Below are 288,358 nucleotides of genomic sequence, written 5' to 3'. Positions count from 1 at the left end.
GGGAAGACAACTCAGCAGTAAGACTCGAAGAGCACTGGAGGGAGGAAGTGTTGGGGTAACAGAGAGGAAAGGAGCCAGCAGAAGCCAAGGGAGAAGGGATGTCTGGAGGGAAGAGGTGATTAGCAGCTGAACATTCAGGGAGCTCGAGGAAGAAGAGAGACTGATAAAACCCCATATGATTTATTTATTAGAAATGGAACCAGTGATGAGAAAAATGTCAGTGGAGGATCAGGGAGAGAAGCCAGATTGCTGGGCTCTAATGAGGGAGTGTGAAGTGAGAAAATGACACGTTAGCTAAGGAAGAGAGACATGGAGGGAAGGGAACAGTATATGGTGACTTTTTGAAATTAAATGAACTTCTAAATGGTGCTATAATGGCATGAAAAAGTGACAGAACCCAATGATGCTGATGCAATTCCCATTAATAGTTATGCACTGGAAAAATCTTACATAAGACACTTGACACAGAATTTTTGGTATATGTCATACTGAGGTTAAAAAAAATAAAAATCCAGCAGGCTGAGATTTTATTTGTACCCAGACTGAGATAGTTTGGTAGGAAAATGACATGACCTACTGTGAACTCAACTAACACCATAGCTTGTTCCAGCGCTGATGAACCTGAGCTCAAAGACCCCACGGTGTTTAGCAAGCCCAGCTCTGCTACTCATGACTTCTGTTCCCTTGGGCACATCATTCAACCTCTTTCTGCCTCAGTCTCCTCACCTGTAAAATGGAAATAATAAAATTGCCGACTCCATAGGATTATTGTGAGGATTGAAGGAAATAACACATGCAAAGCATTTAGCTAGTTCAGAGCCAGTGCCTGGCACTTATTCAGGAATATAGTCTCCAGTCACATTGATACCAAAAAAATACTAAGCTAGCTCCTACCAACAAATTAGCAGAATTTATTTCACACAGGAGACAGCAAGTTTTGCAATTATACACACCTTGATATTATACTAGTGTTTCCCTCCATATCAAATGCTGTTCCAAGTGCAGATTGCTGCAAGAAACGTGCCAGAGTGATCAAGATCCTCCAAGAGCACAGCCACATGCATCAGGGACCTCCCCGGGGCCCTGGGTCCTGGCATTTGGACAGTGCAATCTGGCCAAGCTCACGTCCACTCAAGGTTATGGCAGCTCCAGTGTCTCTTGAATGTGAAAGCCCATCTGTTTGGGGAGAAACAGAGAAGCCTGGAAAACTCTCCACTTCCTTTTACACAGAAAAATATTGCTTGTTGTTTCTACTGAGAGAGGACAAGATTTTAGTGTGTGGGAAGTAAATGGAATATGTTGTGTTTTTACTTCCGCAAGAAATTTATTTTTCTTTTCTTTTATAAATTGTGTTGCAGGGATGTGTGACCGTTCTGCTTCTGGCACCTGTAAGTGAACTACTAAGGTAAATATTGAAGTTTAAATGTAGTTTTGAAAGAAGAGAAATAGCACTTTTTTAAAGCAAGGACATAATCACTTTATGTAACTGTTGCCATGGGGTAAAGGAATAAACTAGCAAATGTTCTCAAGATGGTTTAGGATTGGGATTTGCTTTTTCTTCTCCTTTCTAATTTTCTCGGATTGTAACATCACAGTCAGTCCCCCTGGTGTGTCCATCTCCCAGCTTCGCTCCGATATTCTTCTGTCATGGTGCAATACCACTGTGGACCTCCAGAGTTGGTGTATTGAGTACAACAGAGCATTCTACCCGGTTCAGGGGATAGAGGAATGAAACCTAAACTAGTCATAGCAAATGTCAGGATGAACATTCCAGCTAAACATAAAGTGTTAAGAGAGTCGGATATACCATATTTGTATTAATCAGTCTGTATTAGGGCAGGCAAGCTGCTATAATGAATAACTCCCAAGTTCAGTGACTTCTCACAGTAGAAATTTACTTTCTGCTCATATAACAGCTCCATGCCTGTGTTTGGTGGGTGATTCGGGGACCCAGGCTCCCCGCTAGGGCTCTGGGTCCTCTGCAGCGGGCAGCATTCTGGGGAAGAGATGGAGTGGGTGCTCCTGCAGGGTGATTTTATGTGCTATGCCTGCAGTGCTATGCGTCACTTCTGCTCATACTCCAGAAGTCAGTCACATGGCCACCCTAATTGCCACAGAAGCTGGGGAAGTTGAACAGCACAGAAAGGGAGATGGGTTTAGTGAACAATTTGCCAGTCTTTGCCACATACTCTAAAAAATAAAGTATCAAGGAAACAACACACTGTATGTCCCCTGGGAATTTTTGCTTATGGTGTGAAAGCCTCTCTGTCATCAGAGAATTCTCGTATTCTCTTTTCCTGCTGCCTCTCCCTTTTGTTTTCTTTCTTTCTCCTTTTTTTTTTTTTCTTCAGACAGGGTCTAGCTCTGTCAACCAGACCGGAATGTGGAGTGCAGCAGCACCATCATAGCTCACTATAGCCTTGAACTCCTGGGCTCAGCTTCTTGAGTAGCTGGGACTACAGGTACATGACACTGTGCCTGGTTAATTACTCTTTTTTTTTTTTTTTTTGGTAGAGACAGGGTCTCACTATGTTGCACAAACTGGTCTCAAACTCCTGGCCTCAAACAATCCTCCTGCCTTGGGCTCCCAGAGTGTTGTGATTACAGGCACGAGCCACTGCACCCGGCCCCTACCTTCTTTCTGCTCCTCTCTGCCTCAGCCCAGCCTCTGCTGAAGCCGCCTCCTCATGGGCCCTGGAGTGGGCTCTCTTCAGAACCTGCCTGTGCTTACCTTCCTCAGCATCTTGTCTTACAGACTTTGCAATGAGAATGTGTCCTTCCCTCCATGCCAGCTTTTCAAATTCCTCTCCCATCTTTGGTGCTCAGATCTAATCCCCTTGCTTTTGAAAAGTCTCCCGGATCACAGGACACAGCCTCCTTCTTGGCACCTCCCAAGGCCTTTCTCAGTCACCCCCTCATGGTCAGGTTTTGTAGATGTGTCTCGTCTTTCCAACAGATCTTACACTGCTGGAGAGAAGAGCACCTCGTATCTTGGAGACACTCAGCGCTTCGTTGCTGAGGGCAATGGGAGAGAGTGAGAGGACATGCCTGGAAGCCCGAAGCTCTGCTTCCTGCCCAAAGGCTCCCCGCAGCTTGGCTTTCGCCACTCCTCACCTCTGCCTCCACGTCCTCCCTCATAATCCAAAGACACTAGTTCCTGCACCACCTTTCCTCCCAGAGAGCCTTGAGATGCGAATGAGGTAATTCAGGTGTATCCAGAAGGAGAAGTGCCCCAGCTCACTCACCAGGAGGAGATGCGCAGGATGTCCTAAGGACAGGACTCAGGAGGCAAACCAGCACCCACAGGGTGGAGTTCCGGGAGCAAAACCCTGCAGGAGCAAGCGGTAAAGAAATGGCCCCCTGTGTGCTTCTTGGAAACTAGAGGCGTTTTCCTGAAATGAATAGGAAACGGTAAGGAATAAACACCCTTGGCTTTTGGCTTTGAAGTTAGCAAAATGATACCTTTTTCAAACAAAAAGGCAAGACTGGCTAAAATCACTTTGTCATGGCAATTCAAGGGCGGCTTAAAATAGCATCTCGCTGCCCTCGAGGCAAGTGCAGCTATACTGCTCAGGATCACAAGAAGCTCACTTGCCGGCCTCCTCACCAGCAGCTGCTTTTGCTTGGGACTCTGTGTGCACCCCTGGAATGAGCTAGGTGAGAGAAAACCCCGAGGGCCTTGGAGACCCCCTGAATGGAGGGGCCTGGGAGCACCCCATGCAGATAAGGCTGGTCTGGGATGCAGGAGTGTGGCCTCCTTCAGCTTCAGCTTCCCTGGGAGCAATGCAAGCTGCCTCCTGGAGATGCTGAAAGGATCTAATTGTTCATACCAAGCGCCAACGCTGTACGTCAAATATAAGTACCGATTCACCCACAGTGGTCTGTGGATGAGGAGACCCGGGATTCTTCTAAATGGAACAATCATTGGTTTATTTTAAGTTTCTGGGTAAAATTTAAAGTGCGATCTTTGAAATGTCTCATTTCCCTTCAAGGGAGGGAATGAGTCCCTTTGGAGAACGGCGGATTGAAATTCAAGCGCCTCTTGCTCTTTTACATCATCTGGAAGATGTCAGGAAAGGGCGTGACGCACTCCCTCCTCAGCCCCAACATATTTGTTCTGGAGGTGACAGGTGCCTGGTTTTACAGGCTGGGACACCCACGGGGATGTTTGCAGGAGCCCTGGGAATCGGCGTGAGAGCCACACAGCAAGTGACCGTACAGGCTGGGATCAGGAGTGACTCACCTCTGATTTCATCTCGGGAGGGAGCTGACACTCTTGCCAAGCTGTTGGCCAGTGGCCACTGATTTCAGCAGAGGCATCAGCAGGTCATCTGTGGTGGCTGTGGGCCTTGGCCAGGAACGGGAGGGCCAGACACACGCTAGGCCAGTGAAGCTCCAAGGCCAGGTTTGCCCTGGTGGAATTCTCATGGGCTTCTTGCTTCCATGGAGCTAAGTTCACAGACACAGCTACCCACAGGCAGAGCACACAGAAAAGCCACAGAAGTCGCTCTCCAGGTACACAGACCACCTTCAAGGCACTTGTCCACAGGGCAGACCCACAGATAGCCAGAAACACCCCACAAAAATCCCCAAACCCAAATGCATAGACCCTCACAGATGCCCCACAGGCATCCCATGAATATCTGCACACTCACTTTATAGAAACTCTATACTCACTGCAGAGACACCCTACAGATACCCCGCAATCTCCCTCACCAACACAACTCACAAACCACACGCACCACCACATAGACACCCACAAGATCCCCACTGACACCCACACAGTCACCTTCACAGGTACCCCCAAACAGACCCCAAAACATCTCAAAGTACACCCAACACCCTGCAGACAGCCCAACACATACTCCACAGATCCCTTTGTGTCACTCGCCCCAGCTTGTCTCCTCACGTCACCCCACAAAACCCACCACAGAACAGATGCCCCCTCCAAAGCAACCCACACACCTCCACCACACCCCACATACCCTCACAGTGCCAGGTACACAAACATGCACCTGCACACAAACTCAGACCCCGTGTGCACACACGGAGTCAACTATACAGATCCCCTGCACACATACACACACCGCCAACCAAATAGATCCACTGTGCACATGCACACACACACAGTCACCCACACAGATCCCTGTGCACACACACACACACAGACCCCCTATGTGCACACGCACAGTCACCCACGCCAACACACTGTGCACACATGCCCATAGTCACCCACACAGACCCCCTGTGCACACACACACAGACCCCCCTACACACATACACAATCATACACACACACACACAGAACCCCTGTGCACACAGTCACCCACACAGACCCACTGTGCACATGCACACACACACCCCTGTATACACACACAGAGTCACCTAGACAGACCCCCTGTGCACACACACACAGTCACCCACACAGGTTCCTTGTGCACACACACACACAATCATCCACATAGACCTCCTGTGCACACACACTTGCCTACACAGATTCTCTGTGCACACACACACAGAGTCACCCACACAGATCCCCTGGGCACACACACACAGACCCCTTGTACACACACACACAGACTCCCTGTGCACACACAAACGGACAGTCACCCACACAGATCCCCTGGGCACACACACACTTGCCCACACAGATTTCCTGTGCACACACATAGTCACCCACATAGACCCCCTGTGCACACACACACCCATGTACACACACAGTCACCCACACAGACCCCTATGCACACACAGGCGTTGACACTAGCCTGGCATACCAGTAACCTCCACCCCTCACCTAGGAATCTCCTGCCACCACCCACTCAGACATGCTCCTCTACAGAAACCCTCCTCGTACAAAGGTCTTAATGGAGACCCCACCAAAGCCCTTTCCTCCAAGACGCAGACCCGACACTCACTGGCCTGACAAACCCAGATGAAGACGCAGACACACAGACATGCTGCTCCATTCTACAATTCATCATTTGAGGCAATCTTCTAGCTATAATCTGGAAAATCAAGACAAGCCATTTATTGCAAACAACTGGGATTGTGGTGCAATACTCTGGTCACAGGGTGATGGAACAAAAGGTGCTTAGGTAGGATCCAGTGATGCATCTCTCAGTGGCTCTCGCTGGTCCATAAGTACGCGGGGGGACTAGGCGTCTCCTTGCCACGATTTTGAAGGAAAAGGAGTGCAGCTCAAAGACTGAAGCGTGGTTTCTGGAGAATGTCAGGTCCATTTGTCCCCCAACGGCCTTGTCACAGAACAGTCTGCCGTGACCCCTGCAAGGCAGGGATCCTCATCCTGCGCTCAGAGACAGCTGTCCTTCTGCTGATGGAGCAGAGCTGGGGCCCCTGCCTAGCTCTGCAGCTGGTTTTCCTTACAATCCAAAAGTTTCAAAACAAAAAAGACGTAATGCCTCCAAAAAATTCCTCAAGATTTTCTTAGAAAATAGGTGCTTCCAAAGCGGGGTATAGTATGGTGGGTGTTAGAAGGAGGAGGGGACAGACGTGGGAGATCAAAAAGAGAACCAGGAGGATGCAGAAAGGGACTAGAATGCAGGAAATAGCTCCGGCCAGCTGGTGGCCATCTGGGAGCCACGCAGAATGGGAAAAACCAAGTTGCTGAGTTTCTAGCAAGTGGGTACAGTTTGTCATGAGAGAAGGTTACTGCTTGGAGAAACGACAGAGAAACCAGATTCTTGCCAGCTATTTTCTTTAAAAAAAAATCTAGTGGTTTCCCTAAGAATCGGATTGCTGTGAATTTGCTTCTGTCTGAGGTAAAGTAGCTAAGAACATCATCATTTTAGGAAACGTTAGATAGCATCTGAGGGTGTTGTGGGATAAGATTCTCCAGATGTCAGTGTGAAAACAGACAATGGGTAAAGACATGCAGTTTTTACCTTATACAGTGATTTTTTAAAGTCTCAAACAGGACCAGAAGGAAGGCCAATGACTGTAAGATAAGCAGTAAATTAATGTGATTGGTTATTTTTATTTTGGTAGATATTGAAGGCATATTATATGAGTTTGGCAGTGGCTGTCCAGGAAGAAAAGAAATAAATTGTAAAGTCAATATGCACACTGTAACATATAAAGACATTCTGCGTCCACTCAGTTGTCCTGTGGAGAACCAAAGGACAGCGTGTGTGAAACAAACCTCATAATGTCTTTGCCATCCACCAAATAGCATCTCTTCTGTCTCCCCCAACTCTGTGAATGGCTCCACCGCTGCCCTGTGGTCCATGCCAGCTAAGTCATCCTAGCTGCTTATATCCCACATCCAGAGACAGTCGTGTGCTGCTAATCACAGAGATTATGTTCTGAAAAATGCGTCTTTAGGCAGTTTCATCATTGTGCAAACATCATAGAGCATACTCACATGAACCTAGATTGCATACGTATTTTTATTTACGTATATTTTTTATGGGAAACCAAGTGTCCCAGCACCATTGCTGAGTATCAGTCATTTCCCCTACTTCATCTGCGATGCCATTATCAAATGCCATTTGTCACGTTTCTATATGTGCTGCATAATCTATGAGACCACTGTGGTATATGCGGTCCATCACTGCCTGAAGCATCATTATGGGGCACAAGCCTGTACTTAGCCACGAAGTCACGACAATTCTGTCTCCTTAATAACTCTAGCCCACGCCCTCCCCGCCCTCCCCTCCCTCCTCACGGCAACTGCTTCATTCAATCTGTCAGCATCATCACAGCAACAAACTTCTAAATGGTCTCACCAGGCCCAATTTCAAATCCTTGCACATCACTCTTCATATTTTCACTGGGTGGTTTTTGTAAAAAGAGAAAACGAGTCCAATCTCATGTTCATTCAGCAAACATTGATTGAGCGTCTGCATGTGTGAGGTTTTGTCCTAGGTGCTTGGGTGTCAGTGAACAAAACAGAGACCTCAACCTTCAGACTAGTAGAAGGAGAAAGACAATAAACATAAAGATATCATAATAATTTTGAAGGTGGTAAGTGCTGGGAAAAAATAAAGCAGGGTAAGGGATCAAGAATTCCTGGTGTGCACACATGTGTGTGGAGTTTTTGGTAGGGCAGCCAGGGTAGGCCTCACTGAGAAGTTGACATACGACCAAAGGAGGTGAAGGACTGAGCCACCTGAGGATGTGTGGGAAGGGCACTCCTTGCAGAGAGAAGAGTCAGAGATATGCCCTAAGGTAAGAACACACATGAGGGCTTCAAGGAACAGCACATGGACTGGGCTGGCTGGGGCAGGATAGGTGTGGGTTGAGAGTGGAGGGAATGAGATCAGGGAGCGGTGAGGGGGTCAGGTGATATTGGACCTTATGGCGGGTGGTGCCATTGCAGAGTTTTAAGCTGTATACAACTTGCTCTGACTTCTCTATTGGATGATGGCTCTAATGATGCTGCTCTCTCAGACCAGAGGGTAGCAGAGAAGCTTGTGAGAGGTGCTGATGTCTCTCTCCCACTCAAAAACCTAAACTCTTCAGTGTGACCCACAAAACCTTTCAGGATTGAGGCTCTGCTTACTTTTCCTGGTTCATCTCTGATGATGCCTTCACATCCCCGTGGCCCCCATGTTCTGGAGCAGGTGGGCATCGAACAAGCATCCCCTTCCCTTATGGCCCCACGTTTTTGCACTGGTTCCCTCCTTTGCCTGACTGTAGTGCCCTTCTGGGCCTCCACTGAGCATCTTCTCCTCAGGGAGGTCTTCTCCTGTCTATACAATGCAGTCTCTGTGAAGTCTTGTACATACCTCAGTGATTGAGATTTTATCCCTGAATCAGAACGTTCTGTTCACAACCTGTCTCTCTCGCTAGAGTGGGCACTACTATTAATAGAACCTAGAAACAGAGCTTTTATTTCTGAATCCCTAGTAGACCTTGGACAGTTGGGTGGATGATGGATGGATGAAGGATGGATAGATGAATAGATGGAGGATGAATGGAGGATAGATGAGTAATGGTTGGAGGATGCATGGATAGTGGGTGAATAGATGGATGGATGGATGAATGAATAAATGGGGGATAGATGGAGAATAAATGCAAGACAGATAGAGGATGGGTGGGTGGCAGGTCGATGGATGCTGAGTCTTTCATTAGATATTGAATTCAAGGGATTTTATTTTTAGTTTATAATTAGTTAAGCATTATAAAATGCTCAGAAATGAATTATAAGACATTAACTTCTTCATTACCAGAGAGATGGCTGAAGGAGTATGTGCAGGTAACTACTTGTGAGCATACATACTCATCAACTGCACATGATGGCTGTGTTGCTGGAAAGTCGAATATAAAAGGACTTTTGATAAACAGCATCTTATTTGACCATTGACTAAATATTATTTGAGATATGCTTTATTTTTTTTTTGACATGCTATTCAGTTAGCAGGAGGTCATGGTATAACTTCAAATTCCTCAGTACTTACCTTCCCTACCAACTTTTGTCAGATATACTATTCAGCTGAAAGTGATTGATTTCTGTTTGGCAAAGTACTGAGGAAAATCCTTCCAGAAAAATGGGGAGTGTTTTTGCATTGCATAAGCATCTCCTAGTTTATCTGTTTATCTACGGTTGTCCTCATATGGCGTAGGATTTAGGGTTCCCCTTTCCCATTGGGAAAGCGTATGATTTCAAAAAGTGCATATAATTTTAATAAAAATCAAAATACATTTTGAAACAAAAGAAAAATAAAACATAATGTCCAAAAATGTCCAATTTTCAAGAGTTTCAAAATGACTACTAAGCCTTTCCCTCTCACAGGTGACCATTTCTAGTTTTCTCAGCTGTCCTTCATATGACCTTATTTCAAGATATCTCACTGTCCTGGCTTTTTCTTCCCAACAGTGGCCCCGAGTGCTCAGGACTGGATGCCACACAGCACCTTATAGCTCACCTTGTCCACTGGCATATTATGGCCCATATTCAAGCCACATAGTCCACATCCTTTACTTACAAATTCCTGTTTTGAACCTAAATCCAGAGCTTTCATTGATGTTAAATTTCATGTTATTGACTTTTTTGCATTCTAATCCTATTTAGCTAAACTAATTTTCACTGCTGATATTGGCCTGCAGTAGATTTGCTGTCTCTCTCAGCATTGTGTCACCAGTAAATTTAGCAGTATTTCTATGTATTCATCCAAGTCCTGGATTAGACTGTTGAATAGGGCACAGCTGAGAACAGCCCTGTGGCCTGTCACGACAAACACCCCTCCGGGTGGGATTCACCTCTTATTATTTGCTTCACTTTGAGTAGGGGTGTTTACTCATTTGCTCAAAGGATATAATACAATCACACCTTTAAGGGCAAAATAGAAAAGAAAAGGTACTGATAATAACAGTTTCAGGAATTGTTGTTCCTCGGAAGAGTCACAGCAGGACAATTCACAGTATCTGTCAGTTGCGTCTGGGTAAAAAAGAACAAACTGGTTAGAGCTTTGCCCTAAAATGACCAGGCCTTGTCACGACACACACACACACACACAACACACACACACACACACACACACACACAATTGCTCAGTGCCTCTGCTAAGATCAAGAATCCTACATGGCAGAGGCCTTTCACGGCCGTAGTTCTGGGTCTTCCAGATACCCCTGACATTGTGGCGTGTGGGAGTGGCCTCTCAGAGACCACACCCACGGCTCTGCACCGCCTCTCAGGGCATCCCAGACAGGGGCAAGAACTGGAGGTCCTGGTTGCATGGATGACCTCCTCCATCCTGTTTCCTTAGGGATTCATGCTGGTGCTTCGATAAATCTTATATTATTTTCTGACAAGCTGAAAGACAAAGTTCAACGTGAACAATTGGCTGATGACCCAAATTCACCAACCCTGCGTCATGGAGAACTGTTGTCTGGATCTGACCAAACCAGTATCACAGTAGATTAAATAAAGTAGGTGGCTGAGGTCTGTTGCCATGGCGCATAAGGAGGCGAAGCCAGGCATTCGAGACCAGCCTGGGCAACATAGGAAGCCTTCATCTATATAACAATAAAAAAGAAGAAAGACTTTAAATCTCTCCTATAGATGCCCTCAAAAGAGAACAGATTGTATCATAAGTCTCCCGGGAAATCTATCTGCTTCAAGCTTGCTGGAGGTTAAAACACAGATTATGGGTATTGTCTAAATTAAGGAAATATTGGTGGGCAATACAGAAACTATTATCAGAATGAAAAATAAATTACAATCCAGCCCTTATTTTAGAGACTTTGTCCCCATCAATGAATTCACTCACAAGTGACTGAATCCACGTCTCCATGCTGTAATTCCAAGAAGTTTAAAGAATTTTCTTTGTTTTCTTTCTTGAAATACAAATGCATGCTTCAAATCAATTACCTTTGATTTCTGATCATCGTCACTATCTTCTTAATCTCACTAAGCCTGTAAACTTGGCTGGCTTTTTTCTTCTGCCCCGTTTTCTGTCCCAGAAATCTCTTCCCAGAAATTAAATGTATCTAGAGAAAGGCAACAGAGGTGGTGAATGGTATTACGAAGGATAGCTTAGTGGAAGAGGGCCAGAAAAAATTTTTATTTGAGGGAAATTCAATTGGGAGAAGATTAATTGACAAGAAAAAAATGAGTTGAAGGATTCTCAAAGTATCACAAAGGAAGCAGCAGGCTGAGGAGACATACTTATTATTTGCTCTATTGTTGGAGAACAGACAATTCATAAAGTAACGATATCAGACTTTTTAAACTGCTTCTTGAAAATTGCTTTTCAAAAAGAGATGTTTCATTTAACCAGTGCGATTAGATGCTGTGGGGTATTGTTATGGAAGCCAAGTAAATTTACACAATAAAATAAATCTTAAACGGCAGGGCGCGGTGGCTCAAGCCTGTAATCCCAGCACTTTGGGAGGCCGAGACAGGCGGATCACGAGGTCAGGAGGTCGAGACCATCCTGGCTAACATGGTGAAACCCCGTCTCTACTAAAAAAAATACAAAAAATTAGCCGGGCGAGGTGGCGGGCGCCTGTAGTCCCAGCTGCTGGGGAGGCTGAGGCAGGAGAATGGCGTAAACCCCGGAGGTGGAGCTTGCAGTGAGCTGAGACCCGGCCACTGCACTCCAGCCTAGGCTACAGAGCGAGACTCCGTCTCAAAAATAAAATAAAATAAAACAAAATAAAATAAAATAAATCTTAAAAGGACAATTCCACAGGTAAAATGGAGGTTGTCAAGTAGTCAGCATTAGTTTCTGAGGCGCCATCCTCTGAAAGCTGAAACAAGACAAAGCATAGCTCCTGAGAGTTCTGAAGCGTGAAGATTGAGATCTACTCAAGATACTAACTTTCTGGACTATGTGAATGGGTGAGGAGAAGATGCAGGGACTTGTGTGGAATGTTCAAGAAACTCAGCAGTAAAGAACTTCATCGGGCAAAGAGAGGCCTGATGGAAAGGCATCTCCAAGACATGAGGAAGTTTGACAGGAAGTTCATCTGGAAAGACAATGAGTCCTGACATAGACTCTCCTTCACTCCTGCATGAGGCGAGAAAGTCTAGCAAGGGTTACAGCCAAATCAGGAGTGAGTGCTGAGTAATTGTTGATTAGAAACCAAGAGTATCTGACAAAACTGCTCTTCACAGAAGATTACCAAGAAATAACTTTGTAGTGGATCAAAACGTACAAATGTAACACTTAAAAAGTAGTCAAAGGTGGCCGGGTGCAGTGGCTCACACCTGTAATCCCTGCACTTTGGGAGGCTGAGGCGGGTGGATCACCTGAGGTCACGAGTTTGAGACCAGCCTGGCCAACATGGCGAAACCTCGTCTCTACTGAAAATACAAAAATTAGCCAGGCGCAGTGGTGTGCGCCTGTAATCCCAGCTACTTGGGAGGCTGAGGCAGGAGAATCACTTGAACTCTGGAGGTGGAGGTTGTGGTGAGCTGAGAGAGTGCCACTGCACTCCAGCTCGGGGGCGACAGAGCAAGACTCCATCTCAAAAAAAAAAAAAAAAGTAGTCAAAAGTAAGGAGCAATTTAAACAAGACAACGTACTGCCATGATAGCAATTAAAAAGTGCAGAGGAAGAGAACTTTATTATGAAATGCTTAATAAAATGGGAAAACAATTACTAGGGGAATTTCCAATATGGGGACTGCCTTGAAGAAGACAATGCATTTCCATAATTGCTGCTAAACTGTATAAAAACATCTTGCCTACAGGCTTCCATAAGGCAGAGATCACTATTCCAGCTTATATCTACTGTAACATATTCACTCATCTCGAAGGATCCCTCACAACTCTGAAACAGTCCCACAATTCAATGATTTGTTGAACCATGGGAATGTCCATTATAGACTTGTGTATAGTTAATCCATCCGTTATGAATGTTTTAAGCTGCAATCCAGACTGCCTGGGTTTGAATCCTCATCCTGCTACTTGCTAACTTTGGCAAGATACTTACCTTTCTGTGCCTCAGTTTCCTCATCCCTTAAAAGGGAATAATGAATAGTGCTTATCTCATAGAGTTGTGTTTAAGAGTAAATGGATCAAGAGGCCAGGCGCGGTGGCTCATGCCTGTAATCCCAGCACTTTGGGAGGCTGATGTGAGCGGAGCACACACTTTAGGTCAAAAGTTTGAGATCAGTCTGGCCAACATGGCGAAACTCTGTTTCTACTAAAAATACAAAAATTAACTGGGTGTGGTGGCAGGCGCCTGTAATCCCAGCTACTGGGGAGGCTGAGGCAGGAGAATTGCTTGAACCTGGGAAGTGGAGGTTGCAGTGAGCCAAGATCCTGCCACTGCACTCCAGCTTGGGCCACAGAGCAAGACTCCATTTAAAAAAAAAACCGAACAAATGGATCAATAATTATAAAGGTATAAAGTGCTTGGAACAGTGCTTGACACATAGTAAGAACTTAATAAATGTTTGCTATTATTAAGTAACAGGAAAAAATGACTCATAGAGAATAAAAGGGTTTGGTTCTAACAAACATGTCAGGATATAGGTGGTTGCCCACGTGGGTTTAGCTTATTAATGATGCAGTCAAGAGTTCTGAGTCTTCATCCTCTCATTTCACCATCCTTAGCATCTTGACTTTTTGTCCTTCACACTGTGGCCTCATGGTCTCATAATGGCTGCTATAGCTCCAGACATCTCAGTTGTGTTTGGAATCAGGAAGAAGAGGGCCAACCAGGGGAGAGGAAAACCAGAGAGACAGACACACACACACACATATACATACAGAGAGGGGAAAGAGAGAGGGTGTATGTATCACACTAATTTCACATTTTATTAGACAAGAAGAAGTTTTCCCAGAGCTCCTCTGCTGATTTCACTTCATTTCACGGCCAGAACTGGTTCACATGAGGCCCCTGAGATTAGGAGATCTGTGCCTTGATTTTGTTGGGAAGAAGGCAGAGATTGCCTGTTGGGTGGACATCCACAGCATCTTCCATAGTTCATCATTCCTCATTGCACCAACCGCTTTGTTCCTGCCTTGGCCATGGAAAGGACAGCCTGTCTCAGAGCCCTCATTTGAGTTAATCAATTATTCAAGAACTTTTATGACATGGGACTTCACAGATGCCACCATTTGCCTTCATGCATGTTGACTACAAGCAAGGTCACTTCTTTGCGGGACTGACTTCAAAAGTGCAATATCATCTTTTGAAAGGCTGCTTGAGCCCTTACTGGAACACACCCAGTGTGGAGCCCTCACCCAGTCAGTTTGTTGAGTCCTGCTCGCTGTTGGGGCTCGTGGGACTCTAAAGGAAGCACTCTTGCCTTCAGGCTGTACACATCTCATGAGAAAATAAGAGCAGCACATCCAACATGGCAGCTACATGCTCGACTTTTCTGGAGTCCAGAAAAAAGAGAGGTCAAATGGTCTGGCATATGCAGAGAGGCCCCAAGGATGATTACTGAGGCCTCCAAGAATGAGAAGCATCACATGAGTAAAGGCTATGGGGACAAGGGATGATTCCTGACCTGAAAGAGCCTGAGAAAAGGCTACTAGTTAGAATGAGAAGGATGTGTGATGGCGAGTCATTCTCATCTTTTGAGATGTTTATGTTTTTCCCCTTAGACCTTGGAAGAAGATGCCCAAAATTGAGAACATGCCAAACATTACCATTAACAATGTCGTGCGGCCTGGCGCGGTGGCTCAAGCCTGTAATCCCAGCACTTTGGGAGGTCGAGACGGGCGGATCACAAGGTCAGGAGATCGAGACCACCCTGGCTAATACGGTGAAACCCCGTCTCTACTAAAGAATACAAAAAACTAGCCGGGCGACGAGGTGGGCGCCTGTAGTCCCAGCTACTCGGGAGTAGTAGTCCCAGCTGAGGCAGGAGAATGGCGTAAACCCGGGAGGCGGAGCTTGCAGTGAGCTGAGATCCGGCCACCGCACTCCAGCCTGGGCGACAGAGCCAGACTCCGTCTCAAAAAAAAAAACAATGTCGTGACCTCTTCAAATGTAAACTATATCCATCGGAAAGTGCATGGAGACTGGGTTACTCAGGTTAAAAAAGAAAAAAAGTAAAAGTAAGTTAGAATTTGTGGTAGGATGAGGTGGCTCATGTCTGTAATCCCAGCACTTTGGGAAGCCAAAGAGGAAGGATCTCTTGAGGATAACATAACAAGGCCCCATCTCTACAAAAAAAAAGTCTTTAAATTAGCCAGGTGCGGTGGTCAAGATTTGTAGTCTCAGCTATTTGGGAGGCTAAGTAAGGCAGGAGAATCACTTGCGCCCAGGAGTTGGAGGTTACTGGGAGCTATGATCACACTCCTGCACTCCAATCTGAGTGACAGAGTGAAATACTATCTCTAGAAAAAAAAAAGAATTTTCCAGCCTGTCCTCTGTCTCTCTCCAGATATATCCCACAAGCAGTCAAATAAATAAGAAATAGTAAGTAGTCTTTAATAAGTCACCACTGGTCTGGAGATAACTTCTCAAACCTAGCTGAAAACAAAAAAAAATGTTCCGTGTACATTGAATAGTATAAAGAATGATACACATCTGATTTTCTGAAGCTAGTGAAATTAATCAGTTTTGAGCTTTGTGCTGTGATTGGCTTGGGAGGGCCTTATCCCAGGTGTCTTTTGAGTCTGAAGACAGCAGATGGGGTTTCCTTCCTCATGCTGGAGTAAGAGGCAACGCAAATGGCCAGAGTGTCTTAGGACCAGTAATGTGATTACCAATGTGAGATTGACTCCCTGAGACTTCTATTGGCTCTGAAGCTACATTCTACATTCTGAGAAGCTACATTTGTATTTCTCAAATGCATAAAGAAGCAAGACAGTGTCCTTTACGTCAAGAGAGCCCAGAAACCACGTGCAGAGTGGACACACCAGCCAAAGGAACGGGAGGGGAGCAGTGTCCCAAGGATGGTTGTGATGAGAGTGGCCAGCAAGGGAGTACGGTCTCATGCCTACATCTCTTAACTCTGTCTAAACACATCAGGCTTCGGCCAGGCCGAGAAGTTTCTTAATTATGAAGCCTTATATAAGAAAAGAGTGGTGGGAAATACAATACAATGAAAGGAAAAACATAGAAAAATCACCAAACATTTGATAAGTGAAAAGGAAAATTAAAGGGGAAGAAAAATTGGGCCAAGAAAATAGCATTTGTCTAAAAGATGAAAGCCAACAAAGTGAACACAAAGAGAAGAAAATTAAGTACCAATCCTGCAATAGAACAGAAATGTGACTTACAACAGGTGGGTACAAAAAGAAAACAATAATCTGAAAAAAGAAGAAAGAAAAAAACAAAACAATAATCTGAATAAACAAGCATACATAGTAATATGGCGTGTTTCTCAAGGATAGCTGGAATGGAGAATTGGCTTCTTTTTTCTTCAACTTTACTGAGGTACAATTTGTATCATAACATTCACCCATTTAAGTGTACAGTTTGTAAGTGTAATGAGTTGTGCAAATATTACCCTAATCCAATTTTAGAACATTTCCATAACCCTGATAAGATTCCCTCCTGCCCGTCCCCACTCCCAACTCCAGGCAACCACGGATCTACCTTTTTTTTTTCTTTTTCTTTTTTTTTTTTTTCTTTTTTTTTTTTTTTCTTTTTCTTTTTTTTTTTTTTTTTTGAGGTAGAGTCTCACTCTGTCACCCAGGCTGGAGTGCAGTGGTACGATTTCTATTCACTGCAACCTCTGCCTCCCAGGTTCAGGTGATTCTCCTGCCTCAGCCTCCTGAGTAGCTGGGATTACAGGCACCCCCACCACACCCGGCTAGTTTTGGTATTTTTAGTAGAGACGGGGTTTCACCATATAGGCCAGGCTGGTCTCAAACTCCTGACCTCAGTTGATCCGCCTGCCTCAGCCTCCCAAAGTGCTGGGATGACGGGTGTGAGCCACTGCGCCCGGCCACTGATCTACTTTTTGTCTCTATAGATTTCCCTGTTATGTCCCATTTCCTGTGAATGGGATCCTACAATATGTGGCCTTTTTGGCCTGGCTTCTTCCACTCAGCCTGACAGAACTGTGCTTTCTGTTGCTTGTGGATGTTTCATCCCCCTGAATTGACAGCCCCTGACTCCACTGTCCCAGACAGTGCGCCTCCTCTGCCTGGCCCGAGTCAGACCCTTGTGCCTCAGAAGGTGGAAGGGAGCCCAAGACGCAGAGTCAGTGCTGCCCAAGAGGCCCGGTGTGCATCTCGGGGAGAAAATAAAGCCAGGCGTTGGCCTGGGCAGTGTGGAAAAGGACCTTGGGGAGAGAAGCCATCCAGTAGGAGAGTTCTCAGGTCTGCTGTCCTGTTCTGCCCTTTGCCTCAGCAGTGTGTTCATGACCTTGCTCCCTGAGGGTACTGCCACGTGAGCCACCTTGGGGGAGTCTTGTCCGACAGAAAAAAGGAGGCACAGGACAGCTCCGGGCCCTGCACCACTCTGCTCTACAGGTGGCCCGCTGGCCCCTCAGTCTTGTTGTCCTTTAGCTCCAAATTTACTTACCTTTCCTCTTCCTGTTCCTTTTGGTCTCTGGTTTCCAAACTCTGTGAGGGTTAGAACCAAAAGCTACTATAGTCCCAGCATCCTCTGAGCCTAGCATTATGCCTGCAAGCTAAGTGACAAGTCCATCATCCTTTGCAGCTAACATGTTGCACTTCGGGCAATAGGATGGCATTATCCAATTTACATGCTCATATTCTTTTCATTTCTTTAATTTTTGTAGAGATGGGTTCTTGCTATGTTGCCCAGGCTGGTCTCAAACTCCTGGGCTCAAGCAATCCTCCTGCCTCAGCCTCCCAAAGTGCTGGGATTACAGGTGTTAACCACTGGCTCCCAGCCACACCCATATTCCTAATAAGGACTTCCGCTGGCAAAGGTGGCCGGAGAGGAGAGTAGCTCCTCAAACCTCATAGAATCTGGTCCCATGCGGCTAGGACTGCCCCTGGCCCTTTCTCAGGGTCCTGCCCAAAATCGCTGGTTCCCTAATTCCCGCACATTTGTTCGAGTCCAGCTCTTGATTTTCAAAGATGGGGGTCGAGGGCAGTTTTATTCCTCCTGGTGTGAGATTCAGCATAGCTTCCAATTTAAAAATGATTTCTAGGGAAGGATACATTGTTTTCTCTGTAAAAGCCCTGCAGCTATGAGGCAACATTCAGATTTTCTCAGAAAAATCTAAAATAGGCAGTAGAAACTTGAGCACGGTCTGTCAGAAAGGATACCCGGGGATTGTCTGTTCTAGTGTTCGCCTCAAGTGAGTGTAACGGGAAGAGACCGTCACCCACTCCACACTCCGCCAGGCCACCTACACATGTCTGCCCACACAGACGCGTGCTTTTTTGAAATGTTCCTATCTTTTGAGCAAGTGGTTCCTTTCTTCCTCATGAAATGCATTTTGAAAGAATGCTTTAGACATTGTTACAAACTCTTGTAACCTGGGGGGTGATCTAATTAATTAGCATTTTCTCACTTTTTTATTTCTAGCTGAACTACACTAGGATTCTATGAAAGCTGTCATTTCCAGCTCCATCCACGGGCCCGCTATACCAATCTTGCTTTTACGCCTATCTTGCTTGTGTGATGTGCTCTTTCGGGGTGTTGGGTCCTTGGATGGCTCCCACCTTTATAGTTTCAGCATTGCGACAGGCATCCCACACTCTGCTAATAACTCCCAGTGCAGCTCGAAAATGTAGAGTCCTCCACTGCTTAGTTTGTCTTTAGTTTCGTAAGCTTCACACCACGTGGCCGCCAGGCAGGCAGAGTGAGGGAGGGCACTCCTACCACCGGCTTCGCATGCACTGGGAGCTCCATCACTGTGTGTTGACTTGAAATCAGAGCAAAATCCACTGCAAGTCATGTCAGGCTATGCGTTTGAGCACCCCTAATGTGCTACATTATGTGAAATATACAGTGATATTGACATGGACAGTTGATATGGGGCGTTTGTATGAAGTGGAATTTGGAAATTTTTAGAAAATTTTAAGAAAGGCGTGCTGGATGTAAGAGCCATCAGTGAAAGCCCAGAACCTGAAGACATGTCGAGTTTCTGGAAGATAGACTTACAGCAAGTGAATTCCCAGAAAGGCCCAACTTCTGACTCACCCTCAATCTTACAGCTCCCAGTGAATCACTGAGTCTGGGCATGGACTTTACCAAGCTGATCTAGGGTTGACAGAGTGGGAAGGGTGGCAGGGTGAGGCTGTGCTATTCATGTGGGAGTCAGTTTGTCTGGACTAGACTGAGGACACACTCCCTCAGCACCTGGTAGACTTTGAGAGGTCAGACTGATCCCAATTTGAACCAGGAATCTAATGCCTTTACGATGGACCATTCCTTGGATCCTAGGAATCCCTGAAATGGATGCAGACCTCTGGCCAGCCCTGGATCTTCCTAACTGGAATGCTTACTTAAGGGCAGGCACCGTACAAAGTGCCTTATGTGTATTACATTATTTAATCTCCATAACAACCTATGATTTACATCCCACTTACTATACACTCCATCTCACAGGTAAGAAAACCAAGCACAGAATAGTTAAGGCATTTCTTGGGGCCTTTCCCCGCCCCCCACCACTGCATTGAGAGAAACCCAGCTCAAACTGACTTGAACAAAAAGGAGAATTTTTTGGATAGCTTATATAACACAGGATGGGTGGGAAAACAGCTCCACAGAACAGGGACTCCAGTACTGCTTCATCTCTTGTTTTTACCTCACCCGATTCCCTCTGCATGCCACTCCCCTCAGAGGGCCATGAGCCTTTGCCCTGCTAAACTACACAGGGACTGGCTGATGCTCTTGATCCTCAACCACTGCAGGAAGGGTCCTATTGGACCAGTTTGGCTCAGGGACAATGACAATTCAACTAACCCAGAAGAGCAGGGGCAGTCATATTAGGTGATGCCCATCCGAGCCATGGGATTACAGTACAGGAGGGGGTGCTGTCTCCACAAACGGGGACAGGGAGGGGAGGTTCACTGATGACAGAAGACATGAAGAATGGTACCCTGAGTCACACAACTCAGCTATGGAAGGCTGGGCACATGAACCCCATCTGTCTCCAGAGCCTGTGCATTTAGCCCTGGGGCCCACGGCAAGGGCATCACTTGGGCATGTGTTAGAAAGGCAGGGCCTCAGGCCCCACCCCAGAACTGCTGAATCAGAGTCTACCTTTGAGAAGACCTGTGGGTGACTCGTGTGTGCATGAGGCGTTCTTTAATCACAATAATCTACCATGATGTTTCCTAACAACTTGTCTCTTGAAGACCTTCTTAATTTTTCACACTTACTGTATTAAACTTCATATTCATACTGTCAAGCTTTTGAGGGTATACTGGAAAGCCCCATCCAGATAGCCAGTGTCACTATTATATCACATTTAATTTTCAGTTGATACTGATGATGATTCTTTACATGTTTGGCTTACTAGTTTTAAGTAATTTTCATGTTTATCAGCGGCTCTCAGTCTTGGGTGCCCACTGGAATCATCTGGGGGACTTCACAACATCTCATTCCCTGGGTTTTATGCTCAGAGATTCTGACCTAATTGCCCTGGACACTGAGACTTTTAAAAGCCCTGGCAGTGATTCTAATACACAGCCAAGAGCAAAAACTGTTATTCAAGGGGGTATAGCCCAGGTATCTGTATTTTTAGTCACTTCCCAGTGACTTCCATTTGCAGCCAAGGTCAAGGACTACTCACATGCGTTACATGATTTGGTCTTCATGGTATCCCATGGAGTATGAATTGTGCCCATCCATTTTACAGACGAGGAAACTTAAGCCCAGATAAGTTTGCTCACCAGGTCACTTAGCTGAAAGAGGAGGAATGGGGACTTGACTCCAGTTTTTCTGACCCCCAAAGCCAGGATCCCACCTGCATTCCCCTAGACTTGGGCTGTTAAAGCCCTTCAGGTTCTGGGACTTATACTGGGACAGCCTAGTATCAAAGGGAGATTCTGACCCTGGAACAGAATAAATCTCTGATCCCAGGAAAAGGAAATGTTATTATTCATCCCTAGGGCATTGAGAAGGTGTAACCTGAGAAAGCTGCTGAGTTGCCTTTGGTTGGGTTCCCTGCCTACCTGAGCAAAAGCAGAAACAGCAGCAGCAGCAACAGAAGACAGGAATCCCTGAAGAGCCCAAATGTAGATGGTCCTGCCTGCTGCCCGGCCAGGCCCACCCACTGGGGAGGAGGCAGAAGCGGAGAAGGTCAGGGTTGTGTATTTATCATGGAGAGGATGGTAATGACTTGGGTCACTCTTGCTGGAGATCTTCTCCAGATATTTCATTCACTGGGATTATCTTCCCTTTTTTCCTAACTGTAACTATCTTTTAGTTACCTTCTCTCCCTCCTCTCCTCCTCCTCTCAGCTCCACTCACCAGCCCCACCCCTGGACTTTAAGGGCCTGGTTTGAACTCACCAAGTGGTGCATTTGTAATGCACAAAATAGTTAACACCATTTTAAGCGACTCAGCAGTCAGCCACCCACACAATGACGCCAGCCATTTCTTTTTTGATGCCTTCCAGCCTAGTGGTGCCTGAGCATTTCTGAGCCTTTGAGAAGGCTGAAATCTTAGTTTCCTCCTCCTTTTATCTTTTAAAATCTAGTCCCATTTGCCGCTGAATATCTGAACATCATGGAGGATCTGTAATGACTTGTGCCCAAGGTGTCAGCCTTCCGTGGAATATCACCTTGCTGCTTTCTTGCTAGAAGTCTGCTCTGAGCCCCCTCCAGCTCTCTGGTTTGTGGTCTAGGAGTGCACATCACATTATCTTTCAAGGAAAGCATCCTTTCTAAAGTTCTGATTCACTGACATTTAAGTCACCAAAGTGTTAGAAAGAGATACTCAGTGGTCAAAAAGATTCTTGGAAACGTTCATTAGGCTTTCTTGGAACTAAGAAATTCAGTTTTCCAGAAATACAACGGAATTGAATCCTAAGAAATGGAAATTCAGCCTTTGGAGGCTGAAGCAGCTCAAAATCCAGTATTTGTTAGGACACATCAAAAGCAATGACTCCAGAACAAGAAAGTCTTAGCTCCAGCCCCAGCTCAGCCACTAACAGAGCTGTGATGTTAGGCTTCAGTTTCCCCTCTGGCTCAATCAGACAGTTGGATATGAGCTCTAAGTACCCTTCCAACTCAGATGCAGACTCCTTATTCTAAAGAAAGGGTTCTGTCCATCTCTTCTTCCTTCTCATATCACAGAAACCTGAGGCCACTACAATTGCTTATAGCTCTAAATTATTATGATTTCATTAAACAAGTCTCTCTTGAGAGCTAGACAATCAGACTGTAGGAAGGATTCACGCCCAGATCAACATCATTCTAGTGACTTTTTGTTGAGTATTTACCATGTGCCAGACATGATGCTAAGATAAGATACTGAAGCTCAGAAAGCCTTTGGAGTGAAACTCCTAGCAAAAGTTGCCTAGACTCACCCTTCCCAATTCCTCTCCCCACATTCTCTCTAGGAACCCCTTCAACCTACTCTGTGTCCCCACAATGCCACCAAAACTACTCTCATAAGAGTCACCAGTGCCCCTCCTGTTGCTAAATCCACCTACCAATCTTCATCTCATCTGCTGTCAGCATTTGAAGCACTTAATCACCCAGGCTTTCTTCATATGCTTCTCTCACTTGGGTTCAAAACCCCAACCTGTCTTGGTTTTCCTTCTCTCCCCTGGTTGCTGCTTCTCTGTCTCCCTTCCTCATCCCTCCACATCTCCCTGACTTGATGTTGGAGCCCCCAGAGTTCAGTCCTCATTCATCTCTGCTTCCACGTCTTGCTGTCTTGCTTCCATCACTCTCTTGCTGATACCTCCCAGTATCATTGGTATCTGTTAGCTCCAAATTTATATCTCTAGCCCAGGTCTCTCCCTGAATCTCAGCCTTGTGTTTCCAATGATCTTGGTTTGCACATGGTTACCTGCACTTGGACAGATAATGGACGTCAAAATGAAGTCCAAACCCCAAACCCAGATCTTCTCCCTCAAACCTGTTTCACCATCTTCCCCATCTCAGGTGGGGCTAAATCCATCCTTGCGGTTGCTCAGGCCAAAAATCTAGCGGCCACCTTTGATTCTTCTCTCTTACAACCTGCGTTCTACTGTTGGTTCCACAGTCATCATATGCTCAGCACCTGCCCTCTTCTCTCCAGCACCACTGCTACCATCTAGTAAGAATCATGATCTTCTCTTTTCTGGATTTCAGCAAGCGCCTCCTTCCTGGTCTCCCTGCTTCCATCCTGCCCCTTCAGCCTATTCTCTCACAGCAGCCATGGAGATCCTATAAAACTATAGGCCCAAGCCTCCAGATCCACCAGTGGGCCCCATCTCACTCAAACTAAAAGCCAGAGTCTCCCAGGGCCTGTGTGACTCACCCCAGTCCTTCCCTTTCTGTCCTTGTCTCTGACCTCTTTCTTGCTCACTCACTCCCAGCCACTCCAGTCTCTTTAAATATATTTAGGGCCTTTCCACAGTTTCTCCCCTCTGTGTATAAGGTTCCCTCTGCAAATATCCACAAAGCTTACTCTCTTGCCTTTTTCAAGTCTGCTCAAATGTGACTTCTCAATGAGGCTGACTCTGCTCACTTTATTATCTATTGGGAATGCCCAGCCCCTGGCTCTTGGCATTCCCAATCCTCCTTACTTGTTCCACCCTTGTTTAAATCCATTCATCTAATTGCCTTCTCATACACTATATTGTTTACCTATTATATTTGCTGTTTATGGCCTGTCTTCCCTCAAAGACAGGGATTCTTGTCTGTTTTGTACACTGTTGTGTCTCAAGTGCTTAGAATAGTGTATGGGGCCGGGCGCGGTGGCTCAAGCCTGTAATCCCAGCACTTTGGGAGGCCGAGACGGGCGGATCACGAGGTCAGGAGATCGAGACCATCCTGGCTAACACGGTGAAGCCCCGTCTCTACTAAAAATACAAAAAACTAGCCGGGCGAGGTGGCGGGCGCCTGTAGTCCCAGCTACTCCGGAGGCTGAGGCAGGAGAATGGTGTAAACCCGGGAGGCGGAGCTTGCAGTGAGCTGAGATCCCGCCACTGTACTCCAGCCTGGGAGACAGAGCCAGACTCCGTCTCAAAAAAAAAAAAAAAAAAAAAAAAAAAAAAAAGAATAGTGTATGGCACATAATAGATGCTCGATCAATACTTATTGAATGAATGTGTTTGTGAAGTTAAAATTCAGAGCTACACCCATCTCTCTCCCAAAGCAGTGGTCGGAAGCAGCACACTCTGGGAAAGCCAGAGGTAGGGACAAGCCCATCAGGGGTTTCCTCCTGTGCCCGTCTCATATCTCCCCATTCCCCCGATATGGTTTGGATTTGTGCCTCTGCCCAAATCTCATGTCCGGTTGTAATCCCAGTGTTGGAGGAGGGGCCTGGTGGGAAGTGATTGGATCATAGGGGTGGATTTCCCTCATGCTGTTTTCAGGATAGTGACATCTCTCATGAGATCTGCCTGTTTAAAAGTGTGTGGCACCTCCCCCTGCTCTCTGTTCTTTCTCCAGTCTTTTAAGATGTGCCTACTTCCCCTTCCACGATGATTTTAAGTTTCCTGAGGCCTCCCCAGCCATGTGGAACTGTGAGTCAATTAAACCTCTTTCCTTTATAAATTGCCCAGTCTTGGGTAATTCTTTACAGCAATGTGAGAACAAACTAATCCACTCCCCACCCCCAGTGTGTCCCCACAGCTCCCTGTGCCCATATCACTGCCATTGCCAGGAGTGTGTGTGTGTCCACTATGTGCCATGGCGTCAGAATCCCACCCCTAATCGGTTACTGGAGGGTCATAATCCTGTCAGGAGCAAGGGGGGTGACTCACCCCATTCCCATGGCTCCCTTTGGAGAGTTCTGTCTCCGCTTCAGGTGACAGCCCTTCCATAGCACCTCCTTTACATACTCCTAGACTTTAAAACTTGGCTTAAGGTCAGTCACCTATTCCCAAATAGGCTTACCTCAGGCGAGGAGGGGAAATGGTGACAGAAGAAACCAACAATTGCATAGAGAGCTCTGCAGTCAGGAAGTGCTTTCAAGTGCTTTTGTTTATTTAATGCCAGAATCTCTGGCTTCATTTTTGTTATTAATGAACATGAAAGGGGATGTGTCTTGGTCAAGTCCATAGAGAAACCAGGGCTGTGCCTTAAGTATCTTCTCACCTGCAAATCTGAATGGGGTTCTGTTTTGTGACAACAGATCCATGGGTTCCCATCATACTGTGGATGCAAGGAGGTAAGAGACAAGGAAGGGCAGGTAAGAGAGGCTCCAAGATCCACCTCGAATCATTAAGAGTGAAAGTCTAAGCTTTGGGGGAACACACTCATCTCACGGCCGACCCCTTGGGGCGCTCTGGACCTATGACCATGGAGGTGGCATCTGGGCTGGCCCTGATGCTATAAGCCACAGTGAACAGTCAGCATCACCCTTCCACTAGGGCCCCAGTTTCTGAAGACTTACCTGCTGGTTAGTGTGCTGGGAATCTGACTCGCCTTGAATCTGCTCTTGGTTTCCATGGTGATTACTTAAACTTTTCATCATCCTTCCTTTAGACCTTGGAGGAGAGCTGTGCTCTCTGGTTTCCATGACAACCATTTAACCATGTATCTCTGTCTGGCTGTTTCAGGAAAGAACTGCTAGAAATCATGCAAATGAACTACTCTCTCCTTCCTTTAGGAAAATAAAAATAAAGTGACATACCTGCTTAGAAGTTTCAGATCTCTGCTCATAACAAGAAGGGTGACTGTGTCAAACTGCTGTTTGAGGAGGGTTTATTGCATTGCTTTGACACTTTAAGTGCTCACCAGGAGTCTCAGGCTCACTCTGCTGTCTTAAGCAATTACGCTCACCACTTATCCTCCCTCCCCACTGCCTGTCAAGTGAAGACCTGCAAGTTAAAGTCTGTTTACCTTCCTACTGTTTGTTGAAGGAGGAAGGGAAGGACAGGGCCAGAGTGACCAGCCAGCCACCCTACCTAACTAGCCATTCACCACTGTGGAAAGATGCCACAGAGAGCATCGTTGTTACTTCCAGTCGCTGTCAATAGACTGGCCGGGGTGGTCCAAGATTCAGATCGCAGCCCCAAATCATGTGGAAATCACACAGCTGAGTCATTGGGAAATGGCTTTACATTCTCTATCAGAACTCACGGAAGAAAGAGTAACCCCTCTTGATGTCAGGGCTTTGGGCCAGTCAGAGAGCTCAGGAGAAGTAGAAAGATGAGATAACCTGCTTCAGTTTGGACATCTGTCCCCTCCAAATCTTGTGTTGACATTTGATTCCCAATGTTGAGGTAAAGCCCAATGGAAAGTGTTTGGGTCATGGAGGAGGAGCCCTCATGAGTGGTGTGATGCCATCCTCACAGTAAAGAGTGAGTTCTCATTCAATTAGTTCCTGTGAGATGTGACTATTCAAAAGAACCTGGCACTTCCTCCTCCTCTCTCTTGCTTCCTCTCTTGCCATGTGATCTCTGCACACACTGATTCCCCTTTGCCTTCTGCCAAGAGTGAAGGCTGCTTGAGGTCCTCACCAGGAGCATCTTGCCTTCTGCCAAGAGTGAAGGCTGCTTGAGATCCTCACCAGGAACAGATGCTGATACCATGCTTCACATACAACCTGCAGAACTAGGAGCCAAATAAGCCCCTTTTACTAATAAATTATACAACCTCAGTTATTCCTTTGTAGCAACACAAACAGACTAAGAGAGCACCCTTTCCCTTCCTGGACACATCCCTGAACTACACTATAGTGACATGCCCCTAAACCTGGGGTCCCAAGAGGCAGCATGAGCTAAGGCAGTCATGGATAAGCATAGTATTTAAAACATGTTTTGAAACTGGGTAATATTTAAAGTTCTGGAACTTTCTCACAAAAATAGAGACTTCCCACTACTCTTGAAAAATCAGCAGATCTGTGTTAGAGCTCTACTTGACAAGGGTCTACTGGATAGAGCTGCACCCATCCTTCCAGATTAAGCATACATTCACTTGGATTGAACTTTTCTATTTATTTATTTTAAAAAAATTTAGAGAGAGGATCTTGCTCCGTTGCCCAGACTAGAGTGCAGTGGCATGATCGTAGCTCACTGCAGCCTCAAATTTCTGGGCTCAAGTGATCCTCCTAACTCAGGCTTCCAAGTGGCTGGGGTTGCAGGCATGCACCACCACACCCAGCTAATTTGTTTCATTTTTTGTAGGGACAAGGTCTTGCTATGATGTTGCCCCAGGCTGGTTTTGAACTCCTGGGCTCAAGCTATATCCTCCTACCCAGGCTCCCAAAGTGCTGGAATTACAGGTGTGAGCCACTACACCTGACTGAGCCTTCCTAAATAGAAAATTCTTCTCCATGATTCCTGAAAAATATTTGGATTGTAACTTGTAGTAACAGGCACAACACTCAAACAAAACCAATTATCCCTCAATTCATAGCTGAAGTCACACATGACAGAAAAGAGTTCTTGTCTAGGGATGAAGGGAGTGGGAAGCTGAAGATTGTTCTTCTACCTTCTTCCTCCAAGGCACTTTCAGTCCCCTTGGACAAGGCTGAAGTCAGCAATCAGAGTAAGCCAGATGGTGTGGAGGGGAGATGGGAGAGGCCCCAATGTGTGTACTGAGGATTTCATTCATGACCTTCTGGTGAGAATGATGTTTGAAACCTATAGGAGGACCTTTGATTGCTTCTGTTTGATGCTACTATTTTGATTCTGTTTTCAGTAGATTCATAAGCCAGTAACTCATTTGGCTGAAAATATCTGCCAAAAGAATCGTAGGACAAAATTGCTGGTTGGTTGATGGAACTCATAGGTCAACTTAATGAGCCCCAATTTAAAAGTCAGTCTGGATTTGAGTATTGGTTGCACTTTTTTTTTTTTTTTTTTTTTTTTTGAGACGGAGTCTCGCTCTGTCTCCGGGCTGGAGTGCAGTGGCTGGATCTCAGCTCACTACAAGCTCCGCCTCCCGAGTTCACGCCATTCTCCTGCCTCAGCCTCCCGAGTAGCTGGGACTCACAGGCGCCCACCACCTCGCCCGGCTAGTTTTTTGTATTTTTTTAGTAGAGACGGGGTTTCACCATGTCAGCCAGGATGGTCTCGATCTCCTGACCTCGTGATCCGCCCCTCTCGGCCTCCCAAAGTGCTGGGATTACAGGCTTGAGCCACCACGCCCGGCCGGTTGCACCAATTCTTGATGACAAGCTTCTTAACCTCTATAGGTTAAGTTTTCTCACCTGTGAGATGGAGATGAGGATGGTTTCCTCACTGAGGGAGGCTCAAACAAGATTGTTTTTGGAGAGGCCTTGGCGCTGGGTAGAAATTTAATAAAAAGTTTTCTCCAAATAAAATGACTTTCTTTATGTCACTTTTCTTTCCCAGGTGACTTTTCTTGTCTCTTATTAGAGAAGGAGGGAGAAACATCTTGTGTTTCCTACCCACATCACTTTTATCCTTCAGAGTATCTATGGTTTAACACCTGGGGGTGAAAGAAGAAGAAAACACTAGTCATCGCTGAAAAAGAACCTGAGGCCTTTAAAAACCAGCAACCTGTCAGGAAATTGACTGATCATATTAAGAAACTGTATTTTGTTTTTCTGTGAATATTGTTAGGGGGCACTATGGGAACAACAAATGTCAAGCAAAAGACGAAAGAGATAAGGAATGTTAGAAAAGATGTTAAGACAAGAAAAGGCCAAGCATTCCTTGGTTTGCCCCAGAGGCGAGCAGAATGTGATCAAACAATCTTTTGTATCTACAAAGGAGTCAGGGCATTTTCATTCCATAAGGGAAAGAACTTGCTGCTGACAGGTGGAAACAATCAAACAATTAGAGTCTGGAATGCTTATCTGCCTGGGTAAGCTGTTTTTCTCCAACCAAGAGTGCCATTGATGTAGTAAGGTGCACGAAAGCTGGACCCGGGGTGCTAAATCCCTAATAACTTAAGAATTTACATCCAAAAGTAATCCCCCATATGCACAGCCTGCAAAACTTCCTGTTGTGGCCTTTAAAGATTCATTCCTTGGGGTTTATTACAACTCATTTAAAATGTAAATACTTTACAAGGACAAAGAGACTGTGTGGTGCCATCATTCACCAGAGCTGAGGATTTTTAAAATCAGATTGCTAGGGCTGGGCGCGGTGGCTCACGCCTGTAATCCCAGCACTTTGGGAGGCTGAGGCGGGTGGATTGCTTGAAGTCAGGAGTTCGAGACCAGCCTGGTCAACATAGTGAAATCCCGTCTCTACTCAAAAATACAAAAATTAGCTGAGTGTGGTGGCATGCGCCTGTAATCCCAGCCACTTGGGAGGCTGAGGTATGAGAATCGCTTGAACCTGGGAGACAGAGGTTGTAGTGAGCCAAGATCGTGCCACTGCACTCCAGCCTAGGTGACAGAGTGAGAGACTCTGTGTAAAAAAAATAAATAAATAAAATACAATCAGATTACTGTTTTCTCCAGTGGACCATTATCAGTGGTACAGAGCACTTATGAATTTTGAGGTGCAATCAGTGGACCTTTTTCAGTGTACCTCACTCAGATCTCCCTAAGTATTCCCTCAGTTCTCCACCAGGGTTGTTTAGCCCTGTCACAGTGAGAGACTCTACCATCCCTAAGGTGTAGCAGAATTGACATAAAAGGGCAGGTGAAACTGACATAAGAAAATGGATTGTTCTGGAAAACCTGGAATTGGGGTAGCAGGGTAATCAGTGTAATCAGTGAAGCTGCGGTACATCACACCCTCAACGGATAACATCGTTCTCTTTACAGTCAGCCCCTGCCTTTCATCCTGTGCCCCTACCGAGCAAGCGCTCCCAGAACAGTTTCTTGATAATGACAATTAAGTAGCATTTTACTGGGTTCTACAACCCAGTACATTATCTCTAATCCTCCCATCAACCCTACTTAGAAATGAAGAAACTGAAGCGCAGAGAAGTAAAGTAAATTCTTAGAAGTAATGGCAGAATTAGGGTTTAAACGCAGGCTTGTCATTTCTGCTGAGCAGTGAAGATGGGAGGAGAGTGGGAAATGGGGAGCTGATCTCTCCTGCGTTGATAGTGGGAACCAGGGATGAGGACAAGGCATGGAGGACATGCCAAAGTTCCCAGCAGAGCCTCCCTCCCTGGCATTGGTTGGGGGTCCACAAGGGGACCCTGTGCTCAGCAGTGGCAGGAAGTGCTGGGACGGTGCTGTGTCACAGGTTAGCAGGGTGGGTCTGACTGTGTTGCTGCCTTCCAACCTGACCAAGTTCTACAGCCCCCATTTCCTCATCTGTAATGGTGATAAGAGGATCCACCTTCCGGAGCAGTAATAAAGACTGAAAATGAGGTAAGCCACACAAAACACTCAGCACAATGTCAGATGCAGAATAAGAAAGAAGTTATTTTCTGCCCACTTCTACTAAGACTCCCATTTGTCTGGTAATTGAGAACAATTTGCTGACTTTTCAATGACTTGGTTATTCTTAAAAATATAACCTCGGCCCTGCTTATCTTCTCCCTACCTCTAACCCTCCCAGCCCTTAGACCCTGCAAGAGCCCTGTAATCCCTCAGAGATCCTTAAAACAAACTTACATTAAAAAGCCATCCCCCCCAGATTTTAATACTGTTCACTCCGGCCTGCATAAAGTGACAACAAACGACCACGGAATCCATTCCAACCGCACCCTGGGCTCTTCCTCGTGTATTCCTTTTATAGTGATTATTGTCAACAGTTGGAGAAACAAAGCCCAAGGCTTCATCTCACCCTGAGTTCTGTTGCTATAGCTGGGTATTATTTGCTTGAGTCCTTTTATCACACAAGATATACTTGTGTAATTTCAGAGGGAGACGTAACCCTCCTCCAGGCTGAACAGAACTGCCAGATCCAGGCCAAGTTTAGTCTTGCATTTTTATTTAGAAATAGCAGATAGAGCTGCCTCGCGTTCATCTGTTCTTTTTCCATTCCAGAAAACCAACAGGTATGCTGAGAAGCTGCACAGCTCCAGTGATCCACATCCACGTATCTGGTAAGGATAACAAAATATTTTCCATGTTCACCATCCCTCTTCCGTATTTTGGTGCATCCTCCAAGACAGGTTCAGATAGGGAAGGTCTCCTTTTCATATTTTCCTTTTTCCCTCTTTGACAGTTTGAGGACCCTCTGCCTCAGCAGACACTCAAATGGTATTTACCTGTGTGAGATTGCTTTGCAAAGAGAGGATATGTAGGCAATTGAACTCTCAGTGAACTTTCCATACCAGGTGTTTTGTGTCAGGGTGAGTGGACTCTGCAGGATTTAGGGCCCTGTATGCATACTGTGCAAGTAATCCCTGTCCCAAATAGTCCCAATAGTGTGTGTTGGAGGAGGGAGAAGTGTTGCTGGGGATGGGATGGGGCCTCAGGGAGGCAGTGGCCCTTGCCACCATTGCTTATCACCTTATTTTGAAAAACACACATGGCAACTGGGCCCTTTCTGAAATGTCACTTGTAAGGCCTAGAATTTCTGAGCCTTCTGGAGGAAGTAATGTTACCGTCTTGATTTCACTTGCCTTTCCACCTCTCTTCACATCCAAGATCCTGTCCACCTCTAAAATTTGGTAACCCTGTGACTGCCATAGCGCACTATTTTTTATACAAAAAGAAGTCTCGTTGATCTGCTTCAGCTATCATTTCACGTGCTTTTCTAATGAAAATGACAAGTTTTCCTAACTTTTCCACCTTCTATTCTGGACTGTCATGGGGCTGGAGGGAGGGAGTTTGGAGTGAATCAACGGAACGCGGAATACTTAGGAAGATTAATATCACTGCTTTGTACAGATACAGAAGCCAACTCACCACTCACATCATAAATGATTCATAGATGTTATAGACTCAATTATGTCTTCCCTCCCCAAAACACATATGTTGAAGTCCTAACCCCTAGCACCTAAACCTTATTTGGAAATAAGGTCATTGCTGATATAATTAGTTAAACAAAGGTCATACTGGAGTAGAGTGGGCCCCTCATGCATTGTGGCTGGTGTCCTTATAAGAAAAGACGATTTGGACATACACAGACTGAGGAGCGACCATGTGAAGAGAGCGAGAAGACTTACAAGGCAAGAACGTTGTTGCCGTCTGCAAGCCAAGGAGAAGGGCCTCAGAAGAAACCCACCCTGCTGACACCTTGATCTTGGACTTCCAACTACCAGAACTGTGCAAAAAATAGATTTCTGTTGTGTAAGCCACCCAGATGGTTATGGCAGCCTAGGAGACTAATGCAATAGATTTGCCTAGTCTGCAATCACAAGGAACAGGCCTGATTCATTTATTCATTCATTCAACACATCTACTGAATGTCTACCATGTGCCAAACATGTTCCAGGAATGGGAGATACAGCACACACAAAAATAGTCCAAATATCCTGCTCTCATGGAGGTTACAGTCTTGTGGGGAGGAGGGATGGAGAAGGGATGGCAGAAAATAAGTAAAATAAATCAAGGAAATAGTATGTTAGATGGTAACAGGTGCTATGGCAGTAAGGCAGGCAGTGGGGGAGAGAGGCAGCAAGGAAATTTGTTTCCTATTTCTAATAGGCTGGTCAGGAATGCCAAAGTAAGGTGACATATACAAAAACGTCTGAAAGAAATGAAGGGGCGAGCCATGTATTTATCTGCAAAGAGTGTTGCAGGCACAGGAACCGGCGAGTGCAAAGGCCCTGAGGTGAGAGTCGAGAGGAGATGAGACCGAATGGAAACATGATGTTATTATGCAAGAGGTGTATTGCAGAGGGCCGTAGAGGCCTGGCTAAGGGCTTCAGTTTGTTGTTGTTTGGTTTTGTTTCTTGTTTCTTGTGACATGATATGATTTTCATTTTCACAGTCTCTCATCCTATTGTGTTGCTAATAGATTATAGGGTGGCCAGGGCTGAAACAACAGATTAGTCTGGAGGTTTCTGCAACAGCCTGAGTGAGAGGTGACACTGGCTTGCACAAGGTGGCCTCAGGAGAGCTGGAGAGTGATTTGGTTCTGGATACACAGATTAACAATCCCTTATTCACAATTCCAAACTTCAGAAAGTCCCGACAACTGAATTTCTTTTAATAAGGTTGAGCCACATTCACTTGGCAATGAAACAACCTGAACTGATTTGAGGCTGTTTAACAGTCTTTATCTCACTTGAAGTTAATATTTGTAGGTTTTGCTACAGAAATATAAATGTGTCTGATTATGTGGTGCTGCCACCAAGTCCACTGGGGGCATTAGTGTGCTATATGACCTTTAAAAGTTCAAAATGATTTGAATTTCCAAACATACCTATTCCAAAGGGTTTCATAAAAGATATTGAAGACAGGCAACTAAAAGCAGAGACAAGAGGATTTGGTGATACACTAGATAAGTTTCTAAAAATAAGAGCCAAAACGCAAAAGCATGACACACTGAAACATACAGCATGCATCGAAGGCAGTGCTTAGAGGCATAAACACCTGTTAACAAAAAAGATCTTAAATCAATAATCTCACTTTCCACATTAAGATACTTAAAAAGAGGAGCAAATTAAATCCAAAGAGAGCCAAAGGAAGTAAGATTAGAGTGGCAATAAATGAAATAGAGAATAGAAAATCAATAGAGAGAATCAACAGAACCAAGACTTTTTATTCCTTTGAAAAATCACCCAAATTGACAAAACTTCACCTAGATTGGCCAAGGGGAAAAAAGAAAAAAAACTCAAATTACTAAAATCGAGAATGAAAGAGGGAGCATCACCACCAATCTCAAAGAAATGAAAAGGATTATAAGGAAATACTATGAACAATTATATGCCAACAAATTAGATAATCTAGATGAAATGTACACATTTCTAAAAACACAAACTACTAAAATTGGCTCAAGAAGAAAAAGAAAATCAAGAGATTGAATTATTAGTTTAAAAAAAAGCTTCAAACAAAGAAAAGTCTAGGCGTCTATGGCAATCACAGGTGAATTCTATCAAACATGGAAAGAAGAATTAACACAATCCTTCACAAACTCTTTTAAAAAAACAAAGAAGAGGAGGGAACATTTCCTAACTCATTCTACGAGCCCAGTATCCTGATGCCAAGCTTAAAGACATCACAAGAAAACTATAAACAATGTCTCTTACAAATATGGATTCAAAAATTATCAACAAAATACTAGCAAACTGAATCATACAAAAGAATTATACAATATGACCAAATAGATTTTATCCCAGGAATGCAAGTGTGATTCAACATATGAAAATCAATGTAATATACCATATTAACAGAATAAAAGATAATCGACCATATAATTATTTCAATAGGTGCAGAAAAGGCATTTGACAAAATCCAATACCCTTTCATAATAAAACTATTCAACGATCTAGGAATACAAGGAATATATGTCAACCCAATAAAAGGTATCTACGTGAAACTCACAGCTGACGTTACACTTACTGGTGAAAACTCCTTCCCCCTAAGATCAGGAAGCAGGAAGCAGACATGAATACCTGTTCTTACCACCATTTTTAAGTCCATTTTATTTTATTTTATTTATTTTGGCTATTGAGTTTTTTGAGTTCCTTGTATAACCTGGAAATTAATCCATTGTAAGATGAGTAGTTTGCAAATATTTTCTCCCATCCTACGAGTTGTCTCTTCACTCTGTTGATTGTTTCCTTTGTTGTACAGAAGCTTTTTAGTTTGATAGAGTCCCGTTTGCCTATTTTAGCTTTTGTTGTCCATGCAGAGTATGAAGAACTCTTAAGCTCAACAATAAAAATACAAATAGCCCAGTTTTAAAATGGGCAAATGATTTGAATAGATGTTTCTTCAAAGATGACCAATAAGTACATGATAAGATGCTCAGCATCATTAGTCACAGGGAAATACAAAGCAAAACCACAATGAGATTTCTTTTTACACCTACTAGGATGGCTAAAATCAAAAGATAGGCAAATGTTGACAAGGATGTGGAGAAATTGGAACTCTTCCACATTGCTGGTAGGAAATTAAAATGGTACAGCTACTTTGGAAAACATTTTGGCAGTTCTCAAATGTTAAACATTGAGTTGCCATAGATCCAGCAATTTCACTCCCAGGAATATACTCGAGAATTGAAACTGTATGTTTACACAGAAATCTGCATATGAATATTCATGGCAACATTATTTATGATAGCCAAAAAGTAGAAACAACCCAGATGTCCATCAACTGGTGATTGGGTAAACCAAATGTGGTGTAAATGTAGAATGGAATAGTATTCAACAACAAAAAGAAATAAAGTACTGATACGTTACAACACAGATTAACCTTGAAAACATTATGTTAAGTGAAAGCCAGTCACAAAAAGCCACATAGTACTTTGTTCCATTTATATGAAATGTCCAGCATAGGCCAACCCATAGAGACAGAAAGGAGTTATGAAGTTGCCAGGGCTGGGGTGAGGTAGGAGTAAGGAGTGGCTGCTATTGGTATGGGGTTTATTTTAGGAATAATGACAATGCTCTGAAAATCAGGTGGTGGTGATGGCTGAATAATTATGTGGATATACTGAAAACCACTGAAAGCATTTTTAAAGGAGTAGGGCAAGAGGGAAGCCAAAGATGACACCAAGGTTTGGGGTGTGAGCTAAAAACTAAAACAAGCGATACGGTGAGTGAGAGGCGCATAAAACCAGGAGCTCCATGTTGATGTGTTGGATAGAGTTGTCCTGAGTTTAGGGGAGGTGCCAGGGCCAGAGACATGAATTTGGGAGTCATTAGCATTTAGATGGAATTTTAAGCCATGGAATGAATGAAATCTCAAAGGGAGTGAGAGTGAGCAAAGAAGAAAAAAACCTTCAGACACTGCATACTGGGGCCCTGGGATGTGCTGGGATTTTTTTGTGTGTGGGTCCAGTAGGGCTCCTGTATAGTGAGCTTAGAGTCCATCCCTTGGCGATGATGAGGATATAAAATTAAGTTGGTGATACAGCAAGGATCCAAATTCAATTCAGTCCTCCTGGCAAACTTCATTAAAATGGTAAGATTTGTGAACTTTGGTTTTTTATTTATTTTAAAGATAAAATTCATCCAAAAGCATCATCCAAAGCCACAAAGTTGGAGACTTCATAGTTTTAATGAGCTTTTCTTTTATTCCCCCAAAATTTGCCGCCCTCAGATGATCATAATTCTGTATGTGGGGACATGTCTTATATCCTATTTTCTTTTCCTAGTGCCACTCCATTTTCTCCCAATCTAAACTCATGATTACAAGATTAGCATCTTGCCTGTGATGATTCAGGCATATTGAATCACTTCCCAATGTGTATTTAAAATATATTGAAATCCTATCTTGGAAATGTGGCCTGTACATTATTTCAGAATATATTATTCCTATCAAATAAAAACTAATCAACTAGAAGCCAAACAGCTAGATTTCTAGCATGCCTGATCTGAGAGTCTTCATTCTTTGAATGGCTTTTTCAGCCCAAATATTTAACTCCTGTAAATCACAGGGACACACAAAACATTTCGGAAGTCTGCTGCTTTCTGGCATTCTCTGAAGGAGAGTAAAGTGACAGATTCAGATTTCCTTTTTCACTTGTTATTTTCTGTGAATTTAAAATTGCATATCACAAACAGAGCTATTTTGTGTCGACCGGAATTCAGATGGAAAGAAAGTGATCTCTTGTAAGGAAGATAGGCATGGTGTATTCGCTGTGGTAAGGCTGGCCACTGTCACAAATAAACCTCACGTTTTCAACAGGTTAAAGCCAAAGTTTGTTTCTGTCTTCTGTGACATCCAACACCAGTGCTTCTGGTGAGTGGGCGCTTCTCTCCCACCCGAGGGCCAGCCTCTGTCCAGCGGGTGGCTCCCCTGCCGTAGGTCCTCAGAGTCCTCTGCATCCACATTCAAGGAATGTGACAGTAGAGAAGGCATGCTTGCTTCTTATGAATCCCAGCCAGAAATCACATGCATCACTGCCTCTCACATCCCATGGCTGAGCTCCCGACCACTCTGGATAAAAGGGAAACTGGGTCATGCCTTCGTTTGGCAGTACTTCTCAGCAACAACTCTACATGTAGACAGAGAAGCATAGATTCTGCGAGGGATAGAAAGCTTTGGAGACATACAATCATGAGTTTCAACTGTGAAACTACCACAGGCTAGATGACCTAGGGTGAATTATTCAATCCTTCTGAACTGAGTTCCTTAACTCTTTTGATCACTTGTACACTCTCTGACTAAATGGGTGAAAGACCCTCGTGTAGGGTAGTTGAGCTCATTCAAAGTCATGTAGAAAGTGTGCTCACTAACACGGAGTTTTACCAAGTGACTCATTTGAGCCCAAGAAACAAAAGTCTAACTCAAATAGCTGGAGCTAAATAAAGGAGGATTTGTTGGTGATTGAAACCAGATCATGGAACAGTTGGCCTCGTGGGCAGCTGGGCTCAGAGATGGGACTGTTGCTAGCATGTTCTCTGCCTGCGTTTCTCATTTCTGCTCCTTGGTACACCTTGGCCTCCTCAGCTCCTCCTGCAGACAGCTTTTCTCCCTCCAAATGGTAGGGAGCATAGATGTCCACAGTCCTGAGCTCATCTTCCAATTTCAGTTTCACTACCAGCGCCAGCTGGAAAAATCGGAGGAAAGGACACAGACTGACGAGGCATGGGTGCCAAGACCACTCTTAGAAAAAAGGTGGGTGCTGGACTGACAACAGATACATCAGTGATGGTTACTTTTTGATAGCTATTTATATTTGGAGGATTTAAAGCCAATTTGCTGAATCGGCTTCAACTTCAATATGAAGAGTTTCTTCCTACCTTCCCTTCTTGGACTTTGGTGGGAGTCCCTGTGTAGCATCCCACCTGACATCCTTCTTTCCAGGCTCCAGAAATAGCTCTGTGCTCCTTCCCCAGCATTAAAACCCTCCTTCTCTAAGCAATCTTATGTCATTAAGTGTGAAACAAATCAGCAGATAAATGAATTCACATGGAGGTATTAGTGACTGATAATAGCTATGTATGTTACCTTTCTATCCAGAAAACTGAGCATCATCAAACAAACCAATATTCCAGAAAGGAGAAAGGATGCTCCTTGAAAAAGCAGCTCTAAGGGCCACCTTTTCCATGGGATTATTGGACTGTGATCACTACGGCTGTCCCCATGCTGCCCTGCTGGGAAGTACAGCTCCCCTGTTTTATGCCATGACTTAAAAGCATGCATTAGAAAGGCTGGGACTGTCAAAATGAGTTCGCTAACTGCTAGGGAGAACTACAGAAAAATAAACACAGAGTATAAAAACCACAAATAAGAGTCTGGCTTAGGAGGTAAAGGCTTCAAATCTCACCATAGCTAATTTGCTTCTTGGAGACTCAGAAGAGGAAAAAAACTCCATTCAGGCATATCCCACCCACTCTAATTCTTACATTTCCCTGTGATGTTCTGGAGGAAGTCTGGCCTGAGGTTAATCCCTGGTTTAGCTCCTTCCTAGCTCTGTAAGCTTGGTTGTGTTATTTAACTTTGCTGGGACTCAAAGGACCGTGGCTACCTCCCAAAGTCTGTCTAAGAGAGTATTAATTTGCTGGGTCTGTCATAACAAAGTGCCACAGAGCTAGCAGCTTTACAACAGAAATGTATTGTCTCGCTGTTCTGGAGGCTGAGAGGCTGAAATCAGGGTGTCAGCAGGATTGGTTCCTTCTGCAGGCTGTGATCGAACGTCGGTCCCGTGCTCCTTACCTCATAGCCAGCGGTTTGCTGGTGATCTTTGGCATTCCTGGGCTCGTAGAAACATTACCGGGATCTCTGTCTTCATCTTCACATGGCATTCTTCCTCTGCGTGTGTCTATCTCTGAATTTCCCCGTTTTATAAGGCCACTAGTCATGTAGGATTCGGGGCCCAACCTACTCATCAGTAGGAACTTCTCTGAACTGATTACATCTGCAACAACCCTGTTTGTAAATAAGGCCACATTCCAAGGTACGGGGGTTATTTGACATGTGAATTTGAGGGGGACGCAATTTAACCCACAACAAAGAGTAGACCAAACAATGCATGTCAAGAATTTAGCACAACATCTGGTACGTGTCATCTCACTAAACAACCACTGCCTTTGTGACAAACATCATCTTCCCAGATTCACACTTGGCCTGACTGCTCCTCCCCTAGGGATGCAGCCCTCCCTTGCAGCCCTCACCAGGTCACAGCACATGAAGATACGACAAGAACTATGCCATGATTTACACAGCAATCACAAGAAATGACTGGCAATACCATCATCATTTTATTTATTTCGTTTTATTTTAAGACTCAGTCTCGCTCCGTTGCCAAGGCTAGAGTGCAGTGATGCGATCTTGGCTCACTGCAGCCTCTGCCTCCCGGATTCAAGCAGTTCTCCTCAGCTTCCCAAGTAGCTGGGATTACAGGTGCCTGTCACTGTGCCCAGCTAATTTTTTAATTTTTACTAGAGATGGGGTTTCGCCATGTTGGCCAGGTTTGTCTGGAACTCCTGACCTCAGGTGATCCACCTACCTGGGCCTCCCAAAGTGCTGGGATTACAGGGGTGAGCCACCACGCCTGGCCACTATTATTATTTTAATTGTGTTGTACTGTCGCCATGTTGTAGCCACTATTGTAAGCATTCTATTTTTTTAGTTTTTTAATTCCTAAAAACAATTCTATGAGGTAGGTACTATTATTGTTCTTCCATTTTATAGATGAAAAACCAGGGAGAGAGAGTGTAGTCACTTGCCTGTTAGGAGATGGCACGGAGATTCCAAACCAAGCAGGTGGCTCTGGACTTACGTGCTCAGTCAATATCCACCCTGAAGTGTATTCCCTGTGTCCTTCGAATATCTCTCTAGTGACTGGTTTTGAAAACCTGTTTTAAGAAAGGGGAACATATATGAGGGCAGAGGTAGCTCTGTGCCGCACATCAGGTACATGGTATCAGCTCTGCTATGAAAGTAAGGTCCGCGGAAAGAGATGTCATTGGTTTTCTCCTTGTAGGGGACATAAAGCACATCCTCCGAGTGGCCTGGGGGCAGGTATCCCCTCTCCTCAGGCAGCTTCAGCATGGCAGAAGGGACCAGGAACACAGGCCTCCCTGTCTGCTTCCTTTGCAAACAACTAAGGAGAATGAACCCATTTCAACATATTATGTTGGTGGGATGGGTATAGGGCAGTGTTTAAATGTTGGTCAAGCCAAGCCAGGCCCCACGACAGATAGTGGCTACACAGCAGGCTGTTCAAGATCTCTAACTACATTTTCCCCCATCTCCTTCTCAGATCTGAGATCTGGAAGCCTACAGCTGCTTCTTTATGGCCTTGGCCAAAGCCCATGGATTAAAGGGGAGCTCGCAGCCTGCCTCTACCTCCCTGGCCCCTGAGCCCTGTGTGTGGGCACTGACACTGTTGCACTCCTGTGCCTGAGACAGAGGTAAGGAGTTGTCCTCTTGGCTCCAAGCACTCAGTTCTCTAGAGGGTTCCGTGGAGCCCTGTGCAGCTGTTTTCAGCCTTCTGCTTCATGTTCTGCAGTTAAGATCTCTGTGCAGGCTCCCGAACTGCAGGCCCTGTGTCCCTAGCTTGTAGGATATTTTTGGTGAGCGCTCTTTAACATTTTCCATTAATTACTCCAGCACCACCTTCCTATGGTATTGAAACGCCTGTAATCTATCTCTTAGGCCTGTTCTACCTACTGACCTATGTCCTATAGTAAACTGTCCTAAAATTTACTATGGGGGGCTGTTTATTCAGCCAAAAAACACTGACCTGACTGGCAGATGTCAAGCAGAGATAGCCCTGGAGGGCCAGCCCACCAGTCTCATTGCCTCAGCAGTGACCCGTGTCTGAGACCCCTGTCCCTGAGGCAGGACAGCCATGCAGGGATAGCACACAGCTAGGTGATGAGGCAGGCTGGATGGAGGGTTCCCGGGTGGGCTGCTTCTGCCCAGGGCCTCAGCATCCAGGAGCTCTAATGCCTCGAGACCCAAGTCTCCTTGATTCCTCTGCAGGTGAGGTTTGCTTGGTTTCCAACCAAACCAAGCCTGGTTTCTTTGGCACATCTTTGCCAAGCCAAGTTGCCATTGCCTCCTCAGTAAAGAAAATGGGTGGCCGTCTGCCTTACCTTTTCCCACCGAGTGAGGCCACTGAGGCCGCTGAATGCCTATCGGCTCCAGCTGCCCGTCTCTGTCCTGCTGTTATGCCCAGACCGTTTGTTCCCCGAAGAAGACCACCAGAGTCCAGAGTCAAAGCCAAGCGGCAAGGATCTTTAATGCAAGTTCGAACTTGGTCCCTCCCTAACACAGCATTCAAGAGGGCCCCAAACAATGCGTGCGCTTGCTTTTTATAGCTCAAGGTAAACAGGACTTGTCAGGTTACAGAGGAACAAGGCATTTCTCTAGGCTACAGCATTACAATGGGTTTACATGTTAATGTGAAGTTATGCTTTTAGCAGCCTTCTTATCGGTTCCTGCGCTTTTACAAACGGTTGTAACCTTATTGGAGCTTCTCCAGGTGTTGTTTTTCTTAATGTGTTTGTGTCGGGCAGGCATATGGGGGGATGTGATGTGCTCAAGGCTGTGATGTGTTTGTGTCGGGCCCAGGAAGTGGAGGCATATGGGGGGATGTGATGTGCTCAAGGCTGTGATGTGTTTGTGTTGGGCCCAGGAAGTGGAGGCATATGGGGGGATGTGATGTGCTCAAGGCTGTGATATATGGAGGAACGTGTTCTTTCACTGCCTATGCTGAGACTGCCTGATCTTCCTGAAGAGTTTTAAGTTCTTCCTGCCAGATACCCAGTAGTCATCTAGCCCAACTCTGAAGCTTTACAGAGAAGCAAACAGAGGCATAGAGAAGGGAATGCATTGCCCCAGGGCACAGAGGAGAACTGGGGCGGATTATTGTCCTGTCTTGGGACGCCCAGTACACAACTTTCTATGCACTGGGCCACTTTCATTGGAAAGGCTGAGCTCTCTGTGACTTCAAAGGGAAAGAGAAGCCCTACGCTTTTTAAAAAAACAATCAGACAATCGGAGGTGCATTGATTAGTCTCCTTTTTCCAGACCCTGCAAAGAGGGCTTCTTTCAGATGGTCCTGAGAGGCCCAGTGGACGTGGGGTCAGTCATGCCCGTTTTCCCAGGCTACCCTGTCCCAGGGTAGAGCTCCGCCCACCCAGCGGAGCTGTCAGCAACCAGCACCTGCACTTTGAAATCTGCCATCATAGCCCACTCATGGGTCAAGAGTAACCCACTGTCATCGCCCCGTTACCCGCCTTGCCGCACCGACACAAACACGTTCCTCGCTCCCTGTCAGCAGCTGCCCGCTCGGTGTTCAGCTATATCCCCGATCCAAACTCAGGAGTGTATGGGAGCTAAAAAAAGGATGCAGGAAAGCTTTTACTTTCAGCTGATTCTTACAGCTTAGATATTTCAAATCCCATCTATATGGTAATGATGACTGGATTTCCTGAGCCAAAAATCATGACGTGTGGCCTCCCCAATGTTTTTTCTTGATTTGTGAGCACAGGCACAAGAAGACTCTCAAATACAGTGATTGGACTCCACGATTCAATCACATGTCAAGAGTTAACTTCGGGGAAAAGTGATCAAACCTCACCACACCAGAACTACATGGAGAAGTTTAGAATGTGTGGCGTCTGCCTGTGTCTGTCCCCTCCCTTTCCGATGCGCTCACCGAGGCCGTGAAACAGCCTTCCTGTTCAGGACCAAGAGAGCCCAAGCAGAGCAGCTGCCAAGTCATCATCACAGCTGGGCTGGGGAGCAGGGTCTTCACTCAAGATGGCAAAATAACCAGCTGAGAAACAGAAGCTTCCATCAATCAAGCTGCTGTTTGGTCTACATGACAGCATTGTGTAGTACAAACAGCATGTTTGATTGATTTTTTTGGAGCAAGGTGACTGAAATTCCACTTCATGGCAAACACAGCCTCAATCTCTAGTGCCAATGCTTAAGTGCCAGATAGTTCACCTCCCAACCCCCTGCCGCCCACCACTCCCCGCATCTCTGCTCTGTCACTCAGGAGCTGTGTGACCTGGATCCAGTTACCCAACCCTCATCTGTGAAGTGAGGAGCCTCAGCTCTTTCCCCGCAGTGCTGCAAGAGGAAAGGAGGAAAGGAAATAGGGTGCTGGCCCGCAACCCGTGTTTTCTCTTTGGGCCTGGACTTCCCAGGGCCTTCCCTCCTCCTCCCACACCCTTGCTTCCCGAAGCCCAGAGACCCTTCATGAAAACATTTCCTATGCCAAATTCTGCTCTTTCTTGAAGAGGATTCTCCCATACCACGAGTCATCTGGGCACCAGGTCTGAGGCTTGGGATCTGTGGGAAGTTCACCTGTTCCACTGTGGCCAAGCCTTGGGGCTAAGCAGTGGCGCCACGATAAAGGCAGAGGGTGGAGTGGTGATCTCAGAACCAACATTCCTTTCTTAGATGTCCACTGCCTGCCAAGCTCCTCCTTTAAATAAAAACACTTCATATCCTTCTCGCTTACTCCTCACAAATTTCCATCAAGGATCCGTTTTGCTGACGAGAAAATTAGTCCACAGGGTTTGGGTTGCTTAACCCAGGGCTGGCTGACTTTCTGTGTGCTGACCTTCCAGAGACGGCTGGTGGAGCAAGGCCCTGCACGCTCAGGTATGATCTTCGTACCTGGATGCCCACCAGAGTCACACAGCAGGGCCCCCCAGGATCTGACCTGGCTTTCTCGCTGCTGGGAGCAAGAAGCACTGCCTTTCATGCACGAGGATTCAGAGTGAGGTAACGCACTTGTGTGTGGGGGAAGATCTAAGTGAATAGGGAAGAAGATCCGTTCTGCAGGCTCACAAGCCTCATGCCTGGAGAGGAGACGCGTGTTCTCAGTTCTAAGGTTTACCAGTGACTGCCACTCATCGCATGCCAATTACATACGCGAAATTCTGTGCTCGTGCCATTATATATTTTCTCATTTAATCCTCCAAACAGTCCTTTAAAGTAGATGTCACAATCCCTATCTTACAGATAAGGAAGTTGGGTTTTGAGCAGTGGAGTGACTCGCCCAAAGTCACAGACCCATCATCTGAACCAAAAGCCTCTCCCCATGATCATCCTTTCACAGCGCAGTGGACGCCTCACCCTGGGTATCCATGTCATGCAGTTGGCTCAAGTGTTCATCCTCTTTCTGTTTTTCTTGAGCAAGAACTGCTGTTATGCCCAGACCGTTTATTCCCCGAAGAAGACCACCAGAGTCCAGAGTCAAAGCCAAGCGGCAAGGATCTTTACTGCAAGTTCAAACTTGGTCCCTCTGTTCCACAACACACAAGAGGGCCCCGAACAATGCGTGCGCTCGCTTTTTATAGCCCGATGTAAATAGGACTTGTAAGGTTACAGAGGAACAAGGGAATTCTTTAGGTTACAGCATTACAATTGGTTAACATATTAAGTTATACATTTGGCGGTGATCTATTGGTTCCCGTGCTTTCAGTAAAACTACAAACAGCTGTGTCGTTATCAGGGATGTTTCCAGGTGGTGTTTTTCTAAAGTTGAGATATATGGTGGGACGTGTTTGTACTGGGCTCAGGAAGTTGAGAGATATGAGAGATATATGGTGTTTGTACTGGGCCCAGGAAATTGAGAGATATATGGTGTTTGTACTGGGCCCAGGACTGAGGAATGTGCCTGTGTTTGTATTGGGCCCGGGACTGAGGAATGTGCCTGATTTCTTTCACTGCCCTGGAGCCTCACCTGACACTTTCCCACCAAGAGCTCATGGTGTGCTACAGGTACAACCCCGCTTTCAGGCACGTGGTCAGCTTCTCCCAAGCATCTGTAAGTATCACATCCTGCTCTCTTCAGCAATGATATATTTGACAGGATGAGCGTGGCCTCTCTGTCCTCACCTTAGAACTGAACAGCATGTTCTGGGGGTGTTCTGTCCCTAGAAGTAAACAATGGGAGAATCAATTCTACTCTACCGAGGATCAGGTGTTGTTTGGACAGTCTATTATGATGGTCAGATGAAAGCGTGTACTGTTTCTCCATGGTCCGTAGTGTGAGCTATCTGGAAGGATAATCCTGGTAGCATTATTTCATTGCAATTCTCTTGTATGGTGTGAGATGGTGACTACCACCCTAACACCTTGTAACTCTAATTCAGGTTAGAGGATTCTGCAGAGCATCCGTGTCTGCTGCCCCTCACAAAAGGGCTTGTGAGGCCCATGCCATCTGCATCCTGTTCATGGATCAAATGCAGCCCACTGGCCTGAGGCAGCGTTCCCCCAAAGGGGGTGGGGCGTAATCAGTGCTCGTTGAATAGGAAAAACACTCAGATCCCGTGATTCATGTTCTTCTGTCCTGGAGCTAATGGGAAGGCACACCCCAGCTGCACTCATGGTGGTTGAATGCTCTGAAGTCTCATAATATTAGTTCAGTCACTTTCTGAATCACTGGCCTGGGCTCTGATGTTACATGAAAGCAGCCCTGGGGCATGTGGCCATGCCCTCTCTCCTTCTTCCTTCCCGGGCCTTAGAGCATCCCCACACAGGCCCCGCCATGTCCATGTCCTTTTCATAGTCACATGCATTCCAGCTTCACTCCAAGGAGACTCAGTTGTCTTCCCACTTTCTTGCCCAATTTCTGCTCCAGAAATCAGTCATCACCATGGTTTTATTAAGTATTTTTAAAAATAGATTACAGTTGGCTCTCTGCATCCATGAGTCCTGCCTCCGTGGATTCAGCCAACCGTGGATGAAAAATATTCCAAATAAATAAACAGCAATACAACAACAAAAATGATACAAATAAAAAACAATACAACATAACAACTATTTACATTATATTAGGTAATATTACTAATCAAGCGGCAATTTGAAATACACAGGAGAAGTGCTAGGTTATATGCAAATACTATGCCCCTTTACATTACAGACTTAAGCATCCTTGGATTTGGGTACCTGCAGGGGTCCTGGAACCCATTCTCTACAGGTATCAAGATCTATTGTTCAAAATTATTTTATGATAACTCAGTCTCAATACATCTCAAAGAAGGTCAGCTCCTACGTATTGGAGTTCATGCTCATAACGAAGTATTTATCTTCTATTTATCAGATTCTCTTGTGACTCCAATGAAGCTGACCTTTTACCTTCTCAGCATCCTACACATTCCTGCCCTGTGGCTCTGTCCAACCATTTCCCATCTCACCTGGAACTTTCCTGCCTCTTGCCCTTCTCTTCTGTGTACCTTAGTGATCCTTCAAGGTCCAACTCAAGTCACAGCATCTCCGTGGAATTTTTCTTCCCTACCCTGACTCATGCAGGCTCCTCCCTCTCCCTGACCACCCCATCTTAGTCCTTCATATTGTAATTGCCCAATGAGTTCACCTTGCCCGATGCCTAGACAAAGCTGATTTATCAAGACAGTGGAATTGCAATGGTGAAAGAGTAATTCATGCAGAACCGGCTGTGCAGGAGACCGGAGTTTTATTATTACTCAAAAGAGTTTTTAAGGATAATTTGGTGGGCATGGGCTCAGAAAGTGGGGTGTGCTGATTGGTCAGGTTGAAGATGAAATAATAGAGGGTCAAACTGAATTCTTCTTGCTGACTTCTGTTTCTGGATGGGATCCCAGAACTGATGGAGCCAGACTGTCAGTCTGGGTGGTGTCATCTGCTACATCGGAATGCAAGGTCTGCAAAATATCTCAAGCACTAATCCTAGGTTTTGCAAGTGATGTTATTCCCAGGAGCAATTTGGAGAGACTCTTGCAGGCAGAGGCTGCATGGCCTCTAAGCAGTAATTTCTAATCCTGTAGCTAATTTGTTAGTCCTCCAAGGCAGACTGGTCCCCAGGCAAGGAGTTTTTAGGGGAAAGAGCTATTATCAATTTTGTTTCAGAGTTTAAACTACAAGCTGAATTCCTTCCTAAGGCTAGTTCGGCCTACATCCAGGAATGAACAAAGACAGCTTAGATATCAGAAGGAAAATGGGATCGGTTAGGTCTGATCGCTTTCACTGTCATAATTTCCTCAGTTATGATTTTTGCAAAGGCGATTACAACATCATGGTGTTAGTTTGTTTCCTGTGAGTGAATATCCCCTCTCCAACAAGTCAGTGGGCACTTGAGGCCAGGGATCTGAGCATCTGTGTTTTGCCTTCTTTCTTTCTTGATCTTTCAAAACCCTTCTTCTCTTTCAAGGCACAACTCAGATATCAGCTCCTGGGAGAAACCTTCCTAGACCCTCCGCCACCAACCCCCATCTAGGCAGAATGAATGGCCCCATTAGCAAGTAAGCTTCTAATTCTATGGTAACACAGCCCACCTCTTCCATAACATTACTTTTGATAAGCACATTTCCCCTGGCAGTAGGTGGTAAGTGGATGTTGAATGGAGATACAAATACTCACATAGCTATTACTCTAGCAGGTACATGCTGTTAATAAACTCTCCAATAATGACTGAATGAAATTGTTAATTTGAGTATTTGCTCACCTTGCAGATATGGCACTGTGTGAAATTTTTATAATATCATTATGGCCACTGCCACAATCCATAGGATCTAAACTACATTACACTGTTGACATTTGAAGAGGAAAGAATATAGACCAAGGTCTTCAAGAAGCCCAAATTTATAAATAACATTATAAATGTTGTACATTTGGTCATATAGCACTCGGGACCACCAACTTTTAGTGCCTCTGAAAATGTTTGAAAACTGCACAATGAAAACTAGTAAAAGTTTTAATTAAATGTTTATAACATATTACATACCACCTATAATTTTATTTATATATATAGTTATATAGAATATAGAAGTTTATTTTATAACAATAACATAAATAATTTTTATCAACAGACCTTAAAACTATAAATATTATTTACATGATTATAACATTAAATAGGAATATTTTTAAAATATGGGATGTGGTTGCCTTTTAACATGCTTGATTGAATAGAATGTCCAAAAGGAAGGACACTTGAGCCTGTGAAGTTCTTAAGTCAATCCTGCTGTGGTATAAAACTCCCCCTACAAAGTGTGAGTAAGGTATACCTGAGAAAGCATAAATAATACCATTAGACTTTTCTTGATTTCTAAATAGAACCCTAAAGTTATTTTGAAAGACATTTTCATTGTTCAATCTTTTCATTTCCGTTATCAGCAGTAACAGATGGCTTTCTTTGTTTTTTTTTTGTTTTTTTTTTTTTTTTTTTTGTTTTTTTAAAGAAACAAAGAAGTGCCTTTTTAGGCACTTAATGGGAGACCTGAACCTAGAAAGGCAGGTGGAGAGGGAGGATGCCTTCCTTGGGTGTGGCTCCAGGCTGGCTGCCCAGCCCAACTGCCCAGCCCACACGTGCTCTGGCTCACTCTTCCATGCCATCACCTCATCACCAGCCAAGGGGTACTTAATTCAAATCTGGTCCTGTAAGTCCCCAAGGGGTTCTTCCTGCCCACTGCATCAGGAAAAACCACAGCCTTGCAGGAGGGAAACAGTTTAATAGATATGAGGTCAGCCACGCCACATGGGAGATGGAGTTCCTATTCAAATCATCTCATTCAAAGCTCATAGGTTAGGAGTTTTCCAAAGGCAGTTTGGGGGAAGGGGTCAGGGTGGCCAGGTAATAGGTACTTGCTGCTGATTAGTTGGGGTACAGAAGAACTCATAGGATATTGAAGCTGTCCTCCTGTGGGAGGGAATCGCTTCTGGGTGGGGCCACAACGGTGGGATTGTTGGTCCAGGTGAAACCATCAGTGTCAGAAATGCAAAAAAACCTGGAAATAGATCTCAAAAGGTCAATCTACAATAGTAGTGTTATTTGCAGGAGTAATTGGGGAAGTTACATGTCTTATAACCCCTGGAATAATGTCTGCACCTTAGCAGGACCCAGGTTCCTATCCTCCCCAGCAGCCTAATGGCCTCCTATTAGCTTTATAAAAGCAGTTGAGTTTTGGGCAAGACCTGTTATCATTTAAACTGTAGCCTAAATGTCTTCCAAAGTTAGCTTGACCCAATAGCCCAGGAATAATGAAAGGAACGGCAAGATGGGGTTTGGGTTAGCTTAGCTTATTGTCACAATTTTCTCTCTGATATAACTTTTGCAAAGGCAGTTTGCGTCCTGAACCATATTACAAATCACTGCATGTTGTAGAACTTTGGGTTATCTGCAAGTGGTTGAAACCACTGAAGTGAACTCCAGTAATGCTCTGGGTCTGTTGCAGTATTACAGATAACAGATGGAAGCACCTGAGTGGTAGACATCCCTAGAAACCTTGGCATTGTTAGAGGACAGAGGGAAGTAAACAACGTGTGCACAACTGAAAATTTGTTCTCAGGGATTTGAAAGCAACAGCAATGAGAGGATATCTTCTGGCTTTTGGTTTGGAGACCCAGAACTTTCATGTCAATGTTGCTGCCTCTTTTACAAAATCGCAGATCAGAAGAAACATTCAATAGTTTTTAGAAAAGATGCTGTCCTCATGTGATTTCTCCTCCCACACTATCACTGTCTTTTAGAGATTCTGTTATCAAAACACCAAGGGTTCAGTCTAGGTCCTGCTGCTCACCACACAGAAAGCCAATCACTGAGACAATGAGTATTGCCAGGGAAGAAAGCTTTAATCTGGCGCTGCCCCCAAGTAGAAAGGGAGATAAAGTCTTAAAATCCATCTCCCCATCATGTCAGAGGTATTTGAACTAGAGCAACACCATCTTGAATAGGGCAAAGTAAGGCCAAGACCTGCTGGGCTGAATTCCCAGACAGGTAGGCATCGTAAGTCATAAAGTGAGATAGAAGGTCACACAAAATATAGGTGATAAAGACCTTGCTGATAAAACAGTTTGCAGTAAAGAAGCTGGCCAAAACCGACCAAAGCCAAGAGGGTGATGAGAATGACCTCTGGTCATCCTCACTACTACACTCCCACCAGCATGATGACAGTTTACAAATGTCATGGCAATGTCAGGAATTTACCCTATATGGTCTAAAAAGGGGAGACATGAATAATCCATGCCTTATTTAGCATATCATCAAGAAATAACCATAAAAATGGGCAACCAGCAGCCCTTGGAGCTGCTCTGCCTGTAGAGTAGCCATTCTTTTATTCCTTTACTTTGTTTTTTAAATTAATTAATTAATTAATTTATTTATTTTTTGAGATGGAGTCTTGTTCTATCGCCCAGGCTGGCGTGCAGTGGCGAAATCTCGGCTCACTGCAAGCTCTGCCTCCCGGGTTCACTCCTTTCTCCTGCCTCAACCCCTCAAGTAGCTGGGACTACAGGCATGTTAGCCAGGATGGTCTCGATCTCCTGACCTCGTGATCTGCCTGCCTCGGCCTCCCAAAGAGTGCCTTTACTTTCTTTTTTTTTTTTTTTTTTTTTTTTTTTTTTTGAGACGGAGTCTTGCTCTGCCACCCAGGCTGGAGTGCAGTGGCTGGATCTCAGCTCACTGCAAGCTCCGCCTCCCGGGTTTACGCCATTCTCCTGCCTCAGCCTCCCGAGTAGCTGGGACTACAGGCGCCCGCCTCGTCGCCCGGCTAGTTTTTTGTATTTTTAAGTAGAGACAGGGTTTCACCGTATTAGCCAGGATGGTCTCGATCTCCTGACCTCGTGATCCGCCCGTCTCGGCCTCCCAAAGTGCTGGGATTACAGGCTTGAGCCACCGCACCCGGCCAACTTTCTTAATAAACTTACTCTCACTTTACTCTATGAGTTTGCCTTGAGTTCTTTCTTGTGTGAGATCCAAAAACCCTTTCTCGGGGGTCTGGATCAGGACCCCTTTCCAGTAGCATCTTTCTGGTGACCATGAGGCACAATACTGATGAGACTCCCCCCACCCAACCCAAAGGAAATAGACTGCAGCACCATTTGGCTGACTTTGGGTAAGTGGGGTACATTTTCCCGGGTAAAGGATGGGATTGGGTTAGAGGCCCAACTTAGGGTAGTTAGAATCTCTCCTAAGACAAAGGGGGTTAAAGGGCCCTCTTAATAAAAGGCAAGGACGCTTGACCGAACCTGGGCTCGAGGCCCAACTTAGGAAGGTTAGAGTCCTTCCTAAGATTTAGGGAGTTGGAGGTCACTCTCAGTAAAGTCCCCCTCAGCTAAGAACGGGTTTGGCACTAAAGGATGTTAACCACTGTTCTTTTTGGTTCATCTGTCTTGATCTCTTTGCTGATGGCTATGGGTGACAGAATTAGGCATGTACAGGATAATGGGACATGGGAAGCCTTTTTCTCCCCAAAAGAGGGAAACTTGAGAGCTGATGGGACTGCTGGAAAAGATCCTGTTGTGACCAAAAAGCAGCTGCCTGAACTTTTGATTCAGTGTCTGCTGTAATGGGTGGGTCTTTCTCTGGTCTCCCTGAGCTCTTCACCTTCCCCACCCTGCCACAGAGAATGCTTTTCTCTCCCTTTCTTTCTTTTCTCTATCTTGCCTTTTCTGTTACTCAGGGTGACCATCTTGCCCACAAACCACATGTTGAAAAATGTCCTTGAGAGCTTGACCTTGCAACCATGTAGCAATGCTTTCGCTTGTCGCCACTATCTGGAGGACAGGAATTTGGGGGTTCATGTCAGTTACCCCTAAAAACTATCCTAAGCAGTTAAAAGACATTGCAAGCTCAAAATTGGCTTCTCTAAGTTCCTTCTGGGAAAAGCAGTGGAAACTGTCCAGTGCTATAGCTCAGCAGTTCAGGCTTTCTTTTCACAACAGCAGCCCTAGTTCAATCCTGGCTTAGGGACTGAGTACTTTCTGGTTTGATATCTGCATGAGCTTTACCATTTGTTAATTCTCTACCCCTCCACAAGCTGTCTTGAATTTTTCTTTCTCTGAGCACCTAGGAAGTTACCTTTGGTAAAGCTCAAAAGCCAGAAATATCAGCCGTTTGGCCTGGCTAAAGTCAGGTAATAAGAAATTTAAAAGGACTTTTTAAGACAGTGCTATAGTTAAAAGTCAGCTTAATTAAAAGTGAATATTCAAGCAAGCTCTAATGGCCTGCAACTCCCTGAAACAAAACAGGAGGTGCCACAGAACCCATTTTGGGAAAAACCTCTGTTTTCTTCATAAAACCACAGGAATTCAAAGTAGATAGATCCCTCTCAAAAGTTAAAGCTATGTTCTGTTTTGCATTGTGTTATCTGACATTTTTAACTTTTGCAGGTATCAAAAATTGCTTTGAATTATGAGAAAGCCTTGGTGTGTAATAACCAGGTAGGAAATATACTTTTTGATTGGCTTTAATGCGACCCCCAGAGCAAATGCCAGAGAAAAGGCAAGTAGGCAAGGCAAAAAAAAACTTTATTTACAAACCAAATGTGAGGGAGGGGCGAGGTTCACCAGCCTCCGGCGGTGGAGGCCGACGAAGTCGCTCCGGCGGTCTCGGGCGAGGTTCCTGGGTCCCGTGCAGGAGGAGGGGCCGAGGAAGCTCGCTCCGGCGCTCTCGGGCGAGGTTCCTGGGTCCCGCGAACGAGGAGGGGCCGAGGAAGTTCGCTCTGGCGCTCTCGGGCGAGGTTTCCAGGTCCTGCGTAGACGAGGAAGGGCTGAGGAAGTTCGCTCGGCGCACCCACCGGGAGCGGCTTTTATGTCCTGGGCCCGGGAATGGGCGGGTAGTGGGCGGGACATAGGCGGGTCAGGGGCGGGTCGATAGGCGTGGCTAGGCGGGTTCCGGTTTCTCTCCGTCGGAGGTCGGGTTGCACCTGTGCAGTCGACCCGTGTCTTTCCCGGGCGCGGGAAAGTTGGCAGTGAAGAACCCAGAACTGCGCCATCTTGCCTCCGTTTGTCCAAACACTTTTATGGATGACCAATGGCAGCTATGGGGTGATACACAGCTCTTTGCATGTTTGAATCAGAGAAACATACTCCTGGCTGCCTCGAAGGTAGGGAAATACCTTCTTATCACCCACTGATGGAGAAGACTCCCATGGGAGACGGGCCAATTCCCCTTTTTGAGGGGGCCAGGATCTGGTATAAAATGGGACCCTTAATTTGGGGGGATCTGTTCCTTGCCTGAGGGTTGGTTTCCTGATTGCTTTCTTACTCCTCCCTAGTCCCTGTTTTCCCACATTCCCTGCTATATAAATTCCCTAGTTTTAGTCAGATTGTTATTGGAAGGGGTTCCCTATCCAGACCCCAAGAGAGTGTTCTTGGATCTCTTGCAAGAAAAAATTCAAGGCATATCCATAAAGTGAGAGCAAGTTTATTAAGAATGTAAATGGTTGCCCAGTTTTATGGCTATTTCTTGATTTTATGCAAAACAAGAGGTGGATTGGATTATTCATGCCTCCACATTTTAGATCATATAGGGTAACTTCCTGACGTTGCCATGGCATTTGTAAACTGTCATGGCGCTGGTGGGAGTATAGCAGTGAGGATGACCGGAGGTCACTCTCATCACCTTCTTGGTTTTGGTGGGTTTGGGCCTACTTCTTTACTGTAACCTGTTTTATCAGTAAGGTCTTTATGACCTGTATCTTGTGCCGACCTCTTATGTCATCCTATGATTTAGAATGCCTAACTGTCTGGGAATGCAGCCCAGTAGGTCTCAGCCTTATTTCACTCAGCCCCTATTCAAGATGGAGTTGCCCTTGTTCAAATGCCTCTCATATTTTTCTCCTCCCTTTTATAAGAGAACCCTTAATCCTAAGGGTTGCAAAGGGATGAAGATCCATCTTCTATAACTTCTTCAGGCTGAATAGGGATGAAGATATTAGCCCGGCTAATTTTGCATTTTTAGTAGAGATGGGGTTTCACCATATTGGGCAGTCTGGTCTTGAACTTCTGACCTCAAGTGATCCACCTGTCTCGGCCTCCCAAACTGTTGGGATTACTGGCATGAGCCACTGTACCCGGCCAATGTGAAGTTTTTCCTGGAGGAAGACACCCAGACAATGAAGGGAATTTTCCAGAAGAAAATGTGTCCAGGCATTCCTGAGGACCCCAGTTGCTCCCCAGTGGTAATTTAGGCAGCCAGTCTCTTCCAGAACATTGGAAGCAATTCTCTGCACATTTCGACAATTGTTTAGAAATAGAGAAAGCAGGCCGGGCGCGGTGGCTCAAGCCTGTAATCCCAGCACTTTGGGAGGCCGAGACGGGCGGATCACGAGGTCAGGAGATCGAGACCATCCTGGCTAACAGGGTGAAACCCCGTCTCTACTAAAAATACAAAAAACTAGCCGGGCGAGGTGGCGGGCGCCTGTAATCCCAGCTACTCCGGAGGCTGAGGCAGGAGAATGGCGTAAAAACCTGGGAGGCGGAGCTTGCAGTGAGCTGAGATCCGGCCACTGCACTCCAGCCCGGGCGAAAGAGCAAGACTCCGTCTCAAAAAAAAAAAAAAAAAAAAAAAAAAAAAAAAAAAAAGAAATAGAGAAAGCAAGCACTGTTATCCCCCAACCAAACGCGTGGTTAAGGAAGAAGTCAGAGACTGGAGTAATTAAATTCAGCTGCCATAAATCAAAGACTAAAAATCTACCAAATTCCCTCCTGAACATTCAGAGGGTAAACGCAATTCTTGGCCAAGCTCTGTTCATAGTTCAACCTTACCTCCATGGATCCATGCTCCTAGGACCAGGCAAGCCTCAGAAAGGTAGCTGCTGATGGAGCAGCATCTGACGACCCAGAAATTACAGGGCATCCTATTCTTGTTTCCTGATCCCTTAAACACGGTTAAAAAAAACTGATTGTAATTTATCAAATCACATTTTACCTTGCTCTTCATAAACAAAAGAGATTATGTTCTTGTTCTCTTCGTTAATCAGATGGATATGCAAAATTAAACCATGGTATTAATGGCCCACAAACATTAAACAGATGAAAAGCTTAAATATCAAAATAGAAAGTTCTGTTACTGTTCTAGGTGTATCATAGCTGTTGAGTGAGACAGAAGTATAGTTATGTATTTTGTAAGTGAAACATATAAAATGATGATATTTCAAAACCCTCCGTCAGATTGATCTCCTTCTTTCTCACTCTGTTCTTTTTCTTCGAACCTTCTTTCTCACTTTCTGTTAATTCTTTTTCTTCTAAACTTAGATTTTGGAGAAATCCTTTGCACTTTTGCTTTCTGGTAGAAGTCAGGTTGTGATATAGACAGAAGAGTTTCCTCCCCGCTGCCTGCCTTCCTTTAGTCCTCCCATCTTTCCTTCCTTATTTCCTTTGAAAACCTTTATACGGCCAAGTGCAGTGGCTCATGCTTGTAATCCCAGCATTTCAGAGGTCCAAAGTGGGCGGATCACAAGGTCAGGAGTTCGAGACCAGCCTGGCCAACATGGCGAAACCATGTTTCTACTAAAAATTCAAAAGTTAGCCAGGCATGGTGGCGGGCACCTGTAATCCAGCTACTCGACAGGCTGAGGCAGGAGAATTGCTTGAACCCATGAGTTGAAGGTTGCAGTGAGCCAAAATCATGTCATTTCACTCCAGCCTGGGCAACAAGAGTCTAAAACCTTTTTACTGCATTTGTTGCACAGTTTCTTTAGAGTTCTCTAGTTCCATTCCATAAGACGAAGTACTGGTTAGAACAGCTCTCAGGGCCAGAGGGTATCCCTGGGAATCAAAACCAAGCCTGTGCCTTGAACACCAGCAGTGCTTCACCTGGTCTCACACTCTTTTTCTCTGTTTTCTTACCCTTTGTCGAGGCTGGTCTTGGTTCTGCCTCCCAGCCTGCAGGGTCTTCCAGCTGTGGCCACATCCCCTCACTCCCAGCTGCCATTAACTGATCTGTCAAATGTCCCGCCTTCGGTTTCTTCCTTCTTCCTTCTGCCTGACCCTTACATCGTAGTTCCTCTCTAAATGGAAAGAGGAGATGTGATGCTATCCACAGACAGCTCTGCGGAAAGAACTTTTTTTAGTGGCTTAGGTTGGGGAAGGGGATTAAGAGGGGAAGTTGAAAGTGCTGACTAAAACTAAGTTTTAAATCTCCTGGTGGCATTTTCTTTCTCTTGCTATGCTGTGTAGTCATGGATTTCCATGTCTTTAAACCCTGTAAGTTCTTTATTCATTTGAAAGTCTGCTATATTTCACAGCGTAAGCCTGGCATCTGCAGAATGATCTGAGAGAGGACTACCTGAGAAGTCTTGGTGTTGAATTTGTCTTTTGGAATTATAGGTTCCTGGGCTGATGGCTTTGGTTTTAGCACATGCACCAGCTAAAAGGGTCTTATTACGAAGCCGAAGCTATGCAGACCATCTAGGAGAGCTTGTCAGTTGACATGATTTGCTGAAATGCAATCACCCAAACGTCAGGAGCAGTTTGCTTTTTATTCCTACTAGCACTTGGGGAGTTTGCTTTGACATTTCAAAAATCTGCATCACTGGTGGGTGGGGGGGAGGGGAGGGTTATAAAATGTGCTGACACCTTCCCTCTGAAGCAGCAAGTGTCTGGCAGCTCATTTTATTGCTTGTACAATGTCTCCTCTTTGGCTTTGGGTACAGGATATACCACGTGACTTTCGTCACTTCTGGAAGCCACAGCCATACTGCCAGGATGACCTGGTGAGCCCTGGTCCCCTGTCTGTCTGGCACACAACGAGGGTCTTTTTTTCTCCAGGGGCTCCCCCTGAGTCTTCTGGGCCTGCCTCAGGGCTCACAGCATCTCAGAAACGTCTGCTATGGCAGGATTCATGATTGAGGTCCAAGTTGAGCCAAAAGCACTGAGTGCCAGGGATCCACTTCCTCTTTCGGAAGAGTGACAGCCCAGTGTTCAGGTTGGGGCATGAGGCCAGAGGCACAGAGTCCATTCATCTACCTGGGAGTCCTGGGGGGCATGAAGGGAGGCTCAGGGTGTGTTGGGTGTGATTTTCCCCCAGGGTGTGCTTCTGTTTGGTGGACCAAACTGTATGCACTCACTGTGCTATCCTTTGGCAGCCAGGGAGCCGAAGAGATGACATTCCTATTGCCTTGTGGCTTGTTAGGGGCCCATAGCCAGCAGACTGCTTGTGATTCTTATTAGGACTCAAAATGTCTCCAACTTTACACAGCTTCCCTGGACTGATTGACCTCCCTCAAAACTATCTGGATGCCAAGTCAGTAAGATACGTGTTAAGAAAGCAAGGTCAGCTGGGTGCAGTGGCTCACATCTGTAATCCCTGCACTTTGGGAAGCCAAGGCAGGCAGATTGCCTGAGCCCGGAGTTTGAGATCAGCCTGGGCAAAATGGCAAAACCCCGTCTCTACAAAAGAAAACTTTTTAAAATTAGCCAGGTGTGGTGGCACACACCTGTAGTCCCAGCTACTCGGGAGGCTGAGGTGGAAGGATCGCTTGGACCCAGGAGGTCAAGGCTGCAGTGAGCTGTGATCATGCCACTGCACTCCAGCCCAGGAAACAGAGTGACACCTTGTCTCAAAAAAAAAAAAAAAAAGTCACTGTGCCCCACCATCTGCCACTGCCTCACCCACCTTAAGTCCCCTGTAAATATTCCAAAAGGTAAAAGTCATTAGAATACAAACTCCATGAAGACACACCTCATTTGCTTTTTCACTGCGGTATTTCCAGAACTTAGCCCAGTGCCTGGTTTACAGCAGCTGCCCAATAAATATGTTTTCATTCAACCAGCATCTGTTAAATGCCTGTTGTGGACCAAGTGTGTGCTATTCACTAAAGAGGCAGTGAGGCGCAAAGCCAGGCTCAGACGCCCCCTTCATGGAGCTTGCAGTTTAGCGAATGTTGAGTGAAAGAACAAATTTATGCAGACAATGCCCCAGGAAATCATGGCCATTGCAAGGGCAGAAATCATGCATGAGTCAGTGAAGTCCATATTCATTCAGTTTTCCATTCATTCAATGCATATTTATTGAGCACTTGCATAGCTCAGTGGGTAGGCACAGATGCTACAAACATGAATAAAACAGGATTCCTAGCCTCAAGAATCTCATGGACTGGCAAAGAGATAAACTACTGAGGAAATAATAACCATACAATGTGACAGATGACATAATAAGGCATAAAATGCTGGGGTAGCACAGAGATGGGAACCGCTAACTTTGCTAGAATATCATACAGGATATTAAAAGATTTATAGGATTGAGGACAAGGTGAGAAAGGCAGGCTAGATGAGGGGAAAGGGGGAAAACAGGAGCAAAGTCTGGATGCATGAGAGGCTTGTTTGGAAGGACTATGGAATGTCTGAGGGGCTAGAGCATTGGTACAGAAGGAAAATGAGGTTAGAAATTTAAATTACAGCTTGAAAGCCAAGCTAAGCTATTGTCTTAGGCTTCTTGTGCTGCCATAACAAAATACCATAGACTGGGGAGCTTAAATCACAGAAATTTATTTCTCCCAGATCTGGAGGCTGGCAGTTCAAGCTCAGGTGCCAGCATATTTGGGTTCTGGTAAGAGCTGTCTTCTTGGCTTCCAGACAGCTACCTTCTTGCTGTGCCCTCACATGGCTGAGAGAGTGAGCTCTCTGGTGTCTCTTTTTACAAGGACACTAATCCCATCATAAGGGCCCCACCTTCATGACCTCATCCAACCCTCATCACCTCCCAAAGATCCCACCTCCAAATCCTATCACATTGGAAGTTAGGGCTTCAACATGTAAATTTGAGGGGACAGAAGCATTCAGACCATAACAGCTGCATAAACTTCATTCTCTAGGTGGGGAGGTTATGGAAGGAGGAAACCAGACGGAAGAGCTCACAATTGTGGAGGGGCAGGGTGTTGGTGGGGGGGACCTGGCAGCCCAGGCTTGTCGGGGAGGACATGGCATTGACCTCTCTTTTCCAACAGTCTCACAGTGCATTTTTTCAGCTACATTCAGGCAGAAGGGGCATCTTAGGTGATCAAGGATAAGTCCCCAGTGGGTGCTCTGTGGCAAGGGAGAAAGAATATCCTTTTTTTTTTTTTTTTTTTTGAGACGGAGTCTTGCTCTGTCGCCCAAGCTGGAGTTCAGTGGTGCGATCTCGGCTCACTGCAAGCTCCGCCTCCTGGGTTCACGCCTTTCTCCTGCCTCAGCCTCTGGAATAGCTGGGACTACAGGCACCCGCCACCACGCCCGGCTAATTTTTTTTGTATTTTTGGTAGAGACGGGGTCTCACCGTGTTAGCCAGGATGTTCTTGATCTCCTCACCTCGTGATCCGCCTACCTCGGCCTCCCAAAGTGCTGGGGTTACAGGCATGAGCCACCGCGCCCGGCCGGGAGAAAGAATATCTTTACAGGACCAAGAGAAGCCAGTTCTTTTCATATTGTAATCATCCTGCAATGAGGATGGTTGAAAGATCAGGGAATGATCAGGGACTCTTTGAACTCTGCAGCACTTTGAAGACAAAATGGTCTTCAAAAGTCTGTTTTGGTTTTGTACCTTTCCTCAGGGTACATACCTTTTTTTTTCTTTTTTGAGGCAGAGTTTTGCTTTTGTTGCCCTGGCTGGAGTGCAATGGTGCCTCCCAGCTCACTGCAGCCTCCGGCTCACTGCAGCCTCCAGCTCCCAGGTTCCAGTGATTCTCCTGCCTCAGCCTCCCGAGTAGCTGGGATTACAGGTACCCACCACCATGCCCAGCTAATTTTTGTATTTTTAGCAGAGACGGGATTTATCACGTTGGCCAGGCTGATCTCGAACTCCTGACCTCAGGTGATCCACCTGCCTCGGCCTCCCAAAGTGCTGGGATTACAGGTGTGAGCCACCGTGCCTGGCCTCTTCAGGGTACGTATCTAAAACTCCCGGCCAGGGCTTGGGTTTCCTTGTTCCATTTCCATCTGCATTTCAGCCCGGTGAGGGCACCTTGTCAATACTCTGTTGCCAGCAGTGTGGTGAGGTGAGGAAGCTGCTAGGACTAGCACTTCCCTGGGAGGGGCAGGGCCCTCAGAGGGGATAAAACTGACCCAACCAGAGGTAGCTTCTCTCTGGCTGACCTGCAGACAGACTCCAACACAGAGGGGTGTGGGTTCCAGGCAAGCCCTTGATTGGGAAGCCACAGAAGGAGGGACCCCTCTGTACTCTCTGCCATAGGGATTAAAGAAATAAAAGTTAACTATGAGTGACTTGGGATTTGATTTCTTAACTCTGTCCCTCTTTTTTTTTTTTTTTTTCTTTCTCCGAACCATAGGCACAAGGAGGACATCCTCTGTGTCCTATCCAGTTACAATAGGGAGATTGTTATTTGAAAAGTCATCTCAGGCCACATATCATGGAAGCTGAACACTCCCAGCCCCTCTGATGGCCCAGCTGATAGAGTAGATGAAGGAGCAGGCTCCATGGCCACTCTGCACAGGCCCTGCTGGCTGGAACTCCTGGCAAGTTGTCTGACGGAGTCTCAGTTCTGGACTGCTTCCCAGTTAGAAGGGATTGGCCTGGTTTCAGGTTTGATTTGTCAGATGGAGATTCCCAAAGCTGGAAGAACACTTAAGAGTCCACCTAACTTAGCCCACATCCCCAGGCACCTATCCATCAAAGCCAGGCCAGCCCGCCACCTCCAGGAGCCCTTTCTCATCAGCTGCCAACTTGCCCCTACTAAGCCCCTCAGGCTTGCTGGTTCTGCTCTTACTTTTACTCCTCTGCTTTCTGTGCCCATTCCCCATGTGCTTCCTCCATCCAGCTAGCAAGCCTGCTCCCCAAACCCAGTGCAGACATCATCTCTCTGATGCCTTATCCAACTGGGTGTCCTCAGGCTTTTATGCCATCCTCATCCTCAACCCCCTCTGGTGACCTATGACCTTTATATTCCCACTTGGGTCTGCCTGGGTCTGTCCTTAATGCCTGTATATTGTGTTACAAAAATGTGCTCCCCCTACCCCACTACCCCTATTTTTTTTTGCCCGGGTTCCATTTCTTTCTGCCAATGCAATCATAGGTTCATGCATTCATATATTCATTCAAAAAATACTGAAGAACACCTGCTCTGTGCCAGGCATGGTGCTAGGTGTTGGGGCTTAGAGCTAGTAATCACATTCCTCGCCCTCCACGCCCTGAACCATTTGATAAATACATATGGGAAACAAACATAGGATCCAAATATCTACCAGTTTTGTTGCTGACTGTGCTGGATTGGAGAACTGGCTGGACCCCACAGCCAAGTGGGCTTCCTTCCTACCACTCTTCCCTCACCTCCAAAGTCTAGGTCCATCCTTCCCAAGCAGCAGGCCACAAATGCTCACCTGCCAACAGCCAGGGGCTCTACCACCCCAGGCCCATGGAGCTCCAATAGGGGAGACACAGGGAATTGGACATTTTTGCTTAAATTTAGGAATTTCTTGCATCTCCTGAAGCCCAACCAGAAAGTACTGAGAGCGGTAAGTCCCAAATTACAATCCTTAGCTTCAGACATTTGATAACTCATTAGTCAAGGAGAAGCTCTGATGACTTATTCAATCAGAAAATATCTTTGAGCCGCTTCATGGGCATAACCCATGAGAGATGCAAAGAGGAAACAGAGAGATATGAGGCCTGGTGCTATCCTCAAGGGGCTCGTAGTCTAAATTCAGAAACAAGAATGCATGCCCAGGTAAAATAAAGATAAAGCCTTGCAGTCAGTCCTCACTGCTGCTCGATTAAAAACTGAAACCACTGGACCACTGAGATTAAAAAGAAATTCTTAGCTCTAGATTTATCATCGAGTCTATTCCTATCCTCCTTTCCTGTACGTATTTTTAAAAAGATTATTCTATGAAGCTCTTTCTGAGAGTGTTGAAGAGTTTTAAAAAGTCTCCTGGGGGACCGGGCACGGTGGCTCATGCCTGTAATCCCAGCACTTTGGGAGGCCGAAGTGGGCAGATCACCTGCAGTCAGGAGTTTGAGACCAGCCTGGCCAACATGGTGAAACTTCATCTCTACTGAAAACACAAAAATTAACTGGGCATGGTGGTAGGTGCCTGTAATCCCAGCTACTCAGGAGGCTGAGGCGGCATAATCGCTTGAACCTGGGAGGCGGAGATTGCAGTGAGCCAAGACTGCACCACTGTACTCCAACCTGGGCGACAGAGCAAGATGCTGTCTCAAAACAAAATAAAACAAAAACAAAAACAAAACAAAAAACAAACCTCTTTAGGACCTTTGCGGAGAAAAAGTGGCAGCATTTTCTTCTAAAACTTATTTTCATTGCCATTAAAATGAAAACAAGACTACTGGCCAAGAATGCAATGTTGACCTTTCAGCTAGCAGTTCTAATGTAAGACCCTGTTCACAGAAGCATTTATTGATCAAAGTTATTTGACATTTTGGTGGTTTTCAGAAGCTGGTCTTCTCCAATAATGCGAAGCCAACTATAGCCACCAATGACTCACATGTTTGCATTGAAAACAATTGCAAAAATGAGATAGAAATACATGAAAATTTCTCCACACTTCCAGAAAAGAACAGTCCTGGCTCTTCTTGAAGGTCAAACCAAAACACAGTGATCTTTGCATATGGGATTGGTTAGGAGGTCGTCATCTTATTTGGAAAACCATCTGGACAGCTGTTCTGAAGTCATTCTCAGGAAAGAGGGAAGCTAAGAGAGAAAGGCAATTGTACAAGCAAAGCCAAGTGAGTAGAGAACATATTTTTTCTGCTGACTTTCCAACATTGTAAGTTAATTCTTCCTTACACTGGGGACGTAATTCTTTCTGTCACCTCAAAGAGAAAGAATTTGAGAGGGAAAGAGAAAGATCATGAAATTTCAACCAGGCTAAAATCCAGGAAATCTGTGCATTCACTGGGAGACTAAGGCATTTTATCTAGGAAAAATAATATAACAACATTTGTTGGGTACCTCTTCTATGTCAGTCATTTTCCAGAGTGCTTTTTAATATTTTATCTCATTTAGTGCTCATATTGATTCTGAGAGATAGGTACTATTATACTCATTTTCATGAATGGGGAAACTGAGGCTGGAGAATTAAAGGGCAATGGTTGTAACAGCTGCCATTTGTTGAGCATCTTTGTGCCCGACACTTTACGTTCGTGAAATCCATTCAGGAAGGTCATGTAGTACTAGTCACATAGTGTCTTGTGTAATCCCTTTTCAGACCTTATAAAGTAGGAATTTTCCACATCACAGGTGAAGAAAACTGAGGTTTAGGGAGGTGAAATGCTCCTCCAGGCCCCACCCAGGTAAGTGGGGAAGCCGGCTGCATGCCCATATCTCTGTGCCTCTGCAACCTCTCCCTTGGAATGAGTATAAGCAAAGCAAAGGAAGCTTATGTTTGCTGCGTCCTCCCCTCTTTCACCTCTCCCACCTTGCCCCCTAAGTGCAATATTCCCATGAGCCTGGTAACCTGAGAGCAAGGTAATGCTTAGCACAAATCACTAGTGTTATTTTCTGGGAATCAGGGAGGATACTGGGCCGAAGAGCAAGGCGGGAGCCACATCTCCACATAGGTGACCCTCCGTCCTGCCTCTGAGAGCATTCCGCCCCCTAAGGGCAATCACAAAGGACAACATCAAGGGCATGGGCTTTGGAGGCAAACAGCTGGGGTGGAATCCCAGCCCCTCCATTAGTAGCTGTGTTTGACTGTGGGCACATCATGGTTCTTTCTAAACAGCAGTCTCTCCCCCTGTAAAATCGGAGGATAATGCCCACCTAGAATTGTGATACTGCAATATGGTAATGTCGAGAAGGTGCCCAGTTCAGTGCCCAGAACATACAAAGTGTTGATGATATGGACAATTTTGGCTGTGACCATCATCCACCTAAGGGCGAGGCTTGAGTTTGCTGTGTTTATTGTGGCTCCGCAAGTGCACAGCCCAGTGCTAAGCTCGTGGTCAGATTGAAATAAATATTGTTGAATGCTTAACATCCTGAGTTATGATAGTGAGCCTTGGGAGCACAACTCCAGCACCAACCCCATGATTTATATAATTTTTGTCTTAGTCTATTCAGGTTGCTATAATAAAATACCATAAACAAATGGCTTACAAAAATTTATTTCTTAGTGTCTGAACATTGAAAGTCCAAGATCAGGGTGCCAGCATGTTTGGGTTCCGGTAAGGACTCTTGTCTGAGGTGCAAAATGCTGGTTTCTCCTGGTGCCCTCACATAGCATAAAGAAAGCAAGAGAACCCTCTTGGGTCCCTTTTATAAGGTCACTAATGCCATTCATAAGGCCTCTACCCTCATGACCAAATCACCTCCCAAAGGCCCCACCTCTTAATACCGTCGTACTGCGGGTTAAGGTTTCAGCATATGAATTTGGGGGACATAAACATTCATTCCCTAACAAACCCTTATTTATATAAGACATCCATTTCTCCCTCAGCCTGGGCAACGTCCCCCTGAACCCCCCAGGCTCAAGGAGGGTAAGATAAAGAGAGCTCTTTGCCCAGTCTCCCAGTATCCAAGTAGCAACATTCTTTGTAGCTCTTGGAGGTTTGACTCTAAGTAGGTTTGTAGGATTTTCACTCGACAGCAAATATTTCAGTTCTATGTACTAAGCACTCTGAGAGGGTTAGGGGCAAGCAGTGAAAAGACAGATGCGGCTCCTGTGTTGATGGCACTTTAAGTCCAGCAGAGGAGTGGAAGACCAGGGAGGTAGGAAGGGGTTTAGAAGCGATTCCTGGCTTAGTGTGTGGTGGGGGTCCGGGTTTGACATTTACCACTCTCTGCAGCGCCCTTCTCCACCCCTGCCCGTTCCATCTTTCAAGACTCCAGATCAAATGCTGCTTCCCCTGAGGCGCCCTCTCTGACCCTCTTTCTTCAACACACAGCAAACTTCCTCCTGTGAATTCCCATGGCATTTTGTTCCTTCCTCTGGGATAGTTCTCGGGAGACTGGTTCTGATCTCTGCTTCTCCCTCTTCCCCTGCTCTCAGCACCGCACTTAGTCCCTAGACGTAGTTAACAGACTTCCATAAAAAATAAGTGAGTGAAGGAATGGGAATCTCTTTATGGCCTTGAGCAAATCTTTTAACTTGTGTATGACTCCGTTTCCTCATCCAGCAATAGGAATAATGATCCATCACTATGTGGGCAAGAGTCCCAGCGACCTTTAAGAGGCGTCATTAAGGTTAAACGGCATTCCCCCGCCCAGGGGGTCCTGGAAAAGCGTCCTCTTGGGAAGGGCCTGCAGACTCCCAGGCTAAGCCCCTGAAAGCCCACCTGCTTAGTTCCTCAGATACCTCAGCCTCTCCCCACAGACTATACCAAGTTCCCATTCCCTGTCTCTCTGTAAAAGTCCTGTGGGTCCTGGGGCAACATCCAAGTCCCCTAATCAATTATGGATGGCCATTAGCCTTCCTCTTTGACGTTACCCCATCGACCAGAGAGGCCAGTGCTGCTGAGGGCACTTACCTGAGAGAGAGCAGTGAGTATGTGACTGTGTGAGAAAGAGAGAGAGCTGTGGGAGAAGAGCTGTGAGTGTGAGAGAGCTGTGAGTGTGAGCTGTGAGTGTGAGAGACCTATGAGTGTGAGTTGTGAGTGTGAGCTGTGAGTGTGAGCTGTGAGTGTGAGAGTTGTGAGTGTGAGCTGTGAGTGTGAGAGAACTGTGAGTGTGTGAGAGCTGTGAGAGAACTGTGAGTGTGAGAGAGCTGTGAGAGAACTGTGAGTGTGAGAGAGCTGTGTGAGAGCTGTGAGTGTGAGCTGTGAGTGTGAGAGAGCTGTGTGAGAGAGCTGTATGAGAGCTGTGTGAGAGAGCTGTGAGTGTGTGAGAGCTCAGTGTGAGAGCTGTGAGTGTGAGCGCTGTGTGTGTGAGAGCTGAGTATGAGAGCTGTGTGAGCTGTGAGTGTGAGAGCTGTGTGAACTGTGAGTGTGAGAGCTGTGTGAGCTGAGTGTGAGAGCTGTGTGAGAGCTGTGAGTGTGAGAGCTGTGTGTGAGAGAGCTGAGTATGAGAGCTGTGTGAGCTGTGAGTGTGAGAGCTGTGTGAGCTGAGTGTGAGAGAGCTGTGTGAGAGAGCTGTGAGTGTGAGAGCTGTGAGTGTGAGAGCTGTGTGTGTGAGAGCTGAGTATGAGAGCTGTGTGAGCTGTGAGTGTGAGAGCTGTGTGAGAGCTATGTGAGAGAGCTGTGAGTGTGAGAGCTGTGAGTGAGAGCTGAGAGAGCTGTGTGAGAGCTGTAAGTGTGAGAGCTGTGAGTGTGAGAGCTGTGAGTGTGAGAGAGCTGTGAGTGTGTGAGCTGAGTGTGAGAGCTGTGTGAGAGCTGTATGTGTGAGAGCTGTGAGTGTGAGAGCTGTGTGAGCTGAGTGTGAGAGCTGTGTGTGTGAGAGCTGTGAGTGTGAGAGCTGTGTGTGAGAGAGCTGTGTGAGAGCTGTGAGTGTGAGCTGTGAGTGTGAGAGAGCTGTGTGAGAGAGAGCTGTCAGTGTGTGAGAGCTGTGAGTGTGAGCTGAGTGTGAGAGAGCTGAGTGTGAGAGGTGTGAGTGCGTGAGAGCTGTGAGTGTGAGAGCTGTGAGTCCATGAGAGCTGAGTGTGAGCTGAGTATGAGAGAGCTGTGTGAGCTGTGTGAGAGCTGTGAGTGTGAGAGCTGTGAGTGTGTGAGCTGTGAGTGCGTGAGAGCTGTGAGTGTGAGAGCTGTGAGTGCATGAGAGCTGAGTGTGAGCTGAGTATGAGAGAGCTGTGTGAGCTGTGAGTGTGAGAGCTGTGAGTGTGAGAGCTGTGAGTGCGTGAGAGCTGTGAGTGTGAGAGCTGTGAGTGCATGAGAGCTGAGTGTGAGCTGAGTATGAGAGAGCTGTGTGAGCTGTGAGTGTGAGAGCTGTGAGTGTGAGAGCTGTGAGTGTGAGAGCTGTGAGTGCGTGAGAGCTGTGAGTGTGAGAGCTGTGAGTCCATGAGAGCTGTGAGTGCATGAGAGCTGTGAGTGTGAGCTGAGTATGAGAGAGCTGTGTGAGCTGTGAGTGTGAGAGCTGTGAATGTGAGAGAGCTGTGTGAGCTGTGAGTGTGTGTGAGCTGTGTGAGAGCTGAGTGTGAGCTGTGAGTATGCACTGTGAGTTTGTGAGAGCTGTGAGTGTGAGAGAGCTGTGAATGTGAGTTGTGTGAGAGAGCCATGAGTGTGAGAGCTGTGTGAGGGAGAGTTGTGTGAGAGCTGAGTGTGAGAGAGCTGTGTGTGTGTGAGCTGTGTGAGCTGAGTGTGAGAGCTGTGAGTGTGCACTGTGAGTTTGTGAGAGCTGTGAGTGTGAGAGAGCCGTGAATGTGAGAGCTGTGTGAGAGTTGTGTGTGAGAGAGCTGTGTGTGTGTGAGCTGTGTGAGCTGAGTGTGAGAGCTGTGAGTGTGCACTGTGAGTTTGTGAGAGCTGTGTGTGAGAGCTGTGAGTGTGAGAGAACTGTGTGAGAGAGAGCTGTGAGTGTGAGAGCAGTGAGCTTCATGGGGCACCACCAAAGCTCTCTCCCTCCCCGTGCCCTGAGTGAACGAGTCCTGCTGGGCCTTCCTGAAGCCCTGGGCAGCGAAGCTGGCATTAGCTACTGCTCCCTAGTGGCCAGTGGGCCGGGAGGTGAGCCTGGAGCCTGGACTGTGCTCTTTTCTGAGACACAGGAGACCCTGAGCCTCCACCCCGCACCTGGAGCGCCCGTGTTGTTTCCCGGGGTGTATTTCCTCTGTAGAGCCCAAGCTGACTGGCACCCCCAGCCTGCTCCGCCTCCACCTCCATCCAGGGAAGCAGTCCCTTGGGGAGCGAGGACCCGACACCCACATCCTCCCTGCACTCTGAGGGCTGATGGGGCCCCAGGCCCTCTGAGGCCAAATGGACCAAGGACATCACATAGTCAGGGTCCCTAAACACCACGCACAGCCTTTAAAGGGAAGTGACCATCGCAGCCCCAGGCAACCCGACAGAGGAGCCAAGAGAGTTGGGCAAAGAATCCCTGCAGGGCAGAGCTGGCGGCGCCTGGGGGGGGTCCGCTTCCGAGCTGGCTCATTTATGGAGCTGGAGATCGGGCCCCTGGGAGCGAGAACGGGCTTCTGAGTCCAGACTGCCGGTAACGGGCTGGCTGGCACTAAACAAGCAACGTGAGCCAGGCTGCAGTAAAATGTCACAAGTGGGCCAAGGGCCCAGCTCCAAAGCTTTAGGATTTTAAGTAAAGCCGCCAGTGATGTTCTGGTTGCTGGAGGCCAGGAGCTGGGTGTCCCGGGGTAGCTAGTTACTTGTGCTCTCCTTGCTGGCGAGGGAGGCCACCCCCGCGGCCCTGGTTCACAGCCCAGCTACAACGCTTCTGGCCTGTGGGCACCAGGTGCCCTTGGATACCTCTCTCTCTCCACCCTCCTCTCTGAGGCATCCATCGTTTCTGTTTTACCTGGGTGGGAGCACAGAGCACCTCCTGCCACCCCTGAGGAAAGAGGAGGAGGCTTCTGCGATCTTTTAGGGAGCTTCCAAGAAAGAGGAAGTGGTTTGCACAGCACCCCCCCCCCCACCCGCAACACACATGCATACACACAAAGGCTTGCTATGTGAACACCCACACATGAACCACAGGCGAGAATTGTGACTGGTACGCCAAATAGAATCCCCAGCGAATTCCTTTATTAGGCAAGTCCCACAGTGTATTTACAATAAACATGCACACACACATGCACCAAACTGAAAAACATTAATTGCCATCAGAGCCCAAATCTTCTGCACTTTCCTCTGTAGCCAAAGCTGGCCTGAGTAGAGGCTACTCAAGTTGTTTAAATAAAAACCCACAAAAAGGAAGAGCCCCCTTCCCTGATATACACTGAGAATTCTAGCTGATGAAAACATATAGAAACGAAAAGGAAGAAGAGGTGTTTGCCCCAGGAGTCATGAGGCTGCAGTGTCCTCTCCGCACAGGCTCAGACACCAGCTCCTAGTGGGAACCTAGCAAAGCGCAAAAGCCACGGCCCTCTTCCTACCGCTTCCCTCCCGTCCAGGCTCTGTCACCTCCCAGAGGCTGTTCTATGGAGTGGGCCTCATTGCAGACTTGGTTCCTCTAAGCTGGGGAGTCCATTGGAAATCGCTTTCAGAGACAGGTTCGGTGTTTCGCTTTGGTTTGGTTTTCGACACTAGACTGATTGTGTAACACATCACCTCTGCCAGGTGCCAGGCCCTAGGTTTCATTTATCTTCACGGTGTTTCTAACTCACTGGTGGACTGACATAGGCACAATGACTATTGATTGATTGAATACAGCATTTCACTAGCCATTGCCCGGCAGGAAAGCTTTGTCTGTAATGGGCCCTCTGTGCATCTCAGTCCAGAGGGAAAGCCCCAGTCAGCAGCATCTTGGTGACCGCAAGAGATGCCCTTTCCCACCTGGCTGACCAGCAAGGCTTTGTGCATGTCTATGACATCCAGGAGTATGTTCTGCAGGGACCAGAGCTCCAGCCTCCCAAGAGTAGACAATGAACTTCATGTTAAGCTCTATTGATGAGCACAGCTTCAATTTTAGTGTAATATTCTGGTTGGTCAAATTAAATTGTACCAGCAAGGAGGGATTCTTTTAAAATCTTTAAAAGCAGATTTAGAGGAAAATATTTTAATGAAAATATTCAATGTTGGCAAGGATGCAGGAAAAAAGGCACTCACACACTCTTGAATAGAGGAGGAATTGCTGTGTGTTGTCTAAAGGGCAAGTTGACCATATGTATCTAAAGCTATGAGTGGCAATTCGACTTCTAGGGATTTGGCTGCAAGAAATAATAAGAAATATGCCGAGAGATTCAGTTTTGTGTTTGTGCACTGGCACATAGTTTATAAGAGAGAGAAAAATGGACAATGTAGCTGTCCAACATAAGGGAAATGGATTAGATACAAGATGGTATAATACATTGGAGTATAATGTAGTCATTAAATAATGATGCTATATATGGAAATGTATTTGCAGGAAAAATATTCATGACGAATTGTTAAGTGAAAAAAAGATGGAATCACAAAATGGTATCACAGTATGATTCTATCTTTGTTAAAACAGAGGTAAACACAAGATCGAAAGTCTGAAAAAAATATACACCCAAGTTTTAGATACGTTAAGTTTTTGTAGATGAGGTTATGGGGATTTTTTATTTTATTTTTGGAAATGTGTTTTTTCTAATTTTTCTGTGTACATATTGCTTTGGTAGTAACAAAAATATGTTTAAAAATTTTAAAACTCTTATACAATTATAAAAGTTCTCATGTTTAGAAAAAACTCAAACAGTACGAAAGAATGAAAAATGAAAACAGTAGTTGTTTTTCTGACCGCCCCATGACCCTAACCTCCCATATCTGCTTCCTGGTAAGACGGTTAATGAATTAAATTTCCTTCCAGAAGGTTTGCATGCATATGTATCTATATACATGTGTATACAGGGACACAGACACACACACACACACACACACCACAACACAATACCTTTTCAGAACTCAGTTTTTTCTTTGTATCCCTTGAACAACTTTGCAAATAATCATATTTAGCTCTACCTCATTTTTAAATGGCTATGTAATATTCCATTAAATACAATTTAGAGATAAAATTGAAAGCCAGTTTAGAGGTAAACATTCACATACTTCTCTTTATTTACCTGTTTCTATTCCACCACAGGAGAACTTTAAGTGCTACCGTGAGAGAAATCAGAATTTGGAAGTAAGAATGGTGTGGCTTGTGTTTGTTTTTATTCCAAGAACTGAAGAGTAGCTTTCACTTGGCTAGTTTAAAAATGATTTTTGATTATTTGGAAACTTCTGCATGTTTACCAACCTGTAAGCACTGAAGAAAATAATAATAATAAGATGTTCACCTTGCACAGGTCTCATTTCGTAGGTCTTTGGACCTGGCATAAGGTCTTAACACACAGCAGGTGCTCAATGAACACTTACCAAATTAACAACCAATACTTTGCCACAGCAGCACCTCTCTCCCTGCTGGATGTACATCCCGATCTGACCTCGTCCTGCAGGAACGATTACACAGCAGCTAGCATCATGGTGTATTAACTCTCCCATCATATTTAGATATGTTTTTTCTTTTAATTTAGATGTGACATTCTGAAGGGCACATGTCAGCATGGTGACATCATGAGTACCATTCTTTTCAAGTTCAAGAATTTGTAAAAGAGTTAAAATCATTTTCTCAATTTTGATCAAATCAATCAGTCATCTCAGAAGCTCTCTGAATTAGTCAAAAGAGGAAAGCAACATTTCAATTCTTCTGATGATGAAAACAAGACACATATTGCATGCATAGAACTAAAGGAAGAGATTGGAAGCCTTCTTTTAAAAAAAAACAAAAAAAAAACAAAAAACTAATCATTGTTTTCCTTGAATTGACCTGGTGTTGTAGTGTAAGTTTATAAGCTTAGTAAGTTTAAGATTTTTCTTCACTGGGGTTGAAAGGAGTCAGTGCCAAGGATGAGATCTGAACTCTTGCTGGATGGTTGTTTTCAACCTCTTGATCTTCCTGCCAGATCCATCATCCACAAAGTGTTTTCTAAAAGATCTCATTTGATGTCTAAGGCTGGAGTTGGGGAGTTTGGAGGGAGCGTGGTGTGGTAGGAATTAGGGAAAGAAAGGTATCAAGAAGCATTCTGGAGATAAACCTGGCATCTGTATCCCAACCTTAGTTAAAGGAGCACTGACATATTGATCTGATGTCCCTTTAATGAGGTAGCAGCCTTGGAGAATTTATCCTCCCCTTTTATCTCATTAGTTTGGAACTGATAGAAGAAAAGTTTCTGCTGTCATTCTCCCTTGACTGCACTGTGTGCCTGTGGAGGAGGGACAGGGCATACACCCATCCCTCCTCCTAGGAGACATCCACCTGGCCTCCTTCTAGTCTCAGTCCTCCATTGATGTAGCCAAAGATGTAGCCTCCATTGATTTATGAATTCTCTGAGGTAAAATGAATTAGTCTGCTCAGGCTGCCATAACAAAATACCACAAACTGAGTGGCTTAAGAGACAGAAAGACATTTTCTCTTAGCTCTGGAGGCTGGAAGTCTGAGATGAGGGTCCCAGCATGGTTAAGCTCTGGTGAGGGCTCTCTTCCTGGCTTGCAGACGGTTGCCTTCTGGTCGTGCCCTCCCATGGTGAACAGCCAGTGAGCTCTTTCGCATCTCTTTTTATTAGAACACTAATCCTATAGGATCGGGGTCCCACCCTCATGATCTCATCTAACCAAAATTACCTCCCTCATGTCCCTATCTCCAAATATTGTCACACTGGGAGATTAGGGATTCAACAGATGAATTGGGGGCAGGGGAATGGGAAACATGATTTGGTCTATTGCATAAAGTTACCTTACTTTCACAAAATTTAGTAAAATCAAAGACATTTGTACTTATAGAAGTCAGCTTAACTGAAGGCAGTAACTTTGGTGAGAAGCTGGGTTATCATGAGAGTCATCTCTTGGTAGGAACAGTTCAGGACTAGGGGGTCGGAGGGAAGAGGCCTGGTGTGTGTGGGATGTAGAGATCAGCTTAGCCTGACTTGCTGCCCAGAGGGACTCTGTCCTTGTTTCAGTAGGGTTGTCTTGTCCCCTAGCTTATATTCCTTAAAGCAGGTGCCAGGACTATTTTGAATTTATCCTGCAAGTTCTTAGTATATTTCTGAGTAGACTATGCACTCCTGTGATGTGTTTTGTAGGAGACATTCTAGGCCTCAGTGTCCAAGGCCAATTGCCCTGGAATTGTTTCTTAAGGAAATACAGAGGCAGCACTTAATTTGATTAAGATGACCTAGCAAGGATTAAAAAGACCTAGCAGTCTTAGCAATAAGCTCTGCTCTGATCGTCTGCATAAAATGTATTCACTTATCTCTAACCTTCTGGAGACCTTTGGGCAGAGCAGCCCCTGGAATATTTTCACTCCTGCCTCCTGGAGCCACCTGAGAGTCCCCTGTGAAATTTTGACAGATCCCCAGGGCATGCCTGCTCACCCTGGAAGAGAGATGTTTCTGCTGGGCACAGGGGAAAGGAGGAGCAGGAGAATGTGACAGAGGAAAAAGCTCGTGCTGAGGTTGGTGCTAGCACATCCGTTGCACCTGTGTTTACTTTGTAGTTTGCAGGCAGATCAGCACAGAATACAAAGCGTAGCTTGAAAGAGTCAAGGCATGATCTGGAGAAGCAAGTAAATACAGGAATGAAAGTATGTTCTTTCCATCCCAATATTCATGCTACTCACTGGGACCAGGAGGACTTGTTGGCCCACCTGTGGGAGGGTTGAACTTCCAGCTTTGTCCTCCTTTTGACCAACAAAAGGCTGTTGCCCCTGACCTTGGAACACAAGGAGACACGGCACCATACACAACCCACTGTCACATCTGAGAAAGCCAGATCAGGAACGTTCAATTGCAGCATACACCTCGCTGCTATGAGATGCATTTAAAAGTAGGGCTTCCTAATCAGTGAAAGGCAGAAATGATCAGTTTCATGACCAATTCTATGAAAGTCAGTCAAAGCAAGAGATTTTGAGAGGGCCCTGGTCAATGCAGTCTTGATTTAGAATTCTGTGAAATATATGGATTTCCAAGAAATGCCTGCCCTTTAATAAATTGAAGAGAAGGTCATTTCATGAGCTATTGCTCACCAGCTATGTCACAACTGAAGGCAGAACACCTGCTCTGCCAGCAAAGTCATGTGTCGTAGGTTTTTCCTCGGGAGCCTGCTGGAATACTGATTACACAGTATAACCTAGTCACTGACTCCTTAGAGCTCCAAACATGTTCAAAATTAGAAACAAAGAGACAGGCCAAGCACAGACCAGGAAAAGCTTCTATCTCGTCAAAAGCCGCATCTCCACGATGTTGCTCCCAGATATGTTCCCAAGGTTATCAAGGGGTGCTCTGGTCACTCCCAGAAGATTCTGAATGTGTCAGTGTGACACGTGGGGCGATTTAGAAATACAGTCATTTCAGTGTGCATTTGATATGGAGAAAACAATTTTGATAGACCCACAACTTAGAAAACAAAAGTACAGGGAGAGGTGAGAAGAGAGGAAAGAAAAGAACAAAAGGGTTTGGTGGGGGAAAGAAAAGAACAAAAGGGCATGGTGGGGGTGCTGATGTGGACAAAAACCCTGGTAGGTTGACTGTGAGCTACAGCAGATATAGGGAGAAACCTGCCTGCAAGTTCAAATTTCAGGATTAGGGAGGAAAGGGGGTAAGCTGGGAGGAAAAGGAGGGAAAGAAGAGTGGAAGGGCAGAGGGAGAGGGAGGAGGGATGGAAGAGGAATTGGGGAGAAAGGATACCCAGTTCAAGAAACTCAGAATAGTTACACGATGCTCACTCCCCAAGCACGCGAGAGGGTGAGCAAAGGTTTTGCACGTGACCTTGATCTTGTGTAAGAAAACCATAGGGTGATTTTGTTTATGATTCTGTCCAATTGGACCATGGATACCTGAGGAACTGTCTGTAAATTATTTCCAAGAAAAATACACAGAGAAAAAAGAACCTAAGCTCTTCTATAGCGTGTCTGGGCCAGTCAGTGGGAATCCAAATTGTACAGTTACAGAATAAAATGTTTGTAGCACTCTTCATGAGTCAGGGTTTCCTGAGTTCTACTTTCAAGTTCACCCTAATTAGTTTGTGCCTTTCTCTAGCAGTCATGTCCACCGAGTTAGCTATCGAATGAGGAGTGGAATTACATGATCTCTAAGTTTCTTTCCAGCCCTAAAAATGGCAGGTTTCTCTGAATGTCCATTTTGAAAAAGCAATGTGTTGATTGGATTCTGGATCTCAGTAACGATTCTTCTGGAATGCCAGAGATCAAACACAACTATAACAAAAATAAGTTGACTGGATGCAGAAAATCATTCACCTGGAAAATATCACATATGAGTTGGTAGTCTGAAAATCAAGTCAAAGCTCAGGAGAAAAGGCTCTTTTTATCTAATGGATTCAGTCAGGCTGCATCTTGTTCCAACGCAGAAAATTCATGTAACGGACAGGTGGCCCTTGTTCCCCATGACCAATGTGATCATGGGTTCCTGTTCCCATATCTGTTCCTTATTCCAGCCTGAAAAGACTGATAACATTCTCTCTCCAGAAGATTCCATCCTTGAAGCTGAGATGAAGGGAGGCATAAACAAACAGAATGCGTTTTGCAATAGCGATTAGTCTGAAAGAATCACCCAGAGAGGGCCCTCCTGAAATGATGCAGCCTTTCTTGGCAGGGGCATCCCAGGCCTCCCTGTCATCTGCAAGAGTCACTGTCCCTTAGCCAACCCCACCACCCCATCCTGTTAGTATAACTGAGGTCACAGCTCGAATCCCACACGTCAAATGTCCTTCTGCAGGATTCAGGGCACTCTAAGCCTCCCCCAGTTTCACCATCAAGGCCCCCCTCAGTTCTTCAACCCAAGCTCCATGGCCGATGTTCCTTCCCCCAGTGCCACTTAAGGTATGACTGCCTCACTCTTCCTCCTTAGGACCCCTGTGCAGACACCCTGGGCTCCTGAGAGCATGAGGCGGAGGGCGGGCCCTGAGGCTCCCAAAGCTATGGAAACCTGGGGTACCACAGAGACTCTGTGCACCTGCCCGGTCTCCCTGTGCTGTGATGTGGGTTTTACAGGGAAGCAGGGCAAATTAGTGCCTCTCTCTAGCTCTGAGTGTTATTTCGTTTCCTGGGTCCCACACTGGCCTTCTTGGGTCACAATCCCTGTGATATTTGCATAATGATAAAACCCCCTAACAACGCATTTTTCAGAATGGAGATGCATGACTGTATGTCTTTAAAGGCAAGGAACCATTAAAAAATGATGCACACATCCCGTAAACATTTTATTTCAATTTGCAACATTAAGATGTACATTCATTCACCAATCTTTTGATGTAGAGCCAAGGTTGTTTCTTCTACCGAGAGATGAGTTCAGCATGATCTTCTGTAATGCATTATATATGATTTTCAATTTCCACTTTGTAAAAGTAGAGTAAGAATTTAATGGTATTTGCAAAGCAGTGTGAGTGCAATATCCTTGCAGATTTTTATAATTTCTCCCACACTTTAACAGTGGTTTCACATATCCTCAATTCAGTATCACCCTTCAGCTAGTCTTTTCAAAGTCTTCATCTTAGCTTTCACTAAGTTTTTTTCATTATATTTCACATGAATTTCATGAATTTTCATTTTGTTTAAATAAATTTATCAGCACAATGAAGTGCACAATGGGCGCAAACAGGTTTGAGAACAAACCTGATTCTAAGCACACAACTCAATCCGTCACCTGCTGGAGCAGAAGTGCACTGGCCACTTTCACCACCCTCCAGGCATTAGCATTCAGAGGGCCGTGGGCATTTGGCAGGGTGTTGATAGAGAGCCAGCTAATCCATCAACTCACCTAAGAGAGTGTCTATTACTGCAGCGATCCTTTGAGCAACGGATTCCCTAGAAATAAAATCAACACTTTCCCTGGGCAGCTTAGCTGTGGGACCAAGGACAGGGAGAGAGAACCCAGGAGGGAGGAAGGCGATGGCCCTGTGGTCAGCACACTCATGTTGGTTCTACAAGATACCTCACATACATTGTCTTAGTGGGGCCCAGTTTCTCAGATAGCACACACCTTATTCAACATCAAAAAAATGTTGGAGATCTTCCACCCAGGGATATCTCACACATTTAGGTAGGAAAACACTGAATTCCATTGTTAGTCCTCACAACATCCCTGGAGATGTTCTATTTGTTATCTCCACTTTACAGATGAAGAAACTGAGGCTTAGGGAGGACTTGTAATTTGCCTAAATTTAAACCACCAATATGTGGCAAGGCAGGAATAGGATCCCACTTCTCTTTCTGCCACCCCACAGTGATAAGGTCTTGGAGAAGGAATTTTATAGGAGCATACAAAGGAAGGGGTGTTGCTTACAAATGCTCCGAACACTTTGAAGATTTGGACAACCGGCACACTGCTGTGGAATCAAGCACATCCTTGCAAACTGCAAGCCAAGTGATGGTGCTGGTGTTAACCTGCAGACTTGCAGAGGCTGGGTCAGCTTACACAGAAAGAAGGAGAGAGATGACCGGGATGAGGTGCTTCCCAGGCTGTGCAGGATGAAGTGAGGCATGGACAGGCAACTGGAAATCATCTCCAGAGAGATGGGGCCAGGATGACCCAAGGGGATGTGTGTGGAGCAGAGTGGGTGCAGACACCTCAAGTGCTCAAAGAGAAGGAGGGATGGATTGAGCAGAGACTGTAGGTCAGGCAAGAGGAACGAGAGAACAGGCAGACAACAGTGCCACAGAGGCCAACTATGCTCCAGGAAAGGGTGGTTGATACCTGGTAACCCCGGTAGATCAAGAGCATTCAGATCTGGTCCAAAGGTTTTTGTTGAAAATTGTTCATGAATATCTCCAAGGAAAGGTTGTTCAACATTTCCCTCTGCAATATTTGGTGGCCACCACTCAGTGCCAGGCGCTGTGCAGTGATACAAACACAGATGGAAAGGAGTCTGTGTACTGAAGGAGCTAACACATCCCTGGCTGTCCCCTGACAGGATCGGAATGCAAAGCATGGTGGGGGTGCTCACTTGTGAGGTCAGCAGGGTGCCTTCCCAGAGGGAGAGAACTTAGCCTGAGACCTGAAAGATGAGTAGGATGTAGCCATCTGAAAGGAAGCCTTAAGAGAAGGAAGAGCTGCTACCATGCAGATGAACCTTGAGGACCTAATGCTAGTGAAATGAGCCAGTCACAGAAAGACAAATACTGATTCCACTCACAGGAGGCACCTGGCGTATTCCAAGTCATAGAGACAGAAAGTGGAATGGTGGTTGCCAGGGGCTGGGGAGAGGGAAATGGAGAATCGTTGTTTCATGGGTATAAAGTTTTAGTTTTGCAAGATGAAAAGCACTCTGGAGATGGATGGTGGTGGTGGTTGCACAACAGTGTGAATGTACTTCATGCTGTGGAACTGTGCACTTAAAAGTGGTTAAGATGCGTGTTTCACCACAATTTTTTTTTTTTTTTTTTTTTTTGAGATGAAGTCTTGCACTGTCACCCAGGCTGGAGTGCAGTGGCACGATCTCGGCTCACTGTAACCTCCGCTTCCCGAGTTCAAGGAATTCTCCTGCCTCAGCCTCCTGAGTAGCTGGGATTACAGGCGCCAACCACAACGCCCAGCTAATTTTTTGTATTTTTAGTAGAGACAGGGTTTCACCATGTTGGCCAGGATGGTCTCGAACTCCTGACCTCGTGATTTGCCTGCCTCAGCCTCCCAAAGTGCTGGGATTACAAGTGTGAACCAGCATGCCCAGCCATTTTTCCACAGTTAGAGACAGAGAAGAGCCTGAGGCAAAGCCACTAGGCAAGAGAGAGGGGATGTCCTGGAAATTTCTAGTAGTTCAATGTGGTTGGCACAGAGTTGGGGGTGGCAGATGTGAGGACAAGATGATGAAGGGAAAGGGTTTGAGGAGTGGAAGCAGATGGGCTTTCCAAGGGGTTTAGACACATCCAGGAGGAAGGAAAGAGTGGGCGACATAGGACCAAGTAGAAGGGATTGACATAAATATTTTTTTGCTAATGGAAAATGTGCAATGACCATGCTCCACCTGGGGTCTTCGCTTTAAGCAGGGGAAGCAGGGGGCCCTCAAGTGCCTGAGGAATCTACACCCTGTACTTACCTGGTTCTTTCTCACTAGGCTGCCGCTGGGGCAGAGCAAGCCCCTCCTGGAAAGCACCTGTGCTGGGGGTGGCCCAGCATTTACCACACCTTCCAGTGCCACGAGATCATCTGCATGTCAGCCCTCAGGGAGAAGCCAGATTTGTCTATTACTGGCTCAGATTTGTTTAATTCAAATTTTCTTACACAGGAAGAAGAAGGGAGTGAAGCTGCCCAGGAGCCCTGATCATAAGGCAATTTCCTTGTCTGAGTTCTAAAGAGACCCAGCTGCTATTTTCTTTTCTTGGCAAATTTTTCCCTGTGCAATCAAAAGGTCTGACTGAGATTAAGCTTTGCTAGACAGGAGCAAAGAAGAGCAAAACAAGGAATGATTTCAGCCACCACGGGCTTCTTCCCAAAACAATTAGAGCTTGAATTTAAGCGAACAAATCGGATTTGAGGTTTTTCTTCCTTGAAGGCCGTTGTTCCATTGAGCAAAGAGCACAGGGCTGATGAACTGAGCCGATAGCTCCCCAAGCAGCTCTGCCACGGATCCAAATGCCACCTACAGCATCTGCCTATAGGTGGGCTGAGAACAGTGGGAGAGAACCGTGAGGCTATTGGTGAAAAACACTGACAGATTTAAACATTAACTGTGTGCCAGGTGGGCCTTGCTTAAGAGCTTAGATGTATTTGCATTTATTCCTAATAACATCTTTGGAAATAGATACTGTTAGCATCTCATTTTACCAACCAGGAAACTGAGGCTCCCAGAAGTTAAGTGACTCACCAATGGTTAACAATTAAATGACCCAAGAGATTCTAGAGCCCGTGCTCTTAACTACCAGACTCCAGAGTGGAGGGAAATCGGCTCTGGGAATAAAATTAGGAGGCCAGTTGCCCTCTTCTTTCCAAGGATGGTCCCAGAGCAGCCACTTTAAAGCTGTAAGCGAGCAACCTCAGAAAGAACAATAGTGTGGCTGCCAGTTCCCAAGCACGTACTGTGCTGATCTCTTCACCAACATCGTGGAATCCTCACCGCAGCCTAGAAAGGGAACATCCAATTTCACAGATGAGAAAGCTGGTCCTCAGAGAGATGAAGGTTTTGCCCAAAGTCACACAAACAAAAAAATTCACAATTCAAACCTTTGTTCCCAAACACTGAGCTGTGAATCTCAACCTATAATTTAAACCCATCACTTTGCAAATGGAGACCACAAGGGGCAGAGAGCCCCTAACTGCAAAGCTAGACAGTCTCTTGGCCCCTCTTCCAGTTCAACACTTTCCAGCACCCGCTCCACGCTGTCTGGTCTCTCCATGACCAATACCCCTCCTGGAGCAGGGCAAGGGGACCCCTGCCCCGCCATGCCCCTACCTAACCACACCTCCTTCTCCAGGTCATGGAACCAGGAAATCCCATGCCCAGATGGCCCGAAGTCCATGTTTAGAGCCTGCACGGCCTCCTCCCACATCCATCAATCCCAAAAAGGGCCACACAGTCCCAGGCCCAGAGAAGCGGTTAAGGGGCCAGGGTTTGTTGGGGTGCAGACCTATATTAGACATGTTAGCTGGGGTGGGGATATTCATGCATATCCACATTAAAGCCTCCACAGTGCAGAAAGAAGCTGGGGTGGAGGGAGAAGGAGGAAAGTGAGAGGCTGAGAGCCAGGGACTGGCTCTCCCTGCATTGCTACAATTGCCATGGAACTATGAGGACCCCAAGAATTCGATATCCACATTGGCCATCTGGGGCCTTAGGGAGCTGACAGAGTAGGAGAACAGAACATTCAGCATCTGCTAAATGTTGACCGAAGAGTTTGTCAACTTTCTAATGCATTTTTAAACACTGCCTTTATTTGTGCTAGGCCTTGCTGTGGGCCTGGAACATCTGAAGGGTGAGCCTGTCTCTGCCTTCTCTTTCACTGCTCTGCTTCCTCTAATCCCACACTTGGAGGGCCCTGTGACCGCCTCCCTGTTGACAGACCACCCCTTGCAAAGAATGCTGCATTCTCACTGGGCATTTCAGCGTGTGTCTGTGTTTCCAGCAGTCAGGGGGGAGGTGCTGCCCCTTCCTGGGGAAGTTGACTGATTGTGTCCTAGCATTTTTCCAACTCCACCAGCCAGGAGCCGAGCTGTTGGCACATCCAGCTGGGTGCTCGTGGAGAAGCTGCTCTTCAGTGAGGACTCGCAGTTGCCCCTGGGGTAGCCCCAAGCTACACAAACTTAGGCAAAATGAGAAATATATTGGCTCCTAGGACTGTGGGAAAAACCGCCACCAGGGACGTGAGAACCTCATCGGGATGGTCTTTCTATCTCGCGCACCTGTGTGGCGCTGTCTCACGTGTCCTCTCTCTCTCTCGAGACCAGTTCTCCCCACACTGCAGGAAGCATGGCCACAGCAGCTGCCAGGTTTCACTGGCAGCTTTTGCTCCACAGAGAGACTGATTTTTGACTTCTCTTGGGTTCCAAGTCCCAAATTGAAGCTTGCTGGCGTATCTCTGGTCAGTACTCACTTTGGCCCAGCCAACTGAGGGTTGTGGGCTGGTCCCTTCAAAAATGGTTGCTCAGTGGAGCCACAGGGTTGAGGAGGCCCAGCCATTACTGGGAGAGGAGAAGGATGCTGGGGCACGGACAATATGTGCGTGTCTCATACGTCTCCTGAGGCTAGACAGTTGGTTTCCTTTGCCACAAAACTATCAGACTATGCCTGTCTGCCTTCCTGCCTGACTTCTTTTTTCTCTCTCTCTTTTCCTCTCCCTACTTTTCTTCTTTCCCTCCCTCCTTTCCTTCCTTCCTTCCCTTCCTTCCTTCCTTCCTTCCTTCCTTCCTCCCTCCCTCCCTCCCTGCCTCCCTTCCTTCCTCCCTTCTTTTCCTCCTCTTTCCCTTCTTTCCTCCTTTCCCTCCTCCCTTCCCTCCTCCCTTCCTTTCTCCTTCCTGACCTGGATTTGAATTCTGAGTTTTCTCTTTCCCAAGCTCCAGAGGCGTAGAGGAGACCAGGTCCCAGCTCTGCCATGTTTGCTGATGGGTCTGGACATCTTTCTTTCTCCCTTGAGCCTTTGTTTCCTCAGCTGTTAGCGGGGGGCATTTCACACCCCCACAGTTTTTCCCCCTCTGTTGCTGAGCTTTTGAGCCTCCTAAACAATCAGTCTCACAAGTCCAGACTCCTTTTTCCACCCTGCTTTTTAGAAACCTTTCAATGATGGATTTCTGTCTCTCCTCAATGAAGTGTTCCTTTTTCATCCTTGATTTTGGACTGCAGCATTTCGAGTTCAATCCTGGGGTCATGGCCTGTCTACTCAGTACTATTTTAAATTGAGAGATCTGTGTCGATGCTGTTTCTCTGAGAGCAGTATTCCCTCCATTAACTAATCCCTTGAGGAAATAATACCATTATATGAAGCCAGCAGTGTTCAAAACAAAACCCACCTCTATAAATCACGCCAAGCAGGGTTCCAGACACCTCCAGGTGCAGCTTCCAATTGGTCTGACCTGGATGGAAGAAAATGGAGCCAAGTAGTGACACATCTGACTTTTTCCTGACCCAGCTGCTCTTTCTGCTCCCTTCCCACTCCCTCCTGCCTCCGCAGCCAGCATGCTGCTTTCCCATCTCCCTCGGGTCCATCACAGCAGGGGCAGGGACAAGTGTAACCAGTACCCTCGGTTCCCTGTGTTAAAGTGGGGGCATGTCAGGTAGGGGAGTGGATCCTGAAGACATGAGTTTGGGAAATGCTGGATTAAAGACAGTTCAATGGGTCTGTTAAGCTCAGTACTTTTCTGAGCTCTTAATATTTTCAAGCACCTGGTAAATCCCCAGGAAAGGAACAGTTTCCCAAACTTACTTGACCAAGGAGCCCCTTATTCAAGCTGCATTTTTTGGGATGAGTGTTCCAAGCAGTATCCTTTGAGAAATGTTGTCTGAACTGCAACTCATCTGCGTTAAGGCACTCCTTTGTTCAACCTCTTATACATTGTTTTCTATCTAATTGTCAACTTATTTTGCTTTGACTTTGCTGAAGAGCTTCCACATCTCATCTTTCAATTCTCCCTCCCAACAATCCTGTGAGATAAATGCTGTTCCTCAGAATTTACAGATGAAGAAACTGGAGCTCAAAGGAGTCTCCTTGTTCCAGGTGTCACCTCCAGGAAGCCCAGAACCTGGCTGGGCAAATGTGATGACTCCTGGTGAACATATAAGGAAACCAAGGCACAGAGAGGTAACCCGTTCCAGTTTGCGAGCAAGCCGGGGATCAATGTTCCTGGCTTCCTGGATCTGTCGTCTTTCACTCTCCATGAAGAAAAGCATGAGGCTTTTCAGCCAGCAGGCAGGGAGGATGGGACTGGGATGTTGTCGGAAGAGGGGATCAGATGGGATTCAGCATGCTGATGGCTGGCATTGGAGCTAGGGTCCCGGGAGAGTCTGAATCTGACCTGCCATTATCCCCGTCTCCTGGTGAGATCCCAGAAGAAGACACGCAATGAGGAACAACGGAAATATGGAACCAAGGCACCATTTTATTGTGAGCTGGGACGCCTGGTAGTCCCCCAAAGCTGGAGGTTATCTTGGGCTCAGAGCCTGGGCAGGGTCTTTCCCTCCTCCTTACCCAAATCTACAAGAGGCTGAAGACCCTGGTATGAGAGACCCCACACACTGGTAAATGAAGTGTAGTCAGGATCCTGGTCTCTAATCAGTGGTACTCGAGGAATGGAGCTGCCTTCTCTCCTGTCTACGAGAACTCAAAGTAGCACCACTTGGCCAACTCTCAGGCAAACGTTTGTTTGCTTTTCTAGGATGCTTTGGTAAAAGGTAGGGGTCCATCAAGGAGGGACCATGCTTCTCACTCCCTACTAACAGTTGAGGAAATAAAGGCTCAGGGGAGAAAGAAAGATGTCCAGATCCATCAGCAAGCGTGGCAGAGCTGGGACCTGGTCTCCTCTTGACTCCAGTACTCGGAGGTGCCTGGCTACAGCTCCTAGAAGCTTGGTCAGGTCCTTCTGTTGTCAGGACAGGGGATAGGATCATTCTTCTCGACCCTGGAGGCCACTCTGTCTCATCTTGACCATGACTACTCCCCCTCACTCAGACCTTCTTCCATCTCCTGTTCCTCATCCCACCCCTCCTTTTAGGAGCTAAGGTTAAGCCTGGGCCTGCCTTCCCCTTGCCATCAGTCCCAAGATACCAAAGACTCTATTTTGTGGCTTAGATGCTAGTCTGAAATAATTTGGCCGGTTTGACATATTGCACCTTCCCCTGCCTCTCATCCTGAAGCACACCATTCTGTCTCCCTTTTCACTTCTGCCTTTGGTGGAGATTCTCATGAAAAGCTGTCATTTTTGTGCACCTTTTATTACCAACGGAGGTATGATTGAGGGCTTACAAATTTAATTGCTGGTTGGATGTTCCTGGACAATGACAAAGCAAGCCCATCTTGTCCAGGAGATTCCCGTCTGGTGAAATACGGGAAAACTTTGCAAGAAAGTTTTAGGCAGTATTTTTTCTCATCCACTTGGGAGCTCCATAGTGTGCTGAGTAACGGCCATCCAAAGATCCAAGTTCTGGTCCCTGGAGCCCGTGAACGTGACCTCATTTGGAAAGGGGTTTTGCAGATGTGATTAATTTTAGGATCGTGGGGTGGGGAGATTGCCCTGGATTCCTGGGTGGGCCCTAAATGTCATAAGTGTCCTTACAAGAGAGAGGCAAAAGAAGGTAACAGAAATACAAGAAATACATGTGGAAAAGTAATGGAAAGAAGAAATAAGGAGATGTGGCTGCAAGCCAAGCAGTGCAGGGCAGCACCAGAAGCCGGAAGAGGCAAGGACGGATTCTTCTCTAGAGGCTTCGAGGGAGCACGGCCCTGCTGACACCTTGGCTTCAGACTTCTGGCCTCCAGAACTGAGAGAGAATAAATGTTCGTTGTTTCAAGCCACTTGGTCTGTGGTCATTAGTTATGGCAGCCCTAGAAAGCTGATACAGACACCGAGGCTTCTGGAATGGGACACAGTTTTCTCAGGCATGTGGAATCTGGCCAGTGCTTATCCATCAATTATTTCTTTTGCTCATTTAGTTCACATTTCACTTATGTGTCAGGCTCTGTGCTAAGCTCTGGGGACACGAATAGGACTAAGAACCTATTCCTGTCCTCAAGGAACACACAGTCTAGCAGCAGAGTTACAGATTATAAAGTAATGCTTTAAATACAATAGGAGAGACACAAAGAAATCTCCATGGAGGGGTTGGGGACCAGGTGGAACATTGTCAGGAGGTCTGGCCAGGGATTCCTGGGGAGGGAGAGGCCTGAGCAGAGGGAAGATGGATAAGTGAAGACTGGCGGAGGGTGGGGTTGGGTGGTATGTGTGGTGCAGTGTGCCTGTGTGTGTGTGCGCGCATATGCACGGGGTATGTATGGTGCAGTGTGTATGTGTTAGAGAGAGAGTGTATGCACATGTATGTACACCTGAGGGTGGGAGGTTGGGTGGGTTTGAGCAGGGCTGCCATGGCCAGGGATATAGGATTTGGGGTACACAGTATCCCTTGGGGGTAACTCCTTCCTCCTTGAAGCCATGGTCCTGCTCCAACATCACCATGTCTGAGGAAGGGCTGATTACCATTTGTAGGGATCCTTTTCAACCAGTGCAGGACCTCCCCAAAAACCACAGAGGATAGTTTCAGACTGAGGACTGCTCTTCCTTGGTTGCCAAAACTAGCTGTGATGCCCCCACCTCTCTTCCTAAAAGCAAGAGGTTTTTGAGCTTGTGTAGGAAAGATGCACTGTGTTAGAAATCTGAGCTCTGCACTTGTCACTCCTGGGTAGGTCTCATTGACCTTAGAGCCCCTAGCCTGCAGACCTGCTTTCATGGGCCAGGGGGAGCCCCCAGACCAGTGTGTGCCCTCCAGTCCCCACTGCCATGAAAAAAACAGAGTCTGCCATGGATGGCAGTCTACATTGGGCCACTGTAGACTCCTATTTCCAAGCCGATTATCTCAAAAAGTCTTTGTGTCAGGCAATTTTTTTTTTTTTTTTGTATGCATGAAGTTTATTGAATGGACACCTGTGAGGCAGTAAAAAAAAAAAAAAGGCAGTATGAAGCAGGGGTAGGAATCCAAACAAGATGCAGTCACAGCAGTGGCCTCAGAGGAACCTATGGAAAGCTATAGAAGGCCCTGTAGAGTCCTCTAAAAGCAAGGGCAGAAGGCTGAACCTCAACCCCCATTATGTCCAGATGCTGGATGTGCACTGCCCAAGGAGGAAAGCAGGGCTTTGGGTGAAGTGACTCTCTTCAGCAGATGGCCATTCTGGAGGAGGACTCTGCTGAGACCTGTCACCCACCAAAATTTCCAGTAACTGAACAAATGAAGGTCTTGGTCTTGAAGGTGAAAGATAGTTACAGACCACAGCAGCCACTATAGAAAGATATGAATTCAACTTTATATATATTGGTCAAGTAGCATCAGGTAAACAATTGCAACCTTTATGAGCCTCAATTTCCTTCTTTGTTACTGGGATTATTAATATCTTTCAGTCTTTCTCACAATAATTTTTTCAGGATCACTGGATCCAATGTGAGTAAAAATGCTTAGGGGATATAAAGGGTCCAGACAGAAACATATGTTAGAAATCATCATTTAGGTTCATTCCTTCATTGCATAGCTAAGGATATTGAAGCTTAATATGGACTCATATTACTCTACACCTGACACAGTTCTAGCTAGCATTTTATATTAATTACCTATGAAATTATCACCATGACCCTATGAGGAAACAGACACATTTTACCAAAGTTACATAAATGGGAGCAGGAGACAACACTGATGATATCTGGTCCCAGTGACTGTTCTTGACCCAGTCTATTATACTGCTTCTGGTGAGACAGAAGTTACCAGTAGTCAGGTCCACAACTTTCTGTCACGTAGGTTTTTTGAACCTATTCTTGGAGACCATGGTAGACAGCAAAGCAAAGAGAGCAAGCAAATTGGCAACTACACGGAAGAACACACTCTGGTATATTTGTTTGGCTGTTTTTTGTTTTTGTTTTGCTGTTTTGTTTTTGATTTGCTTGCTTTATTTCACAATGTAATGTGGCTAAAGAGGATTTTTGTTTAGTAACTTATCCGAAGTTTAGCACCTATAACCTTTTTTTTTTTTTTTTTTTTTTATACTTTAAGTTCTAGGGTACATGTGCATGACGTGCAGTTGTGTTACATATGTATACTTGTGCCATGTTGGTGTGCTGCACCCATCAACTCGTCAGCACCCATCAATTCATCATTTATATCATGTGTAACTCCCCAATGCAATCCCTCCCTCCTCCCCCCTCCCCATGATAGTCCCCAGTGTGTGATGTTCCCCTTTCCGAGTCCAAGTGATCTCATTGTTCAGTTCCCACCTATGAGTGAGAACATGCGTGTTTGGTTTTCTCTTCTTGTGATAGTTTGCTAAGAATGATGGTTTCCAGCTGCATCCATGTCCCTAAAAGGACGCAAACTCATCCTTTTTTATGGCTGCATAGTATTCCATGGTGTATATGTGCCACATTTTCTTAATCCAGTCTGTCACAGATGGACATTTGGGTTGATTCCAAGTCTTTGCTATTGTGAATAGTGCCGCAATAAACATACGTGTGCATGTGTCTTTGTAGTAGAATAATTTATAATCCTTTGGGTATATACCCAGTAGTGGGATGGCTGGGTCATATGGTACATCTAGTTCTAGATCCTTGAGGAATTGCCATACTGTTTTCCACAATGGTTGAACTAGTTTACAATCCCACCAACAGTGTAAAATGTTCCTATTTCTCCACATCCTCTCCAGCACCTGTTGTTTCCTGACTTCTTAATGATTGCCATTCTAACTGGTGAGATGGTATCTCATTGTGGTTTTGATTTGCATTTCTCTGATGGCGAGTGATGATGAGCATTTTTTCATGTGTCTGTTGGCTGTATGAATGTCTTCTTTTGAGAAATGTCTGTTCATATCCTTTCCCCACTTTTTGATGGGGGTTTTTTTTTTCTTGTATATTTGTTTGAGTTCTTTGTAGATTCTGGATATTAGCCCTTTGTCAGATGAGTAGGTTGCAAAACATCTCCCATTCTGTAGGTTGCCTGTTCACTCTGATGGTAGTTTCTTTTGCTGTGCAAAAGCTCTTTAGTTTAATGAGATCCCATTTGTCAATTTTGGCTTTTGCTGCCATTGCTTTTGGTGTTTTAGACATGAAGTCCTTGCCCATGCCTATGTCCTGAATGGTACTACCTAGATTTTCTTCTAGGGTTTTTATGGTATTAGGTCTAACATTTAAGTCTCTAATCCATCTTGAATTAATCTTTATAAGGGGTAAGGAAAGGATCCAGTTTCAGCTTTCTACTTATGGCTAGCCAATTTTCCCAGCCCATTTATTAAATAGGGAATCCTTTCCCCAATTCTTGTTTCTCTCAGGTTTGTCAAAGATCATGGCTGTAGATGTGTGGTATATTATTTCTGAGGACTCTGTTCTGTTCCATTGGTCTATATCTCTGTTTGGTACCAGTACCATGCTGTTTTGGTTACTGTAGCCTTGTAGTATAGTTTGAAGTCAGGTAGCGTGACGCCTCCAGCTTTGTCCTTTTGGCTTAGGATTGTCTTGGCAATGCGGGCTCTTTTTTGGTTCCATATGAACTTTAAAGCAGTTTTTTCCAATTCTGTGAAGAAACTCATTGGTAGCTTGATGGGGATGGCATTGAATCTATAAATAACCTTGGGCAGTATGGCCATTTTCACGATATATTCTCTCCTATCCATGAGCATGGTGTTTTTTTTCCATTTGTTTGTGTCCTCTTTTATTTCGCTGAGCAGTGGTTTGTAGTTCTCCTTGAAGAGGTCCTTGACATCCCTTGTAAGTTGGATTCCTAGGTATTTTATTCTCTTTGAAGCAATTGTGAATGGAAGTTCATTCCTGATTTGGCTCTCTGCTTGTCTGTTACTGGTGTATAAGAATGCTTGTGATTTTTGCACATTAATTTTGTATCCTGAGACTTTGCTGAAGTTGCTTATCAGCTTAAGGAGATTTTGGGCTGAGACGATGGGGTTTTCTAAATATACAATCATGTCATCTGCAAACAGGGACAATTTGACTTCTTCTTTTCCTAACTGGATACCCTTGATTTCTTTCTCTTGCCTGATTGCCCTAGCCAGAACTTCCAACACTATGTTGAATAGGAGGTGAGAGAGGGCATCCCTGTCTTGTGCCAGTTTTCAAAGGAATTTTTCCAGTTTTTGCCCATTCAGTATGATATTAGCTGTGGGTTTGTCATAAATAGCTCTTATTATTTTGAGGTACGTTCCATCAATACCGAATTTATTGAGCGTTTTTAGCATGAAGGGCTGTTGAATTTTGTCAAAAGCCTTTTCTGCATCTATTGAGATAATCATGTGGTTCTTGTCTTTGGTTCTGTTTATATGCTGGATTACGTTTATTGATTTGCGAATGTTGAACCAGCCTTGCATCCTAGGGATGAAGCCCACTTGATCATGGTGGATAAGCTTTTTGATGTGCTGCTGAATCCGGTTTGCCAGTATTTTATTGAGGATTTTTGCATCGATGTTCATCAGGGATATTGGTCTAAAATTCTCTTTTTTTGTTGTGTCTGCCAGGCTTTGGTATCAGGATGATGTTGGCCTCATAAAATGAGTTCGGGAGGATTCCCTCTTTTTCTATTGATTGGAATAGTTTCAGAAGGAATGGTACCAGCTCCTCCTTGTACCTCTGGTAGAATTCAGCTGTGAATCCATCTGGTCCTGGACTTTTTTTGGTGGGTAGGCTATTAATTGTTGCCTCAATTTCAGAGCCTGCTATTGGTCTATTCAGGGATTCAACTTCTTCCTGGTTTAGTCTTGGGAGAGTGTAAGTGTCCAGGAAATTATCCATTTCTTCTAGATTTTCTAGTTGATTTGCGTAGAGGCTTTATAGTATTCCTGATGGTTGTTTGTATTTCTGTGGGGTCAGTGGTGATATCCCCTTTATCATTTTTATTGCGTCTATTTGATTCCTCTCTCTTTTCTTCTTTATTAGTCTTGCTAGCAGTCTGTCAATTTTGTTGATCTTTTCAAAAAACCAACTCCTGGATTCATTGTTTTTTGGAGGGTTTTTTGTGTCTCTATCTCCTTCAGTTCTGCTCTGATCTTAGTTATTTCTTGCCTTCTGCTAGCTTTTGAATGTGTTTGCTCTTGCCTCTCTAGTTCTTTTAATTGTGATGTTAGAGTGTCAATTTTAGATCTTTCCTGCTTTCTCTTGTGGGCATTTAGTGCTATAAATTTCCCTGTACACACTGCTTTAAATGTGTCCCAGAGATTCTGGTATGTTGTATCTTTGTTCTCATTGGTTTCAAAGAACATCTTTATTTCTGCTTTCATTTCGTTATGTACCCAGTAGTCATTCAGGAGCAGGTTGTTCAGTTTCCATGTAGTTGAGCGGTTTGATTGAGTTTCTTAGTCCTGAGTTCTAGTTTGATTGCACTGTGGTCTGAGAGACAGTTTGTTATAATTTCTGTTCTTTGACATTTGCTGAGGAGTGCTTTACTTCCAATTATGTGGTCAATTTTGGAATAAGTGCGATGTGGTGCTGAGAAGAATGTATATTCTGTTGATTTGGGGTGGAGAGTTCTATAGATGTCTATTAGGTCCGCTTGGTGCAGAGATGAGTTCAATTCCTGGATATCCTTGTTAACTTTCTGTCTCGTTGATCTGTCTAATGTTGACAGTGGAGTGTTGAAGTCTCCCATTATTATTGTATGGGAGTCTAAGTCTCTTTGTAGGTCTCTAAGGACTTGCTTTATGAATCTGGGTGCTCCTGTATTGGGTGCATATATATTTAGGAGAGTTAGCTCTTCCTGTTGAATTGATCCCTTTACCATTATGTAATGGCCTTCTTTGTCTCTTTTGATCTTTGATGGTTTAAAGTCTGTTTTATCAGAGACTAGGATTGCAACCCCTGCTTTTTTTTGTTCTCCATTTGCTTGGTAGATCTTCCTCCATCCCTTTATTTTGAGCCTATGTATGTCTCTGCATGTGAGATGGGTCTCCTGAATACAGCAGACTGATGGGTCTTGACTCTTGATCCAGTTTGCCAGTCTGTGTCTTTTAATTGGAGCATTTAGTCCATTGACATTAAGGTTAATATTGTTATGTGTGAACTTGATCCTGTCATTATGATATTAACTGGTTATTTTGCTCATTAGTTGATGCAGTTTCTTCCTAGCCTCGATGGTCTTTACATTTTGGCATGTTTTTGCAATGGCTGGTACCGTTGTTCCTTCCTTGTTTAGGGCTTCCTTCAGGGTCTCTTGTAAGGCAGCCTGGTGGTGACAAAATCTCTAAGCATTTGCTTGTCTGTAAAGGATTTTATTTCTCCTTCACTGATGAAACTTAGTTTGGCTGGATATGAAATTCTGGGTTGAAAATTCTTTTCTTTAAGAACGTTGAATATTGGCCCCCACTCTCTTCTGGCTTGTAGAGTTTCTGCCGAGAGATCTGCTGTTAGTCTGATGGGCTTCCCTTTGTGGGTAACCCGACCTTTCTCTCTGGCTGCCCTTAAGATTTTTTCCTTCATTTCAACTTTGGTGAATCTGGCAATTATGTGTCTTGGAGTTGCTCTTCTGGAGGAGTATCTTTGTGGCGTTCTCTGTATTTCCTGAATTTGAATGTTGGCCTGCCCTACTAGGTTGGGGAAGTTCTCCTGGATGATATCCTGAAGAGTGTTTTCCAACTTGGTTCCATTTTCCCCCTCACTTTCAGGCACCCCAATCAGAGTAGATTTGGTCTTTTTACATAATCCCATACTTCTTGCAGGCTTTGTTCATTTCTTTTTCTTCTTTTTTCTTTTGGTTTTCTCTTCTCGCTTCATTTCATTCATTTGATCCTCAATCGCTGATACTCTTTCTTCCAGTTGATCGAGTCGGTTACTGAAGCTTGTGCATTTGTCACATATTTCTCGTGTCATGGTTTTCATCTCTGTCATTTCGTTTATGATCTTCTCTGCATTAATTAGTCTAGCTGTCAATTCTTCCACTCTTTTTTCAAGATTTTTAGTTTCTTTGCACTGGGTACGTAATTCCTCCTTTAGCTCTGAGAAGTTTGATGGACTGAAGCCTTCTTCTCTCATCTCGTCAAAGTCATTCTCTGACCAGCTTTGATCCGTTGCTGGCGATGGGCTGCGCTCCTTTGCAGGGGGAGATGCGCTCTTATTTTTGAATTTCCAGCTTTTCTGCCCTGCTTCTTCCCCATCTTTGTGGTTTTATCTGTCTCTGGTCTTTGATGATGGTGACGTACTGATGGGGTTTTGGTATAGGTGTCCTTCCTGTTTGATAGTTTTCCGTCTGACAGTCAGAAGGACTGTCTGTTGGTCTGTTGGAGATTGCTTGAGGTCCACTCCAGACCCTGTTTGCCTGGGTATCAGCAGCAGAGGTTGCCGAAGATAGAATATTGCTGAACAGCGAGTGTACCTGTCTGATTCTTTCTTTGGAAGTTTCCTCTCAGGGTGACTCCACCCTGTGAGGTGTGGGGTGTCAGACTGCCCCTAGTGGGGGATGTCTCCCAGCTAGGCTACTCAGGGGTCAGGGACCCACCTGAGCAGGCAGTCTGTCCGTTCTCAGATGTCAACCTCCGCGTTGGGAGATCCACGGCTCTCCCCAAAGCTGTCAGACAGAGTCGTTCGCGTCTGCACCGGCCCCCGCTGCTTCCCCTATTGGACTTCAGCTGTGCGCTCTCCCCAGAGGTGGAGTCTACAGAGACAGGCAGGCTTCCTTGAGCTGCTGTGAGCTCCACCCAGTTCGAGCTTCCCAGCGGCTTTGTTTACCTACTTAAGCCTCAGCAATGGCGGGCGCCCCTCCCCCAGCCTCGCTGCTGCCTTGCGGATAGATCGCCGCAGACTGCTGTGTTAGCAGTGAGGGAGGCTCCGTGGGCTTGGGACCCTCCCGGCCAGGTGTGGGATATATTCTCCTGGTGTGCCTGTTTGCTTAAAGCGCAGTATTGGGGTGGGAGTTACCCGATTTTCCAGGTGTTGTGTGTCTCAGTTCCCCTGGCTAGGAAAACGGATTTCCTTCCCCCTTGCGCTTCCAGGTGAGGCGATGCCTCGCCCTGCTTCAGCTCTCGCTGGTCAGGCTGCAGCAGCTGACCAGCACCGATTGTCCGGCACTCCCTAGTGAGATGACCCCAGTACCTCAGTTGAAAATGCAGAAATCACCGGTCTTCTGTGTCGCTCGCGCTGGGAGTTGGAGACTGGAGCTGTTCCTATTCGGCCATCTTGCTCCGCCCCCGCCGTGTCAGGCAATTTTTTAGCTTCTGTGAGGAATGGTTTTATAGTTCATTATTGGCTAAAACTCTGAGGAGCATGGGAAGGGGGAGGCTGAGTGAGTGGCTGCAGTTGAGATCTCCCAGAGACTCCTGATACAGTTTGGCTGTGTACCCACCCAAATCTCATCTCGAATTGTAGCTCCCATAATTCCCATATCATGGGAGGGACCTGGTGGGAGGTCATTGGATCTTTCTCATGCTGTTCTCATGATGGTGAATAAGTCTCATGAGATCTGATGGTTTTATAAATGGGAGTTCCCCTGCATAAGCTCTCTCTTGCCTTCCACCCTGTAAGACATGTTCTGCTCCTCCTTTGCCTTCCACCACGGTGGTGAGGGCTCCCCAGCCACGTGAACTCTGAGTCTGTTACACCTCTTTTTATTTATAAATTACTCAGTCACGGGTATGTCTTTATTGGCAGCATAAGAACAGACTAATCCAGGTCCCAAGTAGAAAATGGGTAGAGGGGAATGCGCCAGCACTGGGTGAGGCCAGATGGACAGAAGGGAGGATCCAGGACACCCTGTGGGTTCTTTCCATTTTGATGGTGGCTGAAACAGGTGCCTCTGACTTCCAGGCTCTGTTGATTCAGTGGGACCAAAGCCAAGCATATGAAGACCAAGGAAAGTTGAACAAAGAGAGAACCATCTTCCTCTGACCTCAGAGCATTCACCACCCAAACTCCACCCCAGACTCTAGTGGAATGCATTTATTGTTCCAGTGTCCCACTCAATTTTCTAATTTTACACCCGGGAGAGCATTCTCCAAATGCAATGTCCTTTGCTTCCTCACACTCATTCAGCTGCAACTGCTCTCAGAAATCGCCAGGGAACTCTGCACTTCAGTCTAGTGCACATTCTGGTCTTCATCTCCTTTGGCCACTTTGTAACACTCATCCCTCTCCATCCCTTCCTCCTTTTTCTCCCTTGGCTTCTGTGACCTCTACCACCTGTTTCCTTCCAGCTCTCCCACCACTGTTTCCTCAGATGCTCTTCTGCCCTGATTCTTAACATAGGCCTCCCGAGGGTTTCTGTTCCGAACCTCAGTTCTTTGACAAATCCTGACTGAGTAAATGCAAACCCTGTGCTAGGCACTTGGGCTATTAAAAAATGAATAGAACTGAGCCTCTTCCCTCTCACATGTGTAGATGAGGCTGAAAGCTCAGTAGAGGAGGGTGCATGTGACTCAGGTGCATGGGGGGCACACACAGGACAAATAGTCCTTCACTTGGGCTGCATGCACAGCCGGCTTGTGTGTCTGCACCCAGAGCCCGGATGTCCACTCCAACTGCAGTCTGTATTTCAGCTCTGCTCTCTACCGAGTTCCACACCCAGGAGCCTCTGCTCACTGGCTGTCTGTTGGCGCTGCAGACACCTCAAATTCAACATGTATCGAGGTAAACCTAGCTCTCCCTCACCTTCTTCTCTGGCTCTCTGTCTGCGTGTTCTCCTTCAAGGAAGGGCGCCATTTTTCACCTTGAAAAGAGAGAGACCAAAGTCAGAGAGACCTGGGAGTCAGCCTGGACTCCCCAGTCCCTCTCCCTGTATTCAGAACCACACAGTACCAGGGCAGGAGGAGCCATGCACAACATAGATGAGGACGACAGGGTCTGGGGGTTGGAGGATGAGCTTTCTAGGCAAACTGTGAGGGCCAAAGAGTCCTGTTCAGAGCAACAGCTTGGTGAATTGCTTAGGCTACTAGGGATGATTCCCAGTGGCGGGAAAGGAGTAATGAGTCCCCACCTCCATCCTTGGGAGCCGGGAGGTTCTCAGCATCTTGGGCCACACTCACTTTGTGCAACCTCAGGGTCTGCTGGTTACACATGAGGTGCTAATGCCTATGGAGTCAGCACTGAAGAACCACTTCCTGGCCAGTCTCCTCTGTGCCACAATGGGAGAATGCATGTGCCCTGGGATGCAGGGGAGAACGAGAAAAACTAGGTTACGTGCGGGGCAGACGTGCAGCTGGGTCTGCTCAGCATCCTCCATTCTCCTGGAAGCAGCATCCCACTTGTTTTGATACATGTTCTTCCCTCTACCTACTCATGGTTAGAATGGCAGCAGTCGTGTTCTTGCAGAGCTCACTCTGGGCACAGTTTCATCCCCAGGAGGGACGGAAGTTTCCCCCTGGGACTTCTTGCCCTTGGGAGGTGTGTTAGTGGTGTCTCCTGGGGACTGCTGTTGCGGCTGTGCTTCCCAACCTCCCCTAGAAGCAAGTTATCAGCAAGGATAGTGGAGAGGAGTCCCAGTGTTCTAAAAGCTCGGCTGCCCTGAGTTATGCACAGACTGGTTAGTGAATGCTTTCTTTCATTACCTACCTGCCATCCTTCTGCTTATAAATCCCCTTTGAACCAAAGTACTTTTAGGTGGGTTTCTGACATTTTACAACTGAATGTCCTGACAAGTACGATGAAGGCAATGCCCCTTCTCGGAGGACCAGGACTAATACCTGTAGGGAGGAATTCCAGATGGGCAGGCAGGCAGTCATGGGGAGTGTAACCAGGACACATCAGCTGTGTGTGGAAAATACATCAACCCACCTGTGTGCAGGACACACAATATATGTGCCATAAACACATCAGAGCCACAGCAACTGTAGAGTCAATACCTGCTATTCTAGATTCTATTCTTGTGGCTGTGAAGCAGTGGGAATCGTTTATTCCTGGACTTGTATCACCTGATCATGGAGGAACAGTTATGACTCTGATCACTAGACCACTCCAGTAGTTTTTATTAAGGTTAGGTCAACAAATACATTCAAGATAATTTATGGCAACCTTTTGGTTGATGGGCCACATTTAATAATGCTTTTTGATACAAGTGGTTACAAGTAATGCCTAAAAACAACTATTAAAGAAACATCATCTAATTCCTCTAATAAAGTAATCCTTTGGGCAACATGCTTATGTATAGTAGCTATAAAATCTCCAACATTCTCAAACAAAATTTGTATCATTTTAAAAGTGTTGGGCTGACCATGGCTACCAAACGAAGTATATAATCTTTGTATCCTGGATCCAAAAATACAGTTGTAAAGGGCATTTTTGATGCACAGTTGGACCTGGTAATACTATTGTGTCAATGAGATTTCTTGGGTTTGATGACGGCCTGTGTTTGAGGAGAAGGTCCCTGTCCCAAGAAGGAACATGGTGAGAAGTGTCATAGTAATTGGTTACATGTTCACTGTGCTATTCTTTCAACTTTTCTAAATCGAAAGGTGGGAGCATTTTTTTTTTTTTTAAATGCTGGTCTGGTATTTGTCATTGTTAGAAGGGAAAGAGGTATTATTAAAAGACTTGAGATATTTTATTAGGAAACCAAACAACTTACACACTCTGGCAATAGTTTATATCTCCAGGACTGGGAAAATACTGTCCTCTGCTTATGGACTGTAAAGTCTCAATTCTCCAGAGACACTTTTGGCACCCTTCGGCTTTTGAACATCCCCAAACGCTCAGACACAGGCAGTCAAGATGAGCCACAGGCACCTCAGCAATCATAAATAGACTCCTGAGTTTCCACTAAACTCACAGCAGCCACTTGGTTCACCAAGCAGGAAGCAAGCCATGCTCTGACTGCCTGGCAACGTCTATTTAAAAAGCCACACTTTCACAGAAAACACGAATTGGGGAAATAAAACAGCGTGTGTGTATGCAACGGGGGCAAGGAGAAGTAAAAAGTGAATGCTGATACCGGAGAAGAAAGCTGACACTGAAGAGGTAAATGAGGGAGCACCTCCCCAGCCAACATAACTTGTAGAACTTCCTGGGTGCCCACTCGGTGCCAAGATCACTCAACACATCAATGTGCACAAATTCCTTTAATCTTCAACAACCACCTTGTGGAGGTAGAAACTGAGTTTACAGAGGAAACCAGCTGGGGAGGTTAATGCCAAGGCCATGTGGATTGTGGAAAGTGCAGCCAGAATGTAAACCCAAGTATGTTTGACTTAAAAGCCAAACCACCACTTAATATACTTTCCAGTGCTCCTTCCCTGCTCAGCTGGGCCAGAACTGAGTGCAAGAAGTGGTTATTTCCCAATTATCCAAGCTTTTCTCTATGTTATTAATAATAAAAGTCAGAAGCAACTAAAACACATTGATAGGAAACCCCTAGGATGCTGTGTATGTCCGTGTGGGGGATGGTGTGTGTGTCTGAGGATGCTGGGGGGTGAGGGGTGGTGGAGATGCAGGGAAGGAGCCCCTGAAAGCACCAGTCCAAGAGTAGAGAACTACAGCGAGATACTCAACTGCCTTCATTCACTCGGCTGCAGAGCTCATTCTCAGTAGGACTCAAGGCTTCAGTGATGAATGCCGAAGCCAGCTAAACATGTACAAAAACCTATGGAAAGGTGCAGAAGTCATTTTGCATCAATCCCAAAATTCCTCCTGTGAGAAGCGGGAGAGGTATAAGGAAATTTCGTGTATGTAAGTGATACCTGAACATCTATAGCCAATGTGAAAAGGCTAATTACAGAAAAAATGTAAATGGATGAGCCTATCATCCGTTTATCTACAGAATAGATCATCAGGGCTTAGAAAAGGAAACTTCAAATTCTTAACAGAGACATCAGTTATCAAACAGGACACCCCACATACAGTCAACAGCCCTGTGGTTGTACACTGGACTCACCTGGGAAGCTTTTAAAATCCTGATGCCCAGGTCCCATCCCAGACCAATTGAATCCATCTCTGAGGGTATGTGTCAGTATTTTGTACAATTAGCCCCTGAGAAATTCTAATATGCAACCAGGTCAATTGAGTCAGTTTCTAGTCCAATGCTCAATGAAAAGGTATGCTTTGGGCTTTTTTCTTTCTTTCTTTTTTTAATGAATAATTGCAATTGTCTAAGCCAGTCTCTCTCAAACATTCTGGGACACAATCTTCAGTAAGCCTGTACCTAATTTATGCCTAACAGATTAAAGCATCAAGAAACAATCCTTGGCTGGGTGAGGTGGCTCATGCCTGTAATCCCAGCACTTTGGGAGTCCAAGGCAGGTAGATCACTTGACACCAGGAGTTTGAGACCAGCCTGGCCAACATGATGAAACCCTGTCTCTACTAAAAATACATAAATTAGCCGGACGTGGTGGTGCGCACCTGTGATCCCAGCTACTCAGGAGACTGAGGCATAATCGCTTGAACCTGGGAGGTGGAGACTGCAGTGAGACGGATTGTGCTATTGCACTCCAGCCGAGGCAGCAAGAGCAAGACTCCGTCTCAAAAAAACCAAAAAACAAAAAATAGAAACCCCAATCCTCACCTTGACTCCTTATGATGCATTGGTATTTTGTTTCATTGAATTTTCTTTTTTTTTTTTTTTTTTTAAATACTGGTCTCGATCGGCTTTACAAAACACTGGACTAAGAATCTGCACTTTGTAAAGAAAAGCTTCAGTGTTTCATATAATTATACATGAGTTTAGAAAACCGGATATAGCCTGGTGAAAAAACAGCAAATCTTAACGTGGTTGAATTTTATGGCTAATTTCAGAGAAGAGATTTCGAGTCCTCCCACGGACTTTTCAATGATACAAGTGCATTTTCACAGTGCTGGTCAACTTTCATCTTTGGCTATGTGCATGCCAACTTTGATCACTCCACCGGAGAGAAAATGGGCCTTAGAATTAGATCTAAGTTCTGATCAACATATATTTTAGCTTCGTCAGAGTGTCACCCCATTTTCCCACCAGGAATTGGGGGAAACAATGCCTTTCAGAGAAGATCATTATGAAGCCTGAGTAAAGACACCTGGCACAGTGCCGGATTGCTGAAAGATACTCAGGAAGGGCCAGTTTACTTCCTTCTCTTCGATTATTTTGAAGTTCAAAGTCACTTTCCCTGTAACTGAAGGACAAGGGACATTGTTGGTTGTCACAACTGGGGTAGAGATGCTACTGGCATCTGATGGGTAGAGGCTCGGGATGCTGTTAAACATCCCATAAGGCAGAGGACAGCCCCCACAATTGATTAGCCAGCCCCAAATGTTCATGTGCCAAACCAGCACCAGAGGAATCCACCATGGCAGAGACTGGCCCAATCAAGGTTCTATAGATTTGGATGAGAAAATGGGCATTCACAGAAACTGGGTTACCTAAAAACCATAGCACTTGAGGGGCCAGCATGAACTCTTGAACGTGAAACAAAATCTTTTCCAACCCCAAAAGATCTTCTTTCCACTACACCATACTGCCTGCCACCTGCCCTGAAGCAGTATAAGAACTGTTAAGAGGCCCATGCTATGCAGTTCTAAGAAAACCAAACCACAAGTGACTGAAGAGCTGTTATCCTAGAGCTTTCAAGTACGCCCCTTGTTCTTATGCCATTTCCAAATCACATGCTAACACGGACTAAGAGATAACTAGTTTCGACCGGTTGTCTCTTAGGCAGTCTCTAAGGCTAACAATCTGGACCACTACAAGAAACCACAGCACACATGCCAGAGCAAACAGGGGAACACTTCTCATCATTCTGCCCACTTAGAAGAATGGAACCATACCAAAATTACTCAGTACTTAGAGAAAGTCAACCGCTCTCCAAATATTTGTAAAGATTCCATCTTCCTAGAAAAGCTGGTATCATTGTTTTGTGCTATGAGAACGTATGATAGATGGCAAGACATACTACTCCACAGCAATCAAACACCACAGGCAAAATAGAAGTCTGGATATAAATTGTCAAGTGGTAATAATGTAGAAAAAAAGTATCTTGAATGCTGCTTACAAAACCAAGTCATTAATCACAGTAGCTAAAGATTTTGGCCCTTCAGAAACTAACTTCCAATAGGCTATTTTGTAGAGGCAGGTTACACTAAGTCAAATTAATTGCACTATTCTTTTTGATGAATAATCAAAGATAATAATCAAGCAAACGTTGGGGATTTTACCCAAGAAAAGTAAGTTAATCATCGCTCAGACATAACCAATATTCATGACAAAGGAGACTCAATATTCAACTGCTATTAAAAATGGACATTGTTTAGAAATATTGTCACAAAGTGACAATTTAAAGTGAAATGTAAAATTTAATCCTGAAACAGCATTTATTCAAACTGGTGCGTATCTTTGAGACCCTAGATGATTACTAGGTATACATCACAACTGTTTGAACCAATGATATTAATATGTATTATAAAGCAAACAACATGACAGTACTTTTGCCTGCATCCAAAAACGCAGTTCACTGATCTAGGCCAGACTGATGCTCCCTCCCATCATCAGGTTCTATTTTAGGACAGGAGGAAAAACGTGTTTTCCCATGGTTTTTAAAAATCTTTTCTGGTGGACTTCCTAATTGTACACAGAACACAAACCTATCTTCACTTCTCAATGTGTAAATGTGTATCTACTAAGTATACATTAATGTGCATTAAAGACATTCAGAAAACATAAAAACCACAAAGAAACAGATTAACTGCATAAAAATTTAAAGTTGCTAAATGGTAAAGCAGCTAGAAATTATAAAGTAAGGAAATGCTGAATAATTGACATAGTTAACATCCTTAGTAAGAACATTTTACATTCCAATATTACAAATGAGTACAATATGCAATTCATGAAAAATAAGCCGATTCTGAGATGCTGAAAGCACCTATCAGAAGTACAAATGACAAGCTACCTGGTCTAGATGGAATGAATTGTTAGCTTTAAAATTGGAGTTAATTTAATAACTTATATCATCATCCAGGAAGCATCAGAGCTGAGGAAATACACCTCAGCAGTCAAGTGTTATGAAACCTCATAGTTTGAAGATACTACTCCATGTGATGTGTGGAGCACAGAGTAGCTAAATAGTACTTATAATAAATTGGCTATAGATCTAAGATTAATCCTTTGTGGAAGAGGGAAAGTTGGCCCTCATCAAGAACAGAAATGACTGGGCATGGTGGCTCACGCATGTAATCCCAGCACTTCGGGAGGCTAAGGCAGACAGATCGCTTGAGCCCAGGAGTTCAAGACTAACTTGGGCAACATAGCGAAACCCCATCTCTACAGAAAAAAAAATCTACTGTTGCACCCTAGTGAGCAGCTGGTTACTTGTCATCTATCCTAAGTGCATGTGTCTTCTCCCCTACCTCCAACACTACTTCAATTTTGTGCCTACAAAATAACCAGATAGATTCATTGCAGCATTATTTAGAACAGCAAAAATGAGACTAAACACCTAAATCTACCAATAGCAAGACTGGTATTTTTAAGTATGTCTTTATGATGAACTCACTACATTTATGCAGTTACAACACCTGACTTCACCGATTTCCCTGGTATAGAGTTTTAAAAACAGCCTACAGCACTGTAACGTAGACACCCACACAGATATACCCCCATCATTAGGGGGAAAAGGCTCCAAGGATGTATAACAAAGTGGCAATTTTTTTCCTGGGTGGCGAGATTTTAAGTTTTATTCACTTTACAGTATTTTTAAAATGCTTTAATGTAACAGACATATGCTATTTTTCTGTCAGGAGAAAAACATTTTCACTTAGAAAAGAGATAACAGAAGCAGTAAAAAAGAAAAACTAGACACTAACTTCATTTCTGCTAGAATAATTCATATTCTCCCCATCTCATTTTTTAAATTAGTGACAAAATCAACAGTTTAGAAATGACACCATAAGATGAACTTTATTTTAAAGCTCATAAAAGTGTTCACAATCAGTTACAACAGGATCGACATTTCTTCCATTCCACACTTTCACGTGACAATATACTGTATAGTGAGAGAGAAATTTTAAGGTTTTTGTTCTGCATGCTGCTAACACATTTGACTAGCTTTTGTTTTACTCATTGAATCTTTAATATCAAAGCAAAAAGTCATTTTCTATTGGACAGAAATAGTTTTAGAAAGCCCTTATGAAGTCAGACTTAGTCTTGTTTATAAACATCCACACCCACACACATGCTGAATGGAGAGCAAAATGCAAGAAAACTACCTTGGCAGGAACAAATGCTTAAAGATTTTAATCACAGCCCTCTTGAACAAGCAGTACAGTTTTTTTCTCCAAAAGACAAAAGTCAGTTTCATCCTCAGTGATGCAAATGGTGAGACTGCACAGAAAGCTTAGTATGAATTCACAATTCCACAGGAATCTGAAAGTTACCAAGGCAATTTTCCCTTTTAGGATCATAAAGACTACAGACTTAAGCTTTTTGTCTTTTTCCATATAATACACAAAATTTCTAAACATCCTTAAAAAAGAAAATATAAATAGTTTCAGTATGTTATGTAGAGTCACATACTATGGCAAAAATATTTTATTAATTGAAGGAATAAGCCAATTTAATGTCATCTAGTCCAAGTCCATATTAACAGAATTTTTCTCATTAGGGTAACATTCACCATTCTGATGTGGAGGTTCAGCACCAAAATTGTTTTTGTCTTCTAAATCTTCTTCCTTTTTATCAATATTTGGGCCATTTGGAGTTCTTTCCAGCTTGGGTGATTCAATTTTTGGTTTCGGTTGTGTTACAACGGGTTCACATGTGTTGTTCAATTCCTATAAGAAAATAGTTATCAGATTAACTCAGATCCATCCAGTTCATTTTCCACTGCTTCTCCACATACCTGACCCATTATTTTTCTAACAACTCCAATTATACATCAAATAATTACATTTTCTCATTACACTTGCCCCAAACCACAGTTTACAGTCTCATCAAAAGAGGGTATTAATATTCTTCTATGATGTGTTAGGACTATGTACTTACATATATTACTTCCTTCAATCCTCACAACAGTGTTAAAAGACAGAAATTATAATCCCCACTTCATGGAAGACAATGGTTCAAAGAGGTTAAGTAACTTCAAGATCAGGAAAACTAGTGACGAAAGAGCTAGAATTCAAGTTTATAGCTTGAAACTGACAGTGCTGTTAAAAGGGTCACTTTTCCTTGACCTTCACTGTGTTTGAACTTTATTCCAGAATAACACTTTTCCCAGTTTCCTTCCGGCCTCACACACAAGACCTAGAATTTCCTAAGGCCCTTCTCCTTAGTTTGTTCCCCTATAGCACTTAACATCTCTGATAGATGACACAGACTTGTTTTCTGTTGGTCTTCCCATTACAAGATGAGTTCCACAGGGTCAGAGACTACACTTTGCACACTTAATTGTTTAATCCTGAGAACAAGGACTGGCACATGACGGGCTCAACAAATACACTTGTTGAAATGAATGAATAAATAGAGGAGTGGAAAATTTAACAAACTTACGAGGTCTTCTGTATTTTGTGACAGGATAATAAACTAAGAAAAGCTGCTCTCAGTCAGGATGAGGTAAAAGATTTATAGGAAAAATGGCTACGCTGAAGATTCAAATGACTGCAACTTGAGTCCGTAAGCGAACCCAGCAGTGAACATGAGACAGTAACACTCACCTTGATTTTTATTTTAATTTCCTGGGCACGTACAACTGGATCCTGATCAAGACTCTTTTTAGCCTGAGCATTCATGACGTTATTCATCCATTCCATCACTTCATTGACAGACTTCTCAACTTTTTTCATTTCAGACTCATCGATATGGTTGTATTTCTCATCCTGAACAGAAATAACATGGTCATTCTGTAGAATTTATTGAACAGTAACATTTCATTTGACCCAACTTTCCAGGAAGTTCAAATCTACCTCTAACCTCAAATCCCAACATTTCAAAGTTAAGACTATTCACGATGATTCCCAGCTTAAATGTTAGCTTATTAAAATCTAGGTTAACTTCCTCCCTATGTACAAAAAGACTGACTCACCTTATTTCTGAAGTCAGCCGCTATCTTGGCATAGTGCTGCAGCCTCTGTCCTAGTTCTTCAAACATTTTTGGCCGTTCTTCAGCTTCCTGAAACCGAACTTTAACAGGAGTGCCAATTTTCTAAAATAAAATGTAATAAATTAATAGTTATCATAATTTTATTTTAAAGTCTCTAGTTTAAAACACAAGTACCACCTTTCAGGGGGAGAAAACGACCTACCATTAATTCTTCCAACTTGTCAACATATGCTTGTTTAGCTTGGTCCTCCCCTTCTTCATACAGCCAGTCTTCAGTTTCTGTGAGGAGTCTCAAAAAATTTTGATGATCCTTAACACACAAAATATGACAATATTAGTGGCACTCATACTTCAGAATTTTTCACGACAAAACAAAGGGGCATTCTCAGAGGTATTCTCACACTAGGTAGCTAATCGTATCTAGGAAGGCACTCTGATTTGGCTTCTCTGCCTTGTTACATAAAGACATCGAAAATGACTCTCACTGACTTAAAATATTTATCTTAGAAGCCCAATCTGTACTATGAAATGTGGTTTACAGAACAGCAATTATCTTCTTACTTCCCAAAAAAACCCGGGTCTTAGTAATTTTTTGTTAACTTACACAACTATCAAATACTGAAGGGGAAGCTATACAAGTTGCCAATCACTGAACACACGAAAAAATCATTCCTAACCGGTTCATGTATGGTATGAACTTCTACTCTAGCCCTGGGAGGTCCTGCGCCTGGTTCAGTCATCTCGACTTCAGAGTCCCCACCATAAGAAATTCAGAGAATGTCAGGACACAGCTAAAACTGAAGTATGTTACCAGGTAGCCCAGAGACCTTAGAACTATTAATAAAACAGACTCCAAATTTCACTTTAAATGACACTTAACTAAATTCTAGATTTTTATCGTTTCTTTTTTCTAAGTCCTATCTTTCATAGTTGTGCTTTTGGGATTTTCTCAGAGCCATACCAACTGGGAGTCAAGAAAAGGCATAAGGGGAATAACGGGGCTTAGTAAGCTCTCGGAATGACACATTCTGAGATGAAACAATGACAGGAAAGCTACCAAGGCAGCAGTGTCACTGCATTTGAGGTCTTTAAAAGCAAAGATTTTTCTCGTATTTATCCTAGACCCTACGACAGTAATGCCACGGACTCTACATAAATATTTGATCGGGTCTCTCTTCTAGATGGTAAAAATGAAGAGTTTTAGGGGTACGCTAGTACAAAATAAAACCGCTCATCACCAATGAGCCTCTATCTCCATTACTTTTGTTTTCTGTTTCCAAAAAGTTCAAGTTATCTGAGTAAAGGCTTAAGCCTCAACTGTCAATTCTGATATTAAACACTTTATATGAGACTACCTGAACAAAAACAGAGCTCTAAGACATACCTGCTCACATATAAATTTTTCATATGGTCCACACAGCTTGTCTCTGAACTCATACACATATTCCTCAACTGCATTTTTAGCATCGTTCCTTTCTTTTTCCAATTTATCTTGCATTATCATCTTACCCTGTCAGGAAACAGGAAAGGTTAATTCCGGTCTTCTAGTTAACTCAAACTAAATTTTAAATGTGTAGACTCTGGGGTTTTAAAAAACATGATACAAAACAAATTTTAGTGTTAACACAGTTCCAATTCATACCTCGTCAAACTCTTCCTACAAACCCAAAAGACATTTCTGTTTTCTAAATACTCAGGCTGAAGTTTGAGTTTTTTAACATTGTAACAGATTACACAGACTTCATATTTAATGCTAAAAACAAACAAACAAACAAAAAAACCAAGCTACTGCTTAAATGTAATTTTGTTTTCTTGTTTATAAATGGTTGTCCATATTCGGATTAATACTGGCCAATGTATAACAGCCACACCACTTTGCCACATTTTTAAATCAAAGATAAATGCATGGACTACAGTTTATTGTTAAATAAACTCCTAAATACAATGTTCCCACCTCAGTATGGAAAAACCAAATCTCAATTATTTCACATATTATTCTAGAATTTCAGACTACTAAAAACCACAACGTATTTTAATAGAAATACTTAGTGTGCCATGAAATACCAACTGTACTGTGCTCTGTTACGATTTACTGCCATCCAATTTTTTCACAAGAACTCAGCCAATCATGTTATATCAAGCATAAAATTATCTATGGCATAGATCTCTCTAATATGAATACAAAAAAAAAAAATCATCAAACTTGTTAAAAAGAATTAAACTGTAAAGTTCATTAGTTTTGGCTTCATCCTGTCCCTAAAACTATATAAAACTTGGGATGAGAAAGAATTATGGTCATTTACCTACTAGAAATATAGGTAACAGGGCCAAGAAACTAAACATATTTCAAAATAAAAATATTTAATTGAAGTACTTACCTCTGTCTCAATATACATGTTAAGAAGGTCTTTCCCTAACTGCCAGACCAAGTTGGCTTCAATAGGCAGCTCGACATTCACCACCTTTATTTTGGGCTTTTTAGCTTCTGGAGGCTGGTCAACTTTTTTTTCATTTGCCTTAGGAAGGGGAATAAAAAAAAAAGGAAAAAATTTTAAACAACCCACTTGGAAAAACACAAAAAAGATCTCCTCATAGTTACTGATGACTTGGGCAAAAATAAAATCTCTAAAAATCATAAAGTTGGAAGGGTCTACAGAATCACCTAATTCCCACTATTTTAAATCAGGGCTGCTATTAAATATGCCATACCTTCCTTCGGGAATTCACCGGGATATTTTTCTCTTCTCGTATTGAACAATCTCTCCTGCTAAAGCTTTCACGAGTCTTTATTTTCTAACCCCTTTAAATATTCTTGTAAATCCCATGAGTCAGAAAGTGAAAATTACTAAATTATTCTTATCTTTATAGATTCTAGAACCTGTCACCTAAGGATAAGCTTCGACCAATGCAAAACAGGTTAGGATCATCTTAATTCCTATAATATTATAGGCCCTATATGCCAGTATGCCTGCTTCAATTACAACTAGCACTACGCTGATGACTGCCTTTTAAAATTTCCTTATTGAACTTGGAGTAATATATATATATCTATCTCTACTCCATACACACACACACACACACACACACACACACACATTATTCTTACTATCCACCTTTGAACTGTATCATTTCTCATAGTGACTTTGCAAGGTAAAAAGAGATAACAGTCTTAAAGTAGCAAATGGACTGATGTGACACATGCCAATCATTTATGTAGTTTTTTCAAAATATGTAAATACAGGGCTAAAGAAGTAAGTATCTCCTGTGGCCTTCAATTTTCCAAGCCTTTGCTATGCATTTCCATTTCTGCAGGTTCCTACTAATACAAATGACAAAGAACACAACTGAGCAGACTCAGTTCTGTGACAGATCAGATGACAAGCACAGTGTGTAAACATGTATCCTGCAGGTAGGATGGTAAAATGGGAAGAGACTAGCCCATGAGGCACAATAATCATAGCCATAGATAATTCTGAGGAGTTATAATGGATTAAAAATCTTAGGCACTTTATCGAAGAAAGTGGGTCTAGAAAGTTCAATGACTTGCCTAAAATTAAAGAGACGGAACTAGATCCCATGTTTCAGAGACTGATCTCAGTGTTCCTTAGAAATCACCTATCAAGTGCTATAAGCTGTATCACCATGGATGAACTAGGCAGTCAGCCTGCAGTCCTCCCTCCACACATCCTTTTCCTTCTAATGCACACCACCCTTCAATATATTATGCATGCTCCGAGGGCATGAGCCACAGGAGAGAAACATGAATCCAATCAAACACACACCTAGGAAGACAAGAGCAACAGATGTTGGGAAACAAATGGGTAACAGTACCTGTATGGAAGTTAAATCAAGACAAGACAACCTGATAGTAACCAATTAAACCAACTACTGACAAAACCAGCATCACAAAATGGCATTTCAACACAGAATGGATGAGGAACCCTCTCCAAAGGGGTAATAATGTTCCAAAAGGCTTCAGACTAGTGGTCACACCTACAACTAAGGAGCATGAGATCCTACCCAATGTCATGTTCTAGACAAGTACTAAGACTCTCAGCAAGAGCTGATGTGTATGCTCATCCCAAGTCAAGGGGTGTGCTATTGAAACTAAGCAGCTATTTTTCCAAATAACCACCATCATCATACAACTTTACAGCAGAAAACAGACAGCAGCTTTCAGAAATCAGAGTCAGGACCCATAGCTCACACTGGAGCCCCCAGGATCAAGGAGGGGACGGAAAAATTAAAGACTGGAAACTTTTACATAGTATAAAAACCTATCCTGACCCAATGAAAGATTCTGTAATTTGCCTGAGGGTAAAAAAACTCTACCCTCAGAATGTAAGAGAAGCCAAACCAAGAGCAGGCTAATTATTTACATGTAACGTGTACAGAAAATAAAGTTCTACAAAACATATGGTGATTCACAGTTAACAACAGAAATTTTTCAATATCCATCTGACCATGACTCTTAAAGGTCTGATTACAAGCTGTCATTTTCCAAGGGACACAACACCACTATTTAAGTTAGCTTCCAATACCTACTGTGGAAGCAGGACAAAAAAATAATTACCTTGAAATGCAATCTGGTTACTACCAGACCACCATAATTAATTTACTTAAATTTGACCGATGGCTTGAGAGGAGAAAGTTTACTAGACTCCTATAGCCCATGTATTTATCAACTGATTAGTTCAAGTGAAAACTAATCATGTAGCCCTGGGAAATATCAAGTTCTGCCTTTGGTATTAGAAGATACCTCTGCTCTTTGAAAGACAAAAAACAGTATACATTGGTCTCTTGTTACTTCGAGTGGCAGTTAATCAAGAGAAGCTTTTAGGTTTAAAGCAGGATATTCAATTCCCTTAATTGAACTTAAATACCTCTAACTGGTTTTAGTTGAAAAATACATAGAAAATCAACAGAAAGAAATCCTACACAGAATGAAATTATTTGGTGCTTGCTCTTGAAACTGCAATTTAATGATATCATTAATGATTACATGTTGCAACATTGTCTAATGGAATGAACTAGAAGAGTCACTCACTTTGTCAGCATCTGGGATTTTGTTTTCTTCTGAGGTAAGTTCAGGTGAAGGGGGAGACTGTGAGGTTTGTTGAGCATCAGTTTGTACCTGGGGCTGTGTTCCAGCTTCACTGTTGTCTTGCTGGACATTTTTCTGAAATGAAAGCCCAGGCACAAACGATGTAGAAAGCAGGTGTACTTGTATAAATTTCTAAAGTTATAGGGCACCAAAGACAGTACACTCAATTTCTGAAATCTTAACAGGTGGGGAGAAAAGGTACTGGATAAAAACAAAATGAACACAAAGCACTTGAAAACTTCTGTAGATATTCTAAACCTGTAAAAAATTCTTTGAATGACAGCAGTTAATATGGTTAAATAACACAAGCAAGCATTTAATTGATGTGGTAAGAATCAAGAACTCTCCCTCAGGAAGCTCATCTAAGCTTGCACAGATATTCTCTAAGGCACTGGAAATAGATTACTCCAGGCCTCTTTCCTAGAAACAAGCTTCCAAACCTATTTTACCAGCAGCCATCATGGTTCTCAACATATCTCCATTTTCAATATACTAAACAGTTACATAAAATGGGCAATTATCAGTTATTTCGGAATTCATCACTTCAGTTTATAGATACGCAAGACTCACTCTGTCCCCAATTTTTGTGATCCAGCTATAACCAGTAAAGAATAAATGCTACATAGGAACAATCCTAATTAAAAATTTGGTAAAGAAAAAGAAGAATGAACCCTAAGAGTCTCCTAATTTTCTTTTTTAGTAGCCCTCAATCCCTAATAAATTAGTGCTTGTTTGATCTTTACCCATCTTTGGAAGAGGGCGGAAATATTCTAGGTTAACTACTTTCTGCCCACACTGAACTCTCTCATATTTTTCTTCTCTTAGCTTCAAGATTCTAAGATAGACACTGAAGTAATTAGAAACGAGGCATTCCTGATATCCAAAAGGTACTAAAGAGATTGAGAAAGTATATGGCACTCATCATTTAACCAACTACTGTACATTAGAATTTTTCTAGATGAGAATAAAACTAAGGTTCAGAATGTTTATGTTCCTTAGATGTTCTAGAAAGGTAACACAGTGATCACTAGAAAACGCACTTTCTCACATCTTTACTAAAACACCACACTGCCTCCCTCTTAGGCTATTTCTAATTATTCCCTAGAAACAAACTGTAATTACTGTAATACTTTAGCTTCCTAAAATTCTTCTGTTGACCACACAGAACTAGCACTCATGCTAATGATAACAACTCTTACTATATGCTACACAGACACTTCTCGTCCTTCCTCCCACAATACAGAAAACCATGTAAAAACAAAAACAAGTTCTAAAATATCAAAGCCAATTTTGTCATACAATTTTAGAAACTTTAATATTTGGTAGCTATTTCAAACAGTTTTTGTAGCAGTCTGTTTTTTAAGCCTCTTAAACGTCAGTCAACATTCGACTTCTCAATGTGTGGTCTACATCTTCAAAAAACCAAAAAAATCCCAACTCAATGAAACATCACCTACTCTGTCATATACTAGTTACTTCAAATTAAGTTACACAGAATTTAGTCACAATTCACCAAATTTCAAGCTGTATATTACCACTAACTGGCAAGTGCTATTATCATTACCTAAAATTCTGATCAAAATTATTTATAAGGAAAAACATTCATTTTAACCCTTCCCTACCCACTTCTCCTATAGCTTAGAACTAAGTCAACTCTACTCAAACACAAGGGTTTATCCACAAACTTACATCAGCGTCTGTGTTTTCTGGTGGTCTCTGATTCAGACACTCCATGTCAGCTTCAGAAGACATTTCATTCTCCTCAGTTGGGACTTTCTCCACCATAGATGCCGTAGAGATGGTGAAAATGCCATGGGTGTTGACACGCACTTTGACTTTTACCCTAGATTTTTCTCCATCTTTCTGTGCAGAAACATTCTGAACTACAAAGCGGCCTAGAACAACAACAACAGTAGTCACAGAATCACAATTTTAGAATTAAGTCTAAATCTGTAGAGGAGGCCAAGTAGGGTGGTTCATGTCTGTAATCCCAGCACTTTTGGGAGGCTGTGGTGGGTCACTTGAGCCCAAGAGTTTGAGACCAGCCTGGGTAAGATAGTGAGATCCGTGTCTACTAAAAAAAAAAAAAGGTACAAATAAAAAAATAAATAATAAATTAGCTGAGCTCAGTGGCATGCACCTGGAGTCCCAGCTACTCAGAAGTCTGAGGCAGGAGGACCCCTTGAGCCCAAGACTTCAAGGTGGCATTGAGCTGTGATCACATCACTGCACTTCAGCCTGGTGACAAAGTGAGAACCTGTCTCTCAATAAATCATTAAAAATCTATCTGTGTAAAGGAGACAGATAAGAAAAATACAAAACCTGGCCGGGCGCGGTGGCTCAAGCCTGTAATCCCAGCACTTTGGGAGGCCGAGACGGGCGGATCACGAGGTCAGGAGATCGAGACCATCCTGGCTAACACAGTGAAACCCCATCTCTACTAAAAATACAAAAACTAGCCGGGCGAGGTGGCGGGCGCCTGTAGTCCCAGCTACTCGGGAGGCTGAGGCAGGAGAATGGCGTAAACCCGGGAGGCGGAGCTTGCAGTGAGCTGAGATCTGGCCACTGCACTCCAGTCCGGGCGACAGAGCGAGACTCCGCCTCAAAAAAAAAAAAAAATACAAAACCTAAAAAAAAACACCTGCGAACTACTGCTGTTTTAAAATTTTCTACCCAGTCTTTACCAAATTGAAGTCCTCTAATATATAATTATGACTTCTTAAAATGTATATACTTGAAATTAATCTTAGTATGCCATAAAAGCTTTCAAAGATAAGGGCACCCTTATAACTATTTTATTTTAACACTAGGCAAACACTGAGTGTAAGACACTGATAACAAGCAGTTCTTGCCTCCTCCTACCCTAATTCTCCAAATGGGTGAGCAAAAACTAGACATGAAAATCTGTTTGAAAGCATAAGGAAACTGATAGCAAGCACATGCTGAATTGTAATCCTATAACCTTTTAAAGAATACCATTCTTTTGGTTAAATAATCAAAACATTTAGCTGTTTTAAATAAGGGAGGTGAGCCAAAATCTGTATGAAAGTCTGAAATTATTATGTGTAATACAATCGGGTTCCAGAACATTACTAATGGTTAAAAGTGTAGACTTTAATCCAGACTACCTGGGCTTGAAACCTGGCTGTGTGACCTGTTACAAAAGTTACCTAACTTTTCTATGCTTCTGAGGATTGAGTACAGTGAGCATTTACTACAGAAGCAAGTGCTAGGTTTAAGTTATAGCCACAAATAAGTATTTTTACTCTAGAGACCACTGAGTCAAAAATAAGTACTCTGAACCTATTATGTGCGAAGCTCTAAATGAGATTTAACTGCCTAGTATTTAAAGTGCTGTCTATATAAACACACAGAGCTACATACTTAATTACAATGTCACTGAAAGATGAAAGAATACACCTTAATTGTCAAATCAGTAGTTGAGGAAATATTTCCCAAAAGATCCATCTATCTAAAGAAACAGCATTTATTCTGGAAAGTGGGATGTAAGATGGCTCAAGTATGTGCGACGTTTTCAGTTTCAATCAAACATGAAAAATTAGATGCCATGCCAAAAAGCTGGGATGTTATCTTCCACACAGTAATTAAGGCACAGATTCCAATTTACCAAAATCTTACAAGTCTACATGCAATGATTTCTTTTCCTAACAATAAATTCATGAAAACTGTTTTAAAAACAATACACCACAACTCTGGGTCAGAACATTTTAGCCTTTAAAGTAGTAAGAAAGAAAACACAATTGATCAGGTTCGACTCCTTCAAACAGTTTATTTATGAAAAGGTGTGAGGCAAGGGTGTGTCCTGAAAAGACCTAGCAATATTGGCAAATTTCACCCATGGTCTGGGAAAGAGACTTACTATGGGTAAAAGTAGATGGATGGTGTCAAGTGTCCCCCCAAAATATGTACCCAAAAAAACTTATCTTTAGAAAAGATAACACAAAGGTACACTTGAGAAGTAGATTCACAATGGTCGCTAACTCAGGTTTTAAATTAGAAGTAACAGACTACAAATAACACTTAGCCTAGAGAAAAACTTAGTATTAAAAGCAGGGATAATCCTTTACATACAGACTGTATCATCAGAATAGTGAAAATACTAAAGTGTTCATATATATATATATGTACACATATATACTTTCAAGTAACGGCAAAACTCCAAGTAACAGCAGAACTACCAAGTCATTCTATCTCTAGACCAGATGACTCAATAAAATGAAGTTATTTCTCCACCACCATTATTCTAAACGTCTTCACACAGAATTATGGTCCCCTCAACATCGCTAAGAATAAGAAAACTTTTAAAGTTTGTACAATGAATGAGAAGCCAAGTCTTTAACTAAAAGAGTAAAATATACACAGTGAACTGCTTACCTATTTTTGCTTCTGGATATGGAACTCCTTGGGGATCAGAATAGAAAGCTTCTAGCTCAAAAGGCCCCCTTCTCAGGAAGGTGAGAACTTTGGAGAAAGGAGCAGCATGGTTTCGGCTAAACACTTCATGAACACTGGAGAGAAAAGAAAAAGGCACTGAGCAGATGAAGTACTTAAATATGCTTACTGTGCTATACAAACAGAAAGGAGACTTTCTAAAATCTTTATCATAAATTCTGTCTCATCATTTACAATACCAAAATGAGAGAAAGATTTTGGTAGATTTGGTTGTTGAAATATTCCAGGTAAATTAATGACTCCCCACTAGAAAAGTCATCTGTTAATTTTTCTTCTTTACATTAGAGTATCTGAATGCTATTTTCTGCTACATACCCTTCAGTATCTTCTGAATCGTGGTTCCAGACCAGAGATATTGGAAAAGGAACTGCATCTGTGACGGAAAATTCTCTAACTTTAAATGCCGGGGAAAGGATTGCACACTTAAAAAAAAATAAAATTATCATGAGCACATGAACACTTCCCAGTCATCTTTTAATATAAAACTGAATTCTAATGGATGGACAGGGGTTTTTTTTGTTTTTTTAAAAAAACTCACATTCCAAAATCATTTCCAGTGTATTTCATCTAAACAAAGAATTTATTTTACCATCTAAATACTCTGCCAATTACTAGGTACAAAGACAAATAATATATCTTAAGATAATGACAGTTAATCAACAACAGGTTTCATGGGGATTAGGAAAACAGACTGGTCTTTCTAGAAATGCCTTGCTGACAGCAATTTCAAGATCACTTTTGAATATGTACACATACATACACGAACAGTTCTGTCTACACTGCTTTCCAAATGTCTGAGAAACCCCCCAAAGGGCCATAATGTTCATATTTTCAAATAATTTTGTAAATGAAGAAAGCAAAGGTAAATTCAGATTTGGGAAAGGCAACACCCAACATTATAGGTAGACAATTCCCGATTTGGACAGGACATATAAAAATAGCTACATAGATGATTAAGCTGAATAGACCAAAAAAGATCATCATTTAGAACAGGATCCTTCAAAAGAGAGGCCAAAATGAGCTCTACTTCTGAAGAAAATATAAACTTCCAATACTTGAAGGAATCAGAGTTAATTAAAGGAGACATATTCCATTATGAAGAAAAAAGCAAAAACAAAAACCCCATAGAACAGGATGGATAATACAACGGATTATCATTAATAATTAGTATCTACATATTCTTCCTTTTATAAGTATACAAAGGCAGTCAGTCTAAATACCTTTGTTTACAGAATCCTGTTTTATATTTTAAAAACTGCCAACTAGCTTAAAACTCAAATATGTTAACTTGAAACTTTATTTAAAACTCTTTAGATCTTTTTTGCCTGTAATATCCTAAATATAAACTAATATTTTCTTTTATACCAAATAACTTCTAGATTTGGTGTTTTTCACCAAACTAACTTCATGCTTCTGGGCTGCCTTTTTATCTGATAGGCAGATTAAAACTCAATTTGGGGATAAGAGAAGGTTATCTATTTTCTAACACCATTTGTTAATACTCCTAACACCCTGAAAACTTGCCCCAAATCAATTCCTTATTATATCCGATTAGCATTCTAATTCCCTATGTGCTTTGTAAGTAACAACTGCCACCACCACACAGTTTATTAGTGTTTCAGCTGTGTTTTCTGTGATATCCTCAGAATCATACCTGTTTTTGATTCTCAGCTTGAGAAACACCAGCTTGGTAGTTCTTTTAATTGAAATGTACTGGATCTTTTAGATTTGAGTGGCCTTATCTCCCTACAGTTTTACGGGTTTGTTTAAAATGTCCTTCTGCTACCTAGACACAGGTCTCTGTTTATTATCCTACCATGATGACATACACTGGAAACTGTTTAAGGACTGTACACCAAGCAAAAGCAGAGTTGAGAAAGTACCTGTAATGCACATCCTCTGGCTACTGCTTCATCTGCATTGAGTGTTGTGCTAATATCTTTTCCAAAGAATTTGGCAATTCTTTCTTTCACAGCTGGAATTCGTGTAGCACCTCCAACTATCTCAACTGCACTCACATCTTCTACTTTGAGATGAGTTTGTTCCATCAATGAATAAAGGGGTACTTCTATCTTTTGCAGAAGTTCAGCACAGAGTTCTTCAAACTGTGACCTGAGCAAATAAAAACTTGTTTTTAGAAAGGTTAAGACCAATATCCTGTCCTACTTTTGATAACCCAATGAATTTCATTATTTTCCCCCTCAGACACCCTGGATCCCACATGGGCCAAGTTTAGCTGTACTGTAGTTTACAGCTCTTTTGTCTTTGATAAATATACCAAACAGGTGCAGAAAGATAATGAGGAAGACAATCAGTTCTCCTGTTTTTACTCAAATAAATCATGTTATATTGCTTATGACTGCTATTTTACTTCCAAAATTTTTCCCCTAGAGACAGAATCTTGCTGAGTTCCGTGGCACAATCCTAGCTCACTGAAGCCTCAAACTCCTGGGCTCAAGGGATCCTCCCACCTCAGCCTCCTGAAAAGTTGTGACCACAGGCACGTACCAACAGGTCCAGCCCTTCTAAATGTTTTGATCGGATTCTCATTATTTTCAATGGTTATTTCCAGTCCCTGCACAGTATCTCTGTGAAACCAGTATTCAATGACTGGCCCAGAAATACTACAAAGTGAAAATACCAAGAAGACTTGAGGGTAGTACTTAGACCCACGAGAGTACTTAACAAAGGTATTTCTAAAAGCTCTCTTCACAGAAGGGCCCCTAGAGCTAGTGGTGATAAAAACAACAGCATCTCCAGCCACAGGCATGTAACACACAATTCTGAAATGTAGGCCAAGACTCATGACACCACTATAACTGACACCTGGGCTAGTTTCAAAAAAAGTTCCATCTAATTAATCTGTAGAATTCAAGACACACCTGTTCATCTTTCCGGAAACATCTTTGTCATTCATAAAGCATTCGATATTCAGTGGAAGGTCTGTGCTGTTAGAGCTCATTAGCTTTTTCAGTTTTTCACACTCCTGATACAGACGAAGGAGTGCTCGTATTTTGGATTTTGCATCCAACTTGTACTTAGTTTTAAATTCTGCACAAAAATATTCCACTAACTTTTCATCGAAGTTTTTTCCTCCTAAGAAAGGATCAAAAGCTGTTCCCAGTACCTAATTTGGTTGAAACAACAAATAGTCTGGTTATTTTCAATCACATTTGTAACTAGTATCTTCAATATTACTACTCAAACAATTAAAGACTGAGAGACTCAAGACTATATTTAAATTATAACATGAAATCCAAATCAGTCAGGAATAAATCTCGAAGATATTTTTGCCTTTAAATGACTACATAGAAAATAACTGCAAAAGCCTCTTCTTTCCGAAACAAGAACACTTAAGAGTATGCTAAGACAATTACATCATCTTTATGGAGATCAACCTTAGCAACCGTTTCTTGTTAACATCTTTACCTAAAATAAAACTCTTCATTACCAAAAAGAAAAAGCCTAGTAAAGAGGCTCAGTAGCTTAAAGTCACAACACTTAATGTGTTTTGGACACTGAGTTCCAATGTATGACTTTACCTTCAATTTTCCCTTGTTGAAGGCACAGGCAGACACTTGAAAAGCTGAATGTCCCATATCAACAAAAACCACTATCCGAGGTTTCTCATCCAGGCTTGGGAGATCCTGCTTATAAATTCCGTAATTCAAAGCAACTAAAAAAAATAAGTATGTTTCAATTCCTCGGTTCACATTTTCTTAGGAATCTCACTGTTACATAAAATTACACATGCAGGAAGCTTGACTATTAACTTGAAACAATTAAAGGTGAACACATTACATCCCTTTTATACCTGACTTCACACGGATTTTCTTGGAATTAATTATTACTCTCTTTCTGATTTCAGAACAATGCTCTATCGCTCTGCAATATATGGAGATGTGCTAGACAAAACATATATGGCGTGAATACAGCGAAACATAAGCACGTGTCACACAGAGTATCAGACTCATTATGCAATACTTACATTTCAACCACAACCTGCTAGGACACTGCTTCTCCAAAAAAATTAAGAATTTAATATACAACTACAGCAACTGCAGTGCCTACCAATTTTCTTTTAGATCCGAGGTCAACAGCTGATCAACCCTAAAGTCTGTTTTTCTTCTGAACTTTAAACAACTGTATTTCTAAACATTTATACCTAAGAACGTATTTTTACTAATATTTAACAGTTTTCCAAAAACCTAGCAAATATGTGAGTAAAACTTTTCAGCATAAAAACTGACTTTTTTCCTTAAGGGATTTTTTGTTCATCTGTAACCATAATAAGCTAATGAAAGCCCGAGGAGGAGATGCTGTGATCACCACTGTATATCCACAGTACCTAGCGTAACACATTCAGATAGTACAGGCTTAAAGCAATATTTGATAAGTGATCACCTGTCTACAGTTCAGTACATTTTTTTTTTACCCTAAACCAATTACTTGTAAGCCAAGGCAGTTTTAAAGCCCACAATTTTAAGCTTGTGGGAACACTTGTTTCCTAACTACAAATGCATTGTAAGGAAACAAAGTTAAATTCAATCTACATTTTCAAAGGAAGAAAAAACACGAAAGAATTATCTAATGAATGCAGATTCATAAGTTTGATAAAGTACCAATTTCTCATTAACCATAAGCATTGTAAGAGGTAGATTCTTTTCAAATCTGACTTGATTTTTTAATAGGCTGTGTTTCTGTACCTATACGAAAGTAATACCACTGAACATCCATAATTCTGATAGTATATTCACTTCTACACGACAAGTGCTTTTTCCTTACCAGCTGTCATGTCATTCATAAGTCTTAAACAGTTTAGGCCAACAATCTGTGCAGCATCTAATACAGATCGCCTCTCAGCATCTGTAAAGAAGGAGGGGACCTACAAACAAACAAACAATTCTGAATTATCTAGAACACAAAATATACTTAGAAATTCCTCACAAACCACTTATAAATTCACAACAGTCCAGCTAAGTAGGTGTCTCACCAAGTCACAAAACAGAAATAGGGTTTTAGTTTCCTGCAAGCCCCTTAACCTTCAGAAACAGTAACTACTCTTGAAAAGACTGTCCCAAAATTACAAGATCAAAATAGTCTTTATTATAACCAAGTTTAAGCTGAAATAAAAATGAATCAGGAGTTTCATAAGACATATTAAAAGTTACATAAATCTAAGAGAAAACTTGAAATTAAAGCGGATCAAATCTGCTTCCAAACTAGTCATAAGTTTCTACTGGCATTAGGAAATTATAACACTAGGTCAACATTTAATTTTTAATACAATTAAACTATACGCAAAAACTACAGGAACTTAAAGAGCTAATTCTAACACATGCCAGCCACCACCCTTTCAGTTCTGCTGTTCACTGAGGTACTCCTTAATTCAGTCAACATGTTAAGATTACAAAATCACTTTGTGGCAAAGCCTTTTGATTCTCCTAAGAGTAAAAACAGCTCAGGGCTGAAGTTTCTTACAGCATTGACTTGTGCTATTCTAGTTGTAATTCTTTTTGACTGCCTTCTAGTGTAGCACTTCAGGATACTACTATTCAGGAAAAAAAGGACCTAACAACACATTCATAGAATCATTTCAGTGCAAAATACCTAAGTTTAGTATAGTGATTTTTCCAAGTTGTCCAAAATATCTGTAGATACTTGAGAGAGAGACATGAGCAAGAGCAAAGGTAAATCTCTGCTCACCTTTCAAATCAGAACACTTCCTCCATCAGCTTCTCAGTTCACCACGGGAAAAAAATTGTGGCAAAAAAAAAAAAAAAAAAAAAGGAAGGGAGAGTGGGGAGGGAGAAGCCACTGACTTATAACTTAATTCTTTAATTTGGCAGACATTAAAACAATTCCCATCTTGCAAGGACAACAGGAGAAATGTTAGCCCTTCTGCCTCATTCATTCATAAAGGCTTCTTGCTGACTGATCTCAGCTGGCCACATTGCTCATACTATAGGGCAAAGACCATGCTGTATTTAAGTCCAAAAGCATACCCCACAACATATCAAGAAGTGACCCAAGACATCTGGGTGAGCAGAATTTACCTTTCTGGTGTCCAAAAAAAAAGATGACTTTTGTTCATTTCAAGTACCCTTTGATAGTCTAACTAGTAATTGTCCACTGAAGGTAACAGGCTTGCTAGTGCTAAAAATTTAGCTTTCGTCACTACTGGTAGGCTACATTTTAAAACTCCTAATGCACTCATTTCTCAACGAAGGGTAGAATTCTTTCACCTGAAAAGCTCCTGTGTTAAATGTACAAGCCGGATAGTGCAGCAACTAACTGTATCAGAATACTCCCAAATGGAACCAGTCAAAATTTGTATTTTCAAAAAGCCTCACACGAGATTTTGATTTCCAGTCAAGAACCTTTGCAGCTTCTGGCTAAAAATACCACTCAAATCTACTTTGTAATGCTCTGGAACACATGTGAATACAGTCCAGTAGAACATGATCTCTAGTAAAAGAACAGCTTTCACACATTTGATACTTAAAAGTAATACAAAGAATGCCAAATGAAATAAAACACACTGCCTTGCTGAATTATACTTACTGAAATAACACAATCTGTTACTGGTTTCTTGAGGCTGTTTTCAGCAGTTTCCTTCAGCTTAGTCAACAACATGGCTGTTATCTGCTCCACACTAAATAGATGTTCTTCACCCATGTACATCACCTAGATTGAAGGGAAAAGATGTTTTAAACATTGTAGTACTTGAAGCTACATGCCAGTATTAAACTTCCAAATATTAGCACACATTCCCTTCCATAAAATCTTTATTTCTGTAGTGGTTTTGGAAAGAAGGAAGAAAAGGAGGAGAAAGGGAAGGGGAAAGAGAGAAGGGGGAGAGAAAGGAAAAGAGAAAAAAAAAAAGGAAGAAAGAACTTCTACCTAAAGATGAAGGGGAGGGGAAGAACGCTAGGGCAGACATACCCCACCCAAAGTCTTAGTCAAAACATTAAAGAAGGTAGTAAATTTCCACTCTAACTGAAGAGATGAATCACTGGGATAAGTATTATTGTGTGTTGATCACAAGACAGGAATACCTCTGCAAGTTTAAAAAAAGATTCCTGGTGTTATGACACTGTTGCTCTCCCCACAAGTGCAACTGGGCTGTCTCAGAACAGACTTTTATTTGATACATGAACACCTCAATTTTATAATTGCCAAAAAGTCAGAAGAAACACAAATTAAGTTACAGCATATATACTACCATTTGAATAATTTTCAAAGACAATTTAGCGTCTATCTACGCTACTTTAAAAACAGCTGAATAAAAAACAAAAAGACCACCTGGTGTAATTAAGAAATTTGAGTAGTAACTCAAATAAGTTCGTCTTTTTAAGTATTAATAAGTCAGTATTTTTCTCTATGGATGGATGAAAGAGTCTCCTATCAAGGAATCTAAGGTTGCTCAATTATATTACCTTTATTCCAACTCCACCATTTTTCAGTGGAACCAAATCGTAACTCAAGTTTTCCTTCTCCTTTTGAATGAAGGGGTCATTGAATGCTCGGCCATGAAATCTTTTGAAGTTAGACACCGTATTGTTTGCATGAGTGATTTGCTGCAAAAAGAGGTTTGAGATTTTAATTTTTTTCTCTAATTTCACCACCTACCAGTACTTTCAGTAATTTTATTTAGTCACTTTTACAATTCGAACCAACCCTATGAGTGCACATAAGCTGCCCTGAGGCCCATCACTTTCACTGAATTTCCCATCTATGAACAGATTTTATTTATACTTTTTTCTTCTCCTATAGAAAATGCCAGAAGGTAAGCAGCAAGACAGAAGAAGCAGCAAAATAGTGTGACTACAGACTTTAAAGCAGATTTCAAAATCTGCAAGATAAAAAGACAGTGAAACTATCACTAAAGGCTCTGAACACACAAGAATTTTATCACTTCTTTCATTCCTTTTTTCCCCCACTAAACCTGTGAAGTTTTATACCCAGTGAATGAACAGATATAGTAGCGCTATAGTCAAATTATAATTTTGTTTAAAAAAGTTAATTTTTATAGCTGCGCATGGCGGCACATGCCTGTAATCCCAGCTAACTGAGAGGGTGAGGCAGGAGAATCGCTTGAACCTGGGAGGCAGAAGTTGCAGTAGGTCAAGATAGCACCATTGCACTCTAGCTTGGGCAACAAGAGTGAAACTCAGTCTCAAAAAAAAAAAAAACAGTTGATTTTTATAGTCTAATAAATTGCTAAGTGGCCAGGATAAACATTCTGTGCCAGAAAATACATAGATCACTACTTTTCCTAGCAACAGCATGAAATGCTAGTTATCTACACCAAAAAAGGAGACTGAAGAGTAATTCAAAAAGTTTCTAAGTGACCCAATGTTTTCAACAGCATGTGCACATTGTGAAGACTTGAGAGCCATGGTTTTTAAAAACAAGACACTGAACTGCTATCTTACACAACTGGTGCACATGTTTGTTAAACTGCTGTAAGAGATGGTGTTTTTTTAATCCATAGTTTTGGTTAAATATGTTAGGTAAACTCTAGATCGAAAAGCCCCACTTCAGAGCACATTTCATTCAAACGTACCTCATACGAAACAAGAAATAACTCTAAGATTGAAAACTAAGAATTCTGAAATTATTAGCTTAAAAATACCAAAACAGTCTACTATTTACTTTTTCTCTTACCTAGTTCTTTGAATAAAGGAAGAATACAGTTAGCTTGGCAGTACTAATTTTCAAACAACATAGAATTCAAGCAACTTTAGGTCTTAAAATTCCTTATGCGTCTAAAACTGAGATGTAGTCTACTGGTCAAATGTGAGTCTCAACAGATCTTTCTCACATAACCACAAAGCTGTAACAGAATTTAGGTCTAGGCTATCAATATCCTCAATGGGCACATTTAGAGGATTGTTACAACTGAAGTCCCACTATCCTTTTGAATACATCATTTTGAGTGTGCCTATTTCTCCTTTCTTTTTTCACCCCTTTTTGTTATATCGCTCTTCCAATGTAAAAAGGAAATAAAGTTAAATCCAATCTACATATCCAAAGGATTGGAAAACATGAAAGAATTTTCTAATGAAAGCAGATTCCTAAGTTTGATAAAGTGCCAATTTCTTATTACAACATAAGCATTTTAAGAGACAGATTTTTGTTTTTAAACCTGACCTAATTTTTTAATAGGTCAGTACTAAATACATTTCGTAACATATAATACAGTACTAAGATACAATTCAAAATGTTCTTTTTTAGCAATAGTATTTTCTGTATTTAGAAAAATGTCTTCTATTTCAAAGAGCCTCTCAAAGAGCATTTCATATATCTTTTACTGCTTTTCTCCACACCTCCCAGGGGCTTGCCTAGATCAGTGCTGTTCAACAGAATTATATGTAAGCATAAAGGGGAGCTACCGACATCAAATTTTCTAGCAGCCACACTAGAAACTAGTAAGAGATTGGATTAATTTCAATTAACTTACGGCAATATATTTTAAAAACTATCACTTCAGTAAGTAGTCAATAAAAAAAAATCGATGAGATACCATACTTTACTTTTCAATATGATTAAAAAGTAAAAAATCTCATGTGTATTTTATACTTCACATTTTGATTCAGACGAGCCACATTTCAAATGCTCAATACAGCACAGGTCAGGACAAAAATTTCTCCCAGTCCTGAAAACTGGCTAGCGTATGTAGAAAGCTGAAACTGGATCCCTTCCTTACACCTCATACAAAAATCAATTCAAGATGGATTAAAGACTTAAATGTTAGACCTAAAACCATAAAAACCCTAGAAGAAAACCTAGGCAATACCATTCAGGCCACAGGCATGGGCGAGGACTTCATGACTAAAACACCAAAAGCAACGGCAACAAAAGCCAAAATTGACAAATGGGATCTAAGTAAACTAAAGAGCTTCTGCACAGCAAAAGTTTAAAACTATCATCAGGGTGAACAGGCAACCTACAGAATGGGAGAAAATGTTTGCAATCTACCCATCTGACAAAGGGCTAACATCCAGAATCCACAGAGAACTTAAAACAAATTTACAAGAAAAAAATCAAACTACTCCATCAAAAAGTGGGCAAAGGATATGAACAGACATTTCTCAAAAGACATTTATGCAGCCAACAGACACATGAAAAAATGCTTATCATCACTGGCCATTAGAGAAATGCAAATCAAAACCACAATGAGATAGCATCTCACACCAGTTAGAATGGTGATCATTAAAAAGTCAGGAAACAACAGGTGCTGGAGAGGATATGGAGAAACAGGAATGCTTTTACACTATTGGTGGGACTGTAAACTAGTTCAACTACCGTGGAAGACAGTGTGGCAATTCCTCAAGGATCTAGAACTAGAAATACTATTTGACCCAGCCATCCCATTACTGGACGTATACCCAAAGGATTATAAATCATGCTGCTATAAAGACACATGCATACTTATGTTTATTGTGGCACTATTCACAATAGCAAAGACTTGGAACCAACCCAGATGTCCATCAATGATAGACTAGATTAAGAAAATGTGGCACATCTACACCAAGGAATACTATGCAGCCATAAAAAAGGATGAGTTCATGTCCTTTGTAGGGACATGGATGAAGCTGGAAACCAGCACGCTGAGCAAACTATCAAAAGGACAGAAAACCAAACACTGCATGTTCTCACTCATAGGTGGGAATTGAACAATGAGAACACATGGACACAGGGTGGGGAACATCACACACTGGGCCTGTCGTGGGTGGGGGGAGGGGGGAGGGATAGCATTAGGAGATACACCTAGTGTAAATGACGAGTTAACGGGTGCAGCACACCAACATGGCACATGTATACATATGTAACAAACCTGCACGTTGTGTACATGTACCCTAGAATTTAAAGTAAAATAAAAAAAAAAAATTTTTCCCAGTCCTACCTTAATTACTAAGTAACCTGAAAAGGCTTTTAAACACGTAACTTCTTAGAAATTCCTTCTACAAAAGGAATCTCTTAAATGAGTATCATGAGAAAATTCACACGAACTTAAAATGTCGTTTATAATTTCTAAAAATTAGATAAATGAAAGGCAGCAAAAAGTTACTAAAAGTTAAGGTTGGCAGGCTGGGTGGTGACTCACACCTGTAATCCCAGCACTTTGGGAGGCTGAGGCAGACGGACCACGAGCTCAGGAGTTCCAGACCAGTCTCACCAACATGGTGAAACCCCATCTCCACGAAAAATACAAAAATTAGCTGGGCATGGTGGCACGTGCCTGTAATCCCAGCTACTCAGGAGGCTGAGGCAGGAGAATCGCTTGAACTCAGGGGGCGGAGGTTGCAGTGGGCCGAGATAGCGCCACTGCACTCTAGCCTGGGCGACAGAGCGAGACTTCATCTCAAAAAAAAAAAAAAGTGAAGGTTGGTAGATAAGAAAGTTAAAGTCGATCTTAATAAAACAAGAGAAAGGGAACAGAAGGAAAGAGTATCATCATCTGAAGGTTCATAATTACATTTTTAAAACTCAAAAATACGTAAGCTTAAGCACACTTTTTATCACCCTCTTCTATGTCTCCTGAGATTTTCCTTTTAAAAACTCCCCCTTAAAAAGTGATCCGAATTCTTTCAAGGAACATACCTGATTTTTGGCTGCAACTCCAATTGTTCTATTTTTTGATCCAAATGATATGACTGACCTAGAAAAAAATATATTTCAAAAATGTTAAAAAGCATAAATGTTGATATTTTAAACTGACGAGAGAAAATTCTAATACAAATGTCCTACCCATGACGGGTAGGGAACAAGCATAGCACAATTTTAAGGTCTATAGCTTTCATTAGATACTCAAAGGGGGCTTCCACTTAACTGCTGCTCTGAGAATCCAACCTAGGTGGCAGTTCTACCACCCCAAAAACGTCTGCTCATGGCTCAGGAATCCTCCAGGTCAGGTTTCCAGTTATTATGAACCGAACATTAACTTTGAAAATGTTTTAAATACATAAACGGTATTATTAACTTGACTCTACACACATGACTAACAAAAAATAGGATGTGACTCTACCTTTCAGTCACCAACTCTGTACAAATCTAAATGTCATTGTCATACCGACTTTTGTTCTGATATACCAGCTGCTTCTTTAGGAATCAAAAGTTTTTATGCAAACGCAAACAAATGAACCCAAGTTACACCTCTGAAGCTTAAAGAGCACAAAGAGGTTCCCATTTGGGAGATTCTACCAGAGAAAGAAAAAAATGATGCACAACAAGTACCACCGCAAAACAATATAAACGTCGAGGAAAAGGAGTAACTAATCAGTTACATCAAATCTGCTTTGAAGAGATGGAAAGTGACTTGTAACCGTGAGACAACCTTCTCAGCCACCACGGAAATGCAATCGCACAGTAACCAGAGCAGAGACAAGCTCAAAAGTCTTGTAAGGAGACAGTAAGTGAATTAGGTTTTCGATTAAAGTAGTTATCTAATTCTGGATTACTAATTCAAATATAATCTAATTTTGGGTGAGTTACTCCTACCTGCTTAGGTAGGAGTAACGGTAAATGAGATGAGCAAAACGGGAAAATACTGAGGGCATTAAGTAGCACCTTACAGTTTAAATTTGCTGTAATAGAAACATCCTCGAACTACATTATCTGAGCAAGTGTTAAAAAGGACAGCATCCTAAATGCCAGAGAAGTGTCCAAGCAGAAGCTAGACAAGAAACCGTCCAAAATCAAGAGCATCATTGTAAGTTCAGAATAACTATAGACGTGCAGAATGGATCTACTCATTTTCCTAGGGGAGAATCAAATTAATTGTACTAAATAGCAATTAGTAGCTGATGCAATAGTGTCAACCATAGTTACAGTTTAACAAACATATTAAAGGCAACTCCAGCCCTCAGTTCACATTTTTCAGGACCATACTTTTTGTCTTTGGTTTCACACAGTAGTCACTGTATAGCACAATTTTTTTTTTCCTACTCTCCTCTGAAAAGCTTTTTCTTTTATTGGATCAACCAGAACAAAGTATAAACTGCACCTAAGCATGAAAGCCTGAAATACTCTTTTCTTTCTTTACCAAACTCCAATTGAAAAACCTTAACACAACCAAAAAACAAACTTATATCTGCAGCGGTAGACGTGCAGGTTGCTCAAAACAGTCTTCCTAACGTTACTAACATTGCCAAATATTTTTGCCTCAGATTTTCCACTCAACTTTCATAAACGTTCTCAGCACTCAAATAATTGTATTAGCCCAGTCATTCTGCCTTTGGATTCAATGTTTTCACTTTGCACTTTTCATCCTGGGCTTGGGACATTTGAAAAAAATTACTAGGGACAGTAATTGCCTTGAGATGGAAGCATTTGTTTTCATCAGTGCACATGCAGATATGTTTGTATATATTCTTGTACGAAAATATCCCTTCACGAAACTTGCTTTTTCAAATGTTGCCCTTTGCCCACCCTAGGCTCCTACAGAATATTTAGTTCAGTGACGACATCCACTCTCTTGTGGCGTTCTAGTCCAGAAGTATGCAATTTTTATTCTTTTACATAAACTGTGCAAAATTAATTTTTAAAATACGGTTTACAATTCCTCATGAAAGGCAAAGAGCAAAAACGAGAACGTTTACGTATTTCGACAATGATCCCGGGCATTAAGGCCAACAATGTTAGCAACGGAGAGACTGGGTAAAAAGAGGTGGGCTAATCTTTCAGAGGACTGCTTCCATGGTCGCTAACAACAGTTCGCCTGCTCACTGGACAAGCAGCGACACAAGCTCTGGAAGCTTCCAATTCATTTCGAGATTCACAATGCGGAAGAAAAAGCCCGGCTCCGCGGTGCGCAAAGATATGCGCGGAGGGAGGAGGACAAGCTGGAGGCGGCTCAGCCAGCTCAGAGAGGCCGGGTGGGGATATGGGGGCGGCCGCGAAAGGCGCAGGCTGCAGCCTGCCAAGACAAGGGAGTGAAGTCGCGGGCTTTGGCGCAGCCCGACCCCCAGGAGGTTTTGAAATCCCCCAGTAGAAAGCCCACACAAAGTGACGACCCGGTGTCTCGACTCTGGGACTCCCTCTCGCCCCCGTGAATCCCTGAGACAATCCCTTCTCCAATCCGTGGTGGCAAGGCCCACATCCCTCCTCTGGCCGGGTCGCTGGTCCCCAGTTACACGGAGGGATGCGCCGCTGCCCAAACGCCTCCGTTTGCCGCGGTGATCGGTGTAGCCAACCAGCTTGGGGTCCCCACACTAAGGGCCCAGAACCTCCTCCCATCCACCCTCGCAGGCTCCTACTTACGGGGTGCACCGATCGCTGAACTCATTGGCGATGGTCTCGATGCCCCCGGCCCGGGCCACCGCGATGTAGCAGCTCTGCGAGCCCACGTCCAACCCCACCACCGACATGGCCGGCTCGCGGTCCGCCTCCGCCTCGGGTCTGGGTCTGGGTGTGCGTCCTCCGGCCGCCTGCCTGCTCCTCCTGCCGCCGCTTTCTGCCCGGCCGCGTTCGGCTCCGGCCCGCGGGGTCTGGCCGCTCCTCTGACACTCAGAAGGACACACAGCCAGCCAGCCTGTCAGGCGCCTCCTACTCCCGGATGACAGCGACGGCTGGCAGACGAGAAACCCTGGGAGAAAGCCGGGCTCAGTCTCCGCGGGTCCCTCCGCACCTCCGGTTGCCTGCCTCACTCTGCCGCAGCTCGCACACCGTCGCCGGGGCTGAACTACCGACCCAAAAGGGGAGGTCCCACTTCCTCAGCCTTATGTATCGCGCTGATCAGAACTTTCCAGAATCTGCGGCATTTACTCACCGGCGCCTCCACCGGCCCCTCCACGTGCCACTTCCGCTTCCTTCTTCTCGAGCCTTCTGGAAAGATTCTACCCAATGGGTGGCCGGTCCCCCGAGAACGGCCGCCGTTGCCATGGCAGCGACAGGGCCGCTCCCGTGCCATTGGCTCAAGCCTGCCTCCGCCCACTCCCGCCCTAGCCGGAGGCATTTTGCTGCTCTAATAAAACAGGCAACGAAGAATGACTCCAAAACTCGGAATAATCACAGTTTGCTACTGGGAGGTGGTACCCGACCCTTAACTCTAAAGGGAAGCTGAACGGGCAGAGAGAGACCCCATTTTTGGAGAGATCCCAGACACCAGGATGGTGGGGAGGCCGGCCAGCTGTCCCGAGAGCATGTTGGGAATCGTAGTCCGGCCGGGAGAAGTGTACGCCTTGCATTCTGGGATGTGTAGTCCTTGCCGCAGTGCTTGCTGGGACCCGGCTTTGTCTTCTGGGACTCGCGGGAGAGGCTGCGCTGGGTTCTGTCTGGCGCCTTTGCGCGTGTTCCCTGGAAATAAGCGTCATTTTGTTCGTTTGTTTTGTATTCACTTCTATTATTGTCTGGATTACCCGGACAACTGGTGTGTTACGACTTAGGAGAGGGAACACCGGTTTAAACCGCTTATGATAAAAGCAAAGGGGATGTGTTAAGTGTTCTCGTATTCATCAGCCAGCAGGATGATCTTTTGTGGAGTAAAATGTCAGGTTTTTTTTTTTTTTTTTTTTTAAGAAAGCGATTTTTAGTTGTGACGTCATTTGGCAGGCTGTTCACATTATCACTTTCTGCTTATTTTTAATACGTCTGATTTAAGCCGACGCTGTTCTACCCTGCCACTCCTAGTCATAAATTGGTGCTGTGTGTAAGTTTTGCTTCTTGTTTGATGTGAAGCGGTTTCTCTTTCTTTCCCTCAAAAGCGATGTCCCCGTTAACGTTTGTTCAGTGAAGAGACAGGGTAAGAAAAGGTGGAACTGTGTTGCTGATAACTATCAGGTCTTTTATACCCTTTTGTGTCTTTTTAAGTTTGCTTCTGATCCCTGAGTTTGCCTTATGTCAGGCATGTGGAAGTATAAGCACAGTTCAAGTGTGTTGTTGGATAAGCGTGTAATTGAATAAGGAGTTGTAACCTAAAGTTAGAAAAATCTAACTCATAAAGAGTGTGAGAATTCCTCCTTGTCCATCAAAACACTTAAGTAGGTTAAGTCAGAGGCAGGTTTACAAAGGCCCAGGTTTATGTTACATGTAAATTGTATGTGCTTTTGCTAGTTTTCCTGCCACTTAGGTGGCTTACTTAACATGCTTCAGTTAACTCACCTTTAAAATGGGAGCAATAACAATTATCACAGGGTTGTGTTCTTAAATTTGGACATACAGTTAGCTGTAACTATAAGTTACTTTTGTTATGCATCCCAAAAACTTGGTTTCTGTCCCCACCCCCCACCCACCAACTTTTTCTTACGTATCAAAACCTTGTGATTAAAATCCATGGAGACATAGCAGTTTTGAAGAGAAAGAACCTTTGAGATTATTTGGTCTGCTTCCCACATTTTAACTGCTGTACGAAGAGGAGACATGAACAGATCTCAGTCTTTGGAGCCAGACAGATTTGGATCCGGTTCAAATCCTTGGCACTATACTAAGATATTTTATATAAAGTACAGCTTGTAAGGGCACGAGGCCTCCTGGAGTCAGACTTCATGGGCTTGAATCCTGGCTATTCTTATTTGTGAGCTGTGTGACCTTGCGATAATTACTAAGCCTTTCTATATTCCACCTCATAGTATTTATGTAATGATGGAAACTGTATGTAAAGCACTAAACAGATATCATTAATCATATTACTATGTACTGTCTGTAATCTTTGTCAAATTCCTCTTTGCCCTCTGTTTCCTCAACTGTAAAATGGAAGTAATACCTATTTTTGCTAGGATTTTGGAAGGATTCAATATAAATAAAACATAGGGTATGGTGGTATCTAATAAATTGTAGTAATAGAAGTAATATCATTCAGTGAAAATACAAACTTTAATCTCGTACTGCTGTGGATGCGTTGTATAGTCATGTTGTAGCCCCTTTAATCGATTCACCTTAATTATTTAGCACAACAGGTAAGTGATAAGAGGTTGTAAAATCTACCATATTTATTTTCTAATTGAAATTCTTAGCTGGGCCAGGAATGATGGCTCACATCTGTAATCCCAACACTTTGGGAGGCTGAGGCAGGAGGATCCCTTGAGCCCAGGAGTTAGAGGCTGCAGTGAACTATGATCACTCCACTGTAGCCTGGGCAACAGAGCAAGAGCCCCTCTCTAAAAATACAAAATAATCATCATTCCTAGCTGGGTGCAGTGGCTGCTGCCTCTAGTACCAGCCACGTGGGAGGCTGAGGCATGTGGGTTGCTTCAGTCCAAGAGTTGAAGTCCTGCCCACGCAATATAGCAAGACTACTATTAAAAAAAGGTGGCTGGGCGCAGTGGCTCACGCCTGTAATCCCAGCACTTTGGGAGGCTGAGGCAGGCGGATCCTAAGGTCAGGAGATCGAGACCATCCTGGCTAAGATAGTGAAACCTCGTCTCTACTAAAAAAATACAAAAAAATTAGCTGGGCGTGGTGGTGGACGCCTGTAGTCCCAGCTACTCTGGAGGCTGAGGCAGGAGAATGGCGTGAACCCGGGAGTTGGAGCTTGCAGTGAGCCGAGATGGTGCCACTCTACTCCAGCCTGGGCGACAGAGCAAGACTCCGTCTCAAAATAAATAAATAAATTAATAATTAATTAATTCACTTTTATCACTTTATTTTATTTTATTTATATGTTTACTTTATGTATTTTTATTACACGTAGAATTTATCACACTTTCTGTTGTAATGTCAAAAATTTTTAAATGAGACTTGGACCAAATAATGACAATCCCTGCAAATCCTTGTTATGTAATTATGAATCCAATTAGATTTCATTCCATATTTGTTTTAGGGAATACCAAAGACGTCAAAAGAGGAAGCAGAAACAAGACTGCTTCCAAAGAACAATAAAACAAAAATGCAAAATGAAGCCCAAACAAAAATGCCATTCAAAGAGATAATATGCAGTAGATATAAAAAACTATGCCAGGCTTCCTTAAAAGGAGGAAGAGATGGGCAAAGGAGGGGATATGCAGATAGAGTAATATACATGAAAGGGCATATGACCTTGAATTTCTGGTATCAACCAGTATGGCGGTCTTCTCTATAACCAGCATAATTCAAGGGGCTGGAGGGTTCCAGAAGTAGTATAAAACTTGCTCTCAATCAAGATGTGTTTTGTCGTTTCTCTACAATGCTAGGGCATCGTGAATACTCAATTATCTGAAATCTTGTCCGTTTGAACCGTTTTCCATATTTGCTTACCAGAAGATTTTTGTTTTCTTCATATATATTAACCTGAAAATGTATCCTTTAAACCTTAATTGGTTCTGCTAAAACCTATTTTGGCCTTATTTTAAGTTATATTAGAATGATCATCTAAACATAGAAATGCATGGGGAAATAATGCAGGGAGCAGAGACTTATAAAAAGGTACACCTAGAAGTAAGGTAAGTATGTTTTATCTGCTAGGACATGGAAAAGGATATGGAAAAGATATGTAAAATGTTGTTTCTTTTAATCTAAAAAGGATCATCATATTTTGTAATAAATGAGGCAGACAAAAACTCAATGTGTAGGAAAATGTTCATGTCTGTCCCCTAAACTAACTGTGAGCCACTTTCCCATTGGAACACCGTGCTCAGGCACACTGGCCCCCTACCCCCACATAAACACAGGGTGTTCCTTTATTCCCCTGACTAGAAAATTATTCCTCAGGCTCCTGGCTAGGCCAGTTCCTCATCCTCCAAGGCTCTATTGAAATCTTCACCACCTGTAGAGAAGGTTTCTGAATGCCCACCCAGTAAGCACATTACCCTTCCCCAAAGTATACCCAGTTTTTGTTCAGTTAAGGAGAAGCTGGTGCCAGCCCAAGCGCCCAGGGTGGTCACTGTTTGGCTTAGGCCAATCAGCACATCCTGTTCCCCCTGGCCACAGTCATTGGTTCAGGGATGGTTAGGTGACCTAGGCGGCCCGGTCAGGGTGACTCTCAGGACTGTGGTTTAGAATGCCTGGATATCGGGGTATTTCTCTGCCCCTTTTCACCCCTTTCCTTCTACTCCCTCCATCTTCTTCCTCCAGGTGCTGTTGTGTGAGGTGATGAGGCCCAGAACCATTACAACAACCTTGCTATCATCCTGAAAAGGAAATGACACATGGAGGTGGATAGAATTAAGAAAATTAAGTTGGAGCCTAGGGCTAAGTCAGTCTTGAGAACCCCACTCTACCTCTAGATTTAAGTTATGCCAGCCATACATTTCCTCACCACTTAAGACAACTTGAATTGGGGTTTCTGTTACTTGCTACCCAAAGCAAGTAACCTCCTCAGGAAGGTCTTTCATGACCACATTACCTAAAGCACATCCTGGTTCACTCTCTATTGTCATCCACTGATTTCCTTCACAACATGTACCACACTCTATACTACAACATATAGCTGCAGTGATCTTGGTGTGTGTGGGGGGGAAGGGGGTGTGTGACTTCCTTCTCTGAATTGTCTGACTTAGAGGGCAGTGACTGTTTTTCTTCTTTATAGTGCATTATAGATGCTCAATCAATATTTGTTGAATAGTTGAATGAAAAAGCAAACTTACTGGGAAAAGCTTTTCTCTAATGCAGAGTTTCTCGGCCTTGGCACCGTTGACATTTTTTGCTGGATAGTCGTCCTGTGGGCTGTCCTGCGCCTTGAATAATTAACTGCATTCATGGCCACATCCCCCTAGATGCCAGCAGCAGTGTCCTGTTCTTCCTCTTGACCCCGCCCCCCACCTCACCCCTGGCCCAACTGCAACAACCGAAAATGTCTCCAGACATCGCCGAATGTCACCAATGAACAAAATTGTTCCTGGTTAAGAGCTGTAGCTTTGATTTAAGCCTAATACAAAAAGGGCAGAGTTTCAGAATGTGTTTGAAAGAAAATAGAGCACTATCTGATTTCTGAGCCACAGAGGCTAAGAGATGGGAGAACAGTAACCCAGATCTGAATGAGTCAGACAACAACCTGTATTAGATTACAAGAGGAGGGACACATCTCTCATTTGGCTACAAGACATGCCTACTGTCGTACAAATGTGCACTGCCTATTCCAAAAAGGTAATCTTGAACTGTGGTTGAAAGTATTTTTGTGATTGTCAATTATTTCCTTCAGAAAGGTACATATAATCCACTGTTTTCCTTTGCTTTGGGTTTTTTTGTTTGTTTACCGAGACAGAGGCTTGTTCTGTCATCCAGGCTGGAGTGCAGTGGTGCAATCTCAGCTCACTGCAACCTCTGCCTCCCAGGTTCAAGTGATTCTCCTGCCTCAGCCTCCTGAATAACTGGGATTATAGGCACCTGCCACGGCGCCTGGCTAATTTTTGTATTTTTAGTAGAAACGGGGGTTTTAGCCTACATAATATTCTGATTTTCCACCCTGAAAACTAAATTTATATACCAGAAATAGATTCCTCTTTTCTTCTTTCCTTTGTTTCTTCGGGCACTTGTGAAAAGCAGAAAAGGAAGAGTTAGTATCCTGTGTCTTTTCTATTCCAAATTATGATGAGGTCAGTTCAAAGTCCTGTACATAAAGATGCGTCATTTCAGTACAGACTCTTTGAGTTTGCTGTGTTGAAAAAAAAAAAAGCACCTTCATTTTGGTAGGAAAATAACTAAAAATTGTTGGTGTATTTTTCTGTGGGTCAAAGAGATTCTGAAACCAGGATGTGTCTGAGCTCTTGAGGCGTATTTTTACAGATGTCCTCATTGGGTAGCCCGTTAAGCTGTTGGAACCAAGGGTGCATTCAGTTCCCCTAAACTAATTAATAATCCACTAGGGAGGGTGGGAGTGGTAGAATGAAAAACATTTTGGGTACCTGTTTTTATTGAGCAAGTCAGACTGTTCTTAGCTCATTTGTACCAAGTGAAATGAAATTCCTCCTTCCAGATACTTCAGAAGAACTGACCATCTGATTGCAAAGTTACATCTTGGCAAGGATATATATAACCACTTGTCCAGTGGTGGATGACTAGAATAATGTGGAAAGGAGAGACATAACTCAAAGCCATACAAATTAAAGTTGCTTTATTTGATTCCTTGACATCAATGGGAAAACAGCAAAAAGGGCATTTCTTGCCTATTCTGAACGATGAGGCACTCATTATTCTACATGCCATTCAGCTGCTTTCCACACCAGCAAACATGAGGTTAAAACACGTTGAGAGGAAGAAGCAAAGCATTGGATAAGGTGTTTATAACTGAGACTTCCTAGAAAAAAATTCAGTTACTCTTAGAAAGCTAATATTGCTGGCCAGGCGCGGTGGCTCAGCCTGTAATCCCAGCACTTTGGGAGGCCGAGGCGGGCGGATCACGAGGTCAGAGATCGAGACCATTGGCTAACACGGTGAAACCCCGTCTCTACTAAAAAAAAAATACAAAACTAGCGGGCGAGGTGGCGGGCGCCTGTAGTCCCAGCTACTCGGGAGGCTGAGGCAGGAGAATGGCGTAAAACCCGGAGGCGGAGCTTGCAGTGAGCTGAGATCCGGCCACTGCACTCCAGCCCGGGCGACAGAGCGAGACTCCGTCTCAAAAAAAAAAAAAAAAAAAAAAAAAAAAAAAAGAAAGCTAATATTGCTGATCAACAACACTGAAACCAGCTTTTTAAATTCTGAAATGTAAGTTAGACCCAAAGAGTCTGTACTGAGATGATTCATCTTTATGTACAGGACTTTGAATTGACCTCATCATAATTTGGAATAGAAAAGACACAGGATACTAACTCTTCCTTTCCTTCTTTTCACATGTGCCTGAAGAAACAGTTACAATTCTGTTTTTCCCAAGGAAGTGTGTAATTTGTTACTTTCATTAAAGAAGCACTCTCCATAAATATGTTAGTCCACCTTATTTCCTGCATACAAAAGTTCTCTTAGCCTTTCACCATTTAACAACTCTTTTTATATTTTCACAATATAAATGTTTTCCCCTTTGTCTCTGAAAAGAGGAAACAGGATCGGCCCAAGACGAAAAGACAGGAGAGTGTCTTGAGCTTGTCCCTGCCGTGTCTCCAGCCTCTCTCTTTCCCAGGCCCAGGCAGGTACCCCACCAGCTGGTGCCTCCCAACTCCCAAAGCTCCTTTCTCCTGGGTTCTGTGGTGCCATCCACGCTTACACATCTCTCTCTGCCCAGTGCCCTCCACCCAGCCAGGTGTGTAGCCAGCCCTCACGCCATTTGCTGCTGTTAAATGCCAGCACCCCACCCTCCCCAACTCTGTTGTGGCTCCGCCTACTGCCAGCACAGCTACCTCATCAAACAGGTGCTCCCAATCATTCCCAGTCATATGAAAAAACCAAGTCATATAGATTTATGTTTCCACTCCCAGAATGGAGATATTTTTATTAAATAAGTTCCACCTAAATAAAACCAATTTCCCTAGTTGGTTATATTAAAGGCTGCATAGGAAGATATCCAAGGGGCAGGCTGGGCGTGGTGGCTCATGCCTGTCATCCCAGCACTTTGGGAGGCCGAGGCAAGCAGATCAGGAGGTCAAGAGATCGAGACCCTTCTGGCCAACACGGTGAAACCCCGTCTCTACTAAAAATACAAAAATTTGCTGGGCATGGTGGCGCACACCTGTAATCCCAGCTACTCAGGAAGCTGAGGCAGCAGAATCACTTGAACCCAGGAGGCGGAGGTTGCAGTAAGCTGAGATCTTGCCACTGCACTCCAGCCTGGCAACAGAGCAAGACTCTGTCTCAAAAAAAGAAAAAAGAAGAAAAAAGGAAGCTATCCAAGGGACATATGGCTCTCTGTAGGACTCTCCCTTATACTATCGTGGTCAGACTGGCTGGGTGCATTAGAATCTTTATGGCACCCTTCCAACAGCTCCCCACTGCCCCCGCCACCTCCCAACTCCATTCCTCTTGAGAAGAAAGGGGAGTACTGCTCTGCGCTCCCTGCTCTGCTTAGCTGCCTCTGATTTCTGTCTGAGTTGTTCAAATTTTAGGGCTTGTTTATTGATTCTCCCAGGGGCTGTGAGCTCCCGAACACTGTCCTTTCTCTTTTTATTTATAGGCCTTTGTTGAATGAATCAAAAATTGCTCCTTTCCTTTTCCTTCGTTTCTTCCTGCCTTCCTTTCTCTCTTCGTCATGTATTAATCATTCACTGTTGGTTGTGTCTCCTAAATGCCCCAGAATGAAAATCCCTGACCTACCTCTGCCAAGGTTCTTTATTTATTTATTTATTTTTATTTTTTGAGACGGAGTCTCGTTCCATTGCTCAGTGGTGCAATTCTTCTGCCTCAGCCTCCCGAGTAACTGGGACTACAGGCACATGCCACCACGCCTGGCTAATTTTTTGTATTCTTAGTAGAGATGGGGTTTCGCCGTGTTAGCCAGGCTGGTCTCGATCTCCTGACCTTGTGATCCACCCACCTCGGCCTCCCAAAGTGGTGATTTACAGGCGTGAGCCACCATGCCTGGCCCTCTGCCAAGGTTCTTAAGCCATACATGCATGTTCTCTTCCTATCTGATTACTTTTTGACCTGCCGTGGCTAAGAGGCCTAACCAGCAAGTGGGAGCCAGGCCTTCTTACATCACCAGCTGCAAGAAAGTGAAAAAAGTGTCCGTCCCTGTCTGCTGGAACAAACAACAAACCATTCCTCCTTTTCCCTACCTGGGACCTGCACTGGGCTTTCCAATGGGGAGGACAACTCATTAGGAGGAGGAAATCCACTCTAGACTATCGCCTTTGGTGGCAGAGATGAATAAAAAAGGTTTTGCTTCTCCTCTGGAGTAATGGAAGCTCGACCCTTACTACTGTGACCCATGGCCTGTCCTTAAGGATCACATTTGTCTTTGAATAGACCCAGAACTCTTCCCTGGGGGCAGGGTACCATTGTCTGTTGTTGTGTGTAAGGAGATGTGAGGGTGTTTGGCAGGGATGGTAAGTGGGGACTATAACATTGAGGAACCCTGGGCTGTTCCCAAAGTGAGGCAGGAGAATAGAGTCTGGAGGCAGGGAACCTAAGGCAGATTTAGGCTGACTTCCTAGAACTAAATCAAAAGGAAAACCCCAACTTTGCAAGCCCCTCCCTCCTTTTCCTGCATGGCAGACAGAAAATTGAAAGTACCTCTCATTGGTTGCTTTCCACAACCAATCAGATGTTTGCATAGGAATGCAACTTTGTAACTTTGCTTCAGCCTCTGACTGTGGACCACTACTTCATTTGCATGCGGTGTACACCATGGCCAATGGGAAACCACTAGAATGTATTTAAGCTCCAGAAAATTCTGGAACTGGGGCCTTGAGCCCCTATGCGAAGGCCCACTCCCACCATGTGGAGTGTACTTTTATTTTCAATAGATGTCTGTTTTGGTGCTTCATTCTTTCCTTGTTTTGTTTGTGCATTTTGTCCAATTCTTTGTTCAAGACTTCAAAAACCTAGACACCCTCCACCAGTAACAAAAGGAAGAATCCAAGGACCTTATTGGCTTTTTTGAATAAGGTCCTTGGATTCTTATTAATATGGAGCAGTAGGTCTCCGTTATATTAATTAGGATAAAATAAAACCAACATGGCCAAACCTTTATGCTTTTAAATGTCCTTATAGATTACATAATGAAAATACCTATTAGCCTTTGACTTGAAATGTTTTATTCTAGTAAGTCGTCTTCGCACTTTCCTCATACAGAGTGATCTGGATGAACTCCTACAATGTGGCAGCCCTTTGCTTTGTGCTGGTGATACCATGACGAACAGCCCACGTTCCTGCCTTCAGGAAACTGAAAGGGAGCCAACTCTCAGAACTGCAGCAAGGTTAAGGGCCTGGGCAGCTGTACTGTGCATTTGGTATTATAGTAATAGTAACAAGACAACCCTGTAAAGACTGTGTCTGGAGTCAGGCAGAGCTGGGTATAAATCCTGGTATCTGCAACCTCTCTTGGGCAAACTGCCTAACTCCTCTAAAATCTTACCGGTAAGATGTGGATAAGAAATTCTACCTCGGCCAGGCGCGGTGGCTCACGCCTGTAATACCAGCACTTTGGGAGGCCAAGGCAGGTGGATCACCTGAGGTCAGGAGTTCAAGACCAGCCTGGCCAACATGGCAAAACCCCATCTCTACTAAAAATACAAAAATTAGCGGGGGGGTGGGGGTGGCGGGAGCCTGTAATCCCAGCTACTGGGGAGGCTGAGGCAGGAGAATTGCTTGAACCCGGGAGGTGGAGGTTGCGGTGGGCCGAGATCATGCCACTGTACTCCAGCCTGGGCAACAAGAGTGAGACTCCATCTCAAAAAAAGAAAAAAAAAGAAATTCTGCTTCATTGTGGTATTGTGGGGACCAGTTAATAAAGTAATATCACCTAAGCCAGATGTCTTCCATAAAAAGGGCACACATAGTTGACAGCTATGATTATTATTGCTTTGATTACTAATGCTTGGTTACCTAAGACACTTCCAAGTAACTTCATTCCCTTCATAACCCTTTCCCAGGATTATGCGAGGGAACAGCAAAACTGTTTCCTTATCCTTATCTTTCCTATTGTGCTGTTCATGTTGCATGACTGCTTATATAATTGACAGTCCACAAATTTCAAAAAAACTATATATATCTGTGTGAATATCTTTGCAGATAATTCTAAATCAGAGAATCAGATTTTAGAGGGGAGGTCAAAATACCTCCATTCCATTGTGAAAAATTCATAACAATATTCTGAATACCACGGATTTAAAATCTATTACTGTCCTGGAAAGGTTAACTTTCTTTTCTTTACCTTTATTTCTATGACATTGTTCTTCTGGCCCTGTCTCCAGTGTTACTTTATAACACGTTATATTTCTGCTCATTGGATTGCTACAGTGATGTTGGTACATGTTCTAAAGGGATGTATAGTATCATGCACTAAATGGACTAGTCCATTCACCTTTGTTCAGCACTGGAAATTTCCCAAGTCTATTCATTCATCCATTCATGCAACAAATATCTGTGGAATTCCTCCCATGAAAAGCCATCATGTGAAAGTGTTACAGTTGATTGAAGGATCATTGTCAACAATGAAAATGTTTGCCTGCCTGCTGGGGCAAAAGACCTAAAGATGTATAATGCAGAAGATGACAAGGAGCTGCAGGGGAAGCCAAGGGCTCAGGGGTCAGAGAGGGCTGTATTCAAGTCTCACCTCTCTCACTTTAACTGTGTGACTCTGGGAAAAAGCTTAAGCTCTCCGAACTTCATCATTTTCATCTTCAAAATGTGGATCTTCCATCATTCATTCAACAACCATGTCGCCTTTGTGCTAGGTACATCTCCCTGTCATTTATTTATGCTCTCGTTAAATTCTCACTACAGTTCTCTAAGGCATCTAGACAGTAGTTCCTCAACAGATGCGATTTTATCGACCCTGTACTTTTAATGAACATCTTAATTCAACAAACTTTGCGTGTCTGCTATGGGCCATACCCTGAGCCAGGAGACACATGGCTTTAAGAAAAAAAAGAGTTAAAAACTGTGGCTCAAGCTTCTCTGTCTGGTTGAGGACACACCCATAAACATAATTATGCAATGGAATCGTTGTAATGACAGCTCTGTGCACAGAAAATCGTTGGACACAGACGTGGGACACGTAGCTTACCTGGGCCAAGGGTGTGGGAACGGGGAATAAGGTGGGTGACGCCTGAGCTGAAGTGAGTAGGATCGAGGAAGAGGACTCCGTTTCTCTGCCAGAGTATGCAAATACAGAGGAGATGAACAGATACCTATGCAGAGCAGGTTAGCGATTCTGAAGTTCAAGGGTCAAAATAAGGAATGAGCAACAATTATGTAATAGGTGAGCCCAGCTCAGAGAGGCACATACTACAGATGTGTTTCCAGGTTGTCTCTGAGTACTAAAAGATTGTTAAGTGTTCCAGGGACCTTTTTGCAGTAGCAATGGCTCCCCAGGAATTCATCTTGACAAAATAAAACCAATATGGCCACACCTTCATGTTCTTAAATAGGTTCTTACAAATTACATCATGAAAACGGCTATCGACTTGTAATTTTTTTCTAATTGTTCTTCCTCAGACAGAATAATTTGGATAAGCCTAATTCCTCTGGCTAGGACTTTTAAAATCATGTTGGTATTTGGGCTGGTTCCTGTAGCTGGTTGGCACAACCCTCTAACAATACCAAGATGGTGCTTTGTGTCCCTGACTGCTTCTGGAAGAGGGTGACCCACTGCCCCCCAACTCGGGCCACTCACTGTACCACTGACTCAAACCCAATTCAATGGCCACCCAAAGCAGGACCAGGGATGAGATTTGACCGACTGCAGACCCAGAACCACCACAGCTAGAAAAGCAGTATAACCATGAAAAAGAAATTTCTGCCAAAACATTTGTGGGCTAAGATTACACACAAGTACGTTTGAGACTAGAGGAGTCGAAACATAAATAAACTGTAGAAAGGAGCATGCTAATGCAGAGTGGGACTCCTAGAAATGTGAATTTATTCTTTTTGCCACCCAGGGGAGCCAGAGACTCATGAAAATCTTACACAAGCTGTCAAAGTTAGGAGCCAGGGCAGGGAAAAACAGTATCTTAGTTTGGATTTTTGCAGTTGCAGGCAACAACAACAAAAAAATCGGGCAACCAACAAAACAAAACAAAAGTAGGAATTTACTGATCCACCTAATTTGGAAGTTTTAGGGGGTATCTAGTTTAGGCTCAGCCATTTCCAGGAGCTCAAGTGACATCCTCAGGACTTTCTCTCTGCCCATCTCTCAGCTAAACTCCGCTCTGCGTTGCTTCCCTTCTCAGGTGGGCCTTCCTTATACAGGGGCAGAGGCAGATCTTGCAGCTTCAGGGTAACATAGTTCTTACTGTGAGAGTCACAAAGATACAATCAGTAATTAGACTGATAGTAGAGGCAGGTATTACGACCCAAACCCTTGCTTGATCAAACGGGGAGGAAAAGTGAAGGGGAAGGGGCATTGGCCTCAGCAGACTGGGAGCCACAGAGGTGGTGGGTGGGGACACAGGCAATGTGAGAACAGAACACAGCGCTTTCAATAATTTCTTCCCTTTCTTCAGCAGAGCCTAAGCCACCAAATCTCTGACAAGTAAGTCCTGGTGAATGGGGCACAATTTTTGTTCTATTAGAAGCGCAAGTTGGCCGGGCCCGATGGCTCACACCTGTAATCCCAACACTTTGGGAGACCGAGGGGGGCGGATCACGAGATCAGGAGATCAAGACCATCCTGGCTAACACGGTGAAACCCCATCTCTACTAAAAATATCAAAAAAATAAAATAAAATAAAAGCCGGGCATGGTGGCGGGTGCCTGTGGTCCCAGCTGCTCTGGAGGCTGAGGCAGGAGAATGGTGTGAGCCCGGGAGGTGGAGCTTGCAGTGAGCCGAGATCACGCCACTGCATTCACTCCAGCCTGGGCGACAGAGCAAGACTCCGTCTCAAAAAAAAAAAAAAAAATTTTTTTTGTGGGGATGGGAGGGGGTGAGGCTTCAGGATTCTGGGTGGGACAGTCCTCAGGTCTGATCTCATACAGAGCAGATCACTAACCTGCCTCTGGTGAAGTGGCCCTGGAGGGGTCTGAAAGCTGCCTTAGGTGATGAGTCCAGCCCTGAGAGACTCTCCTATCCTCTGGGGCCTTCGGCCTTCAGTTGCTCAATCTCCCTGGTAATTGAGACCAAGCTGCTAAATGTTGTCAGAGGGCTGCGCTGAGACCAGTAGAGGGTGAGCAGGCCACAGAGATGAATCTGGAGGCCAGTTGGGGCAGAGAAGGTGACTGACTGGATGAAATGAGGACTAACTGCATTTAGAGTGTGTTTGACTATAAACTGTGAACTAGAGGTCTCTGGAAAGGGTTTGTAATAAGAAAAGCTGGCATGTCAGTTTCTCCTTGAATTGAGGACAGCGTTCAGGAGTACACTAGGCAGTGGAAAATGAGATAACATCCAGAGCCGATGTGACTTGGAGGCAGATGAAAGCTGAAGCCAGAGGAACCTAGGCCTCCCTCTTGGAAATGTGATCCATTTGTGAGTTGACTCTAGTTACTCTAGGAGCGTGGCCCAAGCCCAGCAGTAATTGGTTTTATGCTACTTGCATTTCTTCCTTTTTATTTTACCTAAAACTTTTAAAAGACGATATTTTGTTTTAGTTGTGCTGCAAAGAGAAAAGTTGGGGGCAGGTTTTTTGTGAGCTGTGTTGGGATTGATGGTATTTGGAAGGTGCCGAACGTCCCCAGGTCCTGTCGTGCCACAGCCACCTCCTCGAGTTTCTATAGAAAACAAGGTCAGGCAAAAAAAAAAAATCTCTACTTCTGGGAGGCTTTTGCCTCAAACCCCAGTGTAGAAATCTGGTGTGGTGCCAGAGGGCTAGCAGTAGACCAGAGGGGGCCTCCTGGCCTTTCCCTCGCTGGATCCACACACATTTACCACACTCTGATACTCATTTCTTCAACAGGCATTCACCGAGTGTCTACTAAGTGCCAGGCGCTGTTCTAAGCACTGAATATTTGGCAGTAAATAGCAGACAAAATCTCTGCCTTTTTGAAGCTTTCTGATAAGAGTTTAGGTATTTGTCCCCTCCAAATCTCATGTTGAAATTTAGGCCAGGCGTGGTGGCTCACGCCTGTAATCCCAGCACTTTGGGAGGCCGAGGTGGGAGGATCACGAGGTCAGGAGATCGAGACCATCCTGGCTAACACGGTGAAACCCCGTCTCTACTAAAAATACAAAAAATTAGCTGGGCGTAGTGGTCGGGGCCTGTAGTCCCAGCTACTCGGGAGGCTGAGGCAGGAGAACGGCATGAACCCAGGAGGTGGAGCTTGTAGTGAGCCGAGATCGCGCCACGATCCCAGTGTTGGAGGTAGGGCCTGGTGGGAGGTGTTTGGGTCATGGGGTAATCCTTCATGAATGGCTCGGTAATGAGTGAAGTCTCCCGAGAGAACTGATAGTTAAAAAGCATGTGGCACCCCTCCCCTCTCTTGCTGCTTTCCTCTCAACATATGATGCTGACTCCCCTTCCCCTTCTGCCATGACTGGAAGCCTCCTGAAGCCCTTACCAGAAACAGATGCTTAGTGCCATGCTTCTTGTACAGCCTGCAGGTCCATAAGCCTAATAAACCTCTTTTCTTTATAAATTACCCAGCCTCAGGTATTCCTCTGTAACAACACAAATTGACTAAGACACGAATGTTCTGACAGAGGGAGATGGACAAAACAAAACAAAACAAAAAAATCGCTGTGGTAAGCACCAGGAAGGACTAAAGCAGAGTGGCCAGGCGCGGTGGATCAGGCCTGTAATCCCAGCACTTGGGGAAGCCGAGGCGGGTGAATCACGAGGTCAGGAGATTGAGACCATCCTGGCTAACACGGTGAAACCCCGTCTCTACTAAAAATACAAAAAATTAGCCAGGCGTAGTGGCGGGTGCCTATAGTCCCAGTTATCTGGGAGGCTGAGGCAGGAGAATGGCCTGAACCCAGGAGGCGGAGCTTGCAGTGAGCCGAGATGGCACCACTGCACTCCAGCCTGAGCGACAGAGCGAGACTCCATCTCAAAACACACACACACACACACACACACACAAAACCGAACTAAAGCAGAGTAAGGGGGCAGGCGGTACAGGGAATGGTGTGTGTGTGCGTGCGTGTGTGTGCACTCCTACTTTAAAGGAGGTGGTGAGCAGAAGCCTGAAAAGAGTGAAGGAGTGACGTGCAGATAACCTGGGAAGAGGGATTCTACGCAGAAGGGAAACATGCAGAAGGCCTGAGGTCGAAGCCTGGTTGGCATGTTTTTTGAGTAGCAAGGAGGCCTGTATGCCCTGAATGGAGAGGCAAAGGCAAGTGTGATAGGAGAGGGGGTCAGAGAGGGCAGTTAGGGTCATCTGAAACCACCTAAGTCCTTGTAAGACAGAGCAAATCTTTTATTTGCCTCTGAGCGAAATGCAAAGCCATTGGAAAGTTTTGAGCAGAGGAACGATGTGATATTCGTGATTCTCCAAGGCTCACTCTGGGTACGGCATGAAGTCCAGAGCAGTGCTGCCCAACAGAAATATAATGTAAGCCACAAATGCAAGGTGTATGTGTCATTTTAAAAGTTCCTAGTAGCCACATGAAAAAGTAAAAAGAAATGGATGAAAATAATTTTAATATATTTGACTTAACCTAATATATCTAAATTATTAATAGTTCAACATACAATCAATATAAAATTATTGATATATATATATATATTTTTTTTTTTTTTGAGATGAGAGTATTGCTCTGTCTCCCAGGCTGCAGTGCAGTGGTGCCATCTCAGCTCACTGCAACCTCTGCCTCCTGGGTTCAAGCAATTCTCCTGTTTCAGCCTCCCAAGTAGCTGGGACTACAGGTGCCCGCCACCATCCATCCCTGGCTAATTTTTTTTGTGTTTTTGGTAGAGATAGGGTTTCACCATGTTGGCCAGGCTGGTCTCAAACTCCTGACCTCAGGTGATCCACCTGCCTCGACCAAAGTGCTGGGATTACAGGCGTGAGCCACCACACCCAGCCTATATTTTTTGTTAACATACAGAATCTTTGGGACGGTTGCTCTCCAGAGGAAAGCTTAGAGGAGAATCCGGGTGCCCATTCTAGGGCCACATTATAATTTTCATGAACCCTTTCTTCCATTGAGAAAAAAATACATATATGTATGTTAACTACTGGGCTGGTAAATTGATGTCTACACTAATATATTTAAAAATTTTCGGCCGGGTACAGTGGCTCATGCCTGTAAACCCATGAACATGGGAGGCCGAGGCAGGTGGATCACCTAAGGTCAGGAGTTCCAGAGCAGCCTGGCCAACATGGTGAAACCCTGTCTCAACTAAAAATATAAAAGGTTGGGCGTGGTGGCTCATGCCTGTAATCCCAGAACTTTAGGAAGCCGAGGCGAATGGATCATCTGAGGTCAGGAGTTCCAGACCAACCTGGCCAACATGGTGAAACCCTGTCTCTACTAAAAATACAAAAATTAGCCCGCCGTGGTGTCGTATGTCTATAGTCCCAGCTACTCGGGAGGCTGAGGCAGGATAATCGCTTGAACCTGGGAGGCAGAGGTTGCAGTGAGCCAAGATCGTACCACTGCACTCCAGCCTGGGGATCAGAGCAAGACCCCCAGTATTTGTCTTGAAAAATACTACTAATAAAAATTTTTTAAAAATACAAAAATTAGCCAAGTGTGGTGGTAGGCGCCTGTAGTCCCAGCTACTCAGGAGGCTAAGGCAGAATTGCTTGAACCCAGGAGGCAGAGGTTGCAGTGAGCCAAGATCGGGCCATTGCACTCCAGCCTGGGTGACAGAGCAAGACTGTCTTTAAGGAAAAAAAAAAAAAATTCAATATGAAAGTTGTGTTTTTTCGTTTTTTCTTTTTCTTTTTTTCTTTTTTTTGAGGCAGAGTTTCGCTCTTGTTGCCCAGGCTGGAGTGCAGTGGCACGATCTCATTTCACCACAGCCTCTGCCTCCCATTCAAGCAATTCTCCTACCTCAGCCTCCCGAGTAGCTGGGATTACAGGCATGTGCCACCACGCCCAGCTAATTTTGTATTTTCAGTGGAGACAGGGTTTCTCTGTGTTGGTCAGGCTGGTCTCGAACTCCTGACCTCGGGTGATCCACCCACTTCGGCCTCCCAAAGTGCTGGGGTTATAGGCGTGAGCCACCACGCCCGGCCTTTTTTTTTTTTATGATTTTAAAAGAACATATTGTCAAGAGCCCCTAAAAGAATTATGAACCCTAGGCACTGTGCCCGCCATGCCTAATAGAGAAGTTGGCCCTGACCCCTTACATAATTGCCCTCCCCATCTTTTCTGTGCTGCTTCCACCCTCCCGAATCAGTAAAGTGGGCATTTGAGCCCCTTGAGGCCTTTATGAATGTCTCTTAGATGTGGCTCCAGAGGCCCCTAAGGTGGATGGAGACAAGGCGTTCATTGTTATACTCGGGGTCCCACTCTGCAACAGTCTGAGAGGTCATCTATAAACCATTTCCATGCCCAACTATGTTTTATAGAGAGCACTGGTATGAATCCAGTTGAAGGAATACAATGCTTTGTATGTGACTTTGTGTCACATATGATATTTTAACTTTATGGACTCTGATTTTTTCTCACAGAAAAAATTAAAATGGAAGAGACATATAAATGATGTACTTTTTCCATTTTCCCCTATTCTAGGCAGACTAGCCAGAGAGTCTCAGGTGCCTGGTAGTCTAGGTTCTTGATTTAATGGCCCAGCCTGAGCTATGAGCCACTTCAATTAATATAACTCCTTCAAGGCCGGGTGGCTCATGCCTGTAATCCCAACACTTTGGGAGGCTGAGGCTGGTGTATCACTTGAGCTCAGGAGTTCCAGAGCAGCCTGGGCAACATGACAAAACCCGGTCTCTACAAAAAAAAAAAAATTGGCCAGGCATGATTGTGCACGCCTGTAGTCCCAGTCATTTGGAGTGCTGAAGCGGGAGGTTTGCTTGAGCCTGGGAGTCCAGGCTACGGTCACCACCTTCACTCCACACCACTGCACTCTAGCCTGGGTGACACAGTCAGACCCTGTCTCAAAAAATATGTATATATAACTCCTTCAATTCACTTATACTTTTGTTCTCCTTCCAGGCACGTTGTGTGGTAGCACTTTCCATTTAAATTTGTGCATGGCTATGTGATGTCCTTTGGTCACTAGAAGGTGAATAGAAACGTGCTGTGTTACCTTTTGGTGAAAGTCTTTAAGGCAGTGTGCAATTACGTTCTCTCTACCTGCCTTGGGTCCACCATGTTGCGGATGGTGCAGGCGGAGGCCTGTGTCTCTGAGAAGCCAAGGTCCTGACTGTCTGAGATGAACATGTCCTGTGAGCAAAAAATAAGCCTCTTTTCCAAAGATTTATTTGACAGTGAAGCATAACCTAACCTAAAACACTTCCATGGTTGCATTTCTTCATTTCCAGGTCTCTTTTGTGTCTCACTTTCCGAAGTTCTTGGGGTCAATGTAGAAGATAAGAATGCAACAGCACCCATTAGATTGTAATGCTATTTATCCATATGCAATGGCGTGCTTGTGGTGACCTTTTCTATGACGGGATGAACACCCCCTTGCTGTTGAGTTCACATGTGGCCATGCAACTTACTATGACCAATGAAATGGAGCAAAAATGATATGTAATTTGCTGTGTTTTCCCCCTCCCCCATAGCAACTTTTAAAGTCTCAGGAAGAGGCTGCTATGTCATCCTGGGTCCTAGAGTCAAGGTGACATGAGCAGAACTACACCTGGCCCTTGATGGTGATGTAGGGTAAGAGAGAAACACATCCTTATTATGTAAGCCTCTGAGAGTATCAGCGTCATTTATCACGACAACCTGGTAACACAACATCAAACCCACAAAATTTAGGAAACCCAAGTAAATCACAGAACTGAATATCCATGTGATGAGCATTGTCACAGAAGTGAGGCGTGCTGGCCTGATTGGTTAGGTTTAAGACCTTCCTGGGCCTGTGCTCTGCTACTTGTCCTAAAGATCAGGACTAACAGGTGACATGTCCTGTTTGACTTCTGGCCTCCACAGGGCCTTGCTCCGAGGCAGTGCATCATTCCTGTTTATTTGACTACTTGGATAGGTGCACTCTCTCTGCATGCAGACCCAGCCATGTAGGATTTGGAAGGGAAGGAATAAAGGGCAAGATACTTCACTCAAGCCTCCTGACCTCCACCATATTTATTCAGCTTACCTATTCATCTGGTAATAGGGCCTTCCTAGTTACTGATCAAGCAGTATTTGGCTACTGTTCCTTGGTTGTGTGACACTTAGGAATAAACCTCCAGAGGGAAGATTGAATGAGTCGTCTGATTACCCCAAACCCCAGTGCAAACCTGGACTCCTGTAACTATACACAGTCTACAGCCAATGTCCTTATCAGTTTCCCAAACGTAAGCAGCATTCCAAACAGACAGCATGTGTATTCACCCATGTTATTGTTACAGAGTAGCTCTTAGCAGAAATTTAATGTTGTCTTGAGGGACAAGTGAACAGGGAATAAAATAAAGAATAAATACTCAGTTAAGACGCTTTAGAGACGTATTACAAAGTACGCTTTTTTCAAATTAAAAAAATAAAAGAGGTTATGCTTTGGGGATTAATCTTAGGGATGCTGAGTGATGAAGCTATAGAGCACAGGGCAGAGCCAAGACACATCCACCCAGCTTCGTCCCCACCAAGCAGTCACACGGTGAGCAAGTGAATACGGCTGTCCTCATTGGACTCACATGCCTAATTAACACATTAATACATTGTTGCCTACGTAGCTCTGCTATCAGCAATACAACTTAAACAACTGGCAGAAAGCTGTGGAGGACCACAATATGAGAGTGTTTTTAAATGATTCTATTTTCTACAAGTACTTCACAGTCAGATAATTCTCATAAGAAAAGGCACTGAGGCTTGAATGTCCAGACTGAATAGAATTTTCAGAAATGGGAATTGTGACTGTATATATTCCTATTGGTTTTTTTTTTTTTTTTTCCTCTCTCTCTCTCTCACTCTGATTCAAGACCTGCATGAATAACTGGGTTTTTGGCTTGTTTGGGGGAAGACTATCACATTTGCAAATTAATGACCCAGTCCTAGCTGTGATGGTAATATCCAAATACTTCATTTAATAAACAAACCCATGTCTGGATTTTTAAAATAGCCGTAGACTATGGATTGGATTGTCATTCATTTGTGCTCTAAGGCATCAATCCGTGACTGACTGAAGAGGCAACCAAACTGAACACACGTGTCAGGACTGTTTAAATGAAAGAAAGGAATTCACTTGACTTTTAAACTGCAGTTATTCAGATAAGCCAGTCAAAACACCAACTTCTGCAATCTGTCACTACTAAGAAAATGATGAGAACTCAAAACTATCTATTTTAAAAAAACTATTTCTAAGGGCTGGGCGAGGTGGTTCACGTCTGTCATCCCAGCACTTTGGGAGGTTGAGGTGAGTGGATCATCTGAGCTCAGGGGTTTGAGACCAGCCTGGCCAACATAGTGAAACCCCGTTTCTACTAAAAATACGAAAATTAGCTGAGCATGATGTTGCACATCTGTACTCCCAGCTAATCGGGAGGCTGAGGCTAGAGAATCACTTGAACCTGGGAGGCGGAGGTTACTGTGAGCCGAGATTGCCTAGGCAAGAGAGGGAGGCTCCACCTCAAAAACAAACAAACAAACAAACAAAAAACTATTTCTAATGTTATATAAGTTAATTTAGCAGGTATTTCAGCACTATAAGTACCTGACCTTCTTTGTGTCAGGTACTGTGCAGGTGCAATGACAAACTGGACAAGGCATCACAACAGAATTATAATAGAACATGATTGATGCTATGAACGTGGTAGAAATATGGATGAAGTGTGTGCACCCTGGGCTGGGGGTGGTGGTGGAGACAAGACAATCTATTGAGATATGGGAAGAAAAACTATAAAAACTTGCCTTAACATTTTTTATCTTGTCCTTTAATTTGTTCTAAATTTGTGTGTTTTAATATACATGATTGGTACTATGTGTGGCAGCAGCACACACACAATTTATAACTAGATATAGGCAGATATGGTGCACAGCTGTGTAGGGAGCTCTGATAAAAGTGAACAGAAACAGGGACACTGTCATTTGATCCAAGGTGTGGAGGACTCAGGATGACATTTCTGAATAAGCGATATTCCACCTGAATCTTACAGGGGGCCCTGTGATTTCTCCAGGCAGAACAATTGTCAGGGGTGGGTATACTAGTTATAAGGAAAACATTGCGGCCAGGCGCGGTAGCTCACGCCTGTAATCTCAGCACTTTGGGAGGCCGTGGAGGGCAGATCACAAGGTCAGGAATTTGAAGCCAGCCTGGCCAACATGGTGAAAACCTGTCTCTACCAAAAAAATACAAAAATTAACTGGGTATGGTGGCGTGCGCCTGTAATCCCAGCTACTCAGGAGGCAGGCTGAGGCAGAATTGCTTGAACCTGGGAGGCGGAGGTTGCAGTGAGTCGAGATGGTGCCACTGTACTCCAGCCTAGGCCACAGAGCAAGACCCCGTCTCAAAAAAAAAAAAAAAAAAAAAAAAAAAGAAGGAAAACACTGCAGTGTTTTCTTATATGGTTGAAAGAAGAAAAGACTTTTACAAAATGTGGTGTGGCCCAGAAGAGTCCTGATGCACCTTGGGGCAAGTGAGGGAAGAGAGAGGCAGAACCGATGGTAGAAAGGTTGAGCCCAGAGTGTGAGGAGCTTAGGGTGCTAAGTTCAAGACTCAGGTTTACCCTATCAAGTGAAGGAGAAGAGTGGGGGGAAAGAGAAGGACATGGTGGTTTTCTGGATAATCAGATCTTTCCACGGCCCCACTGGACAAATCTGTGGGATTTCTTCTTAGTTATGATGCTAAGAGTGGGCCTGCCTCTGTTGGAGGAAGAAGGAAGAAGAATCAAAAAACTCCTTAGCATACAAAATGTAGCCCTGAGAATGAGAAGCCCTCATATTTTTAACAACTGGTCCATAATGAGTCCTCCTGCAGTCTATAACCAAATCCATATTGTTGGTTAGCACAGTGTTGATTTCAGACATAGGGTCAGATAAGCGTTATCTTTGGATTCACTCTCTTTTCTATTCCTAGTGGTACTTTATACTGATTACTAGACACCTGCCTAAAATCACAAATATCCAAATCATGCAACCAAATGCCTTCTTGGACAACCTGCAGTACTTGACATTGTTGACAGTCTTTCCGTACTATTTGTGGGTCTTGGTTGCAAGCAACAGAAATAACTGTGGCTGACTTAGGGAGAAAAGGAAGAGAAGAATATTAGGTGGCTCAAATAATGTAGGGGAACGGGGTGGATGTGGTGGATGGGCAGGGAATCAGTCAAGGAGGCTAGGAAGCCAAGAATAAGTCCCAAAATCATGCCAAAGATGGATCCAGGGAATCTGCTGCCAGCCTGGATGCTGCTGCTTACACTGTGGGAGGCACCAACGCTACCTGCAGCTGTCACTGCCGCCACCATTCACTGTCGTGTATCCTGCAGCATCCCTCATTTCTTACGCAGAGCCTGAGGCACAGGTGCTGATGGGCAGAGTCCAGGTTGTACCCCTGCATCCTAGCTGCAAGGGAGGCTGGGAAAGTAATCAGACTTTACCTAATAGATGAGAAATTCCCCAACATAGCAAAGGGGCTCAGATGCTGGCGAGTCAAAAAGAAAGCTAAATGTTCACTTTCTGTCCCTTTCTCAAACACGTCTGTGTTGTTTCCATCACACAGGCTAGTGTGGTTCCCTCCTACCTCTCTGCTTTGCCACTAGCTTCTCTTTCTCATGACAATGGCCCTTGTGATACCATAGAAAGAGGTTTGGTCTTTGTCCCTGGTTCCTAGCACAGAACTGCTAAAACCCTTGAAACTTGAAGTGATAGAGGTGACAAGAGCTTCTTTTGTTCTAATGGTCTCCGTGGGCTCCTAGATAGCCTTAGGATGAGGGCTGGTTGCCAAAAAGACCACACCTTGATTAGAAGCTTGGAAGTTCCAGCCCCACCCCCAACAACCTCTGGGGGGACAGGAGGAGCTGCTAAAGATTGAGTTAATCAGCAATGGCCAATTATGTAGTCAATCATGCCTATGTGGTAAAACCTCCATTAAAACTCCTAAATAGGCCAGGCGGGTGTCTCACACCTGTAATCCCAGCACTTTGGGAAGCCAAGGCAGGCGGATCGTCTGAGGTCAGGAGTTCAAGACCAGCCTGGCTAATATGGCAAAACCCTGTCTCTACTAAAAAGACAAAAAATTAGCTGGGCGTGGTGGTACACGCCTAGTTCCAGCTACCCATCTGGGAGGCTGAAGCAGAAGAATCGCTTGAACCCGGTAGGCGGACGTTGCAGTGAGCTGAGATCATGCCATTGCACTCCAGCCTGGGCTACAAGAGTGAAACTCCATCTCAAAAACAAAAATAAAAACAAAAAACCCTAAATAATTGGATCTGGAGAACTTCTGAGTTGGCAAACACATCTATGTGCTGGAAGGGTGGCCCAGCCCAACTCCACAGGGACAGAAGCTCCTATCCTCAGGACTCTTCTGGACCTCAGTCTATGTACCTCTTCAGCTAGCTGCTCATTTTTATGTTTAATAGTGTTCTTCATAATAAACCAGTAAACATAAACAATGTGCCTTCCTGAGCTCCATGAGCCTTTCTAGCAAATTATTGAACCTGAGGAGTAGGTCGTGAGAACAGAAGTAGAAGTACCCCAGACTTGTGAGTAGCATCTGAAATGGGGTCAGTCTTCTGGGACTGAGCCCTTTAACCTGTGAGATGTGATGCTAATTTCAGGTACATAGTGTCAGAATTGAATTGAATTGTTGGACACCCAGTTGGTGTCAGAGTTGGAGTACTGTTGGAAAAGACACGGAGTTTGGTGTCAAGAGGAAAAAAACTGAATAGCTCCAAGCTGATGTCTCCACCTTGGTGTTGTTCCAATCGCCCCCTCTCTCTATCCTGAATAACTCCCGTTTCTCTTCTCATCTTTTTGTGGGTCACTTCACATCTGTATTTTAGTTGATAACTATTCTCTAAGCTCCAGTCGTTGTGTCTACCTGAGTACTGAACATTTCTTTGCAGATGGTTCACCCTCACCTCAAATGCAATTTGTCCAAAATGGAAAACCAGATCTTTTCAATTAACAAGCTCTTCTCTCTAACTTCTCTAACCATGGTACTTAGCCATTCAGATTCTAAACTTCAGAATCATTTTTAGTTCAGTGTGGTTAATCCTAAGACTTTTTGATATATCCTTCATGATAGCTCTTTCATCCACCTTATTTTACTAATTCTGTAGCCACCACTCTAGTTCATTTCCTTATTAACTTATGTCTAGACTATTGCAAATGTCTTCAAGCAAGTCTCACTATCATCTGTCTAGACTCTCCCCAGTCTGGACTATGCCCTTACAGTCTTCTTAGTGGGCTACTTAGATCTGAGTGTCAGTCTCTCAACACACAATGGTTCCCACTGACTACAGAAGAAAGTACAGCTTTGTAAACTTGCCATTTAAGCCGTCAAGAGTCTTGCCACAACTTCCTTACTTGTTCTAACATTGTATAGTCTAAAATTTACTTCAAACATTTAAACAAACTAAGGGTTGTTATCTAGTGGGATGATAGAAAGAAGACTACGTTGATTCCGATCATTCCAAGGTCCCTTAAATTCTACACCTATAATGTTTCATCTTGCAGTATCTTCTCTTCTATTACCCACTGCCCTACTTCAGTATCTCCCTATTGCCAATCGGTCCCCCAAGGTCCTTCAATGAATCAAGCAGCTTCCCTGAGCACACGACATCACATGCATCTCAAAATGTGGGGTTTCCTGCTTTCTTCTCTTTTATCTCATGTCTCTCCCAAAGTAGGTGTCAATGTACACAGCAGGGAGATGGAAACAAGACTTGCCTACTCTGTAGAGCCAAAGAACATGACAATTTAATTTAAACAAGATAATTCCAACATCCATTTGACTTAATGCTAGTAAAATGCTATTTCTGAAAATTATATTTTCGTTTGTGTGAAACAATTTTGCCACAGCTATTTTATTGTTATGGCAGTTGGGAAATTAATGAAGAAAATACATTTTTTAGGGAAAAAAAGACATAAAGAATATTTTGGTTCTAGCTTCTTCAATTAAAATAAATGATGTATTTCTATGCCTAACATTCCTCCTGGAGATGACTAGAAGTCCTCGGGGCCCTGTGGCCTCCTTTCTAGTGGATCTGGTCAGCCATTCCTTCTCTTCCTCGGCTGGGACTTGGGTCCTCCCCAAGGTCAGTGCCCCATTGCTGGGCTTGCTACTGGCCTCTCCAGACACCTTTCCTGTCTTCTCACCCCATCTTTGTGTGCCAGCAATACTGTTCCTGACATGATGAACTGTGGCCACACTGGACTGCTTGCCATCCTGCAAATATCGTTTGCTTCACTGACTTCATGTCTTCTTCATTTTCCCCCTTTTCTATTTCTACTACTTTGGAGTCTTCCCTCATTTCACGACCTCTATTGAAATCCCACCTTCTCCCTGAAACCATCCTCAATCATCCATATCAGAGTTTTCCTTCACCAAGCACACTCCATCTGGACCTCTCCTATAACTGCCCTGTTCAGTAATTATTTGTGTGGTTACTTGGTAGGTGGTAAAGAGCTATACTCAAGTAAGATGACATTCTTTGTAGTTTTATCTTTTCAGAGATTTTGTGAGTTCCTGAAGGGCAGAAGCTGAATTCTCAGCCTTGTTTCATGCCCTAGCATCTAGCACAGCATCTTTTCAAAGCAGAAGATGAGGTGTTCTAGCTTGGATGTGTAGAGCAAGGGGAGGATTATTAGCAATGCAGTGCCACTGAGGCATGAGAATAGGGTCTGGAGGCAGGGAACCTAAGGCCGATTCATGCTAACTTCCTAGAACTAAATCAAAAGGAAAACCCCAACTTTCCACACCTAAGTAATAAAAGGACTTGAGACTACTACTTTTGCAAACCCCCAACCCCTTTTCTGTGTGGCAGATGGAAAATTGAAAGTATCAATGATTGGTTGCTTTCCACAACCAATCATTTTGCATACGAGTGTAACTTTGTAACTTCGCTTCAGCCCGATTTGGCTGCTTTCCTTAACCAATCAGACTGACTGCAGGTCAAGTCTTTGTGTGCATAGAAATGTAACTTTGTGTCTTCACTTTAGCCTCTGATTGGTTGCTTTCCACAACCCATCAGATATTTGCATAGGGTGTAACTTTTGTACGTTAACTTAACCCTCTGATTGCAGACCAGTACTTCATTTGCATAGGGTGTACACTAAGTGACCAATGGGAACCTTTAGAGGGTATTTAAACCCCCCAAAAATTCTGCAACTGGGCTCTTGAGCCCCTATGCTTAGGCCACTCCCCTTCTGCAGAGTGTGTACTTCTGTTTTCAATAAATCTCTTTTGTTGCACCATTCTTTCCTTGCTTTATTTGTGCATTTTGCCCAATTCTTTGTTCAAAACACCAAGAATCTGGACACCTTCAACTGGTAACCACCAACAAAACCCAGCTATCCTCTATTCTGGGACAGCACTTTCTCCCCCTTCAGTGAAACATGAGCACAAGTGACTTGTGACACTTTCACTGGGAGCATTGGATTGCTGGTGCTTGGCTCTCCAGCACACCCTTCCCTGGCAACAACGATTGTGGAGAACTTGAGTTGAGATGCGGCCAGCCCAGAGCACTAACAATGGGAACAGCTGGCCTGGAGGGTCGCCCGCACTGCAGCAGGCTTGGCATGACTTGGCATGACTAGTAAAGCCTTTGTTATGTTAAGCCACTGAAAATGTCGGGTTGTTTGTTACCATGGCATAACCTTGCCCATCTGATACTTATTATTTTAAATCTCTAATGATTGGGGGTAAAAGGTGATTCTGAGCCCGAGCTGGCTTCTTAGGAATCTGGCACCTCAAATACAGCAGATCTAAAACTAAACAGGGAGTAACCAAGTGCAGTGGGTAAGAGAAAGGGTTTTGGAGTTAGGTGGATCAAGATTTTAATATTGGCTTCCACAATGTACAAATTATGCGTCCTAAACTGGCAGTTTTCAAACTTTGTGGTCTCAGGACCCCTTTACATTCTGAAAAATTGAGGACTCCAAACAGCAGTCGTTTATTTGGGTTACATCTGTGAATATTTTCTGTATTAGAATTAAAACAGAAATTTAAACATATATAAATTCATTTTAAATGAACAATAAGCCATATTAGTTAATATGTTATGCTTTTACGAAAGATGTATTTTCCGAACAAAAAAATTCATGAGAAGCATATCATTGTTTTACATTTTTGCAGATCCCTATAATGTCTGGCTTAATAGAAGACAGGTAGATTCTCATAATTTGTTTCTTCATTTCATTTATTTTGGACGACATAAAGGAAGAAAATGCAGCCTCACACAGATACGTAGTTGAAAAAGGGTAATTTGGAAAATACTGTTTCATCGAAGTATGCAGATCTTCCAAGGGTTGAGACATTTCATTACACAGTATTTTAAAATCACATTTGTGTTGCAGCCGGGCACGGTGGCTCAAGCCTGTAATCCCAGCACTTTGGGAGGCCGAGACGGGCGGATCACGAGGTCAGGAGATCGAGACCATCCTGGCTAACACGGTGAAACCCCGTCTCTACTAAAAAATACGAAAAACTAGCCGGGCGAGGTGGCGGGCGCCTGTAGTCCCAGCGACTCCGGAGGCTGAGGCAGGAGAATAGCGTAAACCCGGGAGGCGGAGCTTGCAGTGAGCTGAGATCTGGCCACTGCACTCCCGCCTGGGCGACAGAGCGAGACTCCGTCTCAAAAAAAAATAAATAAAATAAAATAAAATCACATTTGTGAACACCACCATTAATCTCATTACAAAGTCTTTAAAGATGGGGAAGCTGTTAAACTCATGGCAGCACATACAAGTTTTCCAAAATTCTAATTTCACTTGGAAGGTTGATCTGTATTACTGTAAACAAATTACATCGTTGTTTTCCTTAAAGTGACAGGCTCCTTTTATTTTTGAGAAAATGCCCAGTACCTAAATCTGAATAACCTGAGTAAGTTTGCCATTTTTTAAATCAATTAAATATGGCATTACATAAAAAATGCAGCTAGTTCTGCTTGCAACTCAAGCAATCTCACAAGTGTTTTTTCTTGAGACATCATGCTTTAATATGTAGAAGTACTTTTATGCTTACCCCTCAACTCGTTACACAAAATATTACAAAGATGAATACTCAAGGGTGTAATTTAATAAACTTAGTCATTTTTACTGCTTCATCAAGGACCTTGTAAGTGAACTTGGCTTCTTTTGTTTGTCTGTTTTCCCACTGTAAGCCTAGTTTGGTGCCACTACCTTGACTAGTGCTACAGCAGTAGATGGCACTTTTATCCATGATTGCTTTTGCACCATTGGTGGAAATACACACGCAGTAAAACCAAGTAATGTGTTAGTATTGCTATAAAAGTAGTTTTGACCTTGCAAACCTGGATACCCTGAGTGTCAGGGACCCCTAAGAGAATCACTGTCCTCAGGCAAGCTACTTAATCTCCCTAAAGTAAGAATGACAGTCATAAAGCTGTTTGGAAAACTAAATATTATTCAACATGAAATAAAGTATGTATAGCATTTAGTATAGTGCATGGTATATAACAAGAATTTCAGTAAAGGTTAGCTATTACTATGCATCTGCTGATAATGTGAGGGCATTGCTGTCACACTAGCAGTAATGATAATCTTTCCTTTTTCTCCACAAACTCATTCCTCTGGCAGATCTCCGTTTTAGTTAATTGCCTCATTTGTCTCCTCTGTGGCCTCTTTGCTCCAGCCAGTATTGACTCACTCAGAAGTACAATTGATCTGACCTCTGTTGTGCCCTCACAGCAATCCCTTCCCTTCTATTCCTGTTGCTACTACCTCCATTAAATAACAGGGTTTCCATTAAAGGCAGTTCTGGCTGTTAGTATTTGACCTGCCTGAGACTCAGTTTACTAATCTTGTAAAGTGGGAATAATAGTCCTATCACGGGTTTTTCTATCCACTGCTCATTGCCCCACTCAAGGGAAGGCCATTCTCCTAGCATGGTGCCTGAGCCCCTGCTCAGTGTGGTCCTAACCAGCCCACCTAACTAGACTGTGGTCTCCCCTAGGAAAATGCATTTTCCTCCAAACTCAGCCTGCCATATGAGGGCCTCGCAGATGCAGTTACTCTGTGATACATTTGTCACAAATACATAAAATTTTTGTTGAGTTTATTAAGCAGGATCCTACATCTGAAAGCAGCTGTTGTAAAATGAACAACTACTTATTAGCAATAGCACCAAAAACACCAACACATTTCGTGTAGGCTGCTGAACAGTCATGTCCCACGCCTTCTGTTCTTAGTAAAAGTCAAATGCAGACACTTCCTGTCATGCTTGCTATGAGTGATTCCTGATCTTTACTAAGAACAGGAGGACATGTAATTCTAGAAACGAGAGCAAAACAGCCAAGTAGATCATCTATTTCTGATTAGAAGTTTCTAGGATAGCTCATTCTTGTAGACAGGCTTTATAACACTCTGTGTCTTCAAATGTCAATGGCTTCAGATCTCTGGGCTTTCCTGGGTGGTCTGCTGAGATGGTAACCTGTTATATTTCCTGCATTTTTGTTCAGGGTTGTTAGGCTGTGAGAATCCCTTCGTTAAGCCTCTGAATAAAAATCTTGGTTGAAAGTTTGGTTTGACAGAATGGGTTTTGCCTATAATTTTTTTTTTTTTTTTTTTTTCCCAGACAGAATCTCACTCTGTCGCCCAGGCTGGAATGCAGTGGTGCGATCTTGGCTCATTGAAACCTCTGCCTCCCCAGTTCAAACGATTCTCCTTCCTCAGCCTCCCGATTAACTGGGATTACAGGCGTGCCCCACCATGCCCGGCTAATTTTTATATTTTTAGTAGAGATGGGCTTTCACTACATTGGCCAGGCTGATCTCGAACATCTGACCTCAAGTGATCCACCTGCCTCAGCCTCCCAAAATGCTGGGATTACAGGTGTGAGCCACTGTACCCGGCCTTGCCTGTAATATTTGAATAGCTTTGGAAACAGTGTGAAACAAGGTCATTGAGGGCATTAAAGAAACCATCGTACATCATCAAAGTATTCTTCCTGAGCACATGCAGTGGGGCTGTGGCCCCGGGTCCTCTCTGAGTGATGAAAGTTTTGCTCTCTCTCTTCTCTTCCTGTCTCACTCTTCTCCACGGGGAACTAGATTATCTTCCTCCCCAAACACCAAAGCATAAGGTACAAGTGATGAGTCTTTCTCCTGTAATCCCTCAGTGTGTACTGATTGTGGGGTGCAGGGATGGTCAGCAGATGATGAAAGTACTGCAGCGTACATCTGATATTATAATGACCTTAAGTCCCGAAGACCCTGTTTTAGACATTCTATTTCACTGTTACACCTTAAGACCTGATTTTAGGTTTGGAAAATAATCCTCAAGACCACTCATAATTCATAAAGCTGCTGTTGTATGCAGGAAGAGAACAGTCCTCCTGAAACAGGTTGACTGCTAATCCACTTTAGGCCTGATACTGAGAGGGCCCAGAGACTGGGAAAAGTTGGAATATGCCCTTTGGGCTTTGCTAGTATAGAAACAGGGTGCCGCGGGGGCCCCTTCCAAGTCACAGGAGAGAGGCAGCAGGCTGGAGGGGGCAGAGTGAGAAGCTGTTCCGTCCTGCAGCCCCTCTCCCCACCGCCACACTGCTGTTGTCTGATTTGCACATTCCTGCTGTGCCTGAGCCTGCGGCACCTGTCTTCCTTTCTCAGCTCAGGAACCTGCTATTTCTCCTTTAAGATCCTGCGCAACAGTCGCTTTTCTTACAGATTCCAAAGGCCCTGAGAAATTTTGTTTTTCCCTGTGTGTTTCAAAGTGTTCTGATCTACGCATGCCATGCGTAGCAAGGTAGCAAAGTTAGTTATGAACATTTTTGTCTCCCTAACTGGACTGAGTTCTTGGGCCCAGGGCCATGTTTTATGCTCTTTAATATTTGCCCCAGAGCTTAGCAAAGGCCACATCAGGTAGAAGTGCTCCCTATCATTGGAATGAATGAATGGAGTTCAGCCTTTTGGGCCTCAAGTATAGCTGTTGTAAGATCAGAAACTATCTGTTTGGAACTTGTTTATTAGATTGTTTGGCTCTCAATGGTTTTAGTATGTCTTTACGTTCTCTTTTAGTATTTACAAAATTATCTTTAAAATTACCAGTCTGTTTTAACCAGGTTGCAACAGCGCCTTCCCTAACAAAAGATGGCTCCTTGCTTCTTCCCCTGCCCCTCAACAAGGAAAGTTTCAGGGGCCAGCATAGAGGTGACAGCTGGGATTATGTTGAGTGAATCCCAAGTAGATGGCTTGCTTGTTTTCATATCACAATCTTAGAGTTTATGGGTTTTTTTTTTCTACTTAGAGTTGTTCCTTTACAGTCAATGTTATAGGCAAGCAGTGCCTATCACGTATCTGCCAGTATCCTCATGAGTATGTTTCTCTAGGAAGCTCTCCCGACATGTGACTGGGAGAGAGAACTCCCAGAAGTCCATTTGTCATATGACTAGAGTAAGTGAAAGGCAATTCTTTCTAAAATGTGAGTTATGGAGCTTTGTAAAGTGCCATTTATCTATGTCGACTGTGGAAAGGGAGGACGCCAGGGCAAGTTTATTACTTAAACAGTGTGTTTTCTGTTGTCTTTGGGGCTTAATTTTTCCACACCTTGTTCTGGAATATAGTAATACTCTAACATGATGAATTTCTATGAAAACATTGATTAAGCACCGGGAGTTGCTTACCCACGTGGAGCAGACATTTGATCTTGCTTATTAGTGTTCTGTGTCTAATTAAACACAGTTTGGTTACATGCTTACTAGCCCACATATGCAAGGAATACTTTCTTGGAAAAAAGCAAAAACAGCTCTGGAAATTGGAAATAACCTAGAACTCTCAACTAGGCAGGTAAGCTTGAGAACTTCCCAAGGATAAAAGCAATGAATTCAGTCAACCATAGATTTGACGTGCTTCACTAAGAAACGAAATGGAAGGATCCCTACATTTATTTTTCCTCCCATCAAAATAGTATTGACACAAGACCACAAACCATGGGCGAATGGACCAAAAGGGAACTATTTGCATTCACACTAAATGGATCACACGTGAAATATTTAGTTCCCAGTTTTAACAAGTCAATATAAACCACACAGAAAATTCTTTGTCTCCAGGCCTCCTTTTCAAACCAATTGCAGCAGGTACTGCACAACTGCAGACAATAATGTCCTAATGCATTAGAGCCTAAGTCCCCTAAAGGCATTCAAGTTAAGAGGCCTACAAATGATTATTCTGTACCTGCTTCTCTGTCTCCACGACCTCCTACTTGTATTCCCAGGGCCATCCTACTTGTATTCCCAGGGCCTCAGCCTCATTAAATGTTTGGCAAGTAGGTGAACGTTGTATGTCCATGTGAAAGATACTGGCATTCCTAGGGTGCTTAGCAGAGTTGCAGTCACATAGTAGGTATCCAACAAGTGACTAAATATGAAGGAAAACAGATACTGCCTTCGAGAGGTCATGAGCTAAACTAGGGCCAGGAAAAGCACTTGGCCCTGTGCACTTCCTTGGAAACAGAAGTGAGTCAAGGCTTGAGGGAGGCACGAGGGAGTTCAGAACCACTGAAGGAGTCTCTAGTTCCTACTTGTAATTGTTTTCCCCTTCAGTGCACCACACAACACAACAGGGCTAGTCCCCTATCAGGGCCACCACTCTGCCGGGCTGGGGAGGGAGGCCCTTGGCAGTCCTGCGGGAACAGGAGGCACTCCCACATCGCTCCACTTCTCTGTATTCCAGTTTAATTAATTTTTATATTTTGAATCAAATAACACCCACTCTCTTCCATTATGGCGAACACTTAAAATTACATTTATAGAAAATTACATTTACACAAACTTGTTTAAAAGCCAAATTCCAGACCTAGGCTATTGGCCAAAATCCATTTAAAGGGGATATTAAGTAAATTAGTTGAGCTGATTAAAAACACCTTCATCAAAGTACAGCATTGGTGCCAACAATATTAAGAGTTGAACTATTGATTACACTTTTTTTTACAGCAGATAATACATTAGCAGGGAGGAAAACTGATTACTGCTCACCTCCACTTTACAGGTGTAACTACTGATGGGGGTGACGCGGTAAGGTGGGAGGGCATGAAGGGAGGGGACGGGGCCTAGGTCAGGAGGGACGCAGAGGAGAAAGGTAGAGGAGGGGTGGAGGCTGGTGGCCAGAGCGGGCAGAGGTCAGACGCCTCGAAGGCGGGCGCCGTGCGGGCAAAGCTGCGGCCACCTCTACCGTAGCCCGTCGGGCCGCTGCAGCGAGCCGGGCGGACGCTGGAAACGCGCACAGTGTCGCTCCCGCTCCCGGCCGCCAGAGGGCGCGGCCGGCGATGGCGCGGCGGAGACGGAGGAGGGAGGAGGGGAGCCGGCGGAGAAGGGTCAGCCGCGGCGGCAGGGCGGCGGCGGCGGCGGCGGCAGCGGCAGCGGCAGCGGCAGCGGCGCAGCTCCGCTCCCCGCGCGTCTCCCGTCCCCGCGCCCAGGTAGGGCGCGCAGCCTCAGCTGCCGGGATGCGGCCGCCCGCCTGCTGGTGGCTCCTTGCGCCGCCGGCTCTGCTCGCGCTCCTCACCTGCTCCCTGGGTAAGTAGCGGGCGGCCAGGCGCGCAAAGGCGAGGCGTGGGGTAGGCGGGCACAGTCGCCCGTGCCCCGGTCGGCGCGGGGAGGAAGGCGCCGGGCGGCCCAGCCCTGCCCCGCCGGCGCGCGCGTCCCGCCGTCCGGTCCCCGCCGTGCCGCGCCGTCAGCAGCGCCCTCTCGCGGCGCCCAGGTGGGACTCGGCCCCGGGACCCAAGGCGTGCCCGCTCGGCCCCTTTCGGTCGTGGGTCCCCGCCGCCGCCCTGGCCCGAGACTTGCGTCTCCATGCCTCCTCCGCCCCGAGCAGGCTGGCGGCGGGGCGGCGAGGGCGCAGCGGCCGCCCCCACAGGAAGCGCGCAGGAACTGTGCCACTGAAGAAACTTTGAAAGAGCGCGAGCGGCGGCGGCGGTCCCGCCCCCTTGCCTTCCGCCCGCGCTCCGCCGTCCTGCGCGCCCCGCGCCGGGCGGGAGGCTGGACGGGAGCCCGCGAGGCGGTCCCCGAGGTCGCGCGGCTCCTGCTCGACCCCCAGGGGCGACGACGGCGGTCCCGGTGTCCGCGCGCCTCTCCGCAGGGCCTTCAGGACGTGCCCTGGCCCCTGAGGATAAGCGGCCAGCTCCGCGCCAGCAGTTCCCGGATTCCGACCCGGAGGAGGACAGGGTCGCCCGCTGGGCCTCCGCGGGAGCGGCCGCGGCGGGGAGGACGCCGTGGGGAGGCTTGCTCCTGTCTCAGGTCTCCGCTGGCGACATCAGGGGACACGTCTGCGAGCAGTGCTTGCCCGGTCTCCTGCTGCTGTAATGTCCATCCTTTTTTATTTCCATTCTCCTCGCAAGGGCATTTCCCTCCTTTATCGTAAAACGATGTGATAAAAGTTAAAAAAAAAAAAAAAAGCAGCCTTGTAATTGACTTTCATGATAAGAGTTGTTCAAGTTTGAAATCGAGCGAAAAATTATTTTCTTTTCAGACTGTTGCAGAGTTGTTGTCCTCTAACCCAGACTTGCTGATGTTTCCAGCTTGTGAAAAGGCAGTAATTTCAGATTTTTTAGAAATGGCAGAATGGTGCAGTTTAGGAAAAGACGTAGCGTTATTGCGCACTGCCCTTGTTAGCCCACTCGAGCCTTTAAAGCCCGTTTTTATTTGTATTTAAGCTCTCCGAATAAGGATTAATTTGCTGCTTCTGTGTACTTCTGGCATTTCTGTGGGCGCTCAGTAAGTGTGGGAAAAGAGCAAGATTAGTTGGTAATTAATTGTTTACATGCATGATTAATTAGCCAGCAGTGTAATTTAAAATATTAGGACACTTGGGCAGAGAAGGCTGTAGTTGGTCTTGGGGGCAACTGAATTTGGCTGGAATCGGCTTCAGTGGAAGAAAGGCATTGCTAGGTGGCAGCCGTGGGAGAAAGGGAGGTTGGAGGTTTGGGAAAGCGACTGGGTGACTCCTGGCTGCATCAGTTGGCTTGTTGCCTGGATGTTTTGCAACTAACCAAATGGGAGGGTGGTAGCTGAAATTGGCATTCTATTTATAGCACTGCACTTTATAATGCTGTACTGGGGGTATAATATTTGTGTATAATATATACAACATATGGGCTGAAATGCACATTTGTATTGCTATGTATTTTTTACTATCCGTAGGGGAATATTTGCACTGTCCAAATTTGATAATACACTGAAGGACATTCAGAATGCACTAAAATGTCAACACATTTTTAGGGATGTCTGTTAGCCTTGTGAAGTTGTCAGATAAGCACAATAAATAAGACATAAAATGCATTAAAAGGTCCCTGTGAGACGTTTGGGCTTTGTGAACTGGCTTTCATGGGTTGGCACAGACGGGAGGCTGTATTCTTCGAGGTCTGAAGTGAATCATGAATACCTTTTATGGAGCTCTGCTTCGATTTAGGGGAAGGGCACTGACACGTATAAAGATGTCCCCACTTACGACGTTCTTGGAATCTTGCTGAAACAGACAATGTGACAGCCGTTTTGAGGCATGTGAACAATCTTGATAGTTTATAAATACCTTAAATATTCCCATATAAAATGGGCCTGAGTATATAGTTTCCCTACAAACTAGAACATACTTGTTTATGTGTTTAGAGAAAAGTCAATATAGAAAATTTCTTTTAAACCCATATGCATATACAGACACAGTTCACTGCAACTTTGGTTCTAAAGTCTGGCACCAGTTTCAGAGTGGGAAGATTGATTCAAACCTCCGTTTGATAGCTGTGTGGCTTTTAGTGGTTTTGAGCTTCAGTTTTCTCATATGAACAGGGCGCACGAACCGGATAGAATGCTAGCACTTTGCCATCTCTTGCAGTTTTAACATACTGATCCCCGTTGTAGCAGAGACTGCCAGCTGCCTGCGCAGTAATCCTTTGGTCCCTGTTTTCCTAACAAAACTAATATAATCCGGGTTGGGGGAAAGGGTGGAGGAATGATGGTGGGGTGGTGGTGGCAACGGTGGCAGCAGCAATGTGAAACATTTCTCTCAGTGGCCTTTGCATATGGGGGCAGCGAGTCTCTACAGAGCTATCTTTAGAGATTGTTAGGTGGGGCTCCTGGTAAAGCTCATTCAAGGTGGCTGACTCAGCTGGGATGCACGCCTTTTTGTTCTGTGTTATCCTCCTTCCCATTGCCTATTAAGTGGATCTGATGGATGGAGCCATGGTGGCCATCTTGTGACCATGAGGTGACCTTGAAGATGGAAGCCAGCATAAGGATGGTAGAGGAGAAAGGTAGAAGAAGCCTGGGTGCCAGATGGATGTGGAGCATCGTGCCAACTCTGCATTGCCTGTTTGCAGACTTGTATTGCATGAGATTGTATGCAGCCAAACCCAATCCTATTGCCAAACCTAATCCTAATTGATAGAAGAAGCTTATTTGAACCAATTATATTGATAAAATAATAGGTATTAGCTTTTATTTTTCACAACTCTGTCTCTTCTCTGTGTGAGCCAATTTTGTATTTCTTAGCACCTGCCAAAATTGGGGATGGTTTTTCATTCTGAGCCAGGTCTTGCCCAGATTCCTCTCATTGCAATGAGTCAGAAATTTTAGGACACCAAGAGTCAGACCTAATTCCAGGTTGTTTTGTGTGTTTTGATTCTTAAAACCTATTTGTTTCTTAAGCAGTATGCAGATATTACTGGCACAGATTTTAATCTTCTGGATGGATTCTTTGTCATCCAGGTAATCCAGGACCCCCGAATTGGCATGGCCCCCCGATCATGGACTTGACCCAGGGGAGTTTGCCAGTAGTCGACAGCTAAGCTAGTGGGAGGGAGGGAGAGCATCTGTTTCAAATAGCAGTGTGAATTGAAAGGAGATGTGGTAACTTCCTTGGGGACAAACATTGTGGGCTCGGTATTTGAGCACTTCCTTATAATTGGCTCTTGGAGCCAGGTTTTTTTGTGTGTTTTACTAGACTTGTTATGAAGCAAGCAAGCGAGCATAATTTTTAGGCATAAAGGTATTACTTAGAGAAAAGTTGCAAATGTTCTATGTTTTTCCTCTTGTAGCACTCCATGTGATCCATCTTTGGCTTTGCACAGATTACTTCTTAAGAACAATATTTGGGAGTCTCCATAGATTAATCCTATCTTTCCCATGGTAAAGGAAAAGTTGTGAGTTTCAAGGGTTCATCAGACCTATTGAGGAAGTTCTTCCTTGCTACCATGATTTCAAAGTTCTAGTCACTAAGCACCCCCAAAGAAACCTGATTTAATGTAGGTGTTGACTTGAACTACTAGAAGAATGTCAATTTAAAAATCATATTAAAAGGAAAAACTGCCCAAAGCATCTCATTTATTCAGAGTAATGTGGGTACCTACTATGTGTCAGGCATCATGATATTGCAGAAACAAGACAGATCTAGTCTGTCTCTACCCTTGGGGAGCTTGCACCCCAAAAGGCAAGGTGATATTAAACAGTAACGACTGCAGAACAAATTGTGTCTGTGCTAAATGCTGTGGAAGAGATGTTTAGGATGCTGTGAGAACATGTTGCAGGGAGACAGATGGCTTTTGCCTAGACTGGGGAGATGGATCTCAACAGGGAGCCATCTTGCACCTCAGGGAACGTTTGTTGCTGTCTGGATACTTTTTGGTTATCCCAGGGGCTGGTTTGGCAGAGGGTGCTACTGACATCTAGAGTCAGGGATGCCACTGAACATCCTACAGGGGCACAGGACAGTTCCACCCTACCATCGAACAATTAATTATTGGATCCAAAATGCCAACAGTGCCAAGGTTGAGAAACTGTGGGGTAAGGGTCAAGGAAGGCTTCCTAGAAGACGTGACGTTAGAGCTCAGACCCGAAGGGGAAGCAGAGATCGGGTAAGTGGGGGGCAGATCGGGTAAGTGGGTGGTGAAAGAGCCAAGTGTGGAGAGAGGACAGGACTGAAAGGCTGGCAAGATCAGTAGGGGCCAGGTTAGGCAGGGCCTTGCAGATCAGGGGGACGTATTTTGGGGTCGTCCTTAGAGCAGAGGGAAGTGTTTGAAGGGCTGTAATGGGGCAGTATGTGATATGGCTGCCATTTCCTGATGGATGTCCCATGGAGCAGGAGTTGGAGGGGGCTGTCGTGGATGTGGGGAACTGTGAGGAGGCTGCTGGGGACAGGTTGTGAGACATGATTAAGAATCTCTCAGACTCAGGGACTGATTGGGTTTAGTGTGCTGAGAGAAAGGATGGGGGCAAGGATGAGTCATACATTTCTGTCACATCCACCATGGGTAGTAGTGCTGTTTACTAACTTGGGCACTGAAGGAGGAGGACCAGGTTTCCAGAAACAGTTTTATGTAGTTCAATGTACATAACATATGGTTTATTAAGTATAATGAATTCTAAGTGTATAGTTGTGTGGCATTAAGTACTTACACCATTTTTTGAAATGTACTTTGACTTTTAATTTTAGTGGGAGGTGAAGCTGAATAAGTTCAGTTTTGGACAAATTGAGTTCAGAATGCTTGTAAGATGGCCAGGTACCGTGTCAGGTGAGCAGTTAGATATTTGGGTCTGTAGAGGACAGGTCTGGCTGGAAGGTATTTTGGGGGGTCATTATATTAGGTGGCAATTTGAGTAGATTTTTTTTTTTTTTTTAAAGAGTTGGGTGTCTGTCCGGGCATGGTGGCTCAAACCTGTAATCCCAGCACTTTAGAAGGCTGAGGCAGGCAGATCATTTGAGGTCAGGAGTTCAGGACCAGCCTAGCCAACAAGGTGAAACCCTGTCTCTACTAAAAATACAAAAAAAATAGCCGGGTGTGGTGATGGTGTTTGTAGTCCCAGCTACTCAGGAGGCTGAGGCAGGAGAATCGCTTGAACCCAGGAGGCCGAGGTTGTAGTGAGCAAAGATTGTACCACTGTACTCCAGCCTGGGTGACAGAGTGAGACTCTATCTAAAAAAAAAAAAGTTGGCAGGTCTGGCTATGTTGCCCAGGCTGGACCTGAACTCCTGGCCTCAAGTGATCTGTCTGCCTCAGTCTCCCAGTCAGCTGAGGCTACAGACATGTTCCACTGTACTTGGTTGTTTTATTGTGTGTTTTTTGTGGTTTTGTGTGTATGTGTGTGTGTGTGTGTGTGTTTTAAAGGAAGAGAGCCTTGATTAACAGAATAAATTCATTTAAGCATTTACTCAAAATGTATATATACCAAGATTTGGTAGAAGTTGGAGAGGAAAGTAGTCTTTATCTACATATATCTACATGTTGTGAAGCTGAGGGTTTAGACAAAACAAAAATGAAAACAAAAACAAGTATAAGTGTCATCAAATAAGAGGTGAACGTATCTTAAGTATAGCAGTGTCATTTCCTTCTAGGGATATGACTTATTTTCACTCCTAAAAGAATATTTTATGTAGCTGAAAAGATGATATATTTTAGTTTAAATCATTACTTCTCCGTAAGAAACTCAAGGCTCTTTACATACCACGTTGAATTTGTCTTCTCCGGATCGTTGAGGGGGGAGATGGAGGAGCTTGTTTTTCGTTTATGAGCTGAATGAAGTCAAGGAAGTTCAACGGCCGCAGCCTGTTGTGAAAATAGCCACATTCAGTTACCTTGAGTTCCTGTCTAGTTGCGCATCTTAGTGCCTGTCAGACTTCAGCACACATGAGAATCATCTGAGTGTCTTAAAGAAGCTCCTGTTTGTTAAAATGCAGATTCCTGCATTCCAGCTCCAGATTTTCTGATTCAGAAGATCTGAAATGAGACCTCCAGGTAAGTTGTCTGTGAAGCCAGGTGTGAGAACCCTACCTGGGCCACCATAGGCCCAGGTATAAACTAAGACTCTTACTGGGTGATTTCTGTGAACATCTGTGGAATATAAAGATGATCGAGGCCGGATGCAGTAGCTCACACCTGTAATCTCGGCACTTTGGGAGGCCGAGGCGGGCGGATCATGAGGTCAGGGGTTCAATACCAGCCTGGTCAAGATAGTGAAACCCTGTCTCTAAAAAAATTAGCCGGGCGTGGTGGCGGGTGCTTGTAATCCCAGCTACTCAGGAGACTGAGGCAGGAGAATCGGAGGTCACAGTGAGCCAAGATCACACCACTGCACTCCGGCCCCAGGCGACAGTGCGAGACTCCATCTCAACAAAACAAAACAAAACAAAAGATGGTTGATGGTTGTTTTGCCTTAAAAAAAGTAAGGAGTTGTTCTGGAGAGAGCAAAGTGTGGCACTGAGGCCTACTCCTCAGTCAGGTCTTTTGTGTACTTGGGAAAGGAACTGGAAACAGCAGAACTAAAACTAAGAAGTCTGTCTCAGGCTCCAGGATCATTTGGTAAATTTTTAAATGCTGTTGAGGAAACCATAGTCCGTGGAGCTTGAGTACCAAAAGTTAGAGCCGTGAGTTATTAAAGCAAAGGTTTTTGGGCAATATACAAATAAGTTTCTAAAGGCTTAGAGCGTCTGAGATTGTGTGTACCATGGATTGAGTGATACTGACAGGAGTGCTTACCTTATCTGTCTGTCTGTTTATCCATCCATCCACCCATCTGCACACTAGGGGTACTTTTAAAAACTACTTCTTGTAATTAATAAGATGCCCAAAAGTTAATCATACATTTTTGTAAGTTAAGGCTGACAGTTAACTGTTCAGTAGTACACTTGCAATGTAAAGGAATTGTGTAAAGTGCTAATTTTTGTTTGTTTGTTTGAATATTTGCTGTGTTCCTCGTTGGTGTGTTCTGTAGTAGGCTGTGTGACCAGGGATTTTTCTGACTCTTCCTGTGACTTAGGCTATGGAACATGCTAGTGAGGGTGGAGTTTTAAATCTCACCCCCAAAACTGTTTTGAGTTGCAATTTTCTGGTTTGCATATCCTGAGTGATTGTTTTTAAACAAGATGCAAATCAAAGTAGGAAATGATCTTTTCCCTCTTAAATATATATAGTTATTTTCTATTTTTCTCTCTCTCTTTTTTTTTTTTTTTTTTTTTTTTAACCATCTACTGTCCTTCCTGTAAATATATTTACCTCTGGCCCATAGAATATGTTGGTCTCCTCAAACTTTGTTGTCAAGTGAAGAAAAGCTAATATTCCAGTATTTCCCATGACTTCTGTGATAAAACAGGAGAGGAGTTTCAGATGGAGCTAGATCGTCTCCGAGTCGAGAGTGGGCTCAAAGGGGGAGTGTCGTGTCTGCACACTTGCTGCCTCGCTGTGGTAGGAGGCTTGGCCTCCTTCCTCACTACTTCTCCCCGCTGGCTGAATTGTCCTGGCATCTTTCCCAGCAGCAGATCTCTTTTCCTAAGAGTTTACTGTTTGGCACTTGAGCAAAAGGCTCAATAGGTTTTACCATGGACCAGGTACTTTTTTGAACCTGAACATACATGAACTCACTTAATTCTTATTCCATTTTTTCCCTCTACAGGGAGGGAAACAGAGGCTCAGAGAGGTGGCTTAACTGTTAAGTGGCAGAGCCTGGATTTGAACCTAGGAGGTTTGAGTGTACTTTTGTACTCTGTACTTTGACCTTATGCTGTGCGACTTCTCAGGCAGGGCCCTGGCCCGGGTCTCCTCTGCTGCCACATCTCTCTGTTGTACCGTGTAGCTTTAAGGAGCGAGTTCTTTAAGGAGTGAGTTCTTAAACAGCTGCCTTCTCTCCTGCTTCTCCTCCCCATCTGGCCATTCCTTTAGTCTCCTTTGCAGTTTTGTCTTTAAATGTTGGGGTTCCCCTGAGCCGTCCTTGGCCTCACAAGCCTTGGCTTCCGTTCTGATGCGCTGTGAAGATTCTAGTGCTGCAGCTGCTGTCGCACGCACACCCCTGTGCTGGGCTCACCCCTGCACCCGGCTGTCCTGTGTATCTGCACTCGCGTATCCTCAGGACGCTGGGGACCAAGTTGCCTTCCCTCACTTGCTATCCTCCTTTATTCTCAGAAGCCCCAGGCCCTCCCCTCCTGTCTCACCACCCACCCCGGTGCTCTCTCTCAGAGTCTGCAGCTTCTGCTTCTTTAGTGGCCCCACCCCTCCCCTGCTCACTGCCACCTTAACTGAGGCCCTTAGCGCTCCTTGCTTGGCTCCAGTGGTCTTCCCACTGGCATGTTTGTGTCCTTTCTTGTCTTCCCACAGCCATCCACACACTGCCTCCAGAAAGCTGGCTTGGGCACATGTCTCAACATGGCATACCCTCCTTAAAACCTCAAACAGCTGTTCCCGGCTCAGGAAAAACCTGACTCCCCAGTACCACCCCCTCTTATGATATGGCCCCTGGTACCTTCAGCCTCATTTCTAGCCCCAGCCACCCCTCCCCACAGGGGTCCCTGCCCGGGTCACCCCCTCCTCACAGGGGTCCCTGCCTGGGTCACCCCTTCCTCACAGGGGTCCCTGCCCGGCCGGGTCACCCTCTCCCGTCAACGGACCCTGCCTGGGTCACTCCCTCTTCTGAGGTATTTCTGCCACCATGTGTCTTGACCCTGCCCTTGGCCTGCCCTGTATAAAACCCAGGAAGGGGAGAATAAAACCCGATGCCCTTTAAAACAAGTATGGAGTGGCGGGGCCTTCCATCCCATGGTTGGAGGTGGTGTCCCGTGGTAAATGGAGCTGCTACCCAGCTTGTCTGCTGCTGTGGGGACAGGGGACAGTGGATTTGTCCCAGTAGCGGGGAGAAAAGGCAGACTTTCCCCCTGTCGCTGGGCTGCTGGGGTGTGTGTTTCTGTCCCTCTGCTGCCATGGATTATCTCAAAGTGGGTACTTGGAAACGAGTAAGTTGGCTATGCGCCATGCATCCTGGAGCTTAAGGCCCCCTGGAGGACCTGGAATTAATCCTGGAAAGCTCCACAGAGACACAGCTGCTGGAGGCTGGAGCCGGCTGGGTGACATGCTTTGTAAGTAGGTCACAGGAAAGTGAAGCCCCAAAGGCTCCCCCAGGCTGTTAGAGAAGAAGTGGCAGCCTGCATAGCCTGGAAGGAGTACCTGAGCCATGTGTGCTTCCAAGACGGCTCTCTGTGAGCTTTGGCCTGGGTGGCAGAGCCACAGGTACCGGGTTTTGTGCCCTCCTGGCTTTTGTGCAGGGCAGGCAACCACCTAGACACTTCCAAGACTGCTAGTCATTATCATTGTGGTCACCAGCATGGCCACAGCTGTTGGCTGAGCTTTTTTATATATTGAGTGGATGCCAAGGGCTTTAGGCATTATCTCATTGGTTCCTGACAGCGCCCTCTGAGGTGGAGTTTTTTGGCAGTTTAGTGGTTTTCTTGTTTTTAGTATTTCATTTGGTTTCTATGATAGATGTTCCTGGGAAAGTTTGGGAAAACGAATTAAGAGAATTGGAACAAAATCAAATGAGGAGGTAGAAGGCACAATCATCTTTCCTGCGTGGGAATGGGGGTCCCTTGCTCCCTCACAGGAACAAGGAAAGATAGTTGATTAGTGCTGCTTAAATACGTTGCAATTAATTACTCACCAATTTTCTTACACTCAGGGGCTTAGGCTGGCCTATAAATCTTAGTCCCAGGTTGGTTGTAAAATCTTGATTTATCTCTCCGTCTAGGTGTGCTAACACATTTGTTGGCTTGAATTATTTAAAGTTATCATGAAAAAGGTCCGATTTCTATTGCCTGCCCTGATTTGCACTTTAAATATAGTTCTCTGTTGCAGTTTACCAGAATTCATGTTGAAAATAGAAAAGGGGAAATTACTTTTAAACAGCAGTTTGGCATATAAAGCATGATTTACCCTGGAATATTTCTCCAACTGCACATTAAAGCACTAAGGCCAAATTTTCAACAATATTTTCCCTACTGAATCTGGAAATTAATATGAAAGCAAACAGCTAACACTGAGCCTCAGGTAGCCATTCCTGTGTGCCCCTTTGGTTGGCAGGATGGAGAGATCTTTCCCTCACTTCTCCTTTTCTTTGTCACTCACCAGCCCAGACTCAGATTGCAGTATGCACTCTCGTTAGCATTGTTGAAGGTGACAGGCAATTTCTTACCTCCCTTGCTAATTTTTCTCACTTTGCTCATCTCTTTGCACCATTTCTCTTTCATTTCCATGAAACTAGGATTTTTATGGGTAAGAATTCTGTAAATGGTTAGTTATTTTAAGATTGGATTTATTAGTGGTATAGCATATTCTGTGCCTTCACAGTATATTTGGTTCCTTTTTATTTTTATTTATTTATATTTTGTGAAGAGGCCGAGTCTCTCTCTGTCACCCAGCCTGGAATGAAGTGGCATGATCATAGTTTACTGCCGCCTTGAGCTTTTGGATACAAAGAGTCCTCCCACTTCAGCCTCCCAAGTAGCTGGGACTGCAGGCGTGCACTAGCAAGCCTGGCTAAGCTTTAATTTTTTTTCTTTTTTTTGGAGAAAGGGGGTCCCACCATCTTGCCCAGGATGGTCTTGTAGTTTTGACCTCAAGTGATCCTCCTGCCTCAGCCTGCCACAGTGCTAGAATTACAGGCATGTGCCACCACGTCCGGCCACATTTGGTTCCTTGATGATTTCTTTTGATTTATTTAGGTTATAGAAATGTAAAGATAAAACCAACTGGCAGCTGGGCATGGTGGCTCACGCCTGTAATCTCAGCACTTTGGGAGGCTGAGGTGGGCGAATCACTTGAAGTCAGGAGTTTGAGACCAGCCTGGCCAACATGGCAAAACCCCATCTCTACTAAAAATACAAAAATTAGCCGGGCATAGGGCACGCGCCTGTTATCCCAGCTACTCAGGAGGCTAAGGTAGGAGAGAATCGCTTGAATGGAGGTGGAGGTTGCGATGAGCTGAGATAGTGCCACTGCACTCCAGTCTGAGCAACGGAGTGAGACCTGTCTCAAAACAAAACAAAACAAAATATAACAAAAAACAACTGGCATTTTTTCCTAAGGATTATCTTGTTTTATGATTTGCTCCTACAACTGAAAGTAACTCTGATACATTTTTTATGTCATTGTTTTAAATATTATAATTTGTATCTATCATGGGAAAAAGGAATTTTACATTTCACAGCAGAGTGATGAGAAATGACAGGCTTTTTTGGTTTGGGTTTTTTTTTTTTTTTTAAATGGATATTTTAACTCTAGGTCTATATTTTTGGACAGAGCTAGAATCTAGTTTAACTTAGCTCAGTTAAGCTTTGTCTGGCTGAAGGAACGGTGTGTTGATTACGACAAGCAGAATTTGTGGAATTTATTTGACGTATTGGCAGTATCTTTCCTGTAGGTAATTCCTACTTTAAACAGTTACATCATCAAATAATATTAGCTGCTTACTTACAAAAAGTGATATATTAGTAATTTTAAGAACCAGTACCAAATAAAGATACCTTCCCTGCACTATATTCTGCATTCTAAGGGCTAGGGACTTTTGTGTTCACATGCACTTTGTGGTCATATAGCTCAGTCTGGCCTTGCAAAAAAGTAAGGTAAAAGTAAACATGTGTTATTAGATGATGCTACTGGACCTGTTACATTAAGAAAGTTATTTTATTTGATAAAAGAAGACATTCTAACCCCAGAGATATTTGACTGTCCTTGTTTGAAATTAGGAATTAATTGGGGAGGGGGAGATGGATTTTTTTTTAGACAGGGTCTCACTCTTTTCCAGGCTGGAGTACAGTGGCATGATTATAGCTCACTCCTGGGCTCAAAGGATCCTCCTACCTTGTCTTCCTAAGTAGCTGGGATGACAGGCATGCTGTAGTATAACTGGTTTTTTTTTTTCTTTAAGACGGTGTCTTGCTCTGTTGCCCAGGCTGGAGTGCAGTGGTGTGATCTCTGCTCATTGCAACTCCCGTCTCCCCGGTTCAAGTGATTCTCCTGCCTCAGCCTCCTTAGTAGCTGGGGCTACAGGCACCTGCCACCATGCCTGGCGAATTTTTGTATTTTTAGTAAAGATGGGGTTTCACCGTGTTGGCCAAGCTGGTCTCAAACTCCTGACGTCACGATCCGCCCGCGTCAGCCTCCCAAAGTGCTGGGATTACAGACATGGGCCGCTATGCTCGGCCACATGTCTGGCTAATTTTTTTATTTTTTGTAGAGACAAGGCCTCCCTATGTTGCCCAGGCTGGTTTCAACCTCCTGGCTTCAAGGGATCCTCCTGCCTTGGCCTCCCAAAGTGCTGGGATTACACAGATGTGAGCCACCATGCTCAGCGGGAGATGGATTTTTGAATCAAAGTCATGAATTAGTTTGATCACAGTTTTTGTATCTTGCAAGTTCTCAGAATCTTCTATTTTCTGGAATTCTGTGGTGCTTAGATGTGTTAACATGTTGCAACCTCCCTGTAGGATATTTTTTAAGTAATTCTGTTTTTGATATCTTCTGCAGGGTTTTAAATGTGCATATTAGCTTAGAAGTAAATAAAATAAAACCAAAAAGTTAAGTACCCAGAAGCAGAATTTAAATGGCTTTGCAATTAAATCTCTCCTTTCTTCTTAGAACTTGAAGTAACAATTGGGCTTTGTTTTTCGTGTGTGTGTGTGTTTGTGTGTGTGTGTGTGTGTGTGTGTAAAGTGAGAAAATGCATTAGATCCTGTTGAAAATAAAGGTGAGAGGCACTAAGCTTCTTTGTTCTACTGGGTTGGCGCTGCCTAGTGTAGGGAGCAGGCAGTCCTTATGTGGTGTGACCCTAGGGTCCCGCATAGTGAAGACTCACTCATTCGTTTATTAAGTACATATTTATTGAGTTCCTTCTGTGTGCTAGCTGTGCTTTTGGTGTGGAGGCAAACGGTAGATGAAACTGTATTCCTGGTGGGGTAGTAGGCCAGGCCTGTAATCCTAGCACTGTGGGGTGCCGAGGTGGGCGGATTGCTTGAGCCCAGGAATTTGAGGCCAGCCTGAGTAACATGTTGAAACTTTGTCTCCACAAAAAACACAAAAATTAGCTGGGCATGGTGGCACATGCCTGTAGTTCCAGCTACTTGGGAGGCTGAGGTGAGAGGATCACTTGAGCCCAGGAATGAAGGTTGCAGTGAGCTGAGATTGTGCCATTGCAGTCTAGCCTGGGCAACAGAGTGAGACCCTGTTTCAAAAAACAAAAACAAAACAACCCTCCCCCCCCGCCAAAACCCAGTATAACTGTGTTCCTGCCCTTGTGAAGCTTATAATCAGCTGACATGTAAGATAAGTAATAAATAAATATATATGTCAGTTGGTGATAAGTGCTCTGGCGAAGAGTGAAGCAGACTGAGGTGGATAAGGAAGGTGTGGAATTGGGGATTTATTATTTTATGTGAGGTGGTCTCCGGGAGGCCTTGTATGATGTCTACTGTTATCTAAATTGTTCACCTAGAGGTTCGTATGGCTTAGATTTCTGTTTCACCCTGCCTTTTGAAATGTCATTCTGGAAATGGAAACGATGAAACCATGTTAGTCATTTGCTTCTTAGTGTGAAGATGTTTTAGATTCTTTCTTTTGAGCAAATGTTAATGCAATATTTGAGGCAATGGATGTTTGGAGGTGGGGATGGGGAGGAATTAGAAGGGATCCAAATGGGTGACGTGGTCTCCTGCTTCTGAGTAGGGTCTCCTCTGCCACCCAGGAGCCCCTCTGCTGACACTCCTTGTACATTATTGCTCCCTGCTGTCACTCCTCCCACTCTTTTAGTACGTCATTGCCCTGTGGCACTGCCTTTTACTCCTGTGAGTGCTAATTGGAGAAAGTGAACTCTGCAATGCTTTCCTCTTAGCTGTTGAGGAGAAATGTACTGTAAAATGAAGGGTACTATTTTTTGTTCTGTTAAGCTTCCTGTTTGGCTTGTCATTTTGCTTTATATTTTCAGAGAGTGTTACTGTCATGTTGTTGTTATTATTTTTAATGCAGAGCCTAAATGTGGCTCTAGGGATATCTTTGTCTATGATGGCTCTGACTCAAAACATTCGTTCATTCTAAATGGAGAGTGATTTTAATGCCCCTCACTCTCCCAGCCCCATTGCTTTAGTAGGGTTCTGTTAGGGTTTAGTAGGTTCTGTGCTTGCTGGTACCAGTATCTGCATCACACTTGTAACCTTGCAGCCCTTAGGAAAAAATTTGCTCTAAATGTAGCTCTGTTGCCTGCCAGGCTCTGGCAGTGATTTTGAGGGTGAGCATTTGTACTTCTTCCTCCTGGATTCTCAGGAATTCCCCTTTGCTTAAGAAGGCACCAGACTTAAGGTTTCTAAGAAGTAGTATTTTGTACACATCTATTTTGTGGTTTGTGTCTATAGACACAAATGGCATACACAGATTTGAATTTGTCTGATGTACTATTTCTTTTGCTGGGTAGCCGAATCGTGTTGGCTTCGTGTTGATGAATAATTTTAGGTCTGAGATGAAGAAAGCCAGTAATAACAAGTTTGCAGCAATGCAGCTGCTTAAAAATGAGCAAAATATGTCTTGTTAAAGTATCTTTTTTTTTATTATAAGCAAAACTGTTGGATATAAGAATTAACCTGAATTGCTAATTCTAATGTAAAAATGTTTCTTTTTTTTTTTCCAGCTTTTGGTTTGGCTTCTGAAGATACAAAGAAAGAGGTCAAGCAGTCTCAGGTACTAATCCCAATGATCAAACCTTTTCCTCCCAAGATTCGTTTGTATTTTCTCTAATGGGAACTGTTAATCATTTCATTCTTCAATTGTTATCATTTTTATTGTTATACGAATTCATATAATGTTGGTAAACACATTTTGAATCCCTAACGCAACCTATAGATAGACTTGCTTTTTAAAAATCCTTTAATATTTAAGGCTTATCAACTTGGTTTTAAAGTTATTTTGAGAAAAAAGGTGTTTTGACATAGAGTTGTACATTTTAATAGTCTTACATGGATACCATAGTTTTCCCCAGTCTTACCAAATACCGTTTTTTATTTCTTTTTTGCAACCGAGTTTCACTCTGTCGCCCAGGCTGGAGTGCAGTGGCACGATCTCAGATCACTGCAACCTCTACCTCCTGGGTTCAAGTTATTCTCCTGCCTCAGCCTCCCCAGTAGCTGGGATACAGGAGTGCGCCACCATGCCCAGCTAATTTTTGCATTTTTAGTAGACAGAGGGTTTCATCATGTTGCCCAGGCTGATCTCAAATTCCTGACCTCAGGTGATCCACCCACCTCAGCCTCCCAAAGTGCTGGGATTACAGGCATGAGCCACTGCACCCGGCCCAGACTTACCAAATATCTTAACCTTGGGTTTAATTATCTCAGTCTGTGAAAGGATTTTACTATGTCACAGGAACCTGATTAGTCTCACCTTGAAGGTGGCAATGTGTGAGGGGGTGTGCTGGGGGCTGGGTGGGAGACCCCAAAGGTGAGTCTACTACCAGACAGTCAGAACCAGAAAGCTAGGCCAGGGGACTCGCAGAGAGCAGGCAGTGCTTACCCCAGTCTCAGAGCTGCTGTTTTTTAATCATTGGTTGTAGTCAGGGAACAGCTCTAAATGTTTATTAGTTGGGCTTTGCACTAGATCAGTTTAGCACGTAAAAAAGAAAAACAGTAGTTTAAAATGTCAGTTGTTTTTGTCATATTAGTTAAAGCTCAGTTGACTCTTTTTTACCCCACAATTGGTGTAAATGCGTTTTTTTAATAGTATGTTTATTTTATCAACAGAGTATTTTGATTGTACTATGAGATTCTTACACAGGGGAAATGATAGTACTAATTGCTTACGATTTTAAGACCTTTTATGATTAATAAAGCATGTCACACATATAATTTAATCTTCTCAATGATCCTGTTATTTGTTAAAGCAAATATTCCTATTTACAACAGAGAAAACTTAGCCTCGGAGAAGTTACCTGATTTGACCAAGGTCATACGATATTTTTTCTTTTCTTTTCAACTTTTGTTTTAGGTCAAGGGGTACATGTGCAGATTTGTTACAGGGGTAGATTGCATGTCACGGGGGTTTGATGGATACATTATTTTGTCACCTAGGTAAGAAGCATAGTACCTGATAGGTAGTTTTTGGATCCTTGCTCTCCTCCCACCCTCCACTCTCAAACAGACCTCAGTGTCTATTGTTCCCTTATTTGTGTCCATGTGTACACTGTGTTTAGCTTCCACTTATAAGTGAGAACTTGTAGTTTTTCGTTTTCTGTTTCTGCATTAATTGGGTTAGGCTAATGGCCTCCAGCTTCATGTTGCTGCAAAGTCCGTGTTCTCATTCTTTTTTATGGCCATGTAGTATTCCATGGTGTATCCATACCACATTTTCTGTATCCAGTCTACTGCTGATGGGCATCTAGGTTGATTCCATGTCTTTGCTATTGTGAATAGTGCTGTGATGAACATATGTGTGCATGTGTCTTTATGGCAGAACAATTTATATTCCTTTGGGTATATATCCAGTAATGAAATTGCTGAGTTGAATGGTAGTTTTATTTTATGTTCTTTGAAAAATCTCTTTCCACAGTGGCTGAACTAATTTACATTTCCACCAGCTGTAAGTGTTCCTTTTCTCTGCAACCTTGCCAGCATGTGTTATTTTTTGACTTTTTAATATTAATAGCCATTCTGATTAGTGTGAGATGGTATTTCATGTGGTTTTGATTTACTTTTCCCTAATGATTAGTGATGCTGAGCATTTTTTTCGTATGCTTATTGGCTGCATGTACGTCGTCTTTTGAGAAGTGTCTGTTCATGTCCTTTGCCCATTTTTAAAATGGGGTTGTTTTTTGCTTGTCGATTAGCTTACATTCCTTATAGATTCTGGATATTAGGCCTTTGTCAGATGCATAGTTTGCAAATATTTCCTTGCATTCTGTCGGTTGTCTGTTTACTCTGTTGATAATTTATTTTGCTGTGGAGAAGCTCTTTCGTTTAATTAGGCCCCACTGGTCAAATTTTGTTTTTCTTGCAGTTGCTTTTGTAGTCTTCCTCATGAAGTCTTTGCACAGGCCAATGTCCACATGGTATTTCCTATGTTTTCTTGTAGGGTTTTTATAGTTTTAGGTTTTACATTTAAGTCTTTAATTCATCTTTTTTTTTTTTTTTTGAGACGGAGTCTTGCTCTGTCGCCCGGGCTGGAGTGCAGTGGCCGGATCTCGGCTCACTGCAAGATCTGCCTCCCGAGTTTACGCCATTCTCCTGCCTCAGCCTCCCGAGTAGCTGGGACTACAGGCGCCCACCAACTCACCCGGCTAGTTTTTTGTATTTTTTAGTAGAGACGGGGTTTCACCGTATTAGCCAGGATGGTCTCGATCTCCTGACCTCATGATCCGCCCGTCTCGGCCTCCCAAAGTGCTGGGATTACAGGCTTGAGCCACCGCGCCCGGCCTTTAATTCATCTTGAGTTGATTTTTGTGTGTGGTGTAAGGAAGGGGTCCAGTGTCAATCTTATGTATATGGCTAGCCAATTATTCCAGCACCATTTATTGAATAGTGAGTCCTTTCCTCATTGCTTGTTTTTGTCAAAGATCAGATAGTTGTAGGTGTGTGGCTTTATTTCTGGGTTCTCAAACCTGTTCCATTGGTCTATGTGTCTGTTTCTGTAGCAGTACCATGCTGTTTGGTTACTGTAGCCTTGAAGTATAGTTTGAAGTTAGGTAATATGATGCTTCCAGCTTTGTTTCTTTGGCTTAGGATTACTTTGGCTACTTGGGCTCTTTTTGTTTCCAAATGAATTTTAGAATTTTTTTTCTAATTTTGTGAAGAATGTCATTGGTAGTTTGATAGAAATAACATTGAATTTGTAAATTACTTTGGGCAATATGGCCATTTTAACAATATTTATTCTTCCTATTCATGAACAAGGAATGTTTTTCCATTTGTTTTGTTGTCTCTGATTTTTTTTCAGCAGTGTTTTGTAATGCTCATAGAGATCTTTTACTTCCCTGGTTAGCTGTATTCCTAGGTGTTTTATTCTTTTTTGTGGCTACTTATTTGTTTTTTTTTTAGATGGGAGTCTCATTCTATCACCCAGGCTGGCATGCAGTGGCATGATCTCAACTCACTACAACCTCTGCCTCCCAGGTTCAAGCAATTCTCCTGCCTCAGCCTCCCAAGTAGCTGGGATTATAGGCGCCTGCCACCACGTCTGACTAATTTTTGTGTTTTTAGTGGAGATGGGGTTTCACTATGTTGCCCACGCTGGTCTCGAACTCCTGACCTCAAGTGATCCACCTGCCTCAGCCTCTCTCAAAGTGCTGGGATTACAGGTGTGAGCCACCGTGCCTAGCCTTTTTGTGGCTGTCGTGAATGGGATTGCTTTCTTGATTTTCTGTCAGCATGGATGTTATTTGTGTATGGAAATGCTACTGCTTTTTGTACATTGATTTTGTATCCTGAAACTTTGCTGAAGTTTATTAGATCTTTTCTAGGTATGGTATCTTACTGTCTGTGAAGAGAGGTAGTTTGACTTCCTCTCTTCCTGTTTGGATGCCTTTTATTTCTTTATCTTGTCTGATTGCTCTGGCTAGACTTCCAATACTATATTGAATACGAGTGGTGAGAGTAGGCATCCTTGTCTTGTTCCTGTTCTCAAGGGGAAAGCTTCCAGCTTTTGCCCATTCTGTACGATGTTGGCTATGGGTTTGTCATAGACGGCTTTTATTATTTTGAGGTATGTACCTTTGATGCCTAATTTGTTGAGAGTTTTTAACATGAAGGATGCTGAATTTTATCAAAAGGCTTTTTTTTTTTTTTTTTTGCATCTATTCAGAGGATCATGTGGTTTATGAAAAAGCCCCGATAGAGTCATAGCCAAATTCTACCAGATGTGTGAAGAGCTGTTTCCAGTCCTACTGAAACTCTTCCAAAAAATAGAGGAAGAAGGACTGCTCCCTAACTCATTCTGTGAGGCTAGTATCATTCTGATACCAAAACCTGGCAGAGACACAACAAAAAAAGAAAACGTCCAGTATCCCTGATGAACATAGTTGCAAAAATCTTCAACAAAAATGCTAGCAAACCAAATTTAGCAGCACATCAAAAGCTAATCCACCAAAGTTAAGTAGGCTTTATTCCTAGGAGGCAAGGTTGGTTCAACATATGCAAATCAATAAATGTGATTCATCACCTAAACACATGATTATTAAAAAGTAAAGTTAGAATCCAAATTTTCTGAATCCTTGAATATTTCTCACTTTACTGTTTTATATTACACAGCCCTATGCATTATGATGTGTGTATTTGGCAATAATGAGGATCATTTGTGACACATTTAAAGTGCTACCTAGTCCTGTGGTAGCACTCAAAGTCCTTGTGACTTTGAGTCCTGAATGACAGGCATAAGGTTAACACTGGTCGTGAGAACCAAAGTGTTGAAGTTATTTGTTCTGTGTTTTTTTTTTTTTTTTTTGAGACAGAGTCTTGCTTTGTTGCCCAGGCTGGAGTGCAGTGGCGTGATCTCAGCTCAGTGCAAGCTTCCCCTCCCAGGTTCACGCCATTCTCCCGCCTCAGCCTCTTGAGTAGCTGGGACTACAGGCGCCTACCATCACGCCCGGCTAATTTTTTTTTTAAGTAGAGATGGGATTTCATCGTGTTGGCCAGAATGTTCTCCATCTCCTGACCTCAAGATCTGCCTGCCTCGGCCTCCCAAAGTGCTGGGATTACAGGCGTGAGCCACCACGCCTGGCCCAAAGTGTTGAAGTTCATGTCTTCTCCACCACTAGCCAGCTGTGGGACTTAGTGAACCTCGCTGTGGTCAGCCTCCTCATCTGTAAGATGGGGTAGTGGGACCTACCTCACAGGGCTGTTTTGAAGATTAAGTGTGCCTGTTTACAGCTTAGAACAATGCCAGGTCCTGTTTACATGTTCCCTGAGAAGACAACAACAAATCCTATAAGCAGCCTTTTAAGAGGTTGCATAAACCATCTTTCCTACCTGAACAAACCAAAGTAAAGAGGAACTGCTTTTGTCCGTTACATTTCTGTTGTAGAGGTAGTTGACTTCACATGAAGTAGTTGATGATAATGATGAAAAAGGGTAGGAGCCAATAATTATTGAGCATTTGCTTTGTGCAGACCCTGTGCTCAGCATTTTACTATCTTGTTCAACCTACAACACAATCTTGCGAAGTGGGTCTTGTCATTATTATTCCTATTCTGGTTGAAACAGGCCTGAGATAGTTGGTGGTACAGGCAGAATTAGAGCCCAGGGCCAACTGAGTGTAATCATGAACACATCTGATTATTTTATTCAGAGTCTCTAGGGCACTGGTGGGAGATTCCATTTTATTCCTCTTCCCTTTAAAATATTCCATATCAAATTCTTTGAGGATGTCTTATCTTCTTTTAATGAAGGACTTATAAACTAAGCATTACATGTATGGATTGCAAGTGTTCAAATCTATTGTGACTTGAAAAATAAAACCTGTGTCAAAGGGTGACTTCAATATGCGTTTTCCTGACTAGCATAGGAGCTGTCTGTGGGGTAGAGATTAATAGCAAATCTCTTTTGTATCTGAATAGCAATTCAGTTGACTTATAAAACCTTGACAGTGAGCACATTTTGATTGATATTGATAGCGTAAGAAACATGTGGCAGCAGAAATAATAAAACAAACCATGTGTTTCGTTCATCTTAGGAAGAACTAAGTCTTTTCACAAGGGAAGCTGGAGACAGAATTTTAATTGTTCTGTTAATTTAGTCTAATTTTCTTTCTCACAGGGGAAATTAGTCAAGACCGTTTTGGTTCCATCTCAATTCACCTAATTCAACTGTTTCTTGCATATTTTATTTTTGCAGTTTACAGATTGAACCACTTGAAATGGCTAATCATTTCCTAGCTGTTGTGTCAGTCAACAGAGCTGCTGTGCTTAATAGTGAAGAGAAGGATGTATCATTTTCGTTGCTTTTCTTTGATTTCACAAAGATAGCTATCTGATGGAAAGTCCATTTGGTTTCGCAGCTTCAGTTGCTCAGTCTAGAACTGTAGCATTCTGGCTATTTCTCATCTTCTAACTTGTTGATAAAGGTGACTTTTGCTTTCTATATTATTTTTTAGCTCACTCTCAAAATCTGTTCACATCTAATGATGTGTATTTTCTAAAGCATGCCTCCCGAGGAAGGCTGGGCAGGCGTTATCATGGTGGTGTGAGGAAGAGCATTGGGACCGAGTTAGGAGACCTGGGTTGTAATTCTGGTTCTGTGGCCAGAATGACTGGTGGACCTTGGGACAATGATTTATCTTTTCTGAGCCTCTGTTGTCTCATTTGCAAAAGGGGCGTGCTGGGTTGAATCATCTCCAGTGCTGTTTTTAGATCTAACAATTCTGTTTTTCTAGGAGCCTCAGCTGGCAGCCAAAGCTGTGGCATCCAGAAGGCAGCTTGGCCTGGGGCAGGTGGTGGGTTGCCAGTGGAGCCAAATGGCTTCTCTGGAGCTGAGGCTGGCCCCTTCCCTGAGGGCAGATGGTCTTCCTGGTCAAGAGTGGCATTTAGAGTAAGTCTGCACATGCTGACTTAGGTGATAGCCTGGCTTTGGTTCAGTGCATTCAGCGACCTGGATCGAGCTTTCCAGTCTTTTAAAGTAATTTCTTCCAGGTCTACGTGTTTTATCAGGATTAAGTTAGGTGTCACTTGATCCATCCTGAGAGTTAACAAATCAGCATATAACTATAGGTTCTCCTCTACTCAGTGGCATTTCTAGTCTCGAGACAAAGATAATTTCACAATATGCCACTAAAGGTAGTCGCTCCCCTGTGTTTAGCTTTCTCCTCCCCGAGTGTTGTCATGGTCCCTTTGATATTCTTAGAGGATGCATCTCTGTGGATACATCTCTTGGCTTTTAAGCTGCTCCCAATTTTGTTGGTAAGGGCTCACGACCACATTTCTTGTTGCAGTCTGTAAAGAAAATTGGAGGATATTTGCCACCGTCCAATTGTCATAATTATAGCATATGGCTGTTGAAAGCAGGAAAGGGCAATTAGGGAGAAAATTCCTTCTTAGTCTGCAGAGAAGACAATGAAAATTGCAGATTTAGCTGCTGACGCTTTGCACTTTGCCAGAGAAATCTTTTGAGAGTTCCTCCCTTAATTTACACAGAGTCGAGGTCAGGTATTTCTCTGCCCACATCCAGATTTCTATGTCTGGAGCTCTCCAGCTCTTATGATGCCCCTTCTGTGCTCCTGAATTTTTTTTTATTTTTTTTTTTGAGGTGGAGTCTAGCTCTGTCCTCCAGGCTGGAGTGCAGTGGCACAATCTCAGCTCACTGCAACCTCCGCCTCCTGGGTTCAAGCGATTCTCCTGACTCAGCCTCCTGAGTAACTGGGACTACAGGTGCCCGCCATCATCCCCAGCTAATTTTTGTATTTCTAGTAGAGACAGGGTTTCACCGTATTGACCAGGCTGGTCTCGAACTCCTGACCTTGCAATCCACCTGCCTCAGCCCCCCAAAGTGCTGGGGTTACAGGCATGAGCCATTGCACCCAGCATCTGTGCTCCTGAATTCTAGTGACTGCCATGGGCTGGCCTCCGAGGCCCTGTGCAGGCCCCTAGGACTACTCCTCAGGTAGGAGAGAACATTGTGGTAACATTCTGGAAGACAATATGTCTGCACCCAAAAGATGATGAAGTGCGGTAATTAGTGGAACTCATCTTCATGAGGAGCACCCTGCCAGAATCAAGACTATCCTCTGATATGTTCATAATGCTTTATGGTTTACAGGGCTTTAAAAATGAACCCTCCTGAGAATATCATGAACCAGTTAGGCGTTCACTGCATCTTACACAGTAGGAAAGAGCTTCAGCTCAATCGACTTGCCCAAAATCGCATGAGAAGGGCACAGCCCAACCTAAGAGGTCTTTCATGATACAGAAGTACATCATTGCTCCGTGGTCCCTTAGGTTTCGACCTCATTTCTTTTTTTTTTTTTTTTTTTTTTTTGAGACGGAGTCTCGCTCTGCCGCCCAGGCTGGAGTGCAGTAGCCGGGTCTCAGCTCACTGCAAGCTCCGCCTCCTGGGTTTACGCCATTCTCCTGCCTCAGCCTCCCAAGCAGCTGGGACTACAGGCGCCCGCCATGTCGCCCGGCTAGTTTTTTGTATTTTTTAGTAGAGACGGGGTTTCACCATGTTAGCCAGGAGGGTCTCGATCTCCTGACCTCGTGATCCGCCCGTCTCGGCCTCCCAAAGTGCTGGGATTACAGGCTTGAGCCACCGCGCCCGGCCTCGACCTCATTTCTTTAGGGAAGTATTTCCAAGCCCCCGTTTTCAAATCTTCCTCCCATGTACCGATACACACCATGCACCATGCATGTTTACTCAGTGTATTGCTGGCTTCATTATGTACCGAGATTCATCTTTTTCTCTTTCATTTAAAATACAGGATTTGGAGAAAAGTGGTATATCAAGGAAAAATGACCTAGGTAAGTAATGATTTTTTTAACCTAAGAGTGTGTACTCAGGTGTATTTTGTATGAATTATATTTCCATGAAGTGATTCTTTCTCTGATTTTATTTATGGGGTAAATATTGTTGTCCAAATAGTCTGTCTTTGGCCCAGCCTAACGTTTGTTCTCCTGAAGATGTGGGGCAAACACTTCTCAGATGGACATGTTGGCATGTGGTGGACTTCTGTTTACTCAGTGAGATATGTTGGATTTAAGTCCCTCTGGCATCATTCATTGAGCTTCTGATAAGGATAAAGTCCCATGCCTGGTGGGCTCTGTGGGGGAATGCAGAGAGGAAGGAGACGTGGTCTCTGTTATTAAGGACCCACACAGTGTGGGAGAAAAGGGCAAACTGGTGTTTACGCATGCCCTCCGGGAGTAGGCTCTCCACTCGCTGGCCTGCAGACACCTCCATGCCTTTCAGGAGTCAGCTCACCAGTCATGTCTGCCAGACTCGTCCCAAGCATCCTGGCCTGGAAGCTGTAAGGCCTTCCTTTGTAAGGCATTATACTTCTATCATAGCCCATTCCGTATTTATACTCCTTTTGAAACACCCTCCCCGCCATGTATTGTAAATATCTTCAGGAATGTGACCATGGGTTAGACTTAAAAAAAAAAAATTTCATCGGAAGCATACCCAGTGTGTAAGGCCACACTTCTGTGTGTAGGGGTGAGTCTGTCCCTGAAGGGTATGAACTTTGTGAGTGTGTTTCCTCCCGGGGTAGGAAGAATGACCCAAGTCTGGAACTCAGTGAGCCAGGACCTGGACACCAGAAGCAGTGGAACCTCACAAGAGGCCCATGATGTCAGGCGGTGTGCGGTCCATGGGAGAAGTTTCCCTGCAGACACAGGTGGTTGGCTCACCTCTAGTTTCATGATGGATAAGCCTGGGTTCCAGGAAACAGGAAGGGAACAATATACTCTTCTTGCTTCCTCTCCACTGTTTTCCGTGGAGACCTGGAAGGTGAGCTCTAGATAAGAGGGAAAAGGATAAAGGAAAGTGTTCCTTTCTAGGCCTTCTCTTCCTGGGCCTGGGTTCTCAGGGGCACAGAAGTGCAGGAGAGCCTGCCCTGCCCCCTGGTGGAAGTGGGAGGATGACCTGTTTTGGGGAGGTGTATCTAGGGCCCACAGGGGACTGTGTTAGGGTCTGTGGGGTCTGACAGCAGCTGTATTTAAGGAACCACGTCAATTTGTTGCTTTTTCTTCTCTGTATTATCACACCCTGTATGGTTTAGCCACACCTTTCCACGTGGAGATTTTCTTTCCTGCTACCAACTCTGGTTGGTTTGAACATTTATTTGTAGTTTGTGGGAGCAGATGAGTCTCTGGTTATTAAATGAATTAATGATGCAAGTCTGGAACATGGGCTTGAAACTACAAAGGGGAAGTTACCTTGGACAAGTAAATTTATATTCTTGCAATTGCACATGGCAAGTTGAGTGAAACCTGACTTGGTATCAGTTCATCTGAAAAAGACCCAGGGGGCCTCTTTGTCACAAGCTTTGTGTGAGCCTGCAAGACCAGGAGGCTACTAAAGATCCTGTGCAGTTGGAGCAACAACAGTAGATTCAGGGCACCGAGAGCATGGCTCACAGTCAGAGCTGGGAGATCGTCTCCACGCACGGGACGCTGTTTCTCCTTCTGCTTGCTGCCTGATTGATAGATTCACTAGTGTATGATTATTCTCACCAAGTAGACATAATTGGAGTGGCGCTTTGTGCATGTGTGTTTTCGGGTGTGTGTGTATGCATGCATATTTATCCCTCAGCTTGAAATCCTAAGGCTGCTTGTTACTCAGCTTTTATCAGAAGAACATCATATTGGTTTCTCATCAGAAAAACACCAGCATGACGAAACCCATTTTTCTAGGTGATTTCTGACCAGGAAGATGAGCACTTTACAGTAGAGTGTTTTGCTCATGGTAGGTGCTCAGCAACTGAAGACATGGAGAGCATTTGGTTTCTTCGGGCTTTCAAAGAAGAATCATTGCTCTCCAGCATCCGTTTTCTATTCTATCTCTCTGCCCTGCTGCCTTTCCTGAGCACTCTCTGCCACTCACCATTGGCTTTGGCATCGCATTGGCCCTTTAGGTATCCTTGACTCATTTCTTTATCTTCCCCTTCTAGCCTGTCGCTCTGATTATTATTGTCAGGCACTTAGTGTGCGGCCCATTTATTGCCCATTCCTGGAGGAGAAACAGTGACGATCCATTTTGAGTTGTGACAGTGTTTGCCGAAGGCAAATTGCAGTGAGTTTAAAGAAGGGCGGCCAAGATGATAAGGAAATCGTGGAATTGTCTTATTTAGCTCTGTCGACTGGGCAGCAGGAGCTTAAGAGTCAGGTGGTTGGATGGCATACACAGAGAAGACAGCTACCAAGATAAGCTCTGGGATCTGGACTCAGCCGGAATGTGATTCAGTGAAGGGATGGCTTAGGCTGTATGTCAGAAAATATTTCTTGGTACGGGTGTGAAGAATGCAGCAATGTAAACACATAAGCTGTTTTCAGCACCAAACTGTACAAACTATACTAACCTAGTTCTTTTCTGGATTGGGTTGGGGCTAACATGTCAGTGAACTTGGGCATTCATTATGATCAGGGTTCCAGGAGCTCCCCTCCCCTTTAGCCTTGTCCTGGATAATACCGCCCTTGCATCCTATTCCTTGGCCATACCTAACCGTGAGTATTTTCCAGCCCTAAATTTGATTCTCTGTCCCAAACTTTCACCACTGCCTCTGTGGGGAGGGTCTTCCCACACCTTTTTTTCCCCATCTTTGGGGCAGTGTCCTCCTTCCCTCCTTTGGGAAGGCCCCACTGCCTGGGACTCCATTTCACTCCTGAGGCCCTTCCCTCATTTGAAAGTATTAATCTAGAGCCCAAGCCTCTCAGCATGGTATATAAATCCCTCATGATTTGACTTAACGGATCTGCCTCCCTTTCTAACTTTATCACCTACTGTACCCTGCCCCGCTCCTTTTCTCAGAAATGCCTGACAGACATGGTCGTTCCCTCAGGGATACTGCAGAGATACCACAGGCTGTGGGCTCTATGGTGATCGCACTGATCTGCTACCCTGTGTGTGTGTGTCTGCTGCTTTTTAAAGGAAACTCAGGACATACCTCCTCCCGGAAGCTTACCTTGCACTCGTCCCCCGTCCTCTGGGCTCCAGTGCCCTGTGCTCAGTTAGCTCTGGCTTTCCTCTTACTGCTTTGTGTTCTAATGGCCTGCCTCTGAATGAGGCTCAGACACTCCAGGGCTGCAACTGGGCTCACTCATTCTTGTATCACAGAGCTCTACACTGAGGAGGTACTCAGAAGATGTTTGCTGAATGAATGAATGAAGCGTGCATGATTGAAGTATAGGAAAAAGGGAGAGGCCAGCATGATTTCTTAGTAGCTATGTTAAAAAGAGGACAGATACAACTGACAGGACATGACCTAGGTATGTATGGGAAGAATTTGCTTTTTAATCTTCTTGCAAATCCTCTTCCCTGCATGGAAGTGCTGTTGTCTTCATGAGAAGATAGTGGGAGCTTTGCTGAGCTGGTAGAAGTGGCAGGAGTTGGTTACTGTGATGAATGGTGAGTGTAGGATTAAACTTCTTTTTCTTTTTTTAGAGATGTAGTCTTGCTACGTTGCTCAGGCTGACATCAAACTCCTGGGCCCAAGCAATCCTTCCACTTCAGCTTCCCAAGTAGCTGAGAGTTCAGGTCCTTGCCACCATGCCCAGCTAGGATTAACCTTTTGATAGAGAAATCTGCTCTTTAAAAAATGTATTATGAAATGATTTGAACATGTAAGAAGTTATAAAGAGAATAATATAATGAACATTCATGTATTATATGTTCATTCGATTAAGAAATAAAACATCACCTAGATTAAGAAATTAAATACCATTAACACAGCTGAAACCTTTTAACCATTATCCTGATATAGTATTTGTCATACTCATGTAATCTTTTATACCTTCACATGCTATGTGTGTATATGTTTGGTATATATACATCTTAATATATTTCTGTTTATATTGTTGCAAACTATTGATTTGTCTATTTTTTTGCAGCTTGCTTTTTTTAGCATTGTAACTGTGGGATTGATCTGCCATATCCATCTGGATTGATACATGTAGTACTGGTTTTTATTGCTGCATAGTATTCCAGTTAATATATCTTGTTAGTGGATATTTTTGTTGCTTCCCGTTTTTTTGTTTTACACGGTGCCACTGTAAACACTTTTGTCATATATCCTTGTGCACACATCTGAGTTTCTCAAGGATGATTAATAAGAGTGGAATTTCTGGATCATTGGGAATGTGCATCTTTTTTATTAAATTTTAGAAGAATTACACTCTGAGGCTTATTTACTCCATTCTTAACAAGAAGACATCTTTGTAACTCCTCTTTAGATGTGTCAGTTTATATTAATGTTTCAGATGTAGTACATCCAAGATAAGAATTCAGTTGAAACTGAAGACACCTGTTTAAGTCTTACCCATGTGTCCAACATATAAAGCTGAGAAGCTGGTTTAAAATAGAGACAGGTATATGGAATGTTCCTATTTACATAAACTCCTAAAGGAAAGGAATTAGGTCATATTCAGTAGGCTGTTCAGCATTTCCTTTTACATATTTCATTGAGTTTTAACCAAAGAGCATTTTAGATTATTTTTAGAATCTAGATGGCTACACTATGGAACTATCTGTTGTGTGAGTATTTGAGCAAGTGAAGAAATGAATGGAGCTATAGAATAGAACATAAGAACCATCAAATATAATGGAATAAAATTAAAATCAAATTAGGGTCTCTGAGCTGAGGTGTTAAAGAGAAAGATTCTTGGTGGGGGAGAGCTTCCTTCCCAGCTCTCCCAAGGAACCAACCAATTTAATATATATATGTTTATATTGTTGCAAACTATTGATTTTTGTAGTTACTATATATTATATATTTATGTATTTATATATATATATATGTTATATAGTTAGTGCAAGCAGCAACCCCCACATGGCTTCGCTGACTATCTGGCTGAATGCTACAATTTATGTGGCACCTTCCTCTGCCAGCATTCCTGTCTGGTGGCAGGGTGCTGACATAATCACTGTTTTATCCATTTCTTTGTTACAGGCTCAGAACCTGGGGAGGCCTAACGTGTTTCTCTGGGGTGCAGCCTTGCTACCGCCGTTGGCAAGGCCTCTCATGGTCTTTGTGGGCAGGACATACTCGGGTTTCCCTCCTGCTCGCCGTTGTAAAAAGCTGGCTGCCTTCAGGTGCATCTGTAGCAGGCTGGCAAATACTGCCAGCATGGGGTGTTGTAGATGGTCTTTATGCAGACTTGGTGCTAAAGCCCTGTTGCTGAGGAATTGCTGTGGCCGGTTTCCTGGAGATAACACCTAATCCTGGCTAGGTGCTTTATGAGGTAGGGTAGGGATTATTGAGTTACTTATTTGCAAACCCTTGTGAGCTCTTGGGAAATGGGCAGTTCCTGTTGAGCGTCACCTTAAAGCGCCATTCAGAACATTCTTGAAGTAGTGTAGTAGTGAGCTAGGACTACATAACAAAGTACCACAAAACGTGGCTTAGTACAAGCAAGAGAAATGTATTGTCTCACAGTACTGGAGGTTAGAAGTCTGACATCAAGGTGTGGGCAGAGTTGGTTCCTTTGGAGAGCTGGGAAGGAAGGATCTGTTCCAGGCCTCTCTCTTTGGCTTGTAGATGGCCATTTTCTCTGTGTGTCTCCTCATACCATCCTCCTTCTGTGTGTGTTGTTTATGTGTCCAAATTCCTCCTTTTTCTAAGGAGACTGGTTATAAGGCTCACCCTGATGACCTCGCTTTAACTTGATTACCTCTGTAAAGACCCAATTCTAAATGAAGTCACATTCTGAGGTATTGGGGGTTAGGACTTAAAAAATATGAACTTTGGAGGACATGTTTCAGCTCATAACAGGTAGCAGCACAGCGTAGGATTATGTGGGAATTGTTAAAAAGCTACTTGTGAACGTTAGATTTTCAGCTACTAGGAAGGTTAGCGTTCTAGATGTTTTCACACATTTGCAGTCATTCTTTCTGACAGATGTGGGAGCACATTCTCAGTTTGTTGCCATGGACTGGGTCTGGTACAGTCAGCTTATTTGCTTGCTAACTTGTAGGAAGGAAGTTTGGCAAACAGTTTAAAAAGAGGGACAATTTTGTCTCTAGAATTACATACATATTGTTTTTTTTCCCCTTAAGAGTTTATTGCCTGAAGGTTTGCCTTGTAACTATTTTTTCACTTGTTTTCAAGTTTGTTTTAATAATTGTGTAAAAAGAAATACCTGAAAACTAAATTTTTTTTTGTTCTAGACTTAAAAGAAATTGTATTCGTCATCCAGAGTCAAAGTAATTCTTTTCATGCAAAGAGAGCAGAACAGTTAAAAAAAAGCATCTTAAAGCAGGCTGCAGATCTTACACAGGTACGTAGCAGTGGCTGGGGGGTCTGCCAGTTAATGTATTTCTTGATTACCTTGATGTTTTCCAAAACACTGGATCTATGGAGAATCAGTTTTTATTTAGACGAGAATAACTCCTCTGGCTCATTTTGCTTATTTAATATGGAGTATTTGTTGTTGAAAATATTTTGGTCAGCTGGCTGTGGTGGCTCACTCCTGTAATCCCAGCACTGTGGGAGGCGAAGGTGGGTGGATCCATTGACGTCAGGCATTCAAGACCAGCCCGGCCAACATGGCGAAACCCTGTCTCTACTAAAAATACGAAAATTAGCAGGGCACGGTGACGCATGCCTTTGTAATCCCAGCTACCCAGGAGGCTGAGGCAGAAGAATCGCTTGAACCCAGGAGGCAGAGGTTGCAGTGAGCCAAGATACAACACTCCACTCCAGCCTGGGTGACAGAGTGGTACTCTGTCTCAAAAAAAAGAAAGAAAATGTTTTGGTTAATTCCTAATGCACAAATTATCATATTCTGAATTATTTTGTGTGTGTGTGTGTGTGTGTGTGTGTGTGTGTATATATATATAAATTTAAGAGAACTATATAATTGTGTGGGGCAACTGTGGATTTGTCACGAAGTATGATAAAAGCAAGTAGAAGAAATAACTTTTTAAAGGCAAGGCTTAAAATAGAGATAATTAACGTTCAAAATTTTGGTAACAAGTTCTAAGGCAATTTTCATGTTGGAATAACATTTTCATTAATCTTAGTGCAGTGCTTCCTCTATGAGTCTGTTAATCTGCTTTTTTAATTGGATGTCATTAATTTAAGTTTTGATTTGATTTATAATGTAATATTCCAGAAGGATTATGGAGAGAAAAATCTACTCATGTAGGTACATTTTAATAACATTTAAAATAGGCATGAACAGAATATAAAGCTGCTCTGAAGAATGCTGGAGGTTTGGAGTGAGGGAGGATCTACCTTATGCTGCCCTATAGGTCCTTTCCTTCTTTAGCTAAGTAAGTCCATCAAGACCTCTGCACCATGTTGCGATGGCCTTCAAGACCGAAGTGCTCGCCTGTAGATAAATGCTATCCCTTTGTTCTCCCAGGAAAGAACTCTTTGACAAGAGACATATGTGCCTGACAGATTGCTTTCTTTCTCTTCATGGGTACTGGAAAATAAAGGGTCAGAAATGTCAGTGGAAACATAAACAGCCTTAACAGTATTCAAGGCAAGGGACTGCTGGGAATAGGGTCTATTATGCTTAATCTCTAAATGCTTTATATATAAACTGTATGGAACTGTCCTGTGTCCCTGCAAGGCCAGGTTCTCTGGGCTGCTCTGCTTGAAACATCACGCTTTCTCAAGGGAGAGGAAAGTAATGCATGCTATAGATAGATTGTTTTTCAGTAGTCAGAGATAGGAGCAGCTTGATAAGTTAAAAATTTTTCTTTTTTGGCTGGGCACGGTGGCTTATGCCTATAATCCCAGCACTTTGGGAGGCCGAGGTGGGTGGATCATGGGTCGAGAGATCGAGACCACCCTGGCCAACATGGTGAAACCCTGTCTCTACTAGAAATATAAAAATTAGCTGGGTGTGGTGGTATGCGCCTGTAGTCCCAGCTACTCAGGAGACTGAGGCAGGAGAATCACTTGAACCCAGGAAACAGAGGTTGCAGTGAACTGAAATAACACCACTGCACCTCCAGCCTGGTGACAGAGCAAGATTCTGTCTCAAAAAAAATTTTTTTTTTCTTTTTTTTGGAAATCTAACTTTTGGAGATTGTCTCCTCCTAAACCTTCATGGATTGTATTAGAGAGGCAGACATGCAGCAACCTTGACTGGCTGGCCTCTTCCATCTGCTCTGCTGGAGGCACTAGTGGGATAGCCAAGTGCAGGCTGCTGCAGGGAGGAGGAGGAGCCGGAAGCCCAGCTAATCCATCCCTCAGGTGGGTCCAGGGAAGCTCTAACTGGATTTTGCTCAGTCAGACCTTGGCAGTTACCCCAAACTGTGTGATCAGTGATGACATCAGAACCACAGTTAGGCATCCCTTGTTCATATGAATTAAGAGCACACTTTTCCCTATGTCACCTGCATGTGCAGCTGCTCCCAGCAATACCTTTCGTTTTGCAGATACAGATTTGTGTTTTTTAGATTATGTGTCTTCCCCAGTAGTCCTTGACATTGATATGGATAGCGACGCCCCTTGCCATCCAAGCCTAGTTGGTTGCATATGCCCCATGCTTCCTCTACTGTTCATCTACTCTTACTTTATTTTTGGCCAATTTTATTTCTGTGCAAATGGATATTCATTGCTGGCTCTCTACCTGTCTTTCCGCTTCTGTTCTTCTGGGAAGAGTAGTTTTCAGAGCACCTTGGAGCAGGGCAGTGTTCCTGGGACTTGGTTTACAGCGGGGATAAGGCATGTGGGTATGTTTTGGTGGGAAGCAATAGAAAGTATAAAATATTCCTTCTTCTCCTCTTCCCCTTAGGAAAAATGAGAGTTGGCAGGGTGCTGCTGGGGGCTGGGTATGCCTGCTTCTTTGAGAGGCTCTGGGGCTCTGCAAAGGATAGGGCCCAGGTACAAGAGCACTGAATGCTTAAAACTGGCTCTAGGCCGGGCGTGGTGGCTCAAGCCTGTAATCCCAGCACTTTGGGAGGCCGAGACGGGTGGATCACGAGGTCAGGAGATCGAGACCATCCTGGCTAACACGGTGAAACCCCGTCTCTACTAAAAATACAAAAAAACTAGCCGGGCGTGGTGGCGGGCGCCTGTAGTCCCAGCTACTCGGGAGGCTGAGGCAGGAGAATGGCGTAAACCTGGGAGGCGGAGCTTACAGTGAGCTGAGATCTGGCCACTGCACTCCAGTCCGGGCGACAGAGCGAGACTCCGCCTCAAAAAAAAAAAAAACAAAAAAAACAAAAAAAAAAAACTGGCTCTAGGCTCTGGGGAGGATGGTTAGACGTTCCTGTGTAAGCTGAACTTGGCAGTTGTATATAGGAATGGAGAATGTGTGTTGTAGTTCTCTTTGGAGTCTGTCAGGGTTGAGGCAAGACGGTAGGCAGCTGAGCAGGTGTGGATGCAGCAGAGCAGAAGGAACCTCCATTGCTTGTTACCTTGTGCCAAAATAGTTGCACCAGAGCTTATTAACTGAAGTCCCTGTCTCTGAATCCCAGCTTCATCTTCTACCGCTCACCCCCTGGTGCTTTATTTGCCATTAACTTCAAACTTTATATGGTTCTAGGATCACTTGCCATATTAGTGCATCCTTGCATTGCTATAAAGAAATACTTGAGACTGGGCCATTTATAAAGAAAAGAGGTTCAATTGGCTCATGGTTCCATAGGCTGTACAGGAAACATGACAGCTTCTGGGGAGGCCGCAGGAAACTTTCAATCATGGCATACAAGGTGAAGGGGAAGCAGGCACATCTTATGTGGCTGGAGCAGGAGGGAGAGAGAGGGGAGGTGCTACACACTTTTAAGCAACCACATCTCTCAGTAATTCACTCTCGTCATGACAACAGCAAGGGGCATGATGTTAAACCATGAGCAACTGCCCCATGATCCAGCCACCTCCCTCCAGGCCCTGCTTCCAACGTTGGGGATTACAATTCCATGTGAGATTTGGGTGGGGACACAGATTCAGACCGTATCACCTGCTATGCCCCTTGGCTTTGTATATTGTAGATCCCATCTCCTTGTCTAGTTTATGTATCCCCATAAAGGTTTTCTGTGTACCATCTTGACCCGCCGTGCTAAGCTACTTCTTTTTTGGTTCCACTTGTGTATCTTGGACAAACTTCTATTGTATACTTTTCATTGTGTATTATTTGTTACCTGTCTCTTTTACAAATTTTGACAGCAGAGAATAGACTATGTTTTCTGAGTTGATTCTTCAGAACCAAGCATTGAATCCTTGAAATTCATGATCTTTTTTTTCCCAGAGTTACTTTCTTCTCTACCGTAATAGAAGTTTCCTTGTACTTCTCCTACATACAGTGTGGACCTTCAGCCGTACGTACACAAGCGTGCACACACATGCTGTATTAAATCGTAAGTTCTTCGAAGGCAAACACTTCTTTGGATCCTTCCATAACACCTTGAACATAGTAGGTATTCAGCATATGGCAACTGAATTGACTCTAAGAAATTTATCAAATGAAAATGAAAATTTAAGTAACTTATGTATTTTATTCATATTAACTCTTAAATGGATAATGGCCAACCTCCCTGTTATTAAATATAGTAGCTATTTACTTCTCTCAGTGAAACCACAGAGTTTAGGAATAAGAGTAGAAAAAAAATTAGGTATGAGGTGGTGCTAGAAAAATATGATCTTATGAATAATTAAATCTTGTGGAGATAATATGAAAAAGAACCAGAAGATACACTTGACTACTTTAACACAGACAACATAACAGTGACTTAAAGAAGATGGAAATCCTTCAGTATTGAAACAAAATTGAAAAAAAAAGAAGATGGAAGATGTGCTTCTCCCCACCCAACAGTCCAGTCGCTGGGGGCCTGGGGAGGCAGCTCTGCTCCAGGTTCCTCTGTCCTGTTACTTGGATGAAGTGTCTTGTCCTGCTTGGTTGAAGCTGACCTATGTTCTGCATTCCAGTGTGTGGAAGCCCAGCTGCTTCCTTTTAAGGATTTTGTACCTTGCAATTGTATATGTTGTGTCCTTTTATGTACCTATGTCCAGGATATATCATGTGGGTTACCCCTGGGCTGGGAAGTGTAATGTCTGGTTGGGTGGTCCTGGATTCAGCTAGAACTCAAGGGGTTCTAATCTTTAGATGGGAAAGGGAGCATGGATACAGAGGGACAATCAATGTCTCTGCCAAAGTCAGGATTTTGTTTCCATATCAAGGACTCACTTAGTCTGCGGAATTTATTTATGAACCTCTCATTCATTCTTTTCCTATTTGAAGACATACTGTGGGCAAAGTACTGGGGATACAAAGATCAACAAGACATAGTCTTGGTACTTGAAGAATGCACAGTCCCAGAGAGGAGAAGGGCCATCAGCAGGCAGTTTTTCTTTTTTTTCTTTTTGCTCTGTCACCCAGGCTGGAGTGCAGTGGTGTGATCTCAGCTCACTGCAAACTCTTCCTCCTGGGTTCACACCATTCTCCTGCCTCAGCCTCCCGAATAACTGGGACTACAGGCACCCGCTACCATGCCCGGCTAATTTTTTTTTTTTTTTTTTTTTGGTATTTTTAGTAGAGACGGGGTTTCACTGTGTTAGCCAGGATGGTCTTGATCTCCTGACCTCGTGATCCACCCACCTTGGCCTCCCAAAGTGCTGGGATTACAGGCATGAGCCACCGTGCCCGGCCAACTAGGCAGTTTTCAAGCAAGGTGGAAGGGCAGTGATAGAAGGGTGTACGTGGAACACAAAGGAGGGCCCCTACCATGGTGAGGTGGGGCAGGGGAGCCGAGGAGGGAATGTGATGCTCAAGGAGGGATTTCTGAAAGTGCTGAGCCTGGAACTGAGCCTACCTATTAGGCACTAGCTAGGTTGAGGCTGAGGTGGGAGGGGAGGGCTTTCTGGGTAAGGAGGACAGCAGGTAAGGGGGCCAGGTGAGAGGCGGGAGTACAGGTGTGTGCGCCCTAATGCTGTCCTGGGGCCAACGGATGGGGGGTGGCAGTGTGGGCCACAGGCCTGGAAAGTCAGGAGGGAACATGGTCACATAGAATTGTATATCCTCTGGGGAGCCAGACTTTTCTGGGGGCTTCTCTGAGGGCTCTCCTGGTATTCTGAGGTGTATCTCTTTGGTATACAAGGTGGTTAGTGTCTCTCATCTGTGACAAAACATGTAGCAGTGACCCTGGTCGCTATTGTAATTCAAAGTGCCCCTTGGTTGAGGATTACTACCAGGGAGTGCCGTTAGGGAGTAGACCTGGTAGAGGTTGTGTTTTAAAGCCATCCTCTGGTGGCCTTAGGGAGAATGGCATTAAGAGAGCCAGGGGCCGGGCGCGGTGGCTCAAGCCTGTAATCCCAGCACTTTGGGAGGCCGAGACGGGCGGATCACGAGGTCAGGAGATCAAGACCATCCTGGCTAACATGGTGAAACCCCGTCTCTAGTAAAAAAATACAAAAAACTAGCCGGGTGAGGTGGCGGGCGCCTGTAGTCCCAGCTACTTGGGAGGCTGAGGCAGGAGAATGGCCTAAACCCGGGAGGTGGAGCTTGCAGTGAGCTGAGATCCGGCCACTGCACTCCAGCCTGGGCGACAAAGCAAGACTCTGTCTCAAAAAAAAAAAAAAAAAAAAAAAAAGAGAGCCAGGACTGGATGAGGAACCTCATTCTAAGGCCGTGGGACTAGTCTTGGACCATGCTGCTCAGGACGGGTTGCAGACTGCTGTGTGCCTTCCACCACAGCAGTTTGAGAAGCCCTGGGCTGGGGACAGGGCCCTGGATCTGGCCGGGGGTGGCGTAGGGGTGCTGCAGGGCCAGAATGGTGGGAGATGGACCCAGGCTGGAGAGAATGTCAGGGACGCTCCCAGCTGGGACTCAGATGAGGTGGGGCTGCTGAGTGAGACTGAAGAAAGATTCTCCGGTTTAGAGGGTGATGATGACTTCAGGTGTCATATCTGAAGTGAGGGTGTGAGCAGCTGGAGGCCGGATGTTTGTTTTACGCTCAGGAGAAAGATTTGGCCAGAAGATGGTAGATTTGAGAGTCAGCAACATACGTAGGTAGTGGCTGGAAGCTTGAAGGTGCTGCTTCCAGGGGAAGCCATGGGCCCTGGGGGAAGACCAGTGTCTAGGGGCTGGGCAGAGTCAGCAGACTGAAGGGCCATACGGAGGGATACAGAGAGGAGGGGCAGTTTGGGATGCTGGGGACCTGAGGACCGGCCTGTCAAATCACCATCAGTAATGCGACATTCTCCGGAGAGGCCTCAGAGAGACCAGTCTCAGACTGCCTGACTAATCGGGATGGCGGCCTGTGCACTGACCTCAGGATGCATCCCACTCAGTGTGCTTTGTTGTTGCTGGCACTGCCGCTGTTGTTATTTGTTTTTAATTGTGATAAAAAACACATAAAATTTACATCTTAAGTGTACAACTCAGCAGTGTTAAGTGGAATCATGTTGTGCAACAGATCTCCAGAACTTCTTTATCTTGTGAAACTAAAATCTGTACCCATTGAACAACATTCAATGCTCCCCATTCCTCCCTCCCCCAGCCCCTGGCTACCACCATTCTATTTGCTGTTTCTGTGAATTTGATTTTTCCAGATCTCTCAAAGAGTGGAGTCATAGGATATTTGTCCTTTTGTGACTGGCTTCTGTCACTTACTGATGCCTTCAGGGTTTATGAGTGACTCTGTGTTGTTGTAGGTAACCTCAGTCCACTGTGATGGACATTTTCATCTGTAGGCACCTGTTTCCTCGGATGTTCATTTGGCATTTCACGTATGCATCCCCAAGGTGTACTGTGTCCTTCAGTGTATCTGTTCTGCCTTCAGACTCCAGAGGGAGGTGGGACCTGTTCCCTACTCCTCTTTGCATCCCCCATAGCATGTAGTGGATTGCCAGACACACACAGCATTAGAAACTGTATTTCCATTGATTCGTTGTCCTTAGCTTTTGAAGCTTAGGAAATAGCTACATTTCTTTAAAGTATTTGACTTTTTAGTGCTTTATTCTCTGCATCTATTTAGCTTTATAACACTTACACTTACTTTTTATTGTCCTTTATTTGCAATTTTCTGTTTAGGCAACCTGTTGAATAGGGGACTTAGATTGCCACTAGGTGGCAACATTGGTTTTACATTTAAAGGCACGTAATTAACCAATATCGTTAAGCAATGCACCCCCTCACCCCCAGCATTTAATTTCTGTGATAGTAAGTAGAGCCTAGACTAAAGCAATAAGGAAGCTTCCCTTTAATTATAAGATAGTCTGTTATTGTTGTGAAATTTTTTGTTTGGATGAAGCCAGCTAAGAGTACTGAAGTAGGTATGACAAAACTTTAATTTGCTCACAAGATCCAGAGTGAGCTTTAGAGCTTAAGTAATTTCATTTTTGGATTAACAAGTCTTTTGGAAGTTGAACTGTCCGGAAAGATTTTAGGGTTTGCAATTATACTTGATTCTGGATCATTTTTTCTTTTACAGAGTTTTTTTTATGGCACATGTGTGATTAAAAGTTGACTTTATTCCATGAATAGCACTCGAGAGATCCATGAATGGGGCCAAGTGCTGTGGTTCACGCTTGTAATCCCAGCACCTTGGGAGGCCAAGGCGAGCGGATCACCTGAGGACTGGAGTTCAAGACCAGCCTGGCCAACATGGTGAAACACTGTCTATTCAAAAATACAAAAATTAGCTGGTCATGGTGGCAGACTTCTGTAATCCCAGCTACTCTGGAGGCAGAGGCAGGAGAGTTGCTTGGACCCAGGAGGCGGAGCTTGCAGTGACCCGAGATTGTAGCACTGCGCTCCAGCCTGGGCAACAGAGCGAGACTCCGTCTCAAAAAAAAAAAAAAAAAAAAAAAATTCCAAGAACAAGAATGGCTGACAGCTAACATAGGGTCTGTAGACAATACTTAGGGGGCAATGATGAGATAACTTGACCTGGAACTAAATGAAAATAGAGAAATAAGATCAACTTCTGAGAATTAAATGCTGAAATTCACAAAGCATAGGGAGGCAAAATCACTTTAAAGAGGCAGGAGGGCTCCTCAGTTAAAACCTAGGTGGAGGCTGTTTTTTTTTTTTTTTTTTTTGAGATGGAGTTTTGCTCCTGTTTCCCAGGCTGTAGTGCAGTGGTGTGATCTCAGCTCACTGCAACCTCTGCCTTCTGGGTTCAAGCGATTCTCCTGCCTCAGCCTCCAGAGTAGCTGGAGTTACAGGTGCCTGCTACCTTGCCTGGCTGATTTTTTGTATTTTTAGTAGATACAGGGTTTTACTGTGTTGGCCAGGCTGCTCTCAAACTCCTGACCTCAGCTGACCCACCTGCCTTGGCCTCCCAAAGTGCTGAGATTACAGGTGTGAGCCACCACACCCCGCCTGCTGGAGGCTGTTTTAAGAAATGGACATGCTCAAGAAAGAACTGGTGACTCTGTCAGCTATGGGAGCTGAGAAAGGGAAAAACTAAGAGGCAGAAGTTGTCGGCGTCCCAGTGCTGTTGTGGGAGCAGGAGCAGGCTGGCTCCTCAAAGGGGTGCCTCAGCAGCTTGGTGTGGCAGGTATGCACTGTGCCTATAAGGGACAGGATGTCACCTGGAAGCTGTGTCTGTAAGGGACCCTCATGTCACTTGGGACCCCAACTATGAAGCATGAAGGTTGCAATTTTGGTTTCTTCATCAATTTGCCCACCATGAACGTTCATAAAAGTTGCTTGGTGAGGCAGAAGTCAGCAGTAAGTTTTATCATTTGAATATTTATCTGATAGCTCAAAATATATATTCCTCCCACAATACCAGATGTCTAGAACTGCTGTTTAGTCATTACTCTGTCAGGTTGCACTTGACTACAAAGTCTGCCAAAAAATTAAGGTGCAAAAATTTAATGATTTCAGTGATTATGCATCTATTTCCAGCTATTCTTTTTGCTTAGGCAAGTCATTACCTATACCTGTTTTACCTCAAGATGCTAAAATGCAGCCTTATTAAAAACACAAACATTTTTCATCATTACAGCGTGAATATAAAAAGAAAGAGCCTAAATTAGCTTTTTATCTGACATTTAATACTGTACGTGGAGTCGTTAGTAGAAGAGTTAAACTGTTTCCCTTGTTTTCTACAGCAAGGGTCATTGTAAGTAGTCATTTCCATCTCCAATTTTGAAGCTTATCATGCAGTTATAATGGTGCTGAAGTTGATAATTATATGTTCTTTCCAATCGATAACTCAGCTGACTTTATCAGGTTCTGTTCTATGTGCAGAGTATCATTCTAGGCTGCTCTGGCACAAAGGATTAGAAAGGAATTTAGTAGAACTTGTATTCTCGTTTTTATAAGGTAGATGGTAACTATTTCGTAGTGTAAATGAGTGTATCATTAAGCAGAAATTCTAAGTACAGAATCAGTGTTTTAAAGGATCTACTCAGTAGGCCAGACGCACCTGTAGTCCCACCTACTCAGGAGGCTGAGGCAGGAGGATTGCTTGAACCTAAGAGTTTGAGACCACCTTGGGCAACATAGCAAGACCCCATCTCAAAAGAAAAAAAAAATTGACTCAAAAAGTATTAATTGGGCATCGATGGTTAGATTAGTCCTTTTTGAATACAGAAAGACATGTGTAGAAAACACATGGGGGCCTTGAGAATGACGATACGTCTTTGAAGCTGTATAGCAACATGTAAAACGTTTTCAGCTGACCCTGTGCTAACTGTGCATGTGAAGCCTGAGAGGAGAATGAGGGAAGACTTTTGTGAAATCACGTAGGAAAGACAGGGAAAATTAGCTGGAGGGCATAGGTTTAGAACATAGTTCTGGAAGATGAAGACATGAATTGCCAGAAGGTCTACTTTTGAGATGCCAAGTAGGAACTGGAATTTGTAAGGGAACAGTTTGTGGGATGAGTAAAGTGTGTATTGGGGGTGGAATGTGATCTTTGTAGATTGCAGCGAATGGAAAGGAGAGTTGGTGAGAGTGGGGATGTGGCTGATGATTATGGCTTCCTAAATGCAGATCTGCACATAGAAGACTGCAGAGTTTGAAGAAGAGCTGTTTTTTTCCCTGTTTTTTTCTCCCTGTGGAGGGGTAATATGAAGTGATCAAGATTGACTATTTAAAGAGTTATGCGAACAAAAAGCAAAGTGGAGGTGAGGCAAACAGATACCCATAGGGAGAGTTTGTGCAATGATCTAATAAATCACCTGCTTGAATTTATTTTGTTCAGATGCCTATTATGTGCACAGCATCTGTGTCAATTATGATTTGACTTCTTTTTTTAACTTAACATTCCTTCTTGAGTGGATATTTGTGTAAACATTCTTACATTAAATATTTTGTTTGTTACGTGAAACAGGAGAGCAAACAGCTCAGGCTCTAGAGATGATGCTCTTAAGTATCTTGAATTTATGTTGTGATGGCAAAGCTGTCACCTGAGTGTTTTTTTTTTTTTCCTTCTGGTTCCTGGGGTCTAGCCACCAAGGGGATCCCATGTGGAGATAATCTTTCCTGTAGTTTCAAAAGCATATTAACACCTGTCTAAAACCATTATTGTTCTCCAAAGGAACTTTATGTAAGATTAAATTGGAAACAATGAAGGAGAGAAGATAAAGCATAATTGCATTGCTTTCAGTAGGTTCTAATAAAGCAGGGATCCGGGCATCATTTGAAGACACTAAAGTAGGAACTCAGCACAAGGCCACGGTCCTGCTTGCCCAGGGAATCACTTTGGATGGGGAGCAGAGAAGTCAGCCGCTGTAGAAGGAATATTTGGGGAGAGGGGTAGGACAGTGTTTAGAATTAAGGCAGGAGCTGAGAAATAGGCAGAACCAGAGATAAATTATGGTTCCAGGCAAGGCAACCTGCAAATACCACCCCGCTCTCCCGACCAAAAAAAAAAAAAAAAAAAAAAAAAAAATCAGAAATCAGGATGCTTAAAAGGGTTTCATTATTGGGGGCAGAGGTTGGAGGGGTCAGAGGTTGGATTACATTTTCTGCATTAGACCAAATGGAGCTAACCTAGCTGCTTAGAGACCTCTATCTATACTCTCCACCCCGAACTATATAGCTTTTGAAGAGAACTGACGCTTCTAATTTTGTAGCCTTTTGTGGTGAGACTATAAACCCTTTATTTAAAACCTGGCATAATCTCAACCTTACAATTTTTTTTTTTCTGCTGTTCGCAGAAAGTTTTGGAAATCACTATTTTTCTTGAGAAGAGTTAGGGCCTTGCCTCATTAGTTTTTGTTGTTGTTGTTGTTGTTGTTTTAAAAAAAAAAAAACCTGATTTTCATTTGTTAAGCCAGAAGAGCTAGCAAAGCCTTTCGTAGATTAGTGTAAAGAAGCTTGATAAAGATGGCCTGGTGTTTTCTAATTTTAGAATTTTTTTTATTCACAGGGAGACTCTGTGAGTTATTTCATTAAAAGGTTAACTTTGGGAGTCATGAGTGATTTATTTTGCCTCAGCTTTTTGATGCTATCATTAAACTTTTCTTTTGAAGTGAAAGGAGTTGGATGCTTAATAGTTTACTAAAAGTTTTATTTTTAGAAATTGATAGGCATTCATTGTATTTTTATTTCTTAAATTTGATACTTTATTACATTGCTGTTGAATGCAAATGTATCGAGCCATTCATTCAACAACTATTGATTGAATACTTACTTTGGGCAAGGGCCTGGACAGGATGCTCCAGGAGAAAATAGAATTTTTTTTATACACATTCTCTGACTTCAGTAACACTGTCCTTTTTCACATACACAACTAGCATTCTTAGAAACATCTTTCATACATGTGTGTCTATATATAACTTCATGCATCACAGGAAATAGAACATTGAGACTCAAGGCCAAGTTGCTCAACAGTAATGAAATCTGCATACTATTTGGAAGGCTATGTCATGACCTTTTGTCTCTCTTTGGCTGCCCAGCATTTGAACCCCTTCACTTCCTGGAGAGGTCTACACCCTGTGTCTGGAGGGAGCTGGGGCTTGGCCCATGAAGGCAGACAGAGGCCAGGTGCTTGAGGTTCCCAAGCTCAGGGGAGGGTGGGCCTCCCTTCCAGCATGGCATGTTGGATGAGTATGGAACTGGAGACTCCAAGAAGAAGGTAGCTGTAGACCTCCCTCCTCTGGGTGTCTAGTGGTGATGGTGGAGGCCAATGCAAAGCCAGCACATGAAAGTGTGCAGAGGAGGTGGGGGCTCCATGAGCATGATGCCAGTGGTGTGTGATGTCCAGCAGGGACGGCCTCTCCAGGGTGTAGGTCAGTGTAGACTCTGCCATGCCCAGTGCCTATTGCTGGAAGTGGCACCTGTCCTCCAGGAGGCTCATTCTAGTGGAGGGAGCTGATCATTCCACTGGTTGAATTGCTGTATGAATCCGTACAAACATGGCCCCCTGAGAACATAGGCAGGGAAAGCTGCGACCCCATCTGGAAATGCCAGTAAAGGCTTTTTTGTGGCATTTGTTCTAAGCCTTGAAGAAATGTAGTATGAGTTTGGTAGACTCCTGTCTTGGGCAGCTTGAGGACTGTCACTGAAGGGGGCAATACATCGTGGGTATCACTGGAATTAGGGAATGGACGAAAGAAAGAGGATGAGCTACCCTCAGCTAAGATGATGAGTTCATTTTTGGAAAGGTGGCGTTTGAGGGATTAGTGAGACATCTAGTTTATGGGCCCAGGGTTTGGAGTAGAGAGAGTTGGAAACTACAGTAGTTATTGTAGCTTTTATTGAGTGTTCATCATCATTTTACTGAGTGCTCATATTGGTACAGTATGCTATGCTGTTTTCAAGCATCAGTTCATTGAACTCTATGAATTAGTTGCTGTTATTCTTGCCATTTTGCAGAGATGAAACTGAGGCTTAGAGAGATTAATAAAATAGTTCCTTATAATCTATATATAGTTCTATATAGTTCTATATAATCTTATATAGAATCTTATATAGTTCTATATAATCTTATATAGAGAGATTAATAAAATAGTTCCTTAGTTCTGAGGGGATCCAAAGCTTATTCTCTCTGCCTTCTTCCTGACACGCAGGTGGGGCCATGATCCCTCGTGCAGCAGACCAGTGTTGATTGGTAAACAGTGTCCTGTTCAGTCTGTCCCTTCATATGGCTCTGTCATTATGGCTTCTATCCCTGACGTTATATTGTAGATTTGTTTGCTTGTTGCCTGTCTCCCTCACGAGAACATGAGATCCAAGAGGGCAGGGACTCTGCATGTCTTATCACAGCTGTTCACTGTATTCCTAGAACAGTACCTGGTACATAGTAGTTGCTCAAAAAATACTGCAAAATGGATGATATTGTTAATAGTCATCACATGCTTACCACATGCCAAGTGCCTGGCATGTATTAACTCACTTGCTTCCCTTTGCCGTTGTCATCTCAATTGACGGAACGAGGTGGCAGAGCCCCAACTAGGATAAGAAACTCACTCAAGTTGCTTGGCTCAGAATAGAGCCAGGATTCAGAGGAAGGAATTTGGCTCCAAAAATCAGATCCTTAAATACTGAGCTTTACAGCCTTTTGTGAGCGAATGAATTATTAGTTAAAATAGCTTTGTATGAGCTATAAAATGAACTTAGTAATGCATTTCAAAGTAAATTGTTCATAAAAATAAAAATTTTAAATAATGAGGTAATATTTTTTCTTGTTAGGAAAGGACGTTTAATGATTCAGACAGGTATCCAGAGAAATCTTTTGTTTTTTTGTAATACAGTCTCAGATTCCTAGAAGGTATGTTATTATAACATCACACATAATCTACTGGGGGCCATAAATGAATACTGGATTTCTAAAGGATAGTAAATCTGTCTGATACATGTTGCAAATAGCATGTTACAGATCTCTATTATCCTCATAAGACATACCTACCTCTTACAGAAGAAACTGTAACAATAAACAGATGTTAATTTTTACCATGATTTATTTGTTATTCTAAAAGCTCAGTTCAATGCCTTAGAATGATGTAATAGTTGGAATTTAGACATGCAGTTGAAATTGAATCAGTCTTAAAAGTTCAGTTTTTTAGAAGCTTTGCCTAACACTGAACCAATGTGCTGATGTTACCTTCTAATTTAGCATGTAGTCTGAATAATAAAACTGAATGAGACCATAAACCCATGTACTTCTAGGTTTAGAGGAGAAGTTAAGGACAAACGACAAATACTGGCAGATAGTCTGTTGACAAGGGGAAGACCAGCAGCATGTAGTTTAATTGTTGAATTATTTCCAGACATACAGAAAAACTAAAATGGTTCAAAACCAGATCTGCTGAATAATTAAGATTATTTATGCTATTTTATATATTCATCTATTTTAATCCATGTTCAAATGTTAGCTTTTTCGTTCATACTATTAACAATTCTAGATATAAATCTTTAATGATTTCCCCTCCATATCAAGAGTAATGGCCCTTCTCCATTCTAAAAAATATTGTGAGAATACTCAGCTGTGATATTGGAATCAAACTCCTTTCCTAAATGAGGATGATGAATATGCATAAGAACCAACTAATGAATTAGAATGTTGGTTTTAAATTTGTTTGCTCTCAATAATTATTAGCTGCTTTAAATATGAATTCATGACTTGATAACAAATACGTTCCAAGGAAGTACTGACTGAAAGTTCACTAGGCTTTCTGTCTTCAAAGTGATTATGATACCAGTGAATGCTGATGAAGGCAGACTTTGATTCAAAGAGATAAATACAGTTGACATTAAAGTTTAAATTATTGCAATCAGCCTTTTCATTTTCTTTCCCTTTTCTGTAATTTATCCATATTTGATCATTTGTATTTTTAGCTCCTTTATGTCTGCCTGTTAGGGCATTATCTCATTATCGAGAGAATTTTGAATTACCTTTTAGGTTTGAAATAGTAGCATGATTAGGCATCATTTAGATTGACGACAGTTGTTGCATGCATGAATGCTTTACTATGTCTTTATTCCAGACAACTCTTGGTAATGTTGATGTAACATTTTATTATTTTCGCCTTGAATTTTAATTTGAAAACTATTTTTTAGTTATTCATCCAGTTACTTATTTAAAAACCTGCTTTGAGCCAGGGCACGATGGCTCACGCCTATAATCCCAGCACTTTGGGAAGCTGCGGCCAGTGGATCACCTGAAATCAGGAGTTCAAGACCAGCCTGGCCAACACGGTGAAACCCTGTCTCTATTAATAACACAAAAATTAGCCAGGCGTGGTGGTGCACCCCTGCAATCCCAGCTACTCAGGAGGCTGAGGCAGGAGAATCACTTGAACCTGGTAGGCAGAGGTTGCAGTGAGTCGAGATTGCGCCTGGGTGACAAGAGCGAAACTCTGTCTCCACAAATAAAAATAAAAACTTGCTTTGAATCTAAAAATGGTATCATTTAGTGACACTACCTTTAAGGAGGTCTAAATCTTGTGATGGCGATAGAGGGAACATAAATTATTACAATCCTTAGTGGTAGGAACTGAGATAAGATCATTTGATAGAAAGTTTTATTGCACCCTTTTTGATAATTACCTTTAAGGTGCTACTACATGTAAGTGTAATATTATATCTGTTTGGGTCTCTGTGTGCATACATTTATATGTGTATATGTATGTATATGACAAGAATAAAAAGCTCTTGGGCATTTTTGGGGATTAGTAGATTAAAATTTATTTATAATTAAGATGACCTTGGCTTAATCAAGAGTTAATCGAGAGCAGGTTTCTGAGTGCCAAGGTAGCACCTACTTTGTATTTTTGAGTACTCACCTTTGGAGAGTGTTATTAATAAGGCATGCTAGCTTTTGAAGTATTGTTATATGGAGATGCAGAGAGACAGATAATTTGATCTTGTGTTCACCAACTGAAGCAAATATGAAATCTAGTATATGATTTAGTAAACATATAATGGAGCTATGAGTGAATTTAATCTACTGATAATCCATAGAGTTTATTTCAATCTAGGATGTGATTCCTTGTTTGCACTACCTAAACCTTTCCCTCCGTCGTTTTCTGCTGTGGCAGAGTTACTCATAAGCTTGTCTTCTAATCTCTCCCAGGAAAGTGCTCTTGTAGCCTTTCTGCTGAGGTTGCTGTCCAGGGATCAAAGGAAGCCTTTTCTCAGTTAATAGCTGTCGACGCTACTTTATATATATCCTATAACTAGGAAGTATAATACTTCTTTGGAAGTAAATTTTTGAGGTGCATTCATTTTCCTTCAATTTTTAAAAAACTTAGCTATGTTTAATTGAAGGATTTTTAAAGCATATGTCTCATTATTACATCATCTTGACACAAATATTTTCAATTTCTGGTTCCTCTACTCTCTGTTCATTTAGGATTTTGTTTTATTCTTGGAATCATGTCTGATTTTTTTCTATTAAACAAAGACATTTCCATTGTTATAAAGTTTTTGGCATAATTTTGATTGATACATAACTCATTAGCTACTTTTATGTAAAACTTTAAAAAGTATTTGCTATGTTTTTCTTGTCTAGCTCAGATTTGCATTCACCCATAATTCCAAAGTTTTACACAAATAGTAACATCATTAGTTTCTTTACACATGATTTTCTGCTCTTATGTAATCCTTCATGAATATATATATTTGCTGGAATTTTTAAAATACAATGAAAATTACTGCATAATTCAGAAGTAACTGTAGGAAGGCCCTGAATTATTTATATTGGGTAACTGCTAATTCAGCCTTAAGGTTCACTCTTTCTAACATACCACATTGTTTGTCTTATTTAACCTGTGATTGCTGTTTTTTGCATTTCATATTTGTATATGGAAAATAAATGAGATTTACTTGAAATTTAATTCCAAAGATTTATATTAAAGACTATTCTCTTCTTAAATAATACATATCTGAACTTTAAGACTGCTGTGAAATCCACATCAGTGCAGTAATATTTCAGATAGTTAGGTACTTCTTCTTGAATTCTTTTGTCTGTAATGGTTACTAGGAATATAGTTTTATAGCTAGTATAAAACACAGGATATAATAAAGTTTGTTGGGGGAGGAGGTTTAAGCAAATCAGATACGAAATTTTTGACTTTTGGCTTTTGTAACAGCTTGAAATATAGCGAATAGTGTTTTACTTCAAAGCTAACACCCGTAGCCTTGAAAATATTAATCTCTATATATGTGTACATAATTTATGTAAGCACAGTTGTGCCTTATTTCTGACTTTTAGTTCCTCCTATGCTTATAAATTTGTCAGTTCCATTATTATGCTATTCCTATTATTGCCTGAGTAATTAAGGATTATATTTCTAGACCAAAACTTTTTGTTATCAGGGTATTATAATGTGTTTAGAGAACTTTGAAAAGGAATTTTTGCACGAGGTAGATCAAATATTGTATCCTCTAGTTTAGCCAAAGGGTTTTCCTTTTCACATGTTCCGTATGTTATATATAAAATAAAAAACTGCTTCTGTGCCTCTGAGTTATCCCTGACTCTTTCTCCCAGGCTCTTCCCTTCAAGTCACCTTCACAGACTTCAGGTTGGCTCCAAGTCATGGAAGACCCTCCTTGTAGGTCTTGAGCCCTATTTGGGTGCGTGGGTGGTGCAGAGTGCAGAGGTTGTATGGATTCAGCCAAAAGACTTCATTTCCATTAGCTCCTGGGGAAAATGAGGAAAAAGAAGTGGTTTGAAGAGTACCATGTCAGGTCTCTAGAAATAGCTGCATTTGAAGCTAAGCCTTTTCTTTTTTTCTTTTTTTCTTTTCATCATCTTTTTTTTTTTTTTTTTTCCTTTTTTTGGAGTGATCAATTCATACTTATCTTCTTTGATCATTGTTTTTTCAGGAGCTCCCCAGTGTCCTCTTCCTTCATCAGCTGGCTAAACAAGAAGGTGCATGGACCATACTTCCATTGTTACCGCAGTACGTTTGTTTCACTCACGTGTAGATGACTCACATTCCTACCCGAACACTTTTATGCCCCTAGTCTTTTTATTAAGAGGATATGGTTTTCCTCAGTCAGTAAGTGAAATGAATTTGAGTTTTACTTTTTATGATTATTACCTTAACCAGATTTCTTGATGATTGGTTCTTAATCATGAGTAGCCTTTTTTTTTTAAAGACGGAGCCTCGCTTCATCGCCAGGCTGGAGTACAGTGGCGTGATCTCGGCTTACTGCAAGCTCCGCCTCGTGGGTTCAAGCGATTCTCCTGCCTCAGCCTCCCGAGTAGCTGGGACTACAGGTGCCCGCCACCATGTCCAGTTAATTTTTGTATTTTTAGTAGAGACGACTTTTGCCATGTTGGCCAGGATGCCCTTGATCTCTTGACTTTGTGATCTGTCCGCCTTGGCCTCCCGAAGTGCTGGGATTACAGGCGTGAGCCACCGCGCCCTGCCTTACATATGCTTTTTCTTAAAAGAGAAAATGCTTCAAGTTGATATTTGAAAAGTATCCCCTGAACTAGTGTTGTTATGGAGAGAATTCGCTTTAAGAACTCCAGCTGTTTTTTAAACCATTAGCATCTGGCTTTTCTATAAGCTGAAGAAAAATATAGAGAAAAAAAACTAGATATGCCATTCTGTGTACCCTTCATTCATTTCCTACTGATCCGTTTTAAACCTTATTATTAACTCATTTTACAGAAGTGATTACTGAAACTTGTTCCTTTTGGTCAGCTTTTCTGTAACATACAGCAGAAATTCATCTTGGATTTTCTTCTGTGAAGAAGAGACAAGAATACAGATTCCAAAACTCTTGGAAACCATCAGAAGATATGACCCCTCTAAGGTGAATATAACTTCAATACGAGTTTTTATTTTGGGGGACAATGTTTCAAAGGAGATTTAATTTTGATTAAGAAGCTTTTGAATCTAATAAAAAACCACTTAGTTTAAAATTAAACAGAATGGAACATTGATGAATATCTGGAAGATATGTTAAATAATGCTCTTTGAAGTTTGTAGCTTATAGAGGGACAGAGCTTATGATGAGCCATTTTAAATGAAAAGAATCTGTTAACACATGTGTTAGCAATTTCAGAGAATTGAAACCTATCACTGGAAGTTCAGAAACTGCTTATCTTAGCAATAAACTTAAATTGGCTATTTCTTCTTATTAGACAGTGACCATATATTATTTTAGATAGAAAATTGTTTTTGAGTGCCAACTGTATACTGAGTACTGTGGATGGCAGAGGCTAGAACAAAACAGACAGTGATTCTGACCATGTGGGTGGCACAGAATAGCAGGGAGAACAGACCATTAGAGAAGCAGTTATGGTTAGAAGCAAAACATCTCTAATAAGGAAGACTAGGGTGCTGTTAGAAGCATATAACAGGGGCATGGAATCTAACCTGGGAGGGTCAGGACAGGAAGTGACGTTTAGTCTGAGTTCTGTGGATGGGTAGGAGTTAGCAAGAGAAAAAGAGGGTCTACCAGGCAGGGAACACTATTTGGGAAAGAATGGGGGTGGGGGGGGATGTATCTTGAACTGGAGGAACTCAGTGACGTCCACCACAGTGAAGTCCACAAAACTTTTACGTTTTCAAATCTTATTTTTATTTCGTGCAGATTTAATAGAGCAACTGGATCTTGTTTGCCTGGAAATCCCTAGCCCTGAGCAGAGTGTTTAACACTTAGAAGGTGGTCAGTGAATATTTGTGAATGACTTTATAACCCTGTAATAATCAGTTTTGCTGCTGGGCTACGTTCTAAGGCTCATTAGGTTTAGAGAGCTGCCTTGGAAATGTGTCAAGAGTAAATTGAGCTCATTCAGTTCTCTTTCAGAGAAAAGAAGCCCAGGTTACAACCTGATCACTTTTTGGAATTCTTTAAACTTGAGATAAGCAGACATGGGCCCTTTCTTGTCCCAGTGGAAACCTGTCCCACCCGCCTTTGGATGCTCACTCCTGAGATGAATCAGATGTAATGAGCTCATGGGGGATAAAAGGCAAGCTTCTGGGTGCTGCTCGGTTTGTTGATGTGGATGTCAAACACTGGGCAACAGTGATCATTAGATTAATTTCTCCAATGCTGGAAAGTCTTTACTATAATAGAAACCACTGCTTTTGATGATCTTTAAATGCTGGAAAGATCCATTACGATTTTTCTTCATGCTTTTGATTTCTGGGAAGCTTTAGATATAATTGGATGAGAAGGTCGTTGGGTTAAAAAAAAATTCCTTCAAAGAGAAGAATTATGAACCTGTGTCATCCAGTCTTTTCAGATGATACTAACCAGCATCTGTGTACTTTCTGCCATGTTTTATGTAAACCATTTGTTAGGCTTTTATATTTCCTTTTGGCTTGGGAAAAACTCCCAAATCTTTTTTAGGATGTAGGAGTTTTCACCTCCTTCTAGTGTTCATTTCACCTGGAGATTATTTTTCCATTATCCATAGCTCTAATTCTGTACGGGAGATGGTGACTCACTTTGCTTTTTAATGAAAATTGGGATGATAAATTTAAAAGTTCAAAGCAAGTTCATGAAAAACAAGGACAGAACAGAGGTAAAAGGAGATGTTTTCGTCCTCTTTTCAGAACTCTGCCATGTGAAAAAAGAAAAAAATCCAGAATGCTTTCTTTCTTTTGAAACTAGCAGTAAGAAATGATAAAGATTATATAATGTTGAAGTTAGCTCAAACTAGTGTGATTTTTGTCCCCCTACCATTTGAAAGGAAAAAAGTATAAAGCAAACCTGGCTTTGATATTTACACAAATAAGCTTTGAGTACATTAAAATAATTATATAATTTGTGAGGGTATAAGGTATTTTGTTTGATTCTGATTTATTTCCTTCATCTTTCAGTCATTATTACTAATGCAAATGTATACGGTCATAAAATATTTTAAATGTAAAACTTTAACTTTTATTAAAGTAATCTTTGTTAAATTGCCTTCCTCAGTGATTTCTCTAAATTTTGTATGTTGTTTGAAATCTTTCCTTTGTAACCACAGTATGCTGTTAATATATGTGTATTTGGTGAGGTGTGTTGACTTTACATTTATTTTATTTTATTTTATTTTTTGAGACAGAGTCTCGTATTGTCACCCAGGCCGGAGTGCAGTGGTGCAATCTCGGCTCACTGCAACCTCCACCTCCCAGGTTTAATCACTTCTTGTGCCTCAGCCTCCCAAGTAGCTGGGATTACAGTCATGCACCAGCACACCTGAGTAATTATTGTATTTTTAGTAAAGATGGGGTTTTGCCCTGTTGGCCAGTCTGGTCTTAAACTCCTGGTCTCAAGTGATCTGCCTGCCTCGGCCTCCCAAAGTGCTGGAATTACAGGCATGGAGCCACCACACCTGGCCTAAATTTATTTTTAATAGAGATAATAGAGATAAAACACTTGTAAAAAGTAATTCAGAGGGACATCCACCATTGCTGAGGCTTGAGTACTCAAGCAGTTTTGCCCTCATAGTGTAAACAAAGCCACCAGGAAGTTCAAACTGGGTAGAGCCCACTGCAGCCCAGCACGGCCTCTGCAGCCAGACTGCCTCTCTAGATTCCTCCTCTCTGGGCAGGGCATCTCTGAAAAAAAGGCAGCAGCCCCAGTCAGGGACTTAGAGATAAAACCTCCACCTCCCTGGGACAGAGCGCGTGGGGGAAGGAGCGGTTGTGGGCGCAGCTTCAGCAGACTTAAGTATCCTTACCTGGCAGCTCTGAAGAGAGCAGCGGATCTCCCAGCACAGTGTTTGAGCTCTGATAAGGGATAGCCTCTCTCCTGAAGTGGGTCCCTGACCCCCGTGTAGCCTGACTGGGGGACACCTCCCAGTAGGGGCCGACAGACAACTCATACAGGAGAGCTCTGGCTGGCATCTGGCAGGTGCCCCTCTGGGATGAAGCTTCCACAGGAAGGAACAGGCAGCAACGTTTGTGGTTCTGCAGCCTCCACCGGTGATACCCAGGCAAACAGTCTGGAGCGGATCTCCAGCAAACTCCAGCAGATCTGCAGCAGGGGGACCAGACTGTTAGAAGGAAAACTAATAAACAGAAAGGAATAGTATCAGTATCAACAAAAAGGACGTCCACTCAGAGACCCCCTCCGAAGGCCACCAACTTCAAAGACCAAAGGTAGATAAATCCATGAAGATGGGGAGTAACCAGTGCAAAATGTCTGAAAATCCCAAAAACCAGAAGACCTCTTCTCCTTCAAAGGATCACAATTCCTCAGGGGAACAAAACTGGATGGAGAATGAGTTTGACAGATTGACAGAAGTAGGCTTCCGAAGGTGGGTAATAAACTTCTCCAAGCTAAAGGAGCATGTTCTAACCCAATGCAAGGAAGCTAAGAACCTTGAAAAAAGGTTGGATGAATTGCTAACTAGAATAACCAGTTTAGAGAAGAACATAAATGACCTGATGGAGCTGAAATACACAGCACAAGGACTTAGTGAAGCATACACAAGTACCAATAGCCGAATCGATCAAGTGGAAGAAAGGATATCAGAGATTGAAGATCAACTCAATGAAATAAAGCAAGAAGACAAGATTAGAGAAAAAAGACTGAAAAGAAATGAATAAAGCCTCCAAGAAATATGAGACTATGTGAAAAGACCAAATCTGTGTTTGATTGTTGTACCTGAAAGTGATGGGGAGAACGGAACCAAGTTGGAAAACACCCTTCAGGATATTATCTGGGGCAATTCCCCCATCTAGCAAGGCAGGCCAACATTAAAATTCAGAAATACAGAGAATACCACAAAGATACTCCTCAAGAAGAACGACCCTAAGACACAAAATCATCAGATTCACCAAAGTTAAAATGAAGGAAAAAATGTTAAGGGCAGCCAGAGGGAAAGTCGGGTTACCCACAAAGGGAAGCCCATCAGACTAACAGCGGATTTCTCGGCGGAAGCCCTACAAGCCAGAAGAGAGTGGGGGCCAATATTCAACATTCTTAAAGAAAAGAATTTTCAACACAGAATTTTCATATCCAGCCAAACTAAGCTTCATAAGCAAAGGAGAAATACAAATCCTTGACTGACAAAAGAAATGCTGAGAGATTTTGTCAGCACCAGGCCTGCCTTACAAGAGCTCCTACAGGAAGCAATAAGCATTGGAAAGGAACAACCGGTACCACCCACTGCAAAAACATACCAAATTGTAAAGACCATTGACGCTGTGAAGAAACTGCATCAACTAAGGGGCAAAATAACCAGCTAGCATCAAAATGGCAGGATCAGATTTACAGATAACAATATTAACCTTAAATGTAAATGGGCTAAATGTCCCAATTAAAAGACACAGAGTGACAAATTGGATAAAGAGTCAAGACGCATTGGTGTGCTGTATTTGGGATACCCATCTCATGTGCAAAGACACACATAGGTTCAAAATAAAGGGATGGAGGAAGATTTACCAAGCAAATGGAAGACCAAAAAAACAGCAGGGGTTGCAATCCTAGTCTCTGATAAAACAGACTTTAAACCAACAAAGATCAAAAGAGACAAGGACATTACATAATGGTAAAGGGATCAACACAACAAGAAGAGCTAACTGTCCTAAATATATGCACCCAATACAGAAGCACCCAGATTCATAAAGAAAGTTCTTAGAGACCTACACAGAGACTTAGACTCCCACACAATACTACTGGGAGACTTTAACATCCCACTGTCAATATTAGACAGATCAACAAGACAGAAAATTGACAAGGATATCCAGGACCTGAACTCAGCTCTGGACCAAGCGGACCTAATAGACATCTACAGAACTCTCCACCCCAAATCAACAGAATATACATTCTTTGCAGCACCACATCACACTTATTCTAAAATTGACCACATAATTGGAAGTAAAACACTCCTCAGCAAATGCAAAAGAACGGAAATCATAATGAGCAGTCTCTCAGACCACAGTGCAATCAAATTAGAACTCAGGACTAAAGAAACTCACTCAAAACCACATAACTACGTGGAAACTGAGCAACCTGCTCCTGAATGACTACTGGGTAAATAACGAAATGAAAGCAGAAATAAAGATGTTCTTTGAAACCAATGAGAACAAACACACAATGTATAAGAGTCTCTGGGACACATTTAAAGAAGTGTGTAGAGGGAAATATATAGCACTAAATGCCCACAAGAGAAAGCAGGAAAGATCTAAAATCGACACTCTTAACATCTCAATGAAAAGAACTAGAGAAGCAAGAGCAAACAAATTCAAAAGCTAACAGAAGACAAGAAGTAACTAAGATCAGAGCAGAACTGAAGGAGATAGAGACATAAAAAAACACTTCAAAAAAAAAAATCAGTGAATCCAGGAGCTAGTTTTTTGAAAAGATTAACAAAATAGACTACTAGCCAGACTAATAAAGAAGAAAAGAGGGAAGAATCAAATAGATGCAATAAAAAATGATAAAGGGGATATCACCACCAATCCCACAGAAATACAAACTACTGTCAGAGAATACTATAAACAACTCTATGCAAATAAACTAGAAAATCTAAAAAAAAAAAAAAAAAAAAAGGATAAGTTTCTGGACACATACAGCCTCCCACAACAATACAAGAAGAGGTCGAATCCCTGAACAGACCAATAACAAGTCCTGTAATTGAGACAGTAATTAATAGCCTACCAAACAAAAAAAGTCCAGGACCGGACAGATTGACAGCCAAATTCTACCAGTTACAAAGAGGAGCTGGTACCATTCCTTCTGAAACTATTCCAAACAATAGAAAACGGGGGAATCCTCTGTGACTCGTTTCATGAGGCCGGCATCATCCTGATACCAAAACCTGGTAGAGATACAACAACAAAAAAAGAAAATTTCAGGCCAGTATCCCTGATGAACATCAATGGGAAGATCCTCAATGCTGGCAAACCGAATCCAGCAGTACATCTTAAAGCTTACCTACCACGATCAAGTCAGCTTCATCCCTGGGATGCAAGGCTGGTTCAACAAATGCAAATCAATAAATGTAATCCATCACATACACAGAACCACATGATTATCTCAGTAGATGCAGAAAAGACCTTTGACAAAATTCAACAGCCCTTCATTGCTAAAAACTCTCAATAAACTAGGCATTGATGAAACATATCTCAGAATAATAAGAGCTGTTTATGACAAACCCACAGCCAACATCATACTGAATGGGCAAAAACTGGAAGCGTTCCCTTTGAAAACTGCCCAAGACAAGGATGCCCTTCCTCACCACTCTTATTCAACATGGTATTGGAAGTTCTGGTGAGGGCGATCAGGCAAGAGAAAGAAAGAAAGGGTAGTCAATTAGGAAAAGAGGAAGTCAAATTGTATCTGTTTGCAGATGACATGATTGTATATTTAGAAAATCCCATCGTGGCCAGGCGCGGGGGTTCACACCTGTAATCCCAGCACTTTGGGAGGCCAAGGCAGGCGGATCACAAGGTGAGGAGTTTTGAGACCAGCCTGACCAACATAGTGAAATCCCATCTCTACTAAAAATACAAAAAATAGCTGGCCATGGTGGTGAGCGCCTGTAATCCCAGCTACTTGGGAGGCTGAGGCAGGAGAATCGCTTGAAGCCGGGAGGGAGGTTGCAGTGAGCTGAGATGGCGCCACTGCACTCCCGTGCTGGTGACAGTGCAAAAACGCCATCTCAAAAAGAAAACCCCATCGTCTCAAAATCTCCTTAAGCTGATAAGCAACTTAAGCAAAGTCTCAGGATACAAAATCGATGTGCAAAAATCCCAAGCATTCCTATACACCAATAACAGAGAGCCAAATCATGAATGAACTCCCATTCACAATTGCTACAAAGAAAATAAAATACACAGGAATACAACTTACAAGGGATGTGAAGGGCCTCTTCAAGGAGAACTACAAACCACTGCTTAAGGAAATAAGAGAGGACACAAACAAATAGAAAAATATTCCATGCTCATGGATAGGAAGAATCAGTATTGTAAATATGACCATACTGACCAAAGTAATTTATAGATTCCATGCTATCCTCATCAAGCTACCATTGAATTGGAAAAAACTACTTTACAGAATTGGAAAAAACTACTTTAAATTTCATACGGAACAAAAAGAGAGCCCACATAGCCAAGACAATCCTGGGCCAAAAGAATAAAGCTGGAGGCATCACGCTACCTTACTTCAAACGATACTACAAGGCTACAGTAACAAAACAGCGTGGTACTGGTACCAAAACAGATATATAGGCTAATGGAACAGAACAGAGGCCTCAGAAATAACACCCCACATCTACAACCATCCGATCTTTGACAAACCTGGCAAAAACAAGCAATGGGGAAAGGATTCCCTATTTAATAAATCATGGTGTTTTGAAAACTGGCTAGGCATATGCAGAAAGCTAAAACTAGATCCATTTCTTAGATCTTATAAAAAAATTAAGATGGATTAAAGACATAAACATAAGACCTAAAACCATAAAAACCCTAGAAGAAAACCTAGGCAATACCATTCAGGACATAGGCATGGGCAAAGACTTCATGACTAAAACACCAAAAACAATGGCAACAAAAGCCAAAATTGACAAATAGCATCTGATTAAAGAGCTTCTGCACAGCAAAGGAAACTGTCATCAGAGTGAACAGACAACCTACAGAATGGGAGAAAATGTTTGTAATCTATCCACCTGACAAAGGGCTAATATCCAGAATCTACAAAGAACTTAAACAAATTTACCAGAAAAACGCCATCAAAAAGTGGGGAAAGTATATGAACAGACACTTCTCAAAAGAAGACATTTATGCAGCCAACAAACATGAAAAAAAGCTCTTCATCACTGGTTATTAGAGAAATGCAAATCAAAATTACAGTGAGGTACCATGTCACTCCAGTTAGAATGGCAATCATTAAAAAGTCAGGAAACAACAGATGCTGGAGAGGATGTGGAGAAGTAGGAACGCTTTTACACTGTTAATGGGAGTGTAAATTAGTTCAACCATTGTGAAAGACAGTGTGGCAATTCCTCGAGGACCTACAACCAGAAATGCCATTTGACCCAGCAATCCCATGAGTGTATATATACCCAAAGGATTATAAATCATTCTACTATAAAGATACATGCACACGTATGTTTGTTGCAACACTGTTCACAATAGCAAAGACTTGGAACCAACCCAAATGCTCATCAATGATAGACTGGATAAAGAAAATGTGGGACATATACACCATGGAATACTACGCAGCCATCAAAAAGGATGAGTTCATGTCCTTTGCAGTGCCATGGATGAAGCTGGAACGTCATTCTCAGCAAACTAACACAAGAACAGAAAACCAAACACTGCATGTTCTCACTCATAAGTGGGAGGTAATCAATATTGAGAACACATGGGTACAGGGAGGGGACCGTCACACACTGGGGCCTTATGGGCGGTGGGTGGCTTGGGGAGGGATAGCATTTGGAGAAATACCTAGTGTAGATGATGGGTTGATGGGTGCAGCAAACCACCATGGCACACGTATACCTATGTAACAAAACTGTACGTTCTGTACATGTACCCCAGAACTTAAAGTATAATTTTAAAAAAAAAGATAAAAACCAGTAATTCTAAGATACTGGTGGAACAGTGAGTTATTCTTTTAAGGTTTTTCTTGATTATAATTGTCCTTTTAATGAAATCTTTCAGAAAGTCATTAAGAAAGATTAGGGGAGTGGCTCTATGTGTAGATTCTATAATAATTTTTTAAAGGTAGTTTACAGTATAACCCACACAAAAATACTGAAAAACAATCATATACTATATAATAGCTGAACACTGCAATTAGGAGATAAAACATAGCAACATGTTTTCCATAAGATGTTTGAAACCAAAGGTTTTAATTGTGAAAGGTTTTAATAGTGAAAGATTTGTAAGACAGTTTTCAAAATATACTGAGATGTTTATTTTCTTTATACAAGCCATATTGGCATGGTATGTAAAATACAGTGATTTTCATATTGATTAAGGTTTAGTCACTTGATAAAGAGCTTTATTGTAGATTTTTTTTAAAGGTGCTGAATTTTTAATCTCAAGCTGAAGTGGTTTGTCTTGGTTGTTACAGGGTATTCTTCTTACCCAGTAGTGATTTACTATACCCATAGGCAAAGTATCAAGAAGAAAGTCATCATATGGATCTGTGAATCTAAATGCAGTTTTAATGTTAGATTTAAAAATTAGCAGCTGTCACATATGTGCAGTTATGATCTGTTGCTAAATTGAGGAAAACTAGGACTCTGGGAGGTATTTGCAATACAACCACAAGCAGAATAAGGCTCTTAAGAAATACCTAAGAGTACTCATGCATGGTGTCTTCTTGATTTTATATACTGATAAATAATAAGAGAGTGAGGTGGTCTTGGTTGGGTAAGAGAGAAAATATACACAACTTTTAGAACTTAGGGTACTTGATTCATATTGTATGCTCTAGTTTCTTCAATAGAGCAGAGTTGCTTTTTAAATCTCTCCTAGACTTGCTATGTTCATTTGACAAAAAGTTACTGCACATCTGTTACATGTTAGGTGAACTGGAGATACAGCAGTGAACAAAATGGACAACATCCCTGCCCACAAGGAGGTGTGTTCTTGTTTCAGGGCAGATAAGCAATAGAGAAAAATGCAGATAAATATATGATGTGTCAGATGGTAACAAGTGCCATGGAGAAGAATAAAGCAGAATAAGGGAGTAAGGGATGTATTGGGAATGGGCTTACCTATCTCTATAGGGTGTTCAAGGAATACCTCACTCATCAGATCATATTTGAACAGAGTGAAGTAATTGAGGGAGTCAGCTATGTACTTTCTTATGTCAAGCTGCCTGCTTCATACCTCTGCTTATCTAATAGGAACCAAAAACTCGACATATTCAAAGCTGAACTCTCAATGCCTTTCTAAACCTCTTCCATCTTCAGTCTTCCTCATCCAGAAGTACATCACTGTCACTGTCTATCCAGTTGCTCATATTAAAAACCTAAGACTTGAGATTGGTTCATCTTTTTTTCTTCAACTTCATGTTGGCATGACCAGCTGGTTCTACTTCCAAAATACATCTCCTGTCCATCTTCTGTCCATATTTAATACTACTACGCTGTTTCAGGCTATCGTCATCTCTTGCCTTGACCATTATTAGAGCCTCCTGTTTCAGTGGTTTCCCATTCCACCTAAGATATTTTTGCTGGGTATAGCATTCTGGGTTGGGAGCAATTTTCTTCCATTACTGTACAAATGCTCTACCATTGTCTTTCCCCTCTTATCATTCCTGTTGAAAACTCAGCTGTATATCTTGTTCTGTTTATTTGAAAAAAAAAAAAAATGTATACCCTCTCCCCTCCATGACTTCCCGTGCCACCAGCTGCTTTTAGGATATTCTCTATCTTTAGTTTTCAACAGTGTTACTGTTATGTGTGTATGTGTGATTTTCTTTGTATTTGTTCTCACTGGAGTTTACAGAGCTTCTTGAGTGTACAACGTGATGATTTTAGTTAGTTTTGGAAAATTCTAAGCCTGTAGTCTTTAACTATTCCTTCAGTTCCACGCTGTCTCTCCTTAGTTTCTAATGTCATGCATTTTAGCTCTTTTCCTTGTGTCTCATATTGCTGTAGCTCTTTTCTTCCCTTTTTTTTTTTCTTGTATCAGTCTGGATATTTTTTACTGGACTTGCTTTCCAGACTGTTAATCTTCTCTGCTATTGTGTTTAATATTTTTTTGAGTTACTAACTTCAGTTCTTGCGTTAAGTTTTAGATTTTTCATTTGGCTCTTGTTTATAAATTCTAGTTCTTTGGTGCAATTTTTAAAATCTTTTTATCCTTAAAGGACACATGAACCATATCTTTTTAAAAGTCTTATTTGATAACTGCAACATCTGTTTTATCTGTGCATCTCTTTCTGTTTTTCACTTTTCTTGTTTCTGGTCTGGTCTTGTTTCTTGCTCTGCTGGGTAAGTTCTAACTAAATCTCAGATGTTTTATGTGAAAAATTAAGAAGGTTATGGATGATAGGACTCCCTGTAGAAGGATTTAATCTTCTGGGTTGTGGATGTTGTTTGGGTAGGTCTATTTACAGACTGCCCATACTCCAGAGCCCTTTTGTCCTGGCAATCTGAACTCCAGCCTTGGTTTCCCAGCACTACAGTACTGCTAAAGGCTTGGCTCAGCTTTTTAGCCTCTCCACTGCTGCTTTCTGCTTGGTTCATTTTTTTTCCTTGGTTTTTGTGCAGCTTAGGTCATTGACGGAAACTTGCATGCAGCATCTTGGGACCCCCTTACATCTCTTCTCTTTCAAGGTCTCCAGCTCCAGACTGTACCTTTTAGTCCAGCGAGGCTGCAAAAGCCCCCAGCTGCTGCTTTTGGCTGTGTGCTATTTGCAGCTCCAGGAATCAGCAAATTCCTTGAGGAAAGGAGGAGGCCAATATGGGGCTCCCATGGATGGCCTTTCTAATTCTGGGTTCTTAGTCCTTTGTCCTTTATGTCCTGTCTGCCTTTGTTGTTTTCTAATGGCTTCAATCATTTGCTTTATGTAATTTCTCCAGCTTTTATACTTGTTAGAGTAGATGTGATCCAGATTATTCTATTGTGGTCAGAAGTGGAAGTCTTTCATTACACTTCAATAAAGTCTGTACTCCTTTCCTCTGGCACATAAAACTCACCCTGGTCAGCCTTTTGCCTGTCTCTTTTGTACCTCACTCCCACATCCAGTAGCTCCAGCCACATAGGATTTCTTTTTTCATTGACTGTATCAAACTTTTTCCCACCTCAGGGATTTTGCATTAAGTCCTTTGACGGCTCTTCCTCAGATTTTTGCATAGAGCTGGCTCTTTGATATTGTTTCATCTCAGTTCGCTACTGAGGATGAACAAAATGCTAGTCATCATTATATGACTAACAGATTTTTGCGTAGATCCAGCTCCTTGATATTGCATCTCAGTTTGTTACATCCTAAGAGATTTCCCTCTCTTTTCAGGGCAGCTCCTAGTCACCCTGATTTATTTTCATCATAGCACATTTCAATCACTACCTGGTTATTTTACTTACTTTCTTAATTTCCATTTCTCCACTGTTGGGTAAGTTACGTTTCTGCCTGGTGTGTGGTAGATTCTCAATAAAAATCTTTTGAATGAATGAGTAAATAAATAGATAATCACTGATTCTGAAAGGAATTTTTCAAATTATTCTTTCAAAACCTCAGTAGGGCATAAGGGCATACTATTTTCTTTGCCCTAATAGTCTTTTTATGTGGAATATTCTATAAAATACCACTTTTATACATTTATGGTATAATGATGACTAATACCTTGTTCATCTTGATGATCAGATCTTGAACTACTTTTTGTATACAAAGCTTATGTTATATTCATTATCATACTAGTGTTAATTATATTTTTGTTCACATTCTCTAGAAATATTTAATCTGTGCTAATAACTCTTTATCACCGAAAATATTTAATTATCTAAAACCAATAGTACAACTTTCTATTGGTCTTACATGAAATGGTTGTTTTTAAAGTGACATGTTATATCTTTATTTAACAGGAATGGTTTTTGGGAAAAGCATTACATGATGAAGAATCCACAATAATTCACCATTATGCCTTTTCTGAGAATCCTACAGTTTTTAAGTATCCAGACTTTGCTGCAGGCTGGGCCTTAAGTATTCCACTTGTAAACAAGTAAGAATTTATTGGACTTTTTTCAGGGAGGTGGGAAGGGTGTATATCAACTTTAATTTCATTGAGTACAGTAACTGATGGATCTCAGGATCTCAAATGAGTTTTTCAGCCAGAGGCAGTGTGTGGTAAGACCTGGAAAAGGAGCCACATGCCTGAGGGTTTCTGCTTCAGCACTGTCATTTACTAGACCCTTCAGACAAGTCATTCAGCCTCTCTGTATATTCTTCTTACTCATCCACAAAATAATAAGCGGTGAGACTAAGGGAGAAGACAGAAGTGCTCTGAGAACCATGCACATGGAAGCATCATTACTATTGTTAAGAGATCTACTTAGCTCTAGGTGTAACTTCTATCATCAGTAAGAAAATGAAGCAGTAACATGCTGGGGTTGAGAGCTGATGATTCATTAGGTGCATGGGTGTGCATACTTAAACACGGGCCAGGCAGGAGGACAGCTAGCTAGTGGAAGGTACTATAGGTAATCATAGCTAGCTATTTGTGTGTATAATCACAATGATGCTCTGTTAGATGTGGAACGTGAAGGTGGTTAAATTGTAATTCAGGAGAAATACGGTTGTTGACAAGCCCTTCAGATTAATTATTAAATGTTTTTGTTCTTTAGGGAATGGAGAGTTGATAAAGCACCTGTGGCTTTTTTAACTTCAGAGATGAAAGAGTTTCTGTCATTAAGTGTCCTGTCTCTAGGATTTGGGGTCTTCAAAATCTTATTAGCCCATTGTAGATATACAGGGTAGTACATACCTTGTCATTCATGGCTGAACAAAGCTTCTTGACTACTCCCTTCACATTGGAAAGTTCTCTACAGTGTGATACCCTCCTTTCCAGTGTAGAATCCAAAGTACAAAACAAAACCCCTGTGTTTCCTACCCTTCCTTGCCACTAGGAAGCAGCCATATGTTGTAGGTTCCATCAGGTGGATGTGTTATGTACAATTATTTTTAGGAACTGAATTGTGTGGGGAAGGAGACAAAGCACGGGGGACCGTTTGAATTGAGACTCGTAGCAGAGGAAGAGTCAGTTGCGGTTGACGGCAGCTGCCTGATGACGGCAGAGTCTGAAGCTCCTACGCTGATTATTTCTGTGGTACAAATCTGGGGGTTCTTGGAATCTTAGCTTACAGCCTATTTAATCAGACTTTCCGGTAATTCCATGAGCCATCTAGATGCTTTAATAAATTTACATTATGCTTTAACTAGCCAGAGTGGATTATTTTTGTTTGTTTGTTTCCAGTTAAGATCCTTGCCGGGCGCGGTGGCTCACGTCTGTATTCCCAGCACTCTGGGAGGCCAAGGCGGGCGGATCACGGGGTCAGGAGATCGAGACCATCCTGGCTAATACAGTGAAACCCCGTCTCTACTAAAAAAATACAAAAAACTAGCCGGGCGAGGCGGCGGGCGACTGTAGTCCCAGCTACTCGGGAGGCTGAGGCGGAGAATGGCGTAAACCCGGGAGGCGGAGCTTGCAGTGAGCTGAGATCCAGCCACTGCACTCCAGCCTGGGCGACAGAGCGAGACTCCGTCTCAAAAAAAAAAAAAAAAAAGGATCCTTGACTTGCACACTCCGTCCTGGGACTGCCAGGCAAGGATGCCTTTCTCCCGGCCCCTACCAATCATGCCTAAGAGCATCTGCACAGTTTCCCTCCCTTCATTCTTAGAAGGGTCAAGGAGGAAGGGGAGTGAAGACAAGAAGAAGTAGTGGTCGTTCCTTTCTCACCGTCTGCTGGTCTGCCTAGTTCTGTGCTCTGCAGGGGAGAGGGGAATATGTGCTGCCCTTCAGCAGCCTCGGGTCGTGTTTCTTCTCAAATTAAGTACACTTTGGCTTGCTACAGCTTGAGCACCGGGAGTTCCCAGGACACTCTTTCCCTGCAGTGTCCAGCAGCCTTCTGTTTGGGGCCAGTTTAGCCACCTTTGTTGAGTCTGGACTCTTAATGAATAGAAGCTGTGACCTGCACTTTGTAGGCTGAGCCACTGTTCCTTCTCCCTTCCTCAAGTATTCTTGTCATCTTCGGCCACAGGAGGCTTCCTCTAGCCTTCCTCATTTGGTCTCTGCTTAGTTTTATAGTATGGAAAGATTTGGTCTGACCTCTCCTTGGGAGAAGTCCCACATGGTTGTGATTTTTTCTGACTTGGGACTTACAACCTCTGTGTAAGCCTGTTTCTCTCCCATTTCCTGTATACTACGAAGTCCCTTGAGAGAGGAACAAACACAGCTATTGCCTGTCCTGTGAAGTGCTGTAACTGCAGCAGGTGCTTCTTCCTTCAGGGCTAAAGAGGACACCAGTGGACCCAGGAAGAGCTATATGGCAAGCAGAGGGTGTAATCATTTCCTTGAAGCCAGTGTAGCTCTTTTCTTCATCACTGCCTTCTGATCCGGGAGGCCTCTTATCCTGAAGGCAAATCCTTATAGTCTAGAGTTTTACCTTCCTTCTTCCCATCACAATTTCCTATCTTCCTTTAGCAAGACTTTATTGGAGACCTCTTGATGCTGAATTCAATTCAGTTTTTGTTGAATTAGGTGTTAGAAGTAACTATTTATTCTTGCTTCCTTTGACTTACTGTCTTAACCAGGTGCAGGTTGATGGAAGTGATCCTGTTTGAACACATTTTTGACTCCTGGCATCCCTATATAGGGCAGTTCAACCTAACTCTTATTGGCTGACATGCTGGTGTTAAGTTTAACCTGTTCTAGGAAACTTCTGCCCTCTGCTTCACTGCCCATCAGGTGTAGCATCACCCAGAGGACTGGCAGGCTTTGTTGGCTCTGGCTAGCGCTCACCTCATTACTGTCTCGTGCTCACCATATGACTAGCTTCCAGGGGTTCGTGAACCAGGGTTGCAGGTTGTGCACTAGCCGAGATGTTAGCCTTGTTAAAGGGTGACTTTATGTTCTGGATTATCTGGCATTTTGCAAGGTAGTCCCACAGGAGACCACAGGTCCATGATTCCCTTCCCTGTTGTGTTTGTGAGATCATTGAACACATCTGTTGACAAGGGAAGTTGGCCAGTGCCCAACTTCCACAGGGTTTTCACATCTCCCTTTCTAGTCAAGTTTAACCGTATTTAGGAGAGAGAACTGAGGGCCTCCTCACTGCAGCAGGGTGTGTAGGCATCTTAGTCTGTTTGGGCTGCTATAAGGAAATGCCGTAAACCAGGGAGCTTATAAACAACGGCAGTTTATTTCTTATAGTTCTGGAGGCTAGAAGTCCAAGATCAAGGAGCTGGCAGATTCAGTGTCTGGTGAGCGCCAGCTTTCTGGTTCCTTTCCTTCTTCCTGTGTCCCCTCATCTGGGAGAAGGGTTGAGGGGTCTTTTTTTATAAGGGTGCAGTCCCATTCACGAGAGTTCCCTTCCCGTGGCCTCATCACCTCCCAAAGCCCTGCCTCCTAATAACATCACCTTGAGGGGTGGGACTTCAGCCTATGAATTTTTTTTTTTTTTTTTTTTTTTTTTTTGAGACGGAGTCTCGCTCTGTCGCCCGGGCTGGAGTGCAGTGGCCGGATCTCAGCTCACTGCAAGCTCCGCCTCCCGGGTTTACGCCATTCTCCTGCCTCAGCCTCCCGAGTAGCTGGGACTACAGGCGCCCGCCATCTCGCCCGGCTCGTTTTTTTGTATTTTTTAGTAGAGACGGGGTTTCCCCGTGTTAGCCAGGATGGTCTCGATCTCCTGACCTCGTGATCCGCCCGTCTCGGCCTCCCAAAGGGCTGGGATTACAGGCTTGAGCCACCGCGCCCGGCCCAGCCTATGAATTTGAGAGGGGACACAAACATTCAGACCATGGTAATAGGAACTATGACTAAGGGAGTTAAAGCCAAGAGGTTAATCTTTTCCACAAAGCTCAGGAAATTCCCAGCACGTCCCCCGTGACTCCAGTATGATAGCGGAGTGAGGCACCAGATAGTCTTCTGCATGCTGAACAGTGACCAACAAACCGTGGAATGTGTATAGTTCATTGATATCCATGGTCTTCTCCCTACCTCCCCTCCCTTTCCCCTGCCAGGAAAGACAAAGCAAAGTAAATATGCAGACTCTACCATAGTGCCATATTTACAATTCTAGTTATCTTAGATCATATTTCCTTTCCCCCGATGCCAACAAGTAATCCAAGCAAATAAAATTATATAACCCATCTGGTATAACAACTATCTTGTGGTCAAGATATATTTTTAAATGGCTTTTCTAATGGGGATTCTTATTTCTTCTTCAAGAAATTGGTGTTATACTCAGGACTAAAGGAAGGATAAAGTATCCATTAGCCCCATCAGCTACAACATTGGATCTTCCTAGTTGTTTTTTTCCCAATTTTTCCCTAATGTACTGACTTCATTTCTTCCTATTATTGGCAGCTATATCAATTAGCATGCTTTTGGATGCAAGTAATAGGAAGCAATTCAAACTGGATTAAGGAAATACTTTGGCTGTAATTGGGGGTGAATGAGGTCTGTGGTTGGTTGATCTGGCAGTTTATCGATATCATTGAGGACCCACGCTTTCTCTGTCCCTGTAGCCTATAGTATACAGAATGCATTTATCCTAAATCTGGTTCCTCTTGTGGTTTCAAGACAATAAGGGCTACATATTTCCTGTTTGTATCCAATAGTAGACAGCCTGTTCCCGACCATGAATGGTAAGTGCTTAATCTTCAGTCTGATTGGGCCAACTGCATGTGTGTTCTAATCTCCGGACTGTTAACAGTTGCCTGGGAATTTCATTGATTATTAGAATTATTGGAATTTTCAGTTCTAATCCCCAGAGTATTAACAGTTGCCAGGGAATTTCATTGATTATTCTGGCTGGCCCAGAGTCATCAGTCTCTGACTCTGGAGCCTGTATAATTGTTGGGCTTAATATTAGTCAAAACTGGAATTTGTTTAGGAAGAATGAAGGGGAAACTATTTATATGGACAACCAACAGGGCCAGTCCAGGAATGTTGATTCCCTTTGTGTCCTTTCCTTGACTTTATGGCCCACATTGTAGGTAACGTAACAACTTACAGTTACTTAAGTATTTCTTCTGCCCTAGTCTCCAGCACAACTGGTTACCTAAAGATATTTCATGAGACACACTTTCTTAGACTATTTCCCACCAAAATTTTATTTGGCCTAACAATTCCACATCAGTGAGTTTTGAGTTCACACTGCCTAATATTTCCTGGCAATCTATCCGTTTGATCAATTAAAACAAATTGATTTTGAAGGCATATGGCATGAGTCCAAATCCCAAAGTTACCTTGATACAATTTCTTTGTGAATAAATACTTTCCTTTTTGGAGAAATTTTCATTAACTTCCAGTAAGATGATTTCTTCAAATACATGCCGTTACAGGACACTGTTTCTGGTTTTCGGCATTGTTTTTCCACCAGCAAACCTTATCGAGATTTCCTTCAGCAGGTTGCTCTGTTGACGGATTGACAAGTGGGATTGAAAAAGCCAGCTAGGTATTGAGTTGAAAGGGCCCTCGGTCATTTGCACATCTGTAGCCTAGGTGGTTGTGTCGTTAGAACTGTGCTATTGGGGGCATGACTTAACTTATTTATTTATATATTTTTTGAGACAGAGTCTTGCTCTGTCACCCAGGCTGGAGTGCAGTGGCACAATCTCGGCTCACTGCAAGCTCCACCTCCTGGGTTCACGCCATGCTCCTGCCTCAGCCTCCCAAGTAGCTGGGACTGCAGGCTCCCGCCACCATGTCTGGCTAATTTTTTGTATTTTCAGTAGAGATGGGGTTTCACCATGTTAGCCAGGATGGTCTCGATCTCCTGACCTGATCACTTGCCTTGACCTCCCAAAGTGCTGAGATTACAGGCATGAGCCACCACACCCGGCCCAATAACTTCTAAAAATTAGGAAAGCTAAAACTTCATATTTGCCAGGAACTGAATATTTAATGAGGAAACATTTCATCTAAGTAACTGGAATTTCTGGCTTTCATTGGTTTTTTGGTATTGTTGGTTACTGAAACTAGCATTGGAAAAACCCTGCTTCATATCTTGCTTCATAGAAAAACGAAATCCAGTTAGCACTGTTAGGTATTGCCTTTTAAGTTAGTTGGTCACCCTGCACACTCTTAGAACTTGAACTTGTTTGCAAGGTGACTGGGTGACTGACATAGGCCTGAGGTGGCACTTGAGGCTAACTCTTCCACCAGAAGTCTGTGGTATTTACGTAAATATGACTTGGTTATGGTACACTCTGTGGACTGCAAGAGATTGCCACTGAAAGATAGCCATGTACATTTTCATATGTCCTCTTATCAGCCCTTTTCTGTCTCTGGAATTCTTTTTTTTTTTTTTTTTGCAATGGAGTCTTGTTCTATTGCCCAGGATGGAGTGCAGTGGCACAATCTCGGCTCACTGTAACCTCGGCTTCCCGGGTTCAAGCAATTCTCCTGCCTCAGCCTCCCAAGTAGCTGGGATTACAGGTGTGCAACACCATGCTCGACTAATTTTTGTATTTTTAGTAGAGATAGGGTTTCACCATGCCTTCCAGGAAGGTCTTGAACTCCTGTCCTCAGGTGGTCTACCCGCCTCAGCCTCCCAAAGTGCCGGGATTACAGGCATGAGCCACCACACCTGGCCCTGTCTCAGAAATTCTATCAGTGGTTTTCACTTTTTCCCCTTCTGAGGTTTACCTCAAAGAAAAAGAATTTTCAAGGATTGAATGAGAAACTTGAAAAGCCAAAAAGATGGAGAGCATGTTTAAGGTAACAGTACTAAGGTGTTTACTGACGATTATGAAGGGGAAGGGGCCTATGAAACATGGCCATCTCACTGTGGAGGTCACATGCCTCTTGTATTCTGATCACAACTTGGTGTTCCTCGCCTGTGGCAATAAGCCTGGGTATGACTTTTCTGTCTTTGGAGCCTGAATGAAATGAATACTTACTCTTTGTGGTCTAATTAGATTTTGAAGGCATGTGGCATGAGTCCAAATCCCAAAGTGACCTTGATACAGTTTACTTATGAAAACATGCCCCAACTGAGCAGAATTCAGATTGGACAAGATCTCACTTGCCAGGGCAGACATTTTTTCTCTAAGTATATATTTGGAGTGTATCTGAGGATGTAGACTCTCCGTCCACCCCACTTACACTCACAGATCTATGGGCGAGTATTGAGCAGGAATGTGACAGATATTACATGGGGCTTTTGGTGCTACCTGCTACTAAGCTATGTTAGTATCAGCTGTGAGACAAACGCTTTGTAATGAAGCACATTTATCCTGTGTCTGCTTTCTGTCTTCTTCTAATCAGAGAATCAGAGGTGAATTTTTATGGAAATCTTTTGTGGCCCAACCAGAAAGATGTAATTAAAAACAGTAGGAAAAAAAAAATGAAACTTACTGCTATTTTTCCTTTTTCTTTTAAATTTTTTCTTTCTTCCTTTTTTTTTTTCCTTTTCTTTTTGAGACAAGGTCTCTGTTGCTCAGGCTGGAGTGTGATCATAGTTCACTACAGCCTTCAACTACTAGGCTCAAGTGATCCTCCCGCCGCAGCCTTCTGAGTAACTAGGACTACAGACGCACCATGCTTGCCTAATTAAAAAATTTTTTTTTAATTTTGTTTTAAATTTTATGTTAAACTATGTTGCCCAGGATGGGCTCTAACTCCTAGCCTCAAGCAGTCCTCCTGCCTTTGCCTCCCAAAGTGCTGGGATGATAGATATGAGCTACTGTGCCCAACCTACTCTTCCTTTTTAAAATCACTATTATTTCTTTGTAGTGAAATTATGTATGAGGAGGTTTGTAATTTAAACTAATAGTCTAGTCTTCAACTCTGTAAGTAAATACAAAACCATATGGTATTTTGGTGATTTGGGTAAGTATTCCTCCCTCGTTAGCTTTGAATGAAATAATATGTTGTCTAGTTCATTCAGGGAGCTCACTGAATGCTCATTGTGGTCAGGTACAGTGGGCAGTGCTAGCAAGACAGAGAAGAAAGTATAACACAGAGAGAGCTATGTATGCACCAGATTTTAATGTATGTGATAAAGCTGATAGGTCTGTGCTTTGTACGCTGGCAGTCAAGGAAGTTTCCATTTACTCTGGTGGGCAAATCTGGATAAGTTTTACAGAGAAGGTACCCATGAGTTTGGTGTTTACAAGTTTCCTGGGTAAAGGTTGGGTACAGGCAGTCTAGGCGGATGTCCAGCAGGAGAGAACAATGGGGAGGCGTGTGCACTGGGTGTAGCAAGTGGGCGCTGTGATGCTAGAGGTGGTTGGGAATGGTAGGGCCCTCGAGACTGGCTCAGGAGTTTGGGGCTTTATTCTGTATGGGAAAGGAGCCATTGAAAATGTTTAAACAAGACAGTGACTTGGAATAAAACTGTTATTCTTCCCCAAAACCACATGCTTTTCTCCCATGAAACCCAGCAAGATTCATTAAAGTAAGAAACAAAAAGTGGCCGTGTCTGTTTCTCAAGCACAATTTATTTTCGCCTTTCCTTTTTCTTTCTCTGTATTATTTAGTGTAAAGATTATCAGGAGTCAACAAAGCTCGTGACTTTTTCCCCCACGGTGTTGTATTGTACCGTACGTTATTTGGCAGATGTTGGAATAATGAATGCTACTTTCCTTGCATTCATTTATTGGTCAGCCAACCGTTGCATTTTTCACAATCCTTTCCCTCAAGGAAATTAAACTGTTATTTTTATCTTTAAATCTGTATGTTTATCTGTTTTCAAACACTAGAAAGTCTCAAGAATGTGTTAGTCTTGTTTGACACTTCTTTTGGTTAAAAAAAAATCAAATCGTCTCTATTTTCTAGGCTTACCAAGAGACTAAAGAGTGAATCCCTGAAATCCGACTTTACAATAGATTTAAAACATGAGGTATGTCATGTTTTGTTTGATTAAAAGTCCTAGTAATCAAGCATTCACGTCCTTCGATGTAAAAGGTGTTTTGCATTCCCTAATCGTGTGTGTTCTCCACCCACATCTACTCCCCACAGAGATAATTTCACAACACTCCAGTGAATTAGGTGCTTTTATTTTAAGCTCATTTCAGTTATGTAGGTGAAGACAGAACAGTGAAAAAGGTTACATCTTGTGATTCATGATTCTTTACTTTTAAGCTAGATGGATGGGTCCAGAGGTAGATTTCTAAAAACATGCAAAAATGTCATTAGAAGTACTCTGCTCTTACGTGGTGCTTCGGTTGTACATATGCCAGTATAGATTGAATGATCATGCCCCCCATGCCCAATTCATACCTTGAAACCTGAGCCCCAGTGAAATGGTCTTTGGAAGTAGACCTGTGGGAGGTGACAGGGGCATGAGAGTGGAGCCCTCATGAATGGGATTGGCACTTTTATAAAAGAGGCCCCAGGGAGCTTCCTTGCCCTTTCTGCCATGTGAGGACACAGCTAGAAGGTGCCATCCATGGACCAGGAAGCAGGCCCTCACCGCTGAATCTGCCAGTCCCTTGATCTTAGACTTCCCAGCCCCCAGAATTGTGAGAAATAAATTTGTTGTTTAGACTCCACTCAGTCTATGGACATTCCTTTTCCCCCCACCCTCCAGTTTGAAAATCTGTAGCTTTAAACCAGATAGCAAATTTACCTTTATGTTGATTGTAATTACTGATATATTTGATTTCTATCACTTTATTTTGTTCCCCTCTCCTTATTTTCTATTTTTCTTTTTTCTTTTTTTTTTAAGATGGAGTCTTGCTCTATCACCCAGGTTGGAGTGCAGTGGCGCCATCTCGGCTCACTGCAACCTCCTCCTGCTGGGTTCAAGCAGTTCTCTGCCTCATCCTCCTGAGTAGCTGGGATTACAGGTGCCCACCACCACGCCCGGCTAATGTTTTTTGTATTTTTAGTAGAGACGGCATTTCACCATCTTAGCGAGGCTGGTCTTGAACTCCTGACCTTGTGATCTGCCCACCTCGGCCTCCCAAAGTGCTGGGATTACAGGAGTGAGCCACCATGCCCAGCCCCTCTAGTTTTCTATTTTAAAGTTCCTTGTCTTCTTATTTATTTATTTATTTACTTATTAGTCCATATTTTTTGTTGTCTGCTATTTTAGAAGTTCAATCTGTCTGTACTTTACTGGTTATTTTAAATATTTTAACATGCATTCTTAACCTAACAATGGTTTATTAACCAATAGCCAGAAAATTTGAGGGCCTTAGGATAATTTAACTCTGATTATCCCACTCCCAACTTATATGCAATTGTTGTTCAATATTTTTGTCCCTTTTTCTTTTTACCCTGGAAACTTAGATATTACCATTATTTTATGCAGTTAACATTTGTATTAACTTGTCATATATTTGCCATTGTTTTTGCTTATCATTCCATCTTGCTGGTTAGGCCTTCCGATTGAATCATTTTTATTCCTCCTGAAGTGTATCCTTTAGAATTTCTTTTAGTGAGGTGGTAAATTCTCTCAATATTTTTTCTTTAACAATATTTATTTCAACTTTGTTTTTGAAGCGTACTTACATCATGTAGATGATTCTAGGTTGCCAGTCATTTTCTGTCATCACAAGTTTTATTCAATTATTTTTCTTTTTTCTTTTTCTTTCTTTCTTTCTTTTTTTTTTTTTTTTCGAGATAGAGTCTCTCTCACTCTGTCACCCAGGCTGGAGTGCGGTGGTGTGATCTCAGCTCACTGCAACCTCTGTCTCCTGAGTTCAAGCAATTCTTCCACCTCAGCCTCCTGAGTAGCTGAGTCTACAGGTGTGCATCACCACGACCAGCTAATTTTTGTATTTTTAAGTAAAGATGGGGTTTCACCATATTGGACAGGCTGATCTCAAACTTCTGAGCTGACTCCAGGATCAGGCCTCCCAAAGTGCTGGGATTACAGGCATCAGCCACCACGCCCAGCCTCAGTTATTTTTCACATGTGCTTGCTTGTTTTGTGTAATCTTTTTAAAATAATTTTTTCTCATGTTTTAAAGTTTTTCTTTATAAAAATAGATTAAGCATAGTAATTTTATAATCTGCTTGATAATTCTGATATCTGAAGTTTTTTGAGTCTGATTAAATTATGTCTGCTGGCTCTTGTTCATTATCTTATTTCTTTTTTATGTGTGATTTTTTTTTTTTTTTTTCTCTTGAGTGATTGTTCTGTAAGCACCCTTGTTCCTTTGGGAAAATCCTGAGCCTTCTATTAAGGTTGTGGTTCCTTAGTAAGGATTTACATTAGCTTCTGCCTGTTGCTAGTGGGTTATACTGACTTGAGATAATTTAAATTATCAGTTTGACGTGTTTTGGGACCTCATAGGTAGCACAAATTGGGGAGGCCTGGCTCTTGGTTACAAAATCTAGGAGGAGATTTAGAGATTATTCTTTTCCCTCCGTTTAGACCCATGGTCCTAGCTTTATGTATGGAACTGCTGTTAGTCACACCCCACCTTGGGTGTGTCACATAGCCTTCAGTCTCTTCACTCCTATCAGAAACTCAGCCTTGCCAGAGGTCAGCTGATACCTACTAGGGAAAACTATCCTTGGTACCCTTTTTTCCCCAGGATCTCACTTTCCCATTTTTGTTCTCACAAATTCCACATTTTTGTGCCAACTTAGCAATACATTTAAGTATTTAAGGGCATTTTACCCAACATTTTAAGATGTTTTAAGCAAGCTGAGTATTCGGGGTATGTAATTACCATATTAAGGAAACTGGAGCCGTAATAATATTTTCTTCCATCTCTCTGTGATGTTGTAGAATGTGTTCTTTCCTAAAACCGCATACTTTGGAATTTTTTGGAGGTCAGAATATTGATTCATAGTTAATTGCTTATTGTTAGTAATAGAATACATTTATTCACATGGAATTGTCCTTTTTTTAACTTTAAAAAGTCCTGTGGAATACTGACAAATTGATATGGTTCAACCTACTCTCTGTGGAAGGTGTGTTCTGCTTTCCCTTGAGATGCTTTGTCCCTTCTTTTACTTGTGTTGACTGAGTTCTTTCGTCACTGCCTGTCTCCTGTCTTGTGGCAGATTGCCCTCTACATCTGGGACAAAGGCGGAGGACCTCCCCTGACCCCAGTGCCTGAGTTTTGTACAGATGACGTGGACTTCTACTGTGCTACCACGTTCCATTCTTTTCTACCACTTTGTGTAAGTAACAGAAGAGAAACTTCTTTGCATATCAAGGGAAAAATTGAGGTGCTGTGCATAATGTCATCCTAGCACTTTAAAATAAATTTTAGATTCAGGGCATTCATGTGCAAGTTTGTCACAAGGGTATATTGCGTGATGCTAAGGTTTGGGCTTCTACTGATTCTGTCACCCAAATAGTGAACATGGTACCCAACAGGAAGTTTTCAAACCTTGCTCTTCTTCCTTCCTCACCTTTTTAGAGTCCCCAGTGTCTGTTGTTCCTATTTTTATGTTTGTGTGTCCCCAATGTTTAGCTCCCATTTATAAGTGAAAACATGCATGCAGTATTTGGTTTTCTGTTTCTGCATTAATTCACGTAGGATAGTGGCCCCAGCTGCATCCATGTTGCTGCAAATACATTATTTCATTCTTATGGCTCTATAGTATTCCTTGGTATATCTGTACCACATTTTCTCTATTCAGTCCCCCATTAATGGGCTGAATTCCATGTCTTCACTGATTCCATGTCTTTGCTATTGTGAATAGTGCTGCACTAGCACTTTACATCTAAAAAGAAAATCAGCATTTTCCCTGTGCCGGGTAAGAACTATATATCATGACTCTGGTAATAACAGTCATACAAGGTTAGTATTATTGTAACTCCATCTTACAAATGAGAAGAGAGAGGCACAGAGAGGCCAAGTGCTTGTTTATGACTACATAGCTAGTAGGGAGGGAAACAAGGGTTCTGATGGGCTCCCCTTTACTCCAGAGCCTTTGTGAAGGACTGCCCATCATAGCGCTGTAGGGTTAGTGTGCCCAGAGTCATTTATTTTGTTGATGATGTAGGATGCATTGATTGGAATTTCTGTTCCATTTCCTGGAAAGGCCATTTCCAGTGCTTTCTGTGACACCTAAGCCTTCTCCACAAGCCTGCACCCTTTACTCTCTCAGCAGGTGGGGCTCTGCCTTTCATCTCACTGACAGCCGTCCAGAACTTTCAGAATGAATTCACTTGTTTTGGCAGACCCAAGGTCCAGCCCCAGTATGAGCCTGGAGACCCTGACACTCACTACGTTGTTAACTGCTTTTCTCATAAGAAAAAACATGTTCACCAACCTCAAATGTTGTCGTTATTCTCAAGTCAGTCACACAGAAGTCTGTGTGTGCCATTTTAAGAGATAAATACATAGACACACACACACACACACACACCCCAAAACACAGTGCAGCATTGAGAGAGAATCTGTAATGTGTTTGCAGTTCCAGAGGCGGGGACCAGTGTTTCTAGGCAGAATGCTTGCTTGCTCTTTCAGTGCTCTCCTAGTGCCTTGAGTGACATGACAAAGCTGTAGTTAGATGTCACTGTAAACCAGCCCCAAATTATGTAGGAGTCATGATTGAGTATGATTGCAGGCCTAAGACGGGTAACAAAGGGGTCAGGAAGGGCTTGGGTATGCCTTGTTGACAAATCCGTCTTGGTGCTCTCTTTCATCTGTGTGATCATCCTGGGCTCCAGGACTGCCCCCACCCCACCTTCACCAGGTGTTTGAAGGAATCCTACCTTTGGCAGAGGAGAAAACATCCTTAGCCTAGACTTGGGTCACCAGTAAAGAGGCTGCTGTAAAAATGTTTTCAACATTAAAGTAAGGCCAGGCCCAGAAAAGGGCAACATCTCTTATTTTACACTAAAAAATCCTCCTATTTCTCTCTTTTTGTCAAAATCTTCACCAGCTGGAGAAAGGAAATGAGAAGTAACTAACATTTATTGGTCACTTACTATGTGCTTTAAAAATTATAGTAATAATAGCAGCCTTGTGGTGGTTTTTTTTTTTTTTTTTCTAAACAAGCCAACTGAAAATCTGAGAGCTTAAGAACCTTGTTAAAGGGATGCACAGTCCATGCACGGTGGAGCAGGCAGGTCCAGGGCTGGCTGACGACAAGGCTTGTATTGTCGGCTGCCCTATGTTTCCATTTCTCCCCTAAAACTTCATCCCGGATATGTTTGATATCCTTGACATTGGTTAATTTGAACTCTAGAGCATGTGAGATCTAACGTGGGTGTGAAGTTAACGCTGACTCACATATGCATATATTTTTTCTTTTCTTTTTTTTAGGGAAAGCCAGTGAAGAAGGAGGATATTTTTGTTGCAGTAAAAACATGCAAGAAATTTCATGGTGACAGAAGTATGTTTTGGGTTATTCATTTTATCGAATGCTAAAATCCAAACTACCTTTAAAAAAAAAGTACAAATGAATTCTTGAGTGTAAATTCAGGAAAGGGATAATGACAATCCGGATGTTGAAGTGAAAGCAGTTATTTAATCAGTATTCCTCATTGCACCATTTCAATCACCAAGATCAATTAGGAAGGAAAATTTTGTATTGAAACATGAGTTGTCATAGCCGATACTGTTTATAGCAGTATTTTAAATTGGAAATGGAAAAGCTCAGTGTGGCAGTCTTGGAGACTGTGTGAAAAACAATCCATTTTGTCAAACAACGTATTAGGTTCAAGCAACATATGAGGTCTGTGCGCAGTCTATACACGGGATGAAGAATGTCAAGAGGGGATTTCAAGGTAACAGCATGCCAACAAAGAATAGAGACTTTTTCTTGTTTTTTCAATTTATTTCAAATGCTTACCTTGGAACTTGTTAGTTAAGAGATGTATTTGCCCATGAGTAGATAATATTGGAGAAGAAGAAAAAGCCGCTGTACAAACAGTGAATCTCTTCTTAAAGAAATCCTGGCATGCAGATTAATGTTGTTTTTATTCAGGTTTTTGATGTCATTACAGAATTCTGCTAAGTTGTGATGATAATGTAAAAAAAAAAAAAGCCCATCCTAAATATAAATAGACATAATTTCTCTCTTTTTGCACCTTATTTCAAGCAACACTTTTCTGAAATTGAAAATTAGGCAGTCTTTTGCATTTTCTAATTTTAGTGCATATTTTAATTTTTTTTCTCATGAAAAGACTGTCGATTTCACCAAGAATGTGATATTTATGTAGGAGAGATTTCTAAACCAACTGTCATTTTCATGGGATTGGAACTACTGAGGAAGTTCATTTATGTATTTTATGTGATAATATGATACATACAAATTATATTTTAAAGGGGAAAATGTTTTCCAAATAAAATAATATTGTAATTTGAGATTATAGTATTGTCTAAGACGTCAACATCAATTAGAATCCAGCTATAATCAATTATATCTTAAAAATGCATTAACTATAAACCTTCGTATTTGCCTAAAATAGCCACGTTAAATTCCAAATCCTATTAAATCAGCCTAAGTGAATATATACATTTGTTATGCAACAAGTCCTAAGATACTATGAAGAATCAGTATAGCTGTTAAAATTTTCTATCATAAATTTAACCTAAATTTAATATTCGTTTACTTTTTTCGTAATATGGAAGGGTTTCTTGGGATTATTTTGACAAATGCCTTTTTTAAATAGGTATTGGGGAAATGAACTATGCTGTTTTTCGTCTGATTTCTTTTACAGCAAGCAGGAGCTGTTTGCGTTGATTTAATTGATCTTGAAGCTACGCTTGGAGTAGTGATTATTTTTACAATATGAATGTTAAGGATGGTGGTGCTGGTACTTTTTCTTTGAAGCACGTTTTTCAGGTCACAGTGAAGCAGTAAAATTAGGGACACTCCCTTTCGTATTTTTTATGTTCTACAGAAATGAAAGAAAATAGTTTGTTAATTTTGATTGAGTAATTTTGAATCTAGTTTCCTGCTTTCTTCTGTTGTATAAGTTTGAGATACTCTTTTTAGATATTTATGAAATCCTTTCTTATTTGAATTTTGACTCAAAAGTCTTTAACAATTACAAAATCTTAAAAGCCTACTAGGAGCATTAGAAACAAACCTGCCAAAGCCAGATGCATTGGTTTACTGCTGTTAATTTGCATCTGGTATCACCGAAGCATGAGGCCTAAAATGTAGCATGACGTTTTCATATTTGGGTTTCTGCGGTAAACTGTTTTGCAACTTGGATGTGTTTGTTTGAAAAGATAGTCTAAGGCAACAGGATTTCAGTGACTTTGAAGTCCATTTTGCATAACTTCATGTAGCCTGCCAGGCCACTGGGCTCTGCCCCTCATTTTAGAAGCCTAGTCCAGCCACCAGTTGGCCCAAAGAGTTATCCACTAGGATCAATACTGCTTCTAACTGCTAATATTTTTTACATTTTCTGGTGTGTTTTTCACATACGTTCTATCATCTAATTTCATGTTGACACTTCCTTGTGATATGATAATTATTGTTATTCACTTGTTGTAGAAAAAGCTGAGCATGGAATGATACACAACTGGCCCAGTTTCTTGTATCCTATTGAGTAGCAGAGCCAAGGACTTGGGTTTTCTGGCTCCTAAATCCCACATTTTTTTTTCTACCACAGCACAGCTATACTGTAATCTCCTTGGATGTATTACAAACTCAATACTTGATAAATAGTCTTTGATGTTCACATTGATGTCCTGCTATGCTCAAGGTCAGTTTTGACTTGGCCAGAAGCTGTGAAAGTAGGCTTTCCATTTTTAGTAGCAATGGGTATGGCAAGGAATTGAAACCCACACAGGATCTAAAATACAAATTGAGCTGAGAATTTAAGACTGCTACTGCTATCTAAGCATGTCACTGCTATAGTCAAGCAGAACACACGGTCTGGGGTGTTGGATTTTTTGTTTTTTTTTTCATTTTCCTTTCCCTGTGCACTCTATGGTAGAAATACTTGAGTCATAAAGGCCAAATGATGAAGGAAAAAAAATCTAGAGAAACTGTACTTTTCTTTGCCAAGTTGAGAGTGGACTGTACTGTTAATTGTGGGCACTCCTGGTTCATTATAGTGTTGGTCACCTTCCGGGATGAGAAGGAGAGACGGAACATGTTGTGTTCAAGGCCCTAGTCACAGCAAGGGAAAGTATAGATTGCATTTAGTTTTTATACTCTCATGGAAGAATTGGTAATAAAACCAAGTTTCAAAATGAAAAGAAATATTTTAAATATTGTACTTTCTTTGCTTAACAATGACACGTTTATGTAATTGTTTTTGTCTGGATTTTGACTTAAGTAAAACATAGCATTCTTAGAACACAAGCAAAAATATATTCTGTCTTTTGACTCAAGGAAGTAATCCATATTGACATAGTTGAAACAGCAAACCCTCTGAAAGGCAAGCATTTAGTAGGGTTTTAAAGAAACTTGGGAACGGTTACATAAGGTGATGAATTGGGCATAGCATGTAAAATTATATTTAAGCAAGGAAATGATCTCTGATGTTTTAATATTCAGCTTGATTGCTTCCTCTTGGGTTCTGTGTTTCTCACTGTGGGACCGGAGCTGTCAGAAAACCTTAAGAATTTTCTTTGCATCATTTTGCCATGCAGTTTGCGTCCATGTCTCATGTACCCCGTGGCAGCCACTGGTTTTGTTCATCAAATGGTGGGTTGTGGGACGCTCTCCTGCAGTCTGCCTCTAATTAAAGAGGTTAAATTGCCGTTTGCTCAGCCTTTAGTTCCTTTCCATAGCTTCCTAAGCTCTTAAAAATTAGCACTATATTCCTTTCAGTTTAAAAAAAAAAACCTGCTATCTTTACTGCTGTGGTCTTGTCTAGAGGCAAATCTGAACAAACTGATTGAAAGGGGTGTTAGGAGGCTGGTGTTCTCTTTGACTAAAGAGGCTTACACGTACTGTGGTACAATCTGCTTACTTAAAAGGCGAGGCTTGAATTAAAATACAGCAGATAGAAGGCCAGACTCTAATCAAATGAGGTGATTAGATCAATGACTGAAGAGAGGAGAGGAGTCAGGTGTTGCCTTTCCCTGGCTGTTGAATAGCTGATGTTCCAGATTGTCCTACAGTGTTGTGTTAGGTCATCCAGGAGGGATACTTTTCAGGCGTAGGTACACCTTAGTCTTTAAAATGAGGAATTAGGACACACTCGTGTGTGTGTCCCTAATCTGCTCCTGAGAAGAGAAGTGCAATCAGGGTCTGATTTTGTGGCCACTGATTTGCACACTGAGACAGAAGGGCCATCTGCAAGCTGAAAATAGTGGATTCCTTAAAATAAAAACTATTCACATTCGATGGTGTGGTAGTTTTAATAAAATGTTCAAGTGTCAAGTTCGTTTTCATTTATAACCTGAGACAGTTTTACAAGTCACTTCCCTGGGGGTAAAAATGCATGTGCTGTCCTCACAGTGAGACACATCTTCTGCTTAGAGTCTAGAAAGCTCTAAGAAAGATGTATGCCATCTGTGCAGCTGGCATTTTTATAGTAAAATTTTTTTACTTTGCTCCAAGTTTGTTATCTCGTGACAAACTTTCTTGAAGGAGGCATTCATTATTATTATGTGATAGGAAGTATGTTTCTTTATTGAAAAGGAGATAATGTGTCAGGTGACTTATTGAAGTATTTCTCAAAGTTTAATATCTTTAGGAATACAGTGCCTCAATACAATATAAAATATTTTGTAAGCAATAGAATGAATTCATTTTAGAATTTAAATGATGCTAATAAAATAGGCCATTATTTTAAAAGTTTAATTTAGAATCAACCGTGGTTGAAAATAAAGCCTTAAGCTGTTTTTTTTTGGAAGACTTTAAATCCTTTACGGCTAAGAGATACAACAGACACATGGAGGTTATATTGACAAAGGGAGAGATGTACAAACTGTTGAATGCTTTAGATATTACAGAATCATAATATCTTAGTATATTTAAATGGTTGGCTTGTTTTAAAATGATTAATCAAAGGCTGAATTGCCTTTATGAATAAAACCTTCCTTTAACAAGTCTCCACAAATAATCCTAGGCCTTTTATTGAAATGCCTACAACATGCAGTCCTCATTCAACTATTTATTGAGTACCTACTATATACTAGGCACTCTGCCAGATGTTGGGAAATGAGTCATACACGCATTAATTCTTATCTTTAGTGTAATTTCTTTTTTATTTTTTAATTAAAAAAAATTTTTTTTTAGACAGAGTCTCGCTCTTTTGCCCAGGCTGGAGTGCAGTGGCCGGATCTCAGCTCACTGCAAGCTCTGCCTCCTGGGTTTACACTATTATCCTGCCTCAGCCTACCAAGTAGCTGGGACTACAGGCGCCCGCCACCTTGCCCAGCTAGTTTTTTGTATTTTTTAGTAGAGACGGGGTTTCACCGTGTTAGCCAGGATGGTCTCGATCTCCTGACCTCGTGATCCACCCGCCTCAGCTTCCCAAAGTGCTAGGATTACAGGCTTGAGCCACCGCGCCCGGCCCTTTAGTGTAATTTCTATTTTACCTGTTTCAAAGTAAAAGAGAAAGCAAAAGCGCTAATTCACCCTTGATTTTGATTTTAATTTTAATTTTATTTAAATCTGTTAATTGAGAAGAAACACCTGTGCTGTTTAATAAACCTATTAGAGCAAAAAAGGACTGAAGGCCTAAAGGCTAAGGAAATTGAAAGCAAAATTCACACAGCCTGCAGGGCCCTTGCTGGGGGACTGAGGAAAGTTCTTGACCTTTCCTCACAGCTTCTTCCAGCATTGTGCAATGGAGGATATTTTACCCAACAGTGTGAACTTTTAGTGGCTGCAAGCTGCAGGGAGCCCTTTCTGGGGTAAGTTCTGTTACTTATTATATGCAAAGCAAACTGCCACAGCAGTGTCAAGGTCAACATTTTTGTTGTGCTGAAATTTGGAAGTAGAACAGAGTAAAATTTTTTAAAATTTCTTTTTTCATTCTTTTGTCCCCCAGTAGCCCTATCTATTATTTAGTACATCTTTGACCATTTTGACTTGTAGAAACCTTTAGAACTATCTGCTTTTTTATGGTTGTGGAAAAATTATATTTTAGTATATGGAAATAATACTTAACTGGTAATTTGGTAATAATTTAGTAGATGTGCAGAACTCAGTTTTTAAAAAAAAAAAAAGCCAATGAATGAGAGATTATGAAATGATGGGATGCACTTTTGTATTTTCTATTTAAGGGCTGTCTGAACTGGACTCAGAATTTGCTTACTTACTAGCTAAACACTTAAATTTTACATTGAAACATCAGTTTTTGCATTTATTTCTATTTGAGTTGGGAACAGGGGAAAGATACATGATCTGATAAAGCTTCTCAAAAGTTAAGATTTGGTTCATCAGAGTTTTGATTCTTAAATTAACAGTGTATAATATCTGAATTATTTTTTTCTATTGAAAAAACAAGAAACCACTTTTAAAATTCAGAGATGCATAGGCAGCAATTTGTTTTTTAAGTATAGAAGAAAATAATTACTTGGTCAGGTGAATTAATATCAAGCAGTGGTAAGTCTCTGTGTCAGGTATGCAGACAGAGCTGTCTTTGAGCATCCAAAGCAAAAATACAGAAAGCCATGACAGCTTTCTGTTGTGTTTATTGTGTTAAAACATTTAGCTGCTAATGATAGAATTTTAAAGCCTGTAGTAGTTTTGAATGTTATCACTTCTACATTTTTCAAAAGTACAACATTGTAATATCAGTCATCATATGCAGTGATTCTCATTTGGCAAGGTCATGCCCTTTGTAGGGTTGGGTAGTTGTTTAGAATCTTCGGGTGGGGACATGCATCATTTGCAAAGGTCTTCCCATGCTCCATGGTAAGAGGGATGGATTTTCTCTTACCATGCTCCATGGTAAAAGAAAAATTAGTTAACATCAATGTAAACACAATAGCATAATCAAACTAGAAAATTTGTCAGTATATGGAAGTAAGTGCATTCATCACCAGGAATGAGAAATGCTTTACTCTAGAGAATGTTGAAAATGCTTCAAGAAGAGGGTTTTAGTCAACAATGTTGGCATTTCTCAGGATTGGAAGCAAGGAACTCTTGGAACGCCTGAAGAACAACAAGTAATGTTTCTCTTCCTTTGTAGATGATTATACTGCCATTTTGAGTTTTTAAGCTTCCTTGTGTAACTGTGCTGGTGATTGTCATCTCTGTAATTTTTTCAGTACCTATTGTTAAGCAGACTTGGGAGAGCCAGGCAAGTCTCATTGAATACTATAGTGACTATACTGAAAATTCCATTCCTACTGTGGATTTGGGAATTCCTAATACAGATAGAGGTGAGTCCATAATTCTTACTAGTCTCCTTATTAAACACCCCCATTCTGTAAATACAGTAAATTAGGTTAGGATAAAAATGAAATATTTTGTAAGTGCTATAATTTTTGCCTCATATTAGTTTTTTTCCCTTCTTCCCTCACGGATATAGATTGGTTCTTTCAAACTAAGGGCTTTGTAGTACAAAGTGTTGCAGGTGTTTAGTAGACTGTATCCTATAATTGAGCACATGATAGTTCCAACAGAATTTAACAATAGATTTCTCATACCTTCACAATTCTTTGTGGTCATGATGGGGTGTTTAAAATTGATTTGTCATATTCCCACACAAAACTTCTATCCTTGTCAGTATTACAGTCTAGTTCACATATTATATTACCTGTGAGTACCACCTAATCACATTCTACACTAGTTGTATGTAGAATAAACTCTATTCTTTATGTTAAGATTTTAATTAGTAAATTGTTAGAAATAAACCTGCTTTTCTCTTCAAATTGCAGGCTTTCTAATTAAAAACACTTTTTTAGGATGTACAGAGTGGAATGGTAGACACTGGAGACTCCAAAAGGTGTGGGAGAGTAGAAGAGGGGTGAGGGATGAGAAATTACCCACTAGGTACGATAGACACTCTTCGGGTGATGGCTTCACCAAAAGCCCAGACTTCACCACTGTGCAATATGCCCCATGTTACAAAACTGCACTTGTACCTCTTAAATCTATAAAAAATTTTTTAAAATTGTGTCAAAAATGGAAGTGTAAATTTGGCCACCTCATCTTCAGATAGTCTTTATTCATCTTAAGTTTTATCCAGTATTCCTGCCACCCTTTTTTCTTTAGTTTTGTTCCCCATACCCTTCCATGAGTAAAGAAAAAAAGTAGCAAACTGATTATGTTCTATACAATTTATCTTTTTTATGTTAGTGTCACTCATAATTATTTCATTAATATAGTACAGGGTAGATTCAGATATGCCATTTCTGTAGTTACCAGTTCTTCTGACAAGGTTAAGTGTATTACTGAGTCTGTCTGTTGCTGTTTGATTTGGAAAAACTGTTTTAGATTGGGTTTAATAATCATGTATTTATGTATACCTTCCTTGTTTGATTTCTTCATTTCTAGTCTGACCTTATTGTCTATATTTATATTTGTTCTAAAAGGGATTTGAGATGGCTTTCAAACATACATCTTGTAATGGTTAAAAATACACAGAGATCAAGAGTAAAGAAAATAAAGGTCAAATTGAGTGGTTTGATAGTCATTAATGTAAGTTAATATTTGTTCTCCACTGTGTCACCAAATAATTAAAATGAGGGGCATATTCCTGTTTATCAGTTTGACTACTCTTCCGAAGTGTTTTATTTTGGTCCCAGCATTTACCATTAAAGCATTGTAATTTATCTATTGGTATCCGAAGGACTGTTACTCTGTCTTACTCAGCACTGTATCTTCAGTGCATATCTTAGTACCTGCCACAGTATCTGGCATATTAGAAACTTAGTGGTAGTAAATATTTACAAAACAAATAGAGGTATAAGCGTCCACCTTTGCACTGCTGCTTCCCTGTGGCAGTGGTGCCTGGGGTTCTAACAGCTCCTTCAGAATAAGCGTATCTAAGAAAGGATGCCATTGCTCATTGCTGTGAGTCTTAAAACTTTCTTGCCGGGACTGAAGATACTAATTCTATCTCTACCTCAAATTATCTGTGTGACTGTGTAATTCCACTAATCTCTCTAAGTCTCCATTTCCTCGTGTGTGAAATGAATCACTTGAATTTTGTTATCTGTAAAGTTCCTACTGGTTCAATGTGTCTATGAAAATTAGAAAGGCTCTTTTTAAAAATTTTGAACTTTTAAGCTGCATGTTGTTGTGTAAGCTCTTACAACACTTCAAAACTGAAAAGAAATTAATGAATTCTATATATTTTATAGGAAATAATACATTGTAAGTTTTTTCTTGCCTTTTCTAGGTCATTGTGGAAAGACATTTGCCATATTGGAAAGATTTCTGAATCGTAGCCATGACAAAACAGCATGGTTAGTCATTGTGGATGATGATACATTAATAAGGTAAGGAGTCATTCTCATCCTAAATGGCTTTAAATTCTACATATATTCATAGTCAAAAACTAGATGGTACTTTTTCTGGGCAAGAGGAATTAACGGGGACAAGGTTTACCCTTTTATCTGAACCAGCCCTCTAAAAGAACAAAATATATAAAACAAAGATTTTTAAGATACTGAATATTAGGTGCAAAGGAAAATGATCTAAAAGAAACATGAAGCAAATGAGGTGAGTTCTGTGACTGCCACAGCTGACTGCCTTAAGAGAATTCCAAGTTACTGCTTAGGGAGGGAGCATCAGATGGAACCCGGCAGACTCTGTGGGCGGAAAAGATGGAGCTAAGAGTCTCACGAGACCAAGGCTATTCGAGTTTGCAGGGCAGAGTACCAGAGAGGAGAGAGCTATACAGAAAGGGAATACTGGAGATAGGTGAAGAGCCCCCTATGTATTCAGTAGAGTATTGATCAGTGCATATGTGTGAGGAAACTACCCGATGCTGGGGAAAGATCCAACCAGATTAGAGGGAATGGTGCCTGACCCTCATACAGGCCTGGGCTGGAAAACCCCTATTCATAAGGTATTGAAAAGAGTATGTAAAAGGGTCTTACCTCAATAGGTGGGATAGTTAACCCTAGACTAAGCACTTTCCTAGTCCTGCCTAACATATTTGAAAAGCTAGACACAAGAAAATGAAACTGTTTCCAAGTTTCCTGTGTCTGAGAACAAAACTCAGGAAGGCTTACAGAAATACAAAAATAACCAACATCTAATAAAGTCAAATTCATAACGTCTACCATCCAATCAAAAGTTGCCAGGCATATAAAGCAGCAGGAAAATACAGAAGTGAAAAAAAATTAGCTTATTGAAATGGTTGCAGAATTTATTCAAGGTTAGAATTAGAAGTTGTTAAGCTGTTACTATTAAATAGTTATTATACCTTTGTTCCATATGTTCAAAAAAGACATGGAATGTCTCTTAGTCTTAAATAAGTTGAAATCATACCTCTAGAGATGAAAACTACATTCTTGATTGAGGTGAAAAACCCACTGGATGGGTTTCATAGCAAATTAGACATTTAAGAAGAAAGTATCAGTGAACTTGAAGACATTGCAATAATAACTATCCAAAGTGAAACACCAAGATAAAAAATAATTTTAGAAAATTAACACCATCACTGAGCTGTGGGACAATTTCAGGTGGCCTTGAATATATACAGTTGAAATCTCCAAAGAGTAGGGGCACATAAGTATTTAAAGAAATATTTTTCAAATTTAATGAAACTTGTAAACCCACAGATCCAAGAGTCTTAGTGAATCCCAGGCACACCATGAGCACAAAAGCAGAGAACAGCCACCTCCAGGAATGCCATAATGGACACTTACGGCAGTACCCACTGCCCTGCTCCGGGCACCTGTGGAATTGAGGACTAGCATGCTCAACCCATTGCAGCTACCTGCACCACCAACATGGACCTCTTGGGTCTCAGTGGGTTGCTCCACCACCACTGCTGCCATTATTCATATCATACCAGCTACTCAGGGGGCTGACAACTTGTCTACCCATCTAGCCCACTGTTCTCATTACTAGCTTCTAAGCAAACAATTCACCTGCAGGCCCAAGAATCAACCATACAGAACTCTGTAACACTGCAGCCAGCATAAGCTGCTCTAGGGCCTAAAAACACGTGTATTCACCCTTCTGCTGCCACCACTGGGGCCCAAAGACTGACTCAGTTGGCATCCAAGTCCCCAGCAAAATTTCACAGCTTTGGCTAATAACCATACCCTAAGCCACTAAGGAAATTACACATACCATGAACCTTGTGTACTATTGAAAAAGTCACACAAAGACCATGCTACAACAGCACTAAAAATGAAAGCCAAAGTGTCTTACTTAACCAACAACATATATACATCTTCAGGAAAAATATTCTCCCCTACAAAAGCAATTTTTAAAAATTGGAAAAACAGTACCAGATATGCAGATATCAATGGAAGGAAACAGGAAACATGAAAAAGCAGGAAAATATGATACCAGTAAAGGGCCACAACAGTTTACTAGGAACAGATCCCAATCAGTAAGAATTCCTTGAAATAACAGATAAAGAATTCAAAATACTGATTTTAAAGAACCTCATTGAGGTACAAGAGAAATGTGAGAACCAGTACAAAAATAAGAAAATGAATTCAAGATATGAATGAGAGATATACCAAGGAGACAGATATCTTTAAAAAACCAAACAGATTCTGGAACTGAAAATTCATTGAAGAAAATACAAAATACATTTGAAAGCTTCAGTAATAGAGTAGACCAAGCAGAAGGAGGAATTTCAAAACTTGATGACAGATCTTTTGAAATAATCCAGCCAGACAAAAATAAGGAAAAAATGAATGAAAACAGCCCTCAAGATGTCTGGGACTACACAAAATGACCAAACTTATGAATTATCAATATTTTTGAGGGGAAAGAGAGATCAAAAAGTTTAGAAATCCTACTGAAGGAAATAATTGATGAAAATGTCCCAAATCTAGCAAAAGAGTTAGATATTTAGATACAGGAGATCCAGTGATCTTCAGGTAAATACATTGAAAAAAGGACTTTACGTGACATATTAGGACTTCACATGGCATATTATATTCAGAATGTTTAAATTCAAGTGAAAGAAAGAATCTTTAAAATTAGCAAGAGCAAAAGCATCAAGTCACGTATAAAGGACTAATAGTGGACTTTTCAGCAGAAACCTTCTAGGCCAAAGAGAATGAGATGACACTTTAGCCATCGTGCTAAAAAGAAAGAAAGAAAAAAAAAGCTGTGAGCCAAGAATTGTATATCCTGCCGGAATAAGCCTTATAGATAAAGGAGAAATAATCTTTCCCAGACAAGAAAATGCTGAGGGAATTTGTCACCACTAGACTGACCCTACAGGAAGTGCTCAAAGGGGTCTTGAACATGGAAACAACAGGTTGATACTATTACCCAAACACATGAAAATATAAAACTCACAGGTCTTATAAAACAGAGAATGGAATCAAATGGAAATCTCACAAAATTTCATCAAACCACAACAGAGAGAAAAAGAATGAATTTATAAAACAACTAGAAGACAGTAAACAGTATGACAGGGACAAAGCCTCACGTATCAAGATTAACCTTGGATATAACTGGATTAAATGCTTCACTTAAAAGATACAGATTGCCAGAATGGATTTTTAAAATTATTTTATCTGGCATTTTCCAATAACACTGGTAGTATTTTTTTTAAATTATACTTTAAGTTCTGGGGTACATGTGCAGAATGTGCATGTTTGTTAAATAGGTATACACGTGCCATGATGGTTTGCTGCACTCATCAACCCGTCATCTACACTAGGTATTTCTCCTAATGCTACCCCTCTCCTAACCTCCAACAGGCCGCGGTATGTGATGTTCCCCTCCCTGTGTCCAGGTGTTCTCATTGTTCAACTCCCACATATGACTGAGAACATGCAGTGTTTGGTTTTCTGTTCCTGTGTTAGTTTGCTGAGAATGATCGTTTCCAGATTCATCCATGTCCCTACAAAACATGAAATCATCCTTTTTTATTGCTGCATAGTATTCCATGGTGTATATGTGCCACATTTTGTTTATCCAGTCTGTCATTTATGGGCATTTGGATTGGTTCCAAGTCTTTGCTATTGTGTATAGAGCTGTAATAAACCTAAGTGTGCATGTGTCTTTATAGTGGAATGACTTACAATCCTTTGGGTATATACCAAATAATGGGATTGCTGGGTCAAATGGTATTTCTAGTTCTAGATCCTTGAGGAATCGCCACACTGTCTTCCACAATGGTTGAATTTACACCCCCAACAGCAGCATAAAAACGTTCCTATTTTTCTACATCTTCTCCAGCATCTGTTGTTTCCTCACTTTTAATGCTTGCCATTCTAACTGCTGTAAGATTATATCTCATTGCGGTCTTGATTTGCATTTCTCTAATGACAGTGATGGCTTTTTTTCATATGTTTGCTGGCCACATAAATGTCTTCTTTTGAGAAGTGTCTGTTCATATCCTTTGTCCACTTTTCAATGGGGTTGTTTGTATTTTTCTTGTAAATTTAAGTTCTTTGTGGATTCTGGATATTAGCTCTTTGTCAGATGGATAGATTGCAAAAATTTTCTGCCATTCTGTAGGTTGCCTGTTCACTCTGATGATAGTTTCTTTTGCTGTGCAGAAGCTCTTTAGTCAGATCCTATTTGTCAATTTTGGCTTTTGTTGCCATTGCTTTTGATGTTTTAGTCATGAAGTCTTTGCCTATGCCTATGTCCTGAATGGTATTGCCTAGGTTTTCTTCTAGGGTTTTTATGGTTTTAGATCTTTAATTTAACTCTTTAATCCATCTGTAGTTAATTTTTGTATAAGGTGTAAAGAAGGTTTTCTGCATATGGCTAGCCAGTTTTCCCAACAGAGACTAGGATTGCAACCCCTGCTTTTTTTTTTTTTCCTTTCCATTTTCTTGGCAAATCTTCCTCCATTCCTTTATTTTGAGCCTATGTGTGTCTTTGCACATGAGATGGGTCTCCTGAATACAGCACACCGATGGGTCTTGACTCTTTGTACAGTTTGCCAGTCTGTCTTTTAAATGGAGCATTTAGCCCATTTTCATTTAAGGTTAATATTGTTATGTGTGAATTTGATCCTGTCATTATGATGCTAGCTGGTTATTTTGCCAGTTAGTTGATGTAGTTTCTTCATAGTGTAGAAGGTCTTTACAATTTGGTATGTTTTTGCAGTGGCTGGTACCGCTTTTTCCTTTCCATGTGTAGTGCTTCCTTCAGGAGCTCTTGTGAGGAAGGCCCGGTGGTGGCAGAATCTCTCACCATTTGCTTGTTTGTGAAGGATATTATTTCTCTTTCGCTTATGAAGTTTAGTTTGGCTGGATATGAAATTCTGGGTTGAAAATTCTTTTAAGAATGTTGAATATTGACACCCACTCTCTTCTTGTGGCTTGTAGGGTTTCTGCTGAGAGATCCGCTGTTAGTCTGATGGGCTTCCCTTTGTGGGTGACCCAGCCTTTCTTTCTGGCTGCCTTTAAATTTTTTCCTTCATTTCAACCTTGGTGAATCTGACGATTATGTGTCTTAGGGTTGCTCTTCCTGGTGAGTATCTTTGTGGTGTTCTCTGTATTTTCTGAATTTGAATGTTAGCTTGTCTTGCTAGGTTGGAGAAGTTCTCCTGGATAATATCCTGAAGAGTGTTTTCCAACTTGGTTCCATTCTCCCCATCAGTTTCAGGTACAACAATCAAACATAGATTTGTTTTTTTCACATAGTCCCATATTTCTTAGAGGCTTTGTTTGTTTTTCATTCTTTTTTCTCTAATCTTATCTTCACACTTTATTTCAGTAAGTTGGTCTTCAATCTCTGCTATCCTTTCTTCCATTTGATGGATTAGGCTATTGATACTTGTGTATGCTTCACAAAGTTCTCATGCTGTGTTTTTCAGCTCCATCAGATTATTTATGTTCCTCTCTAAACTGGTTATTCTAGTTAGCAGTTCCTCTGTTTTTTTAAGGTTCTTAGCTTCCTTGCATTGGATTAGAACATGCTCCTTTAGCTTGGAGGAGTTTGTTATTACTCACCTTCTGAAGTCTACTTCTGTCAATTCGTCAAACTCATTCTCTGTCCAGTTTTGTTCCCTTGCTGGCGAGGAGTTGTTATCCTTGGGAGGAGAGGAGGCGTTCTGGTTGTTTTTGGAATTTTCAGCCTTTTGGCGCTGGTTTTTCCTCATCTTCGTGGATTTATCCACCTTTGCTCTTTGATGGTGGTGACCTTCAGATGGGGTTTTTGTGTGGATGTCCTTTTTTTTTGATGTTGGTGCTATTCCTTTCTGTTGGTTAGTTTTCCTTCTAACAGTCAGGCCCCTCTACTGCAGGCCTGCTTGAGTTTGCTGGAGGTTCACTCCAGACCTCATCTGCCTGGATATCACCAGTGGAGGCTGCAGAACAGCAAAGATTGCTGCCTTTTCCTTCCTTTGGAAGCATTGTCCCAGATGGGCACCCACCAGATGCCAGCTGGGGCTCTCCTGTATGAGGTGTCTGCCAGCCCCTGCTGGGAGGTGTCTCCCAGTCAGGAGGCACAGGGTTCAGGGACCCCCTTGAAGAGGCAGTCTGTCCCTTAGGAGAGCTCCAGTGCTGTGCTTGGAGATCCACTGCTCTCTTCAGAGCCAGCAGTCGTGAACGTTTAAGTCTGCTGAAGCTGTACCCATAGCCACCCCTTCCCGCAGGTGCTCTGTCCCAGGGAGATGGGAGTTTTATCTATAAGCCCCTGACTGGGCCTCCGCCTTTCATTCAGAGATGCCCTGCCCAGAGAGGAGGAATCTAGAGAGGCAGTCTGTCTACAGCAGCTTTGCTTAGCTGTGGTGGCCTCCACCCAGTTCGAAGTTCTAGGCAGCTTTGTTTACACTCTGAGGGGAAAACCACCTACTCAAGCCTCAGTAATGGCAGATGTCCCTCCCCCCACCAAGCTCAAGCATCCCAGGTGGACTTCAGACTGCTGTGCTGGCAGCGAGAATTTCCAGCCAGTGGATTTTAGCTTGCTGGGTTCTGTGGGGGTGGGATTCGCTGAGCTAGACTACTTGGCTCCCTGGCTTCAGCCCCCTTTCCAGGGGAGTGAACAGTTCTGTCTCCCTGGTATTCCAGGCACCACCGGGGTATAAAAAAAAAATCCTGCAGCTATGTCGGTGTCTGCCCAAATGGCTGCCCAGTTTTGTGTGTGAAACACAGGGACCTGGTTGGTATAGGTACCTGAGGGAATATCCTGGTCTGCGGGTTGTGAAGACCGTGGGGAAAGCGTAGGATCTGGGCCAGAATGCATCATTCCTCATAGCACAGTCCCTCTCGGCTTCCCTTGGCTAGGTGAGGGAGTTCCCCAACCCCTTGCGCTTCCCACGTAAGATGATGCACCCCGTTTCTGTTTGCCATCTGTGGACTGCACCCACTGTCCAACCAGTCCCAATGAGATGCGCCAGGTACCTCAGTTGGAAATACAGAAATCACCTGTCTTCTGCATTGATCTCACTGGGAGCTGCAGACCAGAGCTGTTCCTGTTCAGCCATCTTGCCAACCATCTCCTGTTTTGTTTTGATAATTATTTCTCATAGTTCTCGAGGCTAGAAGCCTGAGATCAGGGTGCCAGCATGGTTGGGCTCTGGTGAGGGCTCTCTTTTCGGTTGCAGCATGCTGACTTCTTGTATCCTCAGATGATGGAAAGAGAGCAAGCTAGCTCTGTGGCCTCTTAGAAGGGCATGAATCCCATTTGTGAGGTCTCCACCCTCATAATCTCTTCACCCCCACCAAAGGTCCCACCTCTAAATACCTTCATATTGGGAATTAGATTTCAACATATGATAAAATTTGGGGGGAACACAAACATTCATTCCATAACAGCTACTAGTCTTCTCTTAGTGTAGATTATCAAATACTAAGAAGAAGAAGGGTCTGTTTTTCAATAGCGATGATGGGGAAACACTGTAAAATTATGTAACATTTTTTTTTTCATCACCATCTGGTTCATCCACAGTATGTTTCTTTTTCTTTTTTTTATTGTGGTAAAGTACACACAACATCAAATTTACCATCAGAACCGTTTTTAAGTGTACGGTTTCGTAGTATTAAATACATTCAGAATGTTGTACCTCTATGATTTTCACTACTCTCAGTACCTCATATAAATGGAATCATACAGTACTTTTTTTTTTTTTGACTTGCTTATTTTACTTAGCATAATGTCCACGAAATTTATCCATGTTGTAGCATATTGCAGAATTTCCTTCCTATTTAAGACTGAATAACATTCCATGGATAGAGTATGGATAGACCATATTTTGCTTATCCATTCATCTGTTGATGGACACTCCCTCAACATGGGGTTGTGGGTATGCACCCAGAAATTATGTGGTAATTTTATTTGTAATGGAACCGTCACACTGTTTTCCCATAGAGGTTGTTCCATTTTACGTTCCTACCGGAAGTGCACAAGGTTTCCACTTTCTCCACATCCTTATCAACCCCATTATTTTCTGGGTGTTTTTGTTTTTGATAGTCACCATTCTAGTGGGTGTGAGTTTTGATTTGCATTTCCGTAATGATGAGTTGATGAGGAGAAAACGGACCTATGTTCCCCTCTGTTCTCACACTGCAATAATCATCAACACAGAAGACAACTTCTGGGACTAAACGTGTGGAGCAGGGAGATTTCTCCTCCCCACCAAACAATCAGTCCGTTCTGCAGTGGACACCAAATGGGTGTCCCCTAATTCAGTTTTAACACTGTCTACCTGGAGATAGTGCCAGTTCCCACAGTTTGAGGGTTCAGTCCCCAAGACTGCCCTACTACCCCGTACACCAGACACCCGTCATGAAGTCCAGGCCTCCAGAGCTTCTGACTGATGAGCTTCATGTCGGGTTCTTTCTCACATTTACCAGTTTCTTATAAAGGATATTACAAAGATACAGATGAAGAGATATGTAGGGTGTGAGGTATGAGAGAAGGGGTGCAGAGCTTCCATGCCCTCCAGGAACCTCTACATGTTCAGACATCCTAAAGCTCTCTGAAGCCTGCTCTCTTGAGCTTTATGAAGGCTTCATTATGTAGCCACAATTGATTAAACCATTGGCCATTGATGATCAACTTGACTTTCAGCTGCTTTCCCCTCCCAGGAGACTGGAGGGTGGGACCGAAAGTCCCAACTCTCTAATCATGCCTTTGTCTTTCTAGTGACCAGTCCCATCTTGAAGCTGTCGGTGAACATTAGCCTACAAAAAGGTAGCAATTTGGATGTTCCAAAGATTTTAGGATTGGTATGTCAGCAAATGGGTGATTAAAGCCAAATATGTATTTCTTAATATCACAGTCTGCCCTTGGTCTTCAGATACCTTACATGAAAAGAACATATAACTCAAAAGATACTGCCACATTAGAGTCTCATTGCATCGTTAATAACTAGTCTAGTCCATTATATGGTATTACTATGTCCCAGGGTGAGTCCACTCAGGTTTGCAGGCTTCCCTTCAATCTTGTGAGGTTCCAAAGCTGGAGCAGTCTTGGCAAACAAATAGCTTTCCCTTTTTAGGTATCTGTTATAATTGAGGTGAGAGACAATGTCATCTGTTTCTCTGAGTGTCTTTCAAGGTGTTAATGTAATTAATGGATTTCCCTCCGTTTATAATCCATTATTCATTCCTTTACCCTCAACTACTATTTCTCTTTCTCTCCGTTAATACCCAAATGTTTTCACCTTTGGAAGAGACATCAGAATTACGGCCGTTCCGGTTTAGATTGCAGTCAGCAGTGCTTGTCTGGCAGGTACCTCCTCCTCAGTCCATTCCCATGCAGATAGGGTAAAGTTACGTAGGTGCACAGCTAGTGGGTTATTTTTACCACCAGGCAATATAGTTGCATTCACTTTTAGCCCCAGTTTTGCTAAATGGGGTGAAGGAGCAACCCAGTCACATCAGGCCCTAAGGAATTTTGACATAAGGTTTAAAAACATAGTTATGGTTTTTTGCTTAGAAATCAGCCCTGCTTCCAGCACTGGCAGTTGCAGGCCTGGTCCTAGGACCACTACATCAGGTAGGAGGGAAAGAAAAGGTTTTAGTGAGTTGATTTGGGGAATAAAGAAAAAATGGTCGTTATTCCAGTGTGCTCCTGGCTTGGCAAGATTTGCATAGTCATCCCAGCATCCTCTTCATCCCTTCTTCTCCAGATCAGCTTTAGAAAAACAGGAACATCTCGTGGGCAGACTCCTTTAGTCCCACTCATGTTATGAGCACACACTCTTGAAGGCATGTAAGCCAGCCTTTTATGTTTCCAGTGTTTTAAATACCTGTTCTACTCATCTATCAAACTATGACTCTAAGGAGACTATCTCTGTGCCCATTGTTGGACATTGTAGGCTGTACAGTGTGTTCCTTGGTCTGAAGAAATGACGATTGGCCACACAAATCCATGCAATATCTTCTGTTTAGTTGTTTTTTTAATGGTACTCAAGAGTATTTGCATGTTCCACTGAGTAAGCAGAAGCCATGCCAGAGTCAGTGTCTATTCCTGTCAAGACCCATTGGTAGCCCCATAGGGCCACTCGCATCAGTCTCTGTATTGCCAGCTTTGTTTTGGGCCTTTGCACCAGGGAATCTGCCCAATAGTCATTATCAGTCTCTGTCTTTTTTGCTGGTGTACAGAGCAGTTCTTATTGGCATTTTGTGCCTGAGAGGATGCAAAAGGAACATGTCTAGATTCAGCCCATCTCTGCCTGCTGCCGTACCCCCATATCCACTAATTTCATGGATCCAGGTGGCCACCTCAAGGGAGTACACAGGGATACTTGCTTGTCAATTCCAGTCACCTTCCAGACCTGGAAAGGGGCTCTTCTGATTGACATTAATTTGTTCTGCTTTAATGCACCCCTCAAGTGTCCATGGGGCCATGCTTCATATGGGCATCCTTTTAATAGACCAAGTATCCGTTGCCCTCTTGCCTGACTGTATGGGCAGGTGGTTGTTCACTGCCTATGAGTAAGTAAAATCCCAAACACAGGTGTTTCTATCAGTGTTCAATTCTTCCATTACTGTTAGGAAAATGCATGCAATATAGCCCACCAAGATTGTTCTTACCTCCTGTGGCCAAAATAGCAACTTCCAAACAGGATGGTGTTCATTTACCCTGGAATTGCCATCCTCAAACCAAGTAGCTCTTGGTTGATCAGTCAAGAGCTGCTTACAGGGTACTGTAGAATCCAGTGGCTCCTCACATAGCTCCAGAGTCAGTTTTAGGGGAAAAGAGGCCCTCTGTTTGTGAGGGTCTCCTCCTTGCTTTCCCCAGGTAGCATGATCCCATACAAATTCTGTTTTATAATGGAACTCATTTGGGCATTGCCTCCCTTATTAGAGTGTTTCTCTGACATCACCCAAAACAGCCTGGGCATTTCAGGTATAATTGTGATTGTCTGATGGGTTTTTCCTGCCTACTGCACAGATAAAACCAGTTCATCGAGACCCTAATGCTGCAGTAAAGAAAGAGTTTAATTAATGCAAGACTGGCCAAGTGGAAAGACTGGAGTTATTACTTAAAGTAGTCGCACTGAGAACTCAGAGACTAGGATTTTTATGGTTAATGGGTGGGCAGGGGGCTAGGAAATGGTTACTGCTGATTGGTTGGGAATGAAGTCGTAGAGATGTGGAAAACGGTCCTTGTACACTGAATCTGCCTCTGGTTGGGGACCACAGGACCGATTGAGTCACGAGTCATGGGTCTGAGTGGGGTCAGTTCTTTGCCAGAAGGCAGAAATCTGAAAAACATCTCAAAAGACCAGTCTTGGGTTCTACAATAGTAATGTTTTCTATAGGAGCAATTGCGGAAATGTCAAGTCTTGTGACCTCTGTCTACATGATTCTTGAGCAGTAAGGGATGATAAAAAATACACTTTAGCAAAGTTCAGGCCCCTCCCCTGATCATAATCTTGTGGTCTTTCATTAGTTTTTGGTCTCTGAGCAAGGAGGAGATTAGCTTTAGAGAGAGACTGTTAGCATCCTTGCTTCCAACTATAAACTAAATTCCTGCCATGATCAGCTTGACCTATGCCCAGGAATGAGTAAAGACAGCCAGTCTGTGAGACTAGAAGCAAGATGGAGTCAGTCAAGCTAAATTTCTCTCACTGTCATAATCTTTGCAAAGGGGGTTTCATCAAGATCACTTTATGTCCTTCAGTCATAGGTGTAGCCTCAATTAATGTCCTGTAGCAAGGAAGTAAATGCCCTTCAAGTGGAAATTCTCTAGTTCAAAGTCCTAATTGTCATTGCTGGGAGGCACTCACAAACCTTTGCCATGAGCCCCAGGAGGTACTCTGCAGAGGGCTATATCAAATGGGGAGGTTGTCCCCACCAGCTCTTCAGTTTCTATTCTGCACTATGTGGGCCTGGGCAATCCTAACTGGTTCCGATTTTAGCATGTTCCATTAATACTGCTCAAAGGATTTACATACCTTCTGTTTTACAGTACTGGATAGGGGGAACATTTCCCAGTCAGATAAAATGTCTCTTCCCATAATGCAATCAGGTAAAAGAGATAAAACCATTTCACATGAAGTATGTTCAAATATGCCAGCTTTCATAATCCTAACAACCCTTACACTTTTATGTTCTAGTCCCAGGAATTTCCCTGTTTTATCCCCAGATCATTTTACCCTGTCTTTTGCAAAAGGCTTTGAATCTCCAGTCTGGAGTCCCGCCAGGAGACCCTGGCCTCTCTGTTAGTTGTTACCTTGATTAACCAGTCTAACAGGTAATTCTAGGTTGGGTTTCTCATTTTAATCTTTATCTTCTTGTCTTTAAAATTCTCCAAACTGGGGGAAATACAGCAAACTGGTTTGGGCCCTTAAATGTTGAGAGATCAGCTGGGGGTCCCTTTCCTCCACTCAGTCTTCAATAATGTTGTATTAAGACCTTTGTTTTAACCCCATCAATTTCTATTTTCTTCATTCCATTTTTTAATAACTACCTATATATGTCCCCTCCTGGGGTGAGTTCCATGGCTCTCCCCTTTCTTTTTCCTCTTTCACTCCTATCAATGTTTTCTCTATTCATCTTATTTCTTACAAACCATTTAAAAATTTCCACCTCCCAGGATGAGTCCTTTGACGCTCCCCTCTCCCCTTCATCATTTTCTTGTTAATTAGTCTAATGTTTTTATTAGCATCTGCAATACGTCGAGGTAAAGCTTAGACAGCAAATTTGATAAGGCTTCTGGAACAGTCTTGGTTTTGCAGCAGTAAGCTTGTTGTAGGAGGTGCCCATACAAAATGGGCCCCTTTAACAACAGCATGTACCATGGCCTGGATAACGGGCATATTCAGTGGGTGAATATCCCAGTTATCATAAAGCTAGTCCCATATGGGTTACACATGAAATGTATCCGCTGCATAATTTGGGGTGTTCCATTTGGCATTTATAGGTGGAGTCTGGCAGTCCCCCTTCTCAGGGTAAACAGATCTTACAGTGACTTTTATTCAGTCCACCAGGCTTGCTATTCCCTTGGGAATAACCTCCTGTGTGTCTGGATTATGTATACCCATGTGCAGTTGTTCAGCAGTGAGCTGTGGGTCCTTCATCAACCCAGACATGTTCTTCCATTCTGCAGCATTCAAAACCAAAGATACTGCCCCTAAATTAGTTATTCTCATAATCCATTTTTATAAAGGTTCCTCAGGAAGCGGATGATACAGATCAACAAAATGGAGTGTTCCTTTACACCATACCCTCTAGTTTCAATAATTATTTGGTTTTTCCCTTCTCCCACATTGACTACCCTCTTGATCTCCACAGGTCTGAGAGGTACTTTCTGTTGTTCCTGCATAATTTTGCCGTTGTGCGGTGGTTCCGAGGCTAGTGGTTGAAGCTCAGACTCACTGAAATCTAAGCTTGGTGTATGTAGCATCAGGGTCTAACCCAGCACTCTCTTTTAATTTTATTTTAGCTAATATGGATAACAGTATCAAGGGATTGAATAGTTTGCTTTTTTCTGATTAGTTTGCATTTTCTTGTGCCTCTGGTGAACCAATTCTCCATCTCAAAGTTCCACTGGTAACTTTTACCTTTAGTAATTGAGCAGAGCACTGTGGCTCCATGTCATGGGTGATCATTTGGCCGCCCAGGAATCAAGGGTTTCTCATCCCCTAGCCTTTTGTCTTCCTCTTCTGAAACCAAATGTTTCTCTGAACCTGAGCCATTCTAGCTAATCCCACTTCACTAACACCAATTGTTCCTGAACAACTCTCAGAACATTTTTTTGTGTGTATTCTTATACCACCACAATCAATGAGGAAGCCTTCTATGACCCCAAAATATGTGGGAATTTCTTCCCCCCAGCAAGCAAGCAGTCCTCTACCAGCTGGGTGTCAGCTCTAATTCAGTTCAGTTCTGACACTATCTGCCTGGAGATAGCCTTAGATCCCCCAGGTTGAGGGCTCAGTCCCCAAGACTGCTTCCCCAGACACCAGTCATAAAAGTCCAGACCTCCAGATCTTCTGACTGACTGGCTTTAAGTTGGGGTTCCCACAGCCCCTTCTTTAGGTTCCTTTAATTTGCTGGAGCAGCTCACAGAACTCAGGGAAACGCTTATGTTTACTGGTTTACTGTAAAGGATATTATCAAGGATGCAGATGAAGAGATATGTAGGGCAGGGTATGGGGGAAGAAATGTGGAGCTTCTGTGCCCCCCTTGGGTGCTCAACCCCTAGGAATCTACATGTTTAGCTATCCAGGAACTGTTGGAACCCTGTCCTTTGGGGGTTTTATGGAGGTTTCCTTATACAGGCATGATTGGCAACCATGTAAAAATGTGATTGAACAAAAAGCACATGTTCTAAACCCAGAAAGACCTCCTTATTCGACTTTTCTTGCCCTCTCTGTGTAGTATTTCTTCCTCTAAGTTATGGAGCAGGACAGTCTCTGGAATTAGAGTCTTTTTGACCCACAGTCAGATTAAATTCCTACCTTGGGCAGGTATAAGGACATTGATAGCGGCAAGAGGCACACAAATTCCTAGGCAGAAAGGGCCAGGTCCCCAGTGAAACCCAACCTTCAAGCCAAAGACAGACTGAAGCATGACAGCCAGGCTATCAGCTCAGGGTAGAGTCCACGGCCAGGAGTGAGAACTTCCTCAGTGCCTTTTAGCTAATCAAATGGTGCTTTTCCCAGGCCCACTCATGGACCAGTCAGCACACACTCATGATCCTGAGCCCATAAAAACCCCAGACTTAGTCACATATTGGGACTACCCGCCTTACGGCACCCTGTCACACAAAGGACTACCCACTTTGGGTCCCCTCTCGTGTTGAGAGCTGCTCTCTCCTTCAATAAAACCATACCCCACCTGGCTTACTCTCCAGTGTGTGTGTGTGTGTAACCTCATTCTTCTTGGATGTGGGACAAGAACCTGGGACCCGCTGAACAGTGGGAGTGAAAAAGGTTGTAGCACTTTCCTGACTGGCTCACTGAGCTGAGGGCGGTGACGCACTCCCGTTCACTAGAGCGGCAACCCTTCTGGGGGCCTAGACCTCAGGATTTCCTGAGCCGGAGCTGTAACACTGTAATCCTCTCACCCCTTGCTGGTGCCAGGCAGCTGCCCCACGTGATGAGAACTGGCAGTGATGGGGCTGGGCCAGCCCAGAAGCCATGAGTGAAGTGGGGCGGCAGGACCAAATGAGCTGGGACATGCCCCCCTTCACTGAAGCATGCAGATGGTAGGAATGAATGAGCTATAATAAGAACAAGCTGCAATGCTTCCTGGGGACTCAGAGCTTAGGACTCCCTGAGCAAAAGGGTAACAACCCTTGGGGTTCCACAGTTGCTGGCATCTCCAAGTTTTCAGGCTCTGCTGTGTCCCCCACCCCTTGTCCAGATGCTGGCACCCAAGGAAGAAGCCGGTCTCAGCATGCCCAGCCCAGCTATGGGCTGAGCACAGAGCCACAGCAGGCATGGAACCTAGGCTGGTAACAGCTAAGCGCAGCCTGCCAGGCTTAGTGGGCAGAGCAAGTCTAGTGGCAAGCCCAGAGCCTAGTGAGGCCCTGAGCAGAGGTGCCGCTGGGTAACCAGAGATTTCTGGCTGGTGAAGCAGCACTGAAAGAATCTTGTGTCAACAGGAGAAGGTCAGAGAGAGAGACTGTTTCCTGAGATCTGCTCCTGAGGCCTAATAAAGCAACCCAGCATTATAACAAAAGACTAACAAGGACTATGGGAGTTAAAAGCCAGGAACTCTGGATGAAAACCAATATATATGTATTCGTCCATTTTTACACAGCCAAACCATATCAGTATATAATCATAATATCACACCAGGATAGTGGACAGCTCAGTAGTCTGACAGCAAGAATATAATGCTCAATTCTAAACTAGAGAATGTAAACACAGCAAGGAAAGCCTGGACACAGAGTTGAATTGCACCATGCTAGACTGGCTGCTGCTCTCCATGATTATGATCTGTCACACATCAATAAGAGACCTAGAACTTGCTTACCAGAGAACAAGAGATGAGTAGTTTTGTTTGTAGGACACAGTGAATTTTGATGCGACTACCCTGAACGATTGCAAGCATATTCTTTCTCAACCACTTTCTAAAGCTGAAAGTAAGTTCGGTAGCCTAGAAATTGATCTCCATCATGCAAGTGATGCTCTCAGAGAAAAGACCTTGGTTTTAGGATCTGTATAAAGAAACCTAAGCCCTCATGCATGACACTACCAGGTCAGGGATAACCAGGTCCACATGTCTTTATGTCTTTCAACAATGTCAGACTTCTACTGATGCTATTTCAGCCACAAAAGCCATGAGCTACATGGAGTTCCCAAGGAATTGATTCTCATTACTTCCTTTTCAGTCGGTAGAGCCATAGGCACATAGGTTCAAGCCACTCCACAAGTGAGTCAATATTGCAAACCCTAATAGTATACTTAATGTATAATTTTATAGATTAAACTCCCCATAACAAAGTTAACATTTAACATCAAGAAAAAGGGGATAGGAAAAAGGGTTAATGAACCACTCCAGGGAGGGAGACATTGACAAAAAGAATATCCTGTTCTGGGCCAGGCAGTCCCTCAGTCTTGCAAGGAAGAGACTTTGATGTGGGCAGAGTCTTCAGTGGCAGATACCAGGTGCTTATCACAAGTGACAGCAAGACTGTCAGTTAAGATGGCCGTTTGAGCTGCTGAAGTCTTGCTCTTTCTATGGCCACAGAGTCCTCTGGTGAGGACTGAAAATGGAGGAGTGTGCTTGGTTATGTCCTCATTTAATTGAAGAGAGTCTTTATTGATCAAGTAAAACATCTGGTCCCTGTTGGCAAAGTGCTTAATGAAATGTAAGATGGAGTCTTTTTCTGAGATGAAGTTACTTATGTCAAGGATACTCTATGTGTAAGCCAAACACAGTGTTAAATGAAGTAAATCAAACAAATGTATTAGGATGAGTAAGATAAAGTAAGTAAATACATTGGAAAGCAGTAGTCTGTAAAAGAGGGATTATCTTGACTACAGAGTAAAAACAGAAAGCCCCAAAACTTATATGGAAACAAATTTAGTACAACAAGAATGTGGAAACAAATTTAGTACAAGAAAGAGACCAAAGAAAGAGAAAACAAGATATAGTAGAAAAGTTAAAAGAAAATCTATCTTTGCAGACATAAGCAGCATCTTGAGAAAACTTAGTTAAGAGAGAATAAAATTGCTTCTATAAGAAGTTGGAGGGAGTTGAGAAAGATCTGAAATCTGAACTCTTGAAAATGAAAACTTTCCATAAGACTAATAAAACTGAGTTGGAAAAATATAACCAGCTCTATCTACAAGAAGTAAAAGTTAGAAACTCACTGGCAACTAAACTAAACAAAACCAATGATAGAATAGCAGAGGTTAGTAGCAAACTCCTTGTAGAGAACAGCAGACCAGATTTTTCCGCCACTCTTATTATGAGGCAGTCCTAGAGTCACCGTGTATGCTGAAAACAGGATAGTATTCAAAGAACATTTTCTAGTCACTCAGAAATCATCAACATTGTCAGAGGCCTTGATCTTCAGACAGATATAAACCTGACTGGAAGTCTTGTGGACACTTTTCACTGGTCAGAGTTTCTTTTCATATGTTAAATGTGTTTTCTTCACTTTCAGCTTTAGCTTTGTTAGCTAGGGTATTTTTGTAAGACTCGCGAGTGGGGATGGGAAAGGTGATCTTTGTACTTCGTTTTCTTCTTACCCATCCCTCCCACCAAAAAATGAGACACCAGAACTGTTAATGTTACTGTTGCTCTGTGAGAAAAGAGATCTTGGTGAATAATTTAGAGACATTTGTAGGGCTCAGAAGAAGACAGGAAAATGTGGGAAAGTTTGGAACTTTAGCCAAGAGACTTGGTGAATGGCTTTGCCCAAAATGTTGATAGTGATATGAACAATAAACTACTGGTTGAGGTGATAGCAGATGGAAATGAGGAACTTATTGGGAACTGGAGTAAAGGTGATTCTTGCTTTGTTTTAGCAAAGAGACTTGTGGTATTTTGCCCCTGCCCTAGAGATTTGTGAAACTTTCACTTGAGAGAGATGATTTAGGGTATCTGGTGGAAGAAACTTCTAAGCAGAAAAGCATTCAAGATTTGACTTGGATCCTATTAAAGGCATTCAGTTTTGTAAGGGAGGCAGAGCATAAAAGTTTGGAAAATGTGTACCCTGACTATGCTATAGAAAAGAAAAACCCATTTTCTGGGGAGAAATTCAAGCCAGCTGCAGAAATTTGTGTGAGTAACAAGGAGCCTAATGTTAATTCCCAAGATGGAGGAAATGTCTCCAGTCCATGTCAGGGACCTTCGCGGCAGCCCCTTCCCCCACTCCCCTCCCTCCACATCAGAGGCCCAGGAGGAAAAAGTGGTTTTGTGAGCTGGACTCAGGGTCCCCATGCTGTGTGCAGTCTAGGGACTTGCAGCCCTGCATCCCAGCCACTCCAGCCATATCTAAAAGAGGCCAAGGTACAGCTCAGGCTGTGGCTTCAGAGGGTGGAAGCCCCAAGCCTTGGCAGCTTCCATGTGGTATTGAGCCTGTGGGTGCGCAGAAGAATTGAGGTTTGAGAACCTCTGCCTAGATTTCAGAAGATGTATGGAAACGCCTGGATGCCCAGGCAAAAGTTTGCTGCAGGATGGCAGCCCTCATGGAGAACCTCCGATAGTGGGGAAGGGAACTATGAGGTCAGAGCCCCACACAGAGTCCCTACTGGGGCACCACCTAGTGGAGCTGTGAGAAGAGAGCCACTGTCCTCCAGACCCCAGAATGGTAGATCCACTGACAGCTTGCTCCATGCGCCTGGAAGAGCTGCAGACACTCAATGTCAGCCCGTGAAAGCAGCCAGGAGGGAGGCTATACTCTGCAAAGCCACAGGGGAACAGCTGCCAAAGACCATGGGAACCCACCTCTTGTATCAGTGTTACCTGGATGTGAGACATGGAGTCTAAGGAGATCCTTTTGGAACAGTTAAGATTCGACTGCATCACTGGATTTTGGACTTGCATAGGGCCTGTGGCCCCTTCATTTTGGCCAATTTCTCCCATTCAGAATGGCTGTATTTACCCAATGCCTATACCCGCATTGTATCTAGGAAGAACTAACTTGCTTTTGATTTTACAGGCTCATAGGCGGAAGGAATTTGTCTTGTCTCAGATGAGACATTGGACTGTGGACGTTTGAATTAATGCTGAAATGAGTTAAGACCTTTGGGGACTGCTGGGAAACCATGATTGGTTTTGAAATGTGAGGACATGATATTTGAGAGGGGCTAGGGGTGGAATGATATGGTTTTGCTGTGTCCCCACCAAAATCTCAAGTTGAATTATATCTGTCAAAATTCGCACGTGTTGTGGGAGGGACCCAGTGGGAGGTAATTGAATCACGAGGGCTGGTCTTTCCCATGCTATTCTCATGATAGTGAATAAAACTCATGAGATCTGATGGGTTTATCAGGGGTTTCTCCTTTTGCTGCTTTCTCGTTGTCTTTTGCTGCCACAATGTAAGAAGTGCCTTTCGCTTTCTGCCATAATTGTGAGACCTCCCCAGTCACATGGAACTGTAAGTCAAATTAAACCTTTTCCCCCCAGTCTTGAGTATGTCTTTATCAGCAGCGTGAAATGGCCTAATGCATTAAATTGGTACCAGGAGTGGAGTGTTGCTGAAAAGATGCTCAAATATGTGGAAGTGACTTTGGAACTGGGTAACAGGCAGAGGTTGGAACAGTTTGGATTGTTCAGAAGAAGACAGGAAGATGAGTGAAAGTTTGGAGCTTGCTAGAAACTTGTTGAATAGTTTTAACCAGTGAAGTCCAGGCTGAGGTGGTTTCAGATGGAGATGAGGAACTTATTGGGAACTAAAGCATAGGTCGCTCTTGCTGTGCTTTATCAAAGAGACTTGTGGAATTTTGCCGCTGCCCTGGAGATCTGTGGAACCTTGAACTTGAGACAGGTGATTTAGGGTATCTGGTGGAAGAAATTTCTAAGCAGCAAAGCATTCATGAGGTGACCTGGCTTATTCTGAAAGCATTCAGTCATATTCATTCACAAAGAGACGGTTTGAAGTTGGAACTTAATGTTTAAAAGGGAAGCAGAGCATAAAGGTTTGGAAAATTTGCAGCCTGACCATGAGGTAAAAAAGAAAACTCCATTTTCTGGGGAGAAATTCAACACTGCTGCAGAAATTTGCATAAGTAACAAGGAACTGAATGCTTATAACCAAGACAATAGGGAACGTGTCTCCAGGGCATGTCAGAGATTTTCATGGCTGCCCCTTTCATCACAGGCCCAAAGGCCTCTGAGGGAAAAATGGTTTCACGGGCCTGGCCCAGGGCCCAACTGCTCTATGCAGCCATGGGACTTGGTGCCCTGTGTCCCAGACGCTCCAGCTCCAGCCATGGCTAAAAGGGGCCAAGATACAGCTTGGCCTTTGCTTCAGAGGGTGCAAGCCCCATGCTTTGGCAGCTTCCACATAGCATTGGACCTACAGGTACACAGAAGACAAGAGTTGAAGTTTGGGAACGTCTGCCTAGATTTCAGAGAATGTATGGAAATACCTGGATGTCCAGGCAGCAGTCTGCTGCAGGGGTGGGTCCCTCATGAAGAACTTCTGCTATGGCAGTGCAGAAGACAAATGTGGGGTTGGAGCCCCCACACAGAGTCCCCACTGGGACACTGCCTAGTAGAGTGCTCAGAAGGGGACCACTATCCTTCAGACCCCAGAATGGTAAATCCAGTGACAGCTTGCTCTGTGCACCTTGAACAACCGCAAGCACTTAATACCAGCCTGTGAAAGCAGCCACGGGGGCTGTCCCCTGCAGAGCCACGGGGTGGGGCTGCCCAAGACCTTGGGAGCCCACCTCATGCATCAGCATGTCCTAAATGTGAGACGTGGAATGAAGGAGACTTTGGAGGTTTAATATTTAATGATTGCCTGGCCAGGTTTTGCACTTGCGTGGAGCCTGTGGCCCCTTTGTTTTGGCCATTTTCTCCCATTTGGAACAGGAATATTTACCTCCTGTATCCCCTGTGCCCCCATTGTATCTTAGAAGTAACTAACTTGCTTTTGATTTTGCAGGCTTATAGGTGGAAGGGACATTTCTTAAGTGGTGTAAGTTCTTAAAACAGAAAAAATAGCCTTTCTTAGCACTACCCTTTGTGTCTACTTAAAAAAGTTATTTTTTGATTTTATTTTCCTATAAATTCATTGTTTTCATCCGAACAGCAACTGCAGTTGCAGGCATTTTTATGACCAACTCATGGATAGTCTCACTTTAGAGAACCCAGGCTAATACACTGCCCTTTGTCAGCTATTGTTGCTAACGTGTGTTAAAGGCAGATAGGGGCCAAAAGGTGTTCAAAAGTATAAGCAATTAGACACAGAAAGTTCTCAGATTTGGGTGGCCTTGTTGAGGGAAACGTAAGCATGATTGTGCCCATTATCTGAGGATTTCTAGGGTGGCCTCACTGCTACCCTAGGTGGGGAAATTCTCTTCCCCACCTGCCAGCCAGGGGCCGAACATGCATTTGCATCTCAGTGGCTCCATCAGGAATTTTTTTCTTAAATACCAAGTTCATCTGAAAAGATGTGAGGAATTAGTTCACACTCACTTGGAAGCAGGACTGGTAGAAATAAGATCTAGAGCACACTGGCCAACTTCACTTCAGTAACCTGCCGCTCTCACCACACAAATCAGGCAGCCGTATTATGGCAGGGGCTTGTAAAAACTGAGGAACAAGCCACTCGTGTCTCAGTTTCTCTTCTGTTCCCAGTAATGTGCAGTGTTCATGCATTTTCTTTTTTTGTTTGTTGTTTAAAAATTTTATTCATTCTATAAGTCACTCAGATTTCTTAACTATTTCAGTTTAGTGTGACACAGTATAAAGAGTGGGATGTAAGAACCATAAACTATTCCGTAACCACATTTGAATCAAATAATCATGATTTGTGTTCCCTTTGGCATCTCAGTATCTCCAGGCTCCAGCACTTGCTTAGCTGTTATGACTCCGGCGAGCCTGTGTTTCTGGGAGAGCGCTACGGCTACGGCCTGGGCACTGGCGGCTACAGCTACATCACGGGAGGAGGAGGGTAACTATGATCACAGCTTTCTTCGACTACTTTGAACATAAACTGTCTTTTCCACTTGAGAGGTGGGTCTCTGGCACTGGGATCTATACTGATATGTGAGTACTCTGTGAATAGTGGTTGTTAGTATGATAGGAAAGTGAACATTATATTTGCTAAATATTAAAAGAACACACAGTAAATATTTTAGCCCTTGAAGAAATGATACAAAAAAGTATGTCATACTTGGTAGAATGTCCCTAACAATGGTTGCTTCTAGGTAGCCAACTAGTTTTGATTGTGTTTAAATGGAGAAGGCAATTGGTTATAGATTTTAATCTGAGAGAATAAGCCATTAGACTATTAAATTATGTAATGCTTAATAAATCACCTTTGGGGAAAGTATAGAAGCTTACTTAGGCAATTAAGTGATATTTGTGTAGGATTTATAGGTTTTAAATAACAGTTAAAAATCAGTGTTTTCAATGAAGCATCTGCCTAATCTCTTATGAAGAAAGATTTTAACTTGATTTATATGGGTGAATCAATTAAGCAGTTTTCCCTATTACTTCTATAGTCTTACTATTGGTGCGTGTAGGCAAAATCTTATCAACTGTAGTCATTTAAATTCATTCAGTAGATATTTATGTCTGCTGTGTGCCAGGCAGTATTCTAGTTTATAATCTAATGGATGATACGCTTCTGGAGGGCTAGGACCTTAAATTCCTACTTTGCAGTTCCCTAGATTGGAACAATTCCTACAGGAACCTGCAGGCTCTCAACAGTCACATGACAGGCATCCTGATTTGGTCTAGCCAATTCAGTGGTGAAGATAACAGGGTTATGGAGGTGGCTCTTTTACAGTGATAACCAAACCTGAGCATGTGTGCTGATCTTTGTTAGTCTATGACTTGCATCTGCCTGAGGTCAATAACAACAGGAGGGGGAGTCCAGGGAGGCCTTTGAAAAGACACTAGAGTAAGCCCAAGGAGTGTTGACCTCCTTATCAAAAAAGGTTCAAGCTATTTGCAGCCTTACTGTAATGCATTGGGCTTTCTGGGTGAAGAGTTAGGGCCGATTAAGGATCAGAGCATGGCACCCATCGAGCCAGGATGTTCCACTTTGAAAGTGGCCCTGTTATTTGTATATGGGTTTATATACTTTATAGCATGATAGTGTTCATATAATATTTTTAAAACAGAAGTGACTTGTTATGTGATTTCTGCAAGAAAACCATTTTGTTGTCTTCATTGCGTATTGGATTTAGCTGTTGTTTCCAAGACTGGCACTCAAGGCCTTCTGAAACCTCACTTTACCTTACCTATCTAGCATTGCCTTTCATCATCCCAGTTGGTTGTTCATTCATTCAACTGGCCTTGTGTGGGCCAGGCACGGGGAATGCACAGATGAAAGCTGCACAGCCCTTCCCCACAGGAGCTCACAGGCCAGTGCCAGATTTGCAAATACGTTGCACAATTGTCATTGCTCCCCCTTCCCTTGCCCCTGGCAGGCCCTGCTAGACCACCAAAGTGGCACCTCTCACTTCTTCTGTGCTCAGCGTCTCCCTTGCTCCTGGTTACTTCCCACCACCTCTAGTTTTTCCATCTTAAAACTTCTCACCACCACCATGCCATCTTCTTCCTACCCTGCAGAACATCTTGAGTTCACTACTCTATCTCCATTTTCTCAGCTCCATGCTCAGCCCTTTAAGAGTCATTAACTCCCAGCCTCCTTAACTATCTCACCAAGGTTTCCAGCAACCTTGCTGTAGCTAAATCAAATTAATAATTTGCAGTTTTTATCCTATTTCACCTCTTAGCAACCTTTAACACCGGTGACTGTTGACCTGAAACACTCCTTTCTCTTGCTTTCCAGAGCAGCATCCTGTCCTTATTCATCCTTCTTTCTGGTCATTCCTTCTTGGTTGTTTCTATCTATCCCTTCAATGTCTTATGTTTCTCAGGCATCTTTTCTAGTCCTCCTTCTCACCCCGTGTTGTCCCTGGATGATCGTATGGCTTGATGCTGAATGTACCCAGAACTCTTTCTCCAGTCTAGAACTCTGCTGGCCTCCAGATTCATAGATTCAAAGGGCATCTCCACTTGACTGATTGACAGACACATCACACACAGCACCTTGTCATTTCTGACTGTAACCCCTGATTGGTTCTTCCAATGTGCCCCTCTTAGGGAAGACATTGGCATATATGAGTTCTTATCCCAGGAGTCTGTGAGTCAGCTCTTACCCTTTCTCTCCTTCTTTCCCCACTCCCTGCAATCAACTGAATCACCCAGTCCTGTCCATTTTATTTCCTAAATCGCTCTTCCGTCAATACTTCTCTCTACCTCCAGTAATCTCAACCAGGTCACTGTCATCTCCTGTATGAGTTCCTGCCACAGCCTCCTGTTCTCCCTACTTTTTTGTCTTAAACTGCACTCCATGCTGTTGTCCACACTGTAGTCAAAGGGTCCTATCTAAAAGCAGATCTAGTCCTCTCTCCCCTCTGCTCAGATGCCGTCAGTGGCTTCTCATTGTATTTATTTTTCCCCAAGAGTATGAACCTTTTTCTACTTTTGACACCTAAGACGAAGAGATGATCATTCAGATTTTAATAAGAGTCAAGTTGATCTGGGATGAGTCCTCAGTTTTGATCATCTCTGGTTTGCCTGATTAACAGCCTCCCTGGATGTTGCTGAGGCCACTGCTTTGGGCCCAAAGGCCCAAGAAGAGTTTTGTTTTCTACCTACTTACTAGGCCCAGTTTGCCACTGAAAGCTGCCATGGCTGGCCTGCTACCCCCCTAGCAATTCATTCATCTAGGCTTCGTGGCATTTACCTCTCTTCAGTTTCATAATTACGTATGATTTTCCTATTATTTGAATATTTTTGAGTGTTACTTTACCCTGGCATGAAAGTCTTTTGCTTTGCATCCTCTGATATCCTAACTGGCAGTAGAACTTCTCCCATTGCCTTTAGGATCAAGTCCACACTCCAAGGCTTATAAGACCTCTCATGATCTTGGCAGATGCTGTTTTACCTTTCTAGCCTCATCCATCTACACCCTCATCTTAAAGAACTCTTGCTGAACTTGTTTCAGTTTCTCTGAAGCACTATTTTTTTCCTCTCCTCCCAAGATATGACATTTGCTGGTCTCTGTGTAGCACCGTTTCCCCAACTTTCTGCCTGTCTAGTTCCTCCTTGTTCTTTGGACTCACCATAGCTATCACCATTTACTCTTGAATGCCTTTAGCCCAGTCTAGCCTCTCAAATCTGGGTTTAGTGCATTTCTAATGTACTTTCACAGCATATTATGCAAACCATTATCATTTAATAGCCTATTTACTTTTCTATTTTCCACTTAAATTATGCATTATTTGAAGGCAGTACCTGTGTGTTTCATTTCTCATTATTTCCTCACTTCTTAGCATAAGGACTCATGTTTTTCAAGGTACAGGGAATAAACGAATAAACAAATCCATGAACACAAGGCACTGATCTTTATATAACTAACATTGACCAATGTGATGTTCTGTTTTTAATAGCGCTTTTACAAAGATGCAGGAACATTCTTCATGAGATTGTCTCTTACGTCAACCTTTGATAAAAGCTGTAAGACGTAATGTTGATTAGTTTCTCTAGTATTACAGTAGAATTTTCTGATGCTCTATCTAGCTGGAGAACCAATATGCCTTTTAACAGCAAGTCAGAATCAGTGGCTTGTAAAACCAATTCATGGACCATAACTAGCATTTTAAGTTAATGAACTATTGAGTGGAATGGAATAAAATGGAAAATATCAGAGTGCATTCATTCCATGTCATAAGGGTGGGTATTGTTTGTGACATTTTTGTTTCAGCTTTATAAATACCCATGCAGACTCACACACCAAACATAAATGGTTGCAATGTGAAATTCGTTTCTTGATTTCTAATTGTGGGTCACAGTCACGTAAATTTTTGAAAACCACTACCTTAAACCATCTGTCGTAGGTAAGGATGTTTTGACAGAGCCGAGTCAGACATGCAGGTTCCTGTGGTTTCTGTGTAGGTATTTTGCATTATTTGGAGCATGAGACCTTTGTACTATTTGAATCCAAGTGTCTGTTTTTCACTTTGTTGCTTACTCCATGAAAGTTTTGGTACTTGGAGAAAAGTTGAATTTTTTTTTTTTTTTTAATTTCAATAGGTTTTTGAGGGCAGGCGGTGTTTGGTTTTATGAGTAAGTTCTTTAGTGGTGATTCCTGAGATTTGGTGCACCTATCACCCAAGTAGTGTACACTGTATCCAATGTGTACTCTTTTATCCCTCATCCCCACTCTTCTTCTGAGTTCCCAAAGTTCATTCGTTGTATCATTCTTATGCCTTTGCATCCTCATAACTTAGCTCCTACCCATAAGTGAGAACATGTGATGTTTTGACCATTTCTTTTTGAAAATACTTATTTACATATGTGCATTTAGGTAGGAAGCTGTGCTTAGGGTATCTATCATCAGCCTTTTTGGCAGCCTTGGGAGCAAATGACTACACCAGAATAAGACGTTGGGCAATGTCCTCAGAAGAGGCAGCAGGAAGTGTTACCCAAAGAGACCACCATGACCTGTTTATTGGCTGAAGGCCGGGAGGGGCAGGCATGTTTTCTCATGCATGTTCCCTTCCTACATTTTCTTGCTCTGCACTGTGTTCTTGGGCAAGTCCCAGACTCTCATTTCAGTTTTTCTTATTTTAGACATTTGTATATTGTATATTGAAGGAAATAAAATAATCCTGTAGCCTTTCAACATCTTTTTAACATTTAATAGTTGGTGGCCAGAGCAGACAAGTGTTCTTTCCAACCAGGATATCACTGGTAGTTTTCCATTTTGGCGAGCAACCTTATTTGGAAAGAACTCATCAGCATGCTAATAAACAAGTATTATTGACGGCTCATATTCTCTTAGTTTATGCAGATAATTAATGTGTAGGCAAAAGTATAAAATAATTACAAATTAAAAGTTCATGCTCGCATTTCATCTTCCTATAAAGGTAGTTTTTCAGAGAGCGGATCAAAAAAATGAAAGTCTTTCTCATTTTTCTCATTCTACTGGATGCTGACAAAAGAAAAAAAGCATCTTTACTATTTACTGTCTACCCATCTTCTCATGTACGCTCTTTTCCCAGAATCAGTAGCTTGAGCTCAACGTGGCCGATTGGGTGTAGGAGTTCCACTCAGCCACAAAAAATGTGGCGGGGAGGTTTCACTGTGGACAGCAGGCTTTCTAAGAGAAAGGCAATTTATGGTGGGTTTTCAGACTTGCAGTTTTCCTTTCTCTGTAGTTGACAGGAACTTCGTTTCTTTTTATACCTTCCTATTTTGTTACAACATCTTATGTAAAGAAATTCTCTTGTCTAGTCAAGGGCAGGGAGGGAGTCCTGCACTGTTGCAGGGGATGGGGGAGGGGGTTGGCCGCTAACATTAGGTAAAACTGTGCGGAATTGAGCCCAGCATGTGGAATCAGTGTTTTTGATTCAGGGATTCAAGCTCGTCCTTTTTTCCTTCCTCCTAGAGTGATTCATAGAATGTTTCCTCCCCCAGGAAGAAGGTCTTTGCAAAGGCAACTTTGTTCTCGCTTGTTTGATGCATCAAACTTTTATTGAGTGCTGTGGGCAAGGCCTTATATGTGGCAGTGGGACTGGATGAATTTTAAGTAGTTTTGCCTTAAAGAAAGTCTTTGATGATCAAGATTGAACTTGTGAATCATATTTTTCCTTCAGCCCTCTCAGTTTTTGAGCTTTTTATGATATAAAAAGATTCATTTCTACCTTAGGATCAGAATGGAAACAAGAAACCAAACTGTATTTTAAAACAAAGAGAAATTATTTTGGGAACTTGGTACGAAAGTGTTGGAAAGGGCCAGAAGACTAAAAGAGAACAGGTAGGGTTTTACCTGAGCTCAGTAACTAGAGAAAGCTGCTGTTGCCTCTCAGTCTGGAGGAGTAGAGTCCTGTTTCCCGGGGCCCATTTGTGCAGCAGCGGTCTCTGTGGAGCTGCTCTAACCCCTTTCTCTGCTCTGGCTCCCACTAGAATGGTCTTCAGCAGAGAAGCCATCAGGAGACTTCTCGCCAGTAAATGTCGGTGCTACAGCAATGATGCTCCCGATGATATGGTCCTGGGAATGTGCTTTAGTGGCTTGGGAATCCCTGTGACACACAGCCCTCTCTTCCATCAGGTAAGGAAATGGTTTTTATTCTTCCCTCACAGCGGGTGGGAGACATCCTTAACAGGACTGTTACCCTGTTTGATGTAACACTGCATCATGTACATCATGAAGACGGGAGGCAAAAACATACTGAAAACCAAGTGGCGTTTGACTGGGATCCTCACATGTAGGACCAGGGAAAATCTGGGTTTTTTGTTTTGTTTTGTTTTGTTTTGTTTTGAGACGGAGTCTTGCTTTGTCGCCCAGGCTGGAGTGCAGTGGCACAATCTTGGCTCACTGCAACCTCTACCTCCTGGGTTCACACCATTCTTCTGCCTCAGCCTCCCGAGTAGCTGGGACTATAGGCACTCGCCACTATGCCCGGCTAATTTTTTGTATTCTTTAGTAGAGACGGGGTTTCACTGTGTTAGCCAGGATGGTCTCGATCTTCTGACCTAGTGATCCACCCGCCTCGGCCTCCCAAAGTGCTGGGATGACAGGTGTGAGCCACCGTGCCCAGCTTTTTTTGTTTTTTGTTTTTTAGTTAGAAAGATTGGTGGCATTTAAAAATTACTGGATGCTGCCTAGAAATACATAGTACTGACCTAATATTGTCCTACTGGCCACTGAGTCTATGTAATTCTACACCATCCTCAGTTTTTACACTGTCTGTCTTTTTACTGAGATTTTTCTCCTTCACTTGCCATTAAACTGAATGGCTAAAATCTATTAAATTGCAGTTGGGTATCTCAATAAGCATATATTCTTGGGGTTATGGAACAGAAGAGATGAGCTTATATTTACCAGGGACGGGTAGTGCTTATAGCCTCCCCATATTGCAGTTTGGGGGTTGGAGAAGGAAATCCTGCATTATTTTTAGTATCTTTTACGAACCAAGTCAGTGAATTTTCTGCTAAGAATAATAGCAGATGTTCACAAACTTAAAATAAACATAGATTCATACCCATCTAATATCCTCCTTCAAGAAATTTAAAGTTTTTGAAACTTGAAGTGTGTATGCATATGTATTTTAGGTGCCTTCTCTTATACTGAAAATACAGTTTTTATGCTTTATTTACTTACTTTTATTTATTTATTTTGAGATAGGGTCTTGCTCACTGCAACGTGGCTCACTGCAGCCTTGATCTCCTGGGCTCAAATGATCCTCTTGCCTTAGTCTCCCAAGTATCTGGGACTATAGGCACACACCGCCATGCCTAATTTTTACATTTTTTTTTATACAGATGGGGGTCTTACTGTGTTGCCCGGGCTGGTCTCAAACTCCTGGACTCAAGCGATCCTCCCACCTCAACTTCCCAAAGTGCTAGGATTATAGATGTGAGCCACTGCACCTGGCCCATGCTTTATTTATTTAGTAACCAGTAGCAAACATTATCATAGCAATATAGAAAACTTAGCATGTCAGAAATAGTACTATAGAAAACAACTCGAATAAGACTAAGAAAGTGCATCATCAGGAAAGGCAGAATCCATTTTTGTATCCTTGAGACAATAACAGAGCATAAAAATAGACCTTTAATATAAGGAAATGTATGAGAAACCTCCTTCATGATGTCAGTTAGAAGATACTTATTTGTCCTTTAGGACTTTGAGAGGTCTTACCCGCTTTAAGCCTGTGTTGTGTTAGGAAGACTTAGGAAAGAAAGTGTTATTCTCTGCGGCTCCCTCTCTCGCTCTGTTTCATGGTGTTTCAGTCACGCAATAAAAGGGGTAATTAAAACTGTTAGCGTATAAGGGAAAGAATTTATCAAGGTTAGTGTGACAGGTCTTAGATTTTTATAGCAGCCCTTTTCATTTAGGGGAGAATAAATTGGCTAATAAAATGATAAGGAGAAAAGAAAGAAGGAAAATCATCTATAGGCAAAAGTCCTTTGAAGATAATTTTTTTTTAAAAAAGGTTGTTGTTTCCCCCACTTCAGAACCCTTGATTTCCCTAATTCACATACATTTTAAACTCTTCTAAAATCGTAAAATATGTTTAAAACCTATCCTCCCCAACCAGTAATGCCTGTATCTTCCAATTCTTAAGCCTCTTTTAGAGAGTTTGATCACGATTTGGACATTGCTTTCCATTTATAGTGTTTAAACCCTGGTCCAAACTGTGTGTGTTCATCTTCACAAAGAAATATGAGGCAAAGAGATAAAACGTAAGAATCCTGATGACCTAGAGCCAGAGTGGGCATTTGGAAACAGTCTCAAATGCAAAATTGTCTGGGCCGCCACAGTTCTTCTGTTTCTAGAGAAAGTTACTGTGAATTCACAGATTTAGAAGGGGACTCCAGGGAATACCTAGTGTTTCCCACCTTTGTTGAAAGTACAGCACCTAGAGCATGTGGTTTTCTGTTCTTCCAAAATTATGTGCCACTAATGGACATGGCAGTGTGCAATGGTTGGTGGTTGCTCAACTCTGGAAATATCCCAAAAAGTTTTAGACCACCATGATGGTGGGTGAACTGTATGGTATGGAAATCATTTTTTTAACACAGTTATAAAAATGCATTTATCTAAGGAAATGTGATTTTAGTCTCCATTTGTTGCCCTGTTTAGTGTGCTCCAGTATTTACAGATGAAAAGTTCTAATTTTGCCCAATGTAGGAGGTCCTTCCTTTTTCTTTTTTTCAAGATGAAGTCTTGCTGTATCACCCAGGCTGGAGTGCAGTGGCATGATCTCAGCTCACTGCAACCTCTGCTTCCTGGGTTCAAGCAATTCTCCTGCCTCAGCCTCCCGAGTAGCTGGGACTATAGGTGTGTGCCACCTCACCCGGCTAATTTTTTGTATTTTTAGTAGAGACGGGGTTTCACGTGTTAGCCAGGATGGTCTAGATCTCCTGACCTTGTGATCCACCTGCCTCGGCCTCCCAAAGTGCTGGGATTACAGGCTTGAGCCACCACGCCCGCCTGGCTGTAGGTCTTTCTTATGCAGTTTCAGTCCTATCTCTTCCTGTATGCAGATGCCTACCACACTCTGTTCCTCAAGTTCTTCCTCACCCCTCACCCTCCTGTTTGGGATTTCCTCTTGGCGTTTTGGGCATAGAGATATGATTATTAGCGGCTGCATAGACTTCTTGGTATTAAAGATACCATATTTTGGATGTATTTCACTTTTCTAGTTTTGTCTAATGCTTTTCCATGACCTCGTTTGTCAAAAATGACCAGCAAATTGTAATGTTTAATAAGCCAGCTCTTTTGATGCATGCGTAGGCTCCCTGAAATGCAGTGAATCACTTCTAGAATCTGCATTCATCGAGGGAAAAAATGTTACGGTTTATTTTTTTCCTTTTAGATGCATTTCTGTCTTCAACAGTTCATTTTTAAAGGTGAAAAACAAGCAAGGATTTGTTTCCATTGCTTTTACAGTAGTCCTTCCTTAACCACAGGGGTACGTTCCAAGACTCCCCCTCCCCCCGCCCCCAGTGGATGTTTGAAACCTTGGATATACAGAATCCTACGTATACTGTTTTTTCTTATACTTTACATGCCTATGATCAAGTTTACTTTAGAAAGTAGGCAGAGTAAGAGATGAACAGTAATAAAATAGAGCAATTATAACCGTATGCCGGCATCACTACTCTTGCTTTAGGCTATTCTTAAATAAGGGTTCCTTGAACACAAGCACTGTGATACTGCTGCAGTGGACTGGATAATGAGGCGGCTTCTAGCGACTTAGGGGCAGGGAGTGTAGACAGCATGAAAATGCTGGACAAAGGGAGGATTCATGTCCAGTGTGGGATGGAGTGGAACACCCCACATTTCATCCTGATACTCAGAAGGGCCCACAACTTAAAACTTAGGAATTGTCTATTTCTGTAATTTTCCATTTAACATTTTCAGACTAAAATTGACTGTGAGATACACTTCAGAAAGTGAAACCATGGATAAGGGGGAACTACTCTTTCTTTCTTCTGGGATCATTGTGGAATTATCTTCTAACGGAATTGAGAGGATGTCTGTCTTTGGTTTTCTTCCTTGCCAGTAAACTCTCTCAGAGGGCCTTGCAAAGAAACATCGTATAATAAATGAATTCCTTCACCTAATACTCAGACCTTTCCCAACTCTATTACCAGTGTGTATTTTTTGTCTATCTCACTGTTTTTTCCTTTTAAAATTCCTTTTAGATTTTTAACTCCATGAGCAGTTACAATTTCTTAAAAATAGCAGTTGTGACAGTTCTCCCCTTAGATTCTTTTGACCTTTTCTCCACAGATATTATTGTTGAAACACTCGTCTGAATAGTGTATTTGTGCTGGTGGAGGTAGGTTAGGCCAGGGGCTGCTGAGTGTACCCAGCCGGTGGTGAGACGGCTCGAGCAGAGGCAGCCCGTGCCCTGGCGGAGCACTGGCCCTGGGCTCAGCACCTCTCTCTGGTCTCTAGTCCAGTGTTTGCTAGTCATGTTACTTCTGGGAGCTCCGGTTTCCTCAGCGGTAAACTGGAAGTGAACCATAATATTCTGTCCATTTTACAAGGTTGTTTCTAGGATTAAATGAGATAAAATTTAACAAAGGTATTCTGTAAGCCATTTAAGGGAGTTTATTCATATCAAAGATTTAGGCAGACTATAATAAAATAGTAGCCTACAAAAGGCTTGTTTTTAAAATGCATCACATCTAGTTTTGATAGTCAAGACAGTTTTAGTATCGATGACCTAATGAGTTACTTTATAAAACAGAAGGCCTATATAAATTAATAAACAAATTTAAGGTGAATACTGGCCGGGCAAAGTGGCTCACGCCTGCAATCTCAACACTTTGTGAGGCCAAGGGCGGGTGGATCATCTGAGGTCAGGAGTTCGAGACCAGGCTGGCCAACTTGGTGAAACCTTGTCTCTACTAAATACAAAAAATTAGCCAGGCATGGTGGTGCGTGCCTGTAATCCCAGCTACTCAGGAGGCTGAGGCAGGAGAATCACTTGAACCCAGGAGGCAGAGGTTGCAGTAAACTGAGATTGCCCCATTGCGCTCCAGCCTGGGCGGCAGAGTGAAACTCCATCTCAAAAAAAAAAAAAAAAAAAAAAGTGATTCCCAAGAGAAACTGGATACTTTGCTTAGAGAAAACAAAATAGTATCTGATTTCAGTTTCTTTCTAACCCTATAGGTTACTTCTTCAATCTTATTCTAACCTGTATCTAGTTCTGCTTAAGTTTTATTTTCTAACTTCTAAAAAATGTTGCAATGTAGATAATATAAAAACTTTTTAGGTCCTTTCGCAGACAATTTTGGGTTACTTGCAATTCTCATTTACACCTCATTTACACCTCTGGAACTAGACTAGATATTTGGGCAGGAAGAGAGTATGAGTTACGTTATCCTTCTCCCCAGTGAGCTCCTTGTTTTCTTTCTTCGAATGACGTCACCTAATTACACATTAGAGCAGTAGACAGGCCAAGGGAAATCTGAGAAATCTTTGCTCTGGCCCCCCACAACCTACTTCTGGCCCCCCACAACCCACATATGGCCAGAGTTTCCTTAGAAGTACCTGGAACGTAACAGTTTTTCTGTCTTTGTGCAGAAGTGATAATAGTAACTTAAATGGCTTACCAAAAAAGCTTTTTGTATTTATTACTATGGTTCAGGAATCTCCCAGAGGCAAGACTAGGGAACATAGAAGCAAAAAGCAGTGCATTTGGGATATTAAGGTAATTGGAGACACAAAAGCAAAGAACCTGGAGTTAGAAGAAAGAGATCAGAAAAGAGTTTCCTTTTTGCTTTTAGATTCCCATAGCCAATATTAAGTAGTGAAGTAAAGCAATCCACTTTATAAACTCAGATGCTCTTCTGCAGCAAAATTATTTTCAATCAACAAGGAAGCCTAACTCTCTCTTTTTCCTGCAGGCTCGGCCAGTGGATTACCCTAAGGACTACCTTTCTCATCAAGTTCCCATATCGTTCCACAAACACTGGAACATCGATCCAGTGAAGGTGTATTTCACATGGTTGGCACCCAATGAGGAAGCCAAAGCCAGGCAGGAGACACAGAAAGGTTTTCGAGAGGAGTTATAAAGCAGGGTGACCTGTGAGCACAGCCTGCGCAGGGAATGAACTGGAGACTGTGGCCTCATCCCACTGTGCTCTGCTCACAACGCTCATGTCTACCACATGGCATTGGACGCTTCCTGACTTTAGGGGGAGATTTTATGTGTGGTATTTTTTGACAGAGGAAGAAAAGGGGTCATAGGAGAAACTTTTTTTTTTTTTCTGGGAAAAATCACTTGCTTTTGACTTACGCAGTTGTTTTAACACTTAGTGATGACTGTTTATTCTATGAACTGTGATACAGCAGTTTTTATTATTGCCACAGGAAAATAAATGATACCAGAAGTCCCTTTCCTGTTCTGTCTCTTCATTATAATGGAAGTTTCAGTTGAGCATGAGCCTGGAGTGACTGTCTACAGTTCTATTTGTATATATAAAAAGAAGAGTGAAAGTCTTCTGACATGGATATTACCAATGGTATGAACTTTTAAACCATATTATTGATGATGAAAATTATTTCCTGGGAACTCAGTAGGAATAATACTATGTTAAGGAATAATACTGTACATAAAACATCATGAAACTCTAGATATGAAATCCCCTGAAGTCTGTAATCATGGTGGTTATGTTTTATCTTTTCTTTTGCTATTTGTGCCTCATAAAGAGAATGAGGTCTTCTGCTAGAGCTTCGTATTGCTTTAGAAGTTCATTTGTGTTCTGTTTCTCCCTGAAGCCCTGTCTTTATGGCCTGCTTGTAACATGAAAGTGTAGTAGATGCTGCCACAAAATAGTGTCCTCAATATTTTAAAACAATGTTGATGTGTTTTGTTCAAGTCAGCAAGCTCTATGTGAGTCTCAGGAAGTGAATTAAATTTGGACCTTATGTTTTACTCTTTTTCTTAATGTTACTTAATGACTCTCTCCTGACTCAGAAGAGAAACCCCTTGTGGAATGACAACATGGTGATCAGGCAATTTCTCTGGGTCCCCAAAGAATGACATTTGAACACAGTATTTTGAAACAGCTCTAGTTTTCAAATTATATCTTTAATATATAGTAACTTAACATATTCAGTATTAATGTATAAAAAAGCACTCTGTTTAATTATATAATTCAGTTTTTGTAAAGGTATTTGCATAAAATTTGATTTAATATGTCTTAAACTGATTTTGGTATAGTAAATTACTTATTTTTTTCTTTTTAATAAAAACTGTTATTCATTAACTTTGCTTATAATGCTTTTTATAGCCAAGCACAGAATTCAAAGCCATACCACCAAAAGTACCTGTGTGTGTGTTCATGTGTTTTTCTTGTAGTATAGATTTGACTCATTCCCAAAATGATGCAATAGTATTAGTATTTACCATTTTTCCAGATTAGCAACTACCAGAACTCGTGTGTGTTGCAGTGATAACACAATGCATTGGATTCAGTTTTGTGAAAATGGATTTGGTGGCCATCCAAGAGATGTATCAGGGATGATCAGCTGATGAGAGGCTCCAGAAGGATTTCTAGATCGCATCAAGCCTCTACTGATGGCCTTAGCTTTGTTGTCATTGTAACTGAGATTGTTGTCATTGCCACCATGGTAGTCACCTTCATGTCATCTATAATCATACTCCTGGAGAGCCCTGGCTGCCTACACCAGTGGAAAAGAGTCTCCAGTTCTGCTCCGGCCTACTAACTGTTACCACTGAGAGAACAACATGTTCATTTGACAGGATTGAAGCTGGCATCCGTACATGAAGATCCGTGTCAAGCTTTCTTCTTTGGTCTGATCAGTGCCTTCTACTGATACCGGGACACCTCCTCTGGTACTTTTAAGTGTTTTGTTAATTATGTTTACTTTTTGGAACTGTGTAAGCCTAACCACAAATAAAAGATCTTTGCCTAAGTTTTATATTTCTCAAATATTGTGTTCATTAGTCTAGACTCGGAATGGGGAGGGGAAATGGGGAAAAGGAATGAATGAAATCAGAGAAAAAAGTCAGCAGCCCAGTAAATACAGTTTAAAGAGAGAATAATCACTTCAGAGCTACCCTTTTGAGAGAAAACCATCAGAAATGGACAGTGTTTATATAAAGTTTATAAAGCCATTATGTTTTATTTATTTTTTTATTTTTTTATTTTTTTTATTTTTTTTTGAGACGGAGTCTCACTCTGTCGCCCAGGCTGGAGTGCAGTGGCCGGATCTCAGCTCACTGCAAGCTCCGCCTCCCGGGTTTACGCCATTCTCCTGCCTCAGCCTCCCGAGTAGCTGGGACTACAGGCACCCGCCACCTCGCCCGGCTAGTTTTTTGTATTTTTTAGTAGAGACGGGGTTTCACCGTGTTAGCCAGGATGGTCTCGATCTCCTGACCTCGTGATCCGCCCGTCTCGGCCTCCCAAAGTGCTGGGATTACAGGCTTGAGCCACCGCGCCCGGCCCATTATGTTTTATTGTATAACAAATCAGAGATGTTATTTTAGAATCGACTCTCATCTAAAGAACTCAATTTTGAGTCTGACATTTCCAGGACCAGATACTGTCTTAGTCACATTTCCTTTGCTTTGAAATAGGCTTTCCTTCCAAATGGCTGTTTTTAGGATAGGGATGTTAATATCAGGGATTTGTGTGTGGAATAACTGGAATGTCATTTTTACTTTTAAGCCATTCCAGATGATATAGCCAAAGCGGGTTGTCTGACTATGTAGGATTTTTACATCTTGCAGCTAAATCAGAAATCCAGACATGAAAATAACCTTTCTAGGACGCCTGGAAGCAGAAAACAATAATAGCATGCTAAATTAAAAACGACGCTATGTATGGGTATGTAAATATCGGTGCTCTCTGCATTTCTGGGTTTATTGAAGACCTCTTGTGCTTCCACATCTCTGTATGTTATAGTTATGTATATTTCCTCAAAAATTAACATAGTTGACATCTTCAAGAATGTTTCTATTGTCTTCCATTCATAATCAGAGATGTAATTTCTATAGACTAAATTATGTAATTAAAAGTTGAACACTTTCTTACAAAGCAAACTCTAGGCCCAGATGGTTTCATCAGTGATTTTCTCCAGGCATCTGAAGATGAAATACTATGTTTATGGAACATAAACTCTTTCAGAGCATAATGAAAAAGGAAACATTTCCCAGCTGAATTTATGAGACCCGGATTTCTCTGACACCAAAACTTGACAAAAGAAAATCACAGACTAACACCTTTCATGAACATGAAAGACAGTGATTCTAAACAAAATTATCAGCAATATGTAAAAAGGATACATAAAACGGATAGTAACTCATGACCACATGGGTTTATTCCAGGGATGCAAGGCTGCTGTAACATTCAAAAATCAAGTAATTGACCACATTAGTAGAATAAAGGAGAAAAATGTATAACCATTTTAATAGCGCAAAAAAGGAGGAAAAAAAGCATTTGACAGAATTCAACAGCCAACCTTGCAATTTTCAGAAACTGGGTAAATTCCTCAATATAATAAAGAGGATCAAAAAGTATCATAATACCTAATGCTTTCATATTGAATTATTTCTCCCCCTAAATTTGGAGGAAAGACTAGAATGTTCACCATCACTACTTCTGTTCAACATCGTTTAGGAGATCCCTGTCAGGGGAAAGAAAAGAAAATTATATAAAGAGTAAAGAGAAGTAAAAAGATATTTACAGATGACCTGATTGCATACACACAGAATCCAAAGTATCTTATAATGAATTTAGTAAGATCACTAGATACAAGACTGATATGAAAAATAATTGTATTTCTACATACTAGCAACAAACAATTAGAAAATAAAATTAGGAAAACAGTGTTATTTACGATGGTTTAAATAATATTAAATACTAAGGAAGTAGATCTTAAATGTTACCACCACCACCAAAAAAAAAAAAAAAAAAAAGTGCAGGAATAGATGGATATGCTAACTGGCTTGACTGTGGCAGTCATTTTACAATGTATACATATAGGCAATCATGTACACTAAGTATACACACTTTTTATATGTCAAGTATGCCTCAGTAAAGCTGGAAAGCATTAGCAAATATCTAGAAGTAAATAGTTGCAAGATCTCTACACTGAAAACCAGAAAATCTTGAGAGAGATTAAAAAGGAACTAAGTAAAGTTTATCATTTTATATACTGAAATAATATTGTTATGACTACAATTATCTCAAATTGATGTGTAGATTTATTTCCATTAAAAATCTCAGATTTTTTTGTGTGTAAAAATTGACAAATTGGTTCAAAATATAGAAGGAAATGCAAAGGACCTAGAATAGCCAGGCCAATTATGATGACAAAATTCGAAGATTTACAAGAACAGATTTCAAGACCTACCAAAAAACTACTGAAGTGTTTTACTGGCATGATGATTGAAGTTAGATAAATTGAACAGAATCCATACATATATGATTACTTAATGTAAGACAAAGTTGCAATTCATGAGGGAAATGAACTTTTCAGTAAATGTAGAGAAATTAGATATATGGAACAATATAAAGCAACTAACTCGGATGACAGGCATTATATTCAAAAATTAAGCTATAAAGCATCTAAGAACAGTACTTTTCAACTGGGGGCCTTTTAGCTCTGGGAGACATTTAGCAAGATTTTTGATTGTCACAACTGGAAGGAGGTGCTGCTGGCATCTGATGGGTAGGCCAGAGCTGCTGTTAAACACCCTACAATGCACAGGAGAATAATTAGCAAGGAATTATCTAGCCTCAAATGTATTGCCAAAGTTGAGAAACACTAGTCTAGAGGAAAACCAGACTAAAATATCTTCATGATCTTAGGTAAATGATAAATTATTAAACCGGTAATAAAAAGCCACTATCTAGGGCCAGTGTGGTGGCTCACGTCTGCAGTCTCAACATTTTGGAAGGCTGAGGCAGGAGAATTGCTTGAGGCTAGGAGTTCGAGACCAGCTTAGGCAATGTAATGAGACCAACTCTACAAACCACCAACAACAAAACGCTATCTACAAAATTAAAAAGTGGATACATTTGATTTTATTTTAAATAAATTTTTTTTCTATCAAAGAAAAGGAAAAGGCAAGTTACAGACTAGAGAAGATATGTGTGACATACCTGACAAGGACTCTGTGGCAGAACTCTAATAAAATAGTTTCCATGACCCCTGACTCCTGGTATTCATACCCTTGTGTAATCCTCTCCCCTTGAGTTTTCATGGGCCTTTGTGACTTGATTCTAATGAATAGGATGTGGCAAAGGTGGTGGGATGTATGTCACTCTGTGTATGTGACTCTATTCCATAAGCCTGTAATATTCATCTCATGAGGAGATACTCTTCCTTGTTGGCTTTGAGGAAACAAGCAGTCATGTTGGGAAAGCCCACATGGCGAGAAACTAAGGGCAACCTGTAGGCAACAGGCAGCAAGAAGCAGACTGGAAAGTGGATATACCACAAGGGACTGAACGCTGCCACCACATGAGTTTGGAAGAAGATCCTTCCTCATTTGAGCAAAAGATGAGACCACAGCCCTGGTCAACGTAACTGTTGCAGCTGTGTGAGAGATCCTAAAGCAGAGGACCCAGCTAAGCCATGCTGAGACTCTTGACCCACAGAAACTGTCAAATAACAAATGTATGCTTATTTGCACCTCTAAGTTTATGGTAATATTGCTATGCAGCAGTAGATAATACAGGTTCATAGCCAATATAACTCCTACAAATCCAAGAACACAACGCAGTCAAAAATGTCCAAAAGACTTGAACAAGCACCTCACAAGAGACGAAATACAAATGGCCAATACATGGATTTTGAGTGTTCAGAATCGTTAATGAGATCACACATAAACCCACCGTAAGACATGCTATGTGGTTACAACAATGGCAAAACTAAAGAGACTTGATACTTTTGAATGTTGACAAAAATGTGAAGCATCTATTGAATTCTTATAAAGTATTGCTTAAGAGTACTAAATGAATAGCCACACTGCAAAATTATTCAGCATATTCTACTAAAGCAAACCAAACATCTATGCCAGGGTTCAGCCAACTGCTGCCCATGGGCTAAATCCAGGCCACCACCTGCTTTTGTCAACA

General features: G+C 42.9%; 2 protein-coding genes across 6 annotated transcripts; one reads left to right on the top strand and one right to left on the bottom strand.

The window, feature by feature from the left end:
- Positions 1-101,559: 101,559 nt before the first annotated feature.
- HSPH1 (heat shock protein family H (Hsp110) member 1) lies at positions 101,560-128,478 on the bottom strand. 3 transcript variants are annotated; one of them, XM_033235909.1, is made up of 18 exons: positions 127,569-128,478; positions 124,911-124,968; positions 120,740-120,880; positions 119,865-119,987; positions 118,086-118,185; positions 116,843-116,976; positions 116,183-116,427; positions 115,184-115,412; positions 113,616-113,722; positions 113,223-113,356; positions 110,517-110,722; positions 108,771-108,902; positions 106,102-106,239; positions 105,108-105,233; positions 103,926-104,033; positions 103,706-103,825; positions 103,338-103,499; positions 101,560-102,458 (listed from the first exon to the last, which is right to left on the bottom strand). In XM_033235909.1, the coding sequence occupies exons 1-18, from the start codon at positions 127,673-127,675 to the stop codon at positions 102,252-102,254; spliced, it is 2,577 nt and encodes an 858-aa protein (XP_033091800.1). In that variant the 5' UTR covers positions 127,676-128,478; the 3' UTR covers positions 101,560-102,251. The 3 variants fall into 3 exon arrangements, with proteins under 3 accessions (XP_033091800.1, XP_033091817.1, XP_033091809.1); XM_033235926.1 differs by having other exon boundaries at positions 128,077-128,472; XM_033235918.1 differs by lacking the exon at positions 108,771-108,902 and having other exon boundaries at positions 127,569-128,116.
- Positions 128,479-162,034: 33,556 nt separating this feature from the next.
- On the top strand, positions 162,035-284,203 carry B3GLCT (beta 3-glucosyltransferase). 3 transcript variants are annotated; one of them, XR_004443044.1, is made up of 16 exons: positions 162,035-162,436; positions 177,341-177,390; positions 186,100-186,139; positions 192,501-192,610; positions 211,019-211,095; positions 211,849-211,960; positions 224,635-224,771; positions 233,553-233,616; positions 236,739-236,858; positions 238,958-239,027; positions 245,828-245,941; positions 247,906-248,005; positions 270,033-270,152; positions 276,188-276,332; positions 282,152-282,769; positions 283,668-284,203. XR_004443044.1 is itself a non-coding variant. In XM_033235881.1 (15 exons), the coding sequence occupies exons 1-15, from the start codon at positions 162,190-162,192 to the stop codon at positions 282,317-282,319; spliced, it is 1,674 nt and encodes a 557-aa protein (XP_033091772.1). In that variant the 5' UTR covers positions 162,035-162,189; the 3' UTR covers positions 282,320-284,198. The 3 variants fall into 3 exon arrangements, 2 of the variants coding, with proteins under 2 accessions (XP_033091772.1, XP_033091787.1); XM_033235881.1 differs by having other exon boundaries at positions 282,152-284,198; XM_033235896.1 differs by lacking the exon at positions 162,035-162,436 and adding an exon at positions 168,381-168,642 and having other exon boundaries at positions 282,152-284,198.
- Positions 284,204-288,358: the final 4,155 nt, after the last annotated feature.

The sequence above is a fragment of the Trachypithecus francoisi genome, unplaced genomic scaffold (assembly GCF_009764315.1).
Source record: "Trachypithecus francoisi isolate TF-2019V2 unplaced genomic scaffold, Tfra_2.0 Contig01461, whole genome shotgun sequence".
In the NCBI taxonomy this organism is placed as follows: Eukaryota; Metazoa; Chordata; class Mammalia; order Primates; family Cercopithecidae; genus Trachypithecus; species Trachypithecus francoisi.
Note: the sequence above shows the minus strand (reverse complement) of the source record. Positions and strands in the feature narration are given on the sequence as shown.

Excerpts from the sequence above, each read along its gene's own strand:
- HSPH1 (XM_033235926.1), bottom strand. The coding sequence starts at position 128,189 with ATGGCAACGGCGGCCGTTCTCGGGGGACCGGCCACCCATTGGGTAGAA. Across the intron at positions 116,428-116,842 it reads TCAACAAGGGAAAATTGAAG|GTACTGGGAACAGCTTTTGA; the intron begins GTAAAGTCATAC and ends CAACCAAATTAG. Across the intron at positions 113,723-115,183 it reads CCAGAGGATGTGCATTACAG|TGTGCAATCCTTTCCCCGGC; the intron begins GTACTTTCTCAA and ends TTTTTTTTTAAG.
- B3GLCT (XM_033235881.1), top strand. The coding sequence starts at position 162,190 with ATGGCGCGGCGGAGACGGAGGAGGGAGGAGGGGAGCCGGCGGAGAAGG. Across the intron at positions 162,437-177,340 it reads GCTCCTCACCTGCTCCCTGG|CTTTTGGTTTGGCTTCTGAA; the intron begins GTAAGTAGCGGG and ends TTTTTTTTCCAG. Across the intron at positions 276,333-282,151 it reads ACAGCCCTCTCTTCCATCAG|GCTCGGCCAGTGGATTACCC; the intron begins GTAAGGAAATGG and ends TTTTTCCTGCAG.